Source organism: Dicentrarchus labrax, unplaced genomic scaffold (assembly GCF_905237075.1).
Source record: "Dicentrarchus labrax unplaced genomic scaffold, dlabrax2021, whole genome shotgun sequence".
In the NCBI taxonomy this organism is placed as follows: Eukaryota; Metazoa; Chordata; class Actinopteri; family Moronidae; genus Dicentrarchus; species Dicentrarchus labrax.
In genome coordinates this window covers 22,867,660-23,112,503 of record NW_026136722.1, presented here as the reverse complement: position 1 = coordinate 23,112,503, position 244,844 = coordinate 22,867,660, and the positions used below count along the sequence as shown (strand labels likewise).

The following is a 244,844-nucleotide window of genomic DNA, read 5'->3' as shown; positions in this document are numbered from 1 at the left end:
GTAAATAATACATTAATGATGGCTGAATTCCATGTAGTTGCTTCAGTTTCAGGGTCTTGTATAGTTGGTGCATACTGAGACACTTCAATAGAACAGAGTCTTCTTTAATGTTCAATTTCACTTCAATTAAATTTTATTTGTATAGCACCAATTCATAACAGAAGTTATCTCAGGACATTTTTCAAATAGAGCAGGTCTAGACCGAACTCCTTATAACATTATTTACAGATTTGTTGCAGTAGGTAACTTTGTGTCGTATTTGCTTTTGAGAATCCACTGGGCCTGAATGAAAACAACCAATCAGAGCCAAGAAAGATAGTTGATTGTTAAGTTTAATTCCCGAGTCGTCAAATGCCAACACTGGGAATGAGACTCAACAATTGACTATCTTCAAGCCACAAACCAAAAGCATCTTTCATCTTGCTCGGCTCTGATTGGTTGTTTTCAATCAGGCCCGGTGGATTCTTGCAAATATCATTAGGAGCACTCGGAGGAGCCAGAGGAACCACATTTTTCACAGATTATCTGTCTCATGTTCTACTGTCAGGATATAGTGGAAGTTTCAGCAAATATGACAAAAAGTTATTTTTCTAAAAGTTACCTACTGCAGCTTTAATGTTATAAGTAACAACTGTGCTTTTCTTACTATACAAATACAAATGGAATGTCTGTGAACATGAATCACATTAAAGGCCCTGCACACCTACACTGATGATTTTAATTCTTTTGGAGTGCCTGTCAGGACTGCGTAGACGTGAACAGAATGTGCTTTGTTGACTCTCCTGTTAGCTTACCAGGAGGGACAACTGACTCCGTCATCATTCTTATAGGTACATGGAGTTCAAAAGGAGCATACAAATGTGCCAGAAGAAGTACTCAGATTCTTTACTTACGTGAAAGTACCAGTACATTAATGTAAACATGCTCCATAACCAGCAAAAGTCCTGTACTCGTTTATTTAAAGATCCCGTCCAGACATGTACTAGATATACACAAATAATCTGCTTGGAACAATAATCTGTGTCTGGTTTACCATGCATTCTCAGAGGCGGATGTAAAGTGCTGGCATGGGGTGGCAGCTGACCCCCCTAGAAAATGACTTGCCACCCCAGCTTGGTGTCAAATGCTGTCATATTTAACCCAATAATTTCAACCTGGGGTTGCGCCCCTACAAAGGTTCACCAGATAAATCTGAGGAGTCGTGAGATAATTAATGGGAGAGGAAAGAAAGAAAAACAAAGCTCTGATACACACATTTATATTTATTTTATTTTATATTTATGTTTTCTAATCTGATGTTTTGTGTGGATAATTTTTCCTTACTGCCCCTCAAACAATTCAATTCAATTCAATTCAATTTTATTTGTATAGCGCCAATTCATAACAGAAGTTATCTCAGGACACTTTTCAAATAGAGCAGGTCTAAACAATTATTTGAATAAAACCATGTGAGATGTTCAGAGGGGAAATGTCTCCTTCCTTGGTGGAACTCAAAGATGTCTGACAAGCTGAAGAAAATTCTCTGCTATCCATTGCTTGATATCGAAAATACAGTTAAAAGGGTATCTATTGGCCCTGTGACATCAGGAGACATGGCTTTGTAAAGCTGTGTGTCCTCAGCATAAACATGGAAATTGATGCTGTGTGAGGCATGTTAAGGTTGAAAAGGGTAGGACCTAAAATCTAACCTTGAGGAACACCACAATTCATGTCTAGCATTTAGATAAAGATGAATCAATGCTTACAAAATATTGTCTGTTGTTAAGACTTTTTTTTATCTCAAGTTCTCCCTGCAGTACCCAAAAGTACCCCTAGGTGTGTGTGTACCCCTGTCTGTGAAACACTGATCTACTGTATCAAAGTCATGTAGTTCTAATACATACAAAGTGAAAAAGTGTTTCCTTCTGAACTGTAAGTAATAGTATAACGTGGCATAAAATGGAAACACTCCAGTAAAGCAAAATGACCCTCAAATTCTACCTTTATAGTACAGTACAGTGTAAATACACTGAGTAGTTCTTCATTTTATACACTTACATTTGTACATGTGTCCTTATTATACAATATATCATTATGTTTCATGACCTTGGCTGGGACAACATTTCATATTTAGGGTGTCAGAAATGCTGTCATGAAATTAACAGAAAAATTAGCCTCCGTTCACTGTGATGTGACATACGTGGGATGAGGGGGCGCAAGGAGGAGAGAATCTCCGTACACAGGGCCGATCTATGCAGCTCTGCAGCCTGGAACCAGTAGGTGCATGTGAGCAGATGCACACATGTGCACAGAGAGAGGGAGGTAGCTGTAAATAGAAAGAGAGGAAGACCAGGCCTGAATGCCGTGATGCAGCTATGAATAAGAGATGTTTTGAATGCAGCTTTGTTGATGCACGCACAAACAGACACACACACACACACACACACACACACACACACACACACACAGCTCAGCATTCCATTAAAGGAAGCCCAGGCCATTAGTACTTTTATCTTCTTTGTGTGGGACGGCGCTGACAAGACTCCCCTCTCCATCCCCCCCGGGACACACTGGATATCGTCAGAGGTTTCTTATTAGTCTAAAATTAGAGATTTCTGTCTCAACACTATGTGAACCATAGTGTTGAGCATTTCAATGTCACATCCAAAGCATGTTCTGTGTGTGAGAGGAGGGAGAAGACAGAGATTTGTGCACACTGTCAGCTGTTGCAGGCATGGTTATCTGCACAGAAGGAGACAAGTGTTTTGTGAATGAAGACCGAAGCGACGGGACACAGTGAAACGTTTTGTAATTGCACATTCAGAGGAGACTGGCAAAGATATTTTGCACACACTGTCAGCTGTTTGAGGCGTCTCAGCATGAAAGGAGAGAGACAGCCTTGTGAAAATGAAGCTGAATCACTCTCTGTGGAGAGTCTGCACTGCTGTTACGACCGTCATTAAAACAGTGTGGTAACCCGTCTAAAACAGCTGCATCTGAGAGCTCCGTGTGTGTGTCTGTGTGATTATGAGCGCACACATAAACAAATGATCCAGTGAGTGAATGTAATTGTAAAAGGTTTTAATATATCCTCAATTCTTGTACATGTTGGCCACAACCTTTCTTTATGTGCAGTCGAGAGAGAAAATAGTGCACTTTGCAGCTGTTCATCCCGAAGAAATGCAAGATGTGCAAAAAAGTAAATGTCTAGAATTTGAAAGAAAAAAGTTGCTTTGGAGCCAAGAAAGATAGCTGATTGTTAAGTGTCATTCCCAGAGCTTCAAATGCAGATGCTTTGGGACTCTGGGAATGAGACTATAACAATCAACTATATTCAAGCCTCCAACCCAAAGCGTCTTTATATCAGCTCTGATTGGTTGTTTTCATTCAGGCCCGTTACAAATGCCATTAGGAGCACTAGGAGGAGCCAGAGGAACCTGATTTTTCCACAGATTATATGTCTCATGTACTACTGTCAGGATATAGTGAAAGTTTCAGTAAATATTACATAAATGTATTTCAATAAAAGTTACCTACTTTAATTTTAATTTTAATTTTAAAATTAATCTTATAAGGATACATAACCTTGAAAATGAAAAGAGAAATTTAGGTCTTTTGAGTACAACCTCCAAAGTTTAATATTCTGTAGCTACAAAAAACACCAAGTTTTTATAGGGAAAATAAAAGCACAAGATAAGTGAACCAGAGCTGAAAATGAAATACAACTAATATTAGTTGCACCCTTACTTGCATCTTTCCACACACATGGCTCTGCCAAAGAGCACACAAGCATACAAGCAAAGAATACACACAATCCACATGGCCGCTGACCAAACACACAAAAACCTGCACACACTTGACCTTGATAGAGACAACAGGGTGGCATTGACTGGGTCCATTAGTGGCCAAAGTGCAGCTGAGCCACATGCTGTACGGGCACAAAGAGACACACTGGATTACAGAGAGGCAGCCAGGCACACAAAGGAGCCGGAGTGGGGGGGTTGGCTAGGTGGATGAGAGGAGCGGGATGATAGAAGCAGCAGGAGGGAGAGAGGGACAGAGGATGGGGAAAGGAGAGAGCAGGATTTAATCTATTTTCATAAAGGTACTATTTTCACATTATAAACATATTAACAGCTGGTTATTCTGTGAAGCTGCCATTTATCCTTCACAGTTGGGGCAAAAATATAACCTCCATCCAAGCTTTGCTCATCAAAGTGGGGCATAATTGTTGTAATTTGTTGAGATGAAAACTTTTTTAATGTTTGGCAGATATGGGCTGAGGGGAGTTTTAAGTGCAGAGAGAAAATAAGAGAAAGGCTTAAAGCTGGACGGAATATTCCCTTTATGGGACATGATGTGGAACAGTGGATGTTAAAAACATAACACAGGCACTGATTTCTCTTTTAGTCTTTTACAGATCCAAATTAACCTCCTCTCTTTTCTGTACCCTATCTATCTATGTATATAAGAAATTCTTCCTGTAATGTAAGGCTGAGGTTTCTGATCTGAGCTTCCATCTGAGATCATGAATTAATAATCAGTGCTTAGTAAGACCCTGTCTCTAAGTGCTGCTGGTACTCACATCACCACCACGGCCCTATCGTGTGTGTGTGTGTGTGTGTGTGTGTGTGTGTGTGTGTGTGTGCGTGGGTTGTGTTACTCTGTTTTAAATATGCTTCACCTCTCTGCACGCAAGCAGTGGAGGTTAACCGCACAAACACTGTGGAAACGATGACGCTCATCAAAGAACGTTTTTTTTCCCGTGAATGAGTCTAGGTGATTAAAGGTGAACTATAATTGGGAAGGCAATGCTGAAGATTTGATCAAAGCAATTCATTTTTTTGTCAGAATATTTACAAAACGATTCATCTCATTTGAAGAGAAAACAAAGGAAAGCTTCCCAAAAGGAAGAAAGTGATGATGCAGCACCCATATTGACAGGGAAAGTGAAACTTCAGCTGGATTTTGCTTCATAGAAAGTCAACAATCCAGTGATAATCGTAATACTCTCAATGATACTGTAGTTCATACTGGCTCATTAAAGGTCCAGTTTCTAGGATTTAGTGGCATCTAGTGTTGTCGTTGCTGATTGCAACACCCTTGCCTCACCCTCCAGTTCCAAGCATGTAGAACAAACCATGGTGGCTGTGAAACTTGCGAAAAAATCACGAAAGGTCCTATCTAGAGCCAGTGTTTTATTTGTCCAGGGGCATTCTGAAGTATAACGTCTGAGCTTTCCTGTCATTCCCAATTTATGCACTGTTAATGGGCCCCAGTATGCAGAAATATTCAAAGACACTAGGCAAAAATAACACATTTTATACCACAGGCAAAACTGCAAGGTTTTTGCCCAAAAAGTTGATGGTACGTAAAGAACCCATTTTCATTCAGATATATTGAGGTCAGAGGTCAAGGGATCCCTTTAAAAATGGCCATAACAACATTTAGCCTAAATTTGGAGCATTATTTAGCCCCTTCCTGACTTGCTAGCATGACATGTTTGGTGCCAATGGAGGCATTAGGGCATCTAGATTGATATGATACCAGGTCCTTAAGGTGAGTTGTATTGACACATTTGAGCTGAGAGTGTAATGTTACAGTTTTCTTACTTGTTTAAAGGCATAGTTTCACATTTTGGAAAACATACGACATACAAAGCAACCACCAGCAGCCAATGAGCTTATTTTAACTCAATGTGACCTGGTTCAGTAATAAAAAAATATGATGTAACTTCACTAGTGAGTTTTAGGGCTGTTGGTATGGATTTTGTTACTGTTGGACAGAGCCAGGTTAACTGTTTCCCTCTATTTACAGTTGTGGTGCTTAGTTTAGCTAACCAGCTGCTCATGGTAGCTTCATATTTCCTGTACAGACATAAGAGTGGTAGATCTTCCCACCTAACTTTGGCAAATACATATATTTGCCAAAATGTCAGCTGTAAAACATCTACAGCCAGTGTTTGGTTTTTGTCCGTTCTGGGCTACTGTAGAAACATGGCAGCTCAACATGGCGAACTAATAAAAAAAACATAGTTATGAATATTATATTCCATTTCTGACAATAGATCCTCCTAAATGTTAGACACTGGACCTTTAAGTCGTGTGTGTGTGTGTGTGTGTGTGTGTGTGTGTGTGTGTGTGTGTGTGTGTGTGTGTTTGTTGTTAGAGTTTGTGAAGGTCCTGATCACCAGTGCAATTGGTGAACTGGTCTTATTAAACCAGCAGATTTTTTCTAACGGCGCATCAATAATCTGCTGAATGACGTATGCAGTCTCACAGCAGCCAGCACATTTACATAAAGAGGTGTAATCTAATCTAATCCAGACCCTCTTTACTGGCTGTGACCATTCATCAAATATGTCATAGCATAAATGTCATTAGATTAACAGGACTGGGTGAAAGCGTGGAGACTTCCTGGATTAGAAACAGCCTGTTAAAAGCCTAAAGCCAGGAGGTGTTTCCAGAGCCTTCTCTGTGGAAAGAGTAACTGCAGGGTCATCCAGTTGTTACAGCCACCACTTTAAAGGTTCAGTATGTAGAATTTAAACCTTGGTCACACTGTATGACCTTTAGAGTGGTGAGATCTCTGTACTGTTCACGATACAGAACTTTCAGTCTTATAATCGGGAGTCTTGAAGTCATAGTGGTTTTCACACTATATGACTGATCAGCAGCAGGGGGTCATACACTACAAGACCTTACACAACCAGTCTGTCTAGTCTCCAAGCTTTCATCAGCTTTAATAACACCATTAATAACAAGCACATCATGTTTAATTTGGAAAGTTGTTTAAAAACATGCATGAAAGGCAACCATTTACAGCATATTGCAGTTAAAGTACAATAAGCTGATAATGATCCTGATCAGTCAGTGCCAGTAATTAAACTAAGAACTAACAGCAGTCAATGTCCGACAATCTTATCATACTTTAGCAGTTAGCTAGTGTTTCTGTAGTGGTGACAAAACATAAAAAATGAAACATATTAGCAGTTTGAATTCAACTCAAAGCTCCCTGCACCAAACACACTTTAAGAAATATCACATTTTAACAATTCCTAACATGTCCATAACAACACGTAACTCTAGAAACACGAGATAAAGGCCGTCATATGTCCACTGTCAATTTGGCATCAATATAATCCATAAACATTAACTCTATTCTGTACAAATTTCACATTTTGTTGCCTCAATGCGTTCTGCCTCCGTTGTAGCTGCGATCTTTCCGTGGGAAAAAGTGTGGCATTAAGAGACGGACTGTTTCAGTAATTAAGATTTCTCATTAAAATAAGTTTGATCACGGTCTCATAAGACTGTTAATTCACCGTCCATTATCTGTGTCGGTATCTGAGGAGTTTTTTTAGGCTGTTACCATAGTAACTACCTATTCACTGCTTTCTGTCTGGTGCTGTAGAGAGAGGCTACCCGTGTCTGCTCTCACTGGCTGTAGCTTGTAGCATGGCTCCCCCAGTCGTCTCCAAGATTACCAGATATTTACCCTGCTAGATATTTTCCTGCCATCAGTGAGCTCTGGTCAAGCCAGTGGGTCACATTGTTGAACAGTTCACACAAAGCGATACATTCATTTGTAACTTACCATTAACGATGGAAGAGTTGCGCTGCTGTCTTACATTAGAAGTTTGGTTGGCCAAACAGGGGCGTAACCCAGCGGGCTATTAAATACAATAAACTCCAGGTCATGTTGCATAATTATGTTTTGTTTGTAATATTAATTAAAAAAATAAAAAAGTTTGTTTTGGTTAAAGTGGAGTAGGGGAGAAATTATAAATAATTTGTGTTTAAAATATATATTGTGTTTAGAGGCTGGAAACACTCAAGAATAAATAACAACTAGAAAATTCCTAAAGAAATTTGGAGTGTGCCTGACTCTGGCCCGTGACTCTGGCCCATACATTATTGACACTGCCGAGTAGTTTACAGTATATGACCTCTACCATTGCTTAGGTATGTGACAGATGTGTGTGTTGTTCTCCCACTGAAATAGTGAGGCTGGTAACGAGTTGATGCGACAAAGTTGGCCAAAAAGTTTGTATTTATGTATTATATTGATGCTGAATTGACAAGAAGGCTGTTGAGATATGATGAGTTTTTTTCTTGTGTTTCTACAGTTATGTGCTTTTATGTAAACGCAAATAAATGTTAATATATGGTATTTCTTAAATGGAGCTTGGCATAATATTGTCCTGGGATTATGCAGGAAGCATCATGGTTTAATTCAAATTGCTACAGTAAGTAAATAACTAATACCCACAATGATGACAATAATAAGTATGTAGTAATAATAACAATGATAATAATAATAACAATAATAAGTAATGGTATCAATAACACTGATAACAATAGTTATATTAATGAGTAAAATATAATTAAGAAAGAAAACTATTCTTAATGTGCAGTCATAGGCAGTGTAGGTTTGTGAAACTTTTAGAAAAGTGTCCACCAGACCCCCTACCTGTTAACATACAATGAACGTTGTGACGTTGTAGGCTTTTATTTTGAAACACCACCCTCAGCCCGATTTTCAAGTTAGGGTCCAGACCATTGGTCCAGACTCAATGTGTAGTTTGCTATCCAGATGTTGTATGGGACCTTAGTTTGATTAATGTATTCTGCCCTAAAAAAGCATAACCACAGTAACTACACTAACAGTGAAACTGAGAAAAATGGCTTTAAAGTTTTTTGACTAGCCAGCCAAATGTGTTTTATGTAGAATGGTGGTTATATGCATTATTATTATGTGTATTACCATAAACAGATATGTAGGTAGTGCAAAGCAAGAGTGCAGTAACTACAGTCTTCTTCCTCACAAAATAAATCTAACTTGATGTTTTATTACATTATTAAATCTTTATTTCTTGTGTAATGTGTAACAAGTTGAAATAGATGGCTAACTAAGAATTTAAGTGTTTTTATGACGTTTAATTAGCACAGTAATCCTTTGTCCTCTCTGGCTAGCGGGTGCTAGCACATTCATATCTTGTTCTGTCTAGCTAGCTTGCACTAGCACATTAATAGCTTGTCTTCTCTAGCAGGCACAAGCACATTTTGGTTGCCAAGCAACCAGGGCCAGGCCACAGCAGTTAAAAGCAGTTAAGCATTCTACCACTACATGTGGCCTTTTTCAATTTATCAGCAAACTGTCTGGCGAAACGCTTAGGAAAGTCATAGCACCAATCTCCCCGCCGAGCTGCACGTTTTGATACCTTTTTTGTGTATGTGCGACCAAAACTGCGGGAGGAGTAATCGACCGAAAAACGTACAGAAGAATAATAATAAGTATGGTGAATAGTAGTAGTGTGCTTTTCAGGCACACTAATAATAAAAAAAAAGGTGTTGTATTTTCTGATGAAAATATTAAGCCTTGTGGGAGGGGCTACTGGTTTGAAAGGACTGCCTTTGCCCCAGTGAAATCAGTCTTGGCTTGGTTACAGTGAAGGTAACAGGCATTGTGTCACGGCCCCCTCCTTCATGGTATGTGTGTGAATGTAGTTTTTGTGATCTTTTTCTCCCTTTTGGTTTGCCTGCTGTGTGCTTGGTGTGTTTGGTTTGTTTGTGGTTTGGCGTGCAACTCAAATAAATTCACCTTTATTGAAACTTCAACTCTGGTCTGCGTCTGAGTTCTGGTCACCAGTCCTGACACATTGGAAGGTATGACCTGAGTTACAGAGGAACTTCCTTTTGTGAGGTGTTTTTTTTTTTTTTTTAAACGCTGTATTATGGAAGCCCTAAAGGGCCATGCATTCATACATTTTATTTCCTTCGTTTTCCCGTGATAACGTGTTAATTTTCTCGAGATAACGATATAATTAATTCGAGATCTCGAGATAATGACTGTGATATGATAACTGCGGTCAAGCCAGCCGTTACTCCGATCTCCGTGGTCAAATCAGCCGCTCTTAAATTTACAGCGTATTCACTTCTGGTTTTCAAAATAAAAGTATTAAGAAAAGTAAGCTATAATTCAAACCTACATTTAAAATAAATGTTGCATTAAAGTGTTTCATGCGCCCATGATGAATAAAAAACATACTTAATATCAAGCATTTCTACTGCACCAATGTGAAGAAATGCCTAAACAAAAGTTCCATATTTGTATCTCCAAGTGGCATATTTTCATATATTTGAGGTACAGTAAAAGCAGGTACAAATATGGAATCTTATTGTTGAATGTCTCCAATTGGTACAGTAAAAATGCTTGATATTAAGTATACTTGTAGTCTTATGTGTAGAAGTCAAATATACCATCCATAGCAAGGAATTACTGAGGAAAGTGTTTTTACAGTAGCTCAAATATGGTCAAATATTGAATCTGGAGGTATAAATATGGGGCTTTTATTATTGAATTTCTCCACATTGGTGCAGTAGAAATACTTGATATTAAGTGTTTGTTTTTTATTCATCATGGGCACATGAAACACTTAGTTTAATGTAACATTTTATTTTAAATGTAGGTTTTAATTATAACTTAGTTTTCTTAATACCTTATTTTGAAAACCGGAAGTGAATACGCTGTAAATTTAAGTGCGGCTGATTTGACCACGGAGATCGGAGTAACAGCTGGCTTGACCGCAGTTATCATATCACAGTCATTACCTCGCGATCTCGATTTTTACCAAGTTTTCCATTTTTGACCACTTTCTGTAAATATTATCACTGGTGTGCACCATAGCAGGCCAGAAATAAATTAACAATTTAAACAAACAATTTCTTTAGACTATGTCTGAGTTTTTGAGGGGTTTGAAATGGAACCCTGCAACAGTGTGAAATATGTGAATGCTACCAAGTCTTACCAACAGTTGGTCTTATTTTCTGTTTCTGCTGACATGGCATGAATGTAGCATAAGTACATCTGAAGCTGAGCAGCATAGCTCCCAAGCTGACCTACTGCTTTTGAGAATCAATGGTATCAAGGGCGGTGAGACAGCCAATTTCCCAGACATTTCACACCTTCTGTGTAAGTGGTTGACCGCCTCTGCTCCCAGTGTTGCGCTCCGGCTACAGCAGCACAGCAATGGCAGGTACAGGAAATCGTCTGCTATAGAATGGAAATGGATTTTTTTTTTTTTCCCAAGGGGACTTTAAAGAGTGGTGGGCCATGACCCTGTGAGGCCAAGGGGACTAATTCCATCTAGTCAGCATCGTGGCATCTCAACTCTCTGAGATGGTCACAGCTCTTAATGGAGCCTGTAAAGTGTAGTATCTGTTACAGTGGGGGAGGGGTGGCTGCACAATGACAATTTTCTAATTTTCCTGTCAGAATTTCTCTTCTCTTATCTCAGTCTTGCTTGTTCAGCTTCCATTTAGGATTTACTCTCCCCATCATAAATGAATTACATTAGAGCTTCCCTCAAAATATGTCAAAACAATGTGTGTTGTGGTTTAAAAGTGCATTTAAAGAACCAGTGTGTAGGATTTAGTGGTATCCGACTGCAACTGGACGCTGCTTGTTTCTGTATTTGACAACCTGGGAATGTGAATGGCCTGTGAAGTGTGCATGGTGGGAACCACTGGGTTAGAGCTTACAGGGATGGCTAGCAATAAAAGTGCTGTATTATATTTAAACTTAAAACCATGACCATTGTTTAAAGCAGTTATCAATATATGAATTAACAATGGATCACATGGCTACTTGTACGTAAAATAGGTTGCTTGTAATGATGAACCTGCAACAAATTACCTTTTATGGTGTTTTTCAGCCCATTGTTTTGGTTTTCTGGTTCTGAACTTTACTGTTTCAGTTCAGTTGTATCCCTTTGATAGCGTAATTTTTCGGCAACAACTGGTAGTTGTTTTCAGCGGGGGGAAAAAAACTTCAGCTACAAAAAAAAGTTAACAACTAACTGGCTTTTTGGCAGCTAAAGTGTATTGGAATATTGGACACATAAGCAGCTAACATAATAGCCATATCAACTTTCAGTTTCACTTTTTAACATGGACCATCCTAGCACATAGCATGTCTAAGTACAATAAGGAGAAAGTTGATCATGGTTCTGAAGGCTACCTGATTCGAGCACAGAGAAAAAATGGGCGGGACTTAGAAAGGGTCAACTGACATCAACAACTGAATCAATCAATCATTGTGATCGCTGGCTTACTTTTTGCTGGTAGGTGGAAATTGCAACATAATCACAAGTAACCAATTTTGTTTTTCATTAAATTCTCAAAATAATAATTTGGACAAAAACTATTATATCATCATATACTAGATATATATAGATATATTGTTTTCAGTTATTGAAGATTTTGAGTTTTTTTGTGCTTACGTGCCCTGTACCACTGTAGTTGAAGGTACTCTGGAATTTTAACTTTCTGAATTTCTGAATGTGGCTGCCAGAACGTATGCCCCAGTTCTCCCTCAGTGCTGAACTGCAACTACTCTACTTGTGATGGGATCAACTACTAAACCAGTTTAGTGCAGAGTGTGCTAGAGATGATTTATGATACACTTGAACTATGCTTTTGTGTGTGTATGTCTATGCTCATTTACACATACAAGATATTTAAGACAATCGTTAACATTTTGGAGAACACATTAATTTGCTTTCTTGCTGAGAGTTAGATGAGAAAATTGATACCACTCATGTCTGTAATCCCAATAATAATATAAGGGTCGGATTTTAGCCGATACGATCCATTTAAATATCCCACCTATCAGCACCTCTGAATCTATGGTTTATCTTACCTTTGGAAAGCCCAGCCACCTGTTTTCCCCATTCTTTATGGTAAGCTATGCTAACCGGCTGCTTGCTACAGCATAATATTAACTGTGCAGACATGATCAATCTTTAACCTCTGTCAGCACTTCCATTTTAACTGCAAATTTAGCTACTGTCATGTTTGTATTCCGCGTATTCCGAGTGAAGTTACATCACTGGTCAAACGTTGAAATGGTTTTGTGTCTCTTTGAAGTTGTTCTGTAGTCATTTTGCATCGCTTTGTAGTTGTTATGCATCTCTTTGTGTTCAATTGATTTACTCTCCAAGAAGAAATGTTAACAGTCACTTCATATAGAGCTTCAGTAAACCATCCATGATACTGTAAGCCAACTATGAGATTCCAAAGGGCAGCCGTGGCACCCCTCTGGCCCCACCCATTGCTCAGAGTCCCTTTTTCAACCTGTGGGGGCCACAGACACACACTGTCAGTGTTAAATATGGCTTTTCATTGAGTTCTCTATTAATATGTTAAATCCGACATGTTGCTGAATAAAGGATTTTCCCTCTCAATAGGACACCTGAGCAGATGAAAATGAATGAACAGTGTGCTGCTGGACTGTTGGATTGTGCATGTGCATGTGTTTGCATTGAGATAGCTATTGAAAATGTAAGTCAATGTGCATGACTGGGTGAGTAAAACATATGAAATTCTATTAACTTCTTTAATGGACCTGCTCAGAAAACAATAATTTTAATGATTTTTTTGCTGCCAATCTTCTGGAAAGAAACCGCCTGAAAACTGCAGTGCAGCATGGAATAATTTGGGCCTAAACCACCTCAAATGAGTGCTGGGGATGGCTCAAACTAACAGGTTAAACAGATGAAGTACAATTAGTTTCTTAAAGCTGCAGTAGGTAACTTTTATAAAAAATAACTTTTTGTCATATTTGCTGAAATGTTCACTGTGTCCTAAGAGTAGTACATAAAACAGATAATCTGTGGGGAAAAAATAGGTTACCCTGGCTTGCTGTAGAGCTCCTAATGACATTTGTAAGAATCAACCTGGAAATGAGACTCAACAATCAACTATCTTTCTTGGCTCTGATTGGTTGTGTTCACATTATTGCAAACACCATTAGGAGCTCTTGGAGGAGCCAGAGGAACCTGATATTTTCACAGATTATCTGTCTCATGTTCTACTGTCAGGATATAGTGAAAGTTTCAACAAATGTGACAAAAAGTTATTTTTATAAAAGTTACCTACTGCAGCTTTATCAAGATGTGTTCTATCAAATGCTTGAGGAATCCATTAAAGGCTAATGTAACTATCATTATAGAGACAGTCGAACAAACTGGTTACTAGCATACAAAAATACAATCACTGAATCAGCAATTAAACTGTATACACCCACAACACATACAGTCAGTCAAGCTCCGGCTTGTTTTATGTGGTCTCGCAACTCAAATGCATTATTTCTCATATGTGAAATGAAACAAAGTGAAATATGTTTCCCCTCCCAGTGAGAACCTAAATCTGGCTTTTGCAGATGGAGCTATAAGTGGCCATATTAGGGCAGAAATCCAGAGTCTGGCAATGGGGGCAAAAAAGGAGTCCAGACGCTTGCACGCACACACACGCACACACACACACACACACACACACACACACACACGCACACACGCACGCACACAGTGACAGTGACAGTGAGCATGAAGACAGTTTGCAGCCCTTCCTTCCTTGGTAGCTACCTGCTTATCCCCCCCTCCCGCCTCTGATCCTTCTCCTCCCCCTCCTCCCTCCGCCTCGCCTGGGCAACTCTCTAAACGCATCCTCAGGGAACTCTCTCTCGCCCGTGCGCGCACACACGCACGGGCGCTCATATAGGAGGATCCCCGCAGAGCAGCGGGCAGTGAACGGCGGAGCGCGCAACCGGACCAGCTCGTTAACTTGTAAGCTTCCTATTTTTTTGTCACCCTCTCATTCTCGGGCAGCTTCAGCAGCAGAAGAGACCCCTCCAGCAGTCAGACAGCCTCAGACTGGTCGTCATCGTCTGTTTTACTCCGGAGACTGCGGATTTTATCCCTGATCGTTTCCAGTGGATACCGACAGCGCGCACCGCCTCCCGATAAACAAAGTGAACGGACATTAAGTCTGCTGTTATTTGTGTCATAGCTGGGAAATAAAAAAAATCCTCTACCCGTGTGTCGGTCTCTGCACCGGTCAGACTTGGAAAGAGCAACAGTCTCCACCGGCGCATCAGTGAGGTAAGAGATGCGACTGGCTCTTCTAGCCACATTATACAATTATAGTCCTTCACCGCGCCAGTTGTACCGGTAATATCCTAATGACTGGCCTTTCTGGAGTAATACATCATTTTGCATGAAATATTGGCTATACAATATGGGCATCAAACCGGCTCAAAACTGAATGTCTACATATCATTTATACAGGCATGGTATGTCCGCAGTAGGTTATTCTAGGTGTACTTGACAAAGTGCATCAACACTTTGCGCTGTCCGCCTCCAGCCTCCCATCACACCTCAATTCTGGGATATATGGAACCCACGAATATTACATAAAACTTCCATTTCTCCTCTGCGCTTCCTCCTCCCCCTCTATCTCTCTCTTCCTCTCCCTTTCCCTCTCTTCCTCCGGCCTCACCTGACCCTGCTTTAAGGATGGACGATCTCATACCTCTGGCTCCGAGCAGGGGCGGCTTTAGAAACTTTTGAATAGGGGGGCTGACTGGGGCACTGTTTTAGAGAAGGGGTGCACATTTTGTAAAAAGAAAAATGTTTGTGGCAAGAATCATACATTACCAATAGTCACCCTGCTTATTCACTGTAATACATTAATGCCAAATAACCAACTTTAAATATTCAAATATAAAATAATATCAATAAATAGCTGCTATTTGTAACTCCAAATAGACAATGTACAGATTATGAAACAATGGGCCCCCACCGGTCCTACAAGGAGCAAGAAACCCAGACTGAAAGAGACACAAAGGGCAAAATGGCTGTCACTGGTAGTCTTTTTATGAGGTGTGGTTTTGCATCTCTTAGTAGTCATTTTGTGTATATGTATTTGTATTTGTAGTAATAATTTGTAATTAATTTTGCATCTCCTCGTAGTTGTTTTGTGTCTCTCTGTAGTCATTTTGCCTCTCTTTGTAATCATTTTGTTTCTCATTATAGTCACTTTGTATCTCTTTGTGCGCATTAGATTCACTTTCCAACAAGAAAGGTTAACAGTCACTTCATACAGAGCTTCAGTAATTCATCCATGATACTGCTAAGCCAACTACTTATCCCTTTCTCTTGAAGGAGGGGCGCCAGGGGTGGCCAATCTGATTCTATCAGGCAACCCTCTTTGAGTCCCATTTTCTCCTTGTGGGGGCCACAAACACACATTCAGGGACAAACACAGCCAGATTGGAGAACTCTGACTGGGCTCCTCACAATGAGGGGACAGTGGGGCAGATATGTAACAGATGACCTTAATGTGTCCTGACACACAAAAACATTTCTTCCGTCCAGTCCAGTTCAGGCCTCTATTGATCAGATCGCATCGACTGGACATTTCCCCATGTAGGCAGGCTTGTGCTGGTGTGATATCAGCTGGACTGGTCTCAGTCGCTTCAGAGCTCATTGACGTGCAGAACAGATCGGCTGGTTGTAAAAGCTCAAACATCGTCTGTCAGCGCCTGGCATTTATTATCCTCAGCAGCATCTCCTCCTCAGTTTAACAGCAAGCCTCGTCTTTCTTTCTTAGTCTCCACTCTCAGCTGGTCAGAGGAGCTCTGCGTGTTCCTTTCTATTTTTAGTCTCTATTTACAATGCAGTAGCTATAGAGGCAAGAAGCGTCTCTCACTCTGTTTCCCTTCATCTGTCTCTGTGCCTCATATCTCCCCTTCTCTGTTTTATCCTCTTCTTTCTCTCTTTACCTCTTGCACTCACTCACTTCTTTAAATATCCCTTTCACCTTTGGTTTCCTAGTTTCTCCTTCTAGCTGCTTTCTCTACCATCATCATAGATCATCATAAGTCAGACAGAGCGGTTCAACACATTAAGCACTGGTAGCAGCTCACCTCAAACTGCCACCTGCTCCATTCACATGCACAGACTGTATATTACTGTGTGAGGCTGGGAAGACAGCGGAGGAGACAGGGGGTAGAGGTTAATCTCTGGATGCTTTTGACCCAAATCACCATGTGACCTACATACCCTCCCCTAAAACAACCACCCCACAGTCCACACCACACAGTCATATCACACACACACAAATTCACAACAGCCTTTTGAATGCCGAGCCACGCTATGATATATATGATACATAATGTGTTCACATTTCCTGTGAGTTATTAATTACATGTGACAAAACACGCTGCAGCTACTGGATTTGGCCTAAATTGCCTTCAAGTAGAGAAAAAGAAAAAGTTTGATTAGAAGATCTCAAAGAATAGTTTTAAATAAAGCAAATGTAATTAACTTGTTCTCTATCTTCCATAATACCTTAGCATAATCTTGAAACCCAACCTCCCCTCATGGTTAAGTGTCCCAGTTTAGACTTACAGCTCCATCTCCACTGCAGTAACCACTGCAAACACACCCAGACCTCAACCAAACACCACACACTGCTGCTCTGAACTCTCAACCAGCATTTATTACACTGATACTGAAGTGTGCCGGAAGTTGGGCCTAAATTAGATCTATACTGGATTACATTAGTCATTTAGTCGGTCCAGACTAAAATACCTCAACAACTATTGAATGGGTTGCCAGGAAAGACATTCATGGTCCCCTGCAGTTTACGGTTCACTATTTATCAACATTTCCAACAGGAAACTCTGTAAATGACGTCAGTACTGGAACGTAATTCCCTGTAGGTCTATGAGGCTGTGTCCAGTCCGGCTGCTGAGCCTGGTTCTGTTAGGCAGATACAGTTAGCAGCAGTTAATTATGTCCATCAGGAAACTTTGTAAATCAAAGAGAGTTGAAGTGGAGCAGCCAGATGTTTATATGTATAGGCTTATGCCCAAACTATACTTTCTATATTGTTGTAGCTGTGAGGGTTTAAGTGGTGCAAATGTTGTCATCTGCTTATTCAGCATATTCAAATACCCAATGTTGTATGTACAGAACCGCGTCTGTTGTCCCCCCTACTGCAATGGCCTTTATTATTAAGACCACTTGCAGCGCATTTCCACTGTGTATCTCTGTACAGCCTACACATGTCCAGAGAACACATGAAAGTCAAAAGCCAGCAGGCTACAGCCAATACACATCCTTACCACATCCTGTGAGAAGTTTCTCCTGATGGCAGATGGATGGAATGCCAATGGAAAAAAAGACTTTCCAACATGTTTATCCTCTCCAGTACAGTAGGGAAGCTGATGTCGTCCCTGTGACAGTAAGCAGAGCAGGCTTTATGAGACTGGTTTATAGTAATTTAACAATAAATTACACAATACATTTGTCAACGCTTTTCAACTACACCTTTAAAACTGACTGCTGCTTTAGATCAATGTTATTTTGGAGGGTTTTATCAGTAATAACCATAATTGGACATGACTAAGTCCTGGCTGGGCAACAAAAAGAAAGAGCAAGAGAGATTGTTAATGTGTGGAGTAATTGATTAGCTGTTTAAAATTTGTGAAAATGGACAGGGAACACTTAAGCGAGGAGGCTTCTGCAGAAGACAGCAGGAGACGGACGTAAAACAGATACCAGAGAGCAATGAAAGAAAGACAGTGAGAATACCACAGAGGGGAAACCCACCTCAACTAATCTTTTTGATTTAAACCTCACAGTGTAAGACATCAGTAAGCCGCATGGCAGTGAAATGTTTACATCGTGCGTTGTCAAAGGCTTCAAGTTTGCTCAGGTTTTAATTAGCTGGACAAACATAGACGCGTGTACATGGGTGGATAATGAGTAAAGAGAGTAATTTAAGGAGGAGAGGTAGACAGGACAATGGAAAAGATAAATGGAGAGAAGAGAATGGAGAAAATATTATGGATATAGGCAGGTCGATAGATGTGTGAGTGGTGAAAAACATTGCTTTAATTCAATGTATTCATACATTACATACATAAGCCTACCTTTTATTCCTTAATGCAAATTGTTCCCAGACAAATCCACTCTATGCAATTAAAGCATGATACAACTTTTTATGGTTATGTTAAGCACTTGATTAGGGTTAGGGGAGGTTAGGGTTGGTCAGAACAGAACAGTTCTCAGCAGTATGTTGTGTGGTTTGCTTCAAATGATTAGATAAGGACAATAGTTTTAAAAAAACAATCTAATATTGTCGGAACACTGTTTCCCATAAGCCCTAAACGTTCACGGGTTAAACTTCACGACTCAATAGAAAAGGGAAGTCCATGTAACAGGTCAAGGTGTCGTGGTTGTGCGTAGAACTGCCAAGTTGGAACGGATTTGAAATGAGACGCAATGTGTCCGAATGAATAATAGAGTTAGACAGCTGCATTTTACACCCCTGTTGGATCACAAGGCAAACTACGAACAGTCTGTTTTGAATTCAAAACAGGTCTGTCCACTTTAAAAATGAACCATGTTTAAACAGATTTTTAAATTTTTAATAAAAAGTGGCTGTTGTTGTAATTTTGCGCTATATCTGTCCCATGCTCACAGTAAGTTCACTTGTTAAAATCTGGGTTTTGTTTCAATAGTAGTGTGTGTGGATGGGTTGACTCATTTAAAAGGGGTCTTAAATATGCACTTCATTTTCACTTCTGTTTTTGAAGAATTTTCTGAAATATATATGCAGTCATTTTAGCTGTACACAGTGTACCATCAGCCAATACCTTTACCTCCTAAGGCTAGTCTACCCCCAAAACTCAGTGCATCCCTCTTTTAGAAAGATAGTGACTGAGGCAGAGAAAGAGTGAAAAAAAGAGTGAGATGAATTAGTGGGGGAAAAATGAAAAGGACAGCAGACAAACAGAGACACCGACAGAGAAAAAGCGAGAGAAAAGGAGCTAGAGGCTGTGAAACAGATGGATAGAGCAGACAAATAGAAGTGAAAGTGGGGAATAGGGAGAGGGGAGAAAATAGGGATGAAGGCGATGGTGAGTGATAGAGTCAGAAAGAGGAAAGCATTCAACCCTCCTGTCGTCTCTGGAGGATGCTGCTGAAACCTGATCTCAGCCAGGAACTGGTCATCACTCTGCCTCTCTCACTCTCTGTCTAATATTCAGATTTTCAGATTCAGATTTATGCATACAGGGACTCACATACACACACCCCACTCTTTCTCACTGCCCGTCTAAGTCTGGCCTTTTTTTAGCCAGTAACCTTGATCCTCTTGAATCACTTTCTATGAAGTAGTAATTGTTGTCATATGAGACGTTCAAGTATAAAAAAGTTACATGGTTAAAATCAGACAGCTATTTACATGTACGCCTAAAGCTTTTAGATGATTGATTAGTTCCATTCCAAAGTTGCAAAAATCAATTTTGAAGCGGGGAAAATCATTAACTGCCAGTCATCACTATAGGTTGCTTAAATATTGATGATCTAGTATGTAATAATTATTCTTCTTTTGAGGGGAGACCGCAAACTATAACAGCTATAATGTGGTAATCAGTGAGCTTTATAGTTGCTGGTAGGCCGATTTTGTTACATTTAGAGAGCTAGCTCTTCTGAATGTTCTGCGAATAAGTGGATTAGTTACAGTATATCATAATATATTGCAATATATTTAATTATAACCCCTGTATTGTAATATGTATCGTATCGCCAGAGTCTTGCCAATAGATAGCCCTATTAGAGTCTTATTTTTAATGTATGCGTGTCCAATTTTTCCAACCATCATTCTAACTACAGTGCATTTGGGTAAAAATAGAAGTAGAGAGTTTCATTTAAATACAAATACAATCGATGTCTTTTGTATTGTTTATGAACTTCATTAGCATCCTGACCATGTGGTGAAGTAGGTGTTGAATTCATCGCTGCTATTTCCTGCCTCACGATGCCCCCTCACTCACTAAACTGTCATAAAGGACAATTGCATAATATCAAGTATTAAAAAAAACCCATTTGTTGTTTCTGTGTTGAAGCACCTCAGTGAGATCGATTCTGAGTGCAGACTAGACAAGCCTCAGCTCACCCGAATCCTCGAATGACTCACACAGGCACGCACATACACTCACTCAAGGGTACACAAACACAAGTACACACACGCTCAAGAGGGGAAGAGTATTGAGGGTATAGTGGACACAGTGTGGGTGGGGAGTGAGAGCGAGAGGGAGGGAGGAACAGACAAAGAAAAAAGACGCAGCGGAAGAGAATGAAGACAATATTGCTGTAGAGAGTTGACCACTGGCATGTTTGGCTTCCTTGGCTGCAGTATCCTCAGTTACACAGTCAAGTTCAGTTAATTATATGTAAATATCCAATGGAAGTGTTTTCCTGATTTCAATATATCAGATAGAGGTACTAGAAACTGGTTATGGCCCAAAATCCATTCAACAAAAGGCCTTCATTTCACTGTAATCTTTAACAATCAAATGTGTATGTGTGCCTCTGTTTAGTCCCAAATATACTGTCTATATTTCTGCATTTTGGAAAATACACCTATTCACTTTGTTTTTGAGAGTGAGACGAGAACACCAAGTAGCGAGAGTCAGTACATGTTTAGCTTAGCTTAGCATAAAGACTGGAAACAGCTAGCCTGGTTCTGTCTATATATCTGACTATAAATGTAAAATGTCAAAGGAGGGAGCTGCGTGTTGCATTTATGTATTCACCAACAACTGCTATAGCTCAGTGTGGCAGCCTCAATGTAATGACACTACCTTGTTTGTATTTGTACTTCTATATTAACAATGTATCCATTGCTTTTAGTTTTTTCACCCTTTATCCAATACGTAGTTAACTATTTGAACTAACTGTAGAATTCACTCCCTGCTACAGATATTCCAATGCCATCTTTCCTTCCCGATACTGATACCTTTGCATATTTGACTGATACTGAGTACTAATCCAATACAAGTGTGTAAAACGTAGTAGTTATAGCTATATAGCTATATACTACTAACCCTGTATGATTTCTATTGTTGTTGTATGCCTGTGCTGAGTGGCAACACAGGACTCACTCTACTTTGACTCTGATTGGCTAGTACTTGCTGTTTGTTGTGTAAGTTTAGGCATATGGAGTGAGGCTGGTGAGGTCCGTTGGTCGCAAAGTACACTGACCGGTTCAGCTTCATAGAGCCGTGAATGAGGAGGGCTAGAAACTCATCTCACAGAACGAAGTGTTGTGTTGGGACACCTCTATATTTCAGAAGCATACGCAATAGGATGAGAGAGGGGGGATGGAGGGAGAATTGGAAGAAATGGGATGCAGAATAAGTACATGCCGTCCTTTTTCTTCTGTTTGGGCATGGAAGCAAATCAGTGTCTCTTTTCCCTCCCTTTGTATAATGAATACCAACTGTACTGTAGCTTGCAGTCATGAACTGGTGTGAAATGATCAAACTTCAGGTGGCAATATAGAAAGAATTAACCAGAATTTGCATAAAATTGATGTGCTATTGAATTATTGTGATGTTGGTTGAAAACGTAATTAAATTTGGCATATTCATAAAAGCTGTGGAACTTTCCCTAAAGTGGAAACAGCCCCAAGGACAGCATAGAAGGCAACTGAATGTATCCTGTGGTGTTAAGTGGGTCTCTCAGTTTTGGCAGCACTTGTTTGTACTCTATTCTCCCTTCCTGTAGGTGGAATCGCTAAGCATGTGGTTATAAATCAGATGTACTCCGTGGTGTTCTTGCTGGAGGGCACAGTTGTATTAAGTGTGTCTGCCTACTATTTAACAGTGTTCTGTCCTGCATAAATATAACTCTGGCCTCCCCGCTTTGCACAGGTAGAAAAGCCCTACATCAAGCTGCAGCCATGGATGAGATGGACCTGCCCCAGATGAAGAAGGAGGTGGAGAGCCTCAAGTACCAGCTGGCCTTCAAACGAGAGAAGTCCTCCAAAACAGTGACTGAGTGAGTAGTTAGTCAACAGTGGCTCTACGAGCATCTGCACAGAGTTCAAGCCCCGAAAAAGTCAGTAGCTCTGAGGCCAAAACAGCTTTGTTTTAGCTAAATACATAAAAATGGAATAGTTGGACACAGTGTTCAAAAAGTTGCTTATCCACTTACACAATTGATCGACTTAGTAACTGAAAATGTCAAACACTTCTTTCTTACCCTATTGTTTGGCGCTCTTGAATTAAGCTATGAGGTCAAAAAGACACATGCAGAAAAGAAGCTTTACGGGAGCCTTACACATGTAGTGTTACCTATGACAATTATGGAAAAATACTGAAAACTGTAATGTTCATATGTTCATACTGTTCATTTTGTGAACCATTCTACCCCTGTTTCTCACTGTAGGATAGGTAGCAGGGATTTGTAGCTGCAGTAATCAATAATATACATAAATATAACAAACACTCCTCGCAGAAGGCAGGAAATATCTTTTTTGTAATAAATACTTGATATGACAGTATTAGTCATTCCACCACAATGATAAAACAATAATATGGCTTCATTAACTAATGCTGCCTTGAAGGCTATTGTTACAGCCACAGCACACGTCAAAGCACTAAGCAAAGCTGCAGCAGTCATTAGGTTCTGTACAGCACTCTCTTTGTCTGTCTCATGCTCTCACTGCAGTGCCAGTAGATTAAGGGCCAATCACAGAAACTGAGAAGAAACACTCCATTTGAGGCTTCATCAGCACTGCTTGAGAGGACCGTGTTTTGACTAATGCTGTTTTTCATGTAGAGTACAAAAGTATTCAGGGTCAGTGTTTTGAAACCCTGCGTTGAACTCTTCTGAATATAAAAATGATGAAAAACATAGAAGCAGTGAGTGTGTTGTTTTCTCAAGTAAAGCGCTGTTTATGGATAATTAGCTGGATTTAAAGTGAGATTGTCTAACCTTTGAGGGATGAAATAACATATTCTTCTTTTTACAAATGAAAAGTAGAAAAGGGTGTTATTTCTTCTTTTAAAAGTTACATTGTGTTACTTTAAGAAATACACTTATTCTAGGGGTGTAAAAATGTACTGATACGAGTCAGAAATTGGTTTTAACATTTTAGATGCAACTACATCAAACAGTGGACTGAAGCTATGCTTGCTAACAGGTCAACATGAGGGTCTTGCGACAAGAGTGTCAAGAGTAACGTTAGTGCAGTGTGGCTTGAGAGGTCTGTACAACATGTATGACAACGGCAACACTATTTACAGTGCACCATCAAATCTAAAGTTTGGAAGACATGGCTACCACAACCAGCAGGTTAGCTTAGCTTAGCATAAAGTCCAGGATCAGGGGAAAATTTGTTTGATCCATACAAAAACTGATCTAAAAACAACATGTTGTGGTTTTACAGGGTTATATGGGACTACAGATTACAGACTACAGGAAGTAGTATAACTTTCTGTGCGGTAGATCTGTATTTGCCCTAAAGACATGAGAGTGGTTTTGATGTTCTCATCCAACTCTCATCAAGAATATCAAATAATCCTTTCATGCAAGTGGAAAATGTGGGAATTACACAATGAAGCACAAAAACAAAAGTCAGATTACTCATGTATTTGTGACGGACAAATATTGTGAGAGCTAATAACATTTGTAGTCTGATTTTAACTGCTGTAAAGTATACAACTTTGGTTAAAGTTCAGTTAAATAAAAATTTCTCCTGAAAGTAAAAGTACACAACAAGCTGCAGTCGCAGAAGTAAATGTAATTAGTTACTTCTGGCCTCTGGTAGCTCAGATTCTCTCTCTCTTTCTTGCCTTGTATGGAAAAAAGGAAAAGCGGATAGGGGATGGATTGTGGTAATAAACTTCCTCTGGAATTTGAAAAATGTCTCTCTGTCTCTCCGCAAAGCTTGGTAAAGTGGATAGAGGACGGCGTCCCAGAGGATCCCTTCCTGAACCCGGAGCTGATGAAGAACAACCCGTGGGTGGAGAAAGGAAAGTGCATCCTTCTGTAGAAGAAACCAACCACCCTACCATGACCTTTCAACTTTAACTGCCCTGACCAACACACACCTACAGATGACCCCTGAACCCGACCCTCCTGGTCCGGCCTGTGAAGGCCACAGCCCGGCAGCGCCTCTTAACCTCTCACCATGAATGTACAACAGCTGATGTCCCCCAACTTCACCCGAACACACACCCCAACAAGGGCACAGAAAAACACACTGATTGAGACATACACTCACACACTATCACTTCTAACTTTGGGGTTTTCCCCGACTGCCACATATTCACTGCAAGTTTATTCCTGCCACGGCAATGCATCATTACTATGATATATGACAATGATGATCAATACTCTTATTACATGTCTCTATATGGATATATGATGACTTATTTATGCAGCTGCTAGTCACACGCTTTTCTCTCTTCATTCACTATCTCTACTCTCAGTTTTTTTCTCCTTACATTTTTGATTAATTGTAATAAACTGTAGAGTCACAACTCTCACTGCCAGACTGACCGTAGATCTGCTGGGGTAATTTGGTTCTGTGTCGACATACGAAGCACTTACAAAATGTTCACTATAATAACACCAAAACAAATCTTTGGTACTTGTTTAATTGGAGGTTAATAGATTGGGCAAGTCTGTGGTTGACAAAATAACCTCTTTAAAGTTGTTAGCACCTCATTAAAACTAAATCTAATTTAATTCATTAAATCTATAGCAACCTATAATGATTTAAAATTAAATGAAAATCATTTATACAGTATACTTATACACCAAGAATTTGCTTGTGTTCGCTTACAGACTATGGTTTTAATGTTATACAAGACCCCCAAGTGAAAAACGGACCTTATTACAAATGTAGAGCCTCTATATCTCGTAAATGATATGATCTCTTAATGTGCATTTGCTCAAAAGTTAAGAAAAAAGCTTGTTCTTAATCATAAAGCTTTTGGACCATTTTTATCTCATCCACTGTTGTCATCACAATTGTAGATGGGATTTAATCAGGGCTAAAGACTAAAGATTTTCATGGTCGACTAACAGTCGTTAGATAAAGCCAATAGTCCACTAGTTGTTGCATGTCTGTTTTATTAATTTAATTATTTAACTAAATATATATCTATACTTTAACAGCCGTTTGCTTAATGCTAATGGAAAAAATGGTAATGATTCAACTTTCTGAATGTAAAGTTGTGCGGTTACATTATGACTTCCAACTGGAAAAAAACAAACACTCACTTATCGACACGATGGATGTCATCGTGTGTGTTTCGTCTCCGGAGTCAGAGTCCTGGTTGGAGCCACTGTAAATCACCTGACCTCTGTCAGTCTTAGAGGCTGTGAACCTGGTTCCGTCACTGGCTCTGGTTCTGCTGCTCATTCTCCTATGCTAGTTCTTATGCTAGTAAACAAACTTCCCCCTGTCCTTTGAGCTCCCAGTCCAGGTAGATACTGTGTTACAAGAGCAAAGGTCTGTGGTCGACTAAGACGGTTTAGGGGGCAGCCCTAGATTTAATACACTTTTTTAAAGATTTAGCTACATATATGCATCTCCACTGGCCAGATTACAAATCGGATTATAACCCATATTGGTTTTCCTGTGCTACATGTAAATCAAGGCTGGCTTTACTCCAGAACGTTGTAGAGAAAAGAAGGATAGTTTGAACACTGTAGAAATTTAGTTACGAGTAAGTGTTCCATTAGCTAGCAAACAACTATTCGTACGCTTACACAAACAAGTGAAGGAATCATATTTAGTGGTTTTGAAGTTGGATGTCAGTCCATCTCTAATGCTTCTTGGGTGTATTTAAATAGTTTTTTGACACATGAACTGACTGAGTGTAAATAGTATTTGCATTCAAGACATATCCCATCCAACATGGGGCAGTTGTAATACATTTTATACCCATACTGCAAGCCATTGTAACAGTACTGTATGAATAATCCTTATTACAATTCTAAGTCAATAGGTTCTTATGGTGCGTTTACAAATAATATAAGCATGTTTTTTTTTGTTAGCTAATTATACTTATCTTTTAATATGTTAACCACAAACTGTTAGAGAACTGATTTTTTTAAAGACAAAGAAATTAATTCCAAAGATTTGTTGGTTAAGGTGTCAGTATGCTCAAAATAAACTAGTTTGTATGGTGTGTCGGCAAAGACAAAAGTGCTTGGGGCTGATCCAAACATCCATGTCACAGAGACAATGGACGGCATTACACAGAGGACACGAAGAACATGCATGAATTAAGAAAAGTTCCTAGTGTCATCAAAATTAGCCTTGTTTTCAGTTCTTACAGCTATCGTCCCATTGTGACTCCTACAGTTTTCATATGTAGTTTTGATTTCATACAGTGCCGCAAAGCATGGTTATCATATTAACAATCTGAAGATCTGCAACCAGTGTTGTCTTGCTTCAGTGTCATTGGGTCAGAAAGCGTCATAGCAGCTCTGTTTGTGTTGTCACAAAGCTATGGGTCTCTGGGGGAGGGGGTTGAGTGTACTGCTCATTCTCCTCCTTAGCTACAGCCCCTAAGGACAACACACAGACACCCAACATGCAAACGAATAATCCACACATGTACAGACAGACCCCTTTAACTTATTAACTTATTGATCGATACGTTTATTTATTTATTTATTTATTGACGAGACCTTTCTCTCATCTTAGTTTTTGTTTTCCCATGTCTGCACTCCCTCTTCCTCATACCCCATTTGAAAGAAAAAAAGAATAGAAAAGAAAATGACCAAAAAATCGACTACACCTTGCCAGATCACCATCTACTACTGCCTTGTACACAGTTTCCTTAAAACGAGAATGTAAATATGTGGCATGATCACCGCTGACCTCAGAACTGGCCTGCGTGTGAGTGATCATCTTTAAAATATCATCTTTTTGAAAAAAAGGTGCATTTATTTGGATGTTAGGCTCCCTTGCAGATTGTGAAACACACAGATGTGCAGCTGTGTAACACACACACAGGCAGGCCTGAGGCCAAGCAGATCAACAAAACACACACACACACAGCTTAGTGAGAATGTGTATGAGGGGAGGAGTGGCAAGGATGTGGGATTCTGTAAATGACTTGGGACAGGGGAGCCTCACATCATCTCAGTACTGTAATGAGTCTTATTATGTACATTTTCTTCAAGATGACCCAGTTCCCGAAAGGCTACTCAGTGCTCAGATGACTTTGGTCCTATTATTTGTAACTGCAAATATTTGATTTTCCTCTTTTTAAAAAAACAAACAAATTTGAACAGTGACATGCTCCATGACTTGCTAATAATAAATTATTTTTATTAAACATGCCTACATTTATCTTAGAACTGTAAAACTTCCTGTAAAATAAATTAATTTATTAAAATATGTATGGGGAACACAATTACAAATGCAATTGTATCACTGTACCTGAAGCGAGGCCAGTGAATTTAAGATTTCCAGTACTACAATAAGCATATATGCAACATGATGACTCCAATTGGAGCCATTTTAGAAGTTCCATTCAGTGAGAGGCATGTACAATATGCATCCCCCTATTTTGGACATTATGTTTTAGTTATTTTAAAGCTGCAGTAGGTAACTTATTAAAATATTTTTTTGTCATATTTGCCGAAACTTTCACTATATCCTGACAGTAGTACATGGGACAGATAATCTGTGAAAAAATCAGGTTCCTCTGGCTCCTCTTAGAGCTCCTAATGTTATGTGCAAGAATCCAGCAGGCCTGAACGAAAACAACCAATCAGAGCTGTGAAAGACAGTTGATTGCTGAGTTTTATTTTAGGTTGTCAAATACCGACGGTTGAGGGGAATCAGCAATCTTTAAGCCACCAACCCAAAGTGTCCTGAGAATGAGACTCACCACCTTGGCTCTGATTGGTTGCTTTTGTTCAGGCCCGGTGGATTCTTTCAAATACTATTAGGAGCACTAGGAGGAGCCAGAGGAACCTGATTTTTTCACAGATTATCTGTCTCATGTTCTACTGTCAGGATATAGTGAAAGTTTCAGCAAATATGACAAAAAGTTATTTTCACAAAAGTTACTTACTTTGTAGCTTTAAAGGTTTACGTGATGGAAAGTACAATGTTAACTAGCTGACAGAATGATACTAAAGCTTTGTGTTAAAATATAGCCTTGTAATTTCATGATAAATGCATGAAAGGGGACTTTTAAAATGGCTTCCAAAGTACGAGGTTCAGGTTTCAGGTTTGTAGCTTTTCCAGTGTTAGGCTCAAGTTTATTCTCTCCTCCAACATTACATTTTTAGCTCTTACAATACCACTGGAAAAGCAACAAGTCACAGGGGCCTCGCTCCCAAAGTACATGAGAGGATTGCCAAGTCTGCCTGTCCCTTGTCTGTTTTCTGTTCAGCAACTGTAACTTTATTTGTTTGGTTTGTTTTTATATAATCTGAACGTGAGTACGTATGTATGTTATTACTATTATTATGACAGCATAAAATCTTGTCTAAATATCTAGCAACATATTCCTTGTGAGAGTGCTTTGGAAAAATTATTATGCATCAGATCAAGTCCTAGAGTAAAGATGACAATGAGCAATAAATTAAAGATCATTTTTTATTGAATGTTTTACAAAAACATTTATCTTACTGAATAAAGTAGAAGATTTTTAGACAACTTGATTGTCTTGGTTGGTTTTTATGTGTGTTTCTACCTGTGTTAATATAAAGTATATTTTCAACAGCAGATCTATAATAAGAGTGGCCTGGTTCCCTCCAGATCTTTAAATCACTGCCCATATCTTCGCTTGGCTTACTGGCTAACTAGCTGTCATGGTAGGCTGACACAGCTTTTGTTTTCAGCTGGTAGAATTCTAACAAACTGCAGTTCCTTGGCTCCAACCATTAGATTTACATTGGATTAGTTTTTAGCCTCCTAGACCAAAGCTACTACTAACACCCTGCCTGCTAGAAAGATGTTGCTAATTTTCTCCTTATAGTTACTTTCTACAAAAGGGCCTGACTAAACAGAAATCCTTCAACCAATGGCCTCCAAATCTAGCTTACTAGCTAACTAGTTATTGTGTTAGGTTGTCGCGTAGCATCTTTTTCTGCATCTTGCCTTTTAGCTGGGCTTCAGTATGATGTTTCTTAGCCAGAGAAACTGCAGTTATTTGCCTCTGACCATCAGGTTTTCATTTGATTACCTGTACTACAAGTCTTTCAGCCTCATAAAGAAGCACTGCCTCTGGGATATGTATGCAAAACTTCAAATCTGCAACAGAAGACAGAAATGAATGATGGAGCAAGAGACCTGGAGAGAAAATAAAAAAAGACTGAAAGATAGGAGGTATAGACAGTGGAGGCAGATGGTCCAATGGAAGGCAACACTCAAGGAAAAGACGAAAAGCTACAATCTCTTCTCCTCCTTCCCCTCCACTGCTTCTTGTAACTCATGAATAATAGAAAGCAGGCGATATCGGAGGGCTCTCACTCTCACCCTGTCAGTGATCTCTCGCTTTCTCTTCCTCTCTCTGTCTATCCCTGCATACCTTTTTCTCAGTTTTTCAATCCCTCTTACATCTCTCCCAATATTAATCCATAGTGAGCTGTGAGGAAAATGAATATAGCAACATAAACTAGTGTGTACAAGCAGAAATATATAGCCTGAACTGCTGGGTGGTAGAGCATGTTACCCATTAAATGGACTTCTTTCAGATCAGTACCCCAATCAGAAACAGGTTTATTGCCAAGTGCATAGCAGTCAAATGATACAAAGTATAAAAGAAAAACAAGTACAAGTAAGTCAAGCAATCATAAATACAAAATAGAAATTTACATTAAAATATGTAAATTATGTGCATTCTTAAATGAAAAGAGCTGTACAATGTTGAAAATGAGGAGAATGAAATGGTCAAATGTTTCTAGTATAAAGAATATGTGAGAGCTTTGATTGAGCCCCAAATTCAGGCCTGTGTGAGCCCGAACTGAACCACCGCAGCAGTTTTGGGCACAACCCGAACCCGAATTACTGCTTTACAAATACACAAATAAATAATTTAAATAGTTTATTACTTACAGTTTTATCAAAATTACTCAATAACAAATTAAATTACAGTTGCACGTGTTAATAAAATATTATATATATAAATATTTTTTTCAAATCAAATTCTGTCCGAGCCCAACCTAAGCCGACCTACGGCAGCAGTTTTGGGCCTGAACGCAGCCTGAACATAGAGGTTACAGACAAGAAAATATAAAAAGATTTAACTTGACGTTCATTTTCACTATCATCATTGAACAGACTGTCAATCATTTTCTCGATTTAATCAGTTAATTAATCAAAAATAAACTCAAATAGACCATCAAAACAGCCGGCAGCCAATCAATAATTAGATGTAGCTCTAATTTGTACTTGTTTAGGAAATCATTGCATCATCAACTGTTGACAAGACTTGCAAGGTTTCTAACATGGCTTTATATCTTGAACTGTCAATAAATTAAAAAAATCTTAAACTCAAGGTCCACTTACTAGCGTTTTCCGTAGCTTTTAATGATATCTTACAGTCACAAGATGAACTTATTAAACCGCAGTTTCCACAGTCAAGAGTTGACCTCACACTCAACTGTAAAACTAACAGTATATTAAACGCTAAATACCCAACCAACAACAATCAGCGTTTGTATGTCTGCAGTTGTTTCTTTTATACTTTCCCATGCCAGTTTTCTGTTTAGTTGGCTGGTAAATTGAAAAGGGAGTGATTCATTTACTTCCCCCAATGCAGCAAACTATCTTTTTTCTCGTCGTTTGCGTTCCCTCCTACTCTCCTGTACAATGCTCTTGAAAACTTTGGAGAGAGACACAGCGGCACTGCAGAGTGAAATGCAACCAATCCACAATTTTTCCTAAATGAATGGTTTGAATGACAATTTAAACTGTGGCCTGTGATTGCAGATACCTTCTAGTGACTGAGGGTAACATCTCAGCTTTGGTTTATTGCAGATATTTTACACACTGGTGTGTCGATTCAAACGTCTAATTGTTCAGTGGGTATATTTTGAATAAAAGGAAGAGGAGACGATGGGAGGCTGACTCTTGCTCAGGGTGTGTCTGTCTGCTTTTTATGGGTCAGCTCCCCTCAATCCCTTCGACACACACTGACACACACATGCGCTCACTAATGCACTCAATCCCCCTCACTCTCGCTGCTAAATCCTCACCCCCATTGTCCCTTTCCCCCTGAAATCCTCAAAGTATCAGCACTCCTCCACACACACACACACCACACACACACACACACACACACACACACACACACACACACACACACACCACCCCTCTCCTCACTCAGTTTCTCCAGTCTGTCTGCAGTCAGGGCTAATGCACTGGTTAATGGTTGGCTAACCCCCTATTCACTCTCAGATTACACCCTTGCGCATTCAGGAATACAAACGTGCATACCGGTGCATCTCCGCATGCACGTGCACGTTCACGCATATAGCTAAACACACACTGGTAAACATGCACATACACAAACACAAAACAGGCACTAATGGCCTGTCAGTCCTCAGCATGTACATTCATGAGTGGATTAGGATTAACAATCCACCCGCAACATCACTACACACACACACACACACACACACACACACACACACACACACACACACACACACACACACACACGACACACAGTGTATACAAAGAGAACCAATCTCTAATGCACATTCTGCTGGTGGTGATAATCTCTCTCTCTCTCACACACACACACACACTCACCACATACACCAGGCAGACTGCTCTCTGTGCTGCTGAGGTCACCAGATGCCATCTAATCTAAGAGCTTTAATCCACTCTTTCGGGGACCTTCTCTCTCCCCCCCACTCTCTCATGAGTGTTCTCTGTTTGAATGCGCTGGGGGCAGGAACTGCACATAATAGCACATATTGTGTTGGTAGTTGGTCTCAGACATGTAAAACCAGCCTTAAGCCTATGGAGATACATACCAAAAAAAACTAGGGAGTAAACACGCATTCTTTGGGGCGGATGTCCCCTCCAATACTGAAAAAGCACAAATCTGTCCCCAGCAATATACGGTAGAAAATATGTCACATATGTTCTCCTTTTTTGAGTGCTGTCTCTTGTTATTTCCAATGTATTTCTGTTAAGGAAAACGTGTGTGTGTTCTCCCCATTTGAAGCTATCCTACCACTGGGAAATGTATTATTCTAATTGTTAGCAGTAAGAAACCAAAACTAAATAAATGTAATAACAAGAGGAAGGGCAGCCACTTTCTCGGGGAATCACAGACTATTCCTTTAAATGTGAATTCAAATGTTGATATAGTCCTCAAAACTATCTGCAAATTTTCATAAATACCATAGAATTGTGGGAAATGCACAACCAAAAATATGTTGGTTGGAGGGCTCTCATTTGGACCCATCCCACTAGCATCTATACCATGGTTACACCCTTGCAAAGAAACCTTGAAGGTTTAAGGCAAAAAGCTGAACTGTTCTTTCTCACTCACACACTTCTCCTTCCTTTCAGATGCTACAATACTTACAGTGATACCAAATAAAGTAATAAACTACAGATCTCAAACTGTATGTGAATGAAATGATGTTCAAGATAATGAAATAACCAGAAATGTAAAAGGCTAATATAAATCATTTTCCACTGATTTACACACATCATGTTAAACCCAATTTACACCTCATATTAATCATGTTTTGACTACTTTGACACTGGAAAGTTCACAATATACTGTTTTTTAAACATCAACATGGATGTTGACTTCTGTTGAATTACAAATTCAGCCAGAACACCTCTATGTTAGTTTGCTACAGGCTAAGGGGAATGTAATAGGGTATCTTGCTATCACACCAGAGTGTGCCAGGCAGAGTGATGGCAACAGCAGTTATGCTAGTGAAATGATCCACTAAATTCTCTTTTTTCCATTACATTTGAATTCTTTCATAGCACGCACAGGCAGCTTTGAAAGCAACCTCATGTTAACTTTGAAAGATCCGTTTGTTTTTCTCTCTTATGTGTTGACTATTTTTGGCATTCAAAAATATTCTGTCTGTGCTTTGCAACTCCCCTGGCTCAAAATGTTTACTGTCTCTTTCAGCCTTAGGTTTCTCAAAAGATATGACCTGAGTACGTCTCTATCTGCCTGTCTCCTGGCCTTGTCCTTCAGATGACTCCGCCGATCCGCTGATCCGCTGATCGGAGCAGTGGATCCCGTCCTCTTTAGGTTACATTCAACGCTCATTATCTCAGCAAGGGTTAATCCATCGGAGCTGCAGCTATATCCAGATTGTGCTGTCAAGAAACCTGAATGTTTTTACAAATCTGTGCCAGCTCTGGGCAGCTTTTAGTGGCACACACATGCAGCAGTGAGTTACTGCTGAACATTTGCTCTGCCTCTGAGAAGTATTTGACTTTAGCTTGCCTTTCAGCTGTTATAAACGTTGGTATTACAAAAGGTGTTTCTAATCGAGAGAATGGCAGATCTAAAGTAAGACACTGCTTATCGTCACTGTAAAATCTGATTCATTATTGTTTTGACCAACTTCTTTAAACCATTTAAGTTTATTAAAGCAAACCATTTAAGCATGAAAAAATATTTGAGACAAGTAACAAGTATTTTCTGTAAAGGTAACTTGGGTAAATTGAGTTAATTTTACCAATTGCATTCAGTTAATTGAAACAAAAAAACAGACACAATAACAGAATGTATCTGAATAAAGTTACCAATGTTACCATTTTGTTTGTATATTCAATTCAATAATAATATATTCAATCTATTTGGGGATCCTAATAAAATAATAAAATCACAAGTTGAATTTACTCAGTTTTCTTCTATTAAAGCAAATAATGACATTACCTGTCAAAACAGCTAATGGACATTTATAATGAATTGATTATCAAGATGAAAGCCAGTTCATTTTTGTGGATTTAGTGGATCGACTATGTGATGTGATTGTTACTACTTTAATTAAGTTAACAATCGCTACTTATTTTTGATGTGACTGTAGATAAAAACGGCTCATTCTAAAGTAACAAAATCACAATGATTGCAAGGGTTTTACATTCTGTCTGTGTGGAACACGGTCTGCCTGTCAAAAAACAGATTAAGCTCAACCAACATAAAAACACACATTCATGACTGCAGATAGAAACCTGAAAAATACTAGTAATTTAATGTTCTTGCAAACATAAGCCAAAGATGGTATATTGTATGTCTTAATCATGAGAGAAAAATATCAGTCAGTTCAGATAATCACAGCTTAACAAAGACCCCGAAAACCCAACAGCCTCTTAGCAAGATCTTACAGCTCCATATGGAGACGCAGTCTATTAAAGTTAAATATTGTAATGTAAGCTCCATCAACACCACACCCATTAACCCAGCAGTAATCCAAGCTCAGCGATACTAGATCAATGATAACCCAGCAAACAACGTGCAAGCTCAATTCACATAACCCAGACAGATCAAATATAAGGTCAGGTCACTGGGGGGAGGAGCAGCACAATATACTTTGGGGGGGTGTTTGGTGCAGTCAAGTGGTAGTGAGTTTTGTTGAATGCAGACTGCTGAGAGTATTTCTTTAGCACTCAGCAAAAGTATAATCCAGGGCTTGAAACCGTGAAAAAAACTGTATTCCACTCGCCTATCCAAATCCAAAATCCGTTTCCAGTAGACGGAGAATATACTAGTGCATTAAATGTCTTTGTCAAGTAAAACTACACAATATTTTTTATTATTATATGTAATTATAATGGATTATTAATATCTATATTAATGTGTTACCTACTTCATATACTGTTAATCAACACAAACGCATTATTGGCTTAAAATATGTTTATTATGTAAAAAATCTCAATCTGTAAAGTAACAAGTAACTGTAGCTGTCAGATAAATAGTGGAGTCAAAATATATGTGTTCAAATCAAATACAAATACAAATACACCAAACCTGCAGTACTTACCATACAACTGTCTTATGCACAGTAACAAGGGGACTTCATGGAAACAACGGGTGTGACAGAGGTCAGACACAAACAAGAAAGAATATATTTACTCCATATATCATAATAGTCTGACACCACAAATTTGCAGCCTGGTGCACAAGATCATGGTGTTAGTGAAACTTGAAGAAGATGAGCTGCTGCTGTATTCATTAGAGAAAAGATGAGTGAAATCCACCCCATAAGCTCTTTTTATGCTGTTGACCCAGGTCAGAATGCTGTTGCTGAGCCAGGATCATCCTGATAAATGTCCACAGGCATTCCTTATCTGCTTTTTACCAAGTATGATCATCTTTGCACTCCAGTGGAACTAATGCATCTTGTGGAACAATAAAGGTTGTGTAGTTTGCAAATACAATACTGTGTGGTGGTGATAAAACTAGGCTGCACCAGATGGCTGCCATGGCATTTGGACAGGCATTTTTCGAGGCTTTCCTTTACACAAAAACAATACCAGGTCAGCTGGGGCTTTTTCTCCTACTTTAGTTTCCAGTCTAATTTTCTCTGGTATGACATCTTTGCACTGAAGATGTTGAATCAGACAACTTGCTAACATGGTGTAAAAAGTCTACACAGAGCTTTTTTTTTTTTTAGGTATTTTTTGGGGGCTTTTATTGCCTTTATAATAGTGACAGCTGAAGATGGACAGGAAAGGGGGGCAGAGAGAGAGGGGATGACACACAGCAAAGGGCCGCAGGTCAGATTCGAACCCTGGGCTGCTGCAGCAAGGACTCAGACTCGGTTCATGGGACACCAGCTCTACCCACTGAGCTATCCGGTCGCCCGTCTATACAGAGCTTATGTGCAGGCAGTCTGTGGGGGGGTTTACAGCAGCTTCTGTGCAGCCTGGTAATTCATGGTAGTGTGTCAAAATCGTATTGGCTCTTTTGGAGGCTGGTTCGCATTTTTTCAAGGCATTTTCCGCTCAGTCACTCATTGTTTACAATGTTACGGGCAGGAACCATGACATTATATATGACCCAGTGTGCTAAATGGTGTGGTAGGCTGTGGTAGCCGACAGCATCACACCTCCAAATAGTCTCTGTCCCTCATCTGGTAAATTGCACTGTATTTTGTTTGATAAAGCTATAACATGTACCATCTCTGGATTAAAATGCATATAAACTCTAGAGCTATGTTCTATAGGTAATGGCGTCATATCCCCTCAGCGTTGTGGTTGTCTGCCAGAAGCTGTCATACATTGACTGTTGATCCAGTCTGAAGCCACATTGTTACCATCCACTGTTTATATCTTGGTGCTTTTTAACTCTAGATTTGAACCGGATGAAGGATTTTAGTCATCGGATGTCTTGATCTTAAGTTATCAGAGAAACAAGCTGAGCTAACGTTAGCAGCAGCTCGGCTCGCAGCCCCTCCGGGACGTCCTTTGTCTGTCCAACAGCGTGGGACAAGCAGTGATTGTTAAGGTGGAACTGCTTTATTCAGTGTGTTTAGTGGTTTTAATCAGCGGGTCTGTTTGTTTTGGAGAGGAGGAGACCTCTGTGGATCATTGGGCTCCCGGTAGAAACCTCCTGAACCATGAACACTGAAGGAATCCAAACTGGGAGAAGCCGACTGCAATGACGCCAATGGTGGTGAAGACAACATCTCCCATGATGCCATGCTACTTACTACCACGTCATCAAACCTCTTCTTCTTCTCATCTTTTGTTATTGTTATGATGTGAGTCACGCCCTAGTGGCAGAAATAACATATACATTTAAAGCATTCATATTTGATTCTATTGGCCACTTGGGGGCAGCAGAACAAGCTAAAACACAACAGTGACATAGTTCTACCTAAAGCTGATACATGTTAGCAAAAAGTTATTTATTTTCACATCCAGCGGGTATGGAGCTACAATAGCATGAATTTGGAATTATGTTTCTGGCTACCTGGCAAATTTAAATCCAATATTCACTCTCCTTTGAGACTATTTTGGTCTACGCCAACTCCTGAGGGAAAAATCTGGCTATTTAGCTGCTAAATGTCTACGAGCCAGCCGCAAACTTTCTGGGCTTGGTGTTGGGCAGTTATTGTACAGTGGGTTTTTAGGGCTTTTCACTGAAGGCTGCTGTCTGTTGTGCCTGGAAACAAGGTTGATGAAAGTTGACCAAAACAGTAAAGTAATGGGCTGTTAAACCACAACAAGCTAAAAGATGCGAAAGCGCATCGAGCTACAGACGTTTTTATTACAAGTATATAACAAGTAATTTCACCTAGCTTTATTCTTTATTTTTCTTGTCAACAAATCCCAATCTCATTAAATGATCAAAACCAACAATGAGTTAGTTTAACACTAGCCTACATATACTGTTCTGTATATGTATCTGTTAAAGGTCCAGTGTGTAACATTTAGGAGGATCTATTGGCCGAAATGGAATATAATATTCATAGCTATGTTTCCATTAGTCTATAATCACCTGAATATTGGAATCATTGTGTTTGTGTTACCTTAGAATGAGCCATTTTTATCAACAGCACCATGGGTCAGCTTCCGTGAAACACACAGACAAACCTATCACTAGCTCTGGATAATTAGATAGTTTCTAGATAGATAGATAGTTTCGCAGCCACCATAGTTTCTCCTACATGTAGGACGACTATAGTGCCCAGTACATCTGTGCGGCTCATATATGTGTTTGAAATATGTTTCTACACAACAACATTGGAGGTCTATGGCAATGGAAACACATTATAGATGCTAAAATAGGAAAGGATTTATGATGTGGCTACTGTGGTGCTACAAAGCTGTCAAGGGAACCCTGCTGTATTATGTCCATGGCTGTATATGGAGAAAGGATCCCGGATCTGCTTCATCAAGCACTGAGCCATGTACTGTCTGACTTCTGCTTTAGAGCGTTGAATTTGGCCTCATCTCTTTGCCTTACAAGGAAGTCCAACTCTAACTGGTACAGTTCAGTCATCGCTCATCCATCTCTCTCTGCCTTCCTGTCCATCCACATGTCTCCATCTCCCTTCTTTGCCTCGATTTCTTGCAATCCCTCGACTTCCTCTGCCCGTTGGACATCTCCCCATGTATAAATTAAAAGATATGCTTCATAAATGTTCTATCTCTCCCTCCCTCCTTCCTCTCTGCCTCCCTGTGTCGGGAGATATGGGTCACTCAGGGGGCAAACTTCATTTCCGTAAATGAGGACAGAAAAAGAAATCCTGACACACTAGTTAGTTAACAGCACACTGCCCCTCCGTCACCCCGGCACACACACACACGCAGAGCAGGCAGAGACCTGTTTGTAGAGCTAATTAGCATTGACTCTCCGTGTGCTCCATGTGAGCGAGCGCCTGTGTGTATGTGTGTGTGTGTGTGTGTGTGTGTGTGTGTGTGTGTGTGTGTGTGTGTGTGTAGCTGGGATAGGGTTGTGCTCTGTGGCCCAGTTTTGGCTGAATAAGGGATAATACTGTAGGCCCGATACAGAGACAGGGGTTAGGAAGACAGATATAGATAGAAACAAGAAAAGGAGAGAAAGGGAGGGGAGAGATGCTGGAGTTGTTAACAACTAAAGCACCCCCAGTCCCCTGTGGGTTTCCTGTGTGCGATTGTTCGTGTGTGTGTGTGTGTGTGTGTGTGTTTGCGCCAGAGACAGTTTTTTCCTCTGTGGTGTCATTACTGGTTGTCCCACTCTCAGGGGAGTCCATGTTTACCCAGCATGGTCTCTGAGTTGTCACTGCGGGAATCATGCATCCATCATCGCCATGGCAACCAACAGACGCAGTGAGCCTGCAGCCTGTTCAGCATATTACACGTTTGTCAGGTGACAGCTGAATGGAAGTTGAAATGAAATCAAAATGAATTATTTGTCGGCATGAAACAGGTCCTTAACAAGGTTCAGACAGGCAAATGCATGACAAAAGCTCACAGTGTATTGTGACTGCTGCAGTGTTCAGGATTACTTTATTTTCTTGGTTACGTTTTCTGAATGTGTTCAGTCCACCAAGTCTCATTTTCTCTACACTGGCAATGAAGGTCTTCATTAGAAACTCAACATTTAATCAAAAAACAGCTTGCACACACAGACCAGTTCTTTTGTAGAAACAATGGAGAAAATGTCTAGCATGCTAACATGCTAACATGTGCAAAGTGACAATGTTAACACGCTGATGTGTTGCAGGTATAATGTTTACCTTCACTATGTTAGTTTTTGCTTACATTTGGTAATTAGCACTAAGTACAGGGAATGTTTTTCCTTTTGCAAATATTAGGTCATAAAGAAAATAACTGGCAACATTTTGATCTAACATTAGGACTAGATGGAAAATCAGGGGATCACCGAAGTAGTTAGACACCCATGAATGTCTGTACAAAATGTCATTGAAGTCCATTTAGTGGTTGAGATATTTTAGTCTGGAGTCATAAAGTTGTAGGCTTTCACAAAGGATCATCAGGTAAGTTTGATGTATTGCTTGCTCCTAAATTGTTAGAATTGGAAGACATCCTTTTAATTGAATATAATAATTATTGGTATGTTTTCATTAGTGTATAATACCCTGAATATAAGGATTGATGTGTTTTCGTTACCTTATGAGCTGTTTTTATCTACAGAGGGAGCGGGTCCTTTTCTGTGGACTCAGCCATGTTGAACCACCATGTTTCTACAGTATCCTAGAATGGATAAACCAAACACTGGCTCTAGATAAGCCTGTTCACATTTTGTGTGTGTTACGCGGCCACCACAGTTTCTCCTACATGACTGGAAGTGGAGAGTGAAACAAGTGAGTTGTCCGCAACTATACCACTAGACGCCACTAAATCCTACACACTAGACATTTAAGTCAAAAGAATTTGGATGTGTTTTTTCAATAATGTTTGTCTCAGAGGTAGAGCGGGTTATCCACTACTGAAAAGGTTGGCAGTTTGATCCCCGGCTCCTCTCGCTGCATGTTGCTGATGTTGTCCTTGAGCAAGATACTCAACCCGATGCTGTGCATTGGTGTGAATGTGTATGCATGCCCTGCTTCTGAGGAGCAGTTGGCACCTTGCATGGCAGCCTCTGCTATCAGCGTATGAATGTGTGCGGATGGGTGAGTGTAGCATGTAGTGTACAGCACATTGAGCTGCTTTGGTCAAAAGACTAGAAAGGTATATAAGTACAGTCCATTTACCATTTAATCCCCCCTGAAACAGGATGGGGGAATTTTTGAAAATGAATAACTTCTAGATGTTGTAAAGGAAGCATATGCTGGCGTAGTAAACACTCGAAACTGCACCACTGCTGAATTTGCTGCATGTACCATGTTGATAAGGTTTACTGTATATGACAGCCAGAGGAGAGACTGTTCACACAATGCTATTAGAGTTAGAGATAACACAACTACAAGTACAGCATTAAATGCCAAAAAAAACCCCACCATTTACCAGGGAGTGACAGTAATATACAAAAACAACATAAACACATTAGAGTTGTGACCGACCGCGAGTGTGTGCCTGTGTGTTAGAAGAGTGTAGGCCTTATGGGTCTCAAAAGTCTCATATTAACAAAAATCCCTGTGGGTTGCATACATGACTCACTCATTGCACTGGTGACAGTACCGTCACACACACACACACACACACACACACACACACACACACACACACACACACACACACACACACACACACACACACACACACAGAGCAGTGTGACATATCGTGGCTATGCAGATGATACAGTGCTGTGGGGGTGTTCCTGTAGAAGAATAGAAGGATTTCTCTCAGAGGACAGAGAGACAACAGGGAGGAGGAGGAAGAGGAGGAGTGACACAGTCGGTAGTTCCTCTGCCAGCTACACCCCAATTAAAAAATATTTTAGACGCACTTTAATTTTCTATTTTTGAGTGTGTGTGTGTGTGTATGTGTGTGTCTGTTTTTGTCCATGAAGTGATTTACTGTCGGTGCAGTTATGTGTTTCGGTGATATACGGAGGCTTTAAAGTTACAACATAGATCTGGCACCATCATGAATATCTGTTGTAGTATATAGCTGGCTTTGTGGCGATCAGGGTTTGTTCACTACCGCTGTTATTTTTAATCAGTAAACAATGGGGAAAAATTGTAGCAGCACTTGGCTGCTTTTTAAAAAAAATATTTTGCGCTCATGGGAGGGAGTAGAAGTCTTTCCCGAAGGTTTAACTTCCCATAAACGGGCCAAGGCAGGTCAGCTCTTGTTTTCTTAACTTATTAATCACTACTAAGGAAATGGATTTCATGGTTCCCACAACAACAAATATGGAGAAATACTCCAGCCTACAGCCCGGGTACACTACGTTCCATTTTTACACTTTGGATTTGTAGAGTTTAAACAAACAAGCAGGGATGGAAAAAGTACAGTATACTGTAATATTTCACAAACAAATAAGAAGTTGTCCATTCAGGGGCAGATCCAGAATGGTGGCAGATGCCACTCCAGCTTGGTGTCAGATGCTGTCAAATTTAACACATTCATTTAGATTAAAATAACGTGCTAAAAAACATTATAAATTAATGATCTGTACAGGGCACATTTAGTAGTAGGGATAGGCTTAAGTTAAATGAAAATGGGATTTATTCATTTGGAATAATGTGTGTAGATTTGGAAATAAAACAATTTATAGATTTCTAATGACACCTTTGGATATTTCTATTCAATACCTCCAACCCAAAAGTTTTTCAAGCTTTCTTGGCTCTGATTGGTTGTTTTTGTTCAGGCCTGGTGGATTCTTGTAAATACCATTAGGAGCTCTAGGAGGAGCCAGAGGAACCTGATTTATATCTGTCTCATGTACTACTGTCAGGATATAGTGAAAATCTCAGCAAATATGACAAAAAGTTATTTATTTAACACCTACTACAGCTTTAAAGTCTATATGCCACCCTCTGACCACCCCACAAACTCTCCTGGGGCCAGTTAAAACATACTCAACAGCCTCCATAGTGTAAGGTTAAACAGAAAAGACAACAACTCAGACAATTACACAAAACTGACCAACAATTAATACAAACTCTATTGACACTGTTGTGGGTGCTGCAGACATTATTAAGCAACATAAATTAAATAGTCTGACACTTAGATTAACAACAGAGAAAAGCATCACCATGGCAGACAACACAGAGACAAACAATATAAATCCAAACAAATGCAGTCACAAACACACATATTTATCTAAAGCAAATAGAAAGCCAGCACAGTTTTTACACACTGTCTAACACACATACACATACATATACACACACAAAAGGCAGTATTGCTAGGCAACGCAGTGGTTGTTGATGTTCTCTGTAGAGTTCAGTGAGTTCAGTGAGAGTGCACACTACAGATACACACAAAACTGACTATGTTACTGTAACAATAGTACATGTTCTTTACTTCCAGACAAGATTTAAAGGACCAGTGTGTAGGATTCAGTAAGATTTAGCTGCAAAGCTGCAGATTGGAACCGACTGAATACAGCTCATTAGCGTGTAGGAGAAACTATGGTGGCCACAAATTGCTCTATCTACAGCCAGTATTTGGTTTGTCTGTATTGGGCTACTGTAGAAACATGGCAGTTCAACCTTGCGGACTCCATGGAAGGTGACCCAATAAAAACGGATCATTCTAAGGTAAAGAAAAATTCAACAATTCTTATTTTCAAGTGATTAAACACTAATGAAAACATACCTATGAATATTATATCCCATTTCTGACAATAGATCCTCCTAAATGTTACACAATGGACCTTTAACTTGTTCATTTGTGAGCTGCAGAGGTTCCAGTAAGTGGATTTTGTCATCTTTGGATGAAGCCAGGCTAAGTGTTTCCTTTTTTTATACTAAACTAAGCTTCATTTCAATTACCATAAGGACAGGATCTTCTTATCTAACTCAAGAAAGTGAATAAGAGTATTCCTAGAATGTCAAACTTAACAGAATGTTATGATATGTCATGGTTTTTATGCTAAAAGCTACTGATTCTGTCACTATCAGTGGGGATTCAGTACAGCCAGTTCAGTTAAGAAACCAGTGCACTGAATACCTCTAGCAGTAAATGAATATTGCTGGATAATCCACTGTCTGTGGCAAGTAAAGTGCCTGGATCAGATATAAATAAGCAACAGGTAAGCTAAAACGTCCCAGCACGTTTTTATTTATCGATCTATTTTGGCCCACACTCCCAATCTGAGATCTTGGTATTTTCCACCATAATACAGCACCGTAATGGACACAGAGTCAAATGTGGACATACATGCAGAGGGGCCAATCTAATTGAGATACGACTGCAGCATTGCAGCACTGCAGCAGAAAGCTATGCCTACAGTCACGACATGGCTTTTCACAGAAGATGGTCTCTTTGTCTGGACAAAATAAAAGAGTGCAGATACACACACACACCAACACACACATACACAAACACAGACATTTTAAGTAGGTCTGTGTTTAGAGCCATATGCCCACGAATGCAGCTAGTCTCAATAAAACATGGTGGTTCGTTGTTAATCTTTAATAGTTCTGTCCTGGAGAATTAACCCAGATGAACACACATTTAGGGCACCACCCCCCCTCACACACACACACACACACACACACACACAGAGATTCCCTGTCTCATTCTTCTTCCTCAATTTCTTCCTGTTTTCCTCCCTCTCTTCAACCCCATTCCACTTTCTGACAACCTTTCATGAGAGTTCCTTCCTCTCCCCCTTCTTTCCTCACTCTCCTCTGTTCTTTCAGGTCTGTCCCTGCCTCTTCTCCCATGTTACCCCTCTTCCCCTCTCACCAGATTTCACACCGCTTTACAAAACAGGACGATCCACTTAAGAAATGATAACACCAGGTGAAGACAATCAGGAAGACAAAAAAAATGGAGGTGTGTAAAAGTTTGAGGGAAGGGCGAGATGGAGAAAGGAAGAGTAAAGAGGTCGGGGAGCAACAGGAAGAAGAAAAATTACAGAGACCCTGCCAAACTTGGCACTGAGCGATGAATCGGGGGGTAATTTGATTAAATATTGATAGGCATTGCTTGCTAGGAGGCTTGACTGTTGGTCAGAGCCAGTGCAGGGTATGTGTACGTGTGTAATTTGGTGATGCGGCTCAAAATGAGGAAAATTTTAAATCAATCACATGGATAGGCTGTTATTCTGATGGATTAAGTCAGATTATCGCAGTGCAGAGTACACGTATGGATGTGAGGATTTGAAAATGCCAGCATCCATTCAGTGATAAGCATGTATGTCCAACATGTGATGGGCCAGAGCTTCATTTGAATCCCTGTCTATGTCTCTCAACAGGAATACATTTGAGTGAGTCAACTCATTCACCTATTCATCCACCTGTCTATCATGTAACGTCACCATTTTCCTGTTGCCACTGCTCTCCGTTCTGACAGATCCAGTGAGACAAATAAAGCATCATCCCAGACAAACCACCATTGGTTTGCAGCTTTTCAGAAAATGTCTCAATGTTTCCTCCTGGCTATCTGCTCTCCCTCTCTTTTGCTTATGCTATATGCTATCTGCAGTGCGGTCCGTTTGAGTGATCACACGCTGCCCCCTGCTGGCCAGACCAGAAACTGCACAGATACAGATGTGTGAGAGTTACCAAGCTCCTCTCCTGTGGAATCAGCTTCCAGTTGTGGTTCGGGAGGCAGACACCCTCACCACATTCAAGAGTAGGCTTAAGACATTCCTCTTTGATAAAGCTTATAGTTAGGGCTGGATCAGGTGAGTCCTGAACCATCCCTTAGTTATGCTGCTATAGGCCTAGACTATCGGGGGATTTCCCATGGTGCACTGAGCTCCTCCCTTCCTCTCTCTTTCTGCACTCATTCATGTCCCATTAATGCATGTTACTAACTTCACTTCTTCCCCGGAGTTCTTGTGCTTTCTCGTCTCGCAGGTTCTTATCGATCCTGGTGGAGCCTCCTGCCATGGTCCTGCTAGATTGCCATTGCCAATACTGTTGTTGCTGTGCTCCTGTCTGTCTGTCTGTCTGTCTGTCTGTCTGTCTGTCTGTCTGTCTCTGTTCTCTCTCTCTCTCTCTCTCTTTCACCCCAACTGGTCGAGACAGACGACCACCCACCTAGAGCCGGAGGGTCTGTCCTAGGTTTCTGCCTTTTTACAGGCAGTTTTTCCTTGCCCTTGTCTCCAAGTGCTTGCTCATGGTGGTACTGTTGGGTCTCTGTAAATAATGTTTTAAAGAGTTCGGTCTAGACCTGCTCTATTTGAAAAGTGTCCTGAGATAACTTGGCGCTATACAAATAAAATTGAATTGAATTGAACTGATTTGAATTGAATTGAATTGAATTGAATTGAACTGAGAGCTGGACGCTAACAAGACTGTCAGATTCCCTCCAAAAGTACACACATTCTTCACTCAAATAGAAGTACAGATCCGTTTGTAAAGTAGAAGTGTATGTACCGAATCCCCACTTAAGGATAATCCCAAAGGGTTATCATTATTGCTCTCTATTTAGCTTTCTAATATTTATTTTTTATATATGTTTTATATTTGTTTGCTGGTTTCAGGCCAGGTTAACTCATTCTTTTAACACCCCAATAAAATACCTTTAATAAAAATGTTGAGGTTAGTTATTAGGATTGTACGATGTTTAGATGGAAGTTAGAAGGCATTCTCCAGTTCAAGTTCATTTCTTAAGTTCTCTTAAATTTGATTCAGCACATCAATGTGACTATCTTAGGTTTTCCTGTATGTGATGTTTTTTTTTCTTTTCATTTTCTTTTCTGTATCCCTTGCACAATTTTATGTCATTGCGTGAACATACATTTATGTACAGTTATAATGCTGATGGTGCTAGTGTACAGATGTTGTTGTGTTGGTATGTAATATATACTAACTCTATTTTATACTACTTTATACTTTTTTCTCCACTACAGTTCCTAGATACTTTTTAGATTAGAAGAAAAAAATAAGAGGAAAACAGCTAGCCTCAAGTTGGCAGGGCTTCAGGAAGATACTGCTCACGGCCCAGAAATAGTCCCCCTGTGAAACATTAACTTGTCACTTTTGTGGTTTGGTTTCTGAATGGATTAAACAAACACAATGAAACACATTAGTGAGCTTTGGGGGTGCTTATAGGCAGATTTTGTTACCTTTGGACTAGAGCTTTGATTCTCTGCCCGAACCCGATTGGACCCGACACGACCTGCCGGGTTTAGGGTTTGGGCCCGAAACAAATGCCATAGGGCTCAGGCAGAATTTTTTAAAAACTTTTTTATTTAATATTTTATAAAAAAATGCATGCAACTGAATTGTGAATTTGTTAGTTTTGATTATAATTTGCATTACATTATGCACTATGTATGTACTACTGGGGCTCGGGCCCAAAACTACTTCTGTGGTTTGGACTGGCACAGAAATTTTTCCAGGCTCAAAGCTCTACTTTAGGCTGCTGCTCAGAGGTAGAACCACAGCGGCTAATCAGAAGGTTGGCGGTTCGATCCCCGGCTCCTCTCACTGCATGTCAAAGTGTCCTTGAGGAAGACACTGAACCCGAAATTGCTCCTGATGATGTGCATCGGTGTATGAATGTGTGTGAATGATTAGTTTCTGTTCTGGTGAGCAGTTGGCACCTTGCATGGCAGCCACTGCTATCAGTGTATGAATGTGTGTGAATGGGGTGTGTGTGACCTGTAGTGTACAGCACATTTAGTGGTCCAAAGACTAGAAAGGCACTCTAACAAGTACAGTCCATTTACCATTTACTTTGGACAGAGCCAGGCGAACTGTTTCCCTGTTTCAGTTGGTCCGGAATCACTCCGTACTTGCTACCTAGGGTATTAAATGTACTTTCCATCACCTAATTTAAATGGCTGAATTCTATGTCCGCTTTAGCATTAGTGGTCCTCAGAGAAGAAAAGATGTAGTCCCCATAGTCAGTACACTACTTTTTGCAATAAATACTGCAATGCAGCGCTTCACCTTTAGTGGGTGTGTAAATTACAGGTATGAGACACTACAACTAACACTAAATAATGACGTTTTGTCTGCTCTCAATTTGATACTGACCATAGAGTAAATGATTCCACATGCATGAATTTGGATAGTGGATAAGTGAACAACATCCTGTATAATTCTATAATACTAGAGCAGCCCATAACAACGCTACAGCGCACTGCACGCCAAAACCAACAGACACAGGAACAGTTACTATCCACAGGCCATTACTCTGAAAAACAGTTAACTCCAGACACACATTGTCAGGAACAATCCCTGTACAATAACCCTGGCACTCTAACCACTGTGCCTGTAAATTAATTCATTATTTTTCATTAGTGAAATTCAGTTTCATATATCATTACTCAAAACACATTTATATTATGGTATATAATATATACAGTATATACTGTCATATAAACCTACCTCAAAAATATTTATTCCAGCATTCATTGCACTATGGTCCCACTGACTACAATGTTATTATTGTTTGTATATGAGCTTGTTGTCCTGTTTATGTAGACGTATTCTGTGTAGGTTGAGTAGAATTAAGTGTTCTGCGAACAGCCTGTAAGAAGCAGTAGAGAAATTGTAGTATCACTTTTTTTTTATATATATATATATATATATATATATATATATGATTTGATTGAGCATCAATAATAATACAAAACATCCACAATGGGACAGCAGAATGACATAAAAACAATGCTCATAATTCCAATATTTTTCCTTTTCCAGTAGGGTGCAGAAGGCCATGGAATGTCATGCTTTAGCTGATAGGGTATTGTTAGATGGGATACCAAAAAGGGCAGAGAGGGGATGTGGATCTGCCACAAAATCATAGGCCATTTGAAGAGTATCAAATATTTCAGCCCAAAAATCTATTCAGCTTTGGGCATGACCAAAACATATGCATGAGGTCGGCAAGGGACTGGTGGCTTCTGTTACAAGCATCAACAACACTGGGGTAAATTTTAGACAATCTATGATTGGTGTAATAAATCCTGTGTATGAATTTACATTGAATCAGCCTATGTCAGGCACAAATGGAGGAGTTATGGACTAACTCAAGAATATTGTCCCACTGGTCATCCTCTATATCAAGCCCCAGATCCTGTTCCCATGACTCCCTCTTCTGCTGGGGGAAGACTGAAATGATGCAGTCCATGGCACTGCTGATATGTGAAATATTCCCTTTCTGATTGGGGTTTACCATGAGAAGAGTGTCTAATAATGTCTGTGGGGGGAGATTAGGAAAATCAGGATAATATTTCTGAACAAAATGCCTAACTTGGAAAAAGGGGAAAGGTGCGATGACGGTAGCTTAAATTTAGCAGACAGATCAGTGAAAGACATGTAGGTCCCATTACATAGAGATCCTTAATAGATAATATGCCACTATCAGACCAAAGCTGAAAGGCGGAATCCATAGTAGATGGTTTGAAATTGTGATTGTGGAACATTGGGCTTAGGTAGAGGGACCTTGTAGGCCAAGTGCTTTCTAAATTGCACCAAATTTTAAGCGACTGAGTGACCACTGGGCTAGTGCTGACATTAGTAACAGACACAGGAAGCCGGGAACACATCTGAGTGGAGAAATTCCATTTGGCCCAGGCAGGTTGCAAGATAGTAGATTTGACGGTCAGAATAAAATTTTTTGAATGTTAGCAGCCCAATAGTAATGTAAAAATTGGGGGGGAGCCCCCAGCCCGCTTTGGAAGCTGCAGTATCTTTTCTGCATACGCACGGTGTCCGGCCCATAGAAGGTTGATATTGATTTTCTAGTTTGGCAAAAACTTTTTGAAATAAGTACAGGGATATGTTGGAAAGGTGGGAACCTTGGCGGACAGTCATTTGATGGGTTACCCTGCAGCCAAGAACAATGGTAAAGTAGACCATCTGCCAAAATCCTCCTGGACTCTTTTGAGCAAAGGAACAAAATTGTTGTTAAAAGTATCTAATAGGGACCTAGAAATGAAAACTCCCAAATATTTAAATCCCTCATCCACCCATTTGAAAGGAGCTATATTATCTGGCAATCGCCCCGGTAGATTGTTAATTGAAAATAATTCACTCTTTCCAAAATTTAGTTTATAACCGGATAGTTGACCAAATTGTTTCAAAATGTTTAAAACTATCGGAAGAGACGTCGTTGGATTTGATACGTAAAGAAGTAAATCATCCGCATACAGTGACAGTTTGTGTATTGCTCTCTGGCGAGAAATGCCCTCAAATCTCTCCTCAGATCGTAACCCAACGGCCAGTGGCTCAATGGCCATAGCAAACAATAAAGGTGAAAGTGGACACCCTTGTCTTGTGCCACATGGAGCTGAAAAGGGGGTGAGGCAATATTGTTTGTTTGTACAGATGCTACTGGAGATGAGTACAGCAACTTGACCCATGTAGTATCACTTTCTAATAAGAGTTTCTAAGGAACAACTTTGGGATTCCAGGTTGTGAAAAATGTGTGATTTTTATCCTCCACCACCATGACATGCTTTGCTTTTGTAGCTAGCAAATTGAATCTATTGAAAAATGAGAAACTACAGCCACAAAACAAACAACAAAATGAGAAAGGTCCCATCTACAGTCAGTGTTTGGTTTGTCCGTTTTGTCCTAATGTTGGTGGCGCCCCATGGTGGACTGTGTAGAAGACCTGTATCTCTGTAAAAAAAAAAAACATACCTATGAATATTATATTCCATCTCTGACAATAGATCTTCCTATATGTCACACACTGCAGCTTCAAAGCACACAAACAGTCCTCCCAGACAGATTTTTTCACTTTTGTTATTCTGTAAGACCTCTTCTCAGAACTGTGCAGACATGTACAGACTAAACTTGATTGACATTTGACAACTACCATGTTATCATTCCAACTGTGACATCACTCCCAGCATGGCTCCTCTCAGCTCCAACCTTTAACTGAAAACACCTGTGTGAGTGGGCGGGTCACTTTAAAAATGTAATCCCAGAAAGTTAAAAATGCAGTCAGTAACCTACTCCAAATATCACATCATTAAAGTAATGTAACTTTGCTTTCCGTTACTTTTGGATTACCTCAACACCAAATATTCAAATAAAGACAAGAGAAAATAAATTAATGTGACCTTTGAAAAGAGGATGGAAATGAAAAAAATTGAAAATGGAAACATTATTAGCATCAAAAATGTGTCCTCTGCTCAGTGTATTTTAAAGAAAAACTTATGTATTTGAAAAAAATTGTAATTCTGCTAAATAATCCCCATTTTTATTAAATATAGTGGGTGTATAAAGTGTATTCATACAAGTCGAAATTGATTTCAAGATATAACATTGCTTTTCTAACCAGTCATAAATACATTGCAGATAGGCCACACAGAATGCAATATTTGTACAACTCATTCGAATAAATAATAATATAGTATGAAGGTCTTCATAGGACTGTATATATTTGGAGACATCTTGAATTACTGTTGTGACCAATCACACTGTAATTGCAGATGTCTTGAATTAGTTTCCTTATTTGATATACTAGAGTTATAAATATTCCAAATGAATGTGTATAACATAATAATACGATATAATTAAATATAGAGAGATCTCACACGTTGAACAGCTCGCCACAGTCGCGCAGTGCAGACGAGATCTCGTCCCTTCCAGCGGAGCTTTTCTCGCCGCACCACCAACTTGTCACCAAAGATGGCGATTTGCTGAGTGCTCATGGATACACACATTTTTCAGCTAGTTGTTATCTCACCAGAAACGCCAACTTTAGAAACAAATTAACTGCTTTAGCGAGCAACTATTTCTCAATTTGAAGCACACCTGACACACCGTCAGCCGCCGCTACCATGCAGATCACGCTTAAAACACTGCAACAGCAGACTATTCAGATTGAGATAGACCCCGAACAAACGGTGAGTGGCTATTAGCTAACTTGCTAACTCTAGCTAACAGTGCTAGCCGCGGCACATATGTTTTACCTTTGCGACCCAGCAGTTTTGTTTGAAATGTCCAATTCAATAAGGGTGTATGTAGTTTCAGCAGAGGGGTGCCCGACAACAGCACGCGTTAGCCGTGTAGAAACCAACATGAAACGGGTGCTAAACAACGCGAACCCTAACTAGCAAACGTTAGCCAGTTAGCTAGTTAGCAGAACAGCCCGTTTACAAAGTCATCGCGACGCGACTGCAAACACAGTTCTCGTTTCAAGTTTGTGTCGTGGTAACATCGCTGCTACTGCTCTTCAGTAATGGCCGGTGTGGTCTGGTTTGTAATGCTCTGTGATAAACCCAAGCTGCCCACTGCGCTATTATTGCTAATGCTAACGCTTATGACACTGCCAATTAGCATTATTGGTAGCGCACTAAGAGGCTGGCTAAGTTTGTTAGCATGTTCACATTTTTAACATGTAGCTAACAAGGCCAGCGTAAAGCGAGCTTTCGATTACTCAATCTGTTTATGGCATAATACTTACGTTACTCATAGTGTATGTTAGTAAGCATTCAACTTTCCACTTTTATCTTATTTATAGTAAGCACTGTCATGCTGTTAGATACACTGAATGTGAATGAAACCTCTCCATATGCGCTGTTGTAGCTATGAGTTTCACTGTGAGTAATGACACTGTCATTGGTCCTTTTAGACACATTTCTATAGTGCTTGGTCTAACATGTAGGTCCTATGATTTGAAGGTCAGATCAAAGAGGGGAATGTAAGACTGCCATTTTATTAATGTGTAGAAAGCCATAGGAGGTGTTTGCATGAAAATGGTTATTGATTATGATTACTCTTTTCTTTTTTCTCAGGTGAAGGCCTTGAAAGAGAAGATAGAAGCAGAAAGAGGAAAAGATAACTTTCCTGTATCTGGGCAGAAGCTGATATACGCTGGAAAAATCCTGCAAGATGACACACCGATTAAGGACTATAAAATTGATGAGAAGAATTTTGTTGTAGTGATGGTGTCCAAGGTGAGGTTTTATTGTGCGGTTGGGTTTTAACTTAAATACCTGAGTTAATCTATCATCAACAATTACATTAATCAATGTCAGTGTTTCACTGTTAAGTTGCTAGTCTAACAGCACCTCCTTCTGAACCGACAAAAGGCTAAGCCCGCAGCTGCTGCCTCGCCTCCAGCCTCAGAAGCCCCCAAGCCCCCCGTACAGGACTCTGGCTCCACGTCAACAGCTGTCCCGGCCACAACCCCAGCTTCAGCCCCAGCCCCAGCCCCTGCAGCTGTCTCCATTCCCTCCGAGGAGGCCAAAGAGGAACCAAGTGCCACTGCCACAGAACCACAACAACCAGCCAGGTAGAGCCTGTCCATTATACTACGTACAATGTTACTGAAACATACTACAACATACTACAGAGAGACAGGAAGTAATACTGGAAAAATCAGTATTGATATGTATATCAATATGTAGGGTTTGATCCACGTCATTGTGCCATAAAATGTCCTGTCACTGCACCCAAATGTAACCCTCAAAATGTTTTCTAAGTTGAAGTAAATCAATGTTTTTGACTTAGCAAAACTACTAAATGAAATTGTAGGTTGTTGTTCCGATGAACATTTATTACAAGCTGGTGTCTATACTCTTGACCAAAGATAAATTGTTATTGGAGGGAAACTTCACTGTGTCATTGCTATGTTGAAAAAGTGAGTGAGTGGATTTTGGCTTTTTGTTGCCAGTCAAAAACACCAACAGAGGGATAAGTATCATATATAAATGATCTTACTCGTGTCCTTTTTCAACCTTAATTGTTACAAGTTAATCTGTCCACCTATATGCTGAACACAAGGAAAACAACACCTTGAAAACCCAGAAATGTTGTGTAGGTAGTCTGATTTTTCTTCTTCACCTTTTATGCTTTGCAGTTCCAGTGGCGGAGGTCAGGGCTTGGATGCCTCCTCAGCGCTTGGTAGGTAACGGATGGCTCCCTGCCAGACTTACATCATATGCTGTACTAAAGCAATTGTAGTCTCAGTGCAGTTGTTTGGGCTTTTACTCACTTCTAAATGTAAACTGCACAATTTCAGACCATTTACAGTGTTATTTGTGGTTTAATATCACAGCAGTGCATTTCTGGACTACGGTTATACTTTCTGTGCCAGAAATGGTTACTGCTGTGAGTCAGGGACTTTACAGGCTGCAGTGCAATACATACTGTTCCTATATTTAGGCTGTGACAAAAGTAAGCCATTCCTTTTTGTGGTGCCGCAAAGAGCATTGGGGATTCCCATTTAGTCCACACATAGATTATGTACATACTTACAAAGAATTAAAAAGTAGGAGTCATGCTGCTAACAAAGACCATATTCCCAATGTGTTTACTGTGTATGTATGATTTAAGCTGCAGTAGGTAATTTTTATAAAAATAACTTTTTGTCATATTTGCTCAAACTTTCATTATGTCCTGACAGTAGAACATGAGACGTAATCTGTGAAAATATCAGGTTCCTCTGGCTCCTCCTAGTGCTCCTAATGGTATTTGGAAGAATTCACTGAGCCTGAATGAAAACAACTAATGAGAGCCAAGAACGATGCTTTGGATTGGAGGCTTGAAAATAGTTGATTGAGTCTTATTCCCAGTCTCCCAAAGCGTTGTATTTGACAACCTGTGAATCAGACTCGACAATAAACTATCTTTTTTATTGGTTGCTTTCGTTGGCCTAGTGGATTCTAAATGAATACCATTAGGAGCACTAGGAGGAGCCAGAAGAACCTGTTTTTTTTTTTTTTTGTTTGTTTTTTGGTTATTGTTTATCTTTGCATGTAATGAGTTGACCCTCAGTGTTGATTTAAGGCTTAGTTCTATTTCAATCAACCCTGTGCTTGGAAAATGAAAACTACAGGGTTGTCTAGTCTGGGAAGTTATGAAGCATGTTCCACAATTAAAGGACTACTTTACTGAAAATCTATTTTGAGTATTAAATTCTCCCGTTTGCAGCTTGCTCCTTTACAGAGGACTTGTCGTAGTCAGATTCACAACAGTTAGAATGGAGTTTAGTCACAGCAAAAACATTTAACACATGGAAACCACTGCTACAGCATATTCCACTTCTCTCCACTGCTGTCCTCCACAAAGGAGCAGGTTACAGTGGCTCGTTGCTCTTTCCAAAATCACCAAATGAATAAATGTAAAACATGCAGCACAAACTTTTCAGGACCACCTTTCAAGCCTACAAGAGGTGAGAATTTGATAGTCAAAAGTGGAGTATCTCTTTAAGGTTTGTAATCAGGGAGCTTCCAGGCCTACATTCATACTTCTTAGAGGAGTTAGTAACTTGGTCCTGTGTTTGTTTGTTCAGTGACTGGAGCCGAATACGAGGCCATGCTGACAGAGATCATGTCTATGGGCTACGAAAGGGAGAGAGTGGTGGCTGCACTACGGGCCAGTTTCAACAACCCCCACAGAGCTGTGGAGTACCTTCTCACTGTGAGTCACACCAAATGATATCATTGTTACCACCTGAAAAGCACCCCTGCTGACCAACATGAATAAAAATGAAGTCAAGTATTAATTTTCTACCTGTAATGCTCACACTGTTGGGTAGGTAATTCCCTTCTTGGCACTTTATTTAATTATGTATTTTACTGGTTATTGTTATCAAATGAAGAATATGCTTTACAAATTAGGGTTGTGCCTAGTGAACAGCATGTCCAGCTATTGTGGTAATCCAATTTCCTACATAGGAATAAAAATATGAAGACATAGTTTAAGGTCTTCTCTCTCCAGCACAATTCATCTCACATTTCCCTGAGCACCAGCTGCCACTGCTGGGCTTTGTCTGCTCGCTGCCATCGCACACTGCAGAGAGGTCACACTCTGGGAATAGAATGGCTAACTAGGCTGAAAAACCTGACGAACATGATGTTAATCAGTGTGAGCCATTCTGCTTCCTGATTTAATTTTAGTCTAATTAATCATTGGTGACAAAAGCTGACATAAGAACACCACATCTCTGTGCACTGTGAGGGAAATTAATATCGTACTTTTTTTGTAGTTTCTCATTTTAGTTTTAGTTTCTACACCCAGTGATGAAACTGGGGTGGACAGTGTTAAATACTGTTCTTAGTATAATGCTATAAGACACTGCAGTCCCTAAAATTATTATAATCCCCATAAAGTTGAGTCAACACCGGCCTAAAACACAAAAATGGAGCATTAGAACTTTATGAAGGCGCTGTTGTTAGCCTGCTTTAGTTAGCTGTCTCCCGTGGCCCTTGCACTATTTCGATGTCTCCACGTTCTTTGGCAGCATGCAAGGAGTGTGTGTTTGTGTGACAGTTGCATTGTTGTGTTTGCAGGGTATTCCCAGCAGCCCAGTCCAGGAGAGTAATCCCCCAGCGCCGGCCCCCGCATCTGGACCCACAGAAGCCCCTGCATCTCTAGCAGAGGGTGAGGCACACAACTCATTTCGGACCAAAAATGTATGCGTCTGTCTCTCCCTGCTGTGGAAAAAAAACTAAACACAAAAAAACAGCAACTCAGTACCGGTGAGGTTTTAATCACTGTGGATTTTAAAATGTTCTTAAAAAAAAAAAAAATAGCCTCAGCTAGTATCATGCATCAAAATGGACACTGGAAGGTGACTCATACCACCTTTGCCAAAAATCTGGACTATCCTTTCAAGATTATTTTTAGGAGACCATTCCACACAGGATACATTAGCAGATAGCTACAATAAGTAATTGTCACAGGTTCACCGGCAGGCAGTGACTCACTGCATGACTCATTGCTCACTGAATGTTTTTGGGAATGTGTAAATTGTTGTTAGACTTGTTAGCTGCCACCACCTTTGCTGATAGTTCATCACTCTACAGAGACTCGTTGCTCTCTTAGTCATTTTCTTTATCAGGACTAGGGCTGCAACGATAAGTTGATTAATTGATTAGTTGACCAGGAAAAAAAATATTTTGACATGTAATCGTTAAAGTAATTTCTTTTTTTTCATTTCACATCAACGTTTAATGGGTCCAGGTTCTAAAAATGTAAGAATCTTCTACGCTCTAGTCTTTATTATTAACGGAACATTTTGGTGTTGTTTGTAAAGTATGTAAAAATGCACATTTAAGTGTCATTCAGCAGACTTGATGTAGTTATTTGCCTGTGAGAATTTACTAATTTCGCCATACACACAGCCTGTTTTCAGCCTCCTTGTTTGCTGTGGCAGTCAGTTTTGAGTAATGATGCATTACAGTAATGTGACTACTTTTTCACTAACAAAGGATTTAGTAACTACATTCTGTTACTCAACATTTTGGATGATGGGCTTGTTTAGTGTAAGGACCAACATCAGTTTAGTCTGAGTGATGTTTTGTTATTTTGTCTTGGTTGGCTGTGCAGCCTCTGGTACATCCAGAAATCCCCTGGGATGTGTTCAGAAGTGGGTGAGTGTGATGTGTCGTCTTGCTGGTTGTTTTGGTTTTTTTTTAAGGATTTTGTTAGGTCATCTTAGTCATGTTATTTAGCTAATTTAATGGTCTGCCTTTGGAGAACGAGTGAGAGCGATTTAGCGAAAGACTTATTCAGTGAGCTAACCCAGGAGTGCAGGGACAGAATATTTTGACATCTAACTCTGAAATAAGGGTTATTTCGACCACACTGGAGTTTATGTTGGAATGGTTGGTTTTGAATGAATAAAAATTAAGCCATTAAGCTAGTCTTAGTTCGGCGAAACAAAGACATTTGGAAGGTGTACAGTTGTATTTTTCTGTTTTGATAAGGAAAATAGGAATATCCTTTCTCTTTGACATTTTGTAAGTTAATTGTATTCACACACACACACACACACACACACACACACCCCTATATCAGCAGTCAATGGTTGTTGGGCTGACAGCAGTGGCTGGTCGGAAAATGTAACATAACCCCAGAAGCTCAAACTATTTATTGCTTGTACTGTTGCCTAATTGTTCCTGTTTTTTCTGACTGAACAGTAATGAGCAATTGACATTTTTTATTCAATGCTGGTGGCAATGTGTCCCTACAGACAGCACTAATGAAACCATGAGGTTGGCTAGGAACACCTGGAAAACAAAATTTGCGAACTGAAATGCATCTAAATGTTCCTGCATATAACTGAGTTTGCTCTCTTGCTAACCGTTTTTAATGTTGCACGCCACCAGGAGAGAACCCACTTGCATTCCTGCGGACCCAGCCCCAGTTTCTGCACATGAGACAGGCCATCCAGCAGAACCCCTCTCTGCTTCCAGCTCTTCTCCAGCAACTAGGCAGGGAGAACCCCGAACTTCTACAGGTATGATAGATGGTTCATTAAAGTTCCTGCTGCTCATCTGTTTTTCTTGTCTTTGTAGCTGCTTTTGTTTGAAAATTCACATTTCTGTTCACTCTGAGCCTTCATTTCATGCATCACGGCATCGTTACACATTTCACATAATAACCATGACCTCTTACTTCACATCTTTGTCCCCCAGCAAATCAGTCAACATCAGGAGCTGTTCATCCAGATGTTGAACGAGCCAGTAGGAGAAGGGGGAGATGCGCCAGAGGTTGGAGAGATGGGTGCAGCAGGGGAGGAGGGCGCACCTGTCAACTACATCCAGGTTACACCTCAAGAGAAGGAAGCCATCGAAAGGGTGAGTGGGAGAGTAAATACTGCAAGTGTGCTTTCACTGTTGTCACATTACAAATGAAAAGCTGCAGATCCTGTCGTTTTTAAATGCCTTCCTTCTTTCTCCTCACTTTCTTAACAGTTAAAAGCGTTGGGTTTCCCCGAGGCCCTGGTGATCCAGGCCTACTTTGCCTGCGAGAAGAACGAGAACCTGGCAGCCAACTTTCTCCTCAACCAGGGACTGGAAGATGACTGAACAGCGATCACTGCCTTCCTGCTCCTCCCTCCTACCCCTCCCCTCTTCAACTCAGCATAAAGACTGCACCCCCCAATTTACTGTACAGCTACCAACCTCAGCTCAACCCAACAGGAGGGGAGGAGAAGGGCGAGCCAGCAGGGGGTGGGGGGGGGTGCGGGGTGGGGGTGGGATGGTAAGGGAACGGGGAGACTGGGTGGGTTAGGGTGTGGTGGGTGGGTGGGGGGGGAGGGGGGGGGGTGTGTGTTACACGCTTAAAAGTACACAAAGTTGAGGTTGTGTGCAGGAAGGTCAGACTTGGATGATCGGAGGAAAAACGGTGTGGAAGAGTGATAAAACCTACGTGAATTCCAATGGAATGTGTGGGGTTTGTCTAGGGGAGATCTATAATTTGATTTTAGCCGCGCTTTGTGAACATTAGGGAGGGGCGGGGGGCGACGGGGCTGAAGCGACGAGAGCGAGTGCTTGTGTCTGCGTGTGTGAGTACATGTCTGTGTGCCTGTGCAGATGGATGCGATACAGTTAAGCTGTAAAAAAGGTAATCAATTTGCATTCTCTAAGTTTGTTAATGCTGTAGCGGGACGGTATGGAAGCACATTCTCCTCACTGCACTTCAACAACATTATCAGTGTGTGTAACTGCTTGTATGTACCTCTGTAAGCCTCATGTACGTCCAAGAATGAAATTGGCAGATCGACTGGACCGTGCTACCCTTTGTATGTGTCTGACATGATGTTGCTGGGGTCTGTCTGGGGGGGAAAATGGGAACTAAACTGACAAATAAGTATCTGGTTCTTCTGTTCACTTTGCACCACCCTCACGTGTCCTTCTATAACGGCTACTCAGATTGCAGCCAGTCAGTCCCTGCAGATGCTGCGTCTGTTTAAGTTGTTCAAATGTGGGACTATTTTGTCCACGCTGATAGCTTCTGGTGCTAAATAACACTACCCATAAAAATCTAAAAATCACCCTTTTCACAAGATTTTGATTATATAATTTGTAGGGATCTTTTATGGACCTTTTTCACAGTAGACATGAAATAGTAGGGTAAACACGGGTTACCAGTGGTACTAATTAGGGTTCCATTTAGTGTAGCAGAGCCCTGACTGTATGACTGAATGGAAGCCTTAATTAGTATCATTGGTAAAACCTGTGTTTACCCTACTGCTTCATGTCCAAATGGCTGCTGTGAAAACGTTTTAAAAACAGTGATGGAGGGAGAAGCAGCCACTAACTTTACAGTCTTGTTGAGTAAAATTCAGTCTATATAAACTGTTAGTATCTGCAACTGATCAGCATATACAGTTAGCCAAAGGACCTCTTTAACAAGACAGCACACATTCTTAACTGTGTCTCTTTAGTTTGCCAGGACACACACATTGTACATGTCGACTACATAACCAAAAAAAGAAATGCCCTCACTGGGTACATTTGTTTACTGCTTGGTGAGGTCTAAACCATCTGCATGGGGTTTAAACAGTGTTGTGATCGAGTCATTACAACCATGCAACAACTTGTTCTCTTTTGGTTGATTCTTAACATGTCCCAAAAATACTTAAAGCTGCAGTAGGTAATTTATTTATTTTTGAAAGTATTTTTTGGGGGCTTTTATTGCCTTTATTATAGTGACAGCTGAAGACAGACGGAGGCAGAGAGAGGGGATGACACACAGCAAAGGGCCGCAGGTCAGATTCGAACCCTGGGCCGCTGCAGCAAGGACTCAACCTCAGTTCATGGGTCGCCAGCTCTACCCACTGAGCTAACCGGGCACCCAGCAGTAGGTCATTTTCTATAAAAATAACTTTGTCATCTTTACTGAAACTTTGACTATATCTGTGAAATCTGTGAAACAATCAGGTTCCTCTGGCTCCTCCTAGTGCTCCTAATGGGATTTGGTTGGTAGGTTGAAGATAGTTGATTGTTGAGTCTCATTTGATTAAGATAAGACAAAGATAATGAGACATAACAATCAACCATCTTTCTCTGCTCTGATTGGTTGTTTTTGTGCAGGCCCAGTGGATACTTACAAATGCCATAAGAAGCTCTAGGAGGAGCCAGAGGAACCTGATTTGTTTTATAAAAGTTACCTACTGCAACTTTAAGAATAAACAAGTTAATACAGTTACATGGTCACTAACGTGTCTAAATGTCTAAAAAAGCATTTTTCTTTTGCCTTGTAATGTTGCTTTGAGACATTCAAAAACTTAAGGGAAAGAACCAGATCCATTTCTCTAAGAGTTAACATACTGTACCTTTATCTTCCCAACCTTGGGAGAACTGTAGTTGGAAATTTAAACCATTCAATTTGAGTTAATCTGAGTTCTAATGAAGTTTAGATTAACGTCTGAATAAAATAAAATGACAGTGAATGAACTTCCCTGTTGTCTAACTCTTCTGGCACTCGATGTGCTGCGTGCAGTATATTGCCAGTGCTGCCAGTTGGCCTCAACTGAAAATAAGCAACAATAAGATGTGTTAAGACTCATATTTAGGGACCTGCTTCTTGGCAATAATTAACTGTAAATTATTGTATAATGTAAAAGTATATCAATGATTGGCTGCTGTTTTTTAACTTCAAATAGACCATTTTCACAGCAGCCATTTTAACATGAAGTAGGGTTAATACAGGTGTTACCAATGATGCTAATTAAGGTTTTGTTCCATTGAGTGTAGCAGAGTTTTGTTAGTGAGCAAACCCTGACTCTGTGTGACCTGAATGAAATCTTTTTTCATTGGTAGCACCTGTGTTACCTACTATTACATGTCGAGATTCATTTTGCTGTGAAAAAGGTATTTTGTTTGTAGTTACAAAAAGCAGTCAATCATTAATTTCAAATGATAATATTTAAAGTTGATTATTAGCCATTCATTATACCGAATAAACAATGTGACTATTAATGATGTACAGTTAATTGTTATCAAGAACCAGGTCTTTAAATATTCAAGGATTCATGGTTATTTTATTGTAATTTACAATGTAGTTGTAACAATCACAACAGTTGTAGAATGAAATATAGATATAGTTACCTTAAGACTACTTTCAAAAAACATATAAATAATAAAATGAATAAGGCTTCAGTAATAAAGGTGAAAAAAAAAACAAATAAAAAAATGTAGTGATGTTTTAGGGAGCTACTGACTGCTGCATCTACATGTGCTGCCATTGCAGTTGGTCTGAGTCTTAACACATTTATATTCTTTTACAAATGTTCTTTAAAGTGGGACCACTAATCTTTAATAAGAATAAAGGCAATAAATAAACAAATCTAAAACATATTGAGCCTCAACTACACACAAAACAGCCAATGAGGAGAATCTGTATGTGCAGATGGGTTGACTGTCCACTACAGATTACTGCATTGTGAAGCTCACTGTGATCACTGCTGAGTCTAGGATGTGTGGCAGCTGCTTGTTTTGACTGTCAAGGTTCTCAGCTTAATGTGAGTCCATGAACAGACAATAACTGTACAAGAAAAAGCAAAATGTCTCCAGTCTCATTTTGTGTGTGTGAAGGGAGTTTTCACTGATTACATTCCTCCAGCATCAATGTACTGTGTTACATGTCAGCAGTCTTTCCTTTGACTTTTAGGCCTCTTTAGCAGCATTATCATGCATCTTACAGTGTGTAAATCAAATACTCACCAGGTTAAGAGCGGCCAGATAGTGGGTTAGGGCAGTGTTTTTCATTTTGGATTACTGCAACGGGTACGTAGGAATTTGTTTTGAAGGTTAATTCCAAAAATATCAGTCATGTATCATTTCTAAAATAATTATACTATATACTACTATATCACTTTAGCTGCCACCCTGCCACTGAGAATGAATGACTAAGATCCCACACAAGCCCATGTTTCTCATTAAGTTGTGCAACAAATGCACAAAAGTTGAACTTCTCAAGAATACGCAGTTCAATGCAACTTCAATGCCATCTCAGTGTTATTGCATAATGACAATTGGTTTGCCATTAATTTAGTGACGGATTCTAAACATCTGAAATGAATCATTTAAACGTTTTTCAGATACAATGTTATGTTGTACTGTACCTCTTTATACAGGATTTATTTTCTTGTTTTATTGACCAAAGATGTTTTTGTGCTGTTCACTTTGCTGAACAAATATTTTGAAGGGGGTACATTAATGAATGCATGGTCATGGGCCCTCCAGCGGGTTAATCCAGCCTTGCTATTCCAGCATGTAATGGTTAAGAAGCAGGGAACACCTATGTTCATCACAGGTGTAACATATTAACACCTGCTGGAGTTTACACTTTACCTTGTCTGCACATCTGAACTGTTAGAGGAAACCCATACCAACTGCTGACAACTCCACACATAAAGCCAAAATCCATCAATAAATGGATCGAATGAAAGGATTTATATAATAAAATTAAAATACCTAAATAATGAAAAAAAAAAAAAACCCATCATGTAACTGGTTCCATATAGCTAGTGTGTGCCTATGTGCTATGTTTTAATAAGGGTCTCTTTTTTTTATTTTTTATTAAGTCATACTTTGGATACTTCTTTTCCCCTGTAGTTACACAGATTACCAGTTTAAAGCTCTGGACATTTATTTTCAAGCTATAAATACACCATTATTACCGTATAAAGTTGTTGTAGAAAATGTGTCAGCAAACAGTTGCTCATTTACACATCCAGCAGATATGGAGCAACATTAGCATTCATTTGGAGTTTTGTTTGTGGCTACCTGATGAATATAAGTCCAATATTCTCTCTCCTTTTAGCTTTGTTTTGTCTCTGAGGGAAATATCTGGCTCTTTAGCTGCTAAACGCTCCACTATGTTCACCAGCGAGTTGCTACCGGTGTTTGTCTGCTGTTTGGTTGTGAACAGGTAGTGTACAGTGGATTTATTAGAGCTGTCACTGACACAACTTTCAACTTGATGAGAGCGGAGAGACTTGCTAAACAGTGTGCTAAAAGAGAGCTAAACGGAATTGCACACTGAATTCATTCTTACCCCTTTCAAATACTCAGTCATTTTACTCGTTGTTCTCAATAATACAATTGATGCACCTTTAAAAGGTCCAGTTTGGAGGCCTCTAGTGGTGAAGTTGTAGATTGCAACTAACTGAACACCAGTGTTTGGTTTGTCCATTCTGGACTACAGTGGAAACATGGTGGAGTTCGCCATGTTGAACCGCCGTGTTTCTACAGTAGCCCAGAATGGACAAACCAAACACTGACTGTAGATAGGACCTTTCACAAATTTCCTGACCACTGTAGTTTCTCCTACGCGCTTGGAACTAGGTGCCACTAAATCCTAAACACTGGACCTTTAATCCAGGAATACAGACTAAGATTAAAATTAAGCACTGCTTCAAAGTGCAGAAATATAAAATAAGCATCTATGAGTTTGAACATTGCCCATGAATATTTCTGATAAACTCCTTAAGAAATAACTGCAGTTATTCGCATTTTACTGGAGGAAATACTTAAGATGGACAACATGACTTACATAAAATGGAAGTTTCCACATATATAACAAAGACATACACTATAATCGTTCAGGCCTGGTGGATTCTTTCAGATGCCATTAGGAGCTCTAGGAGGAGCCAGAGGAACCTGATTTTTTCACAGATTATCTGACTAATGTAGTACTGTCAGGATATAGTGAAAGTTTCAGTAAATATGTCACAAAATTGTTTTTATAAAAATGACCTACTGCAGCTTTAAAACTAGCTACAACTCATTACACACTGATGCATCAGTATTAGCAACAATGTCACATATAATAAATATATCAGTCACAAGGGCTATTTTTCTGCACAATGAATACTCTCACTTTTAATATTTTAGATACTTTTACTTCGGGTATTTTTCCATTGTAGTATTGCTACTTTTACCTAAGTAAATAATCAGAGTACCTGTTCCACCACTGCCAATGCACCATGGGCCTGTTTGAGAGACAGCTGCTTGTCCGCCACTGAAATGACACAGCAATAATCACACCCGAGGAAGACAGGATACAGTCAAGAACATCCTTTTATTCAATCAAGTAAAGGGGTTGCTCTTTTCAAACTGTTTTTTATTATTATTATGGAAAAGAAACTGTAATTAACACATGCATTTCACCATGGGCTCTGGGGGGTATGTGTCCGAGGATGGGATGCTGCTCTGAGGGAGGAGGAGGAGGAGGAAGAGGAGGAGGAGCACTCTTAACAGGAAGGGTGTTACAGGCCAGAGGCAAGGGGTTAAGCTGGCCAAGGGGGCTCAGTCTACACATGACTAAATGTGGCCCAGCATTCTACAAAACGTGTTAAAAACAAACAAAGGAAAGAAGAAGAAAAAAACGGCGGACGGTTCGGGCCACAGGGTCCGACTGTGTTCTTTGAACGGCGCAGGGGCAGGCATCGTAGACACCCTCCCTCAACAAAGCACACACACACATACACACTCTGCTCCCTGCAACCTGTCCGTCTCCGATATGGCTTCTCAACTGTGGCGCGTTCACTTGTCAAGGCTTGATTGATAATACTGCTGCTGGCTTCATTTGTTGATGAAGAAAAATAGGAAGTTGCATATACATAATTGTTTTTGCAGGACAAAACTCTGTAATCAGTAGATTTTGCTGGTGGAATTTCAAGGTGCTTTCTCTATCAGTCACCAAAGTCTTCTAGTTTTGTACAGCTTTTGGAACCATATCACTTTGGTCAACGTGTCTTATCGAACACTGCGATTTAGAATGGCGGTGGATCAATATTGTGAAGCAATGTGTAACATCTCTTATGATTGTGCTAAATCTGAGCCTTCCAGCCACCGTGCTGTGGAACCAGTCCGCTTATAAGGTGCTTCGAGTCATTTTTCAGTTAAATCTTTTTCCCGTTTTTTTTTTTTTTTTTTTTTTTTTAAATAGCTGGTCTCATTCAACCACTAGAAAGGTGGGTCAGTGTCCTTTGAGGAACGGATTTTCATTTTGAAATGAGAAAATCAAAACCTGGAAACAAGCTGTTTTTGCTGGTTGTTTTCTCGTTTTCTGTTTTTATAAAAAAAAAAACCCGGAAGACAGTAAATTTTATTGTTTTCCGTTTTTATTTAAAAAAATAATTAAAAAAGGAAAACGGCTCGTTTTTTGATCCCCTATTTATAAATGGTAGTTGGGAAACAGCTCGTTTCTCACATTTCAAAACAAAGATCTGTTGGCCGATGAAGTACACTGACCAAGGTGCATAATTGAAGGTCTCAATGCAGCATCTTCCCGCTGCCTAAGATACGCAGTAACAATGAAAAAAAAAAAAAAAGTGAATCAAAAAGCAAATCCAAATTCAATTATAAAAAAATAAATAGATAGAAACAAGGATTACAAACACACCTGCCTACACTAGCAGTCCTACTGGTCATCTCCCACGACTCAGCCCAAAACCAAAAGTCCCTGCGAGTGCTCTTCTCCCTCCATCGGGATTGATTTGACTTCTCCCAGGGGACTGACCCCCCCGGCCCCCTGTCCTCGGCACAGCCCAGAGCCCCGTGGTGTAACTTGTTCACTTACATTAGCTGTTGAATGGAGAAGCTGAAGAAGATGGGTATGGTAATACAATGTGAAGCGTACAGACAAGAATAACATGTGAGCTAACTGCATTCTGCTCAGACAAAAAAATCTTTGCGTATTCTTTTTTTTTTTTTTTTTTTTTTTGAAACCCCGCCATTCAGAGAAAGGGAGAAAAGGAAGGAGGGGAGGAGGGGAGGAGGAAGGGAGAGGGTTACGCGGCTACAGACTACTCCAGTGTCCAAGATAGACAGAAGACAAGATACAGAGGAAGAGAAGCAAGACAGAAAATATCTTCTTTTTTTTGGGCTTTTTTTATGCTTTTCTTAATTATTCAACAATAAAAAGAGGAACTAAATCACACCAATTTCCTTTAGTACTATGTATACTGCTTTAAAAAGCTCGAAGAAGAGGAAGAGAAAGATATAGAAGTATGAAGGAGGGGACTTTTTTTTTCTTTTGAGATGGGCACTCAGGATTACAAGATGGAATCTGTGAACAAAAGGCACTTTTTAGGGACAACCTTTAAGATGCTCTGAGTCTATAACACTACATCACCAAACAAATATTTATAATCATTTACAGTGGGAGATGGGGATTCGGGGGGAGGAGTAGGGGGGTGGGGTTCACTCAAATTGATGACAGCAGACCAGCTGAGCAGACAGAGGCCGCTAATTCCCTCTCGCTGAACCAAGTAGACGTTTACACCAAATTGAAAAAAACATCATTCATGGTCTTTCTTTGAAATGGGAATCCGTACTTGTGCATCTCCCAAATTGGGGAAGATCTTGTCTTGTTGGATACAAGATGATACAGTCTGGAAAAAGCATTTTACAAGATGTTTTTTTTTTTTCCATACGACTGTTCCTCTGCTATGGTGTAAAGGTTGGGGGGGAAAAATGCCTTTTGTCACGACAACCTTTTCATACAATGAACCCCTCCCCCCTCGGTAAATACAAAAAGAGAAATAGAATAATGCATGTTTTCCTAAAATTTGCTTTTATGATAACACTTAATTTTGTTTATTATTATTTATGTATAATAGAGATTGAATGTACTTTATTCTTAACGAAAGCACCAGTTTTCATAGTGATATATATTTTATGAGTTGCAAAATTGTTCCTTCAGCCCTCCCACATTCTGAAAACAAATGATTAGAAATGAAGTTTTTCTTAAAAAAGTGATAAAAGGAAAAAAAAAGCAACAAAAACAAAAAAAACTAAAGGAAATTAAAAACAATTTCCCCGAACTTACTTACAAAGACTGGGATTTTTTTTATCGCTGCCCTTGTATTTAGAGTCCCAAAGCATGTGGACTTGATAAACAAAAAAAACAAAACAAAAAAAAAACTTAGAGGGTTTTCCCTCTTTTCTCGTGACACCCTCAAACAATCGCTAACAAACAAACACAATTCCTCTACCAAGGCATTGCACATGGCTCAATCAACATACATCATTTAGTTTCAAGAACAATACTTCCCATCAAAACAAGAAAGAAAACAACAAAATCTAATCTGTTCTTTTTTTTTCCATTCTCAACTACATTATCATCACTGTCTATGTATCTATTGTTGTGTTTTTTCCATGAATTTTCTTTTATGTCATTTAACACGAGAGTGGGTTTAGAGACTGGTACTTTAGCTCTAATCAGCGGTATTTGAGATGCATCCTATGACTGTGCGATGTACGCCATGCTTCAAAAAATAACTAGACTGCCACAGAGCTTATCTTGCAAATAAAAAAAATGTATATATCTATAAATATATATGTGTATTATATATAAAGATGCTTGCGATTATCTAAGTGAGCTGTCACCGTTTTTTTTCTCCTCTCCTGACATAAATTTTTCACCATTCACTATAGCTTATATGTGAGAAAAAGAACCTGAATTCATGTTTGACAAATTGCATAATGGGAATACAGAGGCACTTCCATAGATTAGAAAAGAAATCACCTTAGCCATCGTTTAACGTCTTACTCGGCAGAGCTAGTTCTCTCTACGTAGCTGATGAGATGGTCGCCAGTCGGTTGGCCAACTATGTTGTGTTTCCCTGCAGTGAAGAACGTGGCCAGGCAGTCCAGTTATTTTGTGAGGTTGGATGGGTGGTTTGAATTTGAACAGGAAATAACTGAATCAGTCAGAAAATGTATGGGCTAATGATAGAAAATGATTAAAAGCATAAAGGCCTCCTCAGATTGTCTATTTTTAAGACTTCCCTTTGAATTCGGTCGGGCACAGGGGATGTGTTTTTAGTGAGTGGTCTTTATAAGTCGTTGTGTTTAAGAAGTGGCGATCTGTGCTCTACAAGTGTGTTTCCATCCCAGTGATACATCCACTGACTCGAAACATTAAGTGGTGGTCGATCTGCTGTAGTTCTTACCAAAAAAGAAACTTACAAGGTTGGCTGGCATGATTGTTTTAGTGCAGTTTTGATCATTAAGGGCTCATCGATTCACAATAGCTAGAGGGGAGTGCTGGTGTGTGTGTGTTGGGGGAGATTACCATAACAACCTATATCCATTACCTGATCCCGTGCACCGAAACAAAACTGGGCACAAGGGTGATCCTCCTACTGCTAAGCCTTAGAGGCCCTCGTTCCCTCTCCGAAACCAGCCAGATATGTCACATATTCATTTTGCTCCACAGTGTGGCTCCCTCTGCTCTTGGAGCAGCGGCCCGTCTGGGAGTGTAAACAACAGGGTAAACTTTAGGGAGACAGAAAGAAGAGCTATTCTCTCTTTTACTCTGGGTCCCATCTCCAGCAACCTTCCCTCCTTGGTTCTGTTCTTCTATCGCTCATGTATCACCACCAGTCACCAGCTGGACCTGGGTCAAGCAGTAGATGCGGCTAGTCTTTTAGCTTTTTGTTGACCTGTGTGGTTTAGCAGGTAAGTTCCCACAAAATGAGCTTCCTGTGATTGTCAAAACCCTGCATTGTGTGGTCTTCAAGTACAGCGTATGGCAAACAAACCATGTCAAAGTTCGATATTTCGGAAAATTCGCTTATTCACTTTCAAGCTGAGAGTTAGATTGATACCACCACGTTAAATATAAAGCTATAGCCAACTGCCAGTTAGCTTAGCTTAGCACAAATACAGAAAACCGGGGAAACTACTAGCCTGCCTATGTCCAAAGGTAACAAAATCCACACAGCACAAACAATGCAGCCAAAAGAATCTATGTGTAAAAAAGGCATTTCTCGTTTTACCGGGTTTATGTGTTGGAATAATTCTTGGCTGTGACCAGTCGCCAGGTCCCAACCGCCGTTGTTTTTACACGATGTTTCGGTTTTCTGGTTTGCAAATTCTGTTACCTTTAGACAGAGCCAGGCTAGCTGTTCACTAGTTTCAGCCTTTATGCTAAAATAATCTAACAGACTGCTTGTTTAGCACCATATTTAACATGCAAGAGTGGCACCAATTTTCCCAAGTGTATTTTCCATAATGTCAAACCTTTTCTTTATGTTCTTGGCATGTACTATTTGATCAAGGTCAGCTAACCACCCTGTCTACGCTGCTTCGACATCCCACTTCTTACTGTGTTTCTCTATAAGGTGCTGTCATTCAAATACAAAACAATTATAAAATAGTACAAATCCAAAAGGAATAAATTCAAATAAGAGAACACACAAGAGATAACAAAATCATTCATCTACATTACAAGAGGGCAAAAGGGGGATCCAATAGCTGCTGTCTACAGTCGTGAAAACTGTCAGTAATGATGTACTCACACTGTGATTTTCAATGTGTGTGTGTGTGATGTTTGAACATCTAATCAGATAGGTTCACTGGGCTTACTGTGCGCATATAAAATTAAAATATGATAACACAACACCACCACCTATGAATACTACAATCTTAAAAGGTCTGACTGGGCAACTGTGTGTTTTCAATTGTACATACGTGCTGTGGTCATGGCACAGATTGAGTGTGTGTTGTGCAGGGAGATGTGAGAATGAGCGGAGGCCAATGATTTGTCAAACTGAAGGATGGGGGTCGAGGACACGCGAAGGCTTCTTGTACCTTGGTTTTTCCTCTTTAAAACTCTTTATAGGCATGTCTGGTTTACCTCCCATGCCTTGTAGGTAAATAGTGCACATCGTTAAGATTAGTGTTAATTGATTCAGCTTCTAGTGCAACCCTTAATCAAGATATGTTTTGGCATGGTCTCTCTCTAGTTAGTAGTAGGGTAAAAAGGGACTTCATAAAGTCAATGGTCATTCAGCGGGAGAGAAACATTGGTCAATTTGATTATGTTTTGAGTGATGACAGACATCACAGGAGCATGGACTGCAGCTTTCATTGGAAATCAAATACTGTCTTTGCTTTGATCAGGCCGTGGATTCATTGTGGGTGAAGCTTTGTAGCTTAAATGTTCTATGTAATAATCTATGTTGTGGAAACCTGATTTTTTTTTGTTGGACAGTTGATTTTCTTAGCCATTCTTTACACAATGCATCCTCACAAAGTAGGAGAAGTTGACTGCTTTTTCATCCTCAGGTTCCTCTTGCGTTGCTGCTGCGTTTTGCTGGTTTGGTGGTTTCAGGAGAGACGCCTGCTCGCTGCCGTTTGTCCCCTCACCCCCTTTCTTTATCCTGGCATCCTCTTGTCCATCCTTTCATCTTTCCATCTATCCATCTTTGCTTGAAACGGGTCCTTCCTCTGACTGGGTAAATGAGTCCAGAGTTCCTCGAAAAGCATAATGCTGCTGTAATTTCCTCCGTTGCTTGTTTATATTTTGTATCAGGTGAGACGTACGGTCGGTGGGTTGGTTGGAGGACAGTTATTATCCTGCGGGTTGTTTCTCCATTATTTTTATTTCCGATTGTAAAGAAAGAATTCTAGTTGCTGGTTTGTGCACAGATCTTGTCAGAGGAACCAAGACTGCAACAGAAACAAAGGGGAAGAGGGGGTGGGGAATGAGATCATGTTAGTGTCAGTAAAAAGTGTGTTAATGTGCATACAAGAGAAACCTTAAAATACAACTGAATAGAGTGCAGTTTGACTGGCAGTTTGAATGCTTCCATGGCTTAAATGGAAACCCCTGGTTGAATCAGCAGACCCACTGTTAGAAAGTAAGCCTTTTCCACCAACTGGCTCTGTTCCAGTTCAAGCATTTAGTTTTTAACCATTCAGAGCATTTAGACCAGACATAATTGGTTCAGAACAGGAAAAGTTGGTTCCTAACTGGAACCAAAAAATAGCAGTGTGCATCATAAAGTGTGCATCATATTCTATAGGTTGCTGTGCATTGTGCAGCACCCAAAACCAGTGGAAATGCGGGCTAGTTCGCTAGATGGCACCAAGGTTCCAAAAATCTTGAACAGATATAATTTAATGGAAAGGGGGCCACAGTGACCACTTTATTACACAATCTAATGCAATCCAACATAACATGTTTGCTAATTACCACTGAACACATTCCCTAGGGACCTTGAATATCTTCAGCAAATTTCACTGCAATCCATCAAATACTGTAGTTGTTATTTTGAACCACAAATGTCAATCTCATGGTGGTGCTAGACAAAAGGTAGGATTAATGTTCTGGGGAACATGAACAGCTGTACAAAATTTCATGGCAAGGGTTAGGGGTTATGTATGGAATAGTTGCTGAGATATTTCAGTCTGGACCAAAGTGGTGGATAGACTCTGACTGACCATTCCTACAGAGCAGCAGCTATGACCAAAACCGCTGTGCTGTTGAGTATCTTTGTTATTTTGTCCCTGGAAATGACATGTACAATGTGTTGACTTTTGGCCACTAGAGATTCCTATAGTTCTTAAATACAGTAAGTAACAGAATGGTCATCTGGGCCACCAGCCCAGCTATTACCATCACTTCTGTCCATTTCTGGAGTTGAGCACGGTACACTTTGGCCAGGCAGTAAATGGCTACTAACGGCCAAGCAGCAGCAGGGGGATAGCAGTCTGGCGCTCCCTGTCACTTGCACCATCTTCACTTTGGGTTTCTCCCACTCAGCGTGAGCAGGGAGCAGAACTGGGTCACCGTCGCTGTTGTTGGCTGCCCTGCTTGGCCTGCAGGATCTGGCACTGTAGGCTAGTGCGGCAACATTCTAGAAGTCAAGCCTTGGAAACTACTCTGAGTCTCCAGGGAAGCAGCCTTTTGTTTTGTTTGACTCTAACAGGTCGCATGAATACCCCCCCTTCTGCCTCATGCACTTCTCAGCTACCCTACTCCCCTGGGCACTGTCCCAGCAGGCCTTGGGCATTGTGACTTCTCCCTTTTTAGTTACTCTCCCTCTCTCTCTCTCTTTCTGTGTATGCTTTTACAAACACACACACAATCCATCTATCTCCCGTGAACACTCCCACTAAATCCTTGGCAGCAGACAGTGACCACCCTCTTTTCTTTCCTGCCCCTACCCCACCGTCGCCCCCCCCAAGCAACCCCTTCTCAAATTCAAGATCAACTGGCTATGACATCATGTCTGGTTGCCGGGGGGAACGAGACGGCCTGGACGTGACTTCTATAAGGTTTGCTCCGTTCCCTCCATCTCCCCTTGTTTCCTGTCCTGTTGGTATCTTGTTTCCCCTTCTTTCCTGGTTGCAGTACCTCAGGTTTGCCACTGGAGGGCACATGGAGCCCACTGTTGTCAGTGTGAGAGCTCCAGCTTATCCTGCAGCCACCACATACACACTTCTGACATGCTCTTTGTCTTGCAATCTATCATTTCTTTAGTGGATCGTTAATCTTTGTGTCATTTTCTGAGAGGCACATGCAAACAATTAACGCTGTGTGTTTTGGTTCTGCCTTGAAAAGTAAAACCATACCACAGGCCTACTCAGTATTGAGCATCAATGAGGTGTTTAAGAAAAGCATATGAAGACACGCTACATAGGCAAAAGTTATGCAGATACCCTTGTCATATACTTTTATTAGTTATGGTATGGGGCTTTCATGGTTTGGTTGAGGCCTCTTTGCTCTAATGCTGCAGCATTCAGTGATATATTAGACCATAGTGTGCTTCCAACTTTGTGGCAACAGTGTGCGGAAGACCCTTTCCTGTTTCAACATGACAGTGCCCGACGTTCACAAACTATTAAGAAATGGTTTTCCCAGTTTGGGGTGGAAGAACTTGACTGGCCTTGACCCCATCCAACACATTTGGGATAATCTGGAACGCCATGGCCCAAAATCAGAGCCCAACCTCACTATAATGCTCTTGTGGCTGGATGGGAGCAAGACCCTGCAGTCAGGTTCAGAAATCTGGTGGAAAGCCTGAAAACAGAATTGTGGAGGCTGTTGTATTTATATGCTGCCGACAGCCATAGCCATAGTTTTGAAATGAGATGTTCAGCAATCACATATGGATGTAATGTTCGGATGTCTACATAGTGCATTAAGCTGTGCTTGACATACCAGAGTGAAGAAGTTAAGGTAGATTATTCAGAGAAAGGTACTTTAGTAACAAAGAAGGCACTAGAAATAAGAATAAGAAAAACTGACAGCGTGAAAAGTAGTGAAACTAGGGTTGGAGTGAGATGGAAACGAAGGGGAGTAAAGAGCGGAGAGGCAGAAAGGATCAGGAATGGGGGGAAAGGAAAGGCAGGACAAGTAAGAGAACTGAGGGCAGAGAAACAAGGGAGGGGATCAGCCGCGCAGTTTCAGATGGTTTCCATGTGTTGAGGAGCAGAGCTGTGCTGAGCTGGCTCCAGGTGGGTGTGGTTGGACACTAATGAGAGAAGTACTGTGGTAATGGAGGAGGCATATGAATGAGGCGCAGAGTGGTGAAGGGAAGGAACGAGTAAGGTGAAAGAGAGGAGAAAGTACAAGGCAGAGACAGAGAAAATGAATAAGTAGGAGGCAGGGAAGCAGAGCAGGACAAAGCTAAAGAGAAGGAGAGAAGGGGTGTTCGGCAAGGAGAGGAAAGTAGAGGTAGCGAGGAGAAGTGGAAAAGGCAGCGAGGGAGAAGGCCCGCTGCCTGAAGGGTAGGCTCCATATGTGCCAAATAAACAGTTGAGCACATATGGTAAACCACACTCGTACTGTAAAATACAGATATACAAATGCACACTGATGGTGCGCTGTGGGATGGTGTGAGAAGAGAGGTGGTGGAAACCCAGCAGCAGGTTTCAGAAAGTGAGGGAATAAGAATACTTTGGCGTACATCCACGCAGTTAATAAGTTTCCTGAGTTTGACCGGTAATTACCGTCAAAACAGACAAGTTTCCTTCTCACTTTTACACACAGAGACAAACTGTCAGTGTATCCCAGACTCCTACCTGTGTCTGCTGCGGGATGTTCAGAAAGTTGTTGTCCCGTGATCCGATGCCGACAAACCTGTTGGGAGCTGTGGCGCCTGGCGTGGAGTATGCTAAAGAAACAGAAGAAGAACAAAAGAAGACATCAGCACACACACAAAGACAGCTGGCACTTCAACATCTTAAAGCAATAGTTGCATTCTGGGAAATGTGCATATTTACTTTGTTACTGAAAGTTAGACGAGAAGATTAATACCACACATGTCTGTACGGTAAATACGAAGCTACTGCTAGCTAGTTAGCTTAGCTTAGCACCAAGACTAATGCTCTCTCTCAATTCTAATACTTCCGTTAGTAAACTGCTATGTAGTAGGCCTACACAATTTTGACAGCATAGCATTGTGTCAAATTGAGCATGGCTGTTGCACACTTACCGGATATGACGATTGCAACCTTTTACTGCATCACCTCCTACTTCTACAGCTTATTTTTCACTGAATTTCTTCATGATATTATTTAAAAATTAACCTGCTTCTACTTTTTATCGCCTGTGTCCACCTTGTTTCATGTGAGGTGGAAAAAAACACCGTCTACGCCAACATTGTGTGCTCACTCATTAACCTGTTGTTTGTTTAATCCCTACAAGAAACGCAGTGTAAAAATGACAAGAAATAGCAAAGAAATAGTCCGACACATATTCCAATGTGTCGAATTAAGACACTTCAATTTTTGTATAAATTAAACCAATAAGATATAACATGTTAATTAGTTTTAAACGTGCTGGTACTGTGACTTTGTTACTTTTGGACAGAGCCAGGCTAGCTGTTTCCCGCTGCTTCCAGTCTTTAAGCTAAGCTAACCCGCTGCTGGGAGTAGCTTCAGATTTATCAAACAGACATGAATGTGGTACAAAGTGGTAAAGCAAATAAGTGTACTTCCAAAAATGTCAAGCTATTCCTTTAACATGTAATAGCATACAGTAAACCTACTGCATCACTGCTGTTAAATATCAAAGCAATTCAGATAAATTCACTTAGTATTACAGAAGTACTGCTACTACTTCATTGAGGTCATCAAAACTCCACAAAGAAGTTTGCCAAAATCTGGTTTGCAAACTTAGATCTCCCTGAGTGATTAAATCCCGCTGATAAACTCAGTTAAAAAGTGATTGAGCGCACCAGAATCCTGACATTGAGGATCAGTCAGGGACAGTTAAAACCCACTGGCATCAAAGTCTCTGACAAATTTAGGGCAGTTTGAGGTACCCTACGGACTCCAGCATTTGAATCTCACTGAGGGATTCAGGATGCAGTCAGTGTGAAGACTTGTGCATATGTGAGTCTGTTTGTGTGGAGGAACGGGAGAGAGGACAAGAAGGAGAGAGACAGAGAGGAAGAAAATTTGGAGATTTATGTGTATGGACATATACAGTATACATCCATGTGTTTCTTAGAATTGGAATAACATACATAAGACATAAAAGACTTTGAGACACTGACTGGGGGGTAAAACGCAAACACTAAATTTGAAGAGAAGCTACAAACAAAAAATTAAAAGTGCTCCATCCAGTGCCCCTCCTATCACAGGTAAAGAAGACAAATGTGTTGTGAGAAAAGCCCCACGGTTCGACTGACATCACCCCTTCACCTTAAAAACACACCCTATTCTTCTTAACAATCCTCAAACGAAACAAAATCTCAACAAGAAGGTAAAATCAGCTCTACCAAAAACACGTAGGAATAACATTTTTCCACCAATGTCCCAATTTCTACTGGAATGTTTTGGAGTCCATATAAATTAACTGCCCTAAATTTGTGCTTGTCACAAATTAATTAATGATTTTTTGCTAATGAGTCCAGGGGAAGAACGGAGGATTTGGAAGGAGAAGAACTGGGTTGGTGATGCAGCTTCAACACCAGACAACGCAGAACGGGCTCAACATGTAAAACCACTCAAACTGATGGGACCTAATACAGAACCCTGATGAGCACCACAGTGCTCTCCATTAAGAAAGTGCATTAAGAAAGATATGTCTCACCAGACCTCTGGTGATCTACTCTACTGAGCTCCACAGTAAATCCTGTGCTTCTTTCGATAGCCTTCCAGGGATAAAGGGAGATGAAATGTTGGATACACAGGAACAATGATGGCACGAAGTTGGAAGAACAATGGCAGGGGTCTTTTCACTGGAGAGGGTTGGGATTTTCTGATTTTTTTTTTTGTTGGGTTGGTTTTGAGAACGGTCTCTGCGGGGTCACTTACACGGAGATGCGGGCGAGGAGAGTCCGCCGTCAGGGGGCGTGCTGTTGGGTTTAGAGTCGGGCATAGGGAGGGGCACTGGGCGGGCCACTGGGGGAGGTGGAGGCAGCAAGAAGGAGCCCGGCATTTTGCTCTGGCCGCTCCCGTTTGGCTGCAGACAACACAAATAGGGTCAGGAGGGCGACATGCGACAATCCGCAGACACGGAATGAAAAGAGGACGCAGCTCGGGAGGCCAGGTCCAAAAAAATATCCATGACGGAGGGGGGGTGGGGGGTGGGGGCGATGGTGGAAGGAGGGAGAGGAAGTGGTGGGAAACAACAACCAAAGGAATGAAGTATGTGGACGCATCTTTTATGGAGGTGTGAAAAATAATAATCACCACAGGGTTTGATAGGAGTGGGAGCTGGAGCTTGAGGTGAGAGGTTCCACAGGGGTGGTCCGTGGTGGGTGGAGGAGGAGGTGTGGAGGAGGGAGAGTGAGCAAATTATTGACTGGGTTTGTCCAGAAGATGGCAAGAAATCAAAACCATGGGAGAATACTCGTCTACACAAGCACAACACCACCAACGATACCAGCACCAAACAACCAAACTCCAACTAAAATCGGAACAGCTAGAGATGAAAACAGAAACACGATGACACAACACAGGACGGGTATGCTTGACTTGAAGTGTGCTGTGACTGATTCACTCTCGTGCTGATGGTTGTAACTTCTGAGGGGTTGGGTGGAGCAAAAAAAATTTAAAAAAGGAGGGGAGAAGGGGGAACGTTGGGGTCTGAAACAGCAAACGTCAAAATGACATTGACAAGACAATACACAGATTTGTAGACCAACTGAAAATACATATGTCTAGTGTGTTCACTTGTGCTGCTGTGGTGTGTATTTTTGTGAATTTTTCTATGTTGTATGCAGTAATACAACACCATACAATAAGCTTTTAGCATGCACTGTCCACTGAAAGTAATGACATTCATATAATTATAAAATATGGCACTGTAGAGCAATGCAAATGTGCTCAAAACAATTGCTAGCTTTACTAAAATAGGCACATGTATGGAAGTAACAACAGGCCAAAACAATTAGATTTTTACTAGTAACTGGATATCTAATTTTTAAATGTAAGCAAATATATATATATATTTTTTTTTTTTTTTTTCTTTTTTGTTGGTAATTAAAAAAATTTGAGGGTCCAATATAAGAAAACTCTACTGAAGTTCCTCAAATTCAAAAAATTTATCCATGTCAAAAGATCAGGTTGCTTTAATTAAATCAGTTAAATTACACATCAAAATTCAAATTGAAAAAAATCTGATTAGAATATTCTGGCTGCAATCAAACCTGAAGGAATCAATCAGACAATGCGGTCTCATCAGGTTGCCCCCTGTCAGTCACATGAGCCAAGAAAAAAACACTTCAGATGAGTGACATCTCGGACAGGGGAATTTTCTTGAACCAGAAATATTTTTTGAGTCAGACAGACTTCTCAAAGTAAAATATATCAATGCAATAATTTACTGTGGCCTATTTTTGCTTCCAAACACACATTTATCCACTAACTAACTGACTTCTCCTTTCAGTGGTCTCTTTGAATATTTTATAACTGTCCTACACTATTACTACAACAAAAACCTTTCAAAAACCTTCAATACTAATACAAGCTAGGTGCAGGGTGTGGCACATTTGTAAGTTAATAGTGTTCCTACTCTCAGGCAGCAAGCCTTACCTGTCCGGCGGCCTGCCCCGAGCCATCAGCACAGACAAACTGCACAAATTCCTTCAGGGGGTCCTGTCCAGGGTGGTGGTGGTAGCGGATGGTTGGGTGGGTGAAGTAGGGGCTAGACTGCTGGATGATGGAGGGAGACGGGAAGTGCAGGGCTGAGGCTGAAGCACGGGGACTCCCTGCCAACAGAGACATTTGTATTAGAGGAACAAGAGTGGAGACAGATGCAGTGAGCGAGAGGAAGATGTGAACCACTGAATTCCTCCACATTCTTATAGATGGGAGAGATGTACTGAGTGATTACCAAATGATAGCAAGAAATATTACATCATAACTGGAAACGATAAAGTTTTAATCCGGTTTTAAAATGTCGTACATGAAAGGAACGTTGTTTTTCCAAGAAAAGCTGATTTCAAGTTAATAGCCATTATGGGCCTTGCTCATAATGTTTTATGATCACTCCAGTAAATCTATACAGCTTTATGGAGGAGACTTACACACACATTGCACTCATATGTGCACACTCAGAGAGACTACATAACAATTTCAGTCAACACCATTCAAACACTGCACATACCTGAATGTGCAAATTCAATGCAAGCACTATATTTTGAAATCAGATCCAAAGAGCTTGTAAAAAGAAAAAGCACAAAGAGATCATTTAGTACTGTCTTAAATTAGCCGGTCTTAATGCCTGCACGCCTGTGTGCTGTTTTGAGGGTGTGATTCATTGGCGTTGATGCAATTTGGCATCCACGGACGGTAAAGCCATTTTTTTTCTTCATCTGACTCATTTTGTTTCTATGACAGAACTAATCTGTACGTTCACACTGTACGTCTAAGTTGATGTTTTTCTGCTAATGGGCTTTGGGGCCTCTATCTGAAGATATGTGTGTGTGTGTGTGACAGGTGTGGCGATGCAAAATATATCAGCATTTGGCTGCTAATAAGCTTATTTAAAATAAGCATTCTTTTTTGTTTTACGTGAGGGGAAAATAGAGGAACTCGCACCAAACAGAGCTGAATGTATGTGTGAGGTGTGACAGGGGAGCAGTTGGTTGAGTCTTACCACCAAACACAAAGCGCTCTCTGTCAGACCTATATATCCATTACTAAATCTCCTTCATTTGTATTAGAAGCCTGTTCTCCTCTTTGCTGTGCCAGTCTGACACCCACCCCATCCCATCTAGGCCCCCCAGCTGCCCATGTTGGGCTGCCAACACTCTTTGGTGCTTGCATCTTATACATTGTGTGTGAGTGTACTTCATGAAGAGTGCCAAACCCGCTGCATTACCCCCAAGACAGGGGGGCCTATGCCTCTGAGCCCAGCAACACCTTGCTCCCATGCCAGGCTGCCTGCTCCCCAGTGGAGCTGTCTCCCTGCTTCTATTAGTCCCCTACTAATCCCATTAGAGACTGGGTGAAGGCCAAACACTCTGGGGGTATGGGGGCGGGTTGTGGATTGGGAGGGTGTGGGTTTGGTAGTGATGGTGAGGGGAGACTGGATCACAGGGAATCCCATCACCCCTACCCTCTGCCTCTAGAGCAGTGGTTCCCAACCTTTTTTGTCTGATAAACTCCCTCGCCCCTGTCTCAACTACCTCTTTGTCGACACCACCCACCCTATTCCAAATGTGTAGCTTTAAACTGGATGTTATTTAACAATATTTGTTATACAAAAATTAATCATTTTGTAAATATACTTTAACTGCCACTGTTTAGGTCTATTTGCTCAAATTGGCATTTGCACTACCACTTGGAGCTTATGTTTCAGTCATTTATCCATTACTGTTAGCTAAGTATTTCTACCGTTTATCTATTGTTTTTAGCTAACAATTGCAATCATTTATCAATTAGCTTTAGCTAACTATATTTCAAACATTCATCCATTAGTTTTAGCCGTCTTTTCCAGCCATTTATCCAGAATGTTTAACTGGCTGTTGAGACATCTCTGCTTTCTTTCCAATTAGTTTTCACACACCTTCAATTTCAACACATTGTCTTACAGCTGACTTACTGTGTGGATAGTGTAGTGGTTAGTGGAGTTTGTATGTTCTCCCTATGCCTGCATGGGTTTTCTCCATGGGTTCCAGTTTTTATATTGGCCATGGGTGTGGGTGTGAGTGTAAATGGTTTTGTGTAACGTGTCTCAGCCCTGTGATTGACTGACAACCTGTCTAGGCAGTACCTTGAGTCTCCATAAAGCTTCTGAAGTATATGCAGGTATAGCTAAAGGGTGGATAGATGGATGGAAATTGTGATTTTCATATTTCATAGTTAGTTGAATTACTCCACAATCGTCTATGAAATACTCCCTGACAACTGCAGAAGATCCCCATGAGTACTTCTGGTTGGGAATCACTACTGTAGAAGAAACATGGCTGAATGTGGCTGGAGGGACAAACCCTACTAAAAAAACCACAACACTACTGCAAGCAACTAACCCCTCCAACGCATAAATCCCCTTGGATCTTGTCTTCCACATATAAAAACAACACTGATGATGTGGTAAGCACTTTCACACCAGTTTGGGACCAGCTCCAGCTTGCACATTGTAAGAGTTTGTGTAAAAAGAAACAAATCACAACTGTATAAATCACAACTTCAGGCCACAACAAGCATGGGATATTGTGTGTATGTGCTCATGTTAGTGTGAACATGTATTTGTGTTTGTGTGGAGATTTGATTTGCTGTAGTTACATCTCAAGAGGCATAGGGTCTGTCAACAACCACGGAGGAGGGTTTAATGACACAGCGGTCAACCTCATTGCTTCACATCTGCTTGGTGGCTTAAAAATGCCTTTGATGTAGCCTAGCTACAGAACCAAAGCACATGGGTAATCATCTCCAGTGAGCTCCTTCACTGGGTGAATTCACAGACGTGCACTTTCCAAAAAGAAGAGGAAGTCTCTTTTTCGATCTGTGCCATGGTGACAATGGTGATGATTTATAGTCGGAGTCCCTTTGGCTCGGTTTGGTATCTGATGCTATCATGAGCTGCTTGTTTCAGCCTGGTGGAGGATCAGCTGGTTCACACAGCAACTCAGAGTCTTCTATTCTGCCCTTGCCAGTATGAATAAAAGACATGTGCTCACCCACATAGAGATCAAATTTGGAGTTCCAACACAGTCAACAAAAGCAAGTCAATAAGGGAAGTATATATATATATATATATATATATATATATATATATATAATTGGGAAGTAGTAAATAAAGACAGGAAAAAGTCTAGAGAAAATGGAAAGATGTGGTGGTGTATATTTACATCCTCCCATACAAAATTTCAATTCATGACAAGGCCCCAAACCAGTTGCTATACAGACATGAACATGGCCTCATGAAAACCTGCGATTTAGGACCCGCACTGATTTGCTATTGTACTGTACTTCTATAAAGGTAGGGGCTTAACAAGAGACTGATTAAATAAATGGTCAAAATCAAAAGAAACAGAATCCAAGATTATGTTGACTTTTTGTCTCTGGTTCCAAAAAAGCGAGATTGAGACAATTAAAAATATGTCTAGACGTTTGTTTATTCATTTAGTCTTTAACCTTATTAGGTCTTCAGTTTCTATAATTTTTTGCAAGTTTCGTGAACGTGTCATAAAACATGACAAGATATGTCAATGAACAAATTAAATTTGATTCAAGTGTCAGTCACATCATTATGTCAAAACAAGAACACTTACAATCAACTAAAGCTTGTGCAATTACAGATGTGACAGAGTAAGCAGCAGCAACCCCCTGGTCCTGCTCCTTCACTCTTACACGGCGATCTATATAGATCACTGGTTCTCAAATTACCCAAGCTCCCTTTAGTGCACTGGTTCCCAACCTTTTTCCTTAAGGGATCCCTGTTCTGGTCAAAAGGCTAGAAAGGCGCTCTATAAGTACAGTTCATTTACCATTTACCTTTTCTATCATTGAGTAAACGGAGTGACATATTTTATGGATATTTCATATTCTATTCGCTGCATAATAATAACAGTAGAGAACAGCTGATAAACTGCACAATGAACCCAAACAGTGAACACAATAACTGCTGGAAGTAAAGGAGTAAAACCAGAAATTTGGATGAATTCAGAGCAGATTTATTTCCTGAGAATATTGATCAGAGATGAGTTTTCTGATATTTTTTAGCAACTTTTGATAGAATTCTGTATTATATATTTTTTTACAATTATACATACTTATGGCTTATTTATTGATAAATTCAGTGTTTTCTTCTGCAAGACACTTTGCCATCGTTAGCCAAATGAAGCCGTTTATCAGAGAGTGGGGCTCTGTGAATAAAGCTTGTGTTCAGTTGCAGTTAAGATCTTAAATAATAATCTAAACTTCAAAAATAACAATTTCATATGGTTGTCTTCAAAGGGATGAATGTAATGTTGAAATATAGGCCTAGTGTGTACATTTTTTAAGTTTTAGTTCAAACACAAAACATTTAGCATTAAGTTAATCTTTCAGCCTGCTACGTAGTCACGTTCATGAACACAGTAGCGCACGCATACATCCATGATTAGTTACAAGCTTGAATGTGATTGCAATTGTGGCTCAAAACGGGAACTATTGGAAGAGACGGTGGACTAGAACCGGTTCCATTTAGGATTCAACAAGTCAACAATAAATAATCTCATTAGGAATAAACCTTCCTCCTGTGTGAAGTGTGTAGCTACAAGGTTGGCCTACGCTGCTGTCTGTTAACGCCACTCATAATGGTGGTGTTTGGAGAGCCTGATATTTTCTGATGTGGTACGTGCAAGTTTGAGAAACACTGATACAGATGATATCTAGACATGTACAACCACCAACCATCCACCAGACAGACCCAGAACACCACACCCAGACACCCAAGAAGCTCCGTCACCAGCTTGACCTGCACCCTACGAGGAGGAGGTGGAGGCACCTGCTAGCTTTTAGTTCCCAGCCACTCTGGTCTCCCAAAGACAATGCTCCCAACTCTGCCCCGGGGAGGTGGGGGGGAGGGGGGGGCCTGAAGGAGTGGGGGGTGGGTAGGAGGAGATGGTGAGGGGTGGGTAGGGTTTGGGAGGTAAGGGGTTGGGGACAATCGGGGGGGGAGGGGGGTCGGGAGCTGGGGTGGTCTCACCTGGTCTCACTCCCGCCAGCATTGGCAGTGGGTGGTGGGTGAACGCCATGCGGGGGGACCTCGTCTGGGAGGACAGGGCGCTGAAATCGAATTTCCCCGGCTTCTTAAGAGAACTAGGCGATGAGAGTCCTGGCAAAAAGGGGATCAACAAAATGGCAGAACAGAGACGAGGTTTTAATCAAACATGGCTGCTTTTCTTACTTTGACTCTACTAAAAAAAAGAAAAAAGAAAAATAAGCTTATCACTTTTTAATTTGACTGCAAGAATCGAATGATCATGATTGGCTGAAATCAATGGACTGATCGATTGATTCATTCATTGATTTGTTGATTGGCTTAACATACAGATGGGTTCTCACAATCTGTCTGTCCAGTACTCTATGTTTGTGTACAGTCAGCGGGCTGTACCATATCTGTCAGATTGAGGGTGGGGGGGCAGGGGGGGGGGGCGGGGTTGAGGGTTGAGGGTTGAGGGCAGGGTCCGGTGAGAGGCCATGTTTTGAAGCAGCAGGGGTTCAGAGCGAAGGTGACGGGAGAAAGGGGTGAGGGGTGGGGAGGTCGGGAGGCTGGGGGGCTAGTGTCAGGAGAGAGGAGAGCTGGGAAATGCAATGGCAGTCCAACTAATGGTCGCCTCTGAAGTGTAGAGCTGAGTCCTACTCACTTGTTCTACTCACAGGGAACACCATGGAACTCAGAGATGCTTCCTTTTTCAGGTCTGACAAATCGCAAACCACGACGATCTCGTAGCCCCAGCGTGGCTACAGGACCACACTCAACAAAACACGCCAACCAACCTACTGAATGGGATCCTGGACGGCCTCATATCTGGGGCAGACAGTGCTTTTCAAGCCAAAGCCAGCATGAGCTGCTACATATAGCTTCAGAAAGAGTGTGCCAAAACAAACATCAACCCGTCCTCTGATGTAGCGTCCTCCTGCATATCTGACCATCAGGTATTTTATGTAACTGCCTTATAGTATTTCATAAAGAAGTGCTCTCTCTCTCTCTCTCTCTCTCTCTCTCTCTCACTCACTCACACACACACACACACGCACATAAGCTGTTCAGGAAGGGTGGCGAGCACTGGGCAAAGTGCCAGTGAACGCTGGATGGCAGAGCGCTAGAAAGATGTAAGGAGTTAAACAGGAGAGGAACGGTGACGGCACACATAGACATATTAAAGTGTCCCCCCTCTGTCTATAAATGTCGGCTGAGGCTGAAGGACTGCATGAAATATCCCTCAGTTTGGTAAAAACGGGCACACTAAGTATAGGCCAGGCTCACCAACGGACCAGAAACATGGCCAAAAGTGTGAGAGCTACAGATAAAAGAGGCCCTCTTCTGTGATCAAGGCCTCGTGTGGTGGGTGCAGAGGGAATTTATTTTGATGTATGGTAATCCAAAGGCACAATTTAGACTTTCAGGGTTTGAGGACCAGTGCCAAATGGTGTATCTGACCTCTGCCGGGAAACCGCAATGTTGAATATATGCTGAAATAAAACGTTGGAAAGAAAAATCCATAAAGCAGAGAATAATGACGAAGGAAAAGTATAGAAAAGTACATCAGCGTGGACACACAGACCACATTACTTTTCTCTGGAACATACTGGACTCATGTTTTGTTTGCTCCAGATCTGGTTGAGAGAATACAGTGATAAACAACCTTGGCGAGCAAAAACCCCATAAACTAGTAAACGACACAATATTCACACATATAAAACAAATACACTCAAATAAAGACGTGGGTAATTTCACCATGGCCCAAAGAGACGTGGAAATAGATTTTATGAGCTAAGGATATAAAGGCTAACAGAGCAGATTTCTGAAAAGCTTTTTTTTAATGCTACACTGGGAAATGTTTTATCACTATTTACCCACAATGCTCATAGGCACCAAGGGCGCAGCTGTGCTTGTGTGGGCACCGATAAGTATAGAAAAAGGTGGGCGCCGGCGCTTATGTTCAGCTAGGCACATCATGTGACACATGTAGGTGGAAGAGCGGATACAATGAGCAGGGTGAGATACATTTTATTTACCGGTAGAAAAATGAAAAAAGGAAGGCTACACACAAACAAAAAATGTGAGATTTTCTTACAACCATGGAGGCACACAAGGCTGTACAAACTTTCTCCCACGGATCCAGAGAAAAGAAAGAAAGAGTAAAAAAGGGAAAGGTAACTAAATAGCATTTATGTATTATATTGACATAGCATTGCAGGTCATCGATAATCCTAATGGGTTTGGCCAATCGTTGAGTCAAAAAGGAAATACAAGTGGAGTAGAAGAACAGCTGAACACTGAAACAAAAGTTTCAGGAAGATAAAAAGTATATTGCTGCAGTCAGCACAACATTAGTAGCGTAGGCTCGTCATCCATCTGGCACCGATATTTTACTTCCGATGCTGTGTTTGGAATGTTGCTGTAATATATTATAACCAATTGAATTTATTGGACAGGGAGTAAGTACACCTGCTGCTACAGATCCTTTACTTAGAGCTGCTATAATCAACAATGGATCACATGGATACTTGCATATGAACAGGCTTACTAGTAGCAGCAAACCCACAGAGGATTATCACCTGACTCTGCAGCTCTACAAAGCTTTATAGCTTCGTTTTTTGGTTTTCCAGCCCACAACTTTGCAGTTTTGGTTCACTCTCGCTGCTCTCATCGGCGCTGTTTCCAGCCACAGCAGGCAGGCAAAAATGCACTTCCTGTCCAGCACCAGCGGCTATAGCTTGTGAACACAGAGGAGCATTTAACAGCTAATATTGGATTTACACCCATCAATTAGTTAAAAATTCGACACAAAATAAATGCTAATTTATGTTCTGTATCTGCCGGATGTGTAAGCAAATGTTAGCCATAAACATGAAAGGGGTTAATATGTTTACTAAATAATAAAAAAAGGACTCATTATTTTGAAAAGCCACTTTATAGTATTATATTATACATATGTATTGTATTGTATTATTGCATAATAATTGTTGATGCATTCACATGTAATGTAATTCACTTTTATAAAAATAAAATTGTCATATTCACTGAAACTTTCACTATATCCTGACAGTAGAACATGAGACAGATCATCTGTGAAAAAATCAGCTTCCGCTGGCTCCTCCTAGTGCTCCTGATGCCATTTGAAAGAATCCACAGAGCCAGAGGAACCTGATTTTTTCACAGATTATCTGTCTGATGCATTAATGTAAGCATAGAGAAAATGTCAGAAAATATGATTTTTTTTTAATTACCTACTGCAGCTTTAAGTGTTATTAATTCACAGTATATACTGTATTGTTATTTGTATGTAAAACTTTAATCTGCAAAGTAACTATAGCAGTCAGATATGGTATGAAAGTACAACATTTACTTTGTAAGTGTAAAAGTGGAAGTTTAAAGTAGTATTCAATTAAAATACTCAACAACTAATAGGTTAGCCATCTAATGAACACAGTGCTATATTAGAGTCAGGGTAAAATGTATCTTTAACTGGCACTTTAAATTCACACTGCGAGCACAGACACCATGTTGTGGATTCAATGCATCCCTGCAATAAAGCCTGTTCAGCTCCCCTGTGGTACGTATGGAGATGACTGCGTGCCACCACAGCACAAGTTCAATTACAACCAGCTTATTATGTATAAACAGCCTTAAATTATACATATTGTTTTTAGTCTCTGTGATATTCCCTAATTAGTCGGTATCTTGATGAAATATCTGCTATGACGAGGCTTCTCGGTGAGGAGCAGCAAATGAGGCCCAGATGCCCAATGAAAGCTTTGTCTGATAAAGCTAACAGAAGTTACTCTGATCTCTCCCTTAATCTGTGTGTGTGTGAGAGAGCCTACACATATTCACACATACACAGTTGTTTGTTCTACATTATTTCTGTGTCCTGCTCCTGGCACACTGCATGAGCAGACTGGCAGCCAATTGCTCCCATGACCCTCTAGTCTTGCCACGCTAACAAGCTGGCGACCACACAAACCCCCTAACTGTCACAGAACTGGTCCACTAGCATGTGCATGAGACACACACACACACACACACACACGGACACACACACACACACACACACACACACACACACACACACACACACAGAGGGGGAAAAGCTTGTACACTCATTCAGGTATAGAAACAATGTACATTAAGTGAATGTGTGAACACATCATTAGTGCTCATTCAGGCAAAGCAAGGACACCTTAACAACACTGCAACCATACACACCTCACAAGCCCAAGTTATTAGCTGGAATTCTCCGTCAATATCACAAATACTTGGGACCCCCTCCTCCCTCCCTCCCTCCCTCCCGCCCCTTACTGAAAAGTTGGTAGCGGGTTTTTCCCACCACTGAGCAGCAGGAGCAAGCAGGCAGAAGGAGAGAACGGAGCAGAGCAGTGCGGGAGACAGCAGACTTAATGATGAATTACATGATCACCTGCTATGCCTCAGAGCTTTTCATTCAGGTAGAGGATCACCTTCCAGAGCAGGCAGAGACGGAGGCCCTCCCCTTTCCCTCTTCCTCCCTCCCTCCCATCCTCCGCCCCTCCTCATCTCTCACTCCCAACACCACCACCACCATCACCAGAACAGATGTCTGCTGTAACCCAGTAGCTCCCTTCGCTGTAGACACATGGAGCCGCCATCTGGACCGGAACGCTGCTCCTCTCCAGATTGGGGAGTGTGTGTGTTTATGTGTGTGTGAATGTAAATCAGGGAAAGAGCTTAAATTTGGTTGTGTGTGTGTGTGTGTGTGTGTGTGTGGTTCTGCGTGCCATTTGTAAATGTGCGTGTTAGTGAGTAAGCATGTCTCGGAGACAGAAGGCGCCTTGTGCGTCGATGACACACCTGAGTGCCTTTAGTCCTGTTTGTTTGGGTCGTATGTTGTTTTTCCCGCGCCGTCTTTCAGAGACGGTTGAGTCAGGCCTACGGCAGGTGGGACACCGCTCAACAGCTCTGTCTAAACAACTGGCCGGATGAAGTGGCTAACACTAACTCAACAAACTGTCATTCACATGGATGCACGCACACGCACACACACTCACACACACACACACACACACACACACACACACACACACACACACACACACACACACACACACACAGACAGAACCCCGCCACCTGTGTGTCTTTCAACGCTTTCTCTCTCGGGGCTCAACAACAAAATTACAACACCCAGAGCACTTAGCTGAATGTTGCTGACAAATTTACACTACCTCTGAAACTCTTTGTATGCATGTGGTGCGTCACAACATCATGGTTTCTGGATATGATAATGCACATAACTACACATTTAAAATACAGTAGATTGTTTGTCAAGCAGTGTATGTCAGGATAAGAGTGTTTTTTTGTAATGTTCTAGGGAATGTCTTCACCCTCCTAGATGTCTGATTTCTTTCACAGATTTACAACAAGCTCTTTGAGGCAGACAGGCGGTGGATGTTATGGAGCTACTGGGCTACCAAAAGGCTTTGGTAAACCCGCAATGGACAACAGCAGACATCTGGTAGAAACACAACCCCACCCAGCAGCAGCATAGCCAGAGAACAAGACACAAGAGAGGGATGAAGAGAAGAGGAGAGAAGAGGACGAATGGAAAATGCAGAATGGCTCAGAGAGCTCACAGGAAGTGCAAACAGACTTGAAAAAAGGAGAGAAAGAGATGTGTACAAGTTGAGGGTGGTGTGAGCTGAAGGAGAGCATGTATACATGTACACAGTATAATGTTTAATGTTGTTCTAACCATGGTAAGGAAACTGCACTCCATCGCTCTCATGCTTAATCTTCCTCTCCTGCACACTGGCCAAATGGTGCTGCACTGAAAGGCCAAACAGGGGAGAAGGGAAGAGTTAACAATGGAAGAGGGGAGGAGAGAAAAAGACAGTCAGAGAGAGAGATATGGAAAGAATGAGAGAGGAAGAAGGGTGGTTAAGTAATTGGCAACAGGGGATTTCAACGTTATAGAGTGCAGCAAGAAGTGTCTATAAAGTAGTTACATCATTACTCCTGGCAGTATTAAAATGGCAGCATGTGAGTGGGAGTGACGGTTAGAAATTGGAGAATACATGAACATTTTAACAAAATCCCCAAAGTCAAACCCAAGAGACATACATGAGGTCTATTGTAAATACATTTGACATGGTCTCAATCATAATGGTTATAAATGCTGTAAGCCAAAGGGTGAGTGGCTATGGTTTAAGAAATGAATGGGTGGTTACACTGGTGCTGCTCTGCTGCAATATTCAAGAAGACAACACAGAGGGATTTAGATGTAAACTTACAGGTTGTCTAGGGAATAATGTGAAAAGAATAGATCGACATTTAGGTAACTTAAGAGTTAGATGGAAATTATGTAGCCACAGCCAGGACTTTAGTTAGCTTAAAGTTACCTTATATTTCTAGCCTGGCTCTGTCTGAAGGTAACAAACTGTTCATCTACAGGTAGTTTCATCTGTACAAAAACCACATTGTAAAAATAATTTGCTGTTTTATGGCTGAAGCCAGAAGCCGCTTAGCTTAGCACCAAGACTGGAAAACAAGGGAGACCAGCTCCCTGAAATTTCGATCGGAACGCTCCCTGAAGTCGGATTTCCAATTAGGAAAGTCGGAAGAACCTCACTAACCCCAAACTCAAAATCTAAGATGGCTGCTCTGCGCTTGAATGAAAACTGTTTATTAGCACTTCTGTCTTTTGTGTCTCATTAAATCAGTACACACAGTACCGTCCAACTTTTGTTTGTGGACATGCTTGTATGAGCAAAATACAGCGTAATACATTGCTATCAGCTGTTATTGCTAACCATGGCTAATAGCTACCCTGGCGAAATGGTTGGTTTTCAGATTTGTTACACTGGAACACGGTCAACTCACAATGTGTTATATCTCGTTTTACAAAAACTGACGCATAAAAACAACATACAGGTTCGTTGCTTCCACCTGTTTCCAGTCTTTGTGCTAAGCTAAGCTAAATGGCTGCTAGCTGTAGCTTTATGGTTCCTTTACAGACATGAGAGTGGTAGCAATCTTCTTATCTTCTTATAAACATATAAAGATCTCACTACACTAGCCTGGTGTATTGTTAGCTAAAGTCTAATGAGCAAAATAAAACACACATTTAAACGAAATTCTATATAAATTTTGAGAGTTATATCTGTGTTATGTGGCATTGATAATGCCACATAACATGACATCACACACACAATCACACAATCCAGGAGATAAACTCAATTAATAATACAAATAATACCATAAGAACTAACAGAGAAGATTATATCCATCTCTGCCACTCTCACTGACACCTGAGACAACAAACACTAGGATAAAATAGTTGAATGTACTCAGTTTGTGGTCAGATTAAAGGGTCAGTTCAGCCAAAATAGACACATATTGTCACACTTTCACACTAACAAGCATGGAGATAGTTTTGGTTTAATTTGCAGAGGTTTGGAGATATCCGTCAGTTAGACTATCTGACTCCATTCCATCACAAAAGAGGTGTGGCACCGGTGTAAAAACACTGTATTGGAAAAACTTGACAGTAACGTGTCATTAGCACAGATTTTACAGGTTTTTTGGGGAAGGGGGGTGAAAATAGTCCCCAATTAAAATTATTCTCAGAAACTGGGACAATGTGGTGAAACATGGCATTTGAAAACCTCTCTGTGTTGAAACAAATGATGGCCATCCACTTCTATCGTATTAGGATGGTTTCAGCAGGAATCTCAAAGCCTATGCAGATAAAACCAAAACTATCTGCATATTTAGGTGTAACAAACAAAACATTTTTTTATATGTGTTCTGGGTAAACTGTCCCTTTAAGTGGCTGCTGCACATATAACCTATAACCTGGCCGTGGCATAATGATGGTCCCTCTACCTCAAACAGGCCTGTTCTGCTCGGTGGGGTTGGGGATAAAGGTTGTAAGTGGAGCGGAAGTTGTGAATGGAAGAGGGTGAGAAAGAGAGTCGGAATGATGAGGGGGTCAAGTGATGGAGAGAAGGGTCAACACAGTACAGAGGTAAAGGGTGTGTTGGTGGAAGGAGGTGAGCTGTGGCTTCTGGTCCATTTCAAGTCAGTTAGTGTGAAATTAACACCTGAAAATATTTGTATCAAAAGGCCCTGAAAACATATTTTCTCAATCAACTGTTACAATGAGCAAAGGCTCATATTTCTGGCGTTTTTCTCTGGCTCCTCTCAATAGTTTGAAGTGGGTAGGACACATGCATCCATGCATCAATCAGGATTTAGCAACATTTCAAAATTTTGGAAAATACACTAGCCAGCAGCTGGTTAGCTTAGCTTAGCATAAAGACTGGAACCAAGTGGAAATAACAAGCCTGGCTTTGTCTAAATCAACCTACCAGTGCCTCTGAAGTTAGAGGATGTTTGCTGAATCAGTACAACAGAAAGATTCCGGAAAGTAAATGTACCTGGCCAAGAAATAGTCATAGCCCCACCCCCTCTGAAACCACAATATATTGTTTAACACTTTTTATACAGATTGAACAAACAGAAAAAAAGATACGACATGTTAGTTAATGAGCCTAAGTGGTGCTGGTAGGTGGATTGTGTTAACTTTGACGCGAGGCTAGTAGTTTCCAGTCTTTATACTAAGCTAAGCTAATAAGCTGCTGGCTGTAGCTTCATACTTAACATACAAACAGCACGAGAGTGGTATCAATCTTCTCATCCAACTCTCAGCAAGAAAGCAAATTCCCCAAAATGTAAAACTATTCCTTTAACTTTAGCGAGAAACAAAATATGTTTTCAGGAGCTTTAAAATTCAATGTAAAGCCAGAGTCTAAAGCTGCTTCTATTACAGCCTTCACCAAAGTATTATACTCATTTTATCTATAAAATTGTAAAATGTTTGCTTCTGAATTGATGTGGACCTCAGCCCAGCTCCAGGAGAATCAGATGGGCAGGTTATAGTGGGACTACCTGCATCCACATCATTAGGCCAACCGCTGGACTGAGAGCTGCTGCCAGCCGCCGGGGAACGGCCTGAGTAGAAGACATCATCCACCGGGCTCTCCATCTCACTGTCGTCAATGGACTTGCGCTTGTTGGAGCTGAGGGAAAAAGAAGAGAGGAGGCGGTTTGTTTAACTCCTGAAGAAGGGATTTCTTTTTATTTTGAGATTAATCTAATTATTTTTGTTTAAACTTGCATGTCAGCCTGTGCTACTAATGGGTATTCGGGGCTCTAATGAATGCACGCATATCATTTGCAGGACATTTGAGGACAAATGTGAGCGCTTTCATGTGTCTGCATGAAATCAAGAGTTATAAAAATTCTAAATGTCAAGGCTTCCTCCAATGTTTTGTTTTCATATTATGTTTTAGCCGGGGGGGACAACACAACACAACTGGAGACAGCGAGACGAATATGGGGCCAGAATTTATTCAGCATGCTGGATCCATACTGGCCCAAAGCAGCCTCACGCTAGAAACCCAGCGCCGGAAAGTGTGGACGGTGATGCTGGAACGCATTTGTGCGTGTGTTTGCAGATTCTTATAGACTCATACATCTGTGAACAATAAAATAAAGGGGGTCGCGAACGTACAGCGTTTCACCACTGATCCAAAATGTTTAAATATGTGTGCGCTCATGTGCATATCTATGTGACAGCGTGCATGTGTGGTTTTTGTGCAAGTGTGATGCGGGATCTGTGTTACATTAGTATCGAGGGAGATATTCTGTAATGAGTGTAACTACCTCCGTGGGAGACTTGCATAAAGCTCCATTTCAGTCCTGCAGCGTGAGATGAGTGAGAGAGGACGACAGAGGGAGCAAGGGGGGTTACAGAGACAAAAGACACAAACACAGACAGAGTGACGGACAGATCGGTGGGAAAAATGAGAGGGAACGAGAAAGGATTAGTGGTGACGAAGGAAAAAGGGGGAGAAAGGGGAAAGAAAGACCACAGCAGAGTAAGCTAAGCATACAGAATACAGCAGCGTTAAGAGGTTAAAGAATTAAGAAATGAAGAATATTAGTACAGAAGAAAAAGGACATTATGAGCGTGTCTTTTTGAGTGTGTGCATGTGTACCTGGTGGATGGGGTGGAGGTGATGGAACGCCGTCCCAGGGTCACCTGGTTGATGTTGTAGTAACCGGGGCTGTCCAGGTCAGCCAGGGAGAAGTTGGGGCCGGTCGCTGTAGCCACTGGGGCTGAGGAATGCACGCACACACGCACACGCACACAAAAACAAACACACACATCATAAAGGGGAGAATCACATCAGAAAAATGTACAGCCGTATACTGTAAAAATAATGCTAACTTTATTTCTGGAAGGATAAGGCTGGTGTTCTATGATTCATTTTGCTTTAACAACAGCAATGTCAGTCTGTTGGTTGGTCTGCCACCAGGTTGAAATAAGCTACTGGTTGGATTGCCATCACAACTGTACAGATAGTCCTGGTCCCAAGAGGATGAATTCAAATGACTTTGGGGACTCTTTGTCTAGCACTACTAGCAGATCAGACTGTTCAGTTACCTTGTGAAATATCTCAACATCTACTGGACGGATTCATGCAGATGATGCATCCTAATGACTTTTGTGACCACCTGACTTCTTCTCTAGTGCCACCATATGTTTTGAGTGAAAAATCTCGACAACTGCTGGATAGATAGCCATGACACATATTCATGACTGGATCAGGATAAATCGCAATAACTCCGGTGAGCAACTGACTTTTCTCATAGCGCCATCATCAGGAGCAGATTGGTGTTCTGGTACTTATTTCCTGTTCTTTCCTGACACCAGACTGCTCCTGATTATGGTTTGTGACCATGTGTTTGAGACTGGAACAATGCCTCTGTCCTTTTTTTTTGGAGTCACCTCACTCATACATGTTAAAGCTATAATATGTAACATTTCCGCATTAAAATGTCTATAAACTCTAGCGCTATGTTCTATATGTAGTTGAGCTGTGTACTTCCATTATCCCAAATGTTTCCAACAATGTTCAAACTCAGAGAAATCTGTCAATTTATTCAGGTAATGCTGAAGGGTAATCCCCTTTGTGCCTGCGTCAGCGTTGTGGTTGTCTGCTAGAAGTCATACATTGACTTTTTATCCAGTCTGAAGCCACATTTTTACCATCCACTGTTTAGATCTTGTTTTTGTTTTTTTTTAACCGGATGAAGGATTTTAGTCATTTTCAGCTGTGGATTAATACAAACTAGTGAGTATTTATGGCAGCAGGACAGTGAATGTGGAACTAAGTAAAAAAAACCACAGTGTTTGTGTTGATGGCTCATTAATTTGTTTTTGGATCAAGCTCTAAAGCACAGAGGAATAAGATATATCAAGCTTTGGACACACAGACAAACACCAGTCTTATCCTTGTGCTACTTGGTGTATCAGGGATGTTGCTGTGTGTAAGGTGTTATAACACTGTATGAAGTGTACTAGGACTGACAGGGACAGAGATTGACGGAGGAAATTATAGCTGTGACTCACTCTGTGACACGCGGACCAACTCGGCTACGTTCCACACCCCTGAAGTCACAAAGCAGTCCTGGAAACTCAAGTGGCCTGGGTAGAGAGAGAGAGAGACAGAGAGGGGGGAGTGTATGAGAACAGACTGCATATGCCAAACATGCGTAAAATGACATGTGCACACAGACACACACAGAGGGAGCTGAAAAACACATGTATGGAAAAGCTTAACACCCTGCTGGTGTCATCCAGTGGGAGCATGTGTTTTCTATAAGATACAACAGGCCTGTTGGTTTGGACATGTTCATTGTTTTTTTGACTGTTGACAGTCCAACACACACAACCAATCAGGTCCAACAAGTGAGTATAATCTCCACATAGACAGCTGTGTAATGTATAATGCATTGTGTATGATGATATTTATGTATATATCATGCATATGCATGTCAAACCACATATGGATGGGTATAATGATGCATAATGACAGGTGTCTGAGCAGTGATGCACACATACATATACACACACACACATTATTGTACTTCTATATTTATGAGAACCTTCCTATGGGCCCATTGATACTGTAACCTAAACCTTAAAAGGAAAATTCTGGTTTGGGTATTCATTTCACATCTTTGGCCATTGTCGGTTATGACTGCTCACTAAAGTAACTGCTAAGATATGGAAACACATAGACAGCACAACAAAAAAGTTGCCATGTGCGGGACCAGAAACATGAGCGCCCCATCGTTCAGACAGGTTGTAAAGCAACATTTTAATCTAAACCACTTTTTTTGGAGGTGAAACCTAGCGTGAGTGCAGCTGAAATGTTAAAAATCACACCTTTCACAGGAAAACAGTGTGAACCTACAACTACGGCAAGCAAGATGGGCAAAGGTTCATGTTTACAATGAAAGTCTTTGAGCTACATCTTCATTTTAGCTAGCAAAAAAAGTTTGGCTAATCGAAGATTTTGTTTAAAACCTATACAAACGCCTGACTGCTCGTGTTTCTTGGCCTGTCTGACTTTACTTCAGCTACACTGCTGCGTTCTTCTGCCGTAGTGAGCACAGCATCATTATTACTGATGGGAATGGTGGTCAAAAGGATGAGAAGGAGAGCTGAGATGTAATAAAGGGGGATTATCCTTTAAACCCTTAATAACCTTAAATGTTGCCCTAAACCTAAAGACTGGTCTCACACCTAACATTAAAGCAGCTGTAACACTTTTTTATATTCACAATAGGTCACATGATGTTTTGGTTCACTCTTAGCGCTCTCATGAGCGTTTTCAAAAACCCTCACTGTGAAATACCTACCCTGTACTAAACTGGAGACAAAGTTAGCAACTAGCTAATGAACACAGTGTATAGTAGTGTAAGTATTTAGCGGCTAAAGAGCCAGATGTTCTTCTCAAGAGAGCATGGAGACCAAAAATATCTAAAAGGAGAGTGAATATTAGACTTCTATTTCCCAGAAACATGACTCCAAATGAATGCTAACATTGCTGTGTAAATAGGCATGAATAAATGCCATAACAGTGTCAACATTTTGTTGATGACTCATTTCTGCTACCCTCAGGATGCCAAAAAATCAGAAATCACTTTTACCTGAACCATTAGCCTAGCCTAAAATTAATTACAAGATTATTATTAAACCTATGCTGAAGATCTACGCTGCTGTGCACAGGCAAAACGCCTCAACTTCTGTTCAGTCAGGACCACTTTTGTCAAAAGAAACTTTTATTTCCAAAGCAGAATGTTATATTTGGCGGTATGGCTCTGTTCTGGGACCTCCCTGCCCTTCCATTTGCATACATGGAAAAGTTTAAGACAAGGAGAGCGGCAGCAGAGACCCCCCCAGGGTACAGAACAGAGCAAGCATCAATGGCAATCAGAAAATGACATTGATTAATTAGACACAACATAAAAGGATGAGCTGGGGTGGAGGTGGGTTGCAAAAAGTAATTTAACTGCTTGAATCAGCATGCAAATATGAATGTAGTTGAACTACAAGAAAGCTACTCCAAGATGTTGTTAAGAAAACTACCAGTTTAATTACCCCAACCCAGTTGGTAATGCACCTTTGTGACCTTCAAATGCACATCATTTACATTATACTGTATTTCTTTATATCATACGCCTAATTGTGCCATAATCACTCAATGTTATGTGGATATTATCATTATCATCATATACTGATTGTATATAGTGATCAGTTAACCAAATGAGTGTTCAAATGGAAGTTAATGCCTTTTGCCTTGGCAGGGTCAAAGGCCTGGCTTGAGCTCAATAGTTAAATATAAAATAAATATTCTACCTACAATTCCTTTGGTTGGACAATAAAACAACTTTAAAGTCATTTTTCCTTGTTTGTCTGTAGAAAATGAGCACTGTAAAAAATAAAAATGTTACGGTGAAAAACTGTCAAACTATGTAAAAGACTGTAAACTCTAAATAGTTTAAATACAGTTTATGTAACAGTAAAATACTCATGACACACATTCATATCTTATGGCAAAAATGTCTTTAATACAGCATTCATACGGTATTTTCAAATTTGTTTCTTTTGAAGGAAAAAACATGTATTATACAGTAAAATATGCAATAAAACTCCAACTTCAACCTTAAAATCAACAGTACTAATATCCTTCCACCGTTATAGTAGAAAGGTTATACTGTATTTATTACTGTAAGGTTCCGGCAACCACAGCTGGCGTTTTTTTACCGGCAAAAAAATGTATAAATTACAGAGTAGTTGGCAAAAAATAAATAAAATAATTGTCCAACTCTTCCAAAGCTGTTTTTCATAAAGGTAGAAGTACAAACGCACACACACAACTCAGCCTCAACATTGACATTCACAAAAGGAAGTGTACAGTGATCATGTTTGTGCTGACTTTGTGTGTACGCTGTTGTGAAGTTCTCTTAGCCTCTCCAAGTAAAGTCTGCTCTATAATGTCCACATCCACAACACCCAGGTCTATGGGGTGTGTGTACAGTATAGAGGACACCCTAGGGTCAAGTAAACTTAAAATCCACACTCTTCCTCCCTCCTTCAAATCATCCCTCTCTCCATCTGTCCATCCCTTTTCTCCTCCCTGCTCTCTTCACCCCCTCACCTCTCACTTTCTTTTCAACACCCAGCTCCCACACCTCCCCTTCACTTTTCTTCCACTCACAATCTCCCTCTCTCTTTCGCTTCCATCCCTGCCCGGGGTTAACCACAGCAGGAACAGCGCATGAGGTCAGCGCTTAGCTCGGCAGCGGCCATGTGGTTCCCATCTTCCAATAACGTCAGTGTGATTTATGAGTGGCCCGCCACAATCCCAGCACCACCCCCACGCTACAGTACCATCAGCTCTCCTTACCATAATAAACTCAGACCCAACTCTGCCGGGACACTCGCACACAGAGAGGCCTGTATGTAGGGGTAGTGTGCGGATACAGTATGTGCATGTGTGTTAGAGTCTGATTGCATGTAGGCACAGGTATGTCAAACATTTTTATGGGCATGTGTGTGAATGGGACACAGTTGCAAACTTACCATTTGGTGGGGGCTTGACGTCTGTGTCTCCTTGCTGGTTTGAGTTGTCTGATTGTCCTGATTGTTCTGAAAGAAAGAGGGAGAGAGAAAGAGAGATGGTTAGTCAGGTGGACAGATGTCTGAACACTACCCAAAGGTGAAGGGGTAGGATAGCATCAGAGGGAAACTCGTCAGAAACTGGATGGAAGAAGGCGCCGTCTTTTATTCTTTTCACTAAAGACAGACAGACGTGGAACTGAGATTAAAGATTGGAGCATATTTCCGTTCAGGTTGAACCTCAGTTGAAAGTCATAAAATGGTGAATCAGAAGGTTCGTATCCTTATGTCTGCAGTCTGTGGCTGTGGGATAATCGTTCTTCAAACCTACTAGAAAAAGCATCAAAGAACAATACTTGGTCTCTTTCGCTTAATTTTTCCCCCTTCTCTTTCAGGGACTCCCACCCTCTCAAATGCACACACATACACAATATTTTAGTTAAAGCTGCAATAGGTAACTTTTATAAAAATAAAAAAAAAAAAAAATCTTATACAGTATTTGCTGAAACTTTCACTATATCCTGACAGTAGAACATGAGACAGATAATCTGTAAAAATATCAGGTTCCTCTGGCTCCTCCTAGAGCTCCTAATGGTATTTGCAAGAATCCACCGGGCCTGAATGAAAACAACCAATCAGAGCTGAGAAGGACAGACAGATGCTTTGGGTCCTGAAGATAGTTCATTTTTGAGTCTCATTCCCAGGGTCCTAAAGCGTCTATATTTGACACCCTCAGAATGAGACTCAACAATAAACTCTCTTTCTTTCTTTCAATCTCAGGATATAGTGAAAATATAAGTTTACCTTAATAAAACCACTTTTCTCTCTTTCTATACCTTTTCTTCAGGGACTCTAACATACACACTACTTTACTGACTTGTAACTTGAGGTGTTCTTTAAAACGTACACTTTTGGGTTCCAGGCTTTGTTTGGATTGCATCTCCTGTGTGTGTTTACCTTAACATCTATATAGGGACAGGCAGGCAGAGAGTCGCCTGCTTCAGCTAGTTTTGTTTGGCACGCTGGCTGCCATTCTTCTTCAGATGCGTAATGCAGCCTTGTGGAGTTTTATGGTTGTAACATATATACCATTCAAGCCAATTACCCCACAGCACTGAAGCTTTAAGGCCATCCTGGGCCAAGTCTCCCTAGCCAGAACGTGGCCCCCTTGCAGCCAGAACTAGGCCCCCCAACCTCAACATCTTCTCAGCCCAAATCAGCATCCTAATCTTGGGTGGCATTAGTGGACGACGTGCCAGCAAGCTGCTGCACTATTCACCCTGTCTGTGCGTTGCCAAAACTAAGAAAACAAAAAGAGACAAACAAGATCACCTCATCACTCTGGGTCAGAAAGAAGAGGGAAAGGCACACAGGGATAGAGTTTCTTTTTTCTCGCAACACTCATTCTGCCGGACTCAGAGTCCATCTTCATGTCTTTCTCCCTCAATTCCTCTTACACTCATTCTGTCTCTGCCTCTCTTTCTCTCTCGTGCTGTCGCTCTGTGGAATCCTGGCAGCCATCTTAGCGCTTGGCAGCCATCTTAGCTTTGGCGGTACCCATGCATTCCTGTTAGCTGACGGCACACACACACACACACACACACACACACACACACACACACACACACACACAAACATACACACACATGCTTGCAAAGCACACTCTCCCTCACACACAGACCCAATGGTCTTAAAGATAGAAAGATCTACAGAGGATATGCAATGCAAATGGAGTGAGGACAAAACCGCTGGGATGTTTGTGTGCAAGTCTTCAAGTGCTGTGTTGCCCGCCCAATAGCGTGTTACAGAGGGTGCGTGAGTTTAATAAAAATGTGAGATAATCGCAGATGTCAGACACTCTCATAAAAGTAAAAGGAAATAAAAGAATCATTCAATGCAAATAAGGTGATCATGTAAGATGCACCAAGAATAAACGATGCCCGAGGCCTTTCTTATCGCGGCAGAGCTCACCCCGACAATCCCGATCACGCAATTCACTACAAGCACAAACCGTTAAAACCTTTTAAACCTGTATGCCTCTGAAAAATCTCTCTCTGTGACAGTTCCCAAGCCAAAATTCAGTGTCTAGTTGTCATGACAACAGGGATGGCACACCACAGTTAAAGTCCCTAATGATGAGTGGTTGTTGCAGCCTGTGTGTGCATATGTGTCGCTGTTTGGCCTGGCAATTAGTTCGAATGAAGATAATAATATAGCCCGCTGGCATGGGCTCAATGTGTTGTTTTGTTTAAGTAATTCTTGGCACTGAACAGACCGGCGGCCGCTGTGCTACACTATAACGAGGTTGACTTTTTACTATATCAGTCTTTCTGCATTTTAAGGTGTTAAATCCACTCCATTTACATTATCAACCACATTTTCAAACAAGGCTTTCATAACTTTTCTTGGCAAAATGTAAGCAGAGACCGACCCCTGCAAGTTGTCAGTGGTATGCTGCACTCTCCTTCTTCTCTACTGAAATTGTAAAAGATGGACATTATCACACAGTGCTTGAGAAGTGGTGTGGTGAAGCTTAAGCTTTTTTAGTGAGTAGTTTCAATCAGTTATAAAGATAGAGTGATCCTACCCCTGTGCGGTACAGTAACAGTAAAGTTGTGGGTCCATGGAGCTAAAGGTAGCTGCGGACTCGGATGATAATTTTATAAGTGACATCTGTCACTATGCTAGGGATGGGACAATATACGATATTATATTAAACAGGATGTGTGGAAATAGTATAGATTTCAAAATAAAGAACAGGGTGATGAAGTTCCTATCTGTGATCAAATATGTGTTTCTTAACAAAAAGCATAAAGTATATTTTCATGATTATTGTGATAATATTGTTGCGATAATTGTGACATGAATTACACAATATTGAATTGATTATTGATATTTAAAAGGTTCAGTGTGTAACATTTAGGAGGATCTCTCGTCAGGAATAGAATAGAATATTTTTCGTTTGTTTTCATTAGTGAATAATTACCCGAATATGGCAATTGTTGTGTTTCTGTTACCTTAGAATGAGTTGTTTGTATCAACAGACGGGGGTTGCTTTCAATGGAGCCATGTTTCTACAGTAGAGCAGAATGGACAAACCAAACACAAGCCCTAGATAGGGCCTTTTTGCGTTTTTTGTACATTTTGCGGCCACTTTAGTTTCTCCCATCGACGGCAGCAGTGCCGTTAGTTGCAACTTCACCACTAGATGCCACTAAATCCTACACACTGGTCCTTTAAGAGCTGCTTTAAGTTGCATGTGCCTCTTGGGTTTGCTGTGATATATGCTTTCAGACTATTGTGCCTGAGTAGCAGTTACAGTAGCAGTTCAAACTTCAAACTTCAAACCACCACTGAATCTCAGGTGAGAAAGAAGCAGTTTTGTCTTCTGCAACGCTGTCTTTCACGACGCTGACAGCTCGGTGTTGATGGGAACTGCCACTGTGATTTCTAATATCTTTGCGATCCATACAAAAATCTGTCCATCAACCCCAGTGAGGCTGTTTACTGGTGAGGCTGGATGTAACCACATGAGCATTTATCAACATTCTGGTTCAAATGCTTGCATGTGCATGCACCAAACATGGATATACATGTCTGCGAAGCACAAACATGCTCATGCACACACACATTTAAACACAGATGAGTCACCCTTATCTCCTCCACACAGTCGCCCCAAGGCCCCCTGCACCCGCCCCACCAGAGATAATACAGCATAGACACACACAGGCCATCAAATATACCACGCTATCGCTCTAATCACACACACACACACACATATAGACACAAAGCTCATTTTGTGTCTTGGTCAGTATACAGTCAGTGCTGATACACTCCTGGAGTGTGTACACAAAAGTTAACACTGGCTTTACATTTATCACACTGCAGATGCAGACAGAGGCTAATAACTCACACCCAGGCTAATGTACACACACTCAAAATCACACTTACTTAATCGCTCCATTCATCATACAGCACACACAAAAACAACACACCCACACATACACACAAGTGGAAATCATTAAGAGACACTTGAATGTAAAATTACATACACATGCTCGCTTAGTACAGAGGCAGCCATTGCCAGCGCTAATGGACTCATTTACCGTGCGCATATTCATATATGAGTGCACATCGCTCACACAGGCACTTTTTTTTTGCTAATTTACCGAAAGGCTCAGAGTGTTTGTTTGTGCATCACAAGCACACATGAGCAAACAGGCACTCTGTAATCTAATGTGCACTAAGTGAAGGGGATTGTTCAGACTGATGACAGACTATAAAATCAACACCACCAGCCCAGCACTGGAGATAAAATATAACAGCTCAGGATGGAAAACCTGATGATGGTTGGAAGGAAGGTCTCAGTCGAGCATTTACAGGTTAATAAATACATTCTATTCTCAAAATTCAATTCAATTGTATTTGTATAGCGCCAATCTATAACAAAAGTTATCTCAGGACACTTTTCAAATAGAGCAGGTCTAGACCAGAATGGGAACTGATTCTCATAAAAAAGAAGAAAAAACCACACAGGGCAGATATAGTTGGATGAAAGGTGGGTAAAATACACAACAGCTGTGCAAATGTAGCTAAAATATCTCTACGTTTTCTGTGATTCTGCATTAGTGTGTGAGCTAAGCTAACCAGCTACTACTTTACTGTACAGACAGCAGTATATTGATTTTCTTATCACACTCTTAATTAGAAAATTAAAAAGTTTTCATTTCCTTTAAGCAGTAAGCAATGAGAAGCTGTGCAGTGATTTTACGGCAGGCACAAGGCACTGTAGTAATACACTACTGAAATGGTTCCATCCTTTTTACTTAAGGTGTATGAATGTGTGTGAATGGGGTGAGTGTGGCATGTAGTGTACAGCACATTGAGTGGTCAAAAGACTACAAAGGGGCTATATAAGTACAGTCCATTTACCATTTACCTTCTCTATCATTGAGTAAACTAAGTGACCTATTTTATGGATATTTCATGTTATATTCAATGCATATAAATAACAGCAGAGAACAACTGAAAAACTGCACAATGAACCCAGACAGTGAACACAATAACTGCTGGAAGTAAAAGAGTTAAACCAGAAATTTGGATGAATTTGGAGCAGCTTTATTTCCTGAGAATATTGATCAGAGATGAGTTTGAGATAGTTTTTACAATTTTTTTGGTTAAACAATCAGACATACTTTTCTATTGTTCTATTAGCGCTTCGATTGTTGGTCTTTACATCCCTTAAAACAGGGGTCTCAAACCCAAATGGGCTGGTATTATCATCTCATAGGAGGCCACTTCAACAAAACAAACAACAAAAATTACTAACATCATACTCAACCAGAAAATGCTAACAGCAGTTTCTATACATTTTTATATCATTTTTGTTGCCAAACAACAAATTAAGGCCCCAATTGAGGCTTAAAAACTGCTCTCTTCCTATTAACTGCCATTAATTAGCACCAAATGAAACACACTTTAAAAAAAGGGATTGTGTTTTTATTTTAATTAAATATCAAGGATTATTTAAGTGATAAAGAAAAGAAGAAAAAAAATCTTGCAGGCTGAATTATATTATGTTTTTGGCATCACGTTACGGGCCAACAGTTTGAGTTTCCTGCCAAGCTTTGGCGACCCCTAGTTGGGGTCCCACCCCAAGGTTGAGAACCACTGCACTACTGTAGTGAAATAACACAAATATTAAAATAATATACTGATTTTACTCTCCATGAGGATATCTACTGTAGACTTCTGTGGCTCTGGAGCAGCTTTGAAAAGGTTAAGAAAATAATGGGAAATGTAGTATCCAGCATTTTTGGAAGATATACTAGGGATTAAAAATCACTGGCCATTGCTGTATTGATTTTAACTTCTGTCTCTTATTGCAAGTCTCCCAACTTTATACAAGTGCAATCTCGTCCACACTCCCAACCTTCCACCAGTTTGTCACATGCACCACCAGAGACAATAAGACCTTGGACCTGCTGTACGCAAATGTTCATGTTTTTTATATCTGTATTTATTTATTTCACTCAAATGCTGCTGTGACAAGTGAATTTCCCCGTTGTGGGATTAATAAAGTTAATCTATCTATCTATCTATCTATCTATCTATCTATCTATCTATCTATCTATCTATCTATCACATTGATTGCAGAACCCCCCCTTCAACTGGGGTAAATGCATGAGCGTTAATGACTTTCTCCTTTTGTACTCGGACTTACATGTTTTACGTTGGTATTTATGGCAGGAAGTTCTAAAACTGTTGTTTGGAACTATTAGATCATTATATAAAAAAATATATAAATTATCCTGGCCATTCAAATGAATGCAAAAACCATAAATGGCACGCATTTAGCGTTTAGTATAATGTCATATAGACAGATTCCCTCTCAGAACCCCCAACTCTGACTGACTTTCAGTGTCCCATGGTAAACGTTAAATCAAATGGTGGCACATTGCAGGTTTAACTCTGTAAGGATGCTGAGAAAAATGTGCAAGTGACTATGTCTCCTCTTCTATGACTGCTAAATGAAGCTGCAGCAGAAGACTGCAGCAGTAAGAGTAGGTCAGACGTGAACATGACACAGGCCGTGTATAAACTCATGCAACAGTCAGTATCACTGCAGCCTACAGCCGGTGACCCCTCTGACTCTGTCTCCACCCTCTGTGCGCGGTGTCATTTAAGGATAGCTCCCCAGACACGGTTCAGTTCACAGTCAAATGATAGGGGCCTCTTCCTCCGACTGCTCCAGAGCTCTGTGGACAAATCTACCACTGTTCTCTCCCTCTTCATCTTTCCCCTTCAGTCTCTCATGCTGTAAACTCCCCCCCCCCATCTGTATGAGCTGTGACGTGTATTTCATTCCCGGGGGAGTGTGTGGGTACCAGCAGCAGCTCAAGCTCCGGGTTAATGTGGGAATGCAGCTGCGTTTTTGCGTCCATACATCTCTGGATGTGGCAGCCCTGATCTTATTGCATACTGTATATACAGAAATACTAAATATAATGGAGCATGTACACAGCTGCATGCTAGTGGAAGATGGATGTAAAGCAGATGACTGCACTGACTGACTTATATATTTATATAAGTGTGCGTTTAAGTGTGTGTAGCTGCGCAGTCTCACCCCCTCTCTCCACCCTTTCACCAGCCTCTGGATAAAGAAACCGAACAGCCTCCCCAATTGGGTTTCGCTTAAGAGGTTTATCGGTATGTTGCTAAACATTCTGACCTTTTTTTTAATCTTTAATGCGCTTAAAATGTTCCAAACCCTCCTAATCCCCACGGCTATCCCACACAGATGTTCACTCGGCTCTTTTATTGGACTTCATTTCAACCTCTTTTTTTCTTCTTCTCCTCCTCCTCCTCCTCCAACACCTCCTTCAGTCCCCCCCCCCATTTTCATTCGCAGATTCGTTTCCGTTTTCTTTAAAACTACTCATCGCCCTTTGATCAACCCCCTGCCCACCCCCTGTGCTTCTATCTTCTACAAGTAAAGCTCATCCTGACCCTGGTCTCTAAGCCAGTGGTTCTCATTGGACACTGCTGCAGAACTGGGATTGATGATACTGTATATTATCTGTCCCATCACTGACCCTCGCCTCACTGTAGGGTTCACAGAAAGTAGGGCAGTTGTGACAGGAAGCCGCTTTCTCTGAAGGAGCCCCTGAATATTTCCTGGGAATTTGTTTCATTAGATAATGTACAGTTGAGTGTAACGAGATAATAACAGGGGACGGGATTCAAATCACATTGTGGTTCCTGTTGAGCCGTTAGGACATCTGGAAGAGGCGATACACACTGAGTCATCCACTCTGACTTTACCCTTTCATTTACTTACTCTAAGTTGTGTTCAGTTATCTTTGTCACAGTTAGAATGAGTTTCTAACACTGCAGACGAAGATAGCAAGTGTGAAGGAGCTCCACTGCAAGGGTGTAAGGTTTGGTTTTCAGATATAGGGTGCCATCAAAAATGTGTAATTAGTATTCTTACATTTAAATCAGGGTTCTCAAATTGGCTTGGGGCCACTGCTGGTATCTCATAGGAGGGCCACTTCAACATCATCAAGTACTACAAGAAAGAAAGAAATATTCTAAAAATATTTGCACTGCTAACATAATATTTAACAAAGAAAACGCAGACTGACGTTTTTTTTTACATTTATACCATATTTTATATAATTTTTGTTTTTCGTGTCAGCAGGTATTTCACCAGGTACCAGGCTCCATCTGGTGCCACCAACCTCCACCAAGAAGGTACAGTGAGTTTGTAGAGACTTTCTGCTGGCTGATATTATGGGCTGATATTATTATTGTCATCCGATAAACGCAGATATAGAAAACTATTTTTTTCGGTTTATAATGTAAAATGGGTTGTAGTTTTTATAGTACTAATGTTTAGCTGTTTGTTTTATTTTTATTTATACAATAACGATATGATAGACTTTACTGATCCACAATTAACTTGCTACAGCAGCACCAGATACAACACAACAGATAAGAAAATACACATTAAATAAGAGTGAATTAAAAAAATATAAGATATAATAAAAAAAGAAGCAAAAAAGAGTTACATGTAAACTATATATTAATATATTAATATAATAATATATATAGATGTGATGATGTGGAACATTGCACAGGTCACAGTAGGAGGTATTGGCATGGTGCAGAAATAAATATTATTGCACAGGGTAATAAATATATACAGTAGTTTAATTTAAAGGTATTAAAGACTATACATATATATATCTTAACATTGTGCATATAAGAAATTACATATGTATATATGTAGAATTGCACAGTACAGGTATAAAAATGGCTTTCTCAGTGTTCATTTCTAGAATTGGTTGACAATGTAGTCTATATGTTAAATTATTTAACATGCTAAAGAATATTTAACTTAAAACAAATGAAATAAATAAAGCAGCCTTCTGAGTACCTTTGTCATATTGGTGCAACATGGGTTTATTTCCATTCCAGCTCAGAAATTCACTATATTGTAATCAGCTAACTTCCCTAAACTCCCGTTAACTGCCCCTCTAAAAGAGTTACCAATCTAGAAAAAACTATATCTGTTGAGCTCTAGCAGATTATATGCAGCCTGAGAGGCTAAAACACAGGACACAAATGTTAAATGTGCAGGGTAATAAGTGACAGCAGCTCAGATGTATCAACTCAGAAACCAGCATTTAGAGAGATTTTAGCGAGTAAATAAACCTGAAAGGATAAAATGAAAGGGGACAAAAATGCCCCATCCCCAGTGGGAATGACACCCTTCATCTACTGACCAAAAAGAAAAGTAATAGACCCTGAGTTGACTTGAGTGACTTATATGGGCACATGTTGTCCATGTTCAGGTTTATAATGACAAACTAAAAGCACCCAGTGTTCTGTGACGCACTGATGGCCCATTAACTGGCAGCGCTGCAGCTCATTTTTGCTTACAAATCAAGTCTGAGCTTTCAAAGATTGCAGGAATAACACTCTGGGTTTTCTGTTTTGGGATGGATTTTCCCTTCCGCTATTTTTGGCGCTTTTCTAGGAAGTTTATTTGGCTTCCATATCCACACCCTACCTATTAAACCAGCGGCATCAAATTCTGGCAATTCCTCTAGCACTATGGTGGTGTCAACAGAATAGCAGTTCCAGGCTCTTAGCCCTGCAAAAAAACATCAACCCAAGTCTACATAATCAATCTTTGTTCTCACATCCAGTGTAAAAGTGACAATAGTGCATCTCTATGTAGTTCACTGAATGTCTGGTATGTAACTCCATGTGACAGCACAGCATGGGGCGATGTGATTAATTGTGAAATGTGTTTCTGTGCTGGTAGTGCTGAAGTGTGAATGTGTGGGCGCGAGACTATAAATACATCAGTTGGTGGCTATTGATGTGTGATTGTGTCTTCTATATGTTTATGATAGTGTATATGTGCAAAAATTTCTGGAGAGCACATGTTGAGGCACAGTTGGAGATAAGCGTGTAAACATCTGTGACTGACAGGCTGAGAAGCAGAGTGTGGGAGGGAGACAGCGTTCTTTTTTTAAAAAGGCACGTAAAACACGCGTGTGCATCAGCATGTATAGCAGCTCGTGGGAGTATTTGCACGTGCTCGCTCCCTGCGAGTGCGTGTCTATATGTGGGAGCGTTCAGTAAATTGAGAGGAGGTAATTCTGATGCACATCTGTGTTTTTGTGTGTGTGTGTGTGTGTGTGTGTGTGTGTGTGTGTGAGTGTGAGTGTGTGCGTGCTGCGGGGCCGCCTGGCCCGAGCCCTGTGCCAGCAAGGAGCAGGTGTGGGGAGGCAGCCCTGCATTGCCCGTTGCCCATCTGCGTGGCCGTCTGTGTGCCGCCTGCGCCCTCTCTGTGCCAACGCCACACAGAGCCGGGGAGCCAGGGGGTGAGAGGGGGGTGAGAAGGGGTGAGAGGGGCCTAAAGGGAATCAACCATGGGAGAGAGAGGAGGGCAGGGGGTAGAAGGATGGAAGGCTGTGGGGGCTGGCTGGCTGCCCATGTATACCCCCCCTCCCCTCTGCCCTGTTTCTTTTATCTTTTATCTGCGCCTATGCTGATGAGCTGCGATGTACAGGGAGGGATCGACAGGAAGGAAGAGGGAGACACAGACACAGCTCTTCACTATCTTGCTTGTTCTCAGAGGAGTAAAGTGCTTTCTGTCCGGCAAAAAAACATTCCCCCATTAATGTGAGGCTGGTGTCAGAAAATAATGTCTCTGATTTTGACTCCCCTCCATAAACCTCTCTATCCAAACATCAAATTGAAAATGCATATGGGGAGGTGTCATAGCTCCATTTGGCCAGCAGATGTCACTTGTTGGCAGCGGGGGCACAGCTCAGCAACACATGCTAAAGAAATCTGCCTCTCGCAGAGGGAAGAGAGAGCAGTGGGAAAGATTTCAGCAGGGCTGCCGTGGCTTTAGCGAGAAGGGGGGGCAGCTGAAACCTCACATCTTGTTTCCCAACATACTATATATCTACAAAATTTCAGCAGAAATCCTCCTCATATCAGACATACTCATCCGCTTTGAGCAGTTCCATCCCCAAAAAACTTCCTGATCACATCTGCGAAATACGGTGCTAATATAGTGCCACAGCTGGCCTGACGACATGGACAATAAACACACACTGAAAAACACTCAGTCAGGCCAGACTTTAGATACTGGCAGGCTTGTTTAAACTGCACTGATGATTTGTGTATATTAAGTTTCATACAAACAGAGCAGAGTATAAAATGCATAGCACTCACAGCTCTGAGTGAAAGACATGAGCCACCCTGTGGTACTCCCACGTTGTGATATACGTGTGTGTGTGTGTGTGTGTGTGTGTGTGTGTGTGTGTGTGACAGGGTCTGGGCACAAGTAGGAGTGGGGATCATGTGATGCCAGCCTTTGCCAGGGAATGGGGGGAGAGAGACAGAGTAGGAGGAGGAGGGGGGGATATAGGAAGAAAAGGCAAAAAAAAAAGGGGGGGAAGAGAGGCAGACAGAGGAGAGAAGTGGAGACAAGTAAAAGACAAAAAAGAAGTAAATGAAAGAGAGGAAGAAAGGGAGGGGGTGATAGACTGAGGGGGGGGCTCGAGGGGGGATTGTGAGAGCTGTGGGAACGTTTTGCCTCGCCAAGAAAGACGTGAGCGGGGAGAATAAAAGAAGGAGCAAGAAAGAAAGAAAGAAAGAGAGACTTGTTGGCAGAGTGGAGGAGGAGAGGAGAGGCGGGTACGGGGAAGGGGGGGGAGTGAAAGCGGTGTACAGTGGGCACCAGCTAGGGAGCAGACGCGATCAAACCCAGCGCTACAGGGGAGACGAGGAAAAGCAAACACACACAACGCCACTGCCACCAGAGTGAGGCTCCGCCGTCTCTCTACAACAAGCCAAATACACACTGTCCTCACACCCCCCACTCCCTGTTAAAATTCTCACACACATCACCTTATATGATCGGGGCCTATCGTTAACAGGGAAATCATGGAGACCTGTCACTCAAATTACGATTCTGTGTGTGTGTGTGTGTGTGTGTGTGTTGTGAGCTGAGAGCGTGACCTTATGAACTTTTGGCTGGGCATTTCACCACCCTTCCTCCCTGTGTCAGTTACCCTCGGGACAAATTCTCAGCGCCAAAATCTCAAGTTCACGTCGCTTTTTAGAGTAAGTGAGGGGTTGTAATGCTGGGCCCAACATCCACTGTGTATCAGCTGGTTTGAGAAGAGGTGCAGCAGTCAATATTTTCATACTAACAATGAGTTACGTGCAATGTGAAAAGTGACTCGTAATGACAAACCCACAGAAAATGATCACCCGCCTGCAGATCCAATCAGCTCTGAGTGTTAGCATCTCTTGGTTTTATATCCCGCAACTTCACTGTTTTGGTTCACTTTTGCAGCTCTCATCAACTTCATTTACTGCAGCAGCAGGCAGCGTTCAGCAAAAAAGCTCTAAAACCCCACTGTGCACTACCTGCTCAGCACCAAACAGCAGACAGGCAAAGTTAGCAGCTAGCTGGTGAACATAGCAGAGTGTTAATGGATAACATGCTCACATATTTCCCTCAGGAGTTGATGGAGATAAACAGAGCGAAAGGGACAGAGGATATTGGACTTCTATTTGTCAAGTGGCCAGAAACATGACACTCTATGTGTACATATGCCATGCTCTCTCGTGTTATGTGCTAGTATGTCAAAATAATGTTTAATATTAAAATGACTCATCATATACACATAAATATATTTCAGTAGATGTGGCAGAACTGGACAATATGGTTGAAACCATGGTCATATATTAAAATATGGCAAAGTACTGAATTGTATTCCACTCTTATGTATCAATTGAGACCAAATTCTTCATGTGTGTAAATAAAAAACTTTAAAAACTAATTTAATTACAATTTGGACCAAATAAATTTGATATCACAGCATCACGATATAATTTAGTAAAAGCTGTAAGCTACATTTGATTAAACTGTCCTCTAGCCCTGGAGGGTATTAATGGTATTCTATGATGAGGAGGTATGAAGCTAAATGTTGCGTGCTCGCTGAGTGTAAACTACTTGTGCACAGACTGACAGTCACAGCCAGACTTTACTTTCAGGCTTCGTAGCAAATACCATTTGAATGGTGTACAGGCAATATTCACACCATAACTGGATGTCATCACGAGAAAGCATTATGTCACTCTTCTCACATTTTAACATAATGTCAACAAAATATTATTCAAATTACAAGACAACACTATTTGCATCACACCCTTCAGTCTGATCCAGCCTGGGCCAGAAAGCACTAACGATTTATTTTGGGTTTGTGAACTATGCAAATAAATGCTTCCAAATCTATCTGGGGCTTGGAGGACGTGTTTTATGAGGGTTGTAAAACTCCACACAAACACATAAAGCAGGCCTGTAAAAATAATGTGTGCTCTGCATAAATGCTCATTTGGACTAATGAATTAGGGGAGCGATGAATGGCTGTGTAAAACTCCACATCCTCCCCGGGTGATGCCAATGGAGGCATGATGTATGATGGGCATGATTTGCGAGTAAGTCTGCATGTCAGTTTTTCTGCATATGCGTAGATGTGTGTACTGGAGGAGGGGCACACGTGTGTTTACGGGTGTGTGCATGACTCATGCTGCTCTTCTTTAGACCTTTCAGATCGGTGTCAAATAAGGACACTGACTAACAAATCAGATCCACGGAAACTCGCAACAAACAGTGGCTAAACATCGACTAGTGCTCCAGAAAACTTGAGCTGATCTGCAAACATCCTCCTGAGATGGAGGGGGCTTTCCCCAAGTAAACCAGAGAGAAGTCCAAAATGGCTGTTTCTGAAAAAGGACCAGCCAGATCTACATACCTACAGCATGAACTGAAGATTTATTCTTTCAGCTGACAGACAGAGAGAGGAAGAGGAGGAGGAGACAGACACAGAGAGAGAAAGAGAACCAGAGTAGCAGATGAGGCCTGAGAAAAAACAATCAGCCAAATGAGGGCACAGATAGAAAGACAACCTTTGACCACCAGCTGTCTGGGAGTCACAGCCCAGCCGCATTTGTCAGTCTGTGTCCCCAGATGAACCGGCCCAAGGGTCAGTGGCTCCCAGCACAGCCGTGTGTTTGTTTCCGTGTGCGCACACACACACTGCTGCAGACACACATGCATAAGCGAGTCTTCCAGTGTTAGCGTGCATGCCCCGTGCGTACGAGCTGCCTGCTATCTGTGTCAAAGCTGGCTTTATCTCTCAGGCAGATAAGGTGAGTAAACAACTGCCCTGGTCTTCCTGTCTCCAACATACTAGCTGATAAATGCTCCAGCCTCCTGCCTCTGCCAGATGTTTCCCAGTATCAGGCACAGGGCACTGGGACAAACCATTCAGGTGAGCACCAGGCTCCAGCTGCAGCCACAGGCCTGCGAGCTAAAGCTTACTACAGAACCACAGTGCAATTGCAATGCAGTCCGTATCGTTCAGCTTTTAAAAGGAGCACTAGGAGGAGCCAGAGGAACCTGATTTTTTTTTCACAGATTATCTGTCTCATGTACTACTGTCAGGATATAGTGAAAGTTTCAGATATGACAAAAAAAATAAAAAATTACCTACTGCAGCTTTAAGATGACCACCAGGGGAGAGCAGGTTGCTGCTGCAGCCTCATATACAGGTTTTCATGGGCTGACAATCAGATCGACAGCACAGTGAATCAAAAGGCATGTCCATACATGTCAGACATACAGGATTAGCCTACTTCGGACAGCTTATGGCTCTCCCTCAGTCAAGCTGATAATTGGAGATTTATTCCTACCATCTATCAATCCATCTATTAACTTATTAACCCAGATAAAAGCGTTCAAACCTCCCCCCCATCAAAATCAACACGGTGAAAAGAGATTAGAGCGGTGCCAATCCACTTAACGAGTTCAAAAAAACATATTCATCAATAGGCATCACCGAACTCAGCCTTATTATCTCCGAACACAGCCTCGGCGCGCTCAAGTGGTGCACTTTAGAATCTGACCTTGTTTGACAAACTGAAAGAAAAGCAGTAAATAATTAAACAAAGAAGAAAAGAGAATTTTTTTTTTTTTACATGGAATAAAATAAGAAAACAAATCTTATTCTGTAAAACAAGCTCACAGTTAACCAAGGTCAATATTTCCTTTGTGGACTATGCCTGAAAGTCAAGGCCGAAATGTCTAACACATCTGCCACCAAAATGTTCAGGCGAATAAGGCCGGTGCCATGGTAACACGTTCCTTTCATGCACTGCATCCTTGCGAAAACAAATCAAAGCATACCAGGGCAAAATGACCATGAAGTAAATGAATGTAAATGTGAGCCCCTGTCCGTCTGTTTTTCTGTAATGGGATGAAATGTCAGTGCGATGGCTGCCCTGCTGCCTATGGCTCTGTGGTATTAAATGGAGAGGATGTTCAAGTCGAGGGGCAGACCAGAGGAGCCTGCATCTGTTTGGCAGTCGCTCAGAAATGTCTAGCATTTCACACTACGCCTCTGGGATCACTGGCGAAGCTCAGCCAGAAGTTTATGAAAAACAGAGTGGAAAGAAGGAACCAGGAAGGGGAGAATAAGCGAGGGGTGAGGGGGCGGGAGGTGGGCTGAAGTGATGGAGCACAAAGGAGAAGAGAAGAATGAGCTAGATGACATGAGAAGACAGACAGAGAGATAGCGGAGAGGAGGAGGTTGGACAGCTGAAATGAGAAAGGGAACCGGTTTAGATGATGATGTGATGTTTTCCATTCTGTCTGCAGGTGTGTGTGTGTGTGTGTGTGTGTGTGTGTAGGGGTTCTCCTGAGGCCCCTGAGGAGCCTGAGGGCCCCTGGTGAGATCTGTGAGTGGATTCAGGTGAGGAACAGGTGTGGCCGCACATCAAAACACATGCCTGTGCTAATTACACACTATGGATATACAGGGCAACGGTATGTGTGTGTGTCCAACTGTCTACCACACAGGATCTGAAGTTTAAACCATGTGCGCGAGGGTGCATGACTGTGTGCGTACATTTTGCACGGTGTAAGCACACACAAATGCCTGTGTATTCCTTGGATTAACATGTGACAGGCGGTCCTGCCTTCAGTCAAGCCCAGTCCTCCACAACAAACCCGCTCCCCAGAGCCCGATCTTTGGTTTGGTCTCCATCTCAGCTGTCACCACGCCTGCACTGTCTGCCTCCTGTCAGCTTCACTGAGAAAATACTCTGCGATTTATAGCCATAACATAGCGTACGCACACACACATCCATACATACGGCTTTCTCTGATGAACATGCTTTTTTTTATAGTCCTTTCAAAGAGTGGTTGTTATGAGAAAGAAAGAGGAGGTTAAGATGTTTTACACACCCATGGAGTTTGTTGAAGTTAAGCTGAAGTGCTTTGAGTTATTTAGGTTTTTATGTGACTGCCTGGTGGAGTAAATGCTGACTGTAGATACTCATACAGGTGAAGTAAGTGAGACACATTAAAATAATATACTCCTAGTTTTAGTTGCACCTGCAAAATGTATAAATTCATCAAGTCCTTCCTGACTTCTATCTACTAGCTAACTAAAAGGTGCACCAAGACTTAAACTAAAGCCCTATTTGCACGGGACTAGTATTACCTGGGGACCTCTAGTAATTTTTAATAATTGTGGGACCTCCGATCTGTGATCTTAATCCCGTGCGAATCTGCCATGTCTGTAATTTGTAAAGTAAAAATTCCACCACAAATTACCTACCATATTTCGCCAAACAGAGGTCATGTGATAATATTAGTCCCGTGCAAATCGGCATCTCTGTGATTTGGGGTCGTTTTTAGTTTTTTTTTAAAGGTTTTTTTGTGTTTTCTGCGCCTTTTTTCTGCTTTTTCCCGGTCGAGAATTATGGAGGCTGCGTTGGCAATTATAAATGAAAGTTTTGACAGCATTTTGGGTGCAAATTCAGGAGGCTCATCTAGGTTCACCCCACACAGCAATTAAACTGAGAGTCTTGGGCGCCCGGTTGGCTCGGTCGGTGGAGCTGGCGACCCGTGTGCGCGGCGGGCCCGGGTTCGGGTCCGGCCTGCGGCCCTTTGCTGCATGTCATCCCCTCTCTCTCTGCCCCCCTTTCCTGTCTATCTCTCTGTCAAATAAAGGCATAAAAGGCCCAAAAAAATAATAGTTAAACTGAGAGTCTCTTCGCGCCTCCAATGCTTTTCCCATGGTTTTTGTCTTTGCAGCCATTGTTCTTGTCGTCCAGGAAGCGGATATTACGCATAGGTTATGCAGAGACTTGACATCATTTCCAGGGGATAATGTCAGTAAATTCGAGTTAAAACACAGACTTCGCTTACCCCGTGCAAATGCGCCGCACGAAACACAGACGTGGTGGGGTAATTACTAAATCACATGAGGTCCCCAAGTAATACTAGTCCCATGCGAATAGGGCTTTTGTAATGTGTAAATGAAATGTCTAGAGCTTGTCCAGTCAAAATGTACTGTTCTTTAACTGTAACTGCCAAAAATGGCACCTTCTGGGGCTCTAGCAATACACTTTACTGCAACCATTAAATCATTAAAGGTCCTGTGTATAGGATATAGTACAGAAAGTTGTGGGTTCGATCCCCAGCTCCTGGTGCCACATGTCAAAGTATCCTTGAGCAAGATACTGAACCCCAAATTGCTCCCGATGCCGTGCATTGGTGTGTGAGTGTGTATGAATGTTAGTTTCTGTTAGATGGACTTTGCCATCACTGAATGTGTGTGAAAGGGTGAATGTGGCACGTAGTGTAAAAGCGCTTTGAGTGGTCGGAAGACTATACAAGTACAGGTCCATTTACCATTTAATAGGGTAATATTATATTATTCCAAGTGCGAAAAAAGAAACCACATAGGCCGTGAAACGTGCAAAAACGCCCCTGCCTAGAGCCAGTGGTGGTTTGTCCCTTCTGGGCTACTGTAGAAACATGGTGGTTTACCATGGCGGACTCCACGGAAGGCAACCAGCAGCGTCTGTAGATAAAAACGGCTCATTGTAAGGTGAGGAAAACAATTCCTACATTCAGGTGATTATACACTAATGAAAAGCTATGAATATTATATTGCATTTCTGACAATAGAACCTCCTGAATGTTACACACTGGACCTTTAATGTAGGTATGACATACATGGAGATATCTGAGTTTCAGAGTTAGCAGTAACAAGCAGTTTAGAATGAGTGGGAAATATCTGATTATGGTAATGTAACTGACACGGTTTAGTAATTTCACTTGATGTCATTAGCATTGATGTTAATTCCGTTTTGTAATTTGACTTTTGTTATTTTTGTCAGATGTCACAGAAAATCATCCCGGTTTACATAGAACAGCAGTTTGATCAGGTCAGATGTGTTGACCATATTTCATAGTATATCTATGATTCTATAATCTAAATGTATTACACGTTAGCATGCTAACATTAGTTCAGTTAGCTATGCAACAGCTCCACCTGGCGTAATATTTTTTAATTCATGACCCGCTCCACTCTGCAAACCCTAACTCAACACTCATGTCTGAACATAACCAGCCCAACCAATGAAGGCAATCGAAAGCTATCCAGCAGAGCCAGAGAAGAGCAGGTCATGACTTTGCCACCCTAGGGGGAAAAAATGACATACTTGGAAGTTTCTGGGTGTAAACTGTAAAAACTAGTGTCTACATAAGAACTACCATCTGTGGTGCAACCCATTTTAATTCAGAGATGTGTAATTTCCCACTTTTTTACAACACTTTTTTACTAGTCTGAACTTCTGAAAAGCTCGAAAAACCAGCTCCTGTTTTGTCATTTTTATTTTGTACTGTAGACAAGAAACAGACCCGGTCCAACAGTATAAACAAAAATGTGTAGTGTGTTGTATTTTTTTTACAAATATATGAGTAACAGAACCTTTAGAGCACGAGCCACAATACTGGCATGCTTAGACAATCACTGGAAAGAATTAAAAATGCAATTTGCTTTACTCTTCTGCAAATGTCAACCTTCTTGACCCAACCTGAATGCAATAATCCTCATCCATCTGGTATCTGAGGAAGGTTAAATCCCATTCTCTTCATTTCTATATATTACTCTGCTCCAGTCAACATACACTATTCCACACAAAAACAACTTAACATCGTATGAACTTGAGGACTTTGACCCCAGACGCTGCCATCTTCCTGCATGTGGCCAGTGGGTTCCACTGTTTTGCAGAGGCACGTTCATCCAATAAAACAATCAAGGCGATGTATTTATAAGGACTTATAAAGGAAGGAGGAAGAAATATGAGCCAGACCTCTTCAGCTAAAGTTTGGATCCACTGTCGGACCCTCCTCAGTGAGAATGTGCACTAACTCAGGCCTGCAGGAGGGAGGTGGCAGTGTGTTTATTTTACTGTGGGCTGTATCTGGCCATCATTATCTCACACTGCAGAAGGACAGCTGTAAACAGATGCTTGTGGCCCACTCAGCTGCAATAGTGAGTCTGGCTGTGGCTGCAGCAGGGGCAGGAAAGAGGATCTAAGGATGCTGAGGTCGGAGGCATGAGAGCGGGGACAGACTGCGGCTGTGCCGGGGCTGAGGTTGAGATTGAATCTGGGGACGAAGACGGAGCTACTTTTGAGGTTACGAGGGAGCGACTGTTATTTCTACAACTGGCACAGGCGATGGCGCGAGGAGCCGGGACCACGGGACTGAGGCAGGGGCCTGGAGGTTTGGCCTCGCTGTGGCCAGCAATATTCTCACACCAAAAGAAAGGTTGTTTTGTAATGGTTATAACACAGGGGGAAGCCATATCACTTCAAGATGCTCTTGCCGGAAAGCTCAACAAACACTGGCAGTGAAGTTTTCACAGGGCCGCGTGGCCTAAACAAACTGCTGTGGAAAGAACAGACAGGGGGAAGAGAGTAAGAAAGGGGGGGGGAGAAAAAAATGAAATGGCGTCTCTGTTAGTTACAGTTGGGAGAGAGGGAGAGAGCGAGATCTGCTGCTTTTCGACTTTAATCAAAAGCAGAGACGCTCTGCAGTGGAAAAAGCATGACGAAAAGCAAAGTTCACATGAGCTAAAGGCGGGGGGGAGACAAACAAACAGACAACTACTGACGAACAGCTGCACAGAGCACTTCACTGACAGAGAGGGAAGGGGGGGTAGAAAAAGAGAGAGACAGCACCCTAGTACAAAAATGGAAAGTCCGCATTTTAGGGCAGTATGGAAATATGGTCCTCATTTCATGATTCAATTCCCGCTCCCTCCCTTTTCCCCTCCCTCTCTAACTACCCCTTTCCCCACCAAAACTCTCTTGCTCTCTTTTGCAGCTGCAGCCGGGTTATAAAAGCCTGTTAAAACACAGGAAGACCAGTAAAATGGATTGAAAAATAGCAGGAGGGAGGTCTCAGGCTGAGCCAGGGAACAGAGCAAGAGGAGTGAAATCTTGATAGAGAAAAGGAAAAACGAACGTCTCGACAGAAAAGTGGTATAAACTTTAGTTCCTGTAAACTTTACAGAAGTGTGCTGCTTGTGAATTAACTTGTTTCATTCAACATTTGCCCAAAATTGATTAAACCTCACCAAACTTCAGGGGTTATCTAAGATTGTGTTGTGTTAAACGCAGCTGCAAAACCTCCACAGAAGACATTAAGTCTGACTGAAAATCAGAACATTTTTATGCCAAAACACCACGTCCTTCCCTCACTTTAATCTCCAACTCATCTTCACTTCATCTTCTCCTCATCCCTTCCTCATCCCTCCATTGCGTGTGCAGTAAGACACATGCAACATCTCGGGGCCGCTGCAAAGCCCCTTGTTGACTGTCTGAAAAAGTGACGAGCAACCCGGTCAGCTGTGGTCTCTGCGACCCTGTCGGGGGCTCATCCCGGCCTCGTCTCCCATGTCTTCCTCTCATACAGGCTTAATCCCAGCGGCTTTACATCTTAAAACTCCCCCCCGCCCTTTGGCTCAGGACCTGCGCCAGGGAGAAATTAAAAATTTGCCCTAAGATGCTGAAGAAGCAGGCTTTTCCACAGAAACTAACATTAACCCCGCTGACATTACACATCCTATAACACTGAGCATTTCCCTGAGTATCAAAGCCACCGTACGCATGCTCTGCTGCTTCTTACCATGCAAAGCCTTGTCCTCAAATCACACTCTGAAGTGTACTCTCTACCTTTTTTTTTCACTCCCCATAGATGTTATTTCTCCCGTCATTCTGCTTTTTCCTCCTCCGTCAGGTCGTACCCAGTTCTTCTCCACAATTCACTTCCCTCCCTGCTCAAATCACAAAGTTAGGCCAGGCAGTTCATTATTTCAAATTTACGGCCTGTCCGTTTGGCTTTGCCTCGAGGAGGAATAAAATCAAGCTTTGGTTGGCGCAGTGATCTGGGGCCAAACCCAAAGCCCCTCCTCTTACCCTTTTACAGTTTAATATAAAGTCATATCAAATTAAATTTAACGAATAAAAAAAGTCCTCCTGCGCGCCAAGAGCTCTACTTTACAAAAACACATGCACATACACACATCTCAACACACACACACACACACACACACACACACTCGCAACTCAACACTAAACTGCCCTCTGCCCTCTTTAGGGGAACTAACTCTATTTGGCGAGCGTGCAGGAGTGTGTGTGTGTGTGTGTGTGTGTGTGTGTGTGTGTGTGTGTGTGTGTGTGTGTGCGTGTGTGTGCGTGTAAAAGCTTGTGTGGGGGGTGAAAAGAGACTGAGGATCATTCATCTAGTGGAAAAAACCATAAATCTGAGCACATAAAAATAACATGTATGAACACTCACTCTTGCTATAAACCTAAAATAGACAGTAACATCATGCAACTGTATGTGCATGTGGAGGAGTACCATGAATATGTCAGTGGCTGTGTGTGTATTGTATGCGTCTGTATTGACCCACATCTATTAACCGACCGCCAACACTGCCACTGAACAGAATAGAGAAGGCTGTATTTTAAATGGATCAGGCTCCATGGTAATACAAAATAATGATGGTTGCGCTATATCAAGACCCTCAAAGCCTTCCTATCCCTACATGCTCATAGGCCCTTTGAGGATTTCAGCCATTTGAAAATATTTTAAAGAGGCCCGATTGCCCCCAGCTCAGCGGCTCAGAGAAGCCTTAAAACCCTGCAGCTAAATCCTGGGGTTATGTAAGGTAAAGCCCTAAATCTCACCGCGCCTGATGTTACATATTACTGTAATTGCAAATGAAAAAAAAAAAAATGAAAAAAATACAGGGTGGGGTGAGGGGTGAAGACAAGGGACTTTGGGGGCTAGCGGAGGGTGGATAGAGGAGGAAAGGAAAGGAAATGAGGGAGGTGTGAGAGGATGGATGGAGCTGTGGAGGAAAAAGATCAGGAAGCGATCAGGGGAAAGAATGAGAAGAGTACTTCTCTGACACACCGGGTCCCTGGTGTACACTCTTTCTTTCTCCTCCATTCTGCTGTTTGTGACACTCTCCCCTTTCAGCAGACAGAGCGCGCTCAGAGGGAAAGTCACAGCGCTGGCCAAAGCCGTGGACTAAAAAGGAAATCCAATAAAACCTAGTCTGCATTTATCATCTGTCCACCTTACGTCGTCTGTCATCGTCCAACCCAAACCTCCAGGGGCCGATAGAAACGCCTCTACACATGTAAACACAAACGCAACCCTGAGAAAAACATTATAAAGTACTACCATTAAAAGAAACTCACTTTCAACTCCACTATTTTGTCATATCTTTACCATAGCTGTGTGTGTTTTGTTCGTGCGTGCTTCTTAGCATGTATGAATCTAAAATGTGTGTGGAGGCGGATGAGGCAGTTAACATTATGATCACGGTGCCTGATGCAATGCATCGTCTCAAGATGTAAACAAGCTTTAGAGTCACTCACATGAGGAGTTTCTGTAAAAAGGGAGCTTTTTACAGCATGCTACGCCTGGAGGCAGATGTGGTCTGAGGCACGTGATTGTGATAGAAGCAAATGCTAAACATCTTCTTAAAATCTGCCAAATGAAGGCTTTCAACATCTAAAGTTGCAAAAAGTGCTGCTTAATCTTTGCCTTTTTTATTTATTTAATTTATCTTTTACAGTGGAGCAGGTTACTTTATTTTACATAGATGAGGAAATTAAAATAACATGAATTAATACTTCTTCATTGTTTGAGTAATAAACAGACTAAAAGTCTACAGCCATGCTAGCAGCTTTGGGAAAGGGGATTAACATTTGCTAATCAGCACTACACACAATGTACTGTTGAGACTGATGAGTCATTTGTTTTTCAAATGTAATAGAAAAATTTTAAATCCGGTGTGTAAGATTTTGTGGCATCTAGTGGTGTAGTTGCAGATTGCAACTCCCTCACCTTACCCTCACCATCCAAGTGTGTCAAAATCTTCCCAGTTTACAGATGCTTGGTAGCTCACCAATTCAATTCCCACCTTCAGCCCTTTGCTGCCTGTCATCCCCTTTTTTCTTTCCCCAATTTCCTGTCTCTCTACAACTGCTACTATCAAATAAAGGCAATGAACGCCCCAAAAAATCCTCCCGGTTAGGACTTAAAAACTTGACCTGATGGTGGCGCTAAATAAAAAGTGCAGGGAGCACCTATTGGCTACAAACAACTCATCCTGAGCTTCAGTTCCAAATTTCACAGTGATCCATCCAATAGTTGTTGAGACAATTCACGCAAAACCTCATGGTGGCCGCATGATGAAAAGTTTCTGATAATCCTAAGGATTCGTCCTCTGGGAACCACGAATGCCTGTACCAGATTTCATGACAATCCATCCCTTGGCTGTTGAGAAATTGAGACGACGCTGATACATCTCACTAAAAGCCTATAATGCCAACCTGCTGGTGGCAGTACAGGAACAGTCTGGGGATGATGAGTATCATTAAGGTTCTTTGTCTGTGGACCATGAATGTCTAAATTTCAGGAAAATCCTTTGAACAGTTGTTGAGATATTGTACCTAACTGACAATGGCATTCTTAGCCATTCTGGTAACATGCTGGTAGCATGGGTAACAATGTGACATAAGGGCTAAGTTCAAGTCCACAGAGAACAAGTAGAATAGACTTTAAAAAAAAAGTAATTGTTTGAGAATGCCTCTGGGAATCATCCCCAAAGTGGGACCCACAGCCTCACAGCCGTGTAACCCAGTCTGTCGCTATGCCCATTAAACATCATAATGAAATCAAGCCTGCATTACCACTGGCACCAGGGACTGGATTATACCTCGCTGTGGATTAGAGGGCCGTCTGCAGTGCAAACTCAAGAAAGGATAGAGAGAGTGAGTGAAGAAGGTCGAAGGAGGGGAGACTAAATGCCGTTCATGTAGATCACTCGCACTGCCAGTGTCACTGGCTGCCATCCAAGAGAAGGCCAGTGAACAAAGGGACTGTGAAAAGAGTGACTGTAATGTGCGCTTGCTGTGTAATGGCTGGGGATGTGAGGTAAAATGAGCAGCTGGGTTGTGTTGCTGCAGTGTCAGGAGATCAGTGGAGGTTTGTGTCGGATGGCACAGGACGAACCGACAAGAGACGGGCTGCAGTGGCCCAATGGACGGTTATGAAAGTTGATAATCTAAGGCTCTTGCAGTTTAAATCTCCTGAGCTCTCTCAACCTTGAGTAAAGCCTTCGGTAGGCATCCTACAAACCAGGAGCTTGATTGTCTGATTAGAAAGAAAGCGAGATAAAAAAGGATAAGGATTTACATTCATCAGGTGTCCTCAAACACCACTATGCTATGTATCTGCTGGAAGTAAATAAGCGGTTCGCTAACGAGTTCATATGGATGCTATGTTATGTTCATTTGTGCACATTAACTACATGTGAAATAAACTGGGTGCAAAGCAACACTGCCCTTTTAATTACAGTAGAACACAGTTGCCTGTGAATCCCAGGCAGGTTTCATTGCCACATTTGACTGAAATGTAAACGAATGCTAATATTCTTTCAGTAATGTTTCTCTGTGTGACTACTATCATTTTTACCAGCTCTATCTGCCCTGCTTTGTTCCCTCATCTTGTGCATCATCCACACTCGCCTCTTTCCTTCTTCTTCTGCTCTTTTTTCCCCCCCAGAACTCCTGCCAACATGTGATTTCACTTATCTTCCAGTGAAATTGGAGTGGAGAAGAACAGACTAATGGTCATCTCGCTGTCTCTACCTCTTTTCCTCCTCTCTCTCCTCACCGTGGCAGGGCCTGATGAAAGGACCTGTATATTTTGCTTTAGTTTCAAATTCCGCTGCCCGAAAAGAACTGCACATGTGGGCTGCTCGCCACACCTACACAAAAATGCTGGACTGAAAAAATAAAAAAGCAAGAAGCGCAGACAAAGAGAGGAGCAAAAAGATCTGTAGCTCCCTTGCTCTTTTTAAACTCAAGATGCATGATCTTTTTTGGTCTCTTTCGCAGGAAAGACTGCCTGCTTGAGCGTCATGAGCTGGGGACAAGTTTTTCTCATCTCCATTGACTCAAAGGTTTGTGCCTCTTGAGCTCACATGCTTCCATTAGTGCCTCCTGTCTTGTGTTACCTCACCGCCCAAGTGAAAACTTAAGTCATTACAGTTAATCCCCACCTCTGTTGCCTGCACAGATATGATAATCCCAGATGTGCAAACATGCTGAGCCAGCACAGTCAGGTCAGCAGTCAAGAGATAACACTAACTTGTCAGTCATCTCTGTACTAACAACATCCTCCTCTGATTTCTATTGGTCCCACAGGGTCTGGTGCTGTCTTTAAGGCACAGTAATGGTGATCAGAGAATCCCACTATGCTCTTTGCTCTCTTTGTCATCTCCTTCCTCTCATCCCTTTGGACTGTTTATGAGCCACAGAGACACAGTCCCACATCTGTGGCAGCCATCATCCCTTGAGTCAGAGGTCAAAAGACCTCGAGAACTTTTGGAGCAGTCTGCAAAAGGAACGGCTGTGATGTGGGATTTAAAAACTGAATGTAACACAATCTATTCTCGAGATGGAATTTCACATTACAAGCAATTGCTGGCGTTTGGGCAAGATGTGTTTTTTCCAAATGTATTCAAGTCAATCGAAATCTCAGCAGGGAAGATGAGTTTGGCTGAAACAATACATCCCATGAGAGACCAGGGCGCCAAACACGACAGAGCCACAGATCCATTCATTGGAGCCAGGAGAGTTTCCAAGTCCCCAAATGTGAAGAATGTATACCCACACAAGTATGTAACAAACCATATAGCTGAATTACATTTTTTGAATGTTTTTCTGAATATAAATCCCTGTTATAGAGATAAACAGGTATAACACAAAACATATATCCAAAATAGAATATTTGGGCCGTCTGGACTGTGGAAAGTGGTGTGCATCGGGCACTAATAAGATATATATATATATATAAAGAAAAAGAAAGCATTAAACAGTGTGTTTGTCTGCTAACACACCCAGCAATGTATAGCATTTCTGGCTAACTAGCTTCATACCTACAGTGATAACCAAGCATTGCATCCAAGGGGAAAATGTGGGCTTATAGGTTACATTAAAGAAGTAGAACATCCACTGTGTAGTATTTCCTTAGTGTGTAGGAGTCGTGACTGGATGCTATTAGATTTATGGCTAATGTTAGCTGCCCTGTTCTGTTTTTGATGGGATTTGGGGAAGGAAACACTCCAACAGCCCCCCGTCAATGCTACCAGAAATAGCATGACGTTTGCCAAACACAAAAGTAAGTCCTCACCTGAAAAGGCTCTTCTTTTGTGGTGCTAACATACCGTTACAAATAGGCTGAGAACAATTATACAAGCTAAGCAGCCAAAAGGATGATATCAGAATGAAATAACATATAACTGATCTTATATTTTTTAATCAAACTTAACTATATTATTAGGACTAATCAGCGCTACACTGCAATACATGAACAATGCTGTATCTTTATTAAGCATTACACCTCTCCAATCATCAACTCGTGAGGATGCTGGAGCCAGCGCTCCGTTCATTCCTATAAAAGCTGCTCAGTGGCACATGAAGCAAAAAAAGCCACATCCGCTACAAAGAAATTACCCGGATGAATGCATACTGAAACTTCCAGAGACCACCACCGGTTGAGTCGGCTAACATCTGGCTTAGCCCTCCTTTAACTTGAATGGGGATAAAATGATGTAACCACGCGGCTCTTCTAGACTTGCAAAATGTTATCGGTCTTTATGGATCAATTTCTGATAGTGAAACTGAAAGTTATTTTGCAGAGGTTGTGACACTCAAAAAATGTATAGACTGTATCAGCTTACACGCTTAGTAAACGCTTAATTGTCGGTTTTGTTTAGTTACCAGAAAACCAAAAACTAATTACATTGCAGCTTACTGTTCCTCAAGTAAGCTACAATGACTCCTCAAATGCTCCAGAGCTGGTTCACAGCTCCCTGGGTGTTGTAAGAGAGAGCACTGAAGCACTGAAGGAAAACTTACTGCAGAAAGTACCTCACCAATAGTAACCCCACTGGGATCGTAAGATAAAATGGAAAAAAAGGAGGGAGGAGAGACGGAGAGCAAAGGACACAGCGAGCGAGGGAAAGAGAGGGGAATGGCTGCTAATGCTTTCTGCAGAAACTGGCTCCTGAATGTTCCTGTAATTGGTGCGATCTGAGAAGTTGGATATTTCCATTTCAAATCTCCCAGTCTTTCTTCTCCTCCTCTGTTTCTCTTCTTGGTTCCTTCTCGTCTTCCACCCTCTTCCTGGTGCTTTAACCTGCAGGAAGCACGCTGGCAAGGTTCTTTTCAAATTCTGTCTCCTTCATTTAGCAAGCACAAGTCAAAGAGGAACCACAGAATGGTAATAGTAACATTGAACAAGAGTGCAAAACAACTTTGCCCTTGAGAGAAAGGCCCTGATTATTCCAATCCAAATGTTAAGTCAGCACTGTTCTAAATGAGGACAGAAAAGCCAAGATCAACGCAAGTGAAGAAACACAGGTGGTAATTTCATGATCACCGCCTATGAGATTTTCCACATGGGTTCTACTTTTAGACTTCCTCAATGTGCTGCTTACACAGACAGTAGTCTGTACTGGTGACCCAGCTGCATTAAACATCCTCATAGACACTGAGCCACGACAGTAGGACTCAAGTCTGGTCTCGATACATTTTTTGTTATCTCTGAGGTCTCAGACTTGGGGGGTGTTTTAACTTGGACTTGTCTCAGTCTCTGACCCTGGTCTTGCCTGTTCAGTCTACAGTCTTCACCGAGTCCAGTTGGTTTTTCTCCCTGTGCTCCTGTGCCTCCAAAAATCGAATCACTGTTTAATCAAATTGTATTGAGCTTTGAATTCCAGTAAATCATGTTTTTTACAAACATATCTGTATTTTTGTATCAAATGGTGGACCATGTAAATAGATATTTATCAAATAGTGTAAAGATTGATATACACAAATTTTAGAAACACTGTAGTCCCCAAGGATAAACCTCTTCGAAGATTTCTGACCATCTACAAAGTCTATTAAATCTTCTATTTTATTTATTCTACTCATCAATTATATGTTCTGAACATTTTATCTTTTAACATGATGGTCTAAATGCAATCTTAAAGCCTTTACTCCACACCGAGCACCAAACCCATTTATTTCAACTAATTACATCATTCATATTTTTTTCTAAATCTAAATTAAAAGGTATTGATTCACACACCAGATATGACTTAACTTAAGTGGACTTGTTTGTCTGGTCTGGTTGTCTGGTTTCAGACACTTTTCCCGTTCCATAAATCCCAGTTTAGTACACTGTATACAGTTCTAATGCAACAAGCCCCGGTCTTCCTCTGGGGTCAGACTGAGTACCCCCCAGGCATGAGCACCTTTAAGACCTATGGCTTTACAGCTGAAACAGAAGAGATACGCTTGCTTAGCCATGCATAAAGACTACCTACACACCACTCTGAGGAGAGGACAGACAGACTTAGACGGATTATTCACCGGCTATATGATCCATTCATGACCATGCATGTGTGATAAGCCAAGCGACAATAAGCCACGCTTGCCTTCCTGCACTGAGGGGGCCGCCCTGAGGGCCAGGGCAGGGTACTGTTAGAGGTTATATTTAACGCTAGTCTTCAATAGTTTTAAAACACCTCATATCTAAGAATCTAATTATCAATACTTTCAACAGCCTTATTCTGAAAAGGTTTTGTGCTCAAGTGTATGGACACATTTCAGTCGATAAAATATCGAGACAAGGCAGTCTGCTGGGGGATCTAAGATGCTGACCATGTAATTGCACTATCATTAGTTTGTCAAAATACTTCCTGGATGTCATGTAATTGTTGCAACTCATTTCCCATGCTCACATGTTCTGGTCCTGTGCCAAGCTTCAAGAATTTTAGTCTCTAATCTTTAAAACAATTTCAGAATCTCTGAACAAACCTATTGACCCATGCCCACTCATAGTCATCTTCAGTGCCCCTCCAGACCTCCATGAAAATCTAAGACTGAAGCTGGCTGTATTGCCTTTGCTACCTTACTTGCCAGATGCCTAATTTTATTTAAATGGAAAGATGCACACTCACCCAGCTGTAGTCACTGGATGAAAGACATGCCATACTGTCTTAAGCTAGAGAAAATTAAATATTCACTCCAAAATACTTAGAAGTATGGACTCCCTTTCTTGAACATATTAAAGACATAAAAAGGAATATTTTTTTTTGTATACACATTATATCGCAGTATATCACCCAGTATTGTATAAATTTGTCAAAATCACATCAAAACCAAAAGTCTGGCTACAGGACTTGCGTGACGTCCCCCCTTTCTCTCCCCTCATTTCCTGTCACCTTTCTACTGTTTGCATTCGAACCCCCTCAAAACAAAAAGCAGTCATATTTGATATCCAGTCCTACTGAGGGCAAAATCTGGATTGTGTAAAAAAGCAATGGTAATATTTTAGGTCGCATGCCTGCTGCTCTAAGTGGATCACCTCTTTCAATAAAGGATCATCCAATTCCCGACAAGCTAGCCTGACCTCCGGCTCAGATTCTGTCCCCAATCAAAAAAGCACAACCTCGTCTTTTAATCCAGCTCCATAATCACAAATTCTCCCGTTCACATCAGCCCCCGGCCTTGCTGGCCTTCAGAGCTCTGTACAGAGTGTACAGAGCTGAGCGGGCACCCTCGTATTACAGCAAATGAATATCTCCGCTGATTAAATCATTAAGGAGCTTTTTTTGACCAGCCCCACTAAAACCCTGTCCTCTAAATTTGCCTCCGTTCCTCTCGCTCTGCTGTAGATCTGGAGTTAGTAAACGGATGGGGGGGTGTTAGTGATGGAGGGGGTGGGGATTAACTTGTTTGGGCTGTCCACAGGCTCAAACACTAAGCGCTCAATCACTCAATCACCGGGATCCACACGCTCACTGGGACTTAGCCTCACAGATCCCACTGACATTGACCGTGGTTGGACTCCCGGGCTGACCCGCACAGCCGCCGATGATCCCGTATCTCTATCTGTATTTCTGTGTTGACCAATTTTCCATCACTATCAGCAGCTTGCCATGAACGATGATATCAAACAGAGGGGGAAGGGGGCTGAGAGGTAGAGCAGGCAGGTACAGGATTAGAGGCTGGCTGTGTTTTTCCTGTACTTTACATCTTTAAAAGCACATTGACACTGAAAAAAGACAAAAAAGTAGAGAGGAGGTTTGATCCAAATTGGCAGATTGTTCGGACTTTTGGGAGTCATCAAAGACTAATTGTGCAGCATGTTGACAGTCCTCCTTTCTACTAAGGAGACCATCAAACTTCTCTGCTAGCGTCCTCCACTTCTAACAAGGCTTTTATACCCCCTTTCCTGTCCCCCAACCTACCCAGAGTGCTCTGTACTGCCAGAAGCTTACACACTTGTTTCATTAAAACAGAGGGAATAAAAATACAATAACCTCATTGCTGCCTAACTCCCTCGCCTTTAACTCTTTTTGGACTTTCCTTTTCTTCCCTGCATTATTCTTCCGTTCTCTCACAGGCACCCAACTAAACGGACATCACCTCTCCTCTCACACACCTCATTTACCAGTTCTTACTACATTCTGTGGCCTCATGAAAGAAAATGCTTGTATTCTTATCCTGAAACCCAAAAAGAAAATCTGCGAGGCTTGCCGGTGAGTGTTCCAAGACGGATTCACTTAACTTTCTTGAAAGCAAAAGCTTGTCTTAACTGTCCTTTCATCCTGTTTGTAAGAAGGTTAACATTTGTGAGATGTGATCATTAGCATAATCAAGGCCCCAAAAAGAGAGAAGTGATACCTCTAATCCAGGTTCCAAGGATGAAACTTTATTAAAAATCCGATTGACAAGTAAATACCGACAAACAGCCTTGGAGCAGAGCCTTTCTCAACAGTATGTCATGTAGTTCACTTCATGTTTAGATAAGTGCAGTAATTAAAAAAGAAGTCTTTGTTTTTAGAGGTCTTAAACAAACACACATTTCCCATAAGCCCTAGACTTTCTAAAAGGCACAGCTCGACAGAAGAAGTGAAACCATGGGGGAGTTGGGGGGCTGCGATTAGCTCAGACATGTTTGTTATAACAGCAGGAGAGAGACGAGCAAACTGTGTAGAGCTTTATAGACAGCAGAGAATGCAGATAAAAAGTTGAAAAAATGAAAAAATATTACATTTATGGACAATGATGTGGCTACATGACCTAGGGGTGAAGACGCCGACCACGAACCACAATGTCCATGGCTCCCTGTTTTCGGTCATATCTCTCTACTGTCTAAAACAAAGGCTTGAAAATAACCAAATTCACTTGTTGCTTGTTTAAAAAACCCTTGCTCCACCTCAAACCTGCTAAAACAAAGTTTCGCGATCAGGCTAAATGAGACTAGTCAGCAGTCAACATGGGCACGTGGCAGCAGTTTACTTTCTGCCAGAAATGACTAATTTATGAGGTTGAGAATAGGCACACATTTTATGATCCACAACGCCCTTTATATTCTGTAAGGATATCCTCAAAAAGAAGTAAGGAGTTACAAATAAGTAAATTGTCCTCCAGTCAAGACTACCTTTGTCAACTCCAAGACTACTCAAGACCGAGTCAGGACTGAATCCAAAGAGGTTCGAGTCCAAGTCAAAATTGAGTGTAAATGAGAGAGACAGAGTGAAGACCGAGATAGAAAAAAATAATGCTTTTTCCATTGCCAATGAGATGGGTTTTGGCAGCCAGACATATGATTGCAAGTGTCATTGATTGGCAGCCAATGTCAATGCCTGTTCTAGATGGAATTAAACCAATACTAGTCTTATGAACAAGTACGCGTCATCAATGGTTTTGTTTTTGAAAGAAAGTTACTTTAGAAAAAAGAATACTGCTGGACTCAGGCGAGACCAACTATAATATTTAGCAAGACAAATTTCCAAGTCTGAGACAAGTCTGAGTACAACTATTAACAACAGAATACAAGTCCGAGACAACAGAAAAAAACATCTTAAGTCTGGACTTGAGTATTACAGCACTGCTGTATAGAAACAAGGCTGACAGAAGGTTGTCGCTGCCACATTGATCTTAGTATATCTAAGCGAATCTTGCCCTCCATTTGCTAGAGTTCCTGAACTTGCTGTATGTTAGGAAGCGTTGGTCCATTGCAAAGGGGGGTGATCCTGGACAGCAACCAGCACAAAGACCTGGAGGCAGCTGTTGGAACTACTGAACTGTGTAAGTTCCTGTTCCAAAAAAACAAGACAATAAAACAAATATTAAAAAACAATCTCTCAAACCTCCCTGTAAATTGGCAAAGTGAACAGAATATTCTTTTTTTCACCTTGTTTATCCCATTTTTACATTTTGTCTTTGTAAAATTGTTTTTCTTGTGAAGACGGCACCAAATTCCCTGAAATCCCCTGTACGTGCTGCTTAAGTACGAACCTGTTCATACAACTGCTTCTCACACGAGGCCCACTGTTTCCAACCACCATGCTCTAACACCTATCCTTACCAGAGAGCAGATCCCAATCTAACATTGCTGTTGGGTCACTGCACTGCGCCACACACACACACACACACACACACACACACACACACACACACACACACAGTATAGGAAACATCAGGCAATGATTAAGCTAATGTAGCTGTCTAACAAACAGAGAAATACTGAAAGCCATTCAACTGTGTGACGGGACTTTTTATTGTCCAAAAGCTGTATTGTCCAAACCTTGAGGAAAAATTGCCTTGATGAGAGCGAACTGTTGATTCAGGGCTCAGGCCAGCCACAGGCAGCGATATAGCCAAGTTCTGCAAGTCTGCCTTTATTTATTTGGGGTTATTAAATTTTCATTTTATTAACACTGCCTCAGCGCTGCACTATTTGTCTTTAAATGTGTATTCATTCTTTTATTTATAAGTGTCATTATCTAAACATCTTATCTTTATTAGCCAATAGAGAATCCCCACTGGGCTTACTTCTGCTGCTGTGGAGTGTTTTTTGAAATATTCGGTTCTGGAGCTGATTTTTCTTGTGGCCAATGTCCGTCTTTAAACCGTAAATTAAAGACTTGCCTTGCACGACTAAGAGAGCTATCTTTTCGAATACACAAAGAGTTAAGCTTGTTGTTTTGTGAGTCGCGGCTCATTTCTCAGTGCTGAAAAGCAAAAATGACTGAAATAATCAGCAAACTAGCGAGAGAGATGAGATCTCGGAGAACCTGAGGTGAGAAAAGATCACGTTGAAGGTTTGGAGGAGAAAGAGAGAGATGGAGCGCAAACGAAGCGGTGCTGGTGTCTGTTTTCCCTCTGGCTGGTGGTGGGCGACTGCAGCCAGCATAAACACATGCCTTCATGGCTCACACATTTCCTGCTTCACTCCACATCCCAGCGCTGGGCCACACAGGCTCAGGACACCACAGTGTATGTGTGTATTTGCATGCATGTATGGTATGCATGCTCACTGCTCTTGTGGTTAACATAGACTCACACAGTTTGAGAAGATCTTTCTGTTATCATCACAACTCTGACAGTGTCTGCGTGGCTGCAGGAACACACAAATCACACTTAAAAACACACATCTCTGCTGAACGTAAAGGAAGATATAATTCATATTAGGCTTCGAGGGAGGAAAGGACCAGGCTTATTCCCATCAGATTCTAACATATGTGGTTTAACAGGCATTAACACTATTCGTCTCCTCACTTGCTGGCGTACCTCTCCTCCCACGGGCAAGATATCTTAATGCGTAGCTGTGTGTCTCTCTTTATGGTACATATGTGTGTAAGAGCGTGTTGCATCATTCTGTTACTTTAAGGGGGAGTGGAGCAGCAAGGTTGTCTAATGTGTTGATTCTACACAGCTCCTTTCATCTATAGAGAGCCTCTTTTCATCTATAGCAAGAACCTCCTCTATCACCTTTCAGACAAAATCAGGCGGAAAGAGAGATTTAAGACACAATGACGACGGGTAGAGAGGAGCAGAGGAGTGTGGGAGATTCTCCCGAAAGAGATTGAGGAGAAAGGGAACCAGACAGAGTTGAAGGGTCCTTGCGATTTATCATCCTACAAAAGACACTTCTCGAGAAAGGACAGCACTTTTTCCAATCTGCCCGTTTTGTCTTACGAGTACTTTATGCCTGCTGTTAATCGGAAAAGACATTACCGTCAACTCCAGCTGCGTCCTCTCCCGTCTACACTCTGTTGTTGCATTCACAGGCTTATTTATGTATGCTTAATTTTAGGTGTTAATTTGAGAAAAGCTCACCATCCCTTCCACCAGCAAAGGCTATATAGATTGAGAGCAAAAGGGTCACTGAGACAAGTCGTTCCCTCTCTTCTCGGTAAATGGGGTGTAAAACAGGCCTGGTGCTGGGAGTGGCTGTAGCCCAGAAGGAGATGATTATCTGGGGCTAATTTCACCCACAGTGGGGCTGTAAGTATCCCTTAAGGATCATATAGGGGCCTTATAGACACTATATAGTACTGGATGAGGTGTCCCAAAAGTGGTTTAACAAGACCATCATCTGGTCATCATCCCCCCTCAATGGATAGCATGGCGTTGTCCAAACATGAATTTGGCAAAGGAGGAACAAGGAAGAGGATGTCATATATTTATGCAACAAAAACACAAGTGGACCTCATTTAAAGGCTGTAAAAGGGACAAGCCACGTTAAATGTGCTGTAGCCCACTGACACTCTGCATCTTGAGGCTACACGTCAGTGGTCAAGTTGCTTTGTGGGTAATGTAGACATTAGGTTTCGAAAAAGAAGAAGAACACGTAAAAGCTTGACGCATGCATGCAGCTGGCTTTGGAGGTATTACCATGGATGTATTAAGAGTACTGAGTTCAGCAGGAAAGCTGCTCAGAGGTGCATGAAGCCAAAAATGTTCGACAAATTAACTGGATCCTACGCATTATGGCACATAGAGCAAGTGCACCAGAGACTTCCGCCGGCCGAGCCGCTAAGTTCCGGTTTAGCTCTCTGCTAACTTGAAGGTAGATAAAATGACTGAATTGTGCGTCTCTTTCCTGCTAGACTTTTCAAAATGTTATCGGACTGAATGGATCAAATTCAGAAAGTGAAACGAGTCATTTTGCGGGCGAGCTGATTCTCCACTGTTTAACAGCTGCTCCTTTCACCATGTAACCTTATGGGAAAAATCTGCATCATGTGACAGACGCCATTACTGTAATTACATGGTCTTGTCAAATTGGCTTTAAATCCCGGGGCTCTTCCTGGGGGGCTTGGTATTTACTGACCCTCAAAAGCTAGCTTAATGGCATGGCATGGTGACTTTACACAGCACTCCAGAAGTCTAGTCCTCACAGCCGAAGCTAAGGGTTTTACACACCTTTTGAATCCGTACTTCTACCTTTACTTTTAGTAAGCATAAGCATCTCTACTTGAGTAAAAATTGTGTATGATTTTGCCGCCTCTGCATATACCAGACCACCCAGTTCACTGGTATTCAACTGTCCATCAAACTCCCCTAAGAGAGCGAACAAGCTAATGCCAAAATGGCAAAATAATGTAACGTTAATGAAATCCTCGTTCATAAAAAAGTAATCACATTACCATCACAAGTAGTGCTACTGCTCAGCACAACTTATAGCATGCATGTCTCAAACCAGCAGGTCTTGAATAAAATGAACCCGTACACACTCTGTCTGTGTCAAAGACACGAGTCCAGAAACGTCTCCCAGCCTGTGTAATCATGTGTAACAACATGTGTTAAGTACGTTTGCTAAGGTCATTAGTGTACACAAGATGAAAGCTGATCATCAACGGGCCTATTAGCTTACATGAAAATTAATATGCGTCACACAAACTCTCTCATGTGACATTTTGTCTTTCTCTACACCTCCCCCCACCCCCACTCCCCCTCTGTCTGTCTGCTTTTCATTCTGCCTGTAGCCTTCTCATGGCTCAAGTGAGGTAATTCTTTTTTTTACGAATGTACCCAGTAACCCCTGTCAGCGTGTGTGCGTGTGTCCTTGCATATGTATGCATGCATATATATATACTGTATATGTCTGTGCAAGCATGAAAGTGTGTGAAAATGTGTGTGTGTGTGTGTGTGTGTGTGTGTGTGTGTGTGTGTGTGTGTGTATTTCCCCTGTGGGTCCAGAGCATTTCTGTGCTGCTCTGGGCTGAGCAGTGGGCTGTTTCAGGCTGCGGTCTAAGTTCAATAAGCCAGGTTTGACATATGCTAGCATTCTGTACAAACACTGTCCAGTGGTCGGCCCTGCACTCTAACCCTGCTATTATGACTGCTGTGTGTGTGTGTGTGTGTGTGTGTGTGTGTGTGTGTGTTCCTGTAACAGAAAGAGCAAAAGCAAGAGGCAAGAGAAAGAAAAACAGAATGAGAGATGGCAACTAAGAAAAATACAGTAAAACCATAGTCCAGTGAGAATAGCGTGTGCAGCCCAGACCTAAAAAAGTTCAAATGTTCTTCCACAACAACTAAATGAGATTCTGGGGCTAGGATAAGACAAGAAAATACAAATATATGTCAGGGTAGAGAAAAGTCAATAAAAAAGACCAGCAGGTGGCTCCATACATCAGAAGCGTTATACCTGAGCTGAGCTCTACAGAGCTAACTCCAGGTTGGGTCACCCCTGCTTTATTGTATCATTGTGCATCGTGGGTTAAATCTACGACAAGACCAGTGGCTCCCGCCAAGATTAGTCATAAAATACCCCGACCTTTGTGCATTCTTCGGAAACCACACTTGACCTATTCCCATGCATACCCTGAGATTCGCAACCTAATTTGTTGTTATGGAAAACAGCCCACAATGTTAAACCTTGGATCTTGATGCACTGCGTAATGAAATTCACCAAATGGAAAATGAGAATCAATTTAGTGATCTGAGAAAGCAGCGATGTTGTTAATCCGGAGAATTACCTGTACTTTGCTGAACTGTGCTCTAATCTAATTGAGTAGCGAAGGCCATCAGATAAAGGCCCGTCCTGTGTGCCTTCCACATCCTGTCAGTTAGTGGGCTCGTCTGCCTAACATCCTACCTGCCCGCCTGACTAATATCCTTCCTGCCTGCCTCCCTGTCCACCCACTCCACTAACTTCCTGGCATCCTACCTGCCCACCTAACAGACTGTTTGTCTAACAAACCTCCAGTCTATTTCCCTACATTACAGCCTGCCTAACTCTCTACTTGTCTCACTTACTGACTACCAGCTACACTCTGTCTTAGCAGTGGTTCTCCCCATAAAGAGCTACAGAGTGTCAGCCTGCTTGCCTGCCAGCTTGCTGCTCCCATAAAGACGCAGGAATGAGGGACCAATCTCATTAGGGGAAGATTAGGCCAAATCTGTTTGCTGTCCCGACGCCACTGCTGCTGCAGCTGTGGAACTATGATGAGTGGTAATGCCACTACCAGGGTATTGTACCAACTAACATGCGCACAAACACACCCACTTTTCCACACAATCTAAGCTGTTATGAGATGCTAATCACCGCTGTCATTGGCTTGGAGTGGGAGAGTTAGCGGTGGCATGACCTGAGTGTGTGTGTGTGTGTGTGTGTCGTCTTTGTTCTACTCTATGGTCCAAGCCCACAAACAAGTCGCAAAAACACCCAAGAGAGATGAGTAACAGGCCCCGAAGACAGAACCCAAACAGCTATAATGTTATGAGAGGGAGAGAGGAAAAGCAACAAGTGAGTAAGAGACAGAACTAGGGAGGAATGGAGGGAGGGACTAAGGGGGAAAGGGAAACACGTGAGGAGGTTAAATGTAACAGAGGGTTTATTGTTTGTGGTTCTTTGGGGAGGGAACGAAGCGAGCAAAGGAGGGAAAGGCAGCAGAACGAGGGGAGGAGACGAGGAGGAGGGAGACAGTGGGAACAGCGAGTTGGCAGAGGCCAGGACGTCAGCCTGCAGACCGTGGGGGCCTCGCCACCAAATAAGCAGCACTATAATCAGACTAATGCTACTCAGGAGACGGCCGGCACACTGGGAATCAAACAGCTATGGCACAAGATTAAACACTCTGCAATAAGGAGGTCGACTTTCCACGCTCAGGTCGCTCACAGACTGCACACAAAACACACACAATCATTTGGCCAGGCAATGTGCTTGAAAATACAAACTCACCAGGCAGTAGGCATTCCTCTTCACAACTTTTAAAAGGAATAGCTTGAGATTTTGGAAAAATATAATGTATAATATTTGTTTACTTGCTAAGCAAAAGCAATATCACTCTCATGTCTTTGTGTATAGAGCCAGGAGTTGATTAGCATAGCTTAGCACAAAGACTCGAAACAGGGTTACCCCCGACAGCTAGCCCACCTTTGTCCAAAAATATGCCTACTGACTTATATTTAACTTAAAACTCACAAATGAACATGTTTCTTGTCTAAGTAGAAATGTGAAAATGGCGTTTTTACGTCAATTTAGCACGTAACTCCCTGTAAAACCACAACTTCGTAATTTTTACGGTTCTGTTTGTGTAGAGATATAGCGTGTGAGCTAATGATGAGATAGGGCGTATTTTAGCCATTTTTGAGTTTCTTCCCATTTCCAGCTTTTATGCTAAGCTATATGTATAATCACCTCCTGGCACTAGCTACATACTTAACCAAGACATGAAAGCGGCATTTATTTTTTCATCTAACTCTCAGCAAGTAAGGAACTAAACTCATTTCCTAATTTGTCAAACTATTCTCAAAGGTCCAGTGTGTAGAATTTAGTGGCATCTAGTGGTTTAGTGGCAGATTGCAACTCACTCACTTCACCCTTTACAAGTGCGAGGGCGAAACTACAGTCGTTTTTGTTCAGGCCTGGTGGATTCTTGCAAATGCCATTAGGAGGTCTAGGAGGAGGCCAGAGGAAGCAGATTTTTTCACAGATTATCTGTCTTATGTACGATGAAAGTTTAAGCAAATATGACAAAAAGTTATTTTGATAAGAGTTACCTAGTGCAGCTTTAAGTTTTTTCATTTTCTGAGTGGATTTAATGCACTACATAAAGCCCTCAAAAATCAGTAGAGCTAATGTAATAAAATGTGCACTACTTATTGCTAGAAATCCCACAATACAATGTTTTAACTTTGACAGATGAGAGAATCACTATGTTAAACACAGCTTTAGTTTGTATTGACTTTAATGGAAGACACCTCTCTTTGCTGGAAGCAGCTGGCAAGTTTTTTTGTATTTTTTTGTATGATAAAACAATTTTAAAATCAAAGTCCCCTTACTAGCTTTCAACCTCATCTCAAGGTCTTCATCAACAGATGGAACTAGCTTTTATTTTGTTACTTTACCTGCCTGATGTGTCTTTTCACTTTAAAATTCACTAAGAACAATGCACCCAGTGAGTTTGTATTTTAGACACTCTTCCTGTTTGCAACTGAAATGTCCTGGTTCTGTATGATGGTCCTGGATCAGGGCTAGACCCTTGTGCCAACAGCTAATCAGGGTCAAATGTTCTCTGTCAAGCATCTTATTCTGCTGTGACTCAGAGACCAGTACGTACAGTATACATGAAGACACTTCTTCATCAGTGGCGGCATAACCGGCAGATAATGATCTGTGCAGGGGCCAAGTGGTCTTTCTTTCTCTCTGTCTCTCTTTCTAACTCCCGCACTCACTCCTTTTCTCTCTCTGTCTTTGACAGATTTTAAGTAAATACCAGCAAACAAGCAATTATTTCTGGCAGCCCTGGCCCCTTCTCTCTTCCAAGAGACATGGAGCAGAGGGAGAGGGGGTGGATGAAATCACCCTAACAGATGTGATTTAAATCAATATTACATTATATGTGCCTTTATTTATTTAAAAAAAGTAACACAGGGAACCAAACCAAAAAGGGCCCAATGATGACTGTTGCCCTTCGCTTGACGGAATAATTGCTTTTAATACATAAGGGTTTTTCATATTTTAATTTCCTTTTACCCCCTGCTTGTCCTTCTTCTGTGCTCCTCCAGGTCTGAGCAATCCCCCCGATGTTAAAATAATATCAGGCAAGAAAAAAAATCAGCCGAGCTGTCAAACGTAGAGTTTTAACACAAACCATCTGGTGGAGCGATGGAGGTAAACAGACGCAAACAGAACTGGGCCCGGAGGAAGAGGAGGGGTAGAACGGGGGGCAAGTTGAGGGAGGAGAAAAGAAGCAGAGATCTTGAGAGGGGAGATGGGGTGAGATAAGCCGAATGTTACGGAGGAGGAGCTGGAGTAATGGGAGACGGAGCTGGTAGGAGAGAAACGTGGAGAATTTGGACACGAGAGAGGGGAAAGGTGGAGGATGAAGAGGAGGAGGCGGAGAGATGGATGATTGGGAGGGGAGGAGAGGTGGAGAGGGTGACAAAAATGTAGTCTGGGAACAAATTAAGGTGTTGTAGTCGAGACTTGACAGAAGGAGAGGAGGAGTGGGAGCCTCAAACGCTGTTCTGTGTTGTATCCATTATAACAGAATATGGGACAATAGGAGGGCTTCATTCCAAAATGCTATAAAACCATTCTGAAAAGTTAGCTTGCAGTAATTGTAACACGGCTCCAATTACTGAATACATCTAATTAAAGTCTGCAAACTCCAACAGTTTTAAGAGAAGTAAGACAAGTAAGAAAGTCTGGAGACTTTTATTTATGCTTGACCTAGTAATATTTATTTAGGATTTAATCTCATATAATGATTTTAATTAAAGCTGCAGTAGGTAATTTTTACAAAAATATTTTTGTCATATTTGCTGAAACTCCCACTATATCCTGACATTACATTAGACATATAATCTGGGGGGAAAAATCAGGTTCCTGTGGCTCCTCCTAGAGCTCCTAATGGTATTTACGAGAATCTACCGAGCCTGAACGAAAGCAACCAATCAGAGCCGAGAACGATAGTTGATTGTTGAGTCTCATTCCCAGGTCGTCAAAAAAAGATGTTTGGTGAATCTGGGAATGAGACTCAGCAATCAAATATTTTCAAGCCTCCAACTCAAAGCGTCTTTATATCTTTCTCAACTCTGAAAGTTCAGTTTTAATTAGTTATTTTAAGCTATAAAAAGGGTTCATGATTGACAGCTGACCACTGCTCCTGATTGAGTTGACCAGGCTTATGGTTGGGACTTCAATACCGCGGCACCAACCTCGATCACCACTAGACAGACTCTGGCTCCGAATGGCAAAAGATGGCAGCAGCTGTATCTGGGATATTTTGGCTTCTTTTTTATACATTGGGAGGAAGTGGGTACACATCGTCCATCTTTTATATGTCAAACAAGACAGCATGATGGTTGAATACGCTGCGCACCCCTCCACCACTCCAGCCCCTACACCATTACATTAAGCAGACACAACTTCCTGCAGTGAATAATGGAAGTGCATGTTAATTTTGTGCCGCAGAAGTGTCCAATATAAATGTAATCCCTGGGGATACTGTGATGAATTGTAAGCAGTGACCAGACCCATGTGCCTGTCTCAGCACAATGATCTTGAAAAGTGGCGGGAAATTTGTAAGAGGAAGTCCTAAGAGGAGAGGCTGAAGTGTTTTTTTAAATTGTATTTTAGAATAAGTATACTGAAACAAATAGAGGAAGAACACAAGGAGAGGACAAATGGTTCAGGGTGGAGACGGATGTGAAATGAGTTTGGAAACACTTATTCAAACACATATCATCTTACCTTTTGTTGACAGCAGGCAGTGGCAGCAGGAACATGGAGGGAAAAGGGAAAAGACTAATTACTATCATGGTTTCAGTAAACACTTCAGTCTACTAGTCTAATAGTTGTCAGTTGTGGCAGTGGTTGGTGACGTGCTTGTTAAGTGACTAAATGCTGACGTCCCACAAAATCCCACAAAACTGGCTCACGGTAAAATGAAACAAGTGCAGGTTCATGTAAATAAAAACGAAAATAATCATTGATAGCTACAGCAGACCTGCTTACTCAAGCCAAGACTGCATTAGCTTGTGTCGTAAGGAAGCATAACAAAGTAGGTCCATTTGACATCAGGGCCTCTTGTTAGGGTGATGCTTTTGGGTAGGCTACAGGTAAGGTGGTGTGAAACCAGAGCATGAAGATGCTTCTCGAGAGGTGGAGTATGGAGTCGGTGTGACTCTAGGGATGGCAATACCAGCCTGTCGGTCAGCCATGTACATATAAATACCTGTTCATCTACTGGATGGATTTTCTAACCTTTATTTAACCAGGTAAAAAAACAGTTGGGATTAAATCTCTTTTTCAATAGTGACCAGGCCGAGAAGGCAGCAAAGTTTCATGTCAAGTGCACACCAACATACACACAGACAAGATATTACAAAACATTACAAATGATACAAGATAAGAGCTAATTTCCACACATCAAAATGAATAATGAATTTTAGCAGGAACATTTTGTAATGAAATCTTCAGTTAGCTTTTGTTTGAAACGAGGGAGGCTAGATTGAGTCTAAACTGCAAGTCATTCCAAAACCAAGGACCGTAGTGAAATAGGCTCCGTTTTCCACAGTCAGTCCGCACAGGTGAAATGACACTGTGTACAGACATTCACAGTACCCAGAGGATGAATCCTAAAGACTACAGAGATCTCCTGACTTTTCCTTTAGCGCCACCATGTGGTTGAAATGTGGTTTTAACTGAAATATGTCAACAACTATCAGATAGATTGTCATCATGTCTCCGCATTGGTATGGTATCAAATACAAATCAGAATACATTCCCATCAGCCTCAGCTGTACTTTTTGTTAAGTGCTAATTCTCAAATGTTAGCATGCTAAGATGGTGAACATGGTAGCCATTATTATCACTAAACAGCAGCAACAAGAAGGATTAAATAAGCAGGGGAAATGAAGAAATAAACACTCCCCGTTTTCCACAGGTACAAAGAATGCCTTCGGTGCAGTCCAGTACACTCCTTCAAGATGTCAATGACTCCTCCCCTCCCCTCTCCCAGTATATTCCTCCTTGTGGTGGCATGGCCCCCGTCAGGTGACACAGGAGCTGATGAGGCCTGACAGAGGGTCAGTGACCTCACTTCCTACTCTAATTGGTCCTGGGTGATAAACTGGCCCCGTGGGACTCGGGGAGATGTGGGCTCGGTGGAGCGGGGAGGAGCTAGGAGTTGCGGAGTGGGGTGAGTAACGGGGGTCTAGCGAGGCCTCTTCTAACTCAAGCATTTGGTAATGCGCTAATTAATTTTAAGAGTTCGACATCCCCCCCTCTCTGGCCCTTACTAGAAACAGATGTTAAGCTGAGAGGGAGGGAGAAAGGGGAGGTGGCGGCGGTGGAGGGTGATACGGCGAACCCAGATACAGATCTCCAGAAGAGGAGAGGAAAAGGGAAAAGAGAGTGGAGGGTGACAGAATAACAGAGGGAATGTTCCAAAGGATCTGAGTCACTTTGCCCCCCCCCACTCCTCCCTGTCTGACAGGTGAAGCGGATGACAGTGCAATTTCACACCTCGCTGAGCGAACGACAGATTCTTCTGTGTTAGCGAGGAGGAGAACAAAACATCCTCCTGAGAAGCCACGCACATACCCACGCACGCACATGCACACACACACACACACGCACACACACACGGAAACAGAATGCAGTAGAATGTATTCTGTTAACACTTGTGGGTTACACCCTGAGAAAAAACACAATGGCCTATCCATAAGTTATGTGTGTGTACAATGACACGTGTGTCTTTGGAACAGAGATGGGGGGGTTCAAGAGACACTTGTAACTTAATAAAGATACAAGTGAGGATGTGTGTGTGTGTGTGTGTGTGTGTGTGTGTGTGTGTGTGTGTGTGTGTAAGACTGGGACAGTGGACACACAACATTCAGACGATGAGTTGTCAGCAGTGAGCACGGGATAACAGGAGCAAGAGTTTTGCCTAATGTGTCAGGGGGATCTGGAAGTGATCTGTGGCCCTGACATGGGGGTGTATGTGTGCAAGTGTGTGTGTGGGTGTTTAAAAGGGGTTTGGGGGGGCGGGGAGGTCCAGGGAGGCCCAGTTGTGTTAACCTCTGACCTTTCGGCACGCTCCAGGGCCTCCCAGAAGCCACTTCAAATGCGCACTGCGCCCCCCCCCGCCGTGCCACAGAGAGAAAGGGAAAAGGAGCGGGGAGGGCGAGTCTCAGCTGTCATCACTGTCACAGAGACGCATGTACGGCGAGACCTACTCACAAAACAAGCACACGATTTGTTTTCTGTGAGTCTGTTAAGCACGAGCCCGCTGACTCACGTTGCCTTTTAGTCCCTGTGGACGAGTTACTGCCACACACACACACACACACACACACACACACACACACACACACACACACACACACACACACATACACATACACACACAGGTTACTGATATTTGTTGGCGCTTTCATCCTTTCATCTCACAGTTTTCAGCTTTTATTTGTCCTTAAGTAGCTTTACCAAACAGCTCTAGCTTCTGGAATAAACCATCTTAATCCTCACTGTACCAGCCAGTGTTTCTGTCATAGCTGGACAGCGGCAATTGTAATTGTAATTACAATGTATTGTAATTAAATTACAGCCGATACTAAGAAGCATTTATTTGGAATTCGTATGCAAAACTTTTGATAGACTTTAAGTTCTATAAAAGCCAAAGTATGTCTGTCAGAACTTTTTGCTGTGTTAACAAAACTGATAGAATATTAAATCATCCATCTTTGGTCATTACATCTCAGCCTTTCTTGTCATCAAGTGTATAAAAACTACAGGTTACTCCCGTCTTTTTAAAATGTGAAATTATCGGTTATCTTATCTGTATCGGCCATGAGAAGCAGGTCATTTTCAGTTATTGTATCAGCTGAAAATAAAATCCATATTGTGCATCTGTACATCTTATGATTTTCATTCATCACAGGTCTTAACCATTGGAATTCGAAATAACCCCATATTATATAATAACTCGACAAAATGTAATATATTTTTACTTCATTATAGTAGTAATAACAGTAATACATTTTTTTTAATGATTTGCATTTTGAATAAACTGAAGCTTTTTGCAGTAGTCGACCCTGCTAGAAATAAAAGTGTGAACAAGTTTTTCCAGCTCAGCATTTGTCCCTAGGTTTGTCTGTGTTTGTAAGATGATAATGAGCTGATCTGGTTACTGCAGGTCATAGGAGTCTAATTTAATATGTGGCTAATTTTCAAAAATATATCATATAATAAGATAAAGACAGCAGCATTAAATGAAGTACTGTACTCTGCAGAGATGCTGTGGACTATTCTTTTAAGAGAACATATCTGTTTGCTACAGACCCCAAAAATGAAAAATACATTCAGTGATGCAAAAATTATCAATCCCACTAATTGCAAATGATATCACAGATAATTGTTAAAAATAGATAGATAGATAGATAGATAGATAGATAGATAGATAGATAGATAGATAGATAGATAGATAGATAGATAGATAGATAGATAGATAGATAGATAGATAGATAGATAGATAGATACTACTGTGATGTTAGTGCCTGAACAGGATGTGATTGAAATTTGGGATCTCAAGAGATTTAAATACAGTTCTGTGCCAAGTTTGACTGCACAGCATGAGTTTGAGGGTGTACTACCCAGTGTTCTGAGAGCCTCTAATCACTGTTTTAACTCCTTTGCTCATGGATTTCCTCACTGACCTTCACCTGGAACGCTAGCTCTACTCCCCTCTCCTCCTTGCTGCCCTGCAGAGCATCACAGGTCTAAAAACACGCTCCAGTCTCGCTGTCTTTCTCCTCTCTGTGCGCTTTAGCGTGTGTGGTCTGATAAGTCAGGCCCCTGCGGTTCAGCTCTGACCCAGGGAGTATGCGGTGCAGTGGGCGGTGACGCACCAGCATGAGAAAACGCAATATCATCCGCGAGCTGTCAACCTCCAGCGAGAAAGCAGACCCGGAGCGCTAGTCGTCATGCCAAGCCCCCCGGTCCAGCCCCAGTTGATCCCCCAATTCTCTTCATAACCCTGAGGCTATTTCTGACCTATGTAAAAACCACCTGACGGTTGATGGGAATCTATCATCAATCTTCCTGACTCAGTGCAGGAGCGCGCGCACACACACACACACACACACACACACACACACACACACACACACACACACACACACACACACACACACACACACACACACACACACACACACCTTATACAAACATCAATGTAGAGCTCCATATTGATCTGCTGCATATAAGGGGATTCCCTTCCAACTTTATCCTCCTACAACAGTAGCACACACTTCCAAGAGACTGAGGGTGGATTGCTCATTTACTTTGGCTGTGTCAGCAGGCGGCGGCCACCTCGGCCAGACGACTCTTCCTGGGTCTCCTCTGGCCCAGAGAGATGGAAATACTGGACTGTACATTCACTTGGCATCAATAGCTACTTGTTACTGTGCAGATTAACCAGCATATATAACATTAAATATGATACATTGTTATAGATACCCAAAAATATATCATAGTCAAAATTAGACACCTGTAACAATCCAATAATACACTATATATTATTAATAGAATAATGACAGGGCTCATTCTGCCTAACAAATAAATATACCCCCATTAAAATCCGGTTTTGTTTGTTAAAATCATAGTAATGGGAATATTTCTAGCTGCTAAATGTAAGCGTTTCAATCTTCCAAACTTTGTGACAGCCTTTCTTTTGCTTAGGTAATAGTTTTGTTTCTCTTTCCCCAGTGAAGAGACAGTGAAGAGAAAGTAAAGAGGAGAGACTGAAGAAGAAAGAGAGAGGCCCTGCCAACCACCGACTAGGCTGTATCCCTGTTCATAGATTCTCGGCACAATTTGAAGCACTGGTTCTCCAGCCAAGGAGTAAAAACACATGATGCAGATCACTGCTTTAGACTGACTGATACGAGAGTCAGAGAGGGGAACGATGGCAGGGGGTGAGAGATGCTCTCGACAATATATGATTGTAACAGAGCACTGAGGGTCTGCAGCTGAGGAGGAAGCACAGTATGTTTACTGAGCTGAGTTTGTAAGCCGGCAGCGTGGTCAGAGGAGGGGCTGGGTGGGGGGCTAAGATTTTAGTCACTTAGTCCTTCATTTCCTGTGAAGGCACGCTAAAAGAAATCAATGTGCTGCGAATGTTTCACAAACAACTGCTGGCCATATTGGTGATCACAACTGGCAACATTCCCCCCCAACTGGGCTGATCTGGGCTCGACACTCAACAGATTGAGCTGTGTGAGTCTCTGTGTGCTCACCATCGCACATGTTCTAACTGTCACACCAGTCATCTGCTCAGTCCACTCTGCACACTGGGTGCACACACACACATACACACAAGAGCAGAGAGAGTGAAATATTGACACAAGCTGCTGGAAGCCTGGCAATTTTGTGCAGCAAAATGCAGGAAAGGCCTCGTCTCTCGATCCTTCAAATCTTGGCCTCTCCGGCTCTGTTTTGGTTAAATTCTTGCTGCTTTTTGAGTGCGGAACACATGCTAACGTGCACGGCAAGGCAATCTGGATGGAGGCATGTTGTTACGCATGCATTAAGCCTGCAGTGCCTGGGATGTGCTGATGTAGGCTCTATGAGATTTAGAGGAAACAGGTCTTCAGCTATGACCTCCAGATTATCAGTTTCTCTATGAATACGGGCCCTGGAAAATGTCCCAGCGACCTATAATGACAGACACCATGAATTCTAGAGTCAATGAGCCTAACAAATGTTAACAATGCAGCCCCTCTCGCCATCGCCCCCTTTTCAGCCCCCAACCGCCGGGACCATTGTAGCAATTAGTATAATGAATGTGGTTTTGCTGGTAGGTAATCACATACTGTATGGCGCAGCCCCCTCTCCCCACATACAGGCGCTGGGCTATGAATGCTTTGGTTTCATTACAGTCCTCCCCCAAAAAAAAAAAAATCTACTCACTCCCACTTGCGCTCCCTCTTTCTCTTCCTCGCAAGCTCGCCTCCTAACTCCTACACCCTTCCTTTCCGCTCCGTTCAAATCTAAACAAAAGACACATCTGGTCTGTCTCTTACCCCCCTTTTCTCCCCTCTCGCTTTCTTTATCTTTAACTCCCTCCTTGTTTCTACTCTGAGTCTTTTTCAACTGTTTCTATCGGCGTAAGAGCAGCACTTTGTTGGTGGGAAGAGCCGGGTGAAGGAGCTTTGTTAGAGGGTCAACCACTCGACTTGAGACTGTCGCTGGAGTCCGACTCACCCTGAAAGACGACCACTGTATCCCACAACCTCATGTATACAAACTCCTAACCGAGTGTGTATTAATCTGCCTTTGTAGAGTTCTCAGACCTGTTTATGTATCAGTCAATGGTAAAACTACAGCAGTGGTTCCCAAACCTTTTTGGCTCATGAAGGACCACTTTATCTGCACGCCACTTGTCATGTTCAAGATGTCATCATTTGAATGCATTTTAAACTTGATGTCATAAAAAGTGGATATCATTAGAATATTTGTATTTTATACAACCCGACTGTTGATGTTTGGCTCAGTTTGGTTAAGTTTGTGCACATACTTCTTCCTTAGAGTGGCAGAAGCCATTTATCAATTACTTTTAGCCAACTATTGAAGAAGTTAATGAGCCGTTTTAAAATCGACAGACGACATATGTATCGCCTTCCATGGGGTCCGCCTTGTTGAATGACAAGTTTACAGTATCCCAGAACTGGCTCTAGACAGGGCCTTTAAAGTTTTTTCTCCACCGTAGTTCAGCAATTTCACTGCTAGATGCCACTAAATCCTACACACTGGTCCTTTAACACCATTTTACTCAGACCACGTCACTCTAAAACATTGCGGCTTTGCTTTTGACCTTATAAAACGTATGCTCCACTAAATCCATGATGGTAACTTTTACTATATGATGCAGGATGGTATCAGAACCAACAAAAATACGAGGAATCACTAAACTACAGGACTTCCTAAACCTCTTGCTGGTAAAGCAAACAGTGCAGCAGGCATTTTAAAAATGGAACTTCAACACTGCCTACATCTGTTTGAACCGTCACAAGCAGAACTGGGAACATGTTGCTGCTCAAATTTAGAATTATTGATTATCCTCTCAAAAGATAACCTCCTTCATCCGTTGTGCCTGGTCAGGGCCCTCTGGGAGTCTCCTGTCTCCACCAAGCCCACTGACACCATCATAGTCGCACAAGTGTGCAGAGCAAGATTTAAAAAAAAAAAGGCTTTTACATCTGTATGTTGTCCACAGATGTGATTGAACACGTACATCTTCACGCATTATTCTCCATTAAGCCCTCATCCCTATGATCACACTCTGAATATCAGACTCTTCAGGGTTCAATTATAAGACTGTCTATCTGTCCTTCACAACAGGGTCAAACTGGTCACATGACTTCAATACTGCCTTACTTTTTGCCCAGTGAGCTGTCAAACTACAGCTTCACATCTGGGCAAAAGGTGTTATTGAACAGCAATCTTCTTCTGCCTTTCTTGCTTGTCTCTTACTTTTTTTTTTTTTACCCCTTTTCTTAACCTTATATCTCTCTTTTTCTCACTCTCTTCCCAGGTCCACGTCTCTCGATTTCTCCCTCCCTCCCTCCCTCCCTCGGTTTTATATGGAAAAACATTCCTGGTGTTCTACTCGGCTCCAGTGAAACCTGGTGCTTATTTTCAGTGCCCTAAATTGATAGCAAATGTGAGGACAGATCCCTCCTCTCGTTCACTCTTCACTCCCTCCCTCCATTCCCCTGCACCCCGCCCCCCTCCTCCTCCCTTTTTGGCATTAACAGTGAGGATACGTGGAACATTTTCGTGACCATATTGAACCCTGGGGTTTTATGTTTTTGAAGGTGCTCTCCTTTATATTCAACTGCATGTGTTTTTGTTGAATTTCTGGGGAGAGAAAGTCTACAGCCTGAGAGTCTCCTTGAGAGCAGGACTGAGTCATAGACTTTTTGTTTTTCAATAAGCCCCCCACTGCACCGTGGAAACCAAACCTGGTTAGCCTCAGCTGTCTTTACCCATAATTCAACAATCCCTGTGTGTTTGTTTTCTCTTTTTGCCTCCCCCCTCTCTTTCTCTGACTCTGTAAGTGAAACCCTAACTGCTCCCTTCATTTTGATGCAGCCAACTGAGTTCTGCTGGACCAAAATGCCCTCTATTGTTATGGATGTGTGCCGGGGAGAGAAACTGAGCCTTGCGGATCGTCCCTCTGTGGGTGAAGCTCGTAATGGTTTTGATTAGAAAATGGGGGAAGAAAACCCAGTGAGCTCCTTGTGAAGTCTGTTTTTGTTTCCAAATGCAAACCTTTGGACTTTGTGGGCGAAGGTGTAGCGTGTAACTTTTATGAAACCATCCTGTAAACCAAAGTTGAAAAATGTTACATTTTTATTTGTTTTCTTTTATGCCGTGTATGCAGACAATGTACAAATCAAGGAACTAACCACATGGAAGACAGTGTAACACCCAGTTCAACTGATGTTTTCAATAGTTCACAATGAGTCATCTGTTCATCAGCCAATCATGTGGCTGCACTAATTCATGTCCCACTTGTTACTGCAGAACTACTGATGGTGCAGCTTGCTGTCATCAGCAAGCAAATATCAGCCAGCACAAAAGCGAGGAGGGGGCTAGCTGGAGAGAAAGTCACAGCAAGCTATTCTAATGGCTAAATATTCATTTTCAATGAACTGACATGTTGGGAATACAGTTTGTAATTCCACATAACTAAATAAGAGGAGTAGCTAAATATGGAGGGAAAAAACTAACCAGGTCTGCTAAAAGGCCTCTAGCTTGACAGGGTATCAGTAACTGTCATCTCAGCTTCTGATTCAAGTGAAAATTCATGTGACTTTTTGCTGTTTTACCGATCATCATTACCGAAATCATGTATTGAAACATGCAATAACTACAATAAATATTTTTTAGCCATTTTGGGGTTTGGTTGAAGGCAACCCGCAGCGTCTGTATATAAAAACACAATGCACATTAGAAGAACAATTAAAACAGATAGTAGGTTATTATAGTTAGCTAAAACTAAACTAAAAACTAAAACTGTGTTTTTTTAGTTAAATAAAAATAGAGACTAGACTTTAGAATAAAACAGTATTGTATACTTACAAAACTAACACAAATAAAAATATACAGGAAATCCCTTCAGTTTTAGTTTTTGACAATTTGGTCAAATTTGTCAACACAACAAGCAAGAGGAGGCATTGTGAGCCGATGTCTTTGTATTGTAATACCTATTTTGAACTGCTTAAGTCTTGCTCCTGACAAATATCCCCCACATTATAGTTAAAAAATAAATATTGGGCCACCCGGTTAGCTCAGTGGGTAGAGCTGGCAACCCATGTACCAAGGCTGAGTCCTTGCTGCAGCAGCCCAGTGTTCAAATCCGACCTGCGGCCCTTTGCTGTGTTTCATCTCCTGTCTCTCTGCCCCCCTTTCCTGTCTATCTTCAGCTATCACTACAATAAAGGCAATAAAAGCCCCAAAAATGTACTTTAAAAAACAAATACTGAAACTAATAAAACTGAGACTTAAACTAAACTTTTTTAAACATTATAAACAAAACTGAAATGAGCAAACCCATCTGCAAACAAACTCAAACTAATGAAAAATACAAAACCTTAATAAGTGAGTACCACATAAAACATCCCAGAGAATAAAAGCGCAGTATTAAATTGATTTGAAATCATTTGAAGAAATCAGATTGTGGAGTTTTAAAACTTTATGAAATATATTCCAGTCTGAGGGTGTGGAGACCCCAAATGCCCTTTTCTCAATCTCTATAAGAACAAAAAACAGGCAAATGGAGAGTGAATATTGACATATCATCACCCTCTGTTGTTAGCTGAAATGACGAACTGGTTAGCAATTTACACATCCAGCAGTTATGGAGCAACATTAGCATTCATTTGGGGTTGTGCTTCCAGTCCAAGTCCAATATTGACTCTAGTTTAGCTCTGGTTTTGGTCTCTAGAAACTCCTGAGGGAAATATCTGGCTCTTTAGCTGCTAAATGTTCCAATATGTTCGCCAGCTAGTCGCTAACAGTACAGAAAACAGCTGCCTTCTCTGGTTGAAAATGATGCTATGCTAATGGTGAGAGTGAACCAAAACCTGGCTGTGGGCTGCAAAACCAAAACAAAGTGCTGAAAGACACTAAAAATGTCCATCGAGCAGAGAAAAACTACAGAGTTGCGCAATAATTCCCTATGGACTTATCACTACTATTTACTGTACATACATAAGAAATCCCATGACCCATTGTCAATAAAAATTAAATTATAGCTGCTTTAAATGTTAGCTATTAGCCCTTCCTAAGTTAACAGTAGGCTATTTCCCAACTGTGTTTTGTGTTTGGATACTTCGTACCCACCTAGTGGCCAAAATTCACTTCATGCAGCTTCTGGTTGCTCCTGGACCGAGCAAGAGGATGTTGGTAGGCTAGCTGGTGGTTGTTGAGCTCGCACGGATGGAGAGCCAGGCCTGCCTGTTTGTATTGGCCAACTTTCAGCATTCCACATGTCTTTGTGATTTTCAGCTCCCTGACCTCAGGAGACCCTCCACGCTACTGTAAGTTATACTCACACCAGGAGCACAGATGGATCAGGAAGGAACGATGAAATCCTATTGGTGCCTGGCTGATTTCTAAAGGCACATGTAATAAAAAGTACAGGCCGCACTGCAGCTGCCACAGCAAATCAACTCTAAACTCTGAAATATGAGTCAATGATTCCTGTAAATTTTCGAAAATGGTGATCACATGGCTTCACTCTTTTTTTTAGGAAAGTCAAAGGGAAGTCTGCAATGGTTTGAGGCATAGAGAATTTCAGTATTCCCAATAAGTTATTATGTTATTCCTGAAAATGTGGATGGCTTAAGTACAGCTTCTGAGGGTCGCCTGCTTGTCTTAATATCAATAAATAAAAATCAATTCTGCAGTTATGCTCAGCTATCTGAGGAATGAGTGAGTGCAGCTCAAAATAAGGCCCACAGCTTCAGTTACCATGCCTGTCCAGCGGAGATGAGAAGATGCAAGTGTTGAAATTCCCTACTGGTACTCCAAGTGGAACATTAAGTCAGGGGCAGTAGGCTACTGTGTGTCACTGAATCTGCAATGACCCATTTGGGCTGGATCTTTTTCTCTAATGCATTGTTAGCAGGGCTCGTCATGGGGCTTCCAAAGCAAATGAAATTATGCGCTAACAAAGTTAGAGGTGCTAATTACAGACTCATGCTTACTGTCTGGGGAAGAGCCCAAGTTTGTCTCACTCCAACAGCACCCGTATCCGAGTATATATATATATATATATCTTAATTTAATACTCTCTAACCAAATGTGACTATAAAATACCCTATCCAAAGCCTGAAAACAGTTCATTGACTGTACAAGTAGACTGAGTCGCTGTGTGTTTGCATAACAGTGTGTCACCTTGCCCTACTGCTCCACATCTCTCACCTTGATTGCCCTTGCAGGCTGTTTAGCAACATGACGGGAGAACGGCAAAGCGCATACGATAAGCAGAGTTTAAGGTGAGCGACAAGGGGACAAAGATAAAGAAAGAAAGTGGCAAGTTAAGAAATTAAGAGATGGTGCATGCACAAGATTAGGAGGAGGTGCGGAGGTGATTAGGGTGAGAGAAGGGGAGGGAAGCCGGTGTTCATAGCCAAATTAAAGAACAAGTAGCGCCTTGGGGCTGATCTAAACAGGATTTACCTGTTGCTGTCCCCGGGTGACTCGCTTCACTCATTTACCCAACCCTGCCGCAGGGCCCAAAACTCCCAAAGACCTTGTTAATTAAGGTGCCGACATGCAAAACACTCTGCATGTGTGTGTGTGTGAGCGTGTGTGCGTACAAACTCAATCTCCTTGTACTCGCTCCGTTCCCTTTTATTGAATTATCTGACACTGTCACACTGTTAAATCAGTGTCTCATGAACTTCCATAAAAATAAAGTTAATTTGTAAATGTATATGCTAGAGCGCTACTCTAACAGAGAGGTCTCTGTTACAGCAACATAAACCCAATCACCCCATACTGTATCCGCTTGCCTGAGGCAGGGGGAGCCTGCTATTCATTGGTCCGGTTTGTTCGACTTCAGTCAGTAGAATAATAAATTACAAACTGTAATAAACAAATCATGATATCATAAATCCTCAAAGCAAAACAGTAGGGTGACAGGTGGAGGAGCGAGGGCAAAAAAAGGGGATTGTTCTAGCAACTGTCAAGCCTGCCCCTGAGTGAACTGGTCCTTTTGAATTTACATGTTACAACGCAAGCCTCAACATATAAACATATGCAGAGCGCGCTCATCAGCAGGTCACGGCTGCAGTTACCAACCCTATTATTCCAAAAACCAAAAACAATAACTGTCAGCCACAATCGACAATGCTGGGAGCAACGCTTGGACATGCTCCATCTCCCAGTTCATACCTCTGCAAATGGAGACCAAACTTTCAGCTGCCCCCCACCCGGCTCACCAAAAAACACTCCTATATCCGCCCTTTGCCCTGGGGATGTGTGTCAGGATGGTTTACACACTAAAAACAAACAGGCGTCCCATTGCAACAGCAAGAGAAATGGATGTGGGTTTGGATGAGGTGGGACGATGGAGGGAGGGAGTGGAAAGAAGGAAGGGGGGGTAGAGGCAGGATCAGGGCACACATGGAGGAGAGAGAGAGAGAGAGGAGGGAGGAAGCGGGTAGAGTAGAGAGAGAGAGTGAAAGTTGTCATAAAAAACAACAATAATAAGAGGCCTCAGTGCCACCCAGTGACCACATCAAGGCCTCTGTAATGACAGGCTGTGCAGAACACATGTCTGCCTGGGTGAGGGAGTGTGTGTGTGCACCCTTCTGTCAGTGCTAAAAAATGGCTTAGTTAACCGAGTAATATTATTCTCAGCATGGACACATGTGCGGTACACGATACATACCGCAAAAGCAATACTCGACAGGCACAGAGCAGCCTTTAATTTGGTATATACTGCGCTGTCCACTACATGTAGGTGTACTTTACTGTTTATGGCACAAATTACAAACGTAGTTACTTATACTGTACGTCTAACACAGTGCTTCCCAACCGTTCATGCCTGCGACCCGTTAAAATAAAGCAATGTCTATTTGTGATCTCTCATGAGAGGTTATGTGCAGTTGAAGAGGTAAAAGTATCTAGAATTTCAAAATAAAATAACAATTTGGGAGAAAATACTACTTTTGTGTAGTAGACATGCTCTTTTCTTAAACATTTAATCAACTATTGAGATTGTCCTTGGTACTTCTTTGCAGGCCCTAATCCCAAAATTGGGACCCTAACCTGACCTAACATATTTAATCACAAACTTAAAGCTCCCCTCCTGTCAGAAATCGGTGTTTCTTCTTCTACGCCAATGAAGAACATGAGCAGCAAGGGCGGTATATCAGGATATTAAGTAAGATCTGAACACACCACAGTAACAGATAGCTTTGAAGAGAAACTAATAGAGCTTGTCCCTGTCCCGCCTTTTTCTGCCTTGATCTCATCATAAAGAATATTGTAGCTTCAATATTCAGATTATCATATTGACCTGATGACCTGTCCAATACAACAGTGGTTCCAACCTTTTTTTTGAAGGGACCCCTTTTCTATCATTGTGTGAACTGACGACCCCTGACTAAGTAAATTACTATATTCTATTCGCTCCATAACAATAACAGTAGAGAACTGATAAACTGCACAATGAACCCAAACAGTGAACACAATAACTGAGGGTAGTTAGTTTAGTTAGTTAAGTAAGTTTAAGTTTAAGTAAAACCAGAGATTTGGATGAATTTTGAGCAGATGATTATTTCCTGTGAATATTGATCAGAGGAGTTTTCCTGAAATGTTATGAACCTTTTATACAATTCTCTGTCTGTATTATGTTTAATAAAAAATGTTTCAACAATCACACACTTAATATGCTTCTCTTTTTCAACAAATCTAGTGTTTTCTTCTCATTGTTTGTTTTAACTGCTGCGTGACAGCACACACTGGTTCAGTGCTGACTGTGGGGTAGTAGACTGTTTTCACGGCAGAGAACTGTAAGTTATGTGCGTTACACTGCAATATCTATCTAAGGTTTGCTAACATTATCCCCAATCAGCTACTGGTCATTCCAGAATAAGTATGGCTGTAGCAGCCAGGTGACGGGGTGCTCAAGAATTCAGCTTTCTATTTGTAATTGGAAGAATCTGTTATAAGTTACACGGGCTGTATCTGAAATTACACCCTATTTACTATGTAGTGCACTTAATTTACTGTCCGCCAATTTATTTGAGGGTGTAAACTTATACTTATATAGTACCCTAAGAAATTCCACACTGCATACTGCTAACAATCTAACAATGCAATATTATGCAATTTATGGGTGCAAAAACAACTGCTGTGCAAGTCTACACTCAGGGGTGTGACCAGAGGTAGGGCCTGGGGTGGCACTGGCCCTGAAACCTGATTGGCCACCCCAAGTGCCGCTCGTTATCCTTAACTCTTCCACTCCTTCTTTCAGAGGCTGTAGCAGCCACAGTTTTAAAGCCTGAGTGGACATACTTGTATCATATGAAACCACAATTACATTTATTGGTATTAACCTTGACATGCTAGCATGTTGGGAAGGAAGCTAAATAACGCTCAAAAGTCAAATTTAGTTGATGGAAGAACGGGCATGGCTGGGGTCAAAGGGATACTTTGACCTCTGACCTCAAGATCTCTGAATGAAAAAGGGCTCCATGTGGACCCCCGAGTCTCCCTTTTGCAGACATTCCTATTTTATACTATTCCCATGAAGGTTTGGGCATGTGTTTTTTGGTCTCTGAGTGAATGAATAATTGAATAATTACTGAATAATTCTGCATACTGTGGTGCATAAACAGGATTAGAATTGCATAAATGGGCAATAATCGGAAACCTGAGGCACATACTTAATGCCACCCCTGCATGAGCCAGTGCCACCCTAGTCCAAAAAGTCTAAAAACGTCCCTGTCTTCTTATTATATATGGTGTAGTAAATAATGAGAGGATTTCAGTGACCAGGTATAGTCTAATTTTAAAGCAAAACTGCAGTGGCGGCAGGTGTTCTCTTTCAGCTCGGAAAGGAAAACATCAGTTGTGACATCACTGATTAGGGGTGTGGCCAGAAGTTCAAAACACATGAACGTTTCTGCCCATAGCAAGCAGTTTTCTACTTTGTGCTGTCTAGTGTGACATTTTAACATTTTATTGCAATTGGTTTAAGCTAATACATTAAAATAACTTATCGCATTACGGGGGGGGTCTTCTGTCCTTGCAATGAGTGGATGTTACAAAGTATCTTTATGTTGAGGTGGATGCAGCATTGGGATAGCATGCTAATTGAAGGAATCTGTGTAAACATTCCAGAGATTGGCCGTCAAGCAGATAAATGACATATGTGCAGCTATAGCATGCATGTTCGGGGCAAGTAGTTCAGCTACATAAACAGAAAAAGAAACAGGAGCTTCTGACAAATGAAGCCAAGGAACAGTTGAAATATATTCCAAGTAAAACCTGAGCAGATCCAAAATAAAATCAGCAAAGTTTCACCCTTGAGTGTGATAAACAGTGTGTGTAGGACACGGTTGTTTACCAGAGCAGACCTGGACAAAGAGAGCCAGACAGGCAGCATAAGAGCGATGGAGGGACCTGAGCCCAGGAGAGAAAATCCTGTTCTTTTTCACAAACACCTTGTAGGAAAAAAAAAACTGACCACAAAAGAGGCTCTGTGCTTCAGGCCATTTCAGTTAAGAGTTCCAGCCAGGACAGATCCACTGAGAGCGCAAGTGAGATGGAAAGAGAAAGAGAAAAGGGAGCTTTATTTGGTTAACAACTTCCACGAATCAGTATAAGGGAAGAATGTGTGTAATTTGGCTCTGTTTGTTTTGCATTAGGATATAAAATATGTTGGGATTACTTCATCACACATCTAAAGCCCAATGAAAGGGAGATGGGCGAGAGTCTTTGGGAGGGGGGGGGGGGGACCACAATTTTTTGTAAGTTGGGTTTTGGGTAACATATCAAATGTGTCTTACACTGGGACAGCAGCTTCAGCAAAGCACAGTGAAAGAATGTGAGCCTAAAAGAAAAGGCTACAGTGCCAAAGAGACAGTCTCAATCAACATCAATCAACAGTTACAGCACATTATTCAATATTTGGCGGGGAGATATAGACCTAGAGCAGTGGCTTCCAAACCCTTTTGTCAGAAGTACCCCCAAAGCCCTGTCAGATAACTCAAATACTGCATACCACCATTTATCTAGCCATTTATCCATTACTCTTAGCTAAAGGTCATTTATAAATGGATAAAATATGATAAAGTTTTTAGTAATTTATACATTACTTTTAGCTAACCATTTTAACCATTTATCAATTACTAGCTTTAACCATTTACCTATTTAAAACATTATTGTTACTAGCTTACAAGTTTACCATTAATCTATTAATTTTAGCTAACTATTGCAACCATTTATCTGTAGCTACTTTAGCATTAATTCATTTCAAAAATATATGCATTACTTTTAGCTCACTATATCAACCATTTATCCACCTACAACATTAATCCACTACTTTTAAGATTGTCAACCATTTATCTGTTGCTTTTAGTTACATTTTAACCATTTATTTATTACTTTTATCTGTTTTAACCATGTATGCATTGCTTTTAGTTGTTTTACTATCCATCTATTACTTCTAGCTAACTCTTACAACTTCTCTGCTGGCTTGATAACTAGTTTTCATGCACTCTCAACATGTGGTCCTACAGTCATTCTATGTACCCAGTGTATCATGTAACCAGGTGAATGTACCCCCAAGGGTACAAGCACCCCTGATTGGGAATCACTGATGTACATTATATGGTATTGTGCGTATGTATGTATGAGTATCTAGCAAGTCTAACTAAACTGACGGCTGTTTTGTGTCTAAAAGTGATGCTGATATATTGAATATGACATCAGCCATGCAGGTTTAACACTCATAGTATATTCTTAGACAATTTTATGCACACTGGCCCTGAAGTTTGCTGAAAGACTGTGAAACAGCAGCTCTCTTTGTAAGCCATCTTTAGTTGACTGGGATAATCACGGCTCTTATCATAAGGATATCCCTATGTAGCTGACAGGATTGTGTAGTTTGAATCTATGCCCAAAGACAAAATCTTTCAGTCAATCAGAGTAGAGGGGGAAAAAAAGCATTTATCAAAAACAGTAAAGTTGGCCTCGGAGTAATCACATTAGCCTGTGTGCTTAGGTCCTGGTGGAGGAGAACCACCCTGGATCGAGGTAGTGGGGATAATGGGACCATTCCTGATGCTTTTCAGTGTGAATAGTATCTCGTTAGGGTCCATTTTACAGCCAGGCCAGAGGAGAAAGTAAACTCAGATGAAAAGAACAGAAACGACAATAAAAGAGCAGGGAGAAAAAAAAGGAAAGCTGGGATCAGAGATGCTCTCAGGGCCAAAACCGCAGATAAAAATCTAACCGCAGAATGAAGGCCAGATTGCTCTAATTCACTGTCATCTCAAGTATTTTTTTTTCTGCGTGGAGGGAGAGAGCAGGACAGAGAGCGTGGCAGAAAGAACCCCTATCCTCCCTCCTCCTCTCCCCGTCCGCCCACACCCACTCCTCTCCTCCATTCAGATTTACTGCTCTTAAATTGTTTGCCCTCTGGTTTTAATGGCCATCTCTAGATCATCAGCTCTTAAAATAAACACAGAGGTTTGGATTACCTTCTCTATCACAGTTCCACTAAAGCGGAACACACTTGCGGGTACTTTTTCCCTTCTCTCTTTCTGTCTTTACGTTCATTCTCTCGGTGTTGCGCTCCCCTGTATGTTTGGGCTGCTGGAGGAGAGCCTCGCATTAAAGCTGAGCAGCAGAAGAATGGAAACTCAAGTAGGGCTAAGAAGCAGGGTGGTCTGTGTCTAATAATACGCCAATCAAACGTTACCACACAAAGGGCAAATAACAGAGTAGCTCAGCTTCATTGCTGCTGCAGAGAGAGTAGAAATACTCTACCTTGCTAATAAATGGAATTGTAATCTGCAGCCACTACAACTTAACTACAACAGGTTTCTGGTGTAATTTCAACAATGAAGATCATATGCTTTAATAACTTCCTACTTTCACAGTGACATATTGCACCCAGTCAAGGACCAGAGAGGGGGGCCCAGTTTGGGCCCGGTTTACCTACCCTCTGAGGCCTGCGCACCCTGCTCTAATCCCAGGCCCCACGCCTGCCACAGGGCAGCTGGGTCATATCAGTACATGTACATTTTTGTGCGTGCACATGTGGTCGCGTCTCGTCATGTGCAGGCCGACAAGGCATCAGGTGTGAAGGGGGTTCAGGTGCTGGGCGAGTCCAGAGAGGGCACTCATATGCTCGACTGCAGACGGCTGTTTGTTGTCGCTCGGCCTGCTTCTGTGGCACACATGAGCACATGCATGGAAGCACACATACGCTCTCTTATAACACCTAAAAACACACTTCACACACTTGCCTCCTATGGACTTAAAGAGAACCACTGGGGATGCAGGCTTAATCTTCTAAGAGAGAAAAGCAGAATGGGGATGTAGCCTCGTGTTTATGAACGATAACAATTCAGTCGTCCAACTCACTCGCAACAGTTGTATTAATATGTGATTACAGAGAGAATGGGGAGCGATGTAACAAATCCCATCGCAGGGAAACAATCAGAGGCTACAGGTGGATACGTTTTTTTAAACAGCATGACTTTACTCATTATAGAGAGTAAGAATTGCATTTGGAACCGATGACGTGTTCCAAAAGCCTGTCACTGAGAAATAAGCTTTACTTCTGTTTGGGGTCTTGGAGACTTGGAGCTGTTCAATATAATGGACTGCTGCTCTATATCTGTGATTAGCGTTGACAAGACAGCTCCACCCATCCAAAGTCCCAAATGAGACTGTTTGGATCTCTGTTAATGGTATTTTAGAACAATTTCTTTATAAGAGTTCTAACAGGAAGTTTGGGCTCTCTGGGGTCTAACTGAACCCTAACATAAGCATCATCACTATGTAGGATAACAGACTGTGACTGCTTTGTCTGTGTTTTTTGGCAAACAAAACTAATATATATGACTTCATGCATAGCCAATATAACTTTAAAGCTCCCCTCCAGTCAGAAATCAGTGCTCTTCTTGTCCCTACAGTGTGCTGTGTGAATGCTGTCTGTGCAGTCTGACACCAGAAGGATGTTTTCACATTCATCTGCTGAAAGTGGAAGGTTAATCTGTGCTCATTGAAAAGCTGATTTTAAGGGGCGGGGCCTACCAGCAGGATTTGTGCCACCAGTGCACATACAATGAGAATGGACTTTACAATGAACATTTGCATATTCATAGACTCTGGAATTTTTGACGAGGTAGAAGGTAGATTCCTTTCAAAGGATTTTAATGTGGAAATTGTACTCTTTACAGAAACATCATACATCAGATCACAATAATGTAATAATGTAATTCTGAACCAGACAGTTTTTTATCTGTCTTAATATATGTCAGGAGGGGATTTTTAAACAGGAAATATTTCCTTCCTAACTATGCATTACGGTAATTTCGATATTTTATCACCTTTATCAAATGTGCAAGTTCAGTTACCAAATAAAGGGGTATTTTTCTTCATATTGGGTTTTAATAAGCTCATAAGAAAACACAAGAAAAGCATTAGAAGGGAAAAAAATACACATAGTACTTTTTGATTTTGCAAAGACTTGCACATTTTCATACATACAGCAGTGGGGTTTGTGGGACCCCAACTAATGAGCGAGCAAAGCCAATATCAACAAAACGCAAGGGTTAAAGCTGTTTTGTTTCCCTGCAGAGGATTCTTTTATATCACTGGCTTCCCTGCTTTTTAAATTATAAAACGATATCTGAGCTGCCATCTCAAAGAGTACTTAGAGCTTCTTAGAGGATAAAACTCACGTGTAAGCCCCCTGGACTGAACTAAGCTGAACAAAATGTGTGAATAACATTAAGGGGAGAAAAAATCTGCTCTAAAATTACCATTTGACATTTTCATATGTCTCACTTGGTCCACATCCAGTGACAAGTGTTATATATATCCAGAAATAGTCCATCTTAACGCCAAGAAAATCTAATATCCGTCTTTTACTCAGAGGAATATAAATTATTCCTTTGAAGCTCCGACTGTAAAAACCCTTATGTTGACGTACAGTTAGCACGTTGTAGCTACCTGTAATGTGACTTTGTTTATGCACAACTGTATTCTATCTGCTTATCCATTTTGCATAAGTGCGGGGATGCCCTCTATAGAGTGAAAGTGATCTGAGTGGATTCCTCTGGCAGAGCCCTGCGCTCTGGTTGCCCACACAGTGGGCCGGAGTGCTACGGAAACAGCCCAGCACTGCATGGCCACTCACCGTGCCAACCAGGCCAGTCGCTGACACTCCTTGGATATTGCCCAGGAAAGGTACACTGAGCACAAAAAAAATAAAAAAAAGAGAGCTACGTGGCCATGGCAACTCTATTCATCTGCCTTTCTGGACAGCTATCAGATACAGTAAGGCCATTTACGCACCAGAGCATGATAGCTTAGTGTTTATATTGTGAGGTTTAAAGCTGCAGAAGGTAAGATTTTTTTTATTACTGAAACTTTCATTATATCCTGAGAGTAGTACATGAGACAATTATTCTGTATAAGAAACAGGTTCATCTGGCTCCTCTTAGAGCTCCTAATGGAATTTGCAAGAATCCACCGGACCTGAACGAAAACAACCAATCAGAGCCAAAAAAGATAGTTGATTGCCATCATTGAGTCTCATTCCTAGGTCTTCACATACAGACACTTCGGGATCCGGGAATGAGACTCAACAATCAACTATCTTTAAGCAAAGTATCTTTCTATCTTTCTCAGCTCTGATTGGTTGTTTTTGTTCAGGCCCGGTAGATTCTTGCAAATGCCATTAGGAGCACTAGGAGGAGCCAGAGGAACCTGATTTTTTCACAGATTATCTGTCTCATGTACTACTGTCAGTATATAGTAAAGGTTTAAGCAAATATAACAAGTTATTTTAATAACAGTTACCTAATGCAGCTTTAAGTCTGCAGTAACATATAAAATGTAGAAAACTAAGCTACAATATTGGACATGTGTTATTCTGATAAATAAATCCAAACAATGCAATTTCAAAAACTTATTTTCCCCCTAATCTCTTCCATATTTCCATTGCTCACCGAGGAGAGAGGAAGAGGGGGAAAAAAACGGTGTTGTTTTTCTGTCTTTTATGAAATGTATGCATCCAAGCTGCCAATAAGAATTCAAATGAGTCTGAAATTATAGACGAGAGAGTTGAGCGCTGACAGTTGACGGGTATAATGAGAATGTTACCATCTAGAATTATGCCTGTGAAATTGAGCTGGCTGTCCGTATGAACAGCAAACAGACGGAGAAAGTGAGTGTCAGGTGATTTTTTTTTTGAGTGGGAGCCCGGAGCTGGACGGAGCCCTGCCCTGGAGAGCGTCCTCATGAGGAAGAGTGAAGGAGAATGAACTATTAAATAAAAATGATATGATGATATTGAGATAAGTGAGGGTATGATGCTCAAGTCCACATTAAAGATGCGCAAAACATAGTAAAAAAATAGCTTTTATTATGCAAGCCAACGATGCTGAATGTAAAATTTGGACTCATACAAAAGACTTCACTGAGTTATAGTTATTATTGTCAAATCTTCCTAATCTGTTGCTTAAAAGTGATGTCTCCAACGCCTTGTTCAAAGTGTAAATCCCTCTCTTCATTTCTTTGTCCCCGCCTGAGCGCCGCATTCACTGTTCAGCTGCTCAGAGACATGTTTATTTATTTATCTGTTTCCCATTAATTAGAGCATTCGCGCTGACAAACGTGGAAGTGGTGGCGTTAGCGCCTGGTTTGCACCCACCTTCCCCTGACTCTAAGGATGCACGAGTCGGAGAGGAGTGCTGCGTTTTTTTAAGTGACAATGATGGAGAAAAGACAACCAGGTGCACACCGAAAAAAAACCCACCCTGACAGAATTTGATGAACTCAGAGACACTGACATATTTAAATACAGCAAGTTAGTCTGATAAAAGTGGGGAGAGCCCGAAAAGCTACATTTGCCACTGACATAAGTGGAAAACAAGGCAAAAATAAAGGGTGGATAAATATGGAGTGCACCTTACAGTCCATACTGTGCTTCTCACTGGGAACGGGACCCCCACCCCCACGACCCCCATATATTCACTCTGTTATTTCAGGGAACAAAAGGGGGGCTCTCGAGGCCATGGGTGGATCCATGAAAGGAAGAAAGGAGTCCTGCTCCTGGTCCTGGCTGAATAGAGGCCTTTCACACTTAGAGAGGCCTGTTTACTCTCCCTCAATAATGGCTCTAATTTTCTGATCATTATTGAGTAATTCCATCCACCCCCACACCCAGCGTTTAATGCTTTCTCCAATCACTCACGGCCCCCACGTCCTTGTCTATGAAGGGCCCCCGGGTCTCTGCCCCGAATGATGAACAATACACGAGTCCTTAATCCCGACTACCATTTCCTGCTCTGCCTGTGAATAAAGACACCTGAAGACATTTTGCAAAAGTCAAAAATATGCAAAAATGATATTTGGATGAAATCACTCACTGTTAATTTGCCAGGTTTTTCCCCCCACATGTGGAATCATTCTCTCCTCCTCTCCTGATTGGAGAGGAAGAGCGATTTATCCTCCATTTTGTTTTGGACCTGAATCCACAGCAGCACCATCACACCAAGCAACACCGTCCGCTTTCTGCTAAAAGCCGGTGGAAAATATTTTGGAGGAAGGGGGGGGACTGGTAACACGATAAACGGCATTTTATTCAACGGGCCACAAAATAAAACCTAAGTTTATATGTTCGGCTCGCTTTTTTCTCTGGCAACCCGCTGTGAAAAAGCAACCGTAGGAGTGGTGGTAGGGGCGAAAGGGGACGCGCAGAGGGGAAGATGTGTTAAGCGAAAACAAGGATATGGGGGGAAAAATGTTAAAATGAGAGAGAAAGAAAAGGATCAGAAGGAGAGAAGTTGGCAGAGACTGTGTCGGTTTGAAAAAGCTGGCACCTTCTAAACAGAGCTGCAGCTCTGGGTGCCAAACGCTGCCAACCAGCCCCACTAGCCTGAATATCTGCCCTCCCTCTCTCTTTGTTTTCAGCATGGCATTCTGCATCATCTTTATTCTACGGTTTTCTTTTTACTTTATATCAGCGCTCAATATCATCCTAACAGCAGTGACTGACATTTATTACCATTAAATGAGAGAATAAATAAGGGAAAAATCAAAAAGAGATATTTATTCATCTACACATTATTAGTGTTGATTTCAAGGATTTTATTTGGGGGTTTTTTTGTAAGAGGATTTTGTTTGCGTATCATTGATAATTTTTTTAATTTGAGATGGTTTTAAATCAAAAAAAAAAAAAAAAAAAAGATAAAAAAGAAATCCACACAGAGACGGGGGAACTGTGCTCGGCGGTGTCGCTGCGTTCCGGTCCCGTTTTCCGTATGGAAAGAGCTGTCCCAATTACAGGGCAGGCTCCCTCGTGCTCTGCTCCACTGGACCGAGGGGAACGAGGCGCGAGGCGGACCGATCAGAATCTGGCTGCTGGGAAGCGGCCCAGAAATAAAGACGCTCTCTTTCCTCTTCTCCTCTGCTGTCTTCACCTCTCCTCTCCTCCTGCTCTTTGCCCTTCGGCTCAAGCAGCTGAGGAGCCAAGCCACCCCTCCTGCGCCGGGATACGTATGTTTTTAGGGGGACAGACAGATTTCAGGCCTGGCGCCTGTACAGAGGATGAGAGCACCGGTCATGCAAATTCACACACTGAAACGAGACAGCGTTAAAATAACACACAAAGAAACTGAAGGGAAAATGTGCGGCTGTTTTGTGTTCCTGTTATTGAAAAAAAGGGAGAAAATCCATTCAGGATGAATATAAATAAACTGCTCAATAGATAAATAAATACATAGATTTATTTTAATACGTTTAATAAGTGTTCACTATATTCCTATAATATTAGTAATTTAATTTCTTGAGAAATAAAAACATTTCTGTTTCTTAAATCTCAGCCACCATTTGCTGAGCAAGTATTAAAAACAACTCTGCTGAGCGGAGCAGCTAAATTGATAAAAGAGACAGCATAACATTTATTAACCTTAATTACACAAATAATTAAAAATCACTGTACAGTGAAATTAGGAAATAAAGCTAATCCATGTTGCCCACAATAGGTACTTTCTGGTACAAGGAATTTTTCTATTTGCAAAGCTAAGACCTGACCTTTGTTTCTAAATTAGACTTAATTCAATCATATACTCAGTCTTTTGTGTATCTTTTCCTGTATTATTCACTAAACTGGATAATTACAGTGAATATGAAGCAGGTTGGCCTGCTACCAAGCCCGTGGAGCTGCTAGGCAGTCGGACCTGCAGACTGGAGGAAAGTCGTGAGGGATCGGTTAGAGGAGGTCAGAGGATTCGGGCCAAGCAGCGGCGCAGCGGCTTGCACCTTTTGACCAATTTATTTTGATCATACTGGAATAATCTGTTTACCAGCAATTCCTTACACTCCGCACACTCCACTCTTCTTCCCCCTCCTTCTCTGACACAGAAAAAGCAACTGGAAAAACTAGGGGGCTCTGAAAACGGGCCAAACTGGGGCTGTCGGAGGCCCCTACGCCTCAGCGCGTATTAAAAACAGCACAGTGTCACTGATGCTGTCCCGCCATGAGACGGGGCTCGCCGAAGCTCAAACTTTATTGGCCGCATTATTTCAAATGACAACAAAGCGTAAGAAAGTTTCCGTTGAAAGTGTCGGACCAGCAGTGTTTTTCACACCAGATGAATGTGGCTCCCTCGGCGCCGACGCTCTCTGTTTCTCTGTCGGCCCGGGTTACGGACCGATGCCAGAACACTGGAGCACAATTCTACTCTCCATCCAGAAATCTCTGCGACAACACGCTCAGCCAAGGAAAAGAAGAGACAGAGGGATTTTTTTTTTCCTCTTTTAAACATTACGATTCTCTCCTTTCTTCTTCTGCAAACACTCAGGACAACATAACCTACAACAGCCACAGTGTACAGCCTCTATAAACCACCACACACAAAACAAAACCCACTCTGTCCTGTTTGGTCTCTTCTTCATTATGTAACTGCATCTGATAGCGTTACCTCCTTTAGAAGCTCAGGATATTGGGCAAAGCAGATAAGATGTGTTTGATGGATTAGCGTGACGTGCAGGCGTTAAGTCTCTCAGTCTGGCTGTCTGTCTCCCTGTCGAGTCCTCTCTTTGTTCGCCTCTATTAAAAGACATTCTCTTGGCCATTTGTAATGTCGGGGACGACGCGCGCAGACACATTGATGGGTAAATGAACGTCTTAGGAGCACCATAGCAGCATGGAGATACGGTGCAGTCTGGCACAAGCGCGCACAGCTGGCTTTCGGACCTGGCCCGGGACACCTCTCTGGTCTGTCTGTCTCCAGCGCGGAGAACAGATACGGAGGCTGCACTCTCAGAAACATCTTTTTATCATAACAGCTCGAGTAATGAAAGCTGTATGAGGTGGCTCGGGCTCCAAACATGACTAATGCTAGACCGGACAAATATGGAACACGACGCTCGAAAAACATGACCTGATCTGGGGTCCGAAGGCCCTCAGCGCCCAACTGGCGAGCCAGACTTTAGTTTTCGACAGACATGTGATCAAAGATGAGGTCAGATCCTCTCTCTCTTCTCCCCCCCACCATCTCCCTTGCTTCCTCCACATCCCTGAACCATTATTGTTATCATCATCAGATGCAGCAGGATCAGGGGAAAGAACGTAAACCACTTTTGGGGTCGACTCTCATCAGCCCGTGACGATTACATCCTGATCTGTGTGTGCTGTGTGCAGCCAGGTATTTGTCAAATAACACAGTGATCAGGCTCTTTTTGGTAGTGGAACCTTTCTTTGCAGCTGCAGAGCAGAAGCGCAGATCAGAGTACAGCGGCTGTGATCTGTCCCAGCTCTCCCTGCCCCTCCTGGACGGGCCCAAGTCTATAATTGGACAAAAGCAGAGACACATACTGTAGCGAAACAGAGGAGGGGGTTAGTGTGTGTGTGTGTGTGTTGTATCTCCTGTTCTGTCAACCTCCCCGCTTGAAAGCAGAGCCCCCCCCCGCAGCTGGCGACAGTGACATCAGTGGGACAAGAGAACTGAAACGCCGCGGCGGGGACAGGCGGGTGAGACGGACGCGGTCCAATCATCAGGCCTGGCAACTGATAGCTTCCGCAAGACACAGACACCCTGGAATGAGGAGCTAAGAATAAAACTGTAACGCTGCCACCCCAAAGGTTAGAATGGAGCCACTGCCTGTCTGTCCTCTGTAAACTCTGGTTAACCCCAGCCAGCCGCCTGGAAAACACAGCAATCCAAGCTCCGTACAAGTTGATGTTTTTTTGTTTGGTTCCTGATGTTCTCTCTGTCCCGCTGGAGCCCTACGCACAAGGTGCTGCCTTTGAGGCTGCTGTGGAAGAGCTGAGCAGGAGAATAAGAACCCATCTCCCCTCCCACAGTAGCGGACTTTGACAGCAGATGCAGCTCTAAATGCACTCTGCTTTTTTAGGCAAGCGGGAAAGACAATAAATAGCAGCGCTTCATTTATGACGGAAACACACAAGCCTTTTCCAATTTTAAAAAACAATAATTGAACAGATTCATATAAGAACGCTCAGGAGCACAAACGTGATGTGCAAACACACAAATCAGCAAGATGAAGGCTGATCTAGTGTATGTATGGGGGGGGCTGCAGGATTCTGGCACGGAGTGAAAAAAGGCTTTACTCCGAGGGGCACCAGGCTGCGCTGGGAGCTAATCTGAGCCGCGGTTCGCCACGGCGCATTGTGGAACAGGAAGAGGCGCTCACGGAGGCCCCGCAAACTCAAGCAGAGTTACACACTGGGCTGAAAGGAGCCTGGCAAGGGGTACTCTGTCACAGAGGAACGCTGCTCCTCCCTGCCAAGGAGAAGAATTAAGGTCCTGTAACTGTATGCCAGTTTGTGGTAAGAGACCCGGGATAATAGTAAAGGGCAGAGAGAGGGTCTGTAACAGCAGCCTTTTCACCTGATCTACCTGCAAACACCTGAATGATAGAAACACATACCTGGGCTGTGACTGGAAATGATGAAAAGGCAAAATATATGATTTCAAATTGTAAATTAAAACTGGAGTCACAGTGAATCTATAGTATTTATGGTAAGTGACAAACGATATTATCACGCATCGCGATAAAAAACATTGTGGTAAATTTCTATTATCGGGATAACTGAATATCCTCACATGGCTTGACTTGAAAAAGCTGTTTTTCTCTCCAGCATACAGTCCTAGATTGATTTCCTGATTATTATTTTTTTGAACAAGTGGACAAGAGGGAGCCAGCATCTTTCTATTCATTCCAAAATCCTAATCCTGTCACCATGACTGAAGGCTCGGCTCACCCGTTGTATCCCCCACAAAAAGCATTAAACTGGATGTGTGGAAACAGTATAGATTCCAAAATAAGATGAGATTCTGTCTGTGATGCAATAAATATGTGTTTTTAACAAAAAGTATAAAGTATATTTTCACGATTATCGCGATACACCATATTATCGCGATTATTTGCGCCACAATAATTGAGACTTGAAATTTTCATATTGTGCCTATTTGTGGTGCAGCTGGGCTCACACACAGCACATTTCAAGCACCCACAAATACAAGGGCTACACCACCTGCAACACCACTGCTGCACCAGCAGCTGTGTTCTTTTTTCACTTTCACTAAATTTCATTTTTAAACACAATCATGTGACTTTTGCACACCTCGAAAGCTGTTGATTTAGATCTGCTGCAATGAAAGTGGATTATTTGCAGAGTGACAGTTGTGTTCCCTGCAGTAACGTGCCACTAAATTAATGTAGAATATTTTTAGCTTAAAAATTAACTAAATAACTAAATATAATCTTATTGTTTTACACCAGAAAAAAGGAAGAAAGAGTGTTTAATTTTGCAAAAGCAATAAAAAAAACCTAGTTAATAATTTATGTTAATTTAACATTTTAGTATTGCTATTTAATAACACAAAAGAATTATCCTTGCTAAAATCAATTAAATTAAGTATCTATATATGCTAAATATAAAAAACGGAATATTATAACTAATACAGAAAGTGAGAAGAATGCATGCAGGGTTGATCACACTAAATATTTTTACCACCTCTATTTTAACTGATTGGTCAGAGCAGGAAGCACGTGTGCCGAATATGGAAAAATAAAACATCTCATAAACAAACAGAAGTCTCTACTTGTGCGCAACAAATGTGAGCAGGGCAGCTTGGGTGAGTTGTGTTTGAGGGAGGGCTCCTGTGTGTGTGTGTGTCTCCACTTGTGAGTGTGTGAGTGTGGCATAAGGCGGCCGAGGCTGCAGACAGGCTGACTCTCCCTGCCTCCTAAACTACCTGGGACGGGGCCAGCTGTCACTGCACTCTCCAGACCACCACACACACACACACACCAATCTCACAATAACATACACATGGATTACAGACACATGACAAACAGCCTCACACACACATACACGTATGCACATGCATGCACACACAGATAAACAGGTTTGCAGATGCTTTTGTTTACACATGGCACCGGAAAACATGCACATTTGGATTTGGACAAATTTGCACACAAATGCTTGAACAAATGTACCAATGCAAACATATCTCTAGGTAAACACAGGTTTTAAGCCTGGCTGTTAAATTCTCAGAATCTCTTTAAAGCAGATAGAAACATCTCTCTGGAACACATTTTTGAAAGATGACGCCGCGCAGGCTGGCCCTTTAAATGTCAAGATGCAGTCGCTATCTGAATTCTGACGGCATTTATCGAATCCTGGCACTGGTTCGGCTGGGCACGCAGCAAAGGGTAGGGTCTAATCTGCCACACGCATGCCAGCGTGTGTGTGACACATCACATGCTGACCTGTGTGTGTGTGTGTGTGTGTGTGTGTGTGTGTCACATAGGTGGCGGCAGCCCACGTACCTGGTGTGTGGACGAAGTAGGCCAGGTAGAGGTCCAGCTCCTTGACCGTCACTCCGATGTGGTGCGGCTGGACGCAGAGGCCATGGTTGGAGCACTGGGGCGACTTGACCAGCCGCTCGCCGTCCGTGCTCTCCAGGGGGCTGCCCTTGAACAGGATGACCATCACCAGGTCCAGCCGCCACACCTTGTCGGCCTGGCGGAGGCAGTCGATGCGGCGGATCTTGCCCTTCTGGTCAGGGTTGGACAGCACGCAGCAGGGGGCCTTCTTCCCCGTGATGGTGAGCACAAAGTCCTCGCGGAACTCTGGCCGGATGTCCTTGCGGAGCTTGGCCAGCAGGCGCGAGGCCCACTTCTGCTTGATCTCTGGCTTCTCCCCCAGCAGCTCGTCCTTCACCGCACGCTCCTCGTCCTTGGTCATCCTCTTTTCGTGCTTCTTGAAGTACTTGCGCTTACGGGCCTGCAGGTTGAACCAGGTGTAGGAGAAGGCACGGACATGGGGGAGGAGGGCCTCAATGAAGGGATGAAATTCATCCTGAGGAGAGGGAGGAAAAGACGTAGTGTTAGGAGGCTGGAAAGGCTTTTAGTTTAAAAGAGAGCATGCAAATCTTCAAAATAAAGCTGTTAAAGCAATTTCTTATGAAAATAAGGCAATAGAGAAATAGTGAAAATGTAATAAAATATATGATAATGCAGTGATTATAATAATCGTTATTAAAATCTAAATTATTATAATTACATGTTAATTGAGAAACTAATTACTAAATATTTAAATTCAAAAAAAGCTATTCAAATAATATTCTTGTCTAAAATGTTTATATTTTAGCATTATCCATTCAGATAAAATGTAAATAAATATGCAGTAATTATAAAGAAAATCATCTTAACTGTTAGCCTCCTTTTGCATAAATAAACACCAAAACATTCAAGGCAACAAATGCAAAAAGCATGAATTCAAATCCAAAAGCAGCTGAAAAGCTGAGCCAAGTTGCGCTCCCGGTGTTCTGCTGCAAAAAGAAAAAAGTTATTCTGCTGTACCATAATACCTTCGCTACATATCTCTGGGCAACAAAGCCCAGATCTCGCCACAGCGCTCCTGTGCCAGGGTTGCCACACACCGGTCGCTCACCACCGCCAAGCTTTGTCGCCACAAGACCACTGTTGAAATGTGCCGCTAAAAGATCAGCCATACCATTTCCTATCTCTGCTACCATGCAAGGGAGCTCCAACCAGACTCACATTTCCACAACAAACTGAAAGCAGACAGAATTCACCACAGAAAACCACACTGCTAGAGGAAGACAGACGGCCTGGTAGTTACCATTTTGCACTCTCATCATAAATTTGGCACAGCGTTTAAAGTGAAAAAAAAATCTCCTGCACCAGTTTTTTTTTTTCCTCCCGCGCTCCCCAATGTAAAGCAAGTGCTGGTTTGGCAGGGTGTGGAGAATTAGCAGATGAAAAAGAAAAAAAACTTTGGGGGCTGTAAAAAAATAATTAGCAGAATATGCTGCTCACTGAAGACAGTAGGCCAAAGTTTAAAACAAAAAACCCCAAGATTTAAAAGGAAGAATTCACTGCAGCCGGACCACGGCCAGCAGCTCTTTACACAACAGCAAAAAATGGCAAAAAAGACAGATTAAAAACTTGTAGCAAGAAAAACGATCAATTAAAAATAGAAATGTCAAGGGCTAAAAAAAAGAACTTAAAGAACGGAGATAGATGCACTTAAAATAAACAGTCCTTTGTGCATTCCAAAAAATAAAAAAATGAACCTTGAAAAAAAAAAAAAGAAAAGAAAAAAAAAAAATCCTTGGCAAAGTGTAATTGGTAGTGGTGTCTGTTCTGATCCCTGGGCCGGGCGCAAGACTCACACACACACACACACACACACTCACTCACTCACACACACACAGATGGGGGGGCCAGGGAGAGCAGAGCAGAATAGGGAGGAAAAAAAAAATAGAGAGCCGAATCAATGTTGGACGAGCGCATACGACCGCTGGCAAAGCCGAGTGCTGCTTCTTTTTTCCCCTTTTCTCTCCAACTCTCTCTCTTTCTCTTTCTGTTTCTCGCTCGCCGTCTCTCGTCCTCTCCGCGTTCTTTCCCTAACCATTGCTTGAGCCTTTGCCAGCACGAGTAGGGCCCACCTATTTGGCAACAAGATGCCTGTAGCCCAGCCAATGCGTTAGCTTCAAGAGCTGAAAGGGAGGGAAAAAGAGAAAGAGGAGAGGGTAGGGAGGGAGGGAGGGGATGGGAGGTGTGTGTGGTGGCAATGAGAAGGAGAGAGCGAGAGCGTGCAGGAGAGAGAGAAAGAGCAGGTGGGAGTGGAAGAGAGCAAGCAGCCTTGTCCGACGCCGCGCAATTTGCCAAATCGACAAGTTCCACTCTGACACGGAGGCAAAGTTCAGGGGGAGCAAGTCTCCTCCTGCACCAATCCCCGCAGCCCTCAGCCCGCCTCCATCTTTACTATGGCCGCCATCGCCTCGTCTCCCTCACCCCCATGCGCACACACACACCCCCGCCCTCTCGGTCTCTCTCTACCCTTCTCTCTGCTTGCATAATGCCACCTTGGCAGAGGATGGCAAAGAGAGGACACACAGCTTCAGAATCCCTCCAGACCCCACCACCGGCAGCTGCTCATGGGTTTACCACAGCAAACAAAGAGGGAGAAACAAACCCAGGCAGCCACACTCCCTCTGACTGCACACACACAAATCAATGACGAGATGATTTAGAGGAAAAATACAGAAATGGTAACAGGATTGAAGAGGGGGAGGCAGCGGAGGAAACTAAATCTTTATTGAACAGCAAAGTGTTCCCCAATCCTAAATTTTGCCTCCCCCTGCAGAACTCCCGGGAGGGTCTGGCGTCGGAGCTGCGACGGCTGCCATGTTGCCTCATCGCGAGGCACATCGTTCAGGGTTGCACCTGCTCCGCAGACAAGCCAGTCTGAGGTGCTGAATCACACAGCGGGAGGACGGAGGCTTGTGACTCCAAAGAAATCATATGATTCCTCAGTTCATGTGCTGTTCACATCACTCACAAGTCTGCCAACGCCGGAGTCCACGGCAACAAAACCTATCCAGTATCACCTAGAGACCCGCTCCACTTAGAATCACACACAGCCAACAGATGCAGATGCAAAGAGATCAGTGGATCAGTTGAAAATTAACCTGCAACTATTCAGATTATCAGTTCTTTTTCCAGCCTCTCAAAAATGAGTATTTGGTGCTTTGCTTTGTCATGTATGACACCAAACTGAATATGTTTTGACTGATGGTCATACAAAATAGACAATTAAAAGATGTCCCCTTGGGCTCTGGGGAATTATAACAGGCCTTTTTCACAGCTTTCTAGCATTTTACAGGAGTTGCAGCTCTAAATTAGCATTTTCACACATTATTTGAATTCATACATTTCTCTCCTTAATCAAAGAAAACCACAAGTCACAGTGCCCAAAACTCAAGAGTTTAGACTCTTATTGAAGGACATCTAAATGTTAAAATAATGACCAAAGCTAAACTGCATAATGCAAACAAAGGTAGAGGCACTCACTCATACACAACCCACACACAACCTCCATTCTCTCCCTAATAAACATCCCGGCCTCCAGCCTCACTCCCAACAATGCAGTGCAGCTTCATGAACATCAGCCAGTGAAGGACACCACACCTCCACATTGATCCCCGCTTGCAGACTCGAAGACGTTTGATGCACAGGTCAGATAAAGCAACAAAGGAAGCCACACTGTGTGGTGGTGGTGCGTGTGTCTTTGTGTATATATATGTGTGTGTGTGTGTGTGTGTGTGTGTGAGAGAGAGTTAAATATATTTCTGTTTCCCACCTGCAGCACAAAAATCAGGAAACTTAACTGGCACTTGAATGCGACTCATGTGTGTCTGCTTTTTAGTCAGGAATGAAGCGTTTGTGGCTGACCCTGCCAAAATGCAAATAAAATACCATTCACATGTCACTAGGATTTGACTACAAGGCGCTTTTAAGTCATTTTCCTTAGCTATGCTATTTTTTATATTATTTTAAATGTTTTGCTTTCCATGTGCTTCCAGTCACATATTTATTCTCCAGGAATAACTGTCGTGTAGTTTCCTGCCAAGTACCAAAATCTAGAGGGAGAGAAACTGTCATTCAGACTATCCGTAGGTGATCTGCACTGTCTGCTGCAGCACTCCCGGCCTACATGGTGCTCAGGCTGCTGTAAGGGACGCTTTAGGTGATCCATCCAACATAAACCCGTCAATCATCTTAAATCTCCTTACCTGGAAGCTCCTAGAGCCAAATGGCCTTCAGCTTTAATTAGGGCTTCTTATCAATTAACAGTCGGAGCTGCCGCTGTTCCTCCTCGTGATATTACTTTTTTTTTTTCAACAAACAAATCCAAACAAAAGCTTCCGGTGTTTCATCTTTTACCTTAAAAACGCGGATGCAGTCTGCGCATGACGCATTTCAGGGCCTGGAAATGAAAAGAAGAAAAAAAAAAAAAAGACAAACAATCCCTGCGCGTGCTTCTCTAATAGACCGAAATTCAGCCAATTAAAGTCATGGATTATTCTCCACCAACATGTTTCTCTGGCTAATTCCCTCAAATATCATCCAGACTCCGTTAATAAGACGAAAAACTCAGCCAAAACAATTAAAAATGCACCATCACCCCTCTCTCTCTCTCTCTCTCTCTCTCTCTCTCTTCTCGTAGGGCGCTTACAAAATATGAATACTTCAAAAACAGGGAAGACATCATCATCATCATCCAGCAATAATGTGGGGAAAAAGCTGGCAGTAGACGCATTTGCCATTACAAAAAAAGCCGACGTCGGGTTATACCGGCTGAGGAGAGCCGAAACTGGAGGAAATGTGACTGAAAATGTGGTCTGTGCAGGGAATGAGGGCCACTCTCCTGCAAGGCCCCGAATGACCCGGAATACTGCTGCACATGTGCAATAAAATATGTGCAAATTTGTTCTATTAAAGCCTGGTTTCACCCATTTTGTCACATTCTTTAAATGAGATTTGTATTATAAAAACGAAATAAACCTAAATATTAAAATGTGTTCTACTGATTTTTTATTTCAACCTGCAGAAGCATCCATTTCAGTTTCAGAATTCTCTGCATGAAATCCCTCAGCTGGATTTAAACAGTCCAAAGACAAAAGAGATGATTTTGAAGTCCTTCATTTTTCTATTCTCCGCACGTCTGACCGAGACTGGAGTTGGCTGCCAACTTCAGATTAACTCTTTCAGTGAGGAGAGAAAAGGCTCTTTACTCTGGAAAAAAACCCAGAGTTTGATTCATTAGTGCGCCTGTGAAACTCTGTTTTCAGCTCCGTTTGGATGAACAGACGAGAGTCCATCCATTAAAACTGCTGATAATTTGGTATTTTCTATTAATTTGCATGATCAGCCTTAAATTATCCAGGTTTATTGTTTGCTATTAGGCTATTTAACACCTCAATAATTTACATTTGTTTTATCTAAATCATATCTAGGAACAATATTATTAATAATAATTAATAATATATAATAAATAATAATTTAATTTAGGTCTAATAATGTTGATCAGAATTAGTTTTTTCTATTTTTTCCAGCCAGTTCAATGTGGAACTCTTCTGCAGGGCACGTCAATTCTCAGAATATAAACTGTTATAATGTTATCCTATTTTGCTTGCAACGCTGCAAACAAATGAATCAATATTAAGTCTTAATAAAGCGGTGAGCAGGAGGCCTTCCTGCCAGCGTAAAAATCTCTACATACGTGCATGTGAAATGAAGGCAAATAAAATGCAATTAAAATCAGAGAGCAATTAGAAGAATCTGTTTCGTTTTTATTCGGCCAACCTTGTCTGACTTTCCAAGAAATGATGGATGTAGACATGAGCTTTGCTCCAAAGTCCAAATCCACAAGCCAAATAATCAAAAACTCTGGCACAGTTAAATGCATTATTTATTTTGTTATGATAAACCCTTGATTTGAATGTTTGGTTTTCCAACCAACATTTAAATTATTTCAACCCCCCAAATATGAAATTTCTGAACCGCTCTAAATATGTTTAACTCAAGAAAAGCTCAACAAACTCAGGCAGATATAAAAGTTCCTATTTTTGACCCATAATGTCCTGTTCCGTCCTGCGGTACCTGACCTCGCAGAGCCTACGCTGCATCTCATTAGACCAATTAAAACTGTTGTCTGTGTAACCCGGGGGCCTCCTGGCCGCCTGGCCCTTCATTAGCGCAGCTCTGTGCTGGTGGGGCCTCGGCTCTGTCCTCTCCTGCCCAGCTGAGTGTCCCTGACCCTGGACGGAGCCTGATGCCGTCTCCCTCTGACCCCGGCTCAGACCGCTGACATAGAGCCAGCGCAGGGAGGGAGGTGGCGGAGGAGACAGGGACAAAGATACAAAGAGGTTCAATCATTTGCTGCAGTAGGTCATTAAAAAAAAAAAACTTTTTTCATATTTACTGAAACTTTCACTATATCCTGACAGTAGAACATGAGACAGATAATCTGTAAAAAATTGGTTCCTCTGGCTCGTTGTAGTGCTCCTAATGGCATTTGTAAGAATCCACCGGGCCTCGACGAAAAAACAACCAATCAGAGCTGAGAAAGATATAAAGACACTTTGTGTTGGAAGCTTGAGAAAAGATAGATAGTTGATTGTTGAGTCTCAATCCCAGGGCCCCAAAGCATTTGTATTTGATGACCTGGGGATAAGACTCAACAATCAACTATTTCAGCTCTGATTGGTTGTTTTCAATCAGGCCTGGTGGATTCTTACAAATACCATTAGGAGCACTAAGAAGAGCCAGAGGAACTTGACTTTTTCACAGATTAGCTGTCTCATGTTCTACTGTCGGGATATAGTGAAAGTTTCAGCAAATATGACAAAAAGTTATTTTTGAAAAAATTACCTACTGCAGCTTTAAGATGCTAGGTTGGTGGAGGAGTCATGTGACATTTAATCAGTAAAATCTTAAAAACAGAACATTTGAATTAATCCGGACGTGGATATTTTATTCAAATCTGGTTTCATATAATCTTAAAACTCAATGTAAGGTTCTATTGTTACTATTGGTTTATGAAACCTGACGAAATTGCCTTTTACAAGATTTATATGTCACAAGATGGCAGGTGTCCCCCCCGGTTTTCATCAAAAACCGTTTCCTGATGCGATAGGAAGCAGGTCTTCTTTAGCTTGCTGTGGTTTCGTCCTGTAATCAGAACAGGCTACAGTGCCTGCTGCATGACCCTCTATTGTTATCACACACAGTAATCATTCCTGTTAATCATTAGCAGAGTGGGGGGACAAGGAATTAAAATTTAAAAACAGGGGGGAAAAGTCCCTCAGAACTCCACACACTCAAGTAAGTGATGCATAAAGATCCACGGAGCTCAGCGCCTCGTGTCGGTTGCACTTCTCCCGAGTTTACAAACCAGCACGTTACTATGTGTGAAAAATCTGCAAGCAATTTGCGGTGGCTGCGTGCTAACGTGCCCGGGGTGGGCCGTGTGTGTGTGGGGTGGGGGGTGGACGGGGGACCAGCCGAGGAAGAGGCACGCACGGCACATTCCAGTCCCACAAAGGGGCTCCACTGCCTGGCTGCACTGCAAAACCAACTGGCCCCTTCCCCACCTCTGGCTCTGGAGCTCCTGGTTGCCCTCCCCGCAACCACTACCGAACTCCAGCTACACTTTTATGACACAGGGGCCTGGCTCCAGTAGATACTGCTCCATCTCACAAATCAAAACTACTTAACACAGACATGAATTCACATGAAAATCACTAAGGGGTTGTGTGCTGAAAAATAAAATAAAAGACACATTATGCTCTAAAAGCAATGAGATCAAGGTGAAGCAGATAACTTGAGGCAATTTTGTTTTTTATTCTCTTTTTTGTAAGACAATATGTGCTCCCGCTTGTGTACGTCTAATACACGTTGAGACGTGCAGATCCTCTTGGATGAAGATGACAGTATTGATGAGCGGGTGAGGGAGGAGTGGAGGCACACACTGACGTACTATGCTGAAAGCAGGGGTGCTGAAGGAGCTGCAGCACCCTCTAAAATCTGACACAATGAAACCCAATTCATTAAAATATTTAAACTCATAATTACTTTTTTTTACATGTGCACACTGTTTTTTATGGCAGAAAAGGGGTTTTGTCAAATTTTGTAATCTGCTAAACAGTTCTTAAACTTGTGCAAAATGTTGTTGATAACTATTAGATAGACTATAAATTATCCTTGCTATAAATTAATGCATTTAGCATTTAGTATCACGTCATTATGTAGCCTCTCTCAGCATGCCCAACTTTGATTGACCTCCAGTATTCCACCCAAACTTAACGCCGGTATCATGCTGTTTATTGACACGGATCATGGTCCTGCTGATGTCACGCTTGTGCATCTCTGGACTCACCTCCATGCTTCACAACACACTTTTTTTCCCCCTTGCACACATTGATGCACAAAAACCTCCGAGCCGCCTGCCGCTGCCTAGAAAGAATGTGCTGTTGGATGAAGGAACCGCCCTGTGTCTCACTAACGTGTGTGTGTGTACGCACGTGAGCGATTGGCCATGCCTGGGCAGGCCGACTCAGCACCACAACAGCCATGACTGAGTGTTTTCTCACTGTGCCAGCCAACAGACTACTGCTGCTCACACTGCTGCCAGTGCAGACTGAGTAACGGTGATACTACCGACTGGACCGAGGCCGCATCCTTCTTTTTGTTGCCGTATCTCTTTAGGTTTAAATAGAGTAATTTAAACTTGTACGTCGAACAGAACACAGCAGCCAATGCCCCGCATTTCATCAACCAAGATCCAAATAATAGTCCTGCCAAAGTGGCTGGTAGAGGAGACAAACTTACAAAACCACAGCCAGCTTTTAGCAGCATTTGGCTGGTGGAGGGTGTTAATTTTCTACCCTGGTAAAAACCAGCTCTGTAATCGGTAAACACAGAGTACCCGGCCTGCAACAAAGAAATGCATTTAGCAAATGAATTCTCTTTGATCCTACATTCCTATTTTGGTTTGATGGAAGGTGATGCATTTTTGATGAACATGTCAGAAACATTTTATTATCATAGAAGTGAGATATCATATCATTATAAGAGTATATACACAGCCAGTGTCTGGTGGCCCTCACTACATACCGTATTATCTTTGATCTACTCTGGTTGACATGCATCACAGAGAATTACGAGCACATTGATTTATCAATAGGCTCAAAGCAAAGGGATGTTACACCATAACCCTTCTTATGAAAAGATCCCTTGGAATTAGACATTTCAACACAGCCTGAAATGAAAAGGCTCTCCAGGTTCATGTGTTAACTTGCCGCTTAACAAAGCTGTAGGGCTTTACTCGTCTTTTCAAAGAGATGAGTGTGAAATGCCAAAGACAGCCTTTCACACACTGCTGGGAGAAGAAAGTGAGCTGAAACAACACGATTGTGTTTTCAAACCCGAGACGTACGGTGCGCTCGAGCAGAACGCTGCCGTTTTTTGCCCGTTTGAAGGTAAACCTGACTGGAGGAGGTTTAAAACGTCCTCCCAGCTCTGTGAAAGCTACACCGCCATTAATACACAATTTTACTCAAGTTTGGAAAACGCATGCTTGCTGCTGTAAGGTTTGTGTTTTGTGTAGGTAGTAGTACCCAGGTGCATGGTTCACACTGATTTACGAGTACAAGCACAATATTAGCACTTAGCCTTACGTTGGTGTTAGAACACATTAGAATAAATTATCTAAAAGTGATGCACTTTCTGACCTGAATCTATTTTCTAATTAGTGCTGAAACCACTGGTATAATTTTCTTTATTTTGCGTTAAAGTTTGAAAAATCTGATATATATTCTGTATTATCCTTGTCCAGCTTTTCATTAAAGCTATATGACTGTTACTGTGAGTTAAATAATCTAACCCAACCACAGTTGCACTACATTTCAGATCAATATATATTATACTTTTTACTCTACTACATTTATTTGACAGCTCTATTACTAGTTATTTTGAAGGTAATAAATACAAAGCATTTAAGATTAGAAGGGGGCCCTTACAAAAAGTCTAGTTGGTGCTTTTTAACATCTTCCAGAGGTCTATGAGTTTTTAGCAGCTCCACAATAGAGATTTCTCCTCTGAAATCTCAGCTGGTTCATTTAAATGACTGCTAGACTCCAAACAAGGTCAAACTATTTCACAAAAGAACAAAGATCAGATAAATGTCCAAAAATATGTATACCAATTTGTTTATCCATTTTTTTTCTTCTTTCCAACCACATTGTTCATCTCACAACCCCTCAGGATTAACAATCTAATTAATGTCATACAGAATAATGTATCATTGTCATAGGGAATGTTCTTCAGAATGAGTACTTTTGCTGATAAATACTTTCTTATCTTTAAAGCTGCAGTAGGTAACTTTTATAGAAAAATAACTTTATGTCATATTTACTGAAAGAAAACAACTAATCAGAGCCAAGAAAGATATATAGACGCTTTTGGATAGTTGATCGTTGAGTCTCATTTCCAGGGTCCCTAAGCATCTGTATCATCTGTGTCAACTTTCATTCTTGGCTCTGATTGGTTGTTTTTGTTTGGGCCAGGTAGATTCTTGCAAATGCCATTACGAGCACTAAGAGGAGCAGAGCAACCTGTTTTTTTCACAGATTATCTTTCTTGTGCATTTCTGTCAGGATACAGTGGGAGTTTCAGAATATATGACAAAGTTCTGTTTCTAAAATTGACCTACTGCAGTTTTAATTCATTACCATTTTGAATGCAGGGATTTTACTTGTAATGGATATTATTAAAATATTGTATTGGTACTTAGGAGTAAAGGATCTGACTACTTTTTCTACCACAAAATGCCATGTTTTTATGGCTGCAGACTTCCATCAAATGGAAATACTCTACATGTCTTGTACATCGCTTGTACAAAAAAAATCCGCCCGACATATTTGAAAACAATGTCTGGCTGCACATCAGGGATGGATACCTTCTGATTGTTGGACTACAAAATTAGGGTCCAAGTTATAATTAAAAACTGTTCAGTGTGAGAGAAAGCTAACAGTAACAGGGCCCTAAATTAAAAGAGTTATCAAGGTTTGTGGTCACAGTGAGTTTGCAGACATCACACTCTTAGTGGTCATAACGACCACGGGTGGCCAGCGATGTGGAGAGACTATATATGCAGTGCTTATGAACGCAGGGCCAGAAATAGCAGGCCCACGCTAAATAATCTTCCCTTTGACTCCTTACTACCATGACATCGCCACAACCACAGCCGGCACGAGGGTAACAGCAGTGTTGTGGCTCTGAGAAACAGAGGCTTAGAGCCACACGCATAGACAGTTGCAGTTGTCTTCAGGCCTGTGTTTGCCTGAGCAAACTGTAAATTGTCATGGCTAAATCAATGCCGGCATTATAGCTGGATGCTTGGGGCTAAAGGGTGGATGCAGACTCGATAAAACACACAGGTCAGAAACTTTACCCCCAAAACTCGCCTGATGTGCTGATTGCGCACAGGATAAACTCTGAGACATATGTGCGGCGACAATCATAGACCAGGCCAAGACAGAAAAACTCCCTCCTGCATAAAGGCTCCAGGAAAGTAAAGCCCACTGCTAATGCAGTGTTGAACGCTTTGCAATCAGACAAATAAAGGGGCAATCTAGCACACAATCAAACTAGAGATTTAGCCTGCTCTCCTGCCAACAGCTAGGGACCTCCTCTTTCTGAACAAGGGATGCACTATTGACTATACCCCCCTCTCTCTTTCTGTCTCTCTCTCCAGTCTTCCCTCTCTGCCAGTCTGAAAGGCGTGATGCCAACCTTTTCCACCATTGGGCATGCTGCCCTGCCCTTTATGCAAATGCTTTGCCGCAATCCCTAACTCACAACCCCCACTGTCTCACCCTCCACGTCTGTGCACCCCCCACCCCCTTATGTTCCTCCTGTCTATATATTTTTTTTATCTTTATACGTTTACATTTAAATTAGCCAAGTAACTGAGCTTAACCATAAGTTATTAATTAAACCCCGATGATTGGAGGTCCTGCCTGTATGGATTCTTGAATGAAGCGAGAAGCTTGGCGAGCAGCCTGTAGGCTCGTACTGTTCGGTGCCCTCCGTGGGGCAAAAAAGAGCACCAACCAGGGGCGAAAATATTTGACAGAGGTGTGGTTGTATGTGTCTGTACGAGCCCTGATAAAGAAGGACATCTCCTGGCAAAAGAATAGAATAAAGACAAAGAACGGAGGGGGGAGGGAGAGCAGGGACGTAAGAATAAAAGAATAGAGGGAATTTCCTGCATTTTTATTTTGTTTTTTTTATTGGATTTTTATTTTGTTTGCATTTCCTGGCTGCTATGACGACCCAATTTCCCTTCGGGGATTAATAAAGTCTATCTATCTATCTATCTATCTATCTATCTATCTATCTATCTATAGTCTTTAAAACATCCTCAGAATTTTGTTTAAGTGATGGCTGCACCATAGCAAAGCAAAGGGGTCCCTGTGATGTGAGGTTTCTGCAGACAAAAGCACAAAGTGGGGTCCAAATTCAAATAAAGAACACAAGGAAGCCATTTTTAGCCTAATCTAAAGCATAATGAGGGGTTAATAAACTTCCTGCTAGCTTAAAGCTGCAGTAGTTAATATTTATAAAAATCAACCAGGGCTAAACGAAAATAACCAATCAGAGCCAAGAAAGACAGTTGATTGTTGAGTCTCATTTCCAGACCATCAAATACAGATGCTGGGAATGAAACCCAACAATCAACTCTTCTTTCTCTACTCTGATTGGTTGCTTTCATTCAGGCCCAGTGGATTCTCACAAACACCATTAGGAGCTCTAGGAGGAGCCAGAGGAACCTGATATTTTCACTAATTATCTGTCTCATGTACTACTAATGAGAAGGAAGGGGTTAATAATGTGACTGAAGAGAAAATCAATCATGGCTGTCACTGTCAGGCAGGTTTCACAAGTTGGCACAGGGGCTTAATAAACAGGAGAGGTTAATAAATCAGCAGTAAATAGAGATCAGAACAGGAGTCTGAGAAGACCTAAAGAGTTAACAAAGAAGGAGAATTTGAGAGCTTAAAAACATACAGAAAATGAACATCCATAAACTGTGAACAAAGAATATGGAGGCCAATGAACGGGTACAAAAAGGGAGCGTGAGGACAGTGACAGGGTTAACAAAGTGGGCCGCAGGCTGAAGGAAGAGCCCCGCTAATGCTGTTAAAGCACAGCTTCCGCTTCTGCCGTAGGGCGAGTGTCGAGTCGCACAAACAGGGCACGCGGTCCACACAAGCTGGACAGATTCGAGCCCACACACACCACAGGAAAGGAGCTCGGCCTAAGAAAAACACTGCGCGACCAGACACACACACACACACACATACATAAACACTACTGTCTCCTTATATGCCCCGAGTACACCAGAACATGTGGTGTGTTGCACTTCCACTTCCAAGTGTGGAACAACAGTCAGTCCAACCATCTGAAAAGTCATATAGAAAATTCAAATAAACGCTGCTTAGGAATATATTTTTTCACTTTGCGTGAACAGATCTCCCTCGCATCTTGATCTCAGTGGCAACAAATGGAATTTTCTTTTTCCAGATAAACAAACAAAGACGTCTAAACCCTAACAGTCTAGACCAACAGCGTAGCACCGCAACAATCTCCAAATATAAACTTCGAGCTTTATTTCCCAAGCCTCCACACAATGGCTGCTCTAATCTTCCTGAGAGTGGATAGACAAATAAACAAACCCAAACAGGTTGGTTAAGGGAGAATTAAGACTTTAACACCCTGTGCTCTTTTCGGTGAATGCCACTACACACACACACACACACACACACACACACACACACACACACACACACACACACCTCTTTTCCCTCTTCCTATGCGGACTTCCTTGTCTGAAGTTACAGTAATAAAGTTTTCATAACCCTATGTGGTGCCAGTAAGTGACAGCGGGCCGGGTGGTGATGAGAGATGGGAAGTTAGGGAGAGTGAGAAAGGCAAAACAAAAGGATAGGCTTGCAGCTATAAAGGTATACACACAGTTGTCTGTGGTTAGTTTTTTAAGTCACTTCCTACAAATGACTCTGATTTCACTGATGAATGCACAATCAACAGAAATAAAACAGTTTGCTTCAACTGTATCTATTTTTACACATAATTAGATAATAAGATGAAGCGCAGAGCCCAAGTTGTATCTTGGTACTAGCTTGTACACTCTGAAAAATCACTGGGTAGTTAAGTTAACTCATTATTGTGTTATATATAAATTTACCTTAGAACTGTCAAAGATTTGTTGTTGTTTGTAGAAAGCAATGTTGATATGGCAAAACTGTAACTGTAAGTTTAAAAAGAGTGAGAATAGATAGTAGATATAACCCAACAGTAAGATAAAAAACCCTAACACTGAACAGTCTGCTTTTCTATTGATGGGTACAGGTACCCCAGTGTTGATATACTGACCCCAGTAGGGTCCATCTTTACCCATTGTGTGTGGTTTTTGTTTCTATTTACACTACTGTTCGGTTACTTACCCAAAACAAATTATTTTGACCAAATGTTAAGATGTTCCTTTATTGATTATTGAGAAATTTAAGACACAACAAGCTCAAATTGTACCTTAAAATGTAATGTTAGTTGTACCCAGTAACCATGGGTAGGAGGAAAGGAAGTATTGTACTCACAAGAAAAATTTGGGTCAAATTTAGTACTCTACTTTGAATGTGAACATAATTTCTGTACAACTAACAATACATTTTAAGGTACAATTTGAGTATGTTGTTTTTTTTGTTAAGTAACCGAACAGTAATAAAACAAAAACCACAAACAATGGGTAAAAATTAACTCTACTGGGGTCAGTATATCAACACTGGGGTACCTGTACCCATCAGTAGAAAGCACCAGAGACACTAGGCTGTTAAGGGTTTTTTATCTTACTGTTGTGTTATGTCTACTATCTACTCTCACTCTTTTTAAACGTACATGTCATTATTTTTCACTGGTTGTTAATAATAAATAATGTTTATCCTTTATATAATTTTGAATGTTATATGAACATCGCTTTGTGACAGTTTTAAGAAAAATCTTGAGCTTGTTGTGTGTAACACTCGGTCAGAATCTCGGCACTGGGTAAAGTATTGCATGGGTGCTATAGGCATATTGACCCAAACTGGGTGGATTTTTAAGTATAAATATATATCAGTAGACTGTTTATAACACTAAACTCATGCCAAAATGACATTACCCACCTTTAGATGCAATCATGTCCTCGGCATCAATAAATTTATGGCAATAATAAAACGCTACGACGACAAGAAAAACAGATATAAAGAGAAATATCAGGATATATTAGAGCATAATTAGCGTCTATCAGACCGAACCCAATCACAGTGAAAAATAGAAAGTGCGTGTGTGCGTGTGGGTGTGTGTCAGTGCATGTGTGGTGGAAGGAGGGGGGGGGAATGAATGAGGCCTTTTCTTACAGCAGAACCCAGATCAGAGCTCCTAACTATGGGATTTGGTGCTGTTGCCTTTCTCCCCCGGGAGGGAGTAATTAGGTTAGGGAGGACAACTGCCGCATTGTTTTAACAGAGGAGGGATTGTGCAGGCCAAAGTCCCACCAGCAACATGCTTCCCTCACAACAAAAATGCCAAACGGATTCTGCGGCGCTCGGACACACATCCACGCACAGAGACAGAAAAACTTTTTTTGGAGTTTCCTCTATTAAGTTTTGCACAGAGAGAAAAACCCAGCATTTTATGCAGGATACTGTGTGTATCCTATGAAATGTCAAATGTAGTCCAGTAGTGTCAGATATCCTCTTCTGTTGTTGCAGTTGTGGGATTCTGGCTCTTTGTGGGACTCGGCTCCCTTTAGTGTAACTGCGTCTACTCTCTCCTGTATCCAGAGGCTTGGCAACACACACCGCTCCTAACTAGTATAATATGGTTATGATGCATTTGCATTCCTTCCAATCCCCTAGGAAATACAATACGCCTATATCGTCTGTTTTAATCACGGTCTGCTTCCAAGGAAAGTAAAAGGAGAATACAAACAGCCACAGCTATAAAGAGGCTTTCTCAAATATACTTCAAGTTCATTTAAATACATCCTCTGCTGATTGATAGAGAGTAAATCAAACAAATCAAGCTGCTAGAAAAAATAAAAGGACACAGAGTGCTCCCCAGTCTACTGTATTTACAATACACACACTATGGCCTCTTTCATTCCCGTACATTTCCCTCTCTTCTTTCCCGTCCCTTTCTTTTTCTTTCCATAATCTTTCTGTCTTTCTGAGCCGAAAGAGAAAAATTATTCTGCTGTTGTTTCTCAGCTCTACGCCATTCTCAAGGCCTTCAGCTCCTCCAAGTATTAAAAAAAAAAGAAAAAGCATAATATGCACCTCTGCATACCCGCCCACACCATCCCTATTCACCTTCATCATAAATCACAGGCTGGCTGCAATATAGAGTCAATTTGTGGTCCCCATATGAGTCCTAACTCTAGTTTGGAAATACTTCTATTCAGGTGTGCAGATGGAGAGAAAAAACAAGGCGGGGGTGTGAAAAAAAAATAACACAGCGGATAGAATAAATGTGTGTGAATTGATACTCTAACAGGTCCGTGAGGCCTACAAGAGTCTTTTCTCATCCGCAGCCTGCCACAGGTGGCGGACATGATTGCGCTTTATTCCAGATGATGACCATAATGAGCCCCAGTTTGAGTTTCATGAGATTTTTCTCACGAGGAGACTGACAGCGGCTCGACACGTCAGACAGCCGAGGTCCCTCCACGTCCCGCTTCAACAGAGGAAAGAGCAGCAGCGGTTTCTCCTCATGGTTGCATGCAATCACATCACAACAAGGGCTCCTAGATGTCTTAATAACAGGACAGTAACTTTCACAAAGAGTGTCTGAGGAGCAGAGATTGTCTCACTCCATGAACTTGCAGGGTAAAGCTAAATCTGGCCCATCTGCGTTTTATATTTTAGCAGTGACATGAAATCCTCATCCTGCACTGAATTTTCCAGTCCAATATACAACTTTCCCTGTAACGCACACTAATCCTGCAGCTATTTCTCTGAGCCTAAACAGAGCAGAAAGTTTATATTTGAATTCCCTCGCAGAGTACGGTGCAGCTGTAGTTGGGGTAGTAGTTACTGGCTGGCTGGGCCAAAAGGAGAAGCCACAGAGTTGTGTTTGAGTCTAACCCTGCTTGGCCTCGGCCTCATCTACTCTACTCTACTCTACCCTGATCCTTGCTTTTTATTTCAACAAGGCTCTATTTGACTCTACTGTACTCAGTGTAGGGGTGGGGGTGGCGGGGTCTCAAACAGCCCCGGGCCTGCTGCAGCACCAGCCAGCAAACACAAGTCACAAAAAGCATAGAGCACGCACTCATACCCAACGCATACACAGACACTTCCACACAAACAGAGTCAGTTAATAACACACAAACTACCCGCCCTCCAGCTCTATTTGCTCACAGCTGCCAGGCCTCCTCAGAGTTCATCTGAGGTAAAGATATGTTATATTATGCAACCGAGTATAGATTTTCCACCCTTGGCTCCACGCCAACTTCCTGTTCCAAAGAGCAAGATCTAGCGCTTTGTTCCGTAGGGTGACAGCTATTCCTTGCCGGACGGGGTGGCCGAATTAGATAAACAGGCAGAAACGGAGAGGAAAGGTATGAAGAAATGAAAGGGAACACTAGTAAGTCAGAAAGCAAGCGAGTAAAGACAAGGAATAGAAAAAAGGAAGAGAGTGAAGCAGGCAGCGTCCTAAGATATTGTTTCTTTGTCTATAACTTTAAATCCTCCTTTCCCCTCTACTCTGTCTTTTTCCCCAGCTCTTGAAATCAGGTCACAACTGTTTTCATTACTGTTTGACTTGCGGGTTCATAAGCCTCCAAGCGTCAACGTTCCTCCACCCACCCCCAAGACAGGAAAAGATTTTCCCTCCAACATTAACCCCATAAATGCCTATTAAGCCCAATCACAAGCTTTAAGCCATGTTCCCAGCAAATGGGAATAAAGACAGATCTCAAATGTTGATGCTCAGTTTAAATCATGATTATAAACATAATCTTATCTGCTAAATAGCCAATGTGGATAACACTCCTGCATGGTCACTGTTTTCATCTCCTGTGCTGGATATCCAGGGCCCTACTTGGAACAGTTTTGCCTCTGCTACAGCATGAGGTAATGTAGCGTGATGATGAAAGAAAGCCTCAGGAAATTTGAGGTACAATCAACGAGCCAATCAATGCCTCTTTATCCTCCCTCTACTTAGAGGAAAGCCAAAGAAGCGGTGAAAAGATAATGAATGCTATAACATCATCGAGTGCCGTCACTGCGTGATGTCATCCCTTGACAAATGAAAAATCCCCGACAACACCGTCACTTCCCAATTAACTGCAGCCTAATGAAGCTTTGTCCTTATTTCCATGATTGTAATTGCCTCTACAGGCTTCACCAGGTGTGGACAGATGTTTGTTTTGCCTGGTAATAAATGGATTGGTGGAGGTTTGGATGGATGGATGGATGGATAGACGGATGGATGGAGGGCACACGGGGGGGCCATAGATTGCTGTATGTGTGTTTTGCTGGTTTCCTATATCAGTGATTCCGAGCCGGGGTACTCATGCCCCAGGGGGTACTTGGGTATGTATAAAAGATTGGACTAGATTAACAAAAAATTGCAACTCACTCTCTTTACCCTGCCCTTCTGAGCGCAAGGGAGAAACTACAGTGGCCATGAAATGTTTGAAAAACGTATCAACAGAAAAAAATAAAAAACATTATCAACAGTTGACATAGCTAAATGTAATGGTTAGATGGCTGAAACAGTTAGCTAAAAGCAAAAAAACTGTTGAAATATTTAGCTAAAAGTAATATTAAATGGTTGAAATAGTACATTAAAAAGTAATGCATCAACAGTTTAAAGAGATAGCTAAAAGTAACAGATATAAAGTTCAAATATAATAGTTAAACGTAATGGTTAAATGGTTGAAACATTCAGTTTCTGCTATTCCAAGTGGTAGTGCAAACTTGCCCAAACTGACCTAAACAATGACAGTTCAATTGTATGAACATAAATATTCTAAACATATTTACTTTTATAAAAAGTCATCCAACTTAAAATCAGTACAAATAAACACGTTTGAAGGGGTTACATTAGACAAAAAAGGTTGGGAACCAGAGTCCTATATGACACACACAGTGTCTACTACTGTAACGCAGTCGTACTGAGTGTGATTTTTTTCTTTTGAAAGAATGCACACCTGTGCCTCGTGTGATTAAGTATGTGCAGGTGCGTTATGCATGAGGCACTCACAAAAATATAGCTTGTATCCAAAGTTAGGCTTGAATTCAAACAGACAGACACACAGTATACTCCACATGTAGAGAGGGTTGGTTTCTGAATGGGCAGACCTATTGTGGCTACAGCTCCTGTCTTATTCACAAGATGGTAATATGTATGCCATGTTTGTGTGAATGCCTGCATCTGCCATTTATTTATTTATTTTTCTGGCTAGTGAGTGCCTGTGTGAGTGAGTGACTGAGATGGAAAGTCAGCCTGGGGAAGCTTGTGAAGAGAGGGCTGCAGTCAAACACATGCAGAGAGAGTGAAACGGTGCTCAGATTTCATCCAGATTAATCTGGAAGCTTTGCAATGAGGGGTCTACTGTATATATTTAGCCGGTGCAGTGAGATGTAGGTCAGACAGGCAGGCAGGACAGGCCAAACAACATGCACCAGATTGCCCACACCGAAGTGACCTTGAGTGGGCTGTCAATGATCCGCAACAATAACTCTCCATCTATTCCTGTTGACCTGTGACAGACTGATACAATGGCTTTGCACGTGCCTTGTTTTGTTCCAGCCCTTATGTTACAAAAGATCTTGGAAAAGTAAATATCATACAGCTTGTCTTTACGGAAAACGTTACTTGTTGATTAAAATGGAAGAACAGAGAATGAATTATTGTCAACGTTCGCGCCGTGTGTTGATACTGGCATTAGTTCAAATTTATTCAATGCAAGAACAAAGCACACTCAGACTCATTTCTCAGTCGGTCGTCTGTAGCACTAGACGCGGAACAAAATTAACTAAACACTGCGAAATGTACAACAATTACTCACTTTACAATTCGCAATGTGACTTTATGACCGAAATCCTTTATAGCAATGACAGTTTGCTGCTACCAGCCTCACACTATAGCTCTGGTGCAAATAAATAATTGATTCTCATGTTAATGTTGCAATCATAAATTATCAGATTGACACAGCAGAGCTTCTTCTCCTGATCCACGTTTGTGGTGTAGTTGTCAAAGATATGTTTAACTTATTGTCACTTCTGGATGTCTGATGTTCACCTGCTGCTTCTCTGTGCTCACCTTGAACCACAGCTTAAAGGAGGTGTGTAGAATTTAGTTGCACATTGCCACCAACTAAATACTGCTGCCTGGCAAGCCTGTAGGAGAAACTACAGTCACTGCATTAACCTGAAAATGCCTTATATAGAGCCAATGTTTGGTTTGTCCGTTCTGGGCTACTGTAGAAACATGGTGGTTCAACATGGCAGACCCCATAGAAGAGGACCTGCTGTAGATTGAAATGGCTCATTCTAAGGTCATGAAAACAAAATGATCATTATTTTTTGGGTGATTATACCCTAATGAAAACATACCTATGAATATTATATTCCATTTCTGACAATAGATCCTCCTCAATGTTACACACTGGACCTTTAAATTGTCTAAATAGATTGCTAAAAGTATTAACAACTGTCAAAGGTAAAGGTAATGGTTAAATAGTTGAAATACTTAGCTAAAGGTAATGAATAAACTGTTGAAATTGTTAGCTAAAAGTTATGGTTATATGTACAAGCAGGATTTTGTGACATCACAGCGAACTCAGGAGCCAATCACGGTCCAATGTGCAACTCGAGGAAGGAGGAGTAGGTAATTGAACTTTTTGTGGATAAAACCACGTCAGCAATTTTCCAGGGGGTCCTTTAAATGATTACAACAGACTCATCAGTCCGAAATAATACAGTATTACTAATAACTAATAATGCAGTTCAAAGGCTTTGCCACTGAAGCCCAATGTAAGCCAAGTGTGACAAAAATGGTGCCTGATATTTGACATACTGCAAGATCTATTCAAAACAAACTGAAGCCCAGGAGGAGGAGGAGGAGGAGGAGGAGGAAGAGGACAAGAAAAAAAGGGAAGAAATATGTGCGTATGCCTCCTGGTGTATCTGTATAAACCTAAGGTGCCACACCCTCTCTCATATATAAACACAGTAGATTTCTCTCCCTCTGCTTCATTCTTCAACACACACAAACACCACTCGTGTGTCACCATAAACACCTTATCCTCAATTGCCCTGTCAGATTGGTTGTCACAACGTTCCAAATACCCACATAATGGCGGCACTGTTATTTAGATTTATGACTCAAAATCAGAGGAAAGAACACGCTGTGCTGATGTCTGAAGCTCAGCTATGACAAAGCTCTCAAATATTCGCCAATGTATTTCTGTTTTCTGCTCATGCTTCGTTCTGGTAAAGGCACACTTTGTCTTGGTGGTTTCTAAATCGAGAGCCCCCCCACCCCCTTCACTCACACTACACTCTTACCCCCCAGCCCCCCACCCCCTGCCCTTTTCCCTTTCTCTACTCTCATATTGTACACTAAGTATTTTGTGTTCCTCTGTATATTCTAGCTCAATTATGTAATTTAGCACCCGTGTGTGTGTGTTCAGTAGCCATGGCAACGGCACAACATATCGGCGACCACAGAACCGCGCTGGGGCCACGGGCGCTGCCAGGGTTTTGCCAAAGACTAATCCATGCCAGGGGTGACATGAGCGAAGGAAAAGTGAGGCGGGTGGAGACAACATGACACACACATGCAAAATCACACACACACACAGACAGACAGACACACCAGCATATTACTCTCTCCTCTCTCCTCGTCTTCCTTTTAAAACACAAGCACACACACTGGATATCCTCCCATTCTTCTTGGCTGGAGCCTCCCATGGCAGCAGCAGTAGGAATCCATTCTCCACGGATGCTGGGACAGCTGTGCTGATATTGAATGAGAAGCAGTTGGTTCTGCCTCTCTCTGCGTGCAGCTCCAGATAAAAACTACATGCCACTTAATTCAAATCTATATCGCTCGCTGCCAAAATGCGCCCAGCTCATCTCGTCTTTGTCCTCGCCACCAAAGAGAGTTTCTTTTGCGAAAATTGCTGTGAATTCGCCCCTGCTGACGCACGGTGCCCCCCTCCAGACAATAAACGCAGAAAATGTATATCACTGACAACAGCATTAATCACAGGAACCTTCATACCCCTCGGTTATATACTCAGAAATACAGAATGCACAGCATCCGCAACGTGCTACCAGTTTTGAAGCTGCAGGATGTCTTAACAGGGCTACCTCCTGGCTGGTTTGGTGGCACAAACACAAAAAATGCCACCTTAACTATGAGCCAAACTAGAGTACGATGTGCAAAACATTTTGTGCCTTTTAATAATGTGGGCCTTCACAGTGGATCGGCCTCTAACCGGCTTGTGTTGTATGAATGAATAAGTAAAAGGAACACGGTGTCCCAGGCAAGCGTCTGGCATTATGACCTCCCGATGTCCCCGTGATGAGAGGAAAAGATCTGCGCACAACAGCAGCACGGCCAATCGGGGACTCCGATTTCACCCCTGTATATACACTCCCCGCCTGTCTTCCCCTCTCACACGTGTGCACGCACAACTCAGTTACAAGCGAGCACAATAGATCAGCCCTACCTGTCAATCAAATGCACTATGAGTTCATTCTTCTGTGTGCCGGCCAGAAGCAGAGTGCTCTACTGGCTGCCCACAAATATCCAAACAAACTCCTCTTTGCTTTTTGGCATCACTGGAGCTATACATATAGAATTAAAACAATTCAACTTGTGTGCAACTGAACCAAAACCCACAGTGATACTATAATTCAATATACCTATCTGAGAAATGTAATACAGGCACATTCTTAACTCAATGTGACTTTGGTGCTCGCTTTTAAAATGAAACCATTGGCTTGAAAAGGTGTTTTTTTCTCAAAAGGATAAAGGTGAGACACAGCCGCCTGGAAACTGGCATGGCGGTTAATCCGGTGATAACCACTCACTGGCCTAATTGGCATGAAGACATGGCACCAAAGGTTGTTTTTTTTAGGTGTATGTTTGCATGTCCGTGCGCCTTTAATTCTGAAAATCCTACATTTTCTGTTTATTCAGACTGCGCTTCCATCAGATTTTTAATCCTCTGAACAGCTGTTCCAACTCATTCTGCAGGCCTTGGGAAGAAACAGAGGTGTGTGTATGTGTATGTGTGTGTGTCTGAGAGAGAGAGAGAGAGAGAGAGAGAGAGAGAGAGAGAGAGAGAGGGCCACCTCACCAAATATGTGTAAAGTTAATGCTCTAAAGTCCTGATATTGATTACATTAATTTAATCAGATCTTCACAAAAAACAAACTAGCTCATGCTTTCCCTCCTCTATATATTCCTTCATGTTTTCATTGTAAACAATCTCTCTGATAAGAAAAAGGGATAAGGGTGCATGGTGCCGTAAGAAAAACATAATAGATCCTCCTGGAGCAGCGTATAGAGCTGATAAAGGGGGCTTGCTCTGCTGCAGGCTGGGAGGACAAAGCAATAAGTCATGCGCAAAGAGACGGGGACCTGAAAGCAGAGGTGACTTCTGACTGCTGCAGACTGACAAAGAAAGTTCTTTAAAAAGATCGGGAAGTGTCCGATAATTAGACCACACCAAGGCAAATAGGAACTTGCTGCAGCATGAGAAGAAAGGCCTGAAGGGAGAGTGCAGCGCCAGTTGTAGTTTGGATGACGCAATTTAAATTAAACTGAGATATAATAAGGGGCATTTCAAAATTAAGGCCCACTGTGTACCTTCTTTCTTTTTTAAAACACGGCAAATTCAAAAACAGGAAAGCATCTTCTTTAAATACAACTTAGAAGTCACATTTGTGATGTAATCTATCAACGATCTGATATTTTCCTTTTGCACACACACAAAGCGGTCGGAGCGGAGCTGCAGCGAAAAAAGAAAAAGAAAAGAAAGTGTCCGGGTCAGACCATGTCGCCAATAACAGGCTGCAAAAACAACACAGAGAGAGAATGCAACTTTTCATGGAGTGTGTGCAAAATAACTGCCCTCTCCTGCGCGGGGCCTTACAATAATCCCAGCTGCGGGTCAGCGTGAGCGGCCCTGCAGGAGTGTCACAAAAAAAAAACATTTTCTCAAGATGGAATATATGAAAACACACACACCTAATGCGGAATAAATAGGGACTAAATAGGACTTACCACTAAGGCATTGTTTAGAAGGTGAGTAGGGTAATACTTTAGTGTTGAGAGGGTGTTAAGAGGCGAGGAGAGCAGGGGTCAGCGTCCAGGCGGGCAGAGGGTGGGGGGCAGAGGGAAGGAATAAGTTAAAATGTCGCACCAGTGAAAACAGTCTGAGATGACAACATTACGAGCTGCATGATATAGCACCACTGAACACATTTAAAGATGCAATGAAACCAGAAAAAGTTGTTTTAAGGGTGCAGATTTGTGCTGCGTCATTGTGGCCTGCAGGGAACGCACACAAAACGGACACAACACGTCAAATAAATAGTAGCAACAGCTGAAAATGATTAGTGGAAATAATGAGAATTTATGAGGATTTGAGAAAAGGGAGACTTTGAGCAGGAAATTGTAATTTTAGCTGTATATTAAAGGCTTCAAATGTATTTGGAGGATGAATGGGAAATTAAACAATATGACACACTGCAGTGGGGCTGGCTTCCACTTCTCTCCACAAACCTATAATATCTGTTATAGATATACCTATTAAAAAGGCCTAAATATTAAATGTGATTTTTATCCTTAAATTACATGAAAAACACACTAGGAATCACACACACACACACACACACACTTCTCCTCTCAGGGCTCTCTCTGCCCGTAATTTGCTTCCATTACGCACCGTCCGTCACATCCCAGCACGCTGCCTCTCTCCAGCAAGGCTTTTATCACAGTTAATAATTCATTCGATTGTTTACAATTGTTGCCATATCCGAGGTCCAAGCTCGAATTTTTAATTATTAACAGCAATTAAATAAACAAAATGTGCCTTTCCGTCTGCAGACGGAGCTGCAAGGGAATGTTGAGGTGTGTGTGTGTGTGTGTGTGTGTGTGTGTGTGTGTGTGTGGTGCTGTTTGAGAAGGAAGTTGTTTCTTCTCCACACACACGGGTACAAAAACATCTTTCAAAAACGACAAGAAACACATGAGTGTATGTGTGTGTTTGTGTGTGTGTTGTGTGTGTGTGTGTGTGTGTGAGGGGGGCTTTTCCCGTGCTCCACGCGCCGCTTCTGTCGTCCTCGTGCCTGGCCAATGACACACTGCAAGTTAGCATTATGTGCAACATGTGCACCACATTACACTGTATGGGCTTCTGTTGCCAATTAGTGCTGATTAAGGGAAATTTATGTAGCTAAATAGAAGCTTTTTTTGTTGGAGGATTATCTGCTGTGAGAGAATTTTTTATCAATTACAGATAAAGTCATCATCTCTGGAGGCCTGCTGGAGAGTGCAGGCCGGGCAGCTCAGACCGGAGATATTTAAAATAATCTGACACACACAGCATCTGAAAATCTATGGGTAATATTTGTGGTGCTTGTGATGTTAATTTAACGATCTGTTTCTATTTTATTCTCATTCTGAGCAGAATTCACTCACTTTCACCCTTTTATGTCAACACACTAAGTGGCCTCTAATAGTTCCTTCAATAAAATGGAGAATTAAAGGGGGAAAATAATAAAAAAAAATGTCCTTTCCCCCCTGTCTGAGAGGACGACATTATGATCTGAGCTGCTAATGTTCTGAAATGGAAACCAGATATGACTTGTGCCCGCACGAGAGAGCATCCTCTCTGGGAGCAAAGGCTGCACCATGGGAGGAAAAAGTCTTTTAATAAAACCACTGTAAAAATCAGGAATGAATTACACATCAAACGCGCCCTGGCAGTCCACTGTCAGATGAAGCCAATGAGGGATAAACAAGTCTGCTTTATAAGAGTGAGACTTCCAGCAGCTGTATAACATTGCCATGAAGGAAATACCTTCAAAAAGCTTACAGAGCCAGGGGAAAAAAGAGGCTTTGTCTGCTGGAAGGAAATATTTTTAATTTATTTTGCTGCACTAATGGCAGTTTATAAAAGATGTGGATTAATAGTGTGAGAGGGAAGCTGCTGGATTTTACATTCTGGAACTGGCTGCGGTGCAAAAAATCTCACTGAGAAAGTTCTGCAGGCAGCCTCGGATTATTCCTGCTCGCTGCTGTAAACGTGGCATTTTTTAGGCTGAGATTAATTATTAAAATAGTGGAAGTTTTTAGCATGATGAATCATTGCTTAAGACAGTTAAAATATGACTGAAGTTTAGTCAAAAGGCAACATTCATTATTGACCCCTCACACCCGAGAGTGAAGGGACTCCTTTCCCCACGTTGTGTCACACTAAAAAAAAAGGTTCAGCCACTCAGTAATCATTTGGGGAAATTTCCTATTGTTTCCTTGACAACAGAAACAAAATAACAATAAAAATAGCCTGTGTTTAATCTTTCACTTTGTCTTTTTTTAGAATATGAACTGGGAAAGACTGTGAGGGGAAGTACTACCTGCAGAAAGAGGTTGGAAGAAGCAGTTTTACATAACAAAGTGACATTTAATGAAATCAGCTGTAATTAAATCAACTGTAACATGGAACTCAGCACACTGCTGTCTGCACTCAGTTCATGCAAAAAAACCAGCAACGTGAAGAGGCGGAGGCTGACATATAGATGTAAAATCCATAGTTCCTGTCTCCTGTTAACCTGCATGTCAGCACGTGTTGCATTCAAGTGCAAACGACTTGTAAAATAGTCAACTGGTGCAGCAGAGCTCCAGAAAATCACTATCTAAGGTGATGCCTGTGCTGTTCTTCACAGTATATAACACACATGCGCGCGCGTACACACGCACCACACACACACACACACACCAGCTCCAGTGTCTCCCGGTCTCAGCTCCACATGAAAGCAGCCCTACAGAGGCGGCAGTGCAACTCCTCTCGTCGGCCCCAAACTCCTGCGAGCCTCGCCACTTGGAAAAAAATCTTCCAGCAGTAAATATTAAACTCCGCTCCACAGTCTCCCGTCTGTCCACCGCGCTCTGCTTTCCCCTCCTCCTGCGGGGCTCCCCTCCTTCTTTTTTATATGAAATACATTTCGGGAGAAGCGCCATTTTCTCTCCAAAACCCATGTGCGATGGAAACGCACAAGAAAGTTTCCCGCGGCACAAACGCGCTCCGTGGCGGGACGAGCGGCGCGGAGTGGGGCGAAGTTTCACAGCGAGTCCGAGAGCAGAAAGGACGCTCCGGCACAACAAATAAACACAGGGAAAATAACACACACACACAGGCAGCGCAATAAAAAAACAACACTCAGCCGGCGTCCCCACTACAGCCTACCCAAACAATGAAAGAAGATAAGACAATTTACCTGTGTCAAGCAGTACGGGGAGTACATGGTTATTTTTAGAAAGGAGAATTGGAGAGCTTATTTAAGTTGGATGGAAGCTCGGTATGGTGCTGCATTGCAATCGCTCGCCGTCCCGTTTCTCTCACTCCATGCTGCTGCAGCTTACAGTAACCCCGCCTATGAAAGTGAAAGCTTGCACAAACTTTCAGGGAAAAAACTTTGTCTCCCTCCCCTCTCCTCCTGCAGGACTTTTATCGCTCTCCTCTCTGCAACCAGTTCTCCCGAAAGGCGGTCATTTTTTTTGCCTCCCTTTTTTAATTTTCGTGCACACGCATCGAGGTGTTGTTGTGGCAGAACTTTTGACTTTTTTTCAGACGAGATAAATCTTTTGATTAATCTTCGATGACTGTCTGACGCGCCGCGCAGATCCTATAGGCGCTCCCTGCTTCCTCTGCACGGTAATGTGCTTCAGTTGCGTTTACTGAACCGTGTATCCCATATTATGGTAATGCAAATAATAATCAGAGTGGAGGAGACGTTCAGTGCGTGTTTAATGCATTTGTAGTTGTTACATTTTGACTTGAAGGAGACACGTAAACGCACCACTATAATAGATCAGAGTGGTGTAACAGCAACAAGGTAAAAATGGATATATTTAGAGAAACCTGTGCAAACTTTTTGTAGCATATGTTGTGAGTAACACATGAATGCCTCTGATCTGACTATTAATGCACGCATTAATAAGCCGGGGTTGTGTAAGTACAGCTGAATTAAACATTCTGCTGCAGCTCCTGATGGGAGGCTTTCAGCTCGTAAGTCTTGTGCATTAAAAGCTAAAGTTTGCACTGGATTATATACTTACATTCATTTGCAGGCATTTAAATTGACGCATTATCTCATCAGGGCTGTAAAGTTAAAGACTATTTATTTACTGAACCATATTTGACCCAGTCTGGAACCCACAACTGCAGTTTAAAAACCCAGTGAAGTGAGTCCAAGCCAAACAGTCGCTGCAGCGTTCACTATGAAGTAGAAAACTAGCAAACAGTGAAGACAGACGTATAATCACAGCCTCTGAGCAGTATCAAAATACTAAATTGTGCTAAATTGGGGGGTGTGGGAGTGAAAGACATTTTTTGTCACACACACAAACAGCAGTGAGTGATACACATATCACAGAAAAGTCTCTCTGGAATGGCTCCTGAGTGCGGTACGGTGGGGAATTTCGGCTGGGAGTGAAGTCATTGTAAAGAGTTGAAACTTTGGGGCCTGACACTGGAGTCCCCGCAGATTTACGAGGCCTACTGCTTGTGCACGTCTACCGCAAGCCTCTGCAGGGCGAAAACAAAGAGATCTGGGCTCTGTGTGGCCAATTACTGCGCACGGCCAGATAACGCGAGCCAGAGGCATAGGCGGGGAGGGAGAGAGTGTGTGGTCAGGAGTGTATGTGCACCACAGAACTGTAACCTCCTGTCCTCCCCGCCGCACTGTGTTGGAATACCAGCAATCCTTTCTGTGAATGACTAATAGGAAGTGCACACACATGCGGACACACCTTATAACACACACCTTTCCCCCTTCAGGCAGGTGTATTGCCTGCTACTACTCTTTTGCTCTCAGCTCACTTTTGCAGTGTAGTGCAAAAGGTTAGAGCGAGTGGTTACACAGGGATCAACCCCCCCCCCCCCCCATTCCTCCTTTATAGAGTCAACTCGCATGCAACAAACACTCCTCTGCCTCTGCCTTAAATGAGCCACACATTTAGTGGTCTGTGTGAGTAAATCTCTCATTAAGTAACACATGGTAGAGCCATATGCTACGGTTGGTGGGTCTGCTGCGGCTCTGCTTTTTCACACGCTTCGAATATACATATTTACCACTGCTCCAGAGTGGCCGGCGCTGTAATGACTTCACCCATCAGCTCGGAGTCGGTTACATTTAAAAAAAAAAAAAAAACACACCAGAGCCTCTCGCTAATAATGAACGATCAGAGAAGCTGATGTGTAATATATCCCCACATTGGGTGCTTCAGGGGAGCCCCAGGCCTGCAAAAACGGGTTGTTCAAGGGATGATAGTGAACTGCAAAATTTGCCCGAAACGATCCCAAGCAGGGATAACACCGCACCTGGCTGTCTGTCTGGTGTAAAAGGAGACACAGCGCATGGGAGATAAGCAAAAGTGCGGTTAAGCGCTGTTTGGCTGAGCAGATGTCAGCTGCCACGGTTTACATACAGTGCACAGGTTCCCAAAACCATCAATCAGAGGGGTCACAAAGGTCACGGCAAAGGTCTCCTTCTTACCAAGTCATCACCAAAGTCTGATGTTCTTAAAAAGAGAAGAATAATTCAGTATAAATCAATTTAAGTATTTTCTTTAATTATTTATTACATTATTTTTAGACTCCCTTTAGTGTCTTTTCCTACCTTTAAAGACTGTAGGCTACATTGTGTAATATGGGACTGATTTGTAAAGACAAATGTCTTGCCTATTTCTATAATATTGGTAAATTCACAATGTCTGTTTGCAGTTGGAGGAGCTCAGAATCACATTTGCTTTCATATTGGAAGAGCTCACTGACCTTAATTTGTATGCATACAGCAAAGTGTTGCTGGCGTTCTTTGATTTTCCCGGATGGGAGCCTGTAGCCCACATATGTATGTCTGTATGTTGCTGTTTGTCTATATATAACTCCGCCTGATGAGGGTCTGCGGACCGAAACGCGATCAGTAAAGAGGTGAGTGTAAGTGATGGGCTGTAGCTCTTTTCCCTCCATCTCAGGTGTTTTCTAAAAACACGCTTAATTTTTCTTCATTAGAGAGCTGCCTTGTTCTGTCTTGTTTCACAAATGCTCATTTCTAGAAACTCTTGAAGCAATTTGATTTTTGATTTGATTGATTTTGCCGCTTTTTTAAAATAAAAAAATATTTTTAGGTTTTAATTATAGAATTATAGAAATGACTTGTTGATACTGGAACTTGTTGCTACTAACCCCTGTTCATATATCAACACTGCAAACACAGGCAAGTAGACACCTCTTCATTTTAAGGGGTCCAACAAGGCCGGGGGTCCAAGAAATGAACAATGGCACTGCAACATCTCGCTCTTTAAGATCGTACCACCTCTAAAACACGCCAAGAAAGATAGGTGATTGTTGAGTCTCATTCCCAGGGTGTCAAACAGAGACAATTTGGGACTCTGGAAATGAGACTCAACAATCAACTATCTTAAAGCTGCAAAACCAAAGTGTCTTTATATCTCTCTCTGCCCTGATTGGTTGTTTTCATTCAGGCCCGGTGGATTCTTAGAAATGCAGTTAGCAGCACTAGGAGGAACCAGAGGAACCTGATTGTTTCACAGATTATCTGTCTCATGTTCTACTGTCAGGATATAGTGAAAGGTTCAGGAAATACAATATAAAGTTATTTTTTATAAAAAGTTACCTACTGCAGCTTTAAAATCACCTCCATTCAGTTTTAATATACCTTTTTTGAAAAGGATTTCTTAGAACATGGGCCAAGCACACAGAGAAAAAAGGCGAGCACTTTATACAAGACTAAGCCCCCCAACAGCAGACCTCCTGGTGAGAAGTTGGAGGTGGACACCCTCCTGTGGATGTTCTTGAACTCGCTGCCCCCTGGAATCCAATACAGCACCAGCGACGCTCCTCCCCCTCTCCAAAACTCTCCTCTCGCAGCCGTGCTACTCAATTACAGCCATAATGGCTCATTTCTGTACCCCGAGACACACGATACACTGCAGCAACCCAGATTCTCCGGGAGACTTGGCGTAAGTCTTAACTCTGGGAAACAAAGACTGTAGCCTAGAAAACTGGCTCCCACCTCATTAACAATCTCATTTTCAGTCATCCACAGATGCCCCCCATCTCCCCCTCCCCATCCCCACTCCTCTGTTTTTATTACCATTTTATATCACGTCTATCGTTGTAAATCCACTGCGCTCACTGGGTGGATTTTTCTTTTCTTTTTTTTCCATAAAAGCTGCTCACTTTCTTCAACTTTCTCCTCCTTCGGCTTTTATACAACTAGGCGTGCTGCGCATTATCGTTATAATTTTCCTCACTCCCATGAGGCGAGGGCGCTTCGGTGGAGTTGCGAAGGCCCCCCCACCCCATTTTTTTCCCCCTTAAATGTGCGTGTGGAAATAATGATTGTAATGGTTTGCAGCTGAGTAGAGGGAGCTGTGAATGACATTATGATTGTGGTGCAATTACCAAGAGCATGAAAACAGACTGTCAGTCATAGTAATGAGTAATGACTCAAATAACACATATTTAATACCAACACATGAAATAATAATAATATAAATAATAATAATAATAGATGCATACCCTGTATGAATCTGATACTACAAAGCATTCAGGCATCCCAGGACCTCTGGAGGGTTCTTCGTTCAACAGAAAGGTTTCGGTTGCCTGAAATGTAACACAACAGTCAATTATTCATTAGTTGACACTGTCTTTATGTTCAAAGAATTTGAAAACACACCCAGAACCTGACTGCAAAGTTGTAAACACACACTCTGGGTGTGAGAATCCTCCTCACCCTTCTTCTTATATTCACCTATTTATTAATCATCCTCAAGTCCCACCACCAAGATTCTTTCATCTTTACATCACACACGCGGTTCACGGTGCATGCTGCCTGCCTGAGCGCATATGCCGTGCAGGCCTGAGGCCCGGCCCTGCCAGTCACCACCACCACTTGAATGGGGAGCAGAGTGTACAGCTGCCGTTACCCACACACAATACTGCGACACAAAGGCACTTCCTGTCTCTGCCATTTCACCTGCATGGTCACTTCTCTGTCAACGTGCACTGATTCAGCACAAATGATTCACACACACGCACTCACATACTACACACGCTCACACATACAAAGGCCATACTTCTGCACACACACATATGCAAACACACAAGCTCTTGGCTGTGCTGCAGGCCCAACGTTGCATTCACTGATAGACGCAGCTAAAGTATTTATTCTAAGTGTTTGTTTCTATTCAGCGCGGTTCATTTGTATGCCACGGGACGCGCCAGCAGAGACTTGGGCTCTGAATGAGCATCCATTGCAGTTCTGCTGTCAATTGAGGCAGTCGGGCCAGACAACATGGATGGGAGGGAACCACAGACTGAGGATCTGGATCAGGGATGGGAGTTCTGCCTGGTTAGCTAGCCCGTGGCTTTTACTTTTAAGTCCAAACTGGTACAAATTGGTTTTCGCCAAGCTAAATTTGGATGTCTGTTCTGGAAATCAACTAAACCTGTTAGAAAGGGCTAAAAATGGCTAGGTTATTGGAAATAACTGAGTTAGAGGAAGGAGGTTTTAGTCACAATGAGACCAGGAGCTTTAAGTCTAGTTCCTGGATAGAGAAGAGGAGAAATAATCCTATTTTCCAGAACTTTTTACGTTCTCATATCTCAACGTACCGTAAGCAGAAACAAACACGGGCCCAAAACAGGAACAAACATTGCTCGTAGCCATTAACAGAATGTAAAGTTATACTATTTAAACTGGCATGTGAGGTAAACAATTTTTTAGGGAATTCAAACAGACATTAGGTTACTTAAGCATTTACATATGCACATAAATACACACACGCACACGGTGACACGGGATTGCACTTGAGCAAATACATGCGCAGACACATGCATAAACACACAGCACTATAATAAGTCCCAGACTTGGGCTAACCAAGCTGCGGCTGGAGACACAGGCTATTCATATCCTTCAGAATGAGAGGTTACAGCTTGAGTCTTTTCCCTTTCCCTTTTACTGTAACACAGGAAGGGCATCTGTGTGTGTGTGTGTGTGTGTGTGTGTGTGTGTGTGTGTGTGTGTGTGTGTGTGTGTGTGTATGAGTATGAGTTCACCCAATCGCTGTGGCGAAAGGTCCAGCAAGGCGGATTGATTAACATAAGATTAACATTGGTTTTGTTTAGTGCAGCCTCTCTCGCTCACAGTAAGTTTAGCAGGGGCCACGTGAAGCGTTCACTCGCTCAAACAAAGTTGGAATTCAAGTCATCCAAGTGACTAAGAAAACAATACTCATGGCGTTCGGCTTCAGCATCCAACCTCTAGCCTGTCATCATTAATATGTGGAGAAACACTGGAGGGAAACCATTTGAAACCATTTGTCCCACTAAATGGTGCCCTTGTCAAGCTCCCTGGGCTTTCTGTTAAGCTCTTAAACTGTCCGGACCAGCTGAAGGATATATTTTACTCTGTTGATAATCACAGAGCATCACAGAGCAAGGCACGCTGGTAGTCCGAGTCGCCTCTCTCTGACAGGTTTTAGTAATTTTAAACTGAAAAATTACAATAGCGCTCAGGCTCAATAAACAAAAAACGAGGGTCAGTTAATGCAGTGGTTCCCAACCTTTTCCCTTAAATGAGACCCTTTCTTTCATTGAGTGGCATATTATATGGATATTTCATATTCTATTCGCTGCATAACAACAAAAGTAAAGAACAACTGAACTGTACAATAAACCCAAACAGTGAACACAATAACTGCAGGAAGTTTGAGTAAAACCAGAGATTTGAATGAATTTAGAGCAGATTTATTTCCCGAGAATATTGATCAGAAATGAGTTTTATACAATTATCCATCTGTATTATGTATTTATTTCATTATTAATAATCACACATAAGTAATAGGCTTATTTTTGACAAATGCTGTGTTTTCTTCTCTTTGTGCTTTTAGCTCTTTGTTTTAACTGTATTTTCCAAATGCAGGACGAGGCTGTTAAGCAGGGTGGGAAGTCTCTGTGAATGCAGCTTGTGTTCAGGTCTTCAAAGTTTAGATCTGAAATAATAATCTAAATTTAAAAATAACAGTTTATTTACAGAAATGAATGAAATGCTGACATATTAGCCAACTGTATATTCTTCAAGTTTTCTTACACCCCTTAAAATCAAGAAGGCCTTGCGTCCCCCTGTGAAGCCTTGGTGACCCCTAGTGGGGGTCCTGACCCACAAGTTGGGAACTGCTGATTTGATGAATGAAGCTTCTCTCTGTCATATCTCATACCTCCCTCTATCTCCAGTCCTCCGAGGTGCAGCACTAGCCCCTTTTTACCCCCTCTCTGACAGTTTTTATGGAGCATTGTATCAATTATATATATGTGTATTGTTCTATATATATATGCAGCATATGTCCAATCCATATGGCTGGCCTAAAGCTAGAATAGCCACAGAGCCTCGTGTAATTAACACTTAAAAAGCTCTAGAAATCATTTGATGGCTGGGATGTTAACTTTTTTTTGGTGACCGAGACGGAGACGGAGTCGTACAACACTGGAGTGGCTGTCAGATTTTATTGATGGAGAGTGCAGAGTATGTCTTTATGACTGCAAACAATTACAAAGTAGAAAAGAGGATGAGGAAATACCATAGCCCAGGCCAAAGAAGAAGAGAACATTGGGTTTTCTTGGTGAATGTCACAGAACAACTCTTCATATTATGTGTTTATGATGTAAATCTGTGAAATTTGTGCTTTCTTTCCGCAAGTGAACAAACCAATATTGATATAAATCTCATGTAAGTATAAAGTAACGCCATTTGTGACCTCAGAACTCTGCATGTTACTCTGATTCCCAATACACACACAAACCAAAGGGGAAAAATCAGAATGTTGTTTATTTACCTGTTATTCAGCCAGGGGAAGCAGCTATAATCAATATTTTTATATGAATAATGGATAAAATGACTATGTGTAATGTGAGAGGGGGATGCTTGTAGTGAATTATCCTCTGACTTTGCAGTCCAAATGGCAGACAAAGTTAGAAGCTAGCTGGTGAGCATAGTGGAGCATTTAGCAGCTTAAAGCTGCAGTAGGTATTTTTATAAAAAATAACTTTTTGTCATATTTGCTGAAACTTTCACTATATCCTGACAGTAGAACATAAGACAGATAATCTGTGAAAAAAACAGGTTCCTCTAGCTCCTCCTAGTGCTGCTAATGGTATTTGCAAAAATCCACCGGACCCGAACAAAAGCATCCAATCAGAACCCATAAAGATAGTTGATTAAAACACTCCTGGATCAAAATTAAGGTTTTTTCTTTGTTTACATCTAATGTTTGCTTTGTTCATACAATGTGGCTGGTACAAATAGTCACAAATAACGTGCAGTACGGACAATATGGATGGAATATGGGTCAGTGTTTAGCTTGCTAGTGTAACATTAAGACTAGCAGTAGGGGGGAGTTGGTCCAGTTTGAAGTTGCTCCAAGCTTTGTAGCATTTATAAATGACTTGAATATTCTTTAAATCCTAAAAAGAAGTGCCTTAAGACTCTCTAAATTACTTTCATTGTACAGGATATTGATTAAACCCCCTTTAAGTTAATTTAATTTTAATATTTAGTTTTGTTCATTTATCTTTTCTCATTTTTTTTTAAAGCATGCTGCTTGGATTCATTGTTAGGTGTGTTTAACAACCACTGATGATGCCTGTTTGTTATTTAAAGAAGTTTAATAAAATGTATGAAAAAAAAGTTTTCTCCATTCAGAGTCTTTAAGCTTAGCTCAGCTATTCTTGGAAAAAAGCAAATGAAGGAAATGTAATGTAACTTACATGTTAGATTTTGACTTTGTTTGGTTTATTTCTTTGTTCTTCTTTTATTTATTTTTTTAATTTTCTGTTCAAGTATGCTTAACAACCACTGATAAGGTATGTTTGTTATTTAAAGATGTTTAATAAAGTTTAAGAAAAAAAAAATCTTACTCAGTGTATTTTATCTGTTTAACCCGTACATGAACATAAATGTAAAAAGGCACAATGGTGCCAAACCTGACAACTTCACTGTCACAGTCACTGCACCTGGCTGTTGTTCACCAAGATATAGTTCAAGTTCATGGCCTATATTCAGGGTGCAAATAACAGGAGAGCCAGGGGAGCTTGGCTCCTCTTTATAAGACATGAGCTCCCCTGAAATTTTTTTTCCCATTTTTTTTAAATCTTCATCATTATATGTAAAATAAGGCTATTATTGATATGATTAATTCATGAGGGTAATCTAATTCACTTTAAGTAAGATAGGATGCATGCTATTCTTGCCATCACCACTGAAGCGTAGCAGCACAATATCATAAACATAAAAAACAAAAGTGTTCTTAGTCCCACTCAGCCTGCCCACCGAATCATCATTATTCATTGCTCCATTTCACTGTAAAACCCAATGAGTTAGTTCAACTTGACCTGTTTGAGGAAAACCTTTTAAGTTTCTTAGGTAACTTGGGTACAATAAGTTAATTTGACCAATTCCATTCAGTAAATTTTAAAAAAAAAAAAACAACTTTATGTGACTAACATCAAATCTTTGCACTTTGGGGGGTCATTAAGAATTATTTGGATGTATGATGATTTAGAAACAAAAATGTAAAAATCCTAAGCGTTATAGCACAGTGGGGCTAACATTTTGTAATGAAGTCAACATAATAAAATGAGTCACTGGATCAAACTGGAATTATAGCACCAATACTTAAAAATGTGAGCTCCCCTAAGAGCTATGGTATAGTTTATACAGTGCCTATATTCCCTAAAAACACACATTTCTGTGCCAACATATTTTTTAACTTTAAATAGAGCCAGGTTAGCGGTTTCCTCCATTTAGGGTCTTTTTTAGAAGCGAAGCTAGGCTAAAAAGCAAATAAGAGAATTTCCCAAAACGTTGAACTATTAGGTTATTTTCTAAGCACTGTAGGTTGTTAAACCCATTGACTGACCAACGTACTCTCACAGGCATCTTGATCTCTATGGCTCCCTGCTCACCTCTCTCAGACAATAAGTCAGATCTTAAGGGTTGGCTGTCTTTTATGGCACTGGATATATCTGAGCACAAATACATATGGCCCACCTTTCCCTGCCTCTCTCCTTCTCTTGATCACACACAGACACACACCAGCACAGAAACCACCTGGGTTTCCATCTTTCTGGACACACAACAATCCATGAGAGGCAGGTATCCTCACAATCACTGATTAACAATCTTCTGATCCTTCCCATGCAGCGTCCAAATCATTTGCAGCATTTGAGCTCAACAGTTTCTAGAGCATCAGAGGCTTTCTCCTCGAACTGCAAAACATAACCGACATCCTACCCGCTCCCACTTCATTCAGCCTTAATTGTATCCTCATTCTTCACCTGGTAACAAGCTAACAAACCTGTGCAGATGTGGCAAGCACATCAAAGAGAGGGAGGGATGGGAGGGGGAACTTGTTTGTAGAAAAAAATGTGTGGGGGAATATGAAAGGGGAAATTTTACGTTGTTTGAGTCCAAGCCAGTGCCACCTCAGGGAGAAATGCTGGAAAAATGTGATATTTTACACCTGCATCTCAGGAGGTGAGGAATGAGACAGGGAGCAGGGGAGGCGGTAATTAGAGGAGTGTGTACGAATGTGTGTACGAGTGTGTGTTTATAAAGGATTTTTAGTATGTTTCTGGGGCTTGCCACTGGTTCTTTTTCAGCATTCAATTTGGTACGATGCATTTGATGCCAGATTATTAAAAATGCTAAACCTGGTTACGAATGCAAAAAAAAAAGTGTTGAAAATTTAAACAAATATGCTAATATTGTTACAGTGATAAATAGCTGGCAAGCTCTGTTTAATGAATAATGCTATTGGCTCTAATTCCTCATTAAGGCCCTAAAGAGGAGAGTGAACAGAGAAAATACATGTATTGTTGTTGTGATTTTTTTTTTTTCCAAATTAAACTCGGAAGGCAGATACCAACACCTTCCCAAATTAAGTAGATTCAAATTACTTGGTTACACAGCTGGTGTGCAGTCTGGGGTGTCTTGTGAAACCAATTAATGTGAGGGTTAAGTCTTGATAAAGTAATTGAGGCAGGGTTAGAAATGAGATGGAAGAGTTAGGAGTGTTATGTGATCAGCCCGAGCTTGATGAGACAAAGTAAGGCGTCCTCTACACTGCAAAAAATATCCATCTCAAAAAGTCTGAGCATTGTATTTTTGTTAAAACAAGTTCAAGAAGTCTGTCAGTGATTTCTGATGTGCTGTGGTGATTCTGAAGCAAACTAATCTGATCTGATCTGATCTGTGTCAAATTATCCTCATACCTCTGCTTTATTTTAATATTACTTATTTAAAGGTACAGTGTAACTTTTAGGAGGATCTATTGTCAGAAATGGAATACAATATTCATAGGTATGTTTTCATTAGTGTATAATCACCTGAATGTAGGAATCATTGTGTATTTCTTACCATAGAATGAGCTGTTTATATACAGCGCCTTTTGTGGCAGCCGCCATGTGGAACAACCATGTTTGGTGTATTTTGCATATTTCGCATAGTTTCTCCCTCGCGGCCGCAAAGGGAGGGTGAAACAAGTGAGTTGCAATCTGCAACTACACCACTAGATGCCACTACATCCTACACAATGGACCTTCACAGGAAACCAGTGTTTCTACAATGGACGTATGCGCACCCCTAGAGATTGTTAAATGTTAATTTGAAAAAATATCAGTCATGCATAATTCTTAAATTAATTCTACTACAGGTTTGATAAATCACAATTTAAATACAACATTTCCATTTTTCAATGCAATCATTATCTGACATAAGCTGCCAAGTGTAGTAAAAGCTCTGGAAACTAGTTCGATCGCAGCAGATGCCTGTCACCGAGAAAGATCCTCAGTGAAGCGAGCCATGCATGTTTCCCACTAAATAGTAAGCAACTTATCAAAAAGACGCAATCATTGAAGTTGCAGGTTCAATGCAACTTCAATGCCATCTTAGAATGATGGCAAAGAATTGTTTTGCCATGACTTTAGTGATGGATTCTAAACATTTGAAATAAAGCATTTAAGTGCTTTTCTTAATAAATCAGACACTGATGGAGCAGTGCTATATTGTACTTCCTTATATAGGCATTTCTTTTCTACCAAACATGTTTTAAGCTGATCGTGGGGAAAAAAGTTTGAGAACCACAGCTCTGAACAAACCTCTTAACTCTTAACAAAACTTAAACAAGTCATGAAGACAGGCTGCAAAAGGGACCCTGCAGCTTTCACCTGGCACACAGTGCTCTCCACTCACAAGTTAATCACAGTACTTTTGATGAAATCACCATTCATCTTTTCAAGAGAAAATGCACCACTCATAAAACAGCTTTTTGTCCCTGTGAGTGTCTGTTTTAATTGAAATGCAGGTAAAAATAGACTGAATGCTAGAACACTTTATTTCATAAACTTGACCCTGAAGATGAGACCTGTAATATTGGTAAGTAAAAATCAAGAGGAGCATTGAACTGTCTGTATACTTGTTAATTAATTAATGCTTTCATTGGTTTGTACCTTGCAAAGTGTTTGTCTTCATTTTATTATTTTAATGATTAAAAAATAGTTGTTATAGACACTCTACGCTCATTAACCAGAAAACCAGTGATGTCATCAGGCTTATGTTGAGTTAAGCTTGAGACTTCAGACATTTAACAGGAAGCAATGGGTTACAATTTGGAGTTGGAGTTAAGATAGGATCATACAGGCGCCCGGTTAGCTCAGTGGGTAGAGCTGGCAACCCATGTACTGAGGCTGAGTCCTTGCTCCAGCGGCCCAGGGTTCGAATCTGACCTGCAGCCCTTTGCTGCGTGTCGTCCCCTCTCTCTGTCCCCCCTTCCTGTCTGTCTTCAGCTGTCTCTATCATAAAGCCCCAAAAAATACTTTGAAAAAAAAAAAAAAAAGACAGGGGCATATAACAAGAAGAGAAGGTATTTGTATGTATTTGACTCATCAGAGTGACTTAAAAGGGTATCTTGGCTTCTGCTGGTTTGATTCTGATTCTGATTTTTTGTCTGTCTCTCATTAATCCCCAAAGTCAGGGCAAGTGCAATACTAAATCACTTGGGTGCACCTTTAAGTCCTGTCTGCCTCCACCAGTTGCTTTGCTTTTAAAAAGATACATGCACTCTTTGTCAAAAGTGGCACTTTCTCTTCCTTTTGATTCAATGTGAATGTCACATCAAGGAGTTCGTCACATGATCCTGCCTCTCGATGGTCGCTCTGCAAAACCGTACCACAACAGTTACAACAGCTTAAAAACGAATCAACCCGACAAACCCATCTGAGCTCACTCTCCTAATATTTACGCTGTTTGAGCGTATATCAGAGTTTCCATCTTTTAAACTATGGCAAAAGCTTACACACCGCATGAGCTATCACGGCCTGCTTGAAGCCTTATTTATTTTTCCAGGGAAATGTCAAGGCCTGGACAAACATAATAGCATGATATTCTGTATACAGTAAGGGGTGACATCACTGGCAGCAACAGCCAAGAGGGAGATCATACAAGGCTGGAAAACCGCTTGTCTGATCATCATGAGGCGGGCTGCACACACAAACACACACACCCAGAGCAGGATACAATTACCCCAACTCTTTACACAGCTATTTACACTCTATGATTACTGCATTTGTTTCTTATGTTCCTATACTGTGCATCGACATTTAAAACAAACTAAAACAGCTTATTATGGAGGTGTGATATCTATTTAAACTTTCATTTGGAACTAAAACACGTGTCATGTTTACAGTTTCATGATGTTGGGTCATGATGGGTTCCCTTTTTGCTTTCCAGCGTATCTGGAAAAATCAATAACCTGTAGTGCCACAGATACAGATCATCCCAAGTGTTTATTTTTGTGTCAGAGAGAGAGCACCAGCCTCGGGGGAAGCTCACAGAATCCTGACACTGATTGACAGATGCCTCCAGTGCATTCTGACTAAACTAACTGAAACTGAAACACTTGGCACAAATTCACAACATAGCATTTCCTATAAAAATTTTTTAAAAAGAGGTGTGTTGCTGCTGTAAGTAGGAGAATAACAAGTTGAGATAATCCCATGTGAGGCCTGTCCTGAATTCTGTATCATTTTTACTGATGAGCTTCTTGGGCAGCTGCCATGTCAGCTAGGATGCTCGTAAACAAATAATTATTCATACTAATAATCTTCCATATTCATGTGCAAATAAGATCCCTTCCTGGTATCTAAGCAGCTTCAAGGTTGTATGTGGGAGGTTCCCCTTACTATTGCCTGACTTGACTCATTTCGTGCCAGAAAAAAGAATATCTAATGGTCAAGGACCCGTAAGCTATATATCAGAATTCTGTATAAAACAGATTACTCATTTTGAAACCTACAAGCATTGCATTAAAATGCTTTCACAACCGCACAGGTCATACATTATTCAAATTCAGACTAATATCCTATAGGGCCAAATGGGGATAAAACAGGAAACAATATAGATTTTCTGAAAGCACAAACAAATTATAAGGAAAGCTCAAATAAAATCCAAAATAGTGCTTAAAAGGAGCAGATCCCCAACTTTTGCTGTGTGAAGTCACAGGATTTGCACATATAAATCACCTGCGTAATGAAGGAACTGGTCTAAACCGCTATGCGTAATTACGCACAAATCAAACCGGCGCGTAATTGGACGCTGAAGCAAAAATAAGTTCCGTCCTCTTATAGCCAAATTTCAAAACTCGGTTCAACTTTGCTTTTAGGTGGGGTTTGGACTCTTGATCAGCTTCTCACACTGTATGACATGCGATAGCTCGTATCATATATGTGGCTATTAATAGTCTGCAGACGGGCCCACATCAGAGACCACTGCAATGAGAGAAGTTATGTTCTCCATGTGGATGAAACGGCAGAAGGCAGTGGGCATCGGGTGGTCAACTGAGCGGGCTGGACACTGATTTGGCCAGAAGACATCTTGGCAAAATGTTATTTAACTATTAAAATAAGGTGCATTATGTTTTCCTAACATTAACATCACTTTGAAGCTACATGCGATATCCCAACAAGGCACACTCTACTAATTTAAAAATAACCATACTACCATAATATACAGTTAGGTGGAAGGACTTGGCACACTCTTTGGTGACTGTTACCCATTAGCTGCACAAGTAAATAGTAACACACACAAGAATTATAAGTGGCTAACTTAGCCCACTAAACTTTGCTTTAAAGTTCTTTCTGTGTATCATTAAATCTATGAACAACTACAATGAATCTGAAAGCTGACTGCATAAATGAGCAAATTATTGGTTTACATAGCACGTACCATTGTGGTGTAGGGAAATGTGCCAACACTCTCAAAGACCCATTTTCCACTCTCAAAAGTTCGGCTTCCAAAAAAAAAAAAAAAAAAAGAAAGAAAGAAAGTGTGTGGGAGAGAGAACACTGCTCGGTTTCTTGTTCAGCTGGGCCCTATACCGGAAGCAAAAGAGCCCTAATACACGGCCTGTTGCCCGGTAAACATTTTTTTCTTTTTTTGTAAACTGCAGTCAACTCTTCTCAGTCAGGGGGCACAGGAAGACAGAGCCGTAGAATCCAAATCGTCTGCTTCCCGACTTCTTCACGCAAGGTGTTTATTTTCGCTTTCAGCTCGTGGTATTTCCATGAAAACCGTCCGTATCAGCGCGCGCTGCTCTCCAGTCTGTCCCGGTACCGTAACGTCCACCGACTCTCCGCGCTCTGCTGGCTCCGACACAGTCACCGTCTGCAGCCCCGAGTGACAGAGCAGGAGTCTGGCTGTGCACCGACTGTAAGTAGCTTGCACTCTCTGCTTACGCGCTCACCGAATCAGCTGTTGCTCCTGCAGAGGGGACGACGCCGCGCCCGCTCTCCCTTGTGCATGCTCCGGCTTTTAGCTGATGTGAGAATGCGGAGCGTCCCTCCTCTGGTACTACACCAAGCGACCCCACCTGTTCCTCTCAGTGTCCGGAGAAAGTTGCGGAGGGAACGGGAGCAAAACTCGCCATGTGGCAGCGCGGATGTCGCGACATCAGAGACGCGCGGAGTTGATGAGACTATAGCGGGGACTCGGTGGTGGGCACGGCCAGCCGGGGACTGCCAATGGGGCTGAGCGCAGCAACGAGGAGGTGAAATGTGCGAGACACCGAGGCGGCCACAATGAAGTACACACAAAAACACAGCGTGGCTGCAGGCGCGCACCACTGAGGACGCTCGGTGTCCTGCGGCCGCGGCCGGAGAAGCGGAGCGGAGGGCTGCTGGTGAATTATTAATAACCAGAGCGGTTCACAGTCTGTCGTGTTCAGTGAGTAACCAGGGCGGCAGCTGGGGGTTTAGAGGAATTAAATACGGGCTCAGAGTAAACCGTGGACGCAGGGGATTAGTAGCTCTCACCGGCAAAAGTGTAGGGGCAGCTCGGGGCCGACGGAGAGGGGGGAGGGAGGGAGCGATGGGGGGGAGGCAGGTTATTATAAACCCCAATATTTTCTGAGCGTGTGAAATACAGTGGGACGTTTACATTCAGTCTAGATGCAGGTTAAGGGTTGCTACAATGTGACCTCCAGCCTGACGACAACAACACATATATTTATATTATTTTAAAAAGGTTAAAGTGAGCATATTGGTTGCAGCTCTACCACCCAGGGTCGATTGAATTCTGGTGGTTAATTATTGGACAGATCTATATATTGTGCCATGGCTGTAATATGAGAACTTTCACCAGCCAATAATCTGTCATATGTGGAGGCTTATTTTAGACATTTGTAACACCATATTTTTTTCACAGATTTCTGCACAGGCACCACTCCAAACCACTGGACTGCATTCCATATAGTTCACAATTACATCCACAGTCACTATAAAAATCCAGTGCTTTCTTCAGGTGAGCTGAAATAAAGCTGATGGGTTAGACAGAGCAGGTGCGTTCATTCGCCACAAATATCAAATTATCCTGGAAATTTAGCCGGAATGTCAGCTGAGTCAAGCTTTAAGAACAGACTGTGTTCATGAATAAATTAGCAAAGTGGCGGTTTTGACCTCATATGGCAAACGGAGCACCTCGCGGAAGTGCGCAACCGCAGACGTCACGCAGGGAAATGATGAGCGCTGTCAAAAAATGGATCCCCACCTGCCACCAATGGAGTCTGTTGGTTCAACTTTATCACTTTACAAACAGACAAATACAAAGCTTATGGGCTCAGAGTCGGTTCCTCACAGGGAGGCATGCGGCAGGAATATGCAGCTTGAATCCTTAAATGTTGGAACTCACTGGAGCCTCCGTTTCCCTCCCCAGTAACACAGAATTCATGAAATCCCTATTGTTATTTAGATTTAGTTAAAAGAAACATCGGATTCAGATCGTAATATTATTAACGTTGGGCCTATTAATTGAAAATAGGAATGTTTCACATATTAATGGCCCAATAATTCTGTTTTTAAATAGAACGACATGCAGGTTGATTTTCTAGGTTTTCATTTTGCATTTCTTGGCTACGACATCTGTCTACAAGCAGGGACATTTTACCCTTATTTTATGTGAAAATGTTGTCAATTAATGCGTAATTAAATATAACAGAGTTGCCACACTCTTTTATATTTAGTACCACATTTAATAACCGTCGTTCCTGTTAGTTCATTTGAACAAAAAACAGTTCATAAAATGCAAAAAAAAAAACAGTTAGACTACATGAAAGATAATTCATTTAGGCCTCAAGCACCACTTAGAATAAGCTAAAGGGAATTAAAAAAGATGTGACAGTGGGGAGGAATCTATTAATGTCACCATTTTTTTGGCCTTTAAATAACCGGAAACATTTGTACAAATGCTGCAGAAGCTTCAGGAAGAAGTTCGTTATAATCAGTGTATTTGATTTTATTATATTTTATAGTTACCATGGAACAGATTCAAGGCCCAAATTCAAATTCAGATTTTACGTTTTAAACTAGTTTTTAAATTGATGAATGAAATTTGAATGTGTGTTTAAAGTGTGTTTGGCCTTTTCAAGGCAGCGGGCCGCAGAGTCTGCGCCATAAACTGTCCCTGGGCCTGTGTGCGCAAAATCATCTCTTAAAGTGCCTTTGATTATTATTATTGTATTAAGTGAGTGCACCGTGAACACACATTGTTTGTGTAGAAATGTAATCCACCCGCACATCTTCCAACTGCTGCGTGATTTCTGTCCAAACGCGAAGGCCGGTACATGTAGTGTAATGCAAGATCGGGGTTAAAATGTGCAATAAAAGGTGTGTAAAATACACACACGTTATTAGTTAGATACTAACTCGTCTCAGACGGTTTGGTTCGTTTTAGTTTTGCGTTGACCTGATGTTTAACCTTAGAATCTTTGAACTTCCTGGCCTGTTTATAGGACCTAAACACATTATTGTGTTGCATACAGATGTTTAAACGTTCGGAATCTTAATTTCCGTTTATCATATTGGTGAAAAAATATTTTGGAAATGTGAATTAAAGCATGGATTCGTTTTAACATTTATAGGATCTGCTTAGAAAGACTAAATGTTGCTGTTATGTTTTAACAGAGCAATAATCTTTGTTTGAACAGAGGCATGGTGCAGTGGCTGCAGGAGGATCAAAGAGTCAAATCACTGAACCTAAACTAGGCCATGGCGTCTAATAGCATCTCCAAAACCGTTAAACCCGCTTACGTCGCCTAGATAACACCGGGGCAAGTTGGACAATCACTGATATTATTAGACTATTAGGTTAACCAAGGGCGGATCTAGAGACATATTCAAGGGGTGTCCAGAGGGTGGATCACGGAGACGGGGTGACAGAAATATCTGCTGATAACAATCACATATATCAATATCTCCTTGGAGAACTCACAAACATTATTGTGGTACATTAGTAAAGCACAAAATATCTAAAGGTGGTATTAGAAATCAATAAACTGTTTTATGAATGGTTTTGTATGTTTGAGCATAAGGATCACTTAGTCTAAAATGTGACCACAACAGACCAAAAAAATATTTTCTGTTTTTTAAGATGATATTCTTACAATTAATCTAAATTAATGTGTTACAATTGACAGCATTTGACACCAAACAGGCTTTTTTTAGGGGTGCCAGCCCTCTTGATCTGCCCCTGACTACCTCTATATGTTCATGTTTATGTGACTTTTTTTCCATTTGTGAGTGATTCCAAACCACATTGAGACTTCCCAAAAATGGCTCAAATGTGTCCATACCTTCCCATACATCCTGCCTGCATCACACAGTCTATATTCACCCAAACAGCAGCTTCATTTGCACACTCCTTTCTTTGCTCTCTCCTCTCCTGCTCCTATATGGCTACCGTCCCTCCCTGGAGATTTACACAAACTGAAACAAAAGTTCCACTAGGCAACGGCCCCGTCGAGGAATGCTGACCTTGGCACGGCCAGTGGAACCGGCCCGACTCACGGCCATTCTCTCATTTCTTTTGCTCTGAATTAAGACGCATTTGACCTGCGCCAACTTCCAAGAGGTGCCATGGTGGTTAGGCGAGCCATGTGGCTATAGGCTGCTGCTGCTGGCCTGCACTGACTGCAAAGAGCTGCTGCAATCCCAATACAAAGTTATTAAAAGCAGAGACATAACAGCAAAGTAGAGAAAGTGAAAAGAGAAGACTTAATGTTAGAGGAAGCGAAGAAGGTCATCTCAAATTCATTATCTAGTCCCTAGAGTGTAATGAATGAGAAAAAAAGAAGAGGAAATAAGAAATACCATCAAGGGCATTAAGATGACCGTGAATTTTGTTTGGGAAGACTGCATGCCCCTTATATTGTAAGACTATTATAATTACACTGGACAAAAAGGACCAGTATCCAGAAAGATCCAAACAAGTTTATGAATCTGTATCATATTATATCATATTACATCATATAAAAATAAAAATAAAATCTGTCAAACATCCAGTCTGTAATCTCGTGCATAGGGACAGTATCTGTCTGTATACAAATATATCACCAGCTAGAGGAAATCAAGTTAAAATATATGAATAAGCAGTGGTGGAAGAAGTACAGACAGGTGACAAGTGAAAGGAAAGCCTGAAATGAATGGTTTGATGAGAATGAAAATGATGTGAATCAATTGAACACCTATAGAGAGGCTTCCAGAAAGAGGGAGGTTTGTGTTGGTTTTTCCTATAAATTCTCACACATCTGTATTTATTATGCATTTTTATGTATTCAGATCTTTTAAGCGAAAGTAGCATTATCACTGTAAAAATACTCCACTACTTCTTACAACAAAATAAAGCATTAATGTATCAAAAGCAAAAGTAGTTATGATGGCAACACATTGGCCCCTATATTGTTTGATTATTATTAATAATGCATTAAACTGTATTTTAATGTATCAATATTTTATCTGGTTAAGGTTGAGGAAATTAATTATAGTTTGATCTATAAGAATACATATGTTTTATGGCTGGCCACATATTCTTCCGGTCAGTATATATATATATATATATATATATATATATATATATATATATATATATATATGTATATATATACAAAACAGCAACCAGTCAGTATAAAAGGGGAAATCCATCGCAAAGTCTGTCATAGTGTCATAGTATAGCTTCAGAAACATAAACACAAACAAATAGATGTAACCAACACATTCAACCAAACTCAGAAAGTGATAAAAATCAGAATTAACCCTTGCACACTGGAGTGACTTTACTGTGATTTATTTAAGAGTGGACAATATTTCACTTGCAGCTTCTTCAGATTCGCTCAGCAAAATTGCAACAGCCCTGAATTTTTTTCTTTTTCTCATTTCAAGTGTTTTATATATTTTACAAATACACATACTTATAGCTTATCTTATAATGATATAATATAATAAACTGAGGGGGGAGGCAGTATCCAAGTATTACATTCCTGTATGGTACAGCACCACAAACACTTATATTAAACATACATTAAAATCCGTGCAAGCCCACAGCAAATCAGTTAAGTATTAATACTTTATGTAGTTTCCTCACTGTGTCAGACCCTTCAACACAATGGCTGCTGGTCTAGTACCAATATGTTCTAAAAATTGGGACCAAATCTTCCAGAATACCTTAGTCTTAATCCTTAGACCTGTATGTCAGATACTCCATAGGTATTCTGTCAAAAATAAAATGTAAAAAAAAAAAAAGAAATGAAATTCTTCGGTTGCTGCATATTTAATTATACAGTCTATGGTAGCCACATATATGACACTCTGTGACCACAGCCTGTGAGAAAGCAATACATTCTGCTATCCAAAAATGTACTGGCTAATTGTGTCATGTGACGTAAATCAAACCTCTCCTATTCAAGGCTGGCGGCCTGGCGCTGCCCATCAGGTTTCACTGAAAAATAACCGATATTAAACAGTGATACTGCGGTGCTGATGGGCCCAACCAATTTGAAATTGTGCCACCCAGCTTTGAAGGTTTGCTGTCTGTCCATTTCAACAATAGATTTTTCCTTGCACAGAAAGTAAGGATACATAGAAGCCTCTTGGGAGTGTATACTTTTAAGTTGTGCGTCGACGCACAGACGGCATAGTCCATCCTGCCACATATTTTGTATCTGAATAACTAACTGTCAGATGGAGTAAAAAGTACAATATTTGGGACTCCATGGTAGCGTTCGAGCCTGACCTGCAGCTTTGCTGTCTATCTTCAGCTGTCCTATTGATTAAAGGCAAAAGACCAAAAAAGTATATGAAAAAAAGCACAATATTTTCCTCTAAAATGTTGAAGTAAAAGTAGAGTAGCATACAATGGAAACAAATTAAGTGCATGTACCTAAAAAATCCGAGTTTAGTAAATAGTTACATTACAGCACTGCAAAACTTTAAAAAATAAATAGAAAAGAAAAAGAAAAAAATCAAAGAGGAACTGCATGGCTGCCAGACAAAAAATATTAAGGAATAAACAAAAACTTAAAAGCTGATAGCAAAGTGTCCTTTACACCCCACAGTGCATGCAAGACCTGGGACAAGGACTAACTACAATATAGTCAATTATGTACATTTTATAGGATCAATGATAGAGTTAATTATATATTTATCTCTCTCAGGCTAAATCTGTTTCACAGAGCTTTGGAGAGAGGTTGGGCCTTTGAGATTAAAACAGATCGTTCTATAGGTTTCTTTACAGACATAAATTCTCAAATAACTTTTGATGCTGTGAATGCAGTACTTCCATGTTTCACAGCGTATGGAACGATTCATCTGTGGAAGTAACTGAATCCCAGAGGGCCTTTGAAATACAGGTTGAGTCTAGATTAGAAACGGTACTTAATTACCAAAAGACCCTTGAGAAAGTGTGCAGGCCCTTTGTACATCAAGGTAGGGAAACTCTGTTAAACAGGATTAGACTTAGAGTCAGTGTTCAGGTGACTGATTGTGGAACAAAGGCTCTTTTTAAAAAAAAAAAAATTTATTGGGATATTGATTATAGATCTTGTAGGCTGGAAAAGGAGCCATTTTCTGACTTCCATATAAAGAAAAAAACATGTCCATTTCATTTAGTACAGATCCTGCTCTCTGATCAGTTTTCCAGCGTGCAGTCGACTGCATTAGCATGAGATAGTCTGGTTGCAAACACATCAACCTGAAGGCTGAGCGCTGAGATTAACAACACCTGATGCAGACGGGCAATTGGTGGAGCCTTGGGCCCTGCAAACCTCTGATTGGCTCAGCAGAGGACCTGGCTAACTGATGCCGAGCAGTGTGTGTGTGTGTGTGTGTGTGTGTGTGTGTGTGTGTGTGTGTGTGTGTGTGTGCCTGGATCTCTCAGGGTATCCCACACTCCCCTGCCTTATCAGGCAGCTCCACGGCACCGCTAGAGGAGTGCTGCTCTCAGGAGGGCAGGGCTACCAGCGTGCTGCTTATCTTCTACCGGCAAGGAGGGTTTATAGGTCTGATTAACTCGCTGTTTGTATGTGTTGTGTGTATGAGAAAAGAAGAGAGAGCCGGGGTGCGTTATTGTGTATTGTGGGTTATTGTGTGTGTGCAGTGGTGGCTGGGTAAGTGGAATGTGAGTACGAGAAAGGTGTTTGCTCAAGTGCAGTAAGCGCATCCCAAACCCTCTTCTGAGGCACCCAGGAAGTGACACAAAAGGTCTGTTGTGATCCAGGGGTTGAGTGTTGAACATAAAAAAACTTGTCGTGATGCATTACAAAGCTCCGAACTTTCCAAAAACAACCTCCCTCCTTCCTAAAATCGATATCAAATTGCACCATTTGTCATCGTGCTGATTGGAGCACACACTCCTCCCGAGCAGAGTGATGTGATTTGCTCTGGTTTGGGTCCAGCCGGTTCCACCAGAGAGTGTCATCGTCTGAGGGGGGAGGAAAATGAGGGGGAAGAGTAACGCTGCCACCCCTCCCTCCCCCCATAGGAGAAAACAGGGGCTGCTATAATCTCTTTTCCTGGCTCTCCATGAAAGCGAGAGGAAGAGAGCCACCAGAGCCTCTGTCCGCTTAGATCTGCTGCCCCCCACCCCCAACTGTCTATCTTCTATCTGCTATCTCCTCTCTCCCCTCTTTTTCTCTGCCTATCTGTCCCTCTCCTGTCCCCACTCTTCATCCTTGGCTTTTCTTGCTCATCCAGGATCTCCCCACACTTCACCAGTCATGCATTTAGTGTGCTCATTGTGTATCATTTCTCTCTCTTGCCTTTCAGATCCTTAGTATGCGCCCACACTTCTCTTTTGTGTTCCTGTCTTTCGTTGTTTTTAGCCTTGCTAGCCGGCGTGACTCTAGAGATGATTGTAATGTCAGGCTGCCCAATGCTTGACATTCATGCTCCCAAAAGGATGTATACCACAGACTTTGGTCAACTTTAGATATGTACAATACTGTGGTTTATGAAAAAATATCTGCTAACTAAAATGGTTAGGGTTAAAACTAATGAGCAGCCTCAGCTGTGCTTTGTGTTGTGTTTGCTCATTAGCAAATGTTAATATAATCCAATACATGCAAAACTAAGAACAATATGATCGACTAGGGTGACCCTCTTTTCAAACCACCAAACCAGGACCCTTAAGTGTACCTCATGTTCATGTATGGGCTTTTGCACGCAATAGCATTTTCATCAGCACTTAGAACAACCTACTGAGTGTACCTTTCAACACCATGGACGCCATGAACGGATCAAAATTGAAGGAGTAAGCCTCCTGACGTTCTCTAGAAAAGACTGACTTTCTTTTTGGCATGACAGCTAACTGTTGCTGGTACTACTAGTACTTCTGATTTTTGTCCACATGAGTACCCTTTCTTTTTACTGAGTACCGCCACCTCTGGTGAGCATGGCCATACCCACCACTGAGGTCACCGGTACTTTCTGAGGGGTAGACAATGAAAGTCGTGAAATCAGGGGCCGCAGAACCAGTAGAGCCAGAGCCCTACGTACTTTTGAACATCAAACATGTAAAAGAATACAAAAAAAATCTTTAAATATACAGTCTATGGTAGCCACATACAGTATATCATACTCTGCAACCACAGCCTGGGAAAGAAACAATAGATTCTGCTTTCTAAAATGTATTGGCTCTTTGACAACAACACATTAACACATTTACAGACAAATCGATGTTGAATAGGGTTAGGGTTAGGGTTGAGTGGGACAAAACATGACAAACCCAACTCCCTCGTTTTACAAGTTCAAAGAGGAAACTAGCAGCTGCAAAACATGCCCAACAAAACAACATCCCTATCTAGAGCCAGTGCTGGTTTGTCCGTTCTGGGCTAGTGTAGAAAATGGCCGAAAATGGCCTACAGTGTCTGTAGATGAACAGCTCATTCTAAGGTAACAAAAACACATCAGGTGATTATCCACTAATGAAAATATACCTATGAATATTATAGTCTATATCTAACCAAAGATCCTCCGTTACACACTGGCCCTTTAAAACACGAACAATATTAAAATAAGTCTTTATGTCTGGTCACTGTATGATAGACATTATACCTGCTGACCATCAGCATGTTAGCATTTAGCTCAAAGCACCGTTGTGCTGCTAGCGTGGCTGTAGACTCTTCTTCTTGTTTAGCAGTAAATTGTCATTGTTTGTCAGCCTGTTTCCAACTTCTTCATAGATATTGCATTGCAGCATGGGATTTTAAGCCCTCAAAGTACAAAATGTTCCCATCTTGTTTCCTAAATTTCCAGTACCCGCTCCCATGCCCTCCTCTCACTGCGCTCCCTCTTTCACACCTCTGAGGGGGGGCTATCATTTTATGGATCCCTGCCACTCAGTCTGGTCCCCCACCCCTCTCTCCGTCTGCCTCCACTTCCCATACTCTTCCATCACATTTCCCTGACTCTTCCTATTCTTCCTCCTCCCTGTTTCCTCCCTCCTTCCATTCTCACCCCCTCCTTTTTCCCCTCCGATGGGTGGAGTTTCCTGTGTGGTGCCATTTTCTGTTCGGCAGAACATACAAGAGAACATGAATATTCATGACTAATCCACTCTGCACCCTCAACCCCCAAACCACCACCACCCCCCCAACTCGGCCCTGCAGTCGAAGGCAACACTTGGTAGTGGCACATGGCGAGACAGCTGTTGCGAACCAAGCCAGGCATCTGTGCAGTGGGAGAGCACGAGGAAAAGAGAGATGGAGGGAGAGAGCAAGCACTGTTAGAAACAGATAAAGAGGACAGAGATGAGGAGACGGGGGGGGGGGGAGAGAGAGACAGATATATGTGGAGATACAGTAAGGGTGGTAAGGGTGGTATGGTACGGGCAGTGGTTGGGGGCATCTGGGTAAAGGAGAGCCAGACAGACAGAAGGAACAGGGCGGTGGAAGGGTCATCTGGGTGAAAGGAAGGGGACGAGCCAGACGGAGGGAAATGGGCACTGATGGGAGGGTCTGTCTGGGGATGGAGAGGGAGACAGATTGAAAGAAGATGGGATAGAGTGAGACAGAGAGGGAGGGAGGCAGAAGTAGGCATCGGACAAAAACATGCACAGAGGCAGCAGGGCAGACAGGAGGATGGAGGGATGTCACACCTGACTTTAGTGCTTATGTAGAATATAATTAGCCTAGGCAGGAAGCAGAAACTTTTGATAAGCCACTAACCAAACTCAGTGAAAGTTTTAAAATCTTCACAAAACTTTACATTCTATTTATTAGCTTAACATTTTTATATATATTTCATATTGCTCTAAATTCAGTTTCAAAGTCTTCTTCACACTGCCTGCTAAATATTTTTGTTAAAACAAATATCAGAATCATCTTTAAAAATTCAATATGTGTAATATGCATGTAATCACAAAATGTGAACCCCCCCCCTTCATCTCTCTAAACCCCCCAGATTTACAGAAACACCACCAAGGACATGACCGCGGTGTCCTCAGTGGTAGCTACAGCTCTGCTCACAAGATGATTACAGGGAAGAAAGGAAAAAACATCTGTCACACTAAATGTGTTCATCTGGCTTTTTTTTAAGCTGTTTTTCCAGTGAGATACTAAATGCTGTTATTTCATCGGGTCAGTTAAAATTCTTCTAATAAAACAAGTTGTTCAATGAATGAAAATTACTCTCTGGTTGAGCTGCTTGCACCTTGTGTGCAATGAGGAATTAGCTGGTGATGACAAAAAAAATTTTGTTAATCTGTTCTGTTATATTGTAAGGAAATTATCCACCAATACCAATAACATCAGGACCTGTAACTTAAAGGGGCACTCCACCAGTTTTACACTGGAAGTTCAGTTTACTCAGCTACTCTGTCCATGAAAACAGCTTTCTGAAAAGTCAGAAAAATGACCCTGATGATGTCATAGGGATGTCATCATAGTAATCTCGGCTCAGGCTTAAATACATGTACTTAGTCAGTGATCAGTAATTTCCCTCAGGATAAATAAAGCTTCTTGAATCTTGAATCTTGAATCTTATACTGTATACTGCAGTCAGCCATCAGGGGGGCGATCGGGATGTTTTGGCTTCACTTTTGGAGAGCTGTCATGTTGTCCATCTTTACATATGCCGATAGCCGCAACAGTTAACACAGATTCAAACAATCCCCGCAAATTCTGAGCAACCTTGCAATTTTGTCCTGTCACCGCAACTTTCCCAACTTTGCCGCAACTTTGATCAATCAAATGTTTTATATTATATGAATTTAATTATATTTTTCTATTTATGTAACATGAAGGAACTACAAGCTTTAATTTTGTTATAAATCCTTGTGTTGTATAATGATAAATATAATGATGAATATATAATATTCAATTCCTTGAAAAGCCAGCAAAATCCTGGAGGGATCCTAGGAGGCAGTGAAAGAAAGACAACATCCATTGACCCATACTGGGAACTCCACAATTCTCAATTCTAACCATTCTCTTACAAATCTGTCAAATTTCATTTTTGAAAGCTACTGGAGTTTATTTTGCAACCTTAAGATGTGGATAATCTCAACTCTACAGCCAGATGAAATGGGTTTACCTCCAACTGCATTCTTGCAAATAAGCAATCTGAAGGATGGAGTGAGTTGTATGTGTAGAAAACTAAAATTCTGAAAATAATACTCTCAGTGAAACCTGCCCGACACCCCCCTGGCTTTGTGTGTGACAGAGCTGAGACACTGCATATCCACAGACAGAGGGAATGCTCCTTTGCCAGCCATGCCCAGCCTGTGCCCCCTGTAGCACCCTCTAACCCCTCCACCCCTCCTCCCTGCTCTCCATCTCCTGCATCCCTGCATGGGGCCCCAATGCTGGCTGCCATCCCTCCTTTTTGCCCCCTCTCCCTCCCCCATCTCTCTCTCTCTTTCTCTCTCTCTTTCTCTCTCTCTCTCTCTTCCTCCCACCACCACCCTCTCCCCACCTCCTCCCCATTCCCACCCAGGCAGAGGGTCTAGCTCTGCCCTACATAGCAGCGAGCGCAGCAGGCTGGCGCTGAGAGGAACCCTCGGGTTTACAAACTGTGTCAGGCCTCGAGACACCTCCGAGATCAACACCAACCGCCACATGAGGGGAAGCAATAACGCAACTGCTACCAAGAGATTGGAGTGATTGATGTTGTCAATATGTGAAATCTGGAAAAAATGAGCTCTCTGATCTGATCCAAACTGTGAATGTTTGTGTCGCAGGAAAGCTGAAGGTCAAAAGCGCAGAAGGCAGCAACCACAGCAGTTGCCTTTTGTGATGAACACAAGTTGAACTCGGATGTTTTGATATGTAGTTATGCTGAATTCAAGTCAGAAAGCCACATACTTCTCATAAAAATGTCTGAATCTGAAGTCAGCGATGCCTACACGGTTGGGTTAATAGCAGAAAAGCATCAAGGTTTATGAGGGAAAAAGTGCGTTGTGTGTTGCCTCAGAAGTGTATCATGGCCTTAATAAAATCCTGAATCCTTTCCTCTGGTGGCAAAAGCAGGTTTTAATTAAAAACTCCCATCCTTTGGGGTAAGCCCTAGATATCTTTGATGGAGTCAATCACCCAAATTAACTTGTGATTAGAATTTAGGAAGAAAGTGCATTTTTGGGGAAGTATCTCCATCACCATTACAGCTTGAAGAAATTAGCCAAATGTAAATATGTAATATTTAATATATATCATCATCATCATCATCATCATCATCATCATCATCATCACAATATGATCTCGACAAAGAGGCTTAATGACCTCAACTGCTAAAGGTACACTGACTCTACAGTTGGCTTTTCTTTGGCCTTAAGCACCAAACACCTTGTAGACACCCTTAGCAAGTGACTGAACACAGTCTTTTCAGTTGCACAGTGTGAAATCATGCAGCGTGCACAAGATGTAAACATTATGTCACATTCTGCAGCAGAGGGCTATTTCGCCCAAAATAAGAGAGTGAGTAAAAAGAGAGCAAAAGAAGAATGCAACAGAGACAGAGACAGAGACAGACGGATCGATCGGTACAGAATGAGGGAGAGACGGGGAGCATCCATCCTACCATCCACCATGACCTGGCAGAGAAGTCATAACACAGCTGCCACCTGAGCCCGGGGTCACTCTGCCTCTCCCACGCCATTCCACACACTGCCACGCTGCCTCTCCCACGCCAGAATCCTCTTCCTGGGACTGTTGATAAATATATAAATATATAAAAGACAGTCAGTGAGGGCAAAAACACGGATGGAGTCACCAATCAGGAGCTATCTGTTACCAGAATGCTGCTGCAGTGTGAGTGATGGAGAGGGTGTGTGTATGTGTGGGTATATACTGTATGTATGCTCTGGTGTGTGTGCGTTTGGAGGGGAGAGGGGACACAGACACAGAAATGCCACGGAGCCCTCTCCAAGCAGCTGTGCCTCTCGCTTCGCCAGTCCAACTGCTCCTGCTGCCATGTGCAGACTTACTGAGCCACCAACTCAGCACCCAATACTGAAGTATATATAGAGTGTCGCAAACATGCAAATGGGTGCTATGTTCACGTATCTTCTCAGTATGTATATTCCTGACAATTTAGTCACACTGTCAGTAAAAACACTCACTTCTATCGACTGTGCTCGGTGCTGATATACATTTTCCAGGAGGCCCTGGGCCAAGCTCTGATGTATCAGCCAGGTTACTGAAGAGCTTCCATTGGACACTCAACATGGCAAACTGCAAACAAAGCTTGTTATGTGTACCCTTTTATCAACTTCAAGTCACATCACTTCAGTTCAATAACCTTTAGATACATAGGAATCCACACTCTTCCATAAGTGGGTTGAAAATGACCATATTAGAATTAGTAGTTTTTGTTAACCTCTTAAATATATTGAAGCCCATTGATGCCAGAAGAAGAAAAAAAATTATGAAGGTAGGGATGGTAAAAATAAAAATGCGGACATATTGAGTCACCTTTGACTGTCTCAGTAATACACTTTGACTCTATAAGTTGAATATATGCAATGCTACGTCATAATTTTGAGATAGTAAATCAATATATCAAAAGTCAGAGGTGCACTAGTGAAACACATCTGATTTGGCACGTTCTACATAAGAATTGCTGCAGATTCTAATGACATTTGTAACAACATATTATGTAATAACACCACAAAATGTATTACATTTTCATTCATTATTATTAACACCCTCATTTTGTAACAATCTACCACATTTTTTAATAAATAGCCTGAACCAAATATGTTATACATTTCCCTGTGTATTGTAATGAATTATCACATATTGTGGTGGCTATTACAAAATGTGGAAGTTGCACTTCTTTATAATTATCAGTGTTGCATAGTAAGGCATTACTTGTAATAATAGTATTGCAACTAATTACTAATACATTTCAGTAATAATAGTTAATTAATAATAGTTACCCCCCAGAAAATTTTTAGTTACAACATTACTTTTGTTTGCACTCCCTACTCATTTGAAATCCAACAATCCAATTACATCCTTGGTTTCATTTTGTAATTGTGGAGGAAACTAGTTTGGAAGATGGAAACACTGGCTGGAAAAATTACATTACTTTGATTATAATAAACAAAACTGGATTTCAATCGTCATAAATGTGAATTTTGTGGAGAATGACTAATATTGTGGGGGGTAGCAGAAAAGTAATATAACTAGTAGTGCAACTAATTACTGTTGTCAGGGAGTAATAAATAATTCATGTTATAATATTACTTTTTAAAAGAGTAATAACAAAAAAAAATGTATTTGCTAGAGTTATATAATAAGCTAATTTTTATCCGTATTCCCTGGGCAGGTTATAACAAATTAGTTCCTAATGTCATCAGTATGGTGCTTCAACAAGTACTACAAAACAATACATTATAATACATAAATACTGTATATTAAACACAAAAATGACAGAGATATATAAAAGCAATGAGATAGTGTAAAGGCAGTGCCAAAGGTGCGGGTTTGGTTTACCTTAAAGCTGCAGTAGGGCGGCACCTGGATAGCTCACCTGATAGAGCCCCCCCCCACACACACACACACACACACACACACACACACACACACACACACACACACACACACACACACACACTATATACTGACAGTAGAACCAGATTTTTTCAAAGATGAACTATCTTGTGCAGTTACAGCATATGACAACACATTTTTTTAGACTCCTGTGGTCCCCTTTTGGTGTTGTACTTGAATCTGATCTTAAATATCCACATAGCTCGTTATCATCTTATCATCACAAACTCAGGACAAAACTCATTCATATTTTATTAGCTGGGTTGACTACTGCAGCAGTCTCTTGACAGGGCTCCCCAACAAGAGCATTAAAAAGCTTCAGCTTTTTCAAAATGCAGTTCATAAAGGAAAGTGCAACTTCCACATAACAGCCACCACAATATGTAATGATTTATTACGAAATGTGGCGAAATGTATTACATATTGGGTTCTGGCTGTTTATTACAAAATGTAATTAGCAATACAGTAGGCTAATATGACTGAAATAGCAGATTATATGTGTCAAAAAGCCATTATAGTGATATATAGTGTTTTGGAAATAAAAAATATATTCACCTAGTAGAGCTGGCACCCCATGTGCCAGGGTTGAGTCCCTGCTGCGGCGGCCCAGGGTTTGGGTCCGACCTGTGGCTCTTTTCTGCGTGCCTCCCCCTTTTCCTGTCTATCTTCAGCTGTCACTATTGATTAAAGGGTAATAAAAGCCAAAAAAAAAAAATAGAGAGATATTTTATGTGTCAAATGTAAAATTGTCTTGCTGTGTAAATAATGTAGCTGAGTGATACTAGAGACAACTCAGTAAATTGGGATAATAAATGTTAATTTTTCACATTCATTTAGATTAATTCTAAAAATAACGTAATATAGAACGGAAATGAATGCAATGATCTGTCATGACCAAATTTTAGACTCAGTTATTGGCTTAAGTTCAATGAAAAAAGACATGTATTTGGAAAAATTTCTGAAGATTTGGAAATAAAACCATTTAAAAACCTTTAGATATTTCTATTCATTCAATGTGGCACAATAATGTTTTGGAGTTCAAATATCCCAAGCAAATATAGATATATGTGATTGTTTGTGATTAAATTAGCATAGTCACCCTCTGGACACTGCATAATTATTTCTCTAGATCCGCCCCTGTCTTTAATGTATGGAATCGTTGGCAATGCATCAAGATCCCAACACTGTATAAACCTGACAGAGACAACTGAAAAGGATGAAAGCTTCCCATGAATTTCTACAGAAAATATATTTATTTTTGACCCACTTGAGGGAAAGAATGTTAAAAATCAAGATTTTTGAGGAATAGAGTATGACATATTGAAATGTTTTGTCACAAGAATGTCAGAAAACAAACAGACTAGCTGGGCCATTTTTGAGGCACTTATGCACCTTAACTCCTCTTTGGTTGCCATGCTTTCTTTTCTTGCACCAATTTTGTCCTTTGTAGCAGATGAACAGCAAGACTACAAGGCATCTTTTACCGTGGCCACCTGTGCTTAAAGTGGACTGTTAACACTCAGTTTGATTTTGAAAAAACTCTCCACCAAACAGTTTTCAGTACCGTTCACATCACAGTGCCCGCTGTTTCTCCTCTGCTCGTTGTGTGCATGCAAACCAGAGGGAAGTCTGTTGCTGATGAACATAATAAAAACAAACGAAAGTCATTTTCTTCTGTGGTATAAACAGTTAGTCATTTCACATGAGGACAGCATTATTGTGGATTTTATTTAGTCATGCTTATTATAGAAAATAAAAAGAAACGTCTGAGAGTAAAATTGAGTTTGCCCTTTTGTTTGAGTTCTGTGCTCAATCCAATGGAACGGCACATTTTATCTGATGCATTGTATCTATTTGATCTGTCCGCCTGTCTCTGTCTGTCCGCTCGCCAGCACATGATGCTGTCTTTATTTATTCGTCTCCCTGCTTTTATTTCTGTCTCCCTGTCCGCTTGGTCTCTCTGTCTGTCCACTGAGCCACCCTCACTACACTCACAAACAAATGTTTTGGCAACAACAAAAAAAAAAGAGAGTTTGAATCAGTCTTTTTGAGTTATGACAGCTGTAATGTAATTATGTTCAACAAGTGCACTACATTGAGTTGGGGTGATTAGCACTTCCTCTACAATCAAAGGTATTTTTAATTACTTATTTATATATTTATACCAAAACTTCTGAAAAAGCAAAAGAAGTAAATGATTTTTTGGAGTAATACCTGGAGTATGACAAATTGAAATGTTTTGTCACAAAAAGAAAACAAACAGACTTGCCGAGTCATTTTTGACCCACTTACACATCTTAACTCCTTCTCTTCAGCACTGAGACTACAAAGCATCTTTTATTGTGTCCACCTGTGCTTTAAAGTGGACTGTTAAAACTTTAAGTTTGATATTTAAAAAAAAAAAATGAATGCAATCAATTTCAAATTGATTAGTCTATTCATAAAAATGTACTCGTTCCAACTAGTTCCAACAATTACACAACTCGTCAAAAATACGGTTTGTAATTTAAATGGTTCATCTGAATCAACAAATTAGACCTGTTATCTTGCAGCCATGCATTAAATTAAGTAGTGACAGTAGGTTCACTGAATTACTTTTTGGAGTGTACCTGCCAGCCTGCAGATGAGACAACACAGACCTGTATGTTTATGTATGGGTTCATTAACAGGCATTGACAGCTTGTGAAGGAGAGTGCTATTAACATTGCATGTATTCCCAAGTGGTGATCCTGCCGTGAGTGTCTCTGTGTTTTACATGCGTAGTGGGTGACCGTAGTGAAGCATGGGTGGGGAGGAGGTGTGGGACGAGTGGCAATTACAGGGCCAGTTATGGCGTGATAGCCTGCTAGACGGGCCACACTTGGCATGGATCCCTATTTTAAGGGAATTTAAAAGCACTAGATGGGGGCTCCATTGTGTGACCCCATCTCTCTGCCTCCTCTATCCATCGCTACCTTCCAGTCATGATTCAATCCTGTTTTTAATCTTGCCAGGCCTCAGCAGGGCCTAAAAGCACAGGGAACTGGGCGCAATGCCTAGATGACCCTAGGTAATATGGAAATGGGTAGAGCAAACCCCACTCACAGCCCCTCACAGACCCACTCACACGCGCCGAGGTGCTCACTCTAGCACGCATTCGCAGTCCGTCGTCTCTTTATTTTCCATCAGAGCTGTTTCACCTGAAATGTTTCTGCCAACAGACCAATGCTCACCCCTCTTCGGAGCTCTTTGTCCCCTTGCTCCTGCTACCTCTGCAGAAAGGCTGGCATTACTTAACTGCACCAGATTCCCTCCTGCATGCCACAGGTCAACAGCCTGCACTGAATAGCTGCTGATTATTTCTAGTAGTGCACCACTCAGAAAAGTTTCTGGCCAATGCCTCACACGTATGCACTCTTATTTTGCTCCAGATCTGGTGCATATCAGAAAGCGACTGCAAAGTTGTGCTCTAGTGAAGTTGCATGGCCTTTTAGAGTCTGAGCCCGCTGTGTATTTCTCATCATCATGCAGCATCATTTTTCCACTCAAGGTTAAATTTATGCTCGAGGGACAGGATACACTAAAGCTCCAAAGTTGACCCTCTCCCCCGCTCTCCCTCACACACTCCCATCGTAATTTGTCTGCCCACTGGTTTCACTTATTAAGTTTCAAAAGGTTTCTGGGCAACGTGGTTTGAGAAAGGGAAAAAAAGGAACCATGGCATTTTTTTGGCACACCGCTCTCCCCGTCTTGCCCAGAACGAGGAGGTTACCATGGCATCAGTGGGCACCTCATAAAGCAGACCATTGTTGGTGCTTGTGTGTGTGCATGTGTGTGTGTGTATGTGTGCCACATTGAGTTGCATGGCAACAACCTCTGGGCACCACCAGCTCTAGCAAGAAGCTCAAATCTTGCACAGGGCAGTGCCAGCCTGTGATACAACATAAACATGAATTTTCCACAATCTTTTCAATCTGTTTTATTCTGATTCCTCCTCTACCTGCCTCTTCATCTGTCTCACATTTCCTAACACACAAAAACACACACAGTTTTCCACCGAATCTGTAACTCTGTCAGCACGTCGCAAAGAAAAAGAAAGATCCCGTAACTGCACCTCAGATCATGATTTATCGTCCCCAAAAACAAAAGCAACGTGTTGTCAAAGGTTAGCACATCAGGAATAATCTGGAGTGCATTTTTCTGTGCAGTGGTGTATGCAGATTTTCATTAAAGCTAGAAAATGACGGAGAAATATGCACTGCATGCTCAAAGAATGGCCACCATAATTAGAAAATGAGCCCGCAATCTAAAACACCCCGAGGGGGAAACAGAAACGCTTTATTTTCTTGTCTTCTCTAGTCAGATCCATTAGCGGAGAAAGGGTATAATACAGGTTTGTCTGTAATTGTTTCAGTTCCAAATAGCCCAAAACACTAAGTTACTATGTGTGAAAATCTGGACACAATTTGTGGTTCCCTTGAGAAAAAAAAAGAAGAAAAGTGAGAGGAGGGAAGGAAAGGAGCTTTTTTCAGTTTATAAAAGTTTTGGTGGGAGTTGAAAGGCGTGGGTGACAACAACCTTTGACAGGTGGACGCTCTCTGGCTCACTGTGACCTGTGTGTCGGACCTGATGCCTGTAGAGTTGTGAGCTGCAGATGAGGTGTGGAATAAAGACAAGGCCTACAAAGTGAGATGTGGGTCCTCTGCCACACTCTGCTGGTATGTTTAGAGAACTGCAGACAATAATGACAGTAAGAAGAGGTTTGAAGCATTTGTGGTAACACTATAAAACACAAACTAATGCAAGATTAATGCATGACTCATGGCGATTTTATTTATGAATGAATGCAAGATATATATCCAGAATTCCTGTTGCTAATATGATTAATTCAAGCTCCCCTCCAGTTAGAAATCAGTGTTTGTTCTTGTCCCTACAGTGCGCTGTGTGAGTGCTGTCTGTGCAGAGTTTGACACTAGAAGGATGTTTTCACATTCATCTGCTGAAAGTGGAAAGTTTCTCTGTGCTCATTGAAAAGCTGATTTTAAGGGACGGGGCCTACCAGCAGGATTTGTGACATCACAAACATCCTGATCTGTTATGCAACTTATACAAGTGTGATGTAGAAACTTGAAATCAGACACATTATTGTACATTATAATACATGTCTAGAGCGGATCTTTAAGTCCTTTTAAAAGCAAAAATGATCAACCTTGTCCTGTTCCAGCTTCTAAAATGTGATAGTTTTCTGCTTTTCTTTATCATTATTTTGGACTGCTGGTTGAACAAAACAAGGAAGAAAAAGTAAGAAATAGGATTTTTTCCTTGTTTTCTGACATTTTAATAGTCAGGTTTTCATCCAAATATAACACAAATTTGAAGCAAATGTCCAGAACATTTGATAGTTCATTAGGATCACAGTGACACCCTGGATACCTCTCAGGATATTTGTATTGCTGCTTTTGAAATAGCTCCACTTCTTGCACTTGTTTTCTATATGTTTTTATACTTGTACATTCTGGCATTTGTTTTTCTTTGTAAAATATTAGTCCATTTTACCGTAAAGCTTTCAAAATGTGCTCTATTGTTGGTGTCGAAGGAGAAGAAGAGGATGTTACTGCCTCCTTTCTCCACATTTTCTGCATTAAATAGTGCAGTGAAGTAGGAGACCTCTTGTGTCCAGCAGGAAAACACCAAATTAGTTGGAATCAGGTCACAGAGAGAAGGGAATTTCACACACACACACACACACACACACACACACACACACACACACACACACACACCCAACCAGTCATAGACGAATTAACCCTACAGTTCACGCCAACTCTGACACCCTCATACTGACACATGCACCACTGCATCCTTATAACGCACCCCAAACCCTATTTATTAATGTTTAGCAATTTCCATATGTGCTAACTGTTAGAGCGATTATATATTCTGTTGTTTATTCCACTGTTTATCCATCTGTTGTCTTTTGTGTCATGTTTCATCAATTTAAAAAAAGAAAAGAAAAGGGTGTTTCAGAGCTTCCCACCCCCTAGCTTGTAATTGTGACGTAGCCTAAACCAAGACTAGCAAAATCTAAATATTTGCATCTGACAATCAGTTTGATAGAATAAAATCTAAACAATGCCTCATGGAGAACATGTGCTGTTCTGCTTTCAGGGAGACTGATAAACCTTTTCTATGTTAGAGGCATATCATCTAATGTGACTTACTGATGAGTTTTAGAAACAAAAAATGTTGTATCTCAAAAATTGTTCAGATTCAGCTGTGAACCCATTTTTTCATTTTTGGGGAGCTTGAAAAAAGAATTTTACTTTTTCACAATTTAAAATAAAACAAAAGACAGTTGCCTTGAAATTACAGTTTCTTCTTCTTTTGTTACAGTGTAGTTTTGTATTAGTGGAGAATATGTTTTGTGCCCTTGTTATACAGAGGCAGCAAATTTGTTCAGGAAATTCTAGTTTTGTTATAAACCAGAAAATTGTTAATAACCCTAAAACGAAACAGTGATACATTAATAATTGACCTAATAGAGTTCCTGTTGGTTTACCTGGTCTAGCCCCATACACCACAAAACATTCTTAACATTCTCCTTGTTAGATTTTTAAAGGTCCAGTGTGTAACATTGAGGAGGATCTATTGTCAGAAATGGAATATAATATTCATAGCTATGTTTTCATTAGTGTATAATCACCTGAATATAAGAATCATTGTGTTTTTGTTACCTTAGAATGAGCTGTTTTTATCTACAGGGCAGGGGAGTTTTTTGTGCGTTTCACAGCCACCGTAGTTTGGTGGTCCATTAAATGTTTATATACTGTATTAGAGGCCCAAGTTTGGAGAGTAACAGATTACATGTAAATGTATTAGGTAATCAGTATACAAAGAAGGGCAACTATATTCCATTACAATTACAGAAAAAAGATCTAATCAGATTACAATTACATTTAGTAGCAATGAGGATTATTTAGCAGGATTACAACTTTAAAATCAGTTTTTCTTTAAGGAAACACTGAGCAGAGGACATTTTTGATTCTAAAAATGATTTTTTCCCCCGTTTCCATCTTTCTGCTGTCTTACATAATATACTTCTATCGATACTTCTTATTGACCTTTACTTTTTCCTGTCTTTATTTTCAAATTTGGTGTAAAAAGTACCAAAGTACTTCAGTATTATGATACTGGGAGTGGGTTATTAACTCAATTTTTTAATTAGTAACTGTATGGGATTACATTTTTAAAGTAATCCTCTCTCTTATGGTTTGAAAATCATCAACTTGCAGACTTTGAATAGCTTGAGATTGCTCAAAAAATCAAAAGTCTGTATTTAAGCAGAAACAAAAATACACAAAATGTAAGTCTGAAGCCTTTTCAAGTTGATTTTCTGTCTCTAAGAAAAACACAAAACTATGGTATGTTCTGCAGAAGTCTTTTGACACTAACATAGAGTGCTAGTGATTAGCCGTAAATGGGCTCCAACATGTAAAAAGTCTAGTGAAGAGCGACCTAAGAGGGTTCAAACCGATCGCAACTTATATATGCAGCCACCTGGAACAGACTTCCTCTCTTGCCAAACACATGCCATGTTTAGCCTGGCTGCTCTGAGTGTGTGTGTGTGTGTGTGTGTGTGTGTGTGTGTGTGTGTGTGTGTGTGTGTGTTGTCAGCTCTGTTACTGTGGTGCTCGTTTGGTCCTCCGCTGTTGTGCAGCATGTGGCCCACAGATTAACGCTTTAAATGAGACTCTCTCCTGTTCTCAATGCCCCCTCTGTTTGCTTACAAGGCCCGGGTGAGACAGAGTGGAAGGATTTGAGAGGGTTTTTGTATCTCCTCCTGTTCAGAGGGGGGCATCCTATTATGAGTGAAAAGCTAAGGGAGGGCATGGTCACAAAGGGTTAAAACCTGAGAGTGTATTTTTTTGGCATAATATACAGAATTGGCCCCTTTTTTTTTAAAGACATGTGGAAAACGGCTCCAAACAGATTTTAGTGTAAGACAGGTGCCAGCTCGGCCATCTGCTTTCAGTTTTACCTCCCTGTCTGTCTGCTCTCAGCCGATCCCCTCCTCTCTCTACAGTCCCGATTCATCTCTCTCTCTCTCTCTCTCTCTCTCTCTCTCTCTCTCTCTCTCTCTCCCTCTCTCTCATTTCCCTCTTCCGCCAATCACATCAGTTTGACACCCTCCCCATCATGCGTTGGCACACACCTTTTAATTTCTTCCAGGTACCTGGAAGAAATCAAAAGTGGGGAGAAATCAAATCAAAAGGGGAATTTATTATGATTGAGTATGGCATCCAAAATACTGAATATTAAATGTGCAAGTATACCGGCATACACATGGATGGATTAGGGACTGTGTGAAAATTATTAGAGAGGGAATTGGGATTAAGAAAGGGGAAAGGTTTTTATTTTCTTTCTTTTGATTTAAGGGAGGGTAGTCAAATATACTTGGGACAGTAGAGGAGGGTGTTTTATGTTTTCCTCATTCCCTGATATATTTTACTTTTACTTATGAGGTTAACTGTAAACAGACAAAAAAGAAACAAACACACACAAACAAAAACATTTAATTATAACAAATGTTTTCCCCTTTTTCTTCTTATTATTATTTAGCAGTTCTTTTTTATATATTTTTTAGCAGCAGTTTATTATTTTGTGGTACAGTTTGCCATAAATATTAGAGATATTAGACAGAGGGTATTGTTTGTTAGTTTTTTCCAAGTCAAGGGTTTGGTCCAAAGAAAAAAAATAATGCATGGAAGTGCCTTGCCTTTTAATATTTTTTTTTTTTCTCTGTGGGCCTACTGAGCATGTAATGGCAGGGACCCAAGGGGTCAAACGATCCCTTAGCCACAGCCTTTGTTTGAAGCTCCACTATCTTGTTGGAAAGTCAAAGGTCAGTCAATGTCCTGATCACTCTTAAGTCCTTTAATATTTTTTTTCTGCCAATCCTGGTTTATTTTGAAAAATATTTTCCCTCATTTATTCCTTTGTAATCCAGTTGCACAGTACATTTTAAAATATTTTTGGGTGGCTTTTTTATGACCTTTAATTCAGAATCTGACTTTTTTTCTTAATTTTTTTAAAATGACGAACCACAGCACCCCAAGTTTGTGCATAAATGAACGTTCCTGACCATTTTTACTGCTTTACATCATATTTTCTTGAACAGGTAAAGCAGCCATTTTGAAGAGATATACATTTGATAAATCACAACTTCATCATCAGTAAAACAATACACATTTTAAACACTTTATAAATTAGACAAAATAAAGCCACTGAGGTTAACAGATTCTCATTTATCCTCCCAGTAAAACAAACAAATTTGTGTGCTCACTTTATAAATGAGACACTTTAAGTGCATTTAGCAGGAGTTAAGGATCTATGGAGGCAAGCGGTCTGGGAAACTCTGGAAAAGAGTCTTCAACAAGAACAAACACACTGAAGTTAAGGTGCAGTTTTTCAGTGATGAACTTTAACAGCACTATTCTAAACTAGACTGAGTAAACTGAGAGTCAGCATTATGTGTGCTGAAGGGTCACTTGCTCATTTACTCAGGATTTGTCCTGCCTTATGTTACTATTGGCTTAAAGAACTGGTTCTCAAACTATGGTACAAGCTGCCTGTAGTGGTATATGGAGGAATCTCTGAAATAGTTTTAAGGAATGAAATTAATTTAAAAACATATCTCACGAGCATGCATCCATGATTAGTTAGGAGCTTAAAAGTGATGTGAAGACAGTAAGTGGAGGTAAAATGAATGGTTCAAAAACACTGCAATTGTGGCTCCAAACAGGAACTATTGGGAAGAGAGGTTTGGACCAGGAGGACGCCTTTTTTCCACCAAATTAGCTCTGGTTCTTGAACCGGTTCCATTCAGGATTCAACAGTGGTCAGCAATAATAGTCTTATTAGGAATAAACCTGTGTCCTGTGTGAACTGTCTGTAGCTGCAGCCTACGCTGCTGTATTTTAATGTCGGTCATAATGGTGATACTTGGAGAACCTGATACTTACTGAGACGGTACTTTCCTGCTTTTAAAAAAGAGATACAACCAGATGTGTTGTCTTTGGTTAATCTGAGATAAAAACATTTTTTTGTATAGCTAGTTCATGCTTATACAAGATGTTTTTATCATTCAGATGGTTACATAGCACCCTTACACTCTGAAACACACTGAAGTGTTTCAGATGTTTGGGGGCCTCTCCTTGACCACATGGTAAAAACCTGAATCTGTTTTAGGGTACTGGCTATTATCTATTTATTTTTCATCCATTATTTAACTAATTTGATTTGTTAGAAGAGAGGTGCAGCTCTCCTCTTTCCTTTCTCAACACTTCATTTATTTAGTTCTTTGTTTAATTATGTATATGTTAATTTTTTTCTCAGTGTTATTCTATTATGTCTTTCCTCTTGATTTGTAAAATGGGAAAAATAAAAATAAAAATTTTCAATAAATCAAGAAAACAAGTTATGTAATTTTTATATGACCTGCAAAATTAGCGTGGTGATTTGGAGACTTACAGTGCAATTGTACACTGTAAAAGTAGAGAAATCTCATAATTTCAAGGCAACTATCGCCATTAAATTTTAAATTCAAGGTCTCACTTATACTCTCACATTTTTAAATAAGCTAATAATAATTTACTTTTCTTCTTGTGAAAAACTTGAATTTTTAAGTTTTATGAACAAAAAAATTAGAATTTCAAAAATTGTTAAAAATTGTTAAATAATGAAATACAGATTTTTGTTGTTTCTAAAACTCAAAAATTCAAGTTTTTCTAACGAAGAAATTCTCTCAACAAAAGATTTTTTTTTTTTGTCTATTTCAGTTTGACTTAAGACTTACAAATATAATGAATATGCTGCACAGACAGACAACATTTATGAACAAGCACAACAAGACTGAAGAAATAAAAAAACAACAGACAGGACTATAGGAACATTGTAAAACCAGATAAGTTCATGTAACCTTTTTTGAGTGAAATGAACTGGTTTTACATTGAAGGTGAAGTCCATCCATGTACACTCACTGTATTGTAGGTGTGTCCATTGGGAAACTAAGACCAAGGAGAAACCTCTGGGACTTAAAAGTGATGCTCAAACCTGCTCCTGCATGAAATGCATGTAAGCATGTTGCTTAAACTCCTCTGTGCAACCTTCTACCCCGGAGAAATGGAATTTAATTTTAGAGTGAGCATGTTTCTTTTTTGGAAAAGATGCAATTTCTTGTGAAAAATATCGACTTTAATGGCCAACTAGATGACTTATGAAAACACATGAAAGTGAAAACACATTGTTGGCTCCTCTCTCCGCAGCTTCCCCATGGGAAATGGGGCCAAGCCTCATTTAAAGTGCGGCGCCTGAGCCGTGTCGCTCGGGTTCACAAATGTGGGGCTTTAACCTGGTGGTTTCTTCCTGGAATGAGGCCGCTGCTAATGAGCCCGTCAGGACAAAGGTGAGTTCTAAATGAGCGGAAAGGAAAGTAAACAAGCCAGGTGACAAATTGCAAATAAGCGAACATCAAGTAGCCTCAGATGGAGATTGTGTCCACGCATACAAACTTGCTCACAAGAAAAAAGCCAGTGGCTGTCAGTGTTGTAAAGAGTTGTTGAGGCTAGACGTTTTTGTTGTGGAGACTCTCATAGCGTGCAGGTGCTCTTTTCAAAGGCAGCCCTCTCTGTCGGGCCCTTCTTGGCCAGTGTTGAATGTTGGGCTCCCAGGGTGTTTGTTTGGGTTCTGTTTTGTATGCTTAGTGTCTATGCCGGCTTGATACCTATTCCTCTTTTCTTCTGTTACTTAAGCACACATTTTCTCAGAGAACGCTTGCAAGGCTTTCCAAAATATATAACCTGCTCACAAAGAGCGAAGGTCAGTTTTTCCATTCACAGAAAGAAAAAGAAAAGAAGCAGCAGGAGACTAAAAAGGCTGCGTTCACACTGCAGGCACAAGTGGCCCCAAATCTGATTTGTTTTTGCTAATATGTGACTCAGATCTGTTTTTTCGTGACAGTGTGAACAGCCCAAATCACATGGAATCTCATCTTTTCAATTCTGATTTGGGCCACTTTGGCTATGTTTGCACTGTAATCAGCTCTGATTTATTGCTCAGATTTTGTTGTTCACATTATTTGTTTTCATTCAGGCCCGGTGGACTCCATTAGGAGCACTAGGAGGAGCCAGAGGAACCAGATTTTTTGTGTACTACAGTCAGGATATAATGAGAGTTTCAGCAGATATGACATTGAAATATGACAGAAAAACTAATATCGGATCTTGTTTTACTCAAACTTCCTGCAGTTATTGTGTTCACTGTTTGGGTTCATTGTACATTTAAGTTTTTCTCTAGTGTTATTGTTATGCAGCGAATAGAATATGAAATATCCATAAAATATGTCACATATTCAAGTTAGTAAATGAAAGAAAAGGGGTCTGTTAAGGAAAAAGCTTGATAACCATCCAGTGCTCTAGATTGACATTCATCATGCAGGTCACCTAAACACTGGAATCATTAAAAAAAAAAATTTTTTTTTTAAAAAGTTCAAAGTTAATAAATGAGAATTGAGCGCTATGGCTTACAGTGTGAATGTAGCATTAGTTACAAGTTCCTAAGCCTTATATAGTCATAGAGAGAATATATACTGCATTACTATAAATCTATACATCCTGGAGAATTCACTTATTTTCCACTACAGCATGGTGAGTTAGGATGTCAATTAAAAATAGGTCTTCAGTTTCACGCTACATTTAAATCCTGCCCATGATTTTGGCCCACAATCTCTCATCGGTGTGTGTGTGTGTGTGTGTGTGTGTAAAATCATCAGTGTGTCAGATGGAGCCCGTTGTGCCAGGCAGCCGGGCAGCGGCAGGGCCACTCTGTGTGGTCAGGGCACAGTGTGTCCTCTCAGCTGCCGTTTCCAATTCACAACTAACTTGACAGCAGCATCCTCGCTCATTCACGAGCAAGCAAGCAGATGGTGGCAAGCTCGCTGTTCGCGTGTTTGCCCGTTTGCCCGTTTCTTTTGGAGAGGCAGCTGTGGGAAGCACTGCTTTGCCCACTGCTGCGTCCAGCTTCATGTGCAGGCAAACAAAGAGGAGGACAATTGAAATGAAACTCTGGAGTCTGTAAGATCTAACAAAAAAAAAGATGCCCAGAGACGAGGCTTGTATAAAATCTCCCAGATCACTCAGTATCATCCAGAGAGGCTGCGGCCAGTTTCATCAGAGAGTAATCCTTGAGATTATACCCCTGCATGGTGGACAATGAGCATATTGTTGTGATCTTGTTGCCGTAATCCAGCTCAGCACCATATGCAATAGACAGCAATGCTCTCTGGAGAGCTACAGTTGTGAATAATACTGTCCAGTCTTAGCACAGCAATCCATCTGCCACCGGCTCTCTGTGTCTGAAAATATCTCCACTAGAATCAGCTCTGAGGCAGCATAATAGAGCACTCTCAATCTGTTTTTGTTCATTTTTATTCACGATGATGCCAGAATGCAGCTGCAAATTTCTCTCTGAAAAAGGGACCACAACCTGGTATAGCCATTCAAGCCTCCTGGAGTCTAATATGAATGTGATTTCAATTTTGGTCATAACCTGGAGTGCACAGAGAGGAGATGGATTTGAAATGGGGATGGGGTGAAACCATCTGTTTTGCAGTAGAATCAGAGGGACAGAGGAAGAAATTTTGTAAGAGCCGAGCGGGGACCCTGGAAGTCAGTCGAAGCTGGGGGTTGTCAGTCTGTATAATGACATCATACTAATCGCTGCACAGCATTCATGTCGGTCAGGATCATTAATATATAATAACATTTCACACCAAAATTTTAGAATTCTAATCTGTGAAAAAAATAAATTTCTCTGGCTTGCCCCTAATGGTATTTGCAAGAATCCACCGGGCCTGAACGAAAACAACCAATCAGAGCCAAGAAAGATGGAAAGACACTTTGGGTCGGTGGCATGCATATAGCTGATTGTTCACTCACAGGGTCTGTATTTGATGCCCTGGTAATGCGACTCAACAATCAACTATGTTTCTTGGCTCTGATTGGTTGTTTTCCTTCAGGCCCAGTGGATTCTTGCAAATGACATAAGGAGCTCTATGAGGAGCCAGAGGAACCTGATATTTTCACAGATTATCTGTCTCATGTTCTACTGTCAGGATATAGTGAAAGTTTCAGCAAATATGACAAAAAGTTATTTTTATAAAAGTTACCTACTGCAGATTTAATGGATGAAACAACAATAAAACATTCAGCATATACCAGTAAAAGAAGGAAAACATTTAAAAAAAAAAAAGTTTTTAATTAATCAATGGTTTTTATTATGCTTGATTTTAGGGGGTGCTGCAGCCCTCTGAGCATCCCTACTCTCTTTCCATGGAGCCAAAGCCCATAAAAAAAACGGCAGGCCAAATTGTCAGTCAGTTGATGAGATGTCATGCTAGCCAGACACGGCACAGGCGGGCAGCGTTGCCCGAGGAGGAATCCTACTATTTAATGTGCCTCTGCAACCCAGCTGATTCACCACTACACCATCCATTCTAAAAGGTTTTGTTCTAGTGAATCACTCCAGGTTTCCTTAATGGAAAAGCCAAACATACTGCTCTAACATTGGGTGACAAGGGCACCTTGGGTTTGCAGATGTTCACGCAGATGACAGATGGCGCCGGCGTAGCTAAGGGAGCAACGGGAACGATGTCTGCGCCAGGCTGGTGTCACATGCAGCCCCCCTCTCTCTTACATTCCCCCTCTGTACTGCAGAGTCCCCCATTCCAAAATCTCCAAAATGAGGGGGGTACAGCTGTGTATGAACATTTAAATGTGAATGTGCACATGCAGTGACTCAGCACCCTGTGGTCAGCTACAATGCAATATGATGTCTTGTGTGTTTGGATCATCATGTTAAATCAGGTGGCAGCATTGGACTTTGTTCCCTTCAGTAACTCAACGGTCTCACATGAGGGGGTCTCAGAAAGCTGCACTACACAAGCTATCTTGAATGGCACATATATAGTTTATAATGATAATGGCAGTTATACCACCACAATTCCTAGTAATGTTTGAAACAATAGGCCACTGATTTCAGACTGAGGTTGACAAAAGCAGACTTCTCATTTTGCCAGCTGAAATAATACCTGCCACCAGTGATTTCTCCTGTATTTCAAGGCCATCTCCAAGCGCCTTCCTGATTAGTTTTTTCTCCCAGGAATCTCCTGTAATCTGCACGGCCCTCAAACTTTATCAAGAACAATCGTACACAGATACACAGAGTTTGTCGTCACCCAAATTGCCAGATCGGCTATAAAACACTAGATACAAGTCAAACCATCTGTCACCGAAACCTGGCAACCCACAACCTGTTTCAAGGGGCAACTGCAGAGCTGCTCTCTGCGCAGGCATACAATTTAAGCAGAGCTGGATTGAACCCCCCACCCGTATTTTAAAACCCAAACGTTGGCAGGTATGGCTGTAGCTAGCCAAAAAATTATAATAATAATTTGAATAAATCAAGTAATTATTCCTACTTTCCTTTTAGCTAGCTAATTAAGCGAACCCTATAGTTCCAATTGTTAGAAATGCTTTTTTAAACAAGAATACATACAGTGCCTATTTTTTTTCATTTCCTAGGACAGCAACAGAGAAGTCACGCTGTTCGTCGAATCATAGTGATTCTGACAGTAATTCCAAAAGGGTCTGGGTTCACTAAGAGTGGATAATTCCTTCTGTAAGTAAACGATTATCTATATCTGTATTTGTCAGCAAACTAAAATATCTGTATTAGTATCAATACTCAGAATGGGCGGGGCTTAAACTGCATGTGGACGGTGCGTAAACCAGAAGTGGGCGAAACTTACTGGAAATTGATATTTGCAGTTAGTTTCTATATTTAGGTTAGTTGCTATATTTATTAGAAAACTATTGACAGACTTGAGCTTCAAAGCAATGTTTTTGATCTCGAGCGTAAGAGAACTATTTACAGTTTTTTAAATAAAAATTGGTATATTTACGCTTACAGACAGTGACACATTTTACTCGTTTCATACTCGTACTTGTAAAAAGTACATTATATGTACCAGATACCTGTTTTAGCCAAGTGCTCGCTCAACCCTAGTTGCCATTCTAGGAATACTGTACATGTTATCGTGTTTAAAGACGAGGCTAATTTTAGCCTGAACACTAATCCAGGATGGGCTAACCCCACGAGCTAATGTAATGTAGCCTTGGCATTTGAAGTAACACCAGTTACTGTGTAGGTAGTAAGCTAGTTAGCTGGATATGCTAATGTTTGCAGCTTACATTAGAGAAGACAAACAGTCTTTAATCCATTCCTGACACTTACAAAAAAGCTTTACAGGTTTGCCTGTGTGTGCCTAGTTACGGTTACTAAGCTAGGACTGGGCAACCGTCATTCAGGAGAGGGGTTTAGCAAATGGTCAGTTTTGTCCTTGGACCCTGCGGCTTTCTGTGAATGCAGAGGAGCTTCGCTGTGCCAAAAAAGCATCTCGTTCACTCACTGAGGTGGAAATCTCTAAAGGTGGCTCTGTTTGGTGCCAACAAGAAAAGGAAACTCCAGCACTGTAAAAGTTTCTGTCATATTATCCCCCAACGGCTCCATCAATGGTCACTGCTCTGGTAATTTGGCAGCAGGAAAGCATATTCAGTGCTTCTGGCAAGAGATTTCATAGACACCGATGACATTTTACAACAATGCCAACTGGAAGTGCAAACAGTAATAGCTCTGTTGACCAAGTGATAGCAGTAGCACTTATAGTCTGAATGTATCAGCGGAGAAAGCCTTGTGATTAGATCGTTTGGTGCCAATGTGCAGAATGAGAAATTCAGTGTGGCACTCAGGCATTTTGTGTCAGA

At 41.4% G+C, this 244,844-nt stretch overlaps 3 protein-coding genes and 1 long non-coding RNA gene across 20 annotated transcripts; 3 read left to right on the top strand and 1 right to left on the bottom strand.

The window, feature by feature from the left end:
• The first annotated feature begins 14,545 nt into the window (after positions 1-14,545).
• gng13b (guanine nucleotide binding protein (G protein), gamma 13b) lies at positions 14,546-29,315 on the top strand. Its single transcript, XM_051387070.1, has 3 exons — positions 14,546-14,920; positions 22,549-22,675; positions 24,569-29,315. The coding sequence occupies exons 2-3, from the start codon at positions 22,578-22,580 to the stop codon at positions 24,672-24,674; spliced, it is 204 nt and encodes a 67-aa protein (XP_051243030.1). The 5' UTR covers positions 14,546-14,920; positions 22,549-22,577; the 3' UTR covers positions 24,675-29,315.
• A 21,922-nt stretch (positions 29,316-51,237) lies between these two features.
• On the top strand, positions 51,238-58,556 carry rad23aa (RAD23 homolog A, nucleotide excision repair protein a). Its single transcript, XM_051386985.1, has 9 exons — positions 51,238-51,486; positions 52,378-52,539; positions 52,675-52,877; positions 53,445-53,488; positions 54,879-55,006; positions 55,879-55,969; positions 57,700-57,830; positions 58,009-58,170; positions 58,288-58,556. Exons 1-9 carry the CDS (start codon positions 51,421-51,423, stop codon positions 58,399-58,401), a joined length of 1,101 nt encoding a protein of 366 aa, XP_051242945.1. The 5' UTR covers positions 51,238-51,420; the 3' UTR covers positions 58,402-58,556.
• Positions 58,557-64,386: 5,830 nt separating this feature from the next.
• On the bottom strand, positions 64,387-213,265 carry nfixb (nuclear factor I/Xb). Of its 16 annotated transcripts, XM_051386890.1 has the most exons (15): positions 212,400-213,265; positions 201,641-201,724; positions 194,095-194,130; positions 169,678-170,209; positions 98,214-98,279; positions 94,692-94,766; positions 93,274-93,394; positions 92,939-92,974; positions 92,162-92,292; positions 88,965-89,039; positions 83,216-83,344; positions 78,112-78,287; positions 76,390-76,537; positions 74,149-74,240; positions 64,387-70,788 (listed from the first exon to the last, which is right to left on the bottom strand). In XM_051386890.1, the coding sequence occupies exons 1-15, from the start codon at positions 212,400-212,402 to the stop codon at positions 70,774-70,776; spliced, it is 1,719 nt and encodes a 572-aa protein (XP_051242850.1). In that variant the 5' UTR covers positions 212,403-213,265; the 3' UTR covers positions 64,387-70,773. The 16 variants fall into 16 exon arrangements, with proteins under 16 accessions (XP_051242850.1, XP_051242852.1, XP_051242853.1 ...); XM_051386892.1 differs by lacking the exon at positions 194,095-194,130; XM_051386893.1 differs by lacking the exons at positions 201,641-201,724; positions 212,400-213,265 and adding an exon at positions 197,313-197,458.
• Positions 169,808-174,739, top strand: LOC127355832 (uncharacterized). 2 transcript variants are annotated; one of them, XR_007881848.1, is made up of 3 exons: positions 169,817-169,955; positions 172,526-173,396; positions 174,389-174,739. It is a non-coding gene; the product is annotated as an uncharacterized LOC127355832 (long non-coding RNA). The 2 variants fall into 2 exon arrangements; XR_007881847.1 differs by lacking the exon at positions 172,526-173,396 and having other exon boundaries at positions 169,808-169,955.
• Positions 213,266-244,844: the final 31,579 nt, after the last annotated feature.

Bases quoted from the DNA above. Each gene is read 5' to 3' on its own strand.
- rad23aa (XM_051386985.1), top strand. From the start codon at position 51,421: ATGCAGATCACGCTTAAAACACTGCAACAGCAGACTATTCAGATTGAG. The intron at 53,489-54,878 runs GTAGGTAACGGA...TTGTTTGTTCAG, and splicing joins GGATGCCTCCTCAGCGCTTG to TGACTGGAGCCGAATACGAG. The intron at 55,970-57,699 runs GTGAGGCACACA...GCACGCCACCAG, and splicing joins CCCTGCATCTCTAGCAGAGG to GAGAGAACCCACTTGCATTC.
- gng13b (XM_051387070.1), top strand. From the start codon at position 22,578: ATGGATGAGATGGACCTGCCCCAGATGAAGAAGGAGGTGGAGAGCCTC. The intron at 22,676-24,568 runs GTGAGTAGTTAG...CTCTCCGCAAAG, and splicing joins TCCTCCAAAACAGTGACTGA to CTTGGTAAAGTGGATAGAGG.
- nfixb (XM_051386887.1), bottom strand. From the start codon at position 170,888: ATGGTAGCAGAGATAGGAAATGGTATGGCTGATCTTTTAGCGGCACAT. The intron at 94,767-98,213 runs GTAAGTTTGCAA...CTCTCTACCCAG, and splicing joins CGTCAAGCCCCCACCAAATG to GCCACTTGAGTTTCCAGGAC. The intron at 83,345-88,964 runs GTTAGAACAACA...CCTTTTTGCCAG, and splicing joins AGTGCAGTTTCCTTACCATG to GACTCTCATCGCCTAGTTCT.